Below are 275,934 nucleotides of genomic sequence, written 5' to 3' on the forward strand. Positions count from 1 at the left end.
CTCTTACAGACCCATTTCATTAATATCATGCATTACAAAAACATTTGAGAGAATTATCAAATTAAGAATGGAATTGCATTTTGAAAGTAATTGTTTATTACCTATTAATCAGTTTGGATATCGCAGAGGCAAAGGCACCTCTGAAGCATTAGCTCACTTAGTTTCCGACATTCAGAATGCACTTTCCGTTAATCTTATAACGGCATGCTTGTTTTTAGATATTAAAGGGGCTTATGATACTCTGGATATTGATATTCTAACTGTACAGCTCATAAAATACGGTCTAAATTATAAATTCGCACAAAGAATCACAGATTTGTATAGGGACAGAGAAGTTTTCATTCGAGATTCAGAAAATCACATTTACGGCCCTCGATTATTATCAGTCGGAATTCCGCAAGGTTCAGTCCTAAGTCCAGTACTTTTTAATATCTATACTGCAGAATTGCATGACATGTTAAATGAAACAAATAATACAATTAAAATCATTCAGTATGCAGACGATTTCTGTATATACAGCAGCCGTAAATCATATAATGAGTGTTTATGCGATTTGGAACTGATAATGCAATGTGTAAAAAGATGGTCTATGGCTTTTAATTTCACGTTATCCCCTGAGAAATCTAGCATCACCTTTTTCACTAGACATAGGTTAAGTTCCCCTACCAGTATAAATTTAAGTAATGTTGATATTAATGTATCCTCTCACCATAAGTGTCTGGGCGTGGTTTTGGACAAAAAACTAACCTGGACACTCCATGTGAATCACATTATCAACAAATGCGAAAAAGGTTTAAACATGCTTCGTTGCATATGTAAAGCTAGATGGGGTGCCGACCCAAAGATAGCATTAATGTTCTATAAATCGTATATTCGGTCAATCATTGATTATGGATGCTTTTTATATGGTTCATCGTCAAAATCTAATTTATCAAAAATCGATCATATTCAGTATAAGGCAATACGTATATGTATTAGTGCGTTTAAGTCAACGCCATGTGCTGCAATTCTAGCAGAAGCGCAGGAACCTCCTCTAAACCTTAGAAGAGAATTCTTGTCTAATAAGTTTCTATTAAAGACCAGGACTTTAGACTCACATAAATTATTAAGTAAAATTAACAGTCTCACTGAATATAACTTAACAAATTCTTATTGGAGAATTAAAACTTCTCCCCCTCTTACAGATGCTTATCTAGAAACTAACAACTTTAGCATTAACACTAAACAAATATTACCCATATATAACCTTTCTATTGAGGAAATCGCAATCTTTCCAAAGATCATAAAACCTACATACAGAAACTTACCATGCCAAAACAATAAAATTGTAAAATTAATCTTATCTGAATTTTCTAATTATAAATACATCTATACAGATGGTTCAAAAACATGTAATAGTGTAGGTAGCGCTTATTATGTTTCTAATATAAAAAGTGGTAATTCTTTTAGACTACCTAAATGTACATCTATCTTCACTGCCGAACTTTATGCTATTGAAAGAGCCCTAACTTACGCGGTTGAACAGAACTTTGGAGACACGGTTATACTATCAGATTCTTTATCTGCTCTTGAGGCAATATCGCAACCAATAACCAAAAAACACAACAATGAGTTGTTATGCCATATTAGAAAGACAATCATTCGATTTAAAAATAATAGCAGTGACTTGGTCTTTATCTGGGTAAAAGGACATGCCGGAATCAAAGAAAATGAGACAGTGGATGAAATGGCAAAGAATTCAGCAACTTTAAATGAAATAGTAGATTTAACAATCTCCAGCGATTACATTCCCGAATTGCATAAAAAATTAAGAAAAAAATGGGAAACTATTTGGCTTAAGTTTGTACAAACTTCGAGGAATCCATACACTAACATACACCCACAACTTCCGCAAAATATCCCACATATATTTGATTATCACGTTACTCGATTTTATTCCACATCCCTAAGTCGCTTAAGATTAAACCATGGCAATTTTCCTGCACATTTAGCTAAAATAGGAATGCGTATCAACTCTCTCTGTTCATGTGATAACTACTCTACTGCAGATTTAAATCATATAATCTTTAATTGTGAACTTAATAAAAACCATACGAAAGCACTAATTGCTAGACTTCAGGAGCGGAATGTAAGTTTACCGCTGAATATTTCACATCTACTAAGCTTCAATACCAAAACTATTAATGATATTATCATACAATTTCTTAAAGATTCTAAAATAAAAATTTAATATGACATCTTCAATCTTCAACTTTCAAATATCTGTGGCAAAAAGTTTATCTAATGCCATCCCCTCTTTGTGAACACACACACAGATGTAAAAACAAATTATAAAAAATTACGTACTTATACCTATATCCGAATACATACTTATGATAATAATACACATCTTGAAATAGGTAGGTATTATTTAATGTTTGACCATATTTTTCAAAAGCTAAAATCAATTTTTCTAGATTTTCGGATAGCAAATTCTTTTATAATGTCATTAATATCTATGTCAACATCATTTTCAATGCTTATTATAGCTAGATTTGAAAGCCTTTCTTGTGTCATACTAGACCTTAAATAGTTTTTTATAATCTTTAATTTGGAAAATGATCTTTCACCCTCAGCAACAATAACCGGTAATGTTAAATAAATACGTAAAGCAATCGACAAATTTGGAAATGTGCTAATCAAGTTATTTTTAAATAAATATCCTAAAACATCAATTGCAGAGGAGGTAGATTTTAAATAGGTCGGTAAAATTTCAATTTCATTCAGCAAATCGACTGCATTTATATCAGAATGCTTAGTTTGAAAATCTGTCAATTTATTTTGCAAATCCGCGCAATACTTTAATTTATCATTTGAATTTAAATTTTTAAAAGCATCAAGGTTGTGTAAAAACGAAAAACAGTTGTTGTGATCACTTAACAATTCGAACCTTTCATCTAATTTAGTTATGGCAGTGTCTAATAAAAAAAAGTAAAAATTTACTTTAAAGTGTAACTCTGGATTTTGTATAGCGTCATCTCTTCCTTCATAATTAAACATAGGTCTTCGTTTTCTAGGTCGTACAGTGCCAACTGCTGGAAAACTAATTTCGCAGTCTAATTCTTCAGCAATAATTTTTGATTCATTAAGCATTTCTTTATAAGCTAAGTCTGTACGACATTCAGTTAAATATTTTTTTACTTCTTCTAACATTTTAGCAGCCTCTGGAAGTATCACAGTAGATTTCTGCATAATTTTGCTTACAGTATTAATTTTTAATAAAATATTATACCAAGTTACCAAGGAACAAACAAATTTGTACGACTTTATTTTTGAAATCAAAGAATATGCCAAATTTTTTGTGTCGTTATCTTTATTTGAATCACTATAAATAAAGAACAAAGCATCATAAATTTTTTCTAAATTAAAACGAAGGGCTTTCACAGCATCAATGCGGCTTTCCCATCGTGTATCGGAAAGTAATTTTAGAGTTAAAGTAGGCAGTTCTTTTTTTAAGACTTGCCAGCGCGATGTTGATGCCGAAAAAAATACATATAATTCTTGGACAATGGCAAAGAAATTTGTAACTTCCAAAGAACATTTTGCAGCATCATTTACAACTAAATTAAGACTATGCGCTGCACATGGTACATAAAATGCTCTAGGATTTATATCCAAAATTTTTTTTTGTAAGCCAATTTTTTTGCCTTTCATATTGGCACCATTGTCCCCAGGCAACCAAATAACGTTTATAAAACGTTGAAAAAACGTCATAATTATCACCAAACGACGTCAGTTTATCACGTTTTTTCGACGTCGAAGATCACGTGAATATGTCCCACCATAAGTCACGTCATTTTTATCACGTTTTAAATACGTGATATAAAAAACGTAGATTTTACGTCGATTTTGCGTCGTTTTTTAGATTTAATTTTCATTTTATGGTTTTAGAAATACACAATAATTGAATGGATCCACCACATGGTTTGTTTTTGAGAAGTCAAAGAAAAAGTTTTATATTGTGATAATGGTGAGTTTATACATTTTAAAGGTGTAAAGTAATACAGTTTGTATTTTGTATTTAAAAACTGTATTACTACCCTTAAAATGTATAAACTCACCATCATCACAATATTAAAACTTTTTCTTTGACTTCTCAAAAACAAACCATGTGGCGTTTACAACGTTATTCGGCAGGCCCATTCAATTATTCGTATGGGCATTGTTAGTATTGCAATTTTTCCATTTAAGTAAAACCAAATGGAAGGCTTGTTAAAATGCATAGAATTACAATATCTTCAATGCAACATATATAACATACATAGAATTTTCACTTTTTATATTATAAGTATTTACTGTGTCAAAAGTGAAACAACATATAAACTAATAAATCATTTATTAACAAATTAAACATTTAAGTCACAATGTAATAACAAACTTAAGTTTAAACCATTGAAGTTATATAATATATATAATTATTATAATTATACCACACACTTTAAAGGTACGATTCCGACAACGACTGCAGATGGCAGTTACAGTTGTCACCATGACAGACGTCATTATTTTGCACTAATAATTTGCATAATTATTAGCAACTGATGTTCTGCCAGACAGCAGTAGCAGTCAGATGTCGGAATCAGTCTCATACAGATAAATAGTGCAAAGTAGTAACGTCCATAACGCCGAGAACTGCAACTGATGTTTGCAGTTGCTGTCTGCAGTCGTTATCGGAATCGTACCTTTAGTCAAAAATGAATACATACAAATAAGACCCAATATATTGAATTTCAATGAAAACTATCTGCTTTATATTTATAAATTTTAAAGAAGACGATTGAATGATAAAAAATAGGACAAAACTATAATAGTCTGTGTTCTCACATATATTTCCATAGTCTTATAATCCTCAAAATGATTTCAAATAATTATTACAAATTTTTGCATACAAAAAGATCCAGACACCTGAAAAATATATTTTTTGATTAAGGGACTGTAATGGTGTGGACTTTGGTGTGTATCATTGGTGTATACCAATAACGTATGGCATAGATATATTAATATTATGTGACACATGACAGAAGCTCGAAACAAATGACTGTGAATGAAAGCCCTATACATAAATACTCATGATGAAGAAGTACATTATAATTAAAAATGACTAACCATTTTCATATCGCTGCAACATGAAGCCAAAGCCGTCTTATATTTCAGTTCGTTTAGAGAGCGCAACAAGCACTCTGACCGAACAGCTTGAAAACTCATTAGTTTTTCACCAGAGAATATACATAGCTGTAATATCTGTACATGCACTGGGTTCTTCTTCTTCTGTCTTGCTGTGGGCATACTCAGCTGCAAATAAGATTGCTGCAATATGGCTGCAAACTTCACTATTACCGGCAATACACATACAATGTGCATTTGCTATGCCATTGAAACTGGCTATCACCCAAGCATCTAGTGGTTTAGCATTAGCTTTTTGGGAATTCTTCACCTAAAAAAAATATTTTATCTTTGTGGGAATGCTTCAACTACAAAAATTTATTTTCATTAGAGTATTTGCGTTCTTTACAATGATTGAGAATATTTTAAAATCAGACATTCATATAATATAATTTTAGAACAAACAATCATGACTGTTTATTATTCTCTTTTCTATCATAGCAATTACATGTCGTCGACCTAATCTGTAAACTGTGTAACTCCATTTATCCAAATTTTACAGAGGCACAAAAAATTATTTCTCTAAATATTACTAATGCGAATACTACGTATATCCCATTTTAAAAGATAGAATGCTAAAATGGAATATTTTATAGATAGGTACTAACATTTGTACCTATATTGTTTAATGAGTGTATTAATATTATTTACCACCAACTCTTTCTTGAAAATATCACTTTCTAAACAGTGAGGTCAATCGTGTGGTATGACAAACTGGGGAGTTACATATTTTTCGTACTAAATTTGCTGCAAGGGAGATCAGTGTATATGAAGATGTCACTATTTACTCTTCTGGTAAAAATATGCATGTGCATCTTTTTTTAAACGAGTAGGGATTTTTTCAAATAAATGGCAGTAATAACTCAGTTTCAGAGAAATATGGAGTTACACAGTTTACAAATTAGGACGACAATATGTCTGGTTTCATACAGATATATAAACGTAAATAAATCTAATATTTAAAACCCATTTATTTGAAAGCCACTATATAATTAATGGTGAATAAATAAAATAAAGACTTACCTTTCCAACAATAATATAGAAATCATCAAAACATCAAATGTTTCAAAACAAATCCAGTTGTGAAGGCTTTTATGTGTCTGAAGGCTTTTGTATGCTTTCATCTGCTGCTTAAAGTAGTAACTGTGAGACTCTACCAGTCTATCTATAATAGCATTATAACAGTAATTGATGAAATGCACTGTAAAATCCAATTCTGATGACTGAATTGCATGTATATGGATCTATATCTCCAATTATTTTCAGCTTCAATGAATATCTAAAACAATAAAAGAAAAAATGTTAATGCTTGAAAAATTCAACATTATTGATAAATATCAGGGAAAAATTAATAGAAAATAAAACTTGTTTCGCCTACCTTTCTAAAACATCTGCGGAGTTTCCCATAATAATTTCCTTAAATAGTCACTTTGCATTGTGGTAAATTTATAAAATTTACAAATGACAAACACAAGTTAAAAAATACACACAAAACGGCCAACAAAATCCAAATGAATCCAAAATAGGATAAAATACTAGGACAAACAAACGACAACGACGACGACGATACAAACATAAAACATAACCTTAGTTTTGTAACTTTTAAGCTCCAAGCTCCTCCCAATTTCGTGACGTCAGACTTAGGCTGGCTGAAATGAAAACGTCTTTTAAACGTATTTTAACGTCATTAATCTTACGTATTTAAAATCACCTACAAAAGACGTCGATATGACGTAATGTTCAACCACGTGTATATATTCCACCAAATACTGACGTTTCCTCGACGTTGTTGACGTCACTTGGTTGCCTGGGTCGTAGCCTTGGCCGCGCATGTCATTAATATCAATATTTAAGCCTTCCAAAAAATTCAATAAAAACGTCATTAATCCTTGTCCAGTTGTGTCAGTAACAGAGCAAAATCCAAGAAAATGCTCTCTTATCTCAACATTTTTTGTTAAGGGGTTAAGATAAACAAATCTAAAAATTATTGTAATTTGCTCTTCATGACTTATGTCAGGTGTACAATCTAAAATTATAGAATAATATTTACATGTTTCAGTGTGTTAACAATGGTGTTTTTGATATTTTCTCCTATTACAGTTATCAGTTCATTTTGAATGTTATGACCAAGATAATGAGGCATATTGCGGTGTTCAGCTTTTTCAATGCGATTAATGTGCTCTGCTAAAACATTGTCAAATTTTGAAACACTTTCTATTAGTTTTAAAAAGTTTCCATTATCATTTTGAAATATCTTTTCTGTATGCCCTCTAAAAGCCAAATTTTGTCTAGCCAAAAACTGAATAATGTATATAATTCTTTCAATAACTGCCATCCACCTTTTTTTTTCACGGTCCATTTGGGCCTGATTAATCGAATCTACAGTTCTTCCTTTCATTATATTTTGTTTTAAATCAACATATTGTCTCACACTTTGAAAATGTGCTACACTTTTTTCATGTCGTTCTATATTTCTCGATAAATGACGCCAATCTTTGTAACCTATTTCATCATTAAAAGCATTTATTGCACTGCTAAATAGTTTATAGTAAAAACAAAACACAGAATCACTAGATTTAGAATAAACGAGCCAGTCCCGTATAACCGTTTCATTATTTCCTAGTTTCTTCAGAAAATACGTAGTTGAAAATGATCGATTAGAATCATCTAATGGAAATGTAAAATTTTTTATTTGTACCGGACCTATTTCAAGTAGTGAGAGCTTGACATTATCTGAAATACTTTGTGGCCAAAGGGCAGGATCTGTCAATGAATCGATGATATTCGCATTCATTACTGAACTCGAATTATTACTGATATGATCAGAAAATGCAGTAGTTGTTACCGAGGCTGCTGCGGTCGGTGTTAATGTTGCTTCCGATGCTGACGTTGCTGAAATTTCTTCCATCGGAGTATCAGTAGAAGTTTCAGTAACACCCATCATTGTATCTTCAACAGTTTTTTCGAAAACTGGATTCATATCTGAACTTGTTGATGGTCCTGGTTGAACTTTCTGAAGAAACTTGCTTATAGAACTCGTGCATTTTTTCACTTTTTCTTCTTTTTCCAGTTTCCGTTTCCGATATTGGAAACCAGAAAGTTTTTGTCTTCCATCAGCCATCTGCAATAATTTAAAAAAATAAATAAAAATACTACAACCCTCTAGCCAGACGTGAGTTTCATTAATGTACAAAAAGAATTGTTTTACAGTCCTCGTTTAATAGGTAGTAACTTTAATAACATTCTTACCTTGAGTTTGACGATGCTGTATCTCTATGGGCACTTCTGCGGTTTTTCAAAACTCACGACACTGTACTATTTAATCAAGTAAAGTTAAAATAACGTAAAGCAGGAACTCAAGAAGTCACTGGTTTAAATTCAAATTTCAGATAGAAACTAAAAATTTTTTAAGAAAACCGATTTTTATAAACTTTGAAAGGCGGTCCTTTCCCCATTAAACCAATGGGACTCCTATTTCTTTAATTGTTAAAATGTCTCCTCCCATCTAAAGGGTTCCTAATTTTCGTAGAGAGAAAATATATCAACGTCATCTATTCTACGTAAATAGATATTTAATACAAAAGATTTTTTACCATTTTTCAAAGGTTTACCGAGAAGGATTGACCTTTTTTTGGTAACAACTTCCGCTCGAACACATTTAAGATTCACAGACGCCCCCCTGTTGATTCAGTTCTAAGAAGCTTCCTAAATTGAGTATTTTCTAAAAACTTTCAGATTTGTTCACGCCGAGACAGTGGCGTACACTTTAAAGTAGGCTATATAATATACAGCATATTAAGTGTAGGTAGGTACATCTTAGTAAAAAAGCGTTTGTGCATATGCGTATGTAAACATGGAACTTGTCATTCGTTATGATCCAGCTGCCGCCCCCTATAACCTGCCGCCCGGGTGCCGTGCACCCCTTGCACCCCCGCTTAAGACGCCACTGAATGTGGTCGATAGTGGAGCGTTTTGCGCGAAAGCCTTCTTGGTTGATTCTTAGTCTTAGTTTCTTGTCTATTTCTGGCTTCAGTCTATTCAATATTATATTTGACATTATTTTGAATGTGGCACTTAGCAGTGTTATTGCTCGCCAATTCTCGCATTTATTTAAATCGCCCTTTTTTGGTATCTTAATGGTTACATTCTCGTTCCATTTCTGTGGGAGCTCCTGGTCGGCCCATATCTTGAGTTTGTGTAACATTTCTACTAATTTGTTTGCGCCCGCCTTTATTAAATTTATCGGTAGGTTGTCGCTTTCAGCGGCTTTGCCATTTTTTTAGTTGATTCAGTGTGTTTTGTATTTCTTCTTTCGTAATTTCAATTGTTCTAATGTTTATTTCCTGTATTACGTTATCTTCGTCTATATCTGGTGTTTGGAATATATTTCCTCGCAGTGTTGTTTTCATCTTTGTATTATTTTATGTTCTGATTTAGTTATATTTCCTTGTTTATCTTTGATTTGTTTATTACTGTTTAGTGTTTTCCCTGTCAAATTTCGGATGATATTGTACTGTATCTTCAGGTCGTTTTCTGGCGCAGCTTTTTCTGACATTTTACCATATCATATACATAGTATCTTTTGTCTTTCCTGGCTTGCTTTTTAACCGCTATATTTTTTCTTTGTATTTCCTTTCTACTGCTTTTTCCTTCTTCGGTTGCTTCTTTTTGTAACATTTTTTTTAAGTTTCTTTCTTTCTTCTCTTAGTTGCAATAGTCCAGAAAAATAAGGTTTTTGTCGGGACACTTGACCAGCCAGGTTGCAAATGGGTTTTTTGGAGTTATACTTATTACATTATAAATACAACAATGCCCGTCACAGTTCGGACGAGAATTTTAGTAATTAACAAATAAGGGTCAAATATGACAGTTTTTCGTTTAAATCGCTACAGGTAAAAATAAGGTAATTAAATATCTTATTTAGATTATTCACCTTTTAGTAGATAAGCAAAGGTTTAAAATTTTTTAAATTTTGATCCGATTATTTGTTACTTCGGAAATTGCAAAATAAAACTAAATTTCGAAAATAAAAAAATTGTTATAACTTATAAAAAAATTGTTATAAAAATGAAATTAAGACTTTGATATTGCATGAAATGTTGAGTCAAACAGTCCATAATGCACAATAAATTTCAAGACGATTTGTCAATTAGTTTAAATTTTATTCGATTTGTTTATCACAAAGAGCTTTTATTGCAATGTTATTGTTCAGAAAATTATAATAATACAGCAATTCTGTGGAAAGCACAGGAAAGAAGAATACTTATATTTTTAACTTATTTAAAAAATCAATAAGAAGTCATTTTTAGCATTCTGAAAACATTTTACGAAAGTAGAATCATTTTTGGCTTCTAAACAATTTTAATAACCATATTAACATATTGACTAAATCTGCGTTGGGATTTGAAAAGCTGATATTTTTACACGAATTTTCAAAAAAAAACTTTTCGCCTAGGTTAATTACGAGCAAAGTTAGCCACTTTTATTACTTATTTAATTCACAGTTACTTCTATGTACATAAAATTCTCCTGTAACAGTGTTAGTTATCATATTCCTCCGAAACGGCTTGACCGATTTTTATGAAATTTTACACGTATATTCTGTAGGACTGAAAATAGGTGGTAATCTATTATTTACACCCATACGTTATAAGGGGGGTTGCCCCCTGCCACTTTTTTATTGTTTTGGAGAAAATTGTCTACCTTCATTTTATATTATGTACCATTAAAAATATATACAACCCTTAATTTTCACCTTTCTACCACCAACCCCTATTTTTTAATAGTTATCTATTTATTTACATCTATAAAATTCTCCTGTCGTAATGTTAGTTGCCATAATCCTCCGATACCGCTTGAACGATTTTTATGAAATTATATATGTATACATATACTTGTATATGTATACATAACATTTTGTATTGTTAGGTGGGTATATGTGTACATAACATACTCTACAAAACTACAGGTATATATAAATTTAAAAAATAATGATAAAAGTCCATCAACAAACTCCGGAGATATTAAGCGCAACATATCTTTGAAAAGTTAATTTCATTTTTTGAGTGCACGGATTTTAATAATTCCGCTCCACAGACCACGAGTCGATTTCGTTAGGACGTCATTTTTAAAGATATATTAACAACTCTGTTCAAGTTTACTCAAACTTTTACACATAAACTATATACATACCTTGAACTTTAAAATAGCGCTAGTTAGGTTTCTTAATTGTTATAAAGAAACTAGCTGTGAATTAAATAAAAAAAAAGTGCCTAACTTTGACCGTAATTAATCAAGGTAAAAGTTTTTTTTAACATTTATGTAAAAGTACACATCGAAAACAATGTGATAACTACAGGGGTAATTTGTGTTACTAAAAGATAAATTTTTCATATCTACAGTAATTTTTGATAAAATGCATATTTTTCGAGGTATTCTCAAAAAACCCTCTAAAAAAGTCGATTTTTTCGTCGAAAAACTGTTACTTTCAAGCGTGAATAACTCGAAAAATATTAGTTTTACGAAGAAAATGTAAAAAACATTTCTTTCTTAGAATTACTTTTTACATCGATTTACATGGTTAAAATGCAATAAAAATTTCCCGTCCCCGAGATGGGGTGGCAAGCACCCCAAGCTTTTAGCGTACAGCGGCATGATATAGAAAATGATCCTTGGCCTACGCCCTACGCCCTACCTTCTGTGAAAATTTCAAGTAAATCCATGCTGGACGAAAAAATTGCGAGTCAAAATGCTTCATTTCCTCGACTATAGAAGGAGGAGAAACAATCAGTAAATGTAACGAATATAAATACCTGGGTATGAATATGAAAATCACGAATGATGGAACACTAGACGGAGCCGTTAAAGAACGAAACACTCAGGGCAGGAAAGCAATTAGGCTCCTAAACTCAGTACTCTGGGACAAGCAGGTAAACAACCAAAACAAGAAAAAGATCTATAACGCCGTAGTGAAAAGCATTATAACTTACAGCTGCGAAGTATGGCATATGAAGGAAAAATCAAAACGAATGTTAGAGGTCACCGAAATGGATTTCTGGAGAAGGGCTGCAGGAAGATCAAGAAGAGAACATGTCACCAATGAACGGATACGAGAAATAATGAAGGTCACACATACAATAAATGACGAAACCAACGAAATACAACTACGATGGTTTGGTCACGTATAAAGAATGCATGAAGACAGAATCCCAAAACAAGGGCAAAAATGGAAACTGCAAGATAGAAGAAGATGAGGTAGACCGAGGAAAAGTTGGCAAGCAGGAATAAACAAAGCCATGGATGAAAGAGGTCTGCAAGTAGATCAATGTACGGACAGAGAGGAATGGCGAACGGGTATCGGAAGACGAAGAACGTTATAAACCGATAATATAATAATAATGTAAAAGTACCAGCTTTTTAAATCCTAAAGTCTAGGGATGGCGCTTGTTGAACAAAAAACCGGTTTTTGGTTATACCGGTTTTTTTAACTTACGGTTTAACCTGGCGGTTATAACCGGTCAAAAAATCGGTTGTTCCAAAAACAGGTTTTCGGTTTTTTTTAATCAAAAGCAAATACTCAATAAGTTATAATGTTACATTTATATTGCACTTTAGTTTGCTCAATTTTCCTCCCGAAAAATTCCCCAACCAATTCAACCTATAAAAATTTTCCCAGGCGCTTTCAAGTTACCCTAAAAATGGGCCAGAGTACCCCAATCTCTGATTCGTCGCTCGTTGTAGACGGCGTCGGCGTATATTGCGTTGTCAATAATTGGGATATTCCCAAAAGTGATGATCCTATCGATCTATCAAAATGTCCCTTGGATCTATCAAGTTTTAAAAAATGTCCAAATGACTTATAGGTATTTTACAAAATAAATTCGATAAACCAATTCAATATTTACTTCTCTATTGCCATCAAAAAATTTCAGTAGGTAATATTTTTTAATACGTTTGTATAATACCTACCATTTATTTCGTGAGAATTATTTATTGTTTAAAAATTACATAATGGAGATTCCTAATCGTATTTCGGTATTCACATTATACAAGAGTCTTAAGTCTCAAGTACTCAAGTATAAACAATTTTTTAGCTGATGATGGTTGGAATATCGATTTCAAGCAGATCACATACTTTTATGTAAATATTATCATCACATGCACCATTTCACCAGTCTTTGAAACATTTATTAATCTAAATAACTATTCTCAAAATTGTTTCATAAAAGCTGATGTGACACTTTCGTCCAGTTCTCTATTAGTAAATAAAAGTTGAATTATGGTTGTTTGGGTTAATTACTTCGCATTTATTATTTATAATATTATATGATTAAGATCGAAAATATATAGAAATTTCTTCATTTTTCTCTAAATTAATTTTTTTCCACAGGCAACTTATTCGGTTTTTCAATGGTTATTACTTTAAAAAGAAAAAAACCGGTTATAACCGGGACAAAAAAACAACCGGTAAAACCGGTTGTTTCGAATTAAAAAACTGGGTTTAGGTTATAACCGGTAGGTTTTTTCCATCCCTTAGTCGATTAATTTAGTTTGCAGTCAATACTAACAAAGTTATTCAAATTGTTTATAAGCCAAAAATGACTCTACTTTACTAAAATATTTTCGGAATGATAAAAATGAGTTTTTATTATTTTTTTAAAAACTTTGAAAACATAAGTATTCTTCTTTCATGTAGTTTCCACAAAATTGCTGTATCATTATTATTTTATGAAGAAAAGCATGCTTTATCATTGCAAAGAAAAGGATTTTTTATTAAACAAATTGAATAAAATGTAAACTAATTGACGAATCACCTTGAAATTTTTTGTTATATCTGGACTGAACATGGACTGTTTGACCCAATTTTTCATGTAATATCAGTCTTAAGTTTATTTTTGCAAAAGTTTATTTTTGCAACTTCCGAACCAACAAATAATCGTACCAAAATTCAAAAACTGCCATTTTAAACCTTTGTTCATCTACTAAAAATGAATACTCTATCTGATATAAGATATTTAATTACTTATTTTTACCTGTAGCGACTTAAACGAAAAGACTGTAATTTTCAGGGCCGTGCCGTTCTATGATGCGGTGAGGCAGCCGCATCAGGCGGCATCACAAGGGGGCGGCATAATCAGTAAAATCTAATATCTTCTTCTTCTTCAAGTGCCGTCTCCTAATAGGAGGTTGGATATCATCATCACTATATTTAATCTATCCACCTCTGCTCTAAAGAGTTCTATAGAACTGCATCTAAACCAGTCCCTTAAATTCTTTAACCGTGACATTCTCCTTCTTCCAATGGACACGCGCCAACTCGTAACTCTTAATGACAAACTTTTTCAAATCAAAATGTACACCGGCCAATTCGTAACTTTTTTACTACCTGACCCTCCCAACTTGCAACTTATACAGGTGAATTCGAAACCATTGTTTAATTCTAATTCTATTTACACATAAACATTACATCTACTGGTAATGCATACGTAACGTAGAGCCACAACCAGAGCTTTAGTGGCATCTGCGTGTGACACTCAATATGACAGGGAAACTTCTTCCTCGCTTTCTTCATCTTCATTAGTCATTAGGGTTGCCTTGAGGTTGAACCAAGTCTACAATGTATTCATCCGTAAATTCTTCGCTCCCTTTGTCGTCAGCTTCAATCCATTCTGTAATTACATTTTCTTCTTAGTTTTCTGATCCATCTTGTATAGGGGAACGGGGAAAAATGGAGCTTATTCAAATTAGAAATCACGCCATGGAGTTAACGACTAAGCACAAATGATGACACTGGCTCTGCATCAGTGACATCAATCTGAGATGGGTGGAAGAGGGAGAGAGACAGGCACAGCGACTCAAAATCAACTACAAAGTAAACTTTCAATTATAAGTTAGGCTAACTTTCGGATAATCCGACCTTTTCGGAATCCGAACAGGCTGTCCCCCCAATTAGGATTTGCGGGGTTTTACTGTATATAGGTACCTACTATAATATCTGCGTTCCAATCGGCTGGTAGTCTGTTCTGTTCATATTTTTTGTTGTATTAGCTGGTTTATTTCCTTATGTAATTCTCTTCCTCTGTATTTTTTTCCACTTTTATTTCATTTTCTTCTGCTGCTTTTCCGTTTTCTATGTTTTTAATATTTGTTTTTGTACGTTTTCTTCTGTGAAAATTTCTACTTCGTTGTTATCTTGTTCTTCTTCATCTGTTTCCTTCATACCGAATAGCATTTTTTCGTAATATTCTTCTCATATTCTGCTGATCTGTTTGTCTTCAAACAGGGTTTCTCTTTTTTTTTTGTTTTTTAGTACTCTTGTTTTAATGCTGGACGTATTTTTTATCTGACTTTTTTGTAAAATTGTTATATTTGATGGTTTTCTGTCTTTTTTAATGTCCTCCAGCGAAACCCGTCATTTTTCTTCTTTTTATTTGTTGAGTTTGCTGTGTTTCTCGCTATTTTTTATTCTTCCCTGTTTTGTTTTGACGGATTGGTTGTTTATCCACGTCATTCTAGCGTAGTTTTTTAGTTTTCTGCGTTTCGCAGTCTTGATCGTACGTAAATTACACATTTAAAATTGAAAAGGATTTATAGGTTCCAAATTAGCTAAAAGACGGTGTTTCAATCCCTGTTTGTGTATTATCGCTCCAAACCCTTCTTGGCAGTAGCGCACCCAGGGGGGGGGTTTGGGAGTTAAACCCCCTTTCCCCCAGGGCATATGAAAAATATATAAATAATAGCAGGAAAATGTAACTTGTCTTTCACAAAATATAGAAAAAAATTTCGACGCCCAAGCCAACCCCCTTCCCCCCAGAGAAAAATTATAGGTGCGCTACTGCTGCTTGGATGTGTCCCGTTTTTTTCAAATTTATGATATGGTCACCCTACAGTAGAAACGCTTCTTAATTCACGAGAGTATTCTACACACTTGTTCTTAATCCAGGATACAGTTTTTTGTGTCAAATTAGAATTTCATAATGGTAGATAAGTTTATTTTAATTTTCTAATCTATTTCAACAGTAGGGCCCCCGCATACTGCAGACTTTTTACCTGCCGATAGTTTAGTCGGGTTGGGCAAAATTAAAGATTTTTCTTTTTAAAATATGTAAGAATGTAGTTCGTTTGGTATGGCATGAGTGCTTTAATTTTTTTTTAAGTATGTATTCTATTTGTTTTTAATTTTGTAGACTAGCAGACTTAACTACTTTATGTAATGTGAAATTTAAGACTTACTACTATATTTTAAATATTTTTCAAAATATTATTTTCTATATCCTTACATAAAAAAATACATTGAGTGTATGAAATAAGTAAGCAATGTTTTAAACATTTTTATTATTTTCCAGACATCTTTGCACCTATTAGTTGAACAAATTATATTATTAAAAATTTTGTACTTACTTTACTTAAGCCGTCCTCTTGTACCCTACGCTGTCGAGGTAAAAGTTTTGTAATAAAAAATTAAGAATTCAGTTTTAACACTTCTATAATATGTTACAATTGAGCAATTAGACCAGCAGATTCGGCAACTGGTTATGATAAATTCATCAATTTTAATGAACATACTTTTTAATTTTTTATTTTTGCAGTGAAAAAAAAAATACATTGTTAATTATACAAAAAAATATCATTAATATATCACAACAATATTTTTTTCAACATACTACAATAATCAATTATAAAAATATCTGAAGTCTAAATTCCAACATTTGAGGTGACAACAGCGCAGTGGAAGCCATGAGGACATAAACTCAAATATACGGAGACCACTACAACCGCAAACTGAATAAATATATATTTGGATGCCATCAAAACCGTTAAAGTGATTTTAGATATACAGCAAGCGAACATGGCGCGCCTGACGGCAATTGCTCCAAGTAATGTGTATATTATTATACAGATAACGTGACTGAGGACGTCCGGCCAATATTTTGTGTAAGCATTTTAGGAAGTGGTACCTTTCATTTGCGATACATTTTAGGGAAAGTCCTCGTGGCAACCGTATATCGGAGTTCACGAAGACCTGGAAGCCACGAGAGACTACGGTTTAACATGGGGGACGTCATAAGATGCTAAAAATAATATATATATATATATATATATATATATATATATATATATATATATATATATATATATATATATATATAACAGGTATATAATCTTTGCTGAACAGTTAGGAAACAAGGTTGAAATATTGGGGTAGCAGCAATCTCAAAGAAAACTCTTTATAATAATTCCAAGCTTTCGATAATGTTTATTATCATCTTCAGGAAACTACAAATATAAATATATAAATATAAATATACTAATTGTTAAATACTGTATATTTATATTTGTAGTTTCCTGAAGATGATAATAAACATTATCGAAAGCTTGGAATTATTATAAAGAGTTTTCTTTGAGATTGCTGCTACCCCAATATTTCAACCTTGTTTTATATATATATATATATATATATATATATATATATATATACAGTGCTGTTTTTGTAACAATATAGGTTCCGGTACGCAATGTTCCGGGGGGTCTAGGGTGTGTTCATATAGGGGGTCCACCCCCGGGAAAACTTTTTAAATTTAGCCTCAATAAGGGGGCGTTTTAAAGCTGTTTGGAATCACGGCAAAAATTAATTAATATGTCTATAATTTTGTTGTTTTTTTATCTTTTTCCCAAAAGGTCCCGGTACGGCGTACCGGCGCGTACCGTCACAAAAACAGCACTGTATATATATATATATCGATAAAAGGTACGTTGTCGCCTCGCGGTGAAAACTATGACGACCTCGCCTCACCCTTTTGTAGTTCTTTTTTTCAAAAAATAGTTATATAGTTTTCACCGCGAGGCGACAACGTACCTTTTATCGATATATATATATATATATATATATATATATATATATATATATATATATATATATATATCTATATATATATATATATATATATATATATATATATATATATATATATATATATATATATATATATATATATATATATATATATATATATACGTCTTCATATCAAGGCGAGATCCGACTAAATCGAGGACAACCCGAGATCCACCAATAGGAAATTAATTATTGGAGTATATTGTTCATAAGTATCTTTATAATTAACATATTAATCATGGCACACTTAGAGGGGAAAAGATTTTTGTACTTAAATTTTTCTGATAAATTTACAGCGAAACGAGATCCGTCGCTGAAAAGTAAAGGGGAGGACTTATATACGAAATTTTAGATATTTACCGTTCAACGCGAGATCACACACTGATGCCAGCTCTAAAGAGTATTAGTCGAGAGGTTGGAGCTCGTGTTGTATTGTATATTTCCCACGATATAAAGATATATAATGGGCGTAACTTTTAAGTATCTCTTCTTTTGTGTCTTTAAAGTCTACGATTGACCTTTCAGAAAGTTCCTTAGTTTTATTACGTACATAAGGGTGTGAAAAAAGAAAAAGAATACTTGACAAATAATAACCATTTAATAATGATAATTATTTGCAATACAATATTTTAAAACTATACATTAATATTCTTAAAAAACACTTACTACGAAACCAAAATGTAATTATTATATTCTTAAATAATACAAATTGTTACAAAATAATTATTTAAATGATTGCTTGTTTTAAAAATACATTACAAGAAAGTAAAATTTTTTATAAATATTATTAAAGTTTAAAAAATAAAATAACTCAATATGTAATTATTATTTGATAGTTAAAAAATGATTTTAAGTAAAATGATTTAAAAGATAAAAAGAAACACACATAATTTTCAGGGTCAACTCCTAATTGCATGAAAATTTGGATTTAGATTCTACCCATACCCACTTCAAAGTTGAATTTGTGCCGTTGATTGCTTTTACTTGGAGGGTGAAAAAATATACGTTTAAAATAAGTCCGGAAACAGATCTGACTAAGTTTAAGCAACTTTTGTTCTATAGAGTTTTTTTAACTTAGGTACTAGGTTAATTTGGTAGTAGGTACTAGAGTCACTTGCGACTAAAAATATTTACTTTTCAACAAAAAAAAACACGTTTTTCGGCGGTTTTTCGCAAATACTCAAAAAGTAAGTATTATATCGAAAAAATATTCTTGGAAAAAATGTAGCATATAAAAAAAACGAAAAAATGGTATATTCTTAGTCTATAGAACCAGTAAAAGTAAATTTGTAGCTCATAAAAAAGACGATCTTATCCTTCAAATTCCAAATCAAATATTTTAACGTGGTACATAGTACCAAAAAATGAAGCTCTTTTCGGGGAAAACCCATTAAAAATTTTTTAAAGTGTTAACAAAAAGCTTTATTTTATTTTATAAAAGTTATATACGGGTAGGAGAGACAACGGAACGAATTTTCGAACGTTTAAACAGACGACATCCCAGATTTACCAATTTCTGGACAATTGATCCAAAGGCTGGATTCTAACAACGAAACAGTTGTGGATTTTCAAGTTTTCAATGAGATAGAATGAAAAAACATTAGTGACCTCGAGTATGATGGTTTGGAGAATTTGGCTGGTTATATCTGCCATAAATTGAAGGACTCCAGTATTCAATCCGAAGATGTTTCAACGTACACGTGGGTTGATCATTTGAGTAAGTGTGGTTTATGTAAACCATCAGACACTCTCTTGTCATATATTAAGTAACTGGAGACAATTTTTCCTTCCACATGAATGGTGATTCCATTTTGGTAACTAAAAATTATTTAGAAAACCTTATGTCCAAAAGTGTAACTGTAGACTGTTCTAACAAAGCGAACAAGTTATTTTTTAGGTCTCGGATGTACTTCCGAATTAAAGAATTAAACAAGTCTCTTAACAACCTGACATTGCGTAAAAGAAAAATTATGAAAACTGCTACATAGTTGCTGTATGTACGTCTATTTCACATGCACAAAATTTAAATAAAGTGCATGGCATGAAAACTGTAAAACTTATTTTTGTCTTTTCCAAGCCTCTTACTTAAATCTGATGAATACATTATTTAAAAAGTAAAAAATTTTGTTTTTTTATCAATCCATTAAATTTATGGTTTTATTTTGGGGCTTTTCTTCCCCTTGGTAAAAATTATATTTACTAATATGTAGGCCACTAATCAATTTTTGCCAACTAACGAAATATAATAATTTTAGTAGATATCGATTATATGAATATTTTTATTTTCCGGATACCAATATAATCAAGAAACTGGGAACTTTACAAATAACTGAAAATCAATTTAAATAAAAGTAAATAGTTTAATAATTTTCCTCTAAACTATAAAAATCACTTAGTTTCTTTTAGTCATAATTCATTCATTTGTACTATTCTCAAATTTCATTCGCGTTCGTATTACGAACGCATAGACGGGACTATGCTTTACTCTGTTGTTAACGTCATGCGCCAATCGGACGAGCTTACGTAACTAGAATATCAGGGTGTGCATATTTCCGGGTCCCGGTGAATTCGTATCTATTTTAATCCCCATCCTAATTACAGACCAACTGGCAACTCTGGTGCGCAAGTAATTTTTAAATAACGCATTAACTACCGGTGAATTGGTAACTTTCATTTTTTAAGTATTGTTGATAATCTAATATCGGTATTCCAGGTATTTAGCGCTGCACTCCTAGAAAATGGAAAAAATGTCACAGGAAGTGAAACCGATGATGAAACGAAACGCAAAAGAGAAAACTTGGATGATTGTTTTAATAGAAGTAAAATTAAAAAAACGGTCACCAAGCAAAGCAGGCAACGAAAACAAGGAAGACATGGAAAATGTTATGATTACAATAATGAAAGAGCTAATGAATAAAAACGATGAAATGCTTCAGGAAATAAAACCAATAAGGAAAGAATAACAACAAACCAATAAAGAGTTAATGGGTGTAAAAGCAGAGAAACAAAAACTAAAAAAAGAAGTAAAACAGCTACATGAATGAATGGAGTAACTGAAGAAATTTAGCAAAAAGAAAAGCTTGATCGTAACTGGGTTGAAAGTAAAAACAAATGATTATAAGAAATTAAAAGAAGAAATGGAAAATTTCAGAGCCCAAGAGTTGCAAATACAAATAAAACTAAGAAGTGCAAAAAAAATAGGAGAAACAGTATGCGCAATAGAAACAGACGCCCTCACGGATAAAATGGAAATCCTAAACAAGAAACGTAAACTAAAACAGCATAAAGATTGTATCTATAAAAACAACGATTGGGCATCGAAAGAAAAAGAAATACAAAAGGAAATAACTAAAATAGCAAAGGACGAAAGAAGCAAAGGTAAGCAAACGAAAATCGGCTACAAGAAATTAATAGTGAATGGCAAAATCTAGATATGGGACGAAGAGAGAGAACAGCTGATAGAAAATTCAAAAAACTAATAAACGAAGAACAGCGGCTGAAATATGATATTGACATAGTAAAAAAAGACTCGGAAATGCAAACGGTTAACGAAAACAAAATAACGCACACAAAATAAAGAAAGAATCTCAATAAGAAGAAAAGAACAAAACCCATTAGAATGGGCTCTTGGAATATTAGAACCATGCTGGCAGCAGGTAAGATGCAAGAAATAGCTCTTGAAATGAAAAAATACCAACTAGAAATCCTAGCCGTACAGGAAATACGATGGAGAAAGAAGGAAAAATTGAGAAGAAAAACTTTAGCATGTATTATTCGGGAGAAAACAAACAGGGAACGAATGGTACGGCATTTATGGTGAACAAAAAAATGAGGGAAAAACTGATACAATTCAAAGCAGTTAATGAAAGGATATCTTACATAAGAAAATAAACAAGCCCACATCTCGATAGTCAATTGCTATGCACCCACCGAAGAAGCAAACCAAGAAGATAAAACAGAATTCTAAGACATCCTGGAAGAAATCTGTGAAAATATTCCGAGCAATGACATATTAATAATATTGGGTGATTTCAATGCAAAGATCGGAAAGGAGGACTATAATCGTAATGTAGCTGGCAAAGAAACCATTCATGAAACTACGAATGATAATGGAGGAGAAATCTGCAACCTAGCAGCAGCAACAAATACATATATAGTTAGTACTGGGCATAAACATAAAAAAGAAAACAAAATAACATGGATGATACCAGGAAGAATGGATGGAAACCAAATAAATCATACTCTAATTTCGAAAAAGTGGACACAAATAGTACAAGACGTAAGGTCATATAGAGGGGCAAATGGAGGCACTGACCACATATTGTTGATAGCTAAACTTAAGATGAAAATAATCAAAGCAAATAATCATAAGGAAGGAAAAAGAAGGAAATGGAATATAGCCAATCTAAAACGCAAGAAACAAAGCAACAATATACAGAACAACTGGAACAGAAATTGGGTCAGTACGAGCACATAGAAATAGAAGGAGAATGGAAAAACATAAAGAACAGCATAATAGAGACAGCAGAACAAATAATAGGATTCCAAAAAAACAAAGAATCGAAAGAATGGTTTGATGAGGAATGTCACCAAAAAAGTCAACTGAAGCACCTCGCAAGAAACAAATGGCTACAAAGTGCCGAACAGGAACAACTGGACCAATATAGAAAAGAAAAACAAGAAGCACTGAAACTCTATAGAAGAAAGAAGAACACATGGATCTCTGAACAAATGCAAGAATTAGAAACGAATAATAAAGACAACAAGAAATTGTTCGAATAGATAAAACAACAACACAGTACCAAAAAATCTGTCACAAAAATAAACAAAAAAGATTGGGAAAAACATTTCACGGACCTATACAAAAACGACAATAAGGCATATTCAGAGGATGTGGATATAAGAGATAGCAGAGATGAAGAGGAAGTCGCACCTACTTATTAGGAATTCATGGAGGTATTAAAACAACTAAAAGTAAACAAAACACCAGGGCCAGATGAAATCAACAAAGAACTGATCATCAACGGCGGAGAGGAGCCCACGAAGCGAATGCACAAGTTAATGGTTACAATTTGGAAGGACGAAAGCATGCCCATAGAATGGAAAAACGGACACATCGCACCAATCTTTAAGAAAGGAGATCCAACTAAGTGCTGCAACTACAGACCAATTATGCTACTAAATACAACGTATAAGATATTGACCACAATTATAAGAAACCGACTAAATCAATACACAGAAAAAATTATAGGACCATATCAACAGGGTTTTAGAACAATAGATCAAAGGAAGATCAACAATAGATGCAATACACGTACTGACACAAACAATTGAAAAAAGCTATGAACATGACATAGAATTACACATACTATTCATCGACTTCCAACAGGCCTTCAACAGCATATACAGACAACAATTATTAAAAGAAATGAAAAAAATGGAGATACCGCCAAAATTAATAAGACTAACTAGAATGACAATAAAAGACAACAGCAAAAGTTAAAACAAATGAGGGCGATACAAATGACATCAAAATAGAACTTGTAAAGAAAAATAAGATAATAAGACAACAGACAACAGACAAATAGAAAAAGTAAGACAAGGAGACAGTCTGTCAACGACAAACGACACTATTTAATATCGCTCTAGAAGGAGTAGTTAGGGACACAGGGCTGAAAAAGACAGTTATTCAAAGCTCAACACAGATCATAGGATATGCAGATGAACTGGGACTGGTAGCACGAGATAAAAAAAGACTAGAAGAGGCACTTTTAACCCTGGTAAGAGAAGCAAAGACGAGAGGACTAATAATCAATCAGAATAAAACAAAATATCTTATAAGCACACGAGACAATGTAAACAGAATAGCAGAAATAAAGATAGGTGAAAATACATTCCAGAGAGTAGATTGCTTCAAATACCTGGGGGTGATGGTGGACGGCAAAAACGGAAGGAGTATAGAGATAAACGACAGAATTAAAGCAGGTAATAGACTATATTGGAAATATCACCAACTACTCAAGGACAAAAACCTGAGCAAAAAAAACAAAATCAAAAATATACACAGCAGCAATCAGATCAGTGATAGCATATGGAGCAGAAGTAATGTGCCTTACGAAAAAAGACGAAGAAAAGTTAAAAATAATTGAGAGAAAAATTATAAGGATACATGGCCCAGTAAAGACAGAAACAGGGGAATATTGAAAGCTGATGAACCATGAAAGAATAAATATAAATAAAGGAGAAGATATAGTAAAATTCATTAAAGCACAAAGCCTCAGATGGTTTGGGCACACACAAAGAAGAGGGGTAGAAGAACTGATCAGGAAGATAATGAACTGGAAACCAGTAAAAAATAGACCAAGAGGAAGACCAAAAATTAGATGGGAAGATCAACTGCTAGACGATATATCAAAGATGGAAATTGCAAACTGGAGAGAAAAGATTCAGGACCGGAGAGAGTGGAAGAAGATAGTAGAGAGGGCAAAAAAACATCACAACCTATGAACTAAGACCTAAAGGAAAAGCGGACTAATTTACCGCGTGAAATGGATTAAAAGAGCTCATATTTGAGCGAACTATACTCTGACAAGAGTGAACGGTCCATATAATAATTCCAGGTATGTACCTGTATAAATTACCCTCCTTGAAGTTGGTGTAAAAGGTATTCACCATTTATGTATTGTCTTTTGGAAGGATTACTAGAGAAAATCCAAATAAGTTTTGAAAAAATGGCTGAAATCGCTGAAATTCTTGTAACAGATTCCATAATGAGTGTACATGGGTGGTAAATGATTTTAAATTTCACTTAAAGAAAGTGCTAAAAAGTCTAAAACATTTATGGTACTGTTCTGCATCTGGTTTCCAGGCAACCTGTTATACCGACGGTTAGTTTTTTTAATATTTTGAGTAGTAACTATGTTGGTTATCAACAATTTGATGTCAAAAATGCACATTTTGCCATTTTTTGTCTACCAGTAAGAAGAAAAATATTCAAAACAAAATTTAAGATAACCGCATTATAGAGCATGTAAAACAATTTAAACAAGGTTTTATAAATTTCGCTATACTTAATTGTTGCTTATAAAACTATAAATTAAGTCAGTTTAACGTTAATATAACTTATGTAAAAAATACAACTTATATCTCGATATTACGTGAAATAGCTCAAAGAAATGAGTAAAAATACATGGTTTTTATGACACTCAGTGTAACTACGTAACAATTGTTTTAGTTTCTATATGGACGGAATAACAAAATTTATGTAAATCTGACCAATTTTTTCTCAATTTAATTATTTTTTGACAATTTAAATGAAAAATAGCCGATTTTAAGAATTTTCGTCTATAAGTTACAATGTTTTACCAAAAAACTGAAAAAAGAACCGATTAGTTTATTGAAATAGCCTTAAAATGAGTTGAAGTAAAATAGAATTGGAGCTTTGTTTATCAATAAACATTAACTATTCAAATTTATTTCTTACGTTTTAAGCTAACTACCTGAGGTACCCCTAAACCCTAAAAATGTCATCAAAACGACGATTTTGAAGCTCTTCCGACTGGATTAAAGAAGCTATTATCGATTCAAACAAAAGTTGTGTATTTTTAATTCTAAATTTCAACTATTTAATTAAAAATAAAGTGTTTCAGTTGAAAATTCAAAGTTGCTACACCCACCGCTTTCGCAGGCAGAATAAGAACCCTGCTATTGCATAAGTATATAGATTTTGAAAAACCATTCAAAAAGCATTCCAAAGTTTTTTCGATATGCCGTCTAGTTCTCGAGATATTTGACAATCGCCTTTCTGGACAGAGCCCTTAAATAATGTAAACATTCTTATTCAAGCTAGACATAAGCCGAGTGAGAGAGCTGACCGTGAAATTCATTTGCGATGTTTCCAAATTTACCGGATCTCGGGTTGTCTGCAAAATATATATTTACGATATACACAACGGATCGCGCGCGCTGCCCTCTACAGCGGATTTAGTGGAACCACTGCAATATAAAATTCACCAAAAGGGGTGCAAAATGAGGTCCAGACAAAAATCGATTTCCTTGTACCCTAACCATTGTTACATCGAGATGTCACTATATACACGTGAATACAAGGTGAGATCCAAAATCGGATCTCGCCTTGCAAAACGGATCTCATCTTGTATAGCTTATGATACAAACGGATCTCGCCTTGATATGAAGACATATATATATATATATATATATATATATATATATATATATATCTATATATATATATATATATATATATATATATATATATATATATCTATATATATATATCTATATATATATATATATATACATATATATATATATATATATATATATATATATATATATATATATATATATATATATATATATCGATAAAAGGTACGTTGAAAACTATGACGACCTCGCCTCACCCTTTTGTAGTTCTATTTTTCAAAAAATATATGCATATATACAATGAGGGGAACTTTCTAATTAAGAATCTCTAAAGAGGGGAAACGATTTTAAATGTTTTTTTTATATATAAATTTACGATTAAATCCAATGCGCTGTCGCCTCACAACTGTATATGACTAAGAATGAAATCCGGTACGTTGTTGCCTCAGACGGCGTTGCCAAATATTCGAAAATGAATAAAGGATTGAGTGGGTCGAACTTTGGTGCACAGCGAGAGGTAGTATAGGTATTTATTACGGATATAGGTAAAGAAATAGTGGGAATTTGTTCACATGTTCCATTGTTGTTTATATTAAAAATAAAGGATGGTTATTTTTGATATTTTAACCTTCGGATGACCAAGCGGGGGAAATTGTGACCCCAGCGTATGTTTTTCTTTAATAAATTCAAAAGTATTTTCAATTTTTAACTCATTATTTTTTTATTTGACTTTAATATCATTCTAGATATCCTCATATTTTGAAATAAAAAAAATTCCCTATATTTTACGAATAAAAAATATATTCTGAAGTTGATGTTTAGTAAAATGGCGTCTATTATGTGTAATTACAAGTAGTTTTACGCTAGTGACGTCGACTTTGCAAAGTAACAAGACACTTACTCAACATACACACTACACATGACACTAATACTCATGTTGTGACTGGCTGAAAGACATAAAGTCCATGCCAAAAAAAACTAAAGAAAAAAAAACTTTATTTTTTTGTTAATTGTCATTTTTGACCTGGGGTCATTCCCCCCCCTTGGTCATCCGTGTAACAGAAAAAGGTTGGTCATCGGAAGGTTAAATAAGCTTAAGATATGAACATGGCTTGTTTGGATTATATGTTTAAAAAATTTTTATTAGTAGATATTCCAAAGCTAGTATTTTGCAATAAATTAAGCTAAGCCAAATTATTTTGTGTGAATTATTGCTCTTATACAGTAAAATTATAAAGGCTCTTTACGATATAATTTATTATTTGCAGTAAACATATTATTACCTATCTCACAGAAAAAAGTGTCAACGGTTTATTTAAAAATTTTAATTAAAAACCAGTGAACTAGTATACATAGCTGTAACAATGTTCCAACAAAACGTATTCTTACAGCAAAGTGTACGAAAATAATCCATAAGGTGGTGAAGGTGGGGTGGTTTTAAGGGCGAAAATGGTTTTCTGAAATTTCTGGCTAAACATTGCATCGTTTAAAAAATTCAACGCAAAAGCTGTGGGCGATAAAAAAATCTACAATTTGTGTAGTGGTCTTTTTATCCTAATCTCAAAAAATTTTGAGAAAAACTAAAAAAAAGGTTTTTAGGTACCTATTTAATTTTTTTCTTCTACAAAAATGATTTCATTACGTTTTGCTTAAATGTCAAACCCTTTAATTGAGGCGTTGGTTAGATGTTTATTATATCTAAGAATAAAAAAAATTATAAAAATAGCAACAAAAAGTAAAATAAAATATTTCTATATTTTCACTTAAGCATCATATAAAAAACTTACATATGATATAAATATTTTATTTTTATAAGATGTTGAATTTTTGATTTTATAATATTGGAATTCACCTTTTTATCTAGATGGATATACGCCATATTGAATATAATTTGAAAAGTGTTGACACACATGAATAAGGCACATATGAATCTCATATGAATCTCATTCGGAATGTTCCCTTGCTTAGTTTTTTTATGCTTTGAGTAGTTTTTTATTTGCATAGTACTTATCGTCACTGTCCGTTTTAAATTATTTACTTGTTTGAGCCAGAACGTTACCTTTTGCAACCAACGCTTTACTTTTTTTAACTTCTTGCATACCTTCAATATTTGGAAAATTAATATTCGTATTTTGAAGATTGCTTTTTTTATTTCCTTCCGCATTTCTAAATCGTGGTGAAAATCTAGTTCTTCAAGCGATTTTCCTTTATATTCGAAAGGAAGAGAATCCCTTTCCATTACTATTAAAAATTTTGACAATTTTACGGTTTGATAAATGTCAGCATGTAATTCATGTCATTCATCATGCATTTTTTCGTCATGCCCCATAAACTTGACAAATTCTTTAGTTTAATTTTTGGACATACTTAAAATTTGTGCTACTGTTGCAATATTTTTGCGTAATTTGTTGCTTGATATAGCTTCAGGGTTTGTTAAATTCATTTTTCTTGTCAATTTACGGATCGAAACATCCCCTTTGTCCCATTTTAGCTTACTGCCTGGAACTGCAAACATATAGTTATTAACGTCGGATGACGTCAGACATGTATTTATGTCTATGTTTTATTAAAGTTTCTATGAAACCTTGCAACATTTTTGGAAGTAAAATAATAACAGCTCAAGAACCTTTACCAGAACACACTGGAATTTTTTGTCCTCTCGTAAGTGCCTTTTCTCCTTCAGTTAAAACATTTTCAAAATCACTGAAGTCCGTTTATCTTTCGTTACTAGTGCTGAATTTTTAAATACTTAACATTGCCTATTCGTCTTCTGTTAAAAATAATGGCTAATGCTAGAGTATAGGTAACTAAATTTTTATGTTTCAAAATTATCAATATTGCTCTCAAACGTCTTCTGACACCTCACACCAATTTTAATACTTTCTTCTCAGAATATTTTAATATCACGTACAAGTGGTACTAGCTTTGGCAATTTTTGTTCTTGATTATCTTTGTTAGCGAGAGAAGCAATTTCCAAACTCCAACGATTTGTCAGCAACGTTTTCAAATTATGTATTTATAGCCCTTGGGCAATTCCTGTATTTGTCTTTCTGTTGAACACGTAAAATCAGCTGATCCTTTTAGTATTAAATGGAGGTGTTCATAGCAACATAGTTTTAGATACGTACCCAAGTGCAACGCGATAATAAGAGTAGGAGAACTGAAGGTCTTTTTAAAACTATTATATACATATAAAACTAAAGACTAAGTAGTTTCGTGTTGCAACGAAATTGAAAATGGTTATTCATTTTTGATTTACATGTTTACTCTGATTGGAGTACGAAGGAAACCATTCTCGTTGGAACTTTACCGCGCTGAGCAGATGAGACTGAATTATAAAATTCCCTCATCTTCCTTAGTCTCAGCATCCGTTACGGCTTGGAAATTTTAGAAGCCTCAAAAGTGTAACCAGAGAAGGTTCCCATTGTTTTCAATCTGGTAGGATGTGGAGCAACATTTTTGGTGTTGTTTTATGTGCTATTAGGTTGAAAACTTAGTCTTGCTAGCAGTTGCCGCTAGAGCATCCCTGCCATTTCGTTCGTTGCAATTCGTGACTGCACGCCGGGGTTTGTCCTAGTTGGGTCAGAGAGAGCAGTATATCCGCCTCCTGATGAGAGACTAATAAGTTTCGAAACCTGTAGAGGCGCTTGCAGCGCTCTCTGATTGGACTAGAATATGATGCGCCTGTAGTTTCGCGTTGCAACGAAATTGAAAATGGTTATTCATTTTTGACATATTGGAACTCTTGGAACACTTGAGATCGTCAAAATTTTTGGGTCTTAAAATATGCTTTAAAGCAATCGTATTATTATTTACCATCGTTCTATACTTAATAAGAAATATAGAGAGGGTTCGCATTCTTCCACTACATACATAGTTTATACCCTCTCTCTTATGGTTTTTTAAGTAAGAATTACCAAAATTAACGTAAATGTTAGTTAACGAAACTGTTTCGTTTTGTCGAAGACTCTTGTTCCTTAAAGCGGCGTCCTCATTGAGTTGACATTGTCAATCGACTCTGTCTATCGACACTGTCGACCGACAAATCGAAAAAGCTTCGATGTTCACACCAGGTAGGCAGAATATTTGTCGACAGTCGAAACGAAAATGTGTGACGAAGATGACGCCATTATTGTTTGTGCCACATTTGTTATTATCACCACTAAAAACGTAAATCATCGCGTAAAAGAAGATTCTATCACCTGCTTTTCTATATTAAATTCACTGGCAATTTCCATCAAAGCATCGTGTCTCATGTTTCGGTCCATATAATATTTGCTTCTAGTGTACACATTTGTTTTTAATTTGTAAGCTTCAATAAATGCAATCACTTTTTCTTTTCCCATTCCATTTTGCCGACAAGTAAAAAACACGAGACTTTAGATGAGGCAGACTACGCCGCACGCTGAATTATTTTTACTGTATTTTTAAATGTCGAAGGTCGAAGGTTGAATGTACGTCCACACTTCGGATTCGACTCGACTACCCATTGATTTTACCGACAGAGCATGGAAAATCAGTCGACACGTCGATCGACATCTTTTGTCGATCGACAAAGTCGATTGCCGCGTACACACTCAGTCGAGAGTGTCGATAAACACAGTCGATCTACAACGTCGACTCAATGAGGACGCCGCTCAACATTTAATTTGGGGACAACGTTTTTTTGGATGTCTTGTCAATTTATTTTTGTTAGTTTCTCATTTTATCGTCCTATATTTTTTTGCTTGAAATATTACTGTTGTCATTTCTATTCAAACATTTTAATATCAGAATACGGGTTTTTTCTTTCAGAGCAGAAGTAGTAAACTTCTGATGTTGGATAGTGTTTTGTTGTTTCATTTTTGATATTTTTGAAACTGTTCACTCCCATGCACTTTGCATGTCACTCACATAAAGATATTTATTTTGGTTTTAGTTTATTTTTATTTGAGTTAAGCCTTTCAGGTTCATTTTTGTGTTTTTCAACTTTCTGTAATTTCGATAGTATATCAGTGTTTATCCTCTGTCATAACTGTTATTTTTTTCCTACTGCGGTTACAGAAAAAATCATTTATGTTCTTACTTTTGTAATAAAGTCACATAATATAATGATTTTTTTATTTTTAGGATTAAATTAATAATTGGTTAGAATTTTCCTATCCCTTCGTCTTCATGATCCTTTGGGCATAGACTTGTTAAGTTCCATATTATAATAACTACTTAAGTATTACATACGCTCCATGATTACTAATATTCTGTTTGTAATTTTTATTAATTCCTATGCGACCAGCTAAAATATTTTTATTCCGGCATGCTCTCTCTCTTATAGAATTTGTTTATATAGGGTGTCCAGAAACTCTACCTACAAACGAAGACAGGCGATTTCTCAGATATTTTCCTAAGACAATTTAACCCAATTCACCTAGTCCGAAAATGCTTCCAAAGGGAGCTAGAGCTCTTAGAAGGTGGCATCTAGTAATTAGTTTTTCTTAAATACCTCCAGAACGCTTCTATTCAGAAAAACGAAATTTGGTAAGCCTATTCATCTTCCAGGGATAAATCGATTCCATCCATTGTGAATTTTAAGTACCGGTCATAGGCGTCTATTTTGGGTAGGGCAACGGTTATTTTATAGCATAACTTTTCTGTCTTTAGCGTTTAAGTATTTTTGACTCTGGATTTTAAATTGTGAGGTATTCTAGAATTAAAAGGTACTCTTGCTTTAAGTCGGTAATACACATCGATTTCTAGAAAAATTTATTTGAAAACTTTTCGTTTTTTGAATTTGAAAAGAATTTAAAAAAACGGTGTATTTTACCAACTTGAAGCAAGAGTAACTTTTAGTACCAGAATACCTCATAATTTAATAATCTAGCGTCAAAAAGGCTTAAGAATTAAAGACAAAAAGTTATGCGATAAAATAACCGTTGACCTACCCAAAACGGACGCATATGACCGGTACTAAAAATTTGCAATTAATGAAACCGATTTAACTCTGGAATAAAAACAAACGTACCAGTTTTTGTTTTCTATATAGTTTTTTTTTTAATTCTTTTTAATTCAAGAAACGAATAATTTTCAAATCGATTTTTCTAGAAAATGGTATATTCTATGGACTTAAAGCAAGGGTACCTTTTAGTACTAGAATAATTTACAATTTAATAATCCATAGTCAAAAATGCTTAAAAATTAAATATAAAAAAGGTATGGGATAAAATAACAAATAACCGTTGCCGTACCCAAAACTGGCGGCTATGACCGGTACTGGGAATTCACAATGAATGGAATCGATTTATATCTGGATGATAAATATGCGTAATAATTTTCGTTTTTCTAAATAGAAGCGTTCTGGCGGTATTTAAGAAAAACTAATTACAAGACGGCACCTTCAAAAAGCTCTAGCTCCCTTAGGAAGCATTTTCGGACTAAGTGAATTAGGTTAAATTATCTTAAAATTATCTGAGGAATCTCCTTTTTTCGTTTGTCGGTAGAGTTTCTGGACACCCTGTATAAGGCAACAATTTTAAATCGTAAGCTGCAACTTATATCATAAACTTTTTAGCTGCCTTGTTACGGTACCGACGGCGCATATTTTTATATTTCACGACATAATACCCAATGCAAACTGAAAGCGACGTTGCCAAAATCTGAGGCGACAAGGTACCGGTTGTTAACCAAAAAGTAGAATTTATATGCTGAGGCGATTACATACAGCCAGTCACTGCTGCAATGCCGATACTAGCGCCAGTGATATACTGCCGAACTAACGAACCAAAAAATAGTGAAAAGGGGTACGTTGTCACCTCAAAACTATTTTTTGCACATCGACTCATAAGGTGGTTGGGAAGCTGTCCTGAAATTTTCAGCCCAAAACGTTGTCGCCTCAACGTCATATATGAGGCGACAACGTCTACCGATTCACCGTTTCTGAGGCGACAGGGTACCCCTTATCAATATATATATATATATATATATATATATATATATATATATATATATATATGTATATATATATATATATATATATATATATATATATATATATATATATATATATATATGGATTCCGACTTTAGGAAGCCAAAAACGCTATATCGCACCGGTCATACGAAGCCCGACACCTCCTTACGAAGCCCGGATTCGGGCTTCGTAATTCTTTAATGTTATTTCCCCAAAAAACGTACTTTACACCATCTCTCGATATTTTAACCAAGCTCAGAACATGTAAATACGCTTGGGCTTCATATATATTCGGACAAATTTTAGAAATGTACCATAGGTAGCTCTGAAATCATGATTAACAATACGAAGCCCGGGCTGCTTATGCCTGGAATTATTATCAAAACATACACTCGTAGTTCATGGTATCTACCACCAGTTTGCGCTGCGAAAAAAAGTATATACTCTGTAGAAGTTTAGCAGCGTTAGGAAGCCCACATTGAGCTACCGATTATAAGAAGCCCTGAAGTTTGGCAACGTTTTTGCCTATTCCTCAAAGTACTATTAGGTTGTAAACATTTTTATTATTACCTGTCCATGCACATTTTTCGTATTTTTGGGTCGTTCATCGTCATTAATCTTGTGTACTAAGACTCCCGAGAACAGATTATGGTAATTCTTAGCATTACCTGTACACAGTAAGATACCGACAGAAAAAAGATTTAAAAATTGATTCGCAAAAGAATTATTTATTTTAATTGATACAATTAATACAAATTAATACTTTGTATTACTAATTTACTATTTTAGTTTGTAATAAGCCACAAAATTTGCTACCAAATAGGAAATTAATATGACAAATTAAATTATTGTTTTTTTTTTATTTAAAAAAGGTTAATGCCTCAACAACTAATGGCCATTGGCATGGTAGGTACGGTAATTTTGTCTTTGGAGAGGCAGAACTTTTTACAAAGGATAACTTTTTTTCGTATAATTAATAATAGACCAGTAAGGATCTGTTTTTAGATGGATGTGAGAGGTGGCATTCATATTTTTGCGGATAAAGTTAGGTGATAACTTTTTTTCGTATAATTAATAATAGACCAGTAAGGATCTGTTTTTAGATGGATGTGAGAGGTGGCATTCATATTTTTGCGGATAAAGTTAGGTGATAACTTGTTTTCTTTTTTATGTTTATGCCCAGTACTAACTATATATGTATTTGTTGCTGCTGCTAGGTTGCAGATTTCTCCTCCATTATCATTCGTAGTTTCATGAATGGTTTCTTTGCCAGCTACATTACGATTATAGTCCTCCTTTCCGATCTTTGCATTGAAATCACCCAATATTATTAATATGTCATTCCTCGGAATATTTTCACAGGTTTCTTCCAGGATGTCTTAGAATTCTGTTTTATCTTCTTGGTTTGCTTCTTCGGTGGGTGCATAGTAATTGACTATCGAGATGTGGGCTTGTTTATTTTCTTATGTAAGATATCCTTTCATTAACTGCTTTGAATTGTATCAGTTTTTCCCTCATTTTTTTGTTCACCATAAATGCCGTACCATTCGTTCCCTGTTTGTTTTCTCCCGAATAATACATGCTAAAGTTTTTCTTCTCAAATTTTCCTTCTTTCTTCCATCGTATTTCCTGTACGGCTAGGATTTCTAGTTGGTATTTTTTCATTTCAAGAGCTATTTCTTGCATCTTACCTGCTGCCAGCATGGTTCTAATATTCCAAGAGCCCATTCTAATGGGTTTTGTTCTTTTCTTCTTATTGAGATTCTTTCTTTATTTTGTGTGCGTTATTTTGTTTTCGTTAACCGTTTGCATTTCCGAGTCTTTTTTTGCCATGTCAATATCATATTTCAGCCGCTGTTCTTCGTTTATTAGTTTTTTGAATTTTCTATCAGCTGTTCTCTCTCTTCGTCCCATATCTAGATTTTGCCATTCACTATTAATTTCTTGTAGCCGATTTTCGTTTGCTTACCTTTGCTTCTTTCGTCCTTTGCTATTTTAGTTATTTCCTTTTGTATTTCTTTTTCTTTCGATGTCCAATCGTTGTTTATATAGATACGATCTTTATGCTGTTTTAGTTTACGTTTCTTGTTTAGGATTTCCATTTTATCCGTAAGGGCTTCTGTTTCTATTGCGCATAGGTACTGTTTCTCCTATTTTTTTGCACTTCTTAGTTTTATTTGTATTTGCAACTCTTGGGCTCTGAAATTTTCCATTTCTTCTTTTAATTTTTTATAATCATTTGTTTCTACTTTCAACCCAGTTACGATCAAGCTTTTCTTTTTGCTAAATTTCTCCAGTTGCTCCATTCATTCATGTAGCTGTTTTACTTCTTTTTTTAGTTTTTGTTTCTCTGCTTTTACACCCATTAACTCTTTATTGGTTTTTTGTTATTCTTTCCTTATTTGTTTTATTTCCTGAAGCATTTCATCGTTTTTATTCATTAGCTCTTTCATTATTGTAATCATAACATTTTCCATGTCTTCCTTGTTTTCGTTGCCTGCTTTGCTTGGTGACCGTTTTTTAATTTTACTTCTATTAAAACAATCATCCAAGTTTTCTCTTTTGCGTTTCGTTTCATCTTCGGTTTCACTTCCTGTGACATTTTTTCCATTTTCTAGGAGTGCAGCGCTAAATACCTGGAATACCGATATTAGATTATCAACAATACTTAAAAAATGAAAGTTACCAATTCACCGGTAGTTAATGCGTTATTTAAAAATTACCTGCGCACCAGAGTTGCCAGTTGGTCTGTAATTAGGATGGGGATTAAAATAGATACGAATTCACCGGGACCCGGAAATATGCACGCCCTGATATTCTAGTTACGTAAGCTCGTCCGATTGGCGCATGACGTCAGCAACAGAGTAAAGCATAATCCCGTCTATGCGTTCGTAATACGAACGCGAATGAAATTTGAGAATAGTACAAATGAATGAATTATGACTAAAAGAAACTAAGTGATTTTTATAGTTTAGAGGAAAATTATTAAACTATTTACTTTTATTTAAATTGATTTTCAGTTATTTGTAAAGTTCCCAGTTTCTTGATTATATTGGTATCCGGAAAATAAAAATATTCATATAATCGATATCTACTAAAATTATTATATTTCGTTAGTTGGCAAAAATTGATTAGTGGCCTACACATTAGTAAATATAATTTTTACCAAGGGGAAGAAAAGCCTCAAAATAAAACCATAAATTTAATGGATTGATAAAAAAACAAAATTTTTTACTTTTTAAATAATGTATTTCATCAGATTTAAGTAAGAGGCTTGGAAAAGACAAAAATAAGTTTTAAAGTTTTCATGCCATGCACTTTATTTAAATTTTGTGCATGTGAAATAGACGTACATACAGCAACTATGTAGCAGTTTTCATAATTTTTCTTTTACGCAATGTCAGGTTGTTAAGAGACTTGTTTAATTCTTTAATTCGGAAGTACATCCGAGACCTAAAAAATAACTTGTTCGCTTTGTTAGAACAGTCTAAAGTTACACTTTTGGACATAAGGTTTTCTAAATAATTTTTAGTTACCAAAATGGAATCACCAATTATGTGGAAGGAAAAATTGTCTCCAGTTACTTAATATATGACAAGAGAGTGTCTGATGGTTTACATAAACCACACTTACTCAAATGATCAACCCACAACCCACGTGTACGTTGAAACATCTTCGGATTGAATACTGGAGTCCTTCAATTTATGGCAGATATAACCAGCCAAATTCTCCAAACCATCATACTCGAGGTCACTAATGTTTTTTCATTCTAACTCTCATTGAAAACTTGAAAATCCACAACTGTTTCGTTGTTAGAATCCAGCCTTTGGATCAATTGTCCAGAAATTGGTAAATCTGGGATGTCGTCTGTTTAAACGTTCGAAAATTCGTTCCGTTGTCTCTCCTACCCGTATATAACTTTTATAAAATAAAATAAAGCTTTTTGTTAACACTTTAAAAAAATTTTAATGGGTTTTCCCCGAAAAGAGCTTCATTTTTTGGTACTATGTATCACGTTAAAATATTTGATTTGGAATTTGAAGGATAAGATCGTCTTTTTTATGAGCTACAAATTTACTTTTACTGGTTCTATAGACTAAGAATATACCATTTTTTCGTTTTTTATATGCTACATTTTTTCCAAGAATATTTTTTCGATATAATACTTACTTTTTGAGTATTTGCGAAAAACCGCCGAAAATCGTGTTTTTTTTTGTTGAAAAGTAAATATTTTTAGTCGCAAGTGACTCTAGTACCTACTACTAAATTAACCTAGTACCTAAGTTAAAAAAAAACTCTATAGAACAAAAGTTGCTTAAACTTAGTCAGATCTGTTTCCGGACTTATTTTAAACATATATTTTTTCACCCTCCAAGTAAAAGCAATCAACGGCACAAATTCAACTTTGAAGTGGGGGATGGGTAGAATCTAAATCCAAATTTTCATGCAATTAGGAGTTGACCCTGAAAATTATGTGTGTTTCTTTTTATCTTTTAAATCATTTTACTTAAAATCATTTTTTAACTATCAAATAATAATTACATATTGAGTTATTTTATTTTTTAAACTTTAATAATATTTATAAAAAATTTTACTTTCTTGTAATGTATTTTTAAAACAAGCAATCATTTAAATAATTATTTTGTAACAATTTGTATTATTTAAGAATATAATAATTACATTTTGGTTTCGTAGTAAGTGTTTTTTAAGAATATTAATGTATAGTTTTAAAATATTGTATTGCAAATAATTATCATTATTAAATGGTTATTATTTGTCAAGTATTCTTTTTCTTTTTTCACACCCTTATGTATGTAATAAAACTAAGGGACTTTCTGAAAGGTCAATCGTAAACTTTAAAGACACAAAAGAAGCGATACTTAAAAGTTACGCCCATTATATATCTTTATATCGTGGGAAATATACAATACAACACGAGCTCCAACCGCTCGACTAATACTCTTTAGAGCTGGCATCAGTGTGTGATCTCGCGTTGAACGGTAAATATCTAAAATTTCGTATATAAGTCCTCCCCTTTACTTTTCAGCGACGGATCTCGTTTCGCTGTAAATTTATCAGAAAAATTTAAGTACAAAAATCTTTTCCCCTCTAAGTGTGCCATGATTAATATGTTAATTATAAAGATACTTATGAACAATATACTCCAATAATTAATTTCCTATTGGTGGATCTCGGGTTGTCCTCGATTTAGTCGGATCTCGCCTTGATATGAAGACGTATATATATATATATATATATATATATATATATATATATATATATATATATATATATATATATATATATATAGGGTGAGGCAGATAAAGGGCCTATTAGAAATATCTCGAGAACTAAAGGCAACAGAATCATGAAAATTGGAATGAAGGGGTTTTGAAGAGTGATCTATTTAATGAAAATATTTTCATCTATTTTCTACTTCCGGTTATACCGGAAGTTGCTTATAACTTCGTTTTTTTAAATGGGACACCCTGTATATTTTTACATTTTTGGATTTTCCTTGATGTCTCCTTTCTTAATATATCAGGTTTTATGTTATTATACAGGGTAGTTTAAAAGATAATTACGTGTTTTTATTAATTTCGTAGCAACTTTCACACCCTGTAGAATTATAGTAACTTTGACATCAAAAACTCTATTTACGTTCAGATGATTTCTAATATAGTCTACTATTGTTAAACATAATTAGTATAGCTATATATTGAAATTTAGTATACAGGGTTGGTCAAAACACGGAATGAATATTTTCTGAGTTTTCTTAAATGGAACACCCTATATTTTGGTATTGTACTGAAATGATATTTTATGGTACTTTTTTATTTTATAAGCATTCCCTATACCTAATTGCTTTAATTTGTCAGTTATTGGTGATTCGATCCAAACATTAATTACAAAAAAAATACGTGAAATTTTATTAGGTTGGCCGTGAAAATATTCAATCACAAATAATTTTTCGGAAATAAATACATATTAGTCTAGACTGATCGTTAAAATTCCCAATAATGGTTGAGATATCAAAATACTTACGTAGTTTAGATTGTTGGTGCGATTAACAATTAAGCACAAATTAAAGCAGTTAGGTATAGGGAATGCTTAAGAAATAAAAAAAGTAACATAAATATTATTTCATTACAATACTAAAATGCAGGGTGTTCCATTTAAGAAAACTTAGAAAATACTCATTCCGAGTTTCGACCAACCCTGTATACTAAAATTCAACAATTAGCTATACTAATAATTTCTGACAATAGTAGACTATATTAAAATTTATTTGAACATAAATAAAGTTTTTGATGTCAAAGTACTTTAATTCTACAGGGTGTGAAACTTGCTACGAAATTAATGATAAAACGTAATTATCTTTTAAACTGCCCTGTATAACAATACAAAACCTCATATTTTAAGAAATAAGACTTCGAGTAGAATCCAAAAATGTAAAAATATACAGGGTGTCCCATTTAAAAAAACGAAGTTATAAGCAACTTCCGGTATAACCGGAAGTAGCAAATAGATGAAAATATTTTCATTAAATAGATCACTCTTCAAAACCCTTTCATGCCAATTTTCATGAGTCTTTTGCCTTTAGTTCTCGAGATATTTCTAATAGGCCCTTTATCTGCCTCACCCTGTATATATATATATAGGGTGGTTCATCTTATTCGCCTCGGTGTCTGTACGGAAAACCACTTGATATTGTAAAAAAATTTCTTCACAGTAATATACAGGGCCATTAATACTACAATCTAAAAATAATGTGAATTATACAGGGTGCTCGAAAAAAGAGTGGTATATCAAAGTTATATTTTTTCTTATGGAATGCCCTATATACGATGAAATTTTTGAATTTACCTTAAAAAATAAGCTATACTTTTATAAGGGTTCCCTATACCTAAATACAGGGTGTTTTGATTTATTTCGATTTTTATGAAAATGTAAGGTTTTAGAAAAAAATAAATATCTACGAATCTAAGAATCAGTAACAAATTCCTTCTTGGATCTTAATAATAGACTATTTAGCATACTTAAACAGATGCTTACTGCAACAAAATTTCTCACAGGGTGGTCAAAATATGAGATTGTTCTATTAACAAATTCAAGCTGTAATAACTTACTTAATTTAAATAGAACACCCTGTATCTTACTAGTCTATCGCGTAGAAAATATACTTATCTTTCAATTTGTATTAGGGTTTCCTATACCTATCTTTTTACAGGGTGGTCAAAATATTAGATTGTTCTATTAACAAATTCAAGCTGAAATAACTTACTTATTTTAAATAGAACACCCTGTATCTTACTAGCCTATCGCGTAGAAAATTTATTTAGCTTTCAATTCTTATTAGAGTTTCCTATACCTATCTCCCTTCATTTGTTAAATATTTAAAGATTTCCTAATTTGCAAGCTTTAAAAATTAGAATTAAGTAAATATGTCGTGGTTACATATTATTTACAACACATCACCAACACCGGCAATATACTTAGACATGATACTGTCAATAATACAATTTTCATTGTTATCATGTAATCACACAGTGTTGTATTATTTTAGTTGATTTTGGCCTACATATGACATTGAATAATATGTTTATATTAAACTGCATACCCTATATTAGATGCCGTATTCTGGAAGATACTTAAATTATATTTCATTCCGTATAAGTATTTTCCATATCTTAAACCAACGGTTATTAAATAAATTTAAGAACACCACTTTTTGTTTGAATCTTTGAATCGCAATTACAGACAATTAAATGCAATGGCTACTATGACGAAAACGAGCCTATTGTACAAAAATATGTAAAAATGGGCATTTACAGAATAACATGGGAATTAACATTTACAGAATAACATGTGTATTGTGAATGTTTACATGGAATTAAAGATATTTTAAATATCTTCCATTATAAAGAATAGAGTATGTTATTTAAAATAAGAACACTCTGTGTGATTAAATGATAAAAATATGAATTTTATTAACGAAAGTATCTTGACTAAGATATTTAAGTATATTGCCGGTGTTGGTGATGTGTTGTACGACATAGGTACTTAATTCTAATTTTTAAAGCTTACAAATTAGGAAATCTTTAAATATTTCAAAAATGAAGGGAGATAGGCATAGGAAACCCTAATAAGAATTGAAAGCAAAGTAAATTTTATACGCGATAGATTAGTAAGATACAGGGTGTTCCATTTAAAATAAGTAAGTTATCACAGCTTGAATTTGTTAATAGAACAATCTAATATTTTGACCACCCTGTAAAAGATAGGTATAGGAAACCCTAATATAAATTGAAAGCTAAGTAAATTTTCTACGCGATAGACTAGTAAGATACAGGGTATTCTATTTAAAATAAGTAAGTTATTACAGCTTGAATTTGTTAATAGAACAATCTCATATTTTGACCACCCTGTAAGAAATTTTGTTGCAGTAAGCATCTGTTTAAGTATGCTAAATAGTCTATTATTAACATCCAAGAAGGAATTTGTTATTGATTCTTAGATTCGTAGATATTTATTTTTTTCTAAAACCTTACATTTTCATAAAAATCGAAATAATTCACAACACCCTGTATTTAGGTATAGGGAACCCTTATAAAAGTATAGCTTATTTTTTAAGGTCAATTCAGTAATGTCATCAGATATAGGGCATTCTATAAAAAAAATATAACTTTGATATACCACTCTTTTTTGGAGCACCCTGTATAATTCACATTATTTTTAGGTTGTAGTATTAAAGGCCCTGTATATTTCTGTGAAGAAATTTTTTTAAAATATCAAGTGGTTTTCCGTACAGAGACCGAGGCGAATAAGATGAACCACCCTGTATATATAGGCCCTTTAGTTAGCCTTCGGGCCGCATAAAAACGCTAGAGGGCCGCAGGTTGAGTATCACTGCCTTAAAGTGTTAACCTGCTAAGTCGACATTTTAGGCAAAATGAGTTTTTAACATCTTAGTATTAAACATAATAGTATTAATTTAGTCTATCGATTAGTTAAACAGTCAAGTTACATTTTTTATCTAAAACCTAAAATATTGTATGATTTGTATACCAGCTAACTCCGATTGCTTTGATTTTCCCGCGTAAACACAGCTAAGTCCTTGACAGCCATGCATTTATATAGTAAAACTTGACCTGATAAGTACAAGCTGCGAAATCGTTTTTTGCCTCTCATGTAAAATTGGGTAAAACGGAGTTAGCAGGTTAACACTTTAGGGCGACGATATTTACAATTCACAATCGGTGAATAAACCATAACAACTGTTTACAATAATATCGCGACCTACCCAATCTATTACGACACAGCTTCTATCTAATAATAAAATACGAATCCTGATGTCTTTGCACCTATAGTCTGTATTTATACACAACAACCTATATCAACAAGACGTATAGTTCAATGCCGTGTTTACTTATTATTCGTGATTATCCAACACAGTTTTTGAGATAGTATTGAATTGTGTGTGTTTTTACTATGGGAAATAAAAGTAAATACTATGAAAGTGTTGTTTAATACCATTCTGTTATGTCCATAAGAAACGGAGTTTAATAAAGTGGTTACAAAGGACATTCAAGACATTTTAGTTCATTCTCAAGGTCTTCGATCATGGATGCGAAGCTAATTCTAATGTAAGTATCTGTTGTTTTAATGTAATATCTGTTGTCTGCTTAATAGTTTTTTTAATAAATCAAGTGTATTTTGAACAAAAAGAACATAGAACTTTTGAATACAGAATATATGTGTATTGATGTAAAAGATTTTTTTTATATACTGTTGTGGAATTGTTTTTTTAAGGAAATTCAAAAAAAAATTAAATTTATATCAACGACCATAAAATCATAGTTTTTCATCACCCTGTATATCACCAAAATTGTTTAGAATTTAATTTTGCTATTAAGCAAGTGTTTCGGGAAAAATTGAAATGACTAATAAGTGATTCGACGAAATGCACGGGACATGAACAAACAAATTCGGTGATTAGAGAGTTGGACATCGTTGACGAAAACAAAGACGTTTTTAAGATCCTTCCGGGAAGGTATTTTAATGTGGTAAACAAACTGTATTAGCTTTTAGTTTTAAAAGTAGAAAGTAGTAAAGAACTAATTATGATATTCTGTGAAATTTGACAAATTGTAAAAGTTGTTGGAAGAATATTTGGTTTCTTAAGAAAAAAATGGTTTGAGAGAGGTTGTTGTTTATTGGATGGAAAATATCAGGAGAAGGGATAATTATTGTGAGAGTATGGATTTGAGAGAAAAATAAAAACACTGTGTAATTGACATCTGAAGAAGGCAGTCGAGTTTTAAAAGTGAATAATCAGTGTAGAGTGGTGTGATCAGCCTTTGCGAGCAGAATCAAGTTGAAACCAAATCGTCGACCGGTTGAAGAGTTAATTTTCCTGGTCCGAGGGAGATTCCTTTGTTTTGTCTAGAACGAGTAGCTGATTATTATCCGTTTGTGCACAAGATATTCGAGCAAGTCCTGTGTGTTTTTCTTGGAAGCAGTTTTGACGAGAGGGACTTTTTCGCAACAACCAGAGAGTACGTGTTGAGAGAATCAAGGACGGCGCAATCCAGAAAACGAGGGAGTGAAGAATAAAAGGTTAGTCAAATTATTTGTCTGAATGGAGAAAATTTATTTATATCAAAACCATATTTGTTTATTGAACAATTTTTTTTAACGCAGTTAGGCATTTCAAATTTGAGAAATCAATTCAAAAGAGGAAAAGTAAAATTCATTAAATTTAGTATGAGTAAATAAGAAATTAATTAAATAAATATTTTTGTCAAAACAAGGAGATATCAGAGTTAGAGTTTAAATTTATTAAGTTAGAGATTGTTGCAACAAAGTTAAATTTTAGTATTTTTTGAATCATATGTACACGGCTTAATTGATAAAAACAATAGATTACATTTATATGATATTGAGTGTTTTCAATTTCCCTGTTTCTACCCTGGAAGAAGTAAGCAACTAGAAATACTAGAAGCCACAAATCACACTTATCGTATCAAATACTAAATTAGCCCTGAGAATAAAATTGATTGGAAAATTTCATTGGAATTTAGTTGTGTTTTTACATAGGCAATAAATAAAATAATTGGATAATCAATTAAATTATGAATTTGCTAATTAATCTAAATAAATATAAAAAATAGAGCATAACAATACCTATATAATCATTTATTAACAATCAGGATTTCATATTCTCTAAGTTAATTTGATAACAAGCACAATAACAAAAACTGTAATATTGTACTCTAATATGGCGTTATGAGGTACATCGCCCAGCGGTTTCACCTCAGTTTCAGCGAAGATCTATGGGCCATAATCTTCGCAATCGTCTGTTGTTTATTGGCTGCAGTAGTGGTAGTATTAATTGGTTGGGGTGGCCTTCTAATTTCTCGTGGTGTCTGTTGGCTCTATCCTGAAGCAGTGTACTGACTAACGGGATGTTAAGGTCTCTATGAAGTGTTTGGTTGGAAATGTACCACGGGGCATTTGCGATGGTGCGTAGAATTTTTGATTGGGTTCTTTGGATTATTTTTATATTTGATTTGCTGGCACAACTCCATAGTTCGATTCCGTATGTCCATATAGGTCTGATGACTGTTTTATAGATGAGCAGTTTGTTCTCAATTGAGAGTCGAGATTTTCTACCAATAAGCCAATTAATTTCTTTCACTCTCAACTCAATTTGTTTTTTCTTCTTCAAAATATATTGTTTCCAGTTTAATTTAGAATCCAGATGGAGCCCCAGGTATTTGACGATATTCTGTGTGGGTATGTTGACTTGATTAAGACTAATATTTGGGCATTGGTCTTTCCTCAGTGTGAAATTTATATGTGTTGACTTAGTTTCATTAGCTTTTGTCTTCCGTTTATTTAACCACTGTCCGATTTGGTCTAGGTGTTCTTGAAGTTTTAATACCGCAGCTGTTGGATCCTCTTCAGTTGCAAATATTGCTGTGTCCTGAGCGAAAGTTCCAATGGTGGTTTGTGGAGAGGTTGGTAAATCGGTTGTGTACAGTACATAAAGAAGTGGACCCAGTATACTACCTTGTGGGACTCCTGACTGAATTTGGTTACGGCTTGATAGTTCATTGTCCACTTAAGTTTCAAATTCTCTTTGATTTAGATATGATTTTAGTAAGTCAAAGTATTTGTTGGGTAGAGATTTTTTGATTTTATAAAGTAATCCTGGGTGCCATACCTTATCAAATGCCTGGCTGATATCCAGAAAGGCAGCTGTACAATATTGTTTATTGTCCAAGGCTTTATTAATTACATTTGATATGCGATGGCATTGTTGCACTGTAGAATGAGCTTGTCGGGTCGGAATCCAAATTTATGTTCTGAGATCCAGTTTTGGAATTCTAGGTCGCTTAAAATTCTTTTAAGTAATAGCTTTTCAAGAAGTTTTGACATTATGGTCAGTAGACTTATTGGGCGGTATGATGAAACATCCGTTAAAGCTTTACCAGGTTTCGGTATCATTATCACTTGGGCAATTTTTAGTGATTTAGGCCAATAATTATGTCTTAAGATTGCATTTAATATGTACAATAACTTCATTATACCTTTTTTAGGAAGTTGTTTTAGCATTGCTGCTGTTATGAGATCAGTACCTGGTGCCTTCTTTTCATTCAAATGATTAATTTCATCTTTGATCTCCTTCGGTGTAATTAAAGTTAGTCTCTCTCGTTGATTAATTGGTAAGCAGAGCCGTGTTTAGGTCAATTGACGACCTAGGCAATTCTCTAGTAGCCGCCCTTTAAACATGTACCATTTTTGCGAAAAAAAAATTGCAGAAATTTTTATTTAAATAAGAATACACTAAAAATGGATTCAAACTACGATGTTTATATATACCTATAATTAGTGTGACCAACTCCAATTCAGTCGAATTCGGGACAAGGCTGAAAAAATACCTGAAATCCGGGACTTTTCAATGAAAATCGGGCCATTTTTTTAATAGAACTTTAATATTATCATTTTATTTATTATTTAACACATTCGCGGACACGCTGTCTTTTTATACACGTATTCTTATGGAGTAAATGACTTCATATGCAGTCATGACCGCGAATGTGTTAACATTTTTACGATAACCATGATATTTTTGATGGGATTCAGCCACAATTGGTAGTAATGATAACTACATTTTTGTTAGTTTTTGACGTTTCGACTTCCAATCCGGAAATTATTGTTCTCAAAAATGGAAAAATTAGAAAATCAACTGATGTTGGATTTCCATTTAAATAACCTTTGGTTAATATAAAAATGTAATTATCGTTACAACCAAAGGTGGCTTAATTCCATCAAAAATATAATTGTCAAACATGCCAAATGAAAACCGCTTCAGAACATTTTTATGTTGATTACTTCTTACTATTGTAGCTTCTTTCTTAAAATCACATTTATCTTGTGATGAAATATAATACCACCACATAAAATGTATGCATTTTGGATTTTGGTATTAGAATATTACACTCTAGAAATTGTCGTCTTTTTTCGTCTCACCTATTCAATTTGATGTGAATTCTTAGAAAAATAACGTATTCAAAAAATTTGTAAATGTAATGTTACCAAAACGAAACGTTGAAAATTCGGATGGCCCGGTAGCCTTGTCCGGGACGCCGGGACACGACTTCGTAATTCGAGCCACGTCCCGGATTTTTCGGGCTAGTTGGTCACACTACCTATAATAGAAAAAATGTCATTCTTCATTGAAAAAACTTCTTTTCAAAAAAAATTGTTCTTGACAAAATCGACAAATTGTTAACACATTCTTGCGTCATACTTAATGGAAAATATTTTTAATTCTGGACATTTTCGAAAATGACCTTTCAGCGGACAAGCTGGCAACTGGGAAGCACAAATAAATGTGCAAAGCAATGTCAAAATTAGGGAAAATATCTTTCAATCCACCTAGTGCAGTCACTGAAGGTTTCCACCTCCGATTTCGTTGAACCTCAATCGATTTTCATGAAAATTGGTCAGTAATAAGAGGATACCTCAAGGAACAAAGGTAACATGATGTCAACTTGCGCTTTTACCGTGGTGGTGAAAACTACCACTTTAAGTGGGTGTGAAAGAAATAATACCATAAATCGATAGAGAGACAAATCCTTAGCCAAATTTGTTATATAAAGTTATTAATATAAATCAATACTTTTTGAGTTATTTAAGATCAAAGATTTTATTTTTTCGTGAAAAATGCATGTTTTAAAGCTGTTTTTCCCGTATAACTCGAAAACTGTAAGCTTTTGCAAAAAAGTTATTATTACCAAAATTGAAGATAATAAAAAGATGAAGACACTCCTCACTTAAAGAAATAAACTAATGTTAATTCAAAGTGAGTTATGGTAATTGAATGTATATTTTTTCGACGAGTACTCAGATCTAAGTATTCAAGCTTAAATAACGGGAAAACGATGCATTTTATAAAATATACCTGCTATGCTTTTTCTCATGAGGATCTTTCAGTGCGTCACAATTTTTCGATTTCTTTCTAACGCATTAAATTGTATGTGACAGAAAAAAACGCACGTCGGTGATTACATTTCGTCGGTGACATTTATAACATTTATTCTAGTTGTCAATAGAACGCGCCATAATCGAAAATAAAATAATTTGCGAATTATACAGGGTGGTGAGTTGAAAAACGGGCCATAGGAAACTCAATGTAAAATTCTAAACTGTTGAATTCCTGCTTCCCTAATTATTCTACATCAAAAGGCATCAGAAACTATTTGTAGAGGATTGAAATCTTTATTGAAAACAATTGTTAAAATTGTTCTACGAATTAAACACATTCCAAAATTTTGTAAAATATAATAAATTTTATCAAAGTATTTGCCAAATTTAGGCCACACACAGTGCAAGAATGTGTATAAGGTTGCCTTCGGTCACCATGAAATTATTATATTAACCATAGAGTTAAATATTAGCATAGAGAGAGTGTCATTCAGAGCGAAGTGACGACACCATCTTTTTTATTTGGATTAGTGCTGTTTCACTCTTACGCATAGTAAAGCTGCTACAGTTGTCCTCCTCTTCCGTGCCTATCTTCACACTGAATGTCATTATAGATTCTCGATACAATGTGTTAGAAGGAGATGCAGCAAACCAGTCCCTGATATCTTGTCGTCAGGAAGCGCGGAAGGTAGGCTCCCTCTATGTTAATATATACCTCTATGATATTAACAATGGGTGCGTTCGGACGACCACAGCGGCTGGACAGCTGAGCCAGCAGTAGATGTCAGACGTCACCGCTGGAAGCCAGCTGCTGAGAGATTTACTAAGCTTTCCCTATCACGGCTGGATACAACCACTCAGCCGATTTCTGCTGACAGCCAGCCGCTATGGTCGTCCGAACGCACCCAATATTTTGAACTGTCAGTGTTTTTATTTTATCGTGTTCGAAAAGATGTCCTCAGTTGAGAAGAAAGTAGTAATAATAAAGATGTTTTATTCAGTCAATAGTTTGCGTACTGTCAGAAATAGTAACTTGTGGCCTTACTTTTACGCACTTACTTAGGTATGGCAAATGTATTCTATTTTTCAAAATTTTGGACTCTGTTTAAATCCTAGAACAATTTTAACTTTTGTTTTTAATACAGATTTTAATCCTCTACAAATAGTTTCTCATGACTTTTGATGTAAAATAATTAGGGAAGCAGGAATTCAAAAATTTAGAATTTTACATTGAGTTTCCTATGGCCCGTTTTCCAATTCACCACCGGGTATAATATATCTACGAATATAATCTGAACAATTTATAAGACTATACAAATCAAAGAAAATACAATTTTATAAATGCAATAAACACAATTGATTTGATTTTATGCCAAATTGCATGTCATGTCACTAAAATGTATATATTATCACGGACTTACCTTTTTTTCTATCATTTGTGACGCACTGAAAAATGCTCATGAAAAGAAGCATAAGCACTTGTCAAAGTACTTCGGAGTACCTATGAAATGAGCTCCGGTAGAAGTTAATAGCATCACAATTAAGCAAGTTATGATGAAAATAAGAGAACCCTTTAGAACTTTTTATAGTAATCCTTAGGAGGATTTCTTTATATTAGCAGAAGTAATGATTTCAACAATTTTGACCGGTTTAGAATGCATATTTTTGAAAAAAAGATGTAATTTAAAAAAATCAGAATTTTTAAAATTATCGTAATTTTCATTTTCTTTTGATAATACTTAACTCCAAAAATACTCAATATACGTAAAAAGTGATATTAGATCAATCAAGTTAGTAAAAAATAAGCCGTTTTTCGACATAATGGAAAAGACGAGGTTCGACAGTTGAAATGTGTAGTATGAGATATTACAAAAAGACTACCATCTTGGGTTTCATCAATTTTTTAGTGGAACAATTTTTAAATACACAATCAAAACGTCAAACTTAGTTTTGTGCTCATAACTTAAAAACTTGTTTTTTTTAGAGATGTGACGTCGACAGGTAACTTTTTCAGAAAAAAAAGATACATCGAATGAGATACGCTACATGAAAATCGGTTAATAAACAAAAAAGTTATTGCAAAACGGACGACAAAATCGCTGTTTTTGAATATTGTTAATAATTATTAAAATATGTTTAAATATACCTAAACTTGAAGGTATTATGGTGTGTGAATGGTGTGCAAAAAATGGTCCAGATCTGTTAAATAGTTTTTGCAAACTTGAATTTGTTTATAAAATTTTTTGAAAAACGAGCTAATTTCTGAGACTGGTCCAGTTGATTTGGATGAATGTATCTCAATAATCCGGGGCTCATTTAATTCATTAAGATGTATACTAACAGCCTATAAAAAAAAAGGAAAAAAAATACATGTACGTACACAAAATTATTTGTTAATAAATAGCAGTTTTTAAGCTTATAAACAATTACAATAATTTCGTAGAAATTAGATCAAATTAAATGGCAATAAAAAATACGGAAAGCTGGTTAAAATACACAACTTTAAAAAAAAATTTTAGGTCCTACGACCCTTGGGGTCTGAGATGGTCCCTTTTTTTTTGAAAAAATCACTGTTACGTTAATTAACAACACTAAGAGCTGAAATTAACCAATCTTTTATAAGAAAAGTCAATGTTTTTAACAAGAAAAAATGTTAAAAATTGTTTAAACAGGAGTATTTTGCGTTCCGACTAAAGTAAAAAAAATAGTGGGCGTAGCTGAATGAGAATAAATTCGCGCACAACCATTCGCTAGACCGTTGCAGCTCATTTTTAACATTGACAGTATACCGGATTTGAAGCTTAATATGATATATATTTTGGTAGAAACTTGAATTTTATGAATATTATTCTTTTGCACATTTATTTAGTAGAATTATATTTTAAATAAATAAATTTAAAAAATAACAATAAAAAGGTCACTTCAAAAAAGTTTTATACATCCCATTAGCTGCTTTGTTTTGGATAATTTTGCAATGAAAATAAGATAAATGTTATTATTTTAATGTGGTACCATAGATAAAAAAATTAGTAAACTTGGTACAGTAGAACCCGATAGGTATAGGCCATTTTTTCCGGGCGCTCTATTTTGAATCCGTGTGTAGTCCAGGCTGTATCATCGACCCCGTTAGGTTAATTATTCCGATTGATATTTTTTGCACAAACTTACTAAAAAAAAAGTTCCTTATAACAAATCCAGAGGGTACCAAGAGGTACCGCGGTCGGAAAATTGCTTAAACAATTTTTGTCGGATTTTATTAGTTTCATGTTTACTTATAAGATTTTGGTGACAAACTGTTTAGTTTATAATTTTAATCAACGCAGCATTAAAACATAAGCCACAAAGAAGTTTTCTGGAAAATTTCAAGATAAAATATGCAACAGGAAAAAAGTTACGCGACCTTATAGACGAGTGGCTCTCCCCCAAAAAACGCTCATTTCTCGAGATACTAACTACGGTGTGGTGAATTGCTAATTTTGGTCTTACTTTATGTTTTTGATGGCGCTGAAAACGAAAATGGAATTATTTTTAATTTTAGATGGGGAAACATTGTCAAAATCGCGATTTTACCCTAAAAATAAAAAAATAATGAAATCACGTTTTTCTTAAAATTAAAAGTTACACCATTTTTTTTCTATAAAACATTTTGTTCCTTGTACTCTAGATTTTAACATAAACTTGATTAAACAGCTAAATTTCAAATTTTGTCACTCAACTTTTGCGATTAAACTTTGCAATTCAAGAATCTACATCATTTACTTCAAACAATTTATAACTTTTTTTATAGTAAGACAGAAAGATTGAAGCAGGTCCCATTGTCTTCAGAAAGGTGAGAAATATATACTGTAAAAATTTCAGAAAAAAATATTAAAATGGAACTGAGTTGTAGCGAGTTAAACGCAAAAAAACGTGATTTTATTTTTTTTATTTTTAGGGTAAAATTGCGATTTTGACAATGTTCCCCCACGCAAAATTCAAAACAACCCTAATTTTCGTTTTCAGCACCAACAAAAATATAAAGTATGACCAAAATTAGCCATTCACCACTCCGTGGTCAGTATCTCGAGAAATAAGCTTTTCTTGCTGTGTGCCGCTCGTCTATAAAGTCACATAACATTTTTCCTATTGCATATTTTGAATTAATTTTTTTTTGAAAACTTCTTAATGAATCATATTTTATTGTTGTGTTGGTTAAAATTATAAACTAAAAAGTTTGTCACTCAACTTTTTTAAGTAAACATGAAACTAACGAAATCTGACGACAAAATGTTTAAAAATTAACAACTTCTCTTTTAATGTGTTTAATCATATTGGACAAAAATATCATTGTTATCTAAATGCTTCAAAGATGACACAGTAAAAATTTCAAAAGGAAATATTTACAGCGACCAAAAATACAGCGAGGTAAAATTGAAAAATCATCAAAATTTATTTTTCGCATTTTTGCATAAAATTTGATTTTTGAACATGTTTCACTAATTCTAGAAAAAATATACTCCATATTCGGATTCAGAGACCCTGAAAACATAAGGAATGACCAAAATTTGTCATTCAACTTAAAGTTGATTTTTGTGGTCAGTATAACGTAATTTTAGGGGTTGCAAACTTTGACTTTTCTTATAAAATATTGGTTAATTTCATCTCTTATTGTTGTTAATTAACGTAACAGTATTTTTTAAAAAAAGGGGCCATCTCAGCCCCCAAGGGTCGTAGTACCTAAAATTTTTTTTAGAAGTTGTGTATTTTAACCAGCTTTCCGTTTTTATTGCCATTTAATTTGATCTAATTTCTACGGAATTATTGTAATTGTTTATAAGTTTAAAAACTGCTATTTATTAACAAATAATTTTGTGTACGTACATGTAATTTTTTTTTAATTTTTTTTTCATAGGCTATTAGTATACATATTAACGAAGGAAATTAGCCCCGGGTTATAACCAAATTTTAGTTTTTTCTGAATCAAATATTTTACCTTTTTACTATTTCTGCAGGGTAAAAAATAACCGAGATAGAAACGTTTAAAGCTTAAATTTTGCTGCGAGAACCATGTAACCGGGGCCATTTAACATTTTATTTTTAAAAAAGTAAGGGGTTTAAAAGATTAAATTCAACGTTGTTTAAATAAGGGAGTTTAAATAAAAAAAAAAACAATAACTTTTATGGAAAAATTTTTAAAAGATAAATTTTGAAAAATATTTGGTGCATAAATTTTAATGCTATCAACTTGTTCGGGGGCTCATTTGATAGATATTTCTAAGTACTTTGACAAATGTTTAATAAGGTTATGTTATAAAATGCATAATTTTCCCGTTATTTAAGCTTGAATACTTAGATTTGGGTACTCACCGAAAAAATATACATTCCGTAAAATATACATCCATTAAAAGGTTTTTCCAGTACGGAGTTTATTTCGTTTTCCCTTAATTTTGGTAATAATAAATTTTATGTAAAATCTTATAGTTTTTGAGTTATTTATGAAAAATCGGTAAAAAACATGCATTTTTCTCACGAAAAATTAAAATCTTTGATCTTTAATAACTCAAAAAGTATTGATTTATTTTAATAACTTCATGTAACAAATTTTGCTTAAAATTTGTCCCTCTATCGAATTTCTAATAAAATTTCTAATTTTCAGGGGATATTTCTAATAAAATAGTTTTCAGTCCCGAGAAGGGGTGGCATTCACCCCCAGGGTAAAAGCGCAAGTTAACACGATGTCACCTTTGTACCTTGAGATATCCTCTAATCGCTCACCAATTTTCATGCAAATCGATGGAGGTTCAACGAAATCGGAGGTAATAGCTCATATCCACCTTCAGTGACTGCACTAACTCTTCTTTAAATATTAAGATATGTCAGTTGGTGATTTTAATGTGGTATCCAAAATAACCCTTTAAGTGAATGCATTCATGTATGAATGTCGTTTTTATTTTGTATGAGATTTTCAGCTTCTTTAGTAATTTCTTCATTGCTTAATTTTGGCAAATCTGTTAATAACACGAAAACGCTGATAAATAAGTCGATAAGATTCCAGACGTCTATTCAGGTCCCTTATCAGAGTGTCGATTATAACATAAAATGTGTGGATTTTCATCTCATCACTAGCTGAAAAGTTTAGTTCATCATCGGCCCCCTCGTCAAATTGAGTTTCTCTTTCTTATTTCCTTATATGTTTTATTTGGGCACAATTTTTTGGCTTCCTTGCGGTAAAGTAATTTGAAAGAGATACTCTTTAATGACAGAACCTAGATTCATAATTTTTATATACAAATATTTTTGTACAGTATTTTTGCCGCCCTCTCATAATGTGCCGCCCTAGGCAACTGCCTATATTGCCTAATGGATAAAGCAGCCCTGTTGGTAAGGCTAGTTCCTGCTCTACTTCTTGAACTTGGTCATTGTCGTGTGGCTTAAAGACTTCAGTTAGATGTTCAGCAAATAAATCAGCTTTTTCTTTGTTGCTTTTTATAATATCAATTCTGTGAAAAATTTTCAACCTTTTGAAAATATATGTGACCACCTGGCCACCATAAACATATTTACAATGGGTAAGTTATCAGACTGCCCTTTAGAAAAATCCTCTTCGGTCATTTAAAAAACATGTCTTAACCAAAACACTCAAATATTATGAAATATATAGTTTACAGCAACTATCTAAAGATTTATAAAACTGAAATACACCATAAAATGATTACAAGTAAATGAATATAAAACGTAATGAATTTATGGCCCTGAGTTTAAACATTACATATGAGGTCACGACCAATGAGGACCAGTTTTGGGCTGGCCGCTATAATTTGAATTTTCTTTCGATTTTAATTATTGTCTTTAGGAGCGAAACGAAAGACAAAAACAACTTTTTTTCTTTGATATATGTTTTAAATTATGTTCTGTTGTGATTTTCAGCATCTTTTTCGAATTAAAAATTTTATGAAAGTTTCCTATTCAAAATGTAAATTTCATTTCACCCACACCGATTGGCGAGGAACCGCAAAGTGGGCGACGCCTGGTGGCGAATTTGAAAGGCATCAACTCAAGGAAAACATTGACTTTGCCATTAATATGTGTACATATTTGCGGTCAGTTTACGTTGTAATTAACAATAATTTCGACTTAAAAAAACTATTGCAGTGTTCCTCAGTATGCATTCCTATTATACTCTACGTAATGACCTAAATTAACCAATGCCAAATCACACATTTTGTTAATTTAACGTTTGTATTAAACCTAGTATTTTTAATGTTTAAGCTACTGCAAAATTAAATAAATAAAATGTATATATTCTGTACATAAAATGTACATTGTTATGCAAAATATCCCGACCACTTCGTAATTTCCAGAACACAAAATTATTATAAAATAAATTCACCTACTTAGTTTCCAAGTTTCCAGTTTTTATTTAATTCAAAAATTGTTATCTGTTGGTGTAAAATAAATTGTATTGCACCTATTAATTAAATTAAAAACAAAATTAGAAATCCTAAGATAGATTAATAATTTTTAGAACGCTGTGTGATTATCGGGGGGCCAGATTTTTTTTATGAAAAAAAGGTAAAAACAAATCAGTAGTTAGCATCAAATTTTAATGAATGCATACAGATTAAACATAATTTTGAGTCGCCTTTAACTTATAAGATGTCTTAAGGCCGCGTCCCACCATCAAATAATTTGATCAAACTGGGTTTGAGCAAACTAAAGTGACAGTTAGTGACGTCACATCCTGAGTGTTCATTGTGGATAATAATGAAAAATTTTAATTTTAAATAAAGTACAAACAAGTTAGACAACTCAATACAAAAAATTTGATCAAACTAGACTGATAGAGCACAGATTTTTAGAATTTCAAAAAAACTGCAATTGTGACGTCACTTTGACGTACTTCCGGAGTTTGCTCAAACTTTTTGATCAAATTATTTGATGGTGTGACGCGGTCTTTAGTTGCAAAACTTAGTGGTTACTTTGGCAAAACACTCCTGTAAATGATTTTAATTTAACGTTTTAGAACTGTGAATTCAAATGACAAAATGAATTGTTTTCCTAGAGTTGTCGTCCATCTTTGATATTTTGAGCGCCCTCTGTTGGAATTTAATTTTGCGAATAATTCTATAACAAAAAATGTAAAACCGGCAACACTGCGCTAGTGCACTGTCACTTTTGCATAAGCATAGGCCCTTACAACGTGCTGTCAATTTTCCTTCTATCCATTTCAAGACTGGGGCCTGATTCTAATTCATTTCGACGTCGCAATTTAATTTCGAGTCCGCCATGATGGTCACAAATTATAACGATTCTTATTCATTTCGATATTAGTTACAACTGGGGATATTAACGTTATCATGTTGACACTGCTCAGAATTTGGGTTGGCGCTCCGGTTTATTGGATTTATTGGGTGCATTCAGCAGACGCAATCGCTAACTAATCGATTAGTGATTTTCTGCTGAATGCCACATAAATTGTGGCATTCAGTATGTAAATCACAAATCGATTACTAATCGATTAGTTAGCGATTGCGTCTGCTGAATGCACCCATTGGCTACGCAACCAGCGAAACATTTGTTGATAGTCTAAAGACCGCGTCCCACCTAGCCTAAATCGACTAACCAATGAACATTAAGGGCGCGATTACGTCACGAGAGTTTAGTAATTTGAATCATAATATGATTTATCGGTATTTTTTGTATGGAAAATAGTAAAGATAGTTATGAAATAAAGATATTTAGTGGATTATAATACCTAATTATGAAAAACTTTTGATTTTTGTGTGGTCTGGTACCCCTACCACAGTGGGATAGAAATCTTGAGCTTCCCTGGCCCCTTTCGCTTGGAGGTGCTGTGCTAGTAGTCACAAACACGAAACACATCAACAAGTCACGTTCGTAAGAGTTCGTTGCGCATGATTCATTTTCCGTCATTTTGTTTATGATTTTGTCCTGTTTTGTTTTTTTTTTAAAATAGAGGTAATTTTATGACCAGTGATATGGCTAAGACAGATAGACTATTATTGAAATGGAACAACATACAATAATATGTAGAACATGTTGTGTTGGTGGTTGTACCTTCTCCACATCGATTACGTTTTCCAGAGATGAAATGGACATGTTCTTGGAAGGGTTGAAACTTATTCAAAGTAATAAATTAAGTAAGTATACACCACTTTATCTTTACAACAGTTTTCGTGTTTGTTCTAGGCATTTTAAAGAAGATTTTAAGATACATGAGAGTTCGAACAAGAGGAATTACCAAAGGGGCCATCCCAAGCTCATTTTTACCACCACTAGGTAAGAACCACATAGGACAAATAATTCAATTTTAATAGAGCTAAAAGTTAGCCAACACCTATCGAGTAAAGTACATATCCAACAATTAAAATGCTTTGGATCAATCAAATTACAGGAATATGCAAAAGACCTATGCATGAGTTAAAAGAAATGACCAGAGTCAGATATCTTTTTAGACAGACAATATATGACATCACGTCGACCACTACACTCCCTCCTGGGGGTCAGGATTGAAGAGAGAGGTAAGAACTGTACCTCTTAGCAAATATTTTCTGAGACTCAACTGTCTACACTACAATCACAATAAAGATACACTAGAAATAAGCAAGCATGAGGAGCACTCCCAAATTATGATTTGGGAGTGCTCCTTGAACATTCAACGTGTCTTGTTTTGTTTATTTTTATACAGTAGAACCCCGATTATCCAGGTGCGGAATATCTGTGCTGCGGATATCCATGCTATGATTTTCTATTACTCAAATTGCATTTTTGAGGTTTTATCAAAATATCTTCATCGTAAATTACTCAACGGAAACTCTATATGCCGAAAGAGATACTCATAATGATTTATTTTACCTGTTATATTTTTATGATTGGTACATATGCATGTGTATACATACATATCTGTATGTCGGAGGTAAAGGGCACTATGTCCATTTTTGTCAATATTGGGATTATACTGCAGTTATAATGAACTTTTAATTCTCCACACAGAGGTATAAAGCACTCTGTCCTACTTTATAAAATAACAAAGGTAAGCACTTTATAAAAGGTATCATGTCACATTTTATTTAGAGGCAGAGGGCACCATGTGGACATGTAAGCTTATACCTTTGTGCATGATACTATGCCTTTGTGTACATTGCTTTACAAATCCAGTATTAAACAAGCAGGGTAATGTTACACTTTACCCTGTAATGTTTGTCATGAAGGAGAAACAAATTAAAGTTTAACATTGTATAATGCATTTTTAGTAAACATCTAGTACCATGACCCAATAGATCTTGAAGAGGTAAATAGCACTATGTCCACTATATTGTGTTTCAATTTTTTTTATTAAAAATAAATTAAGTTTAGTATCACAATATGTGTTTTAAATAATACAATTTTGAAAGATAATAATCTTAAAAATAAATTAGACAAGGGGTTGTGACATAATGAGTATTAGCATAAGTACATCCTGTAAAATTACGCTTCTCCTGTAAAATTACAAATTTGTGACATAATGCCCTTTACCTCTGGCATACAGATATGTATTATACATAGGAAATACATGTTTGGATTATCTGTGCCACCTCTGGCCTGAGGAGCACGGATAATTGGGGTTCTACTGTATAGTACATTTTTATTGTAATTGTAATGTAGATAGTTGTGTCTCAGATTAGTAAATCTACGTTTTAAAATCATCAAATCTCTTACTTGACTTTTAGTAATTGTGTTCCTAAAATCTGCCTTAGTAATTATATTCCTAAAATCTGTCTTATTTTTAATACAACTATTTTGAAGATATATATACACCGTTCTTACCGTATATACACCGTTCTTAGGCGTCAACGCCCTTCGGTAGGGATCTATGGAGGAGTATCACCAAGCCGCAAGCCCTTAACCCTTGCCGTACCGCTTCTCCATAAGCCGATCAGATGCCAATTTATTCCAGACCAAGCCGTAGACTCTATCGAGTTTTATACTACAGCGTCGGCCTTTTAATAATTTCTTGACCTGGCTGAGGCTTGAACCATCGATCGCAAACCACTATACTTGTCAATCGACTGCGCCTTTGCCAACTGGACCGTCTAGACTGACATTTTGAAGATAATTATTGTAATACTACTATTCCATTATTAGAAATTTTGTTGGGATTTCTCCGCAATATATTACTTATTTGAGTTCATTTCTGATAATAATAAAGGTCCAGATATTTATGTTTTACTCAAATAGATTTATTTATTTGTCATGTTTTATAATTATTGTATTTAAATTTCAGATTATCAGGATGAAAAGGCTACTGAAGAATCTCAATTTATTGACATGCATGGTAATATGTTATAAAGTACTTCCACTCTAACTTTTCCCATGCACGAAATTATTGACGAACTACTATTCATACAAGGTCTCTTTTTAACTCACAGACACTCTGAGAGTAGTACATATCAATGCCACACAACAATGTATGTTTCGCTTTATTTTTTGATATCAACGCATGTGAAAAGTCAGAGTGGAAGAACTATAAAAATATAGAATAGAATAGAATAGAATACTTTATTGGTATAGCTTTACAGCTGCCATCATAAAGATGGATATACACGTCAGATATACAACACAATATAGTCACAGACACATAATCAAATACCTATACATACACTTAAATTTTAGATTTAACATAATGTACATTGATAAATATGAAAATTATTAATATTAGACAGAACTCATAACAGCAATCTAGTTGCTAAGTATTCTTCTACACTGTAGAATGCATGTTTACATAGTATACTTTTCACAACTCTTTTGAATTTCACCGGATGCAAAGATCTAACTTCATTTGGAAGATGATTATATAGCCTGACCCCCACATAATCTGTGGACTTCTCAAATTTGGATAGTTTGTGACCAACAGTAACAAACTGATTGGCATTCCTAGTTGAGTATGCATGTAAATCAGAATTTCTCTTGAATGAATGTAAATTATGCTTAATATACAATATGGATTTCAAGACATATATGGAAGGCAACGGTAAGATATTGTTATTAATGAAAACTTGCTTACAAGTATGCCCAAAAGGAATATTGAAGATAAGTCTAATAATTCTCTTCTGTTTAATAAACACTGTGTCTGATTTTGTGGAATTACCCCATAACGTAACATTATAAGTAAGGTGACAATAAACCAAAGAATAATATACATTAATGAGAGTTTTAATACTGAGTGTTCTCTTCAACTGTACTAAAGCATAGAATGAACAATTTAGTTTCTTATTAACATATTCAACGTGAACATCCCAACTCATAAACTGGTCCAAGAATACACCTAAAAATTTTATGTTTGGAATATTTACAATTTCAGGAATAGACACAACTGGCATATTTCGTTTGCATCTAAAATGTATATACGATGTTTTATCAATATTCAGTTGTAGCAAGTTTTGTGTACACCATGTTTGGAATAATCTGATAACCCTTGACACTCTATTTTGAAGCTCTACGTATGTATGTGCTGATACAATCACAGATGAGTCATCTGCGTACATTACAATGTGGTCATGAGTAATATGATCGGGTAGGTCATTGACAAAAATAAGAAATAGCAGTGGTCCCAACACAGATCCCTGCGGCACTCCTACATCTACACTGAAGATGTCTGACCTTTCCTTGTTTAATTCAACATAGAATTTCCTCTCCAGAAGATATGAGTTCAATAAATTTAACATGTTACCTCTTATTCCGTGGACATACAATTTGTTAAGGACAAATTCAAATTTAAGACTGTCGAATGCTCTGGAAAGATCAAAGAAGATACCCACTACAAGAAGACCATCATCAAGATGCCTATAGACAGATTCCATAAATACTTCAGTAGCCCCCTCTGTTGATCTTCCGGATCGAAAGCCATGCTGTTCTGAACACAGTGCATTATTTTTGTCCAAAAACTGTATGATCCTAGTGTAGTAAGCTCGTTCAAAAATTTTTGAAATTACATTTAACAAAGAAATAGGTCTATAATTATCAATACAAGTGTGATCGGATTTTTTATATACTGGAACAATTTTACTTAATTTTAGGTTTTCAGGAAATTCACCTGTGTTGTATACTAGGTTAATTAAATATGCCAGCGGTTCTGATATAACATCCTTGATGTGTTTGATCATTCTTGTGTTTAATTCATCATTTCCAAAAGAATGTTTATTTTTAAGACCACAAATAATATCAAGAACTTCATCAGATGTTACTGGAAAATAAACAAAACTGTCTATAGTCCACCTATGTGATAAAGTACAGTTTTGAGGGTTATTGTCAAGCCTATTTTTTAGTGCATTATTTTTGTCATTGAAATGGCATGCAAAATATTGAGCTAAATTTTTATCATCTGATATTAGTTTGTCTTCAATTTTGAGTTTAATTTTATTAGTACTTTGCTTTCTCCCTATAGTTTTATTTACTATACTCCACATAGTTTTTTGTTTATTATTACTACTTATAATTTGAAGATAATTGAATTCCCTTTTCTTTTCAGCAATAATATTATTGTATTCCTTCTTGGTAGCTTTATACTCATTCCAGATGTTACTATTATTAGAGTTTTTAGCTTCATTAAATAGGTTTTTTAATTGTTTACTCCTAGCATATATGTCATGATCAACCCAACCTTTACTTTTATGCACGTCCTTACCTATTTTACTTTTAAGGGGACAGTTTGAAGTAATAGCAAAGTTTAAAGTATCCATAAATTCGATAAAAGCGTTATTAATATTACTTTCATTGTATACCTCGTAAAAACCAATCCTCATTAAGTCTTGTTTTAGGATGTCTAAATTATTATCATTTAAACACCTAAAACACTGCTGTTTTATATTAGATTCCATCCTATCCTGATTACGACCTACAACAATGTCAAAAATAATGGCAAGATGGTCACCCATATTGGGTTGATTGACTTGACAAGTATGATTCATAGTGATATTATTAGTAGCAATGTAGTCAATTTTTGTTTTTGTTACTTTATTGTTATTCATGAAAATACGTGTTGGTATATTTGGGATATTAAGAGACAAACCAAACGATTGAAAAAGATCATCTAATCGAAGTTTTTCATTGCTCTGAATTAAGTAGTTGATATTAAAGTCTCCACAGAGATAAATTTTATCAACACGGTTGTGAAAATGACCTAAAATATTAAAACAATTATTTATAAAAGAATCTAGATTGCTGTTAGGCGTTCTGTACACATTAATGACTAGAAATTTACAGTTACTGATTAAAATAGTCACAGCACAACATTCAAAGCTTTCTTCCTCAGAGAATTTACGGCAATCAACGACTGAGACTGCATACTTGTCTGTCCCAGATTTAGATAAAATAAGAGTTCCACCATGTATTTTATTTTTTCTAGTAAAATGGGTTACTAAAGTGTACCCTGGGATATAAATAAGATTAATATTATCCTCATTACACCAGTGCTCCTGAATACATAGAATGTCAGGTTTTTCAGCATTAGAAAAAAGCTCAAGATTTAAAAGTTTGTTTGTTAAACATTGTACATTAACCGAGATTAACTTCAATTTAAAGTCATTTACTATACGTGAAATAGTTGTATTGCTTGAGGACCCACCTAATGCGACAGCGTCCTCCTCATCTTGAAAAACGAGACTAATGCTCCGCTGGGCCAGATTTCTCGCTTCCATGCATTCTTAATTAAGTCTCGTCTAATGGTCACTTTCATGGATGCATATATGTCAGGTTTTTTGGACTGATGGATTTCGCATTTTACGCCATCTAAATGATTTTCCAGGAACTTTTCTAATTGCTCCGGTTTTGTGTCAGGCTTTAGGCGAGTCACATGTAGGTTGATCATTTGTGGAACAGCCTCAATGTTGCAAGGTGACTCGGTACTTCCAACTAAGAACTTCCTCTTTTTTCTATGAGCTACCTGTGTCCACGCACCGTTGCTTGAAGACTCTGAAAGAACCGGAGCATTATTTTCAGTGTTCAACAGATTATGTAAAACAGTTTGAGTTTTGGCTTCTTGCATTGCGGCACTCATTTGTCTTGATGTAATGTATTTTTTTTCATTTGGCACTTCATTTCCAAAGTTTGTCGATGTTGAGGATCGCGCTAGCGTTCCGTCTGCAGGAATTTTAGTCACTACTAATTCAGTTTGTTTACTATTAGTAAGGTCATTAACATTTTGTAGTTGTTTATCATCTTTACCAGGGGAAGTCCAGTTTTTTCTTTTGTCAACGTTAATTACCTTGAATTCAGGTTCTTTAGTTTTTTGTTTTACTTTTTCTTCAAGGAGCTCGTTAGTTCTTTTTAACAATTGATTATTATCAAATAAAATTTTATATTTTTCCTCTTTTTCACTTAAAATTGTTTTTAGAAAATCAATTTCCAACTGTAGGATATGTGCATTTACCTCTTGAGTATGACTTACTGAGTTTCCTTTGGGATTTTCAGATTGTTCACATGTCTCACATACAATTCTAGTATCACATAACTTTATACATTTCTGCTTTTTTCTTGATGAACAAGATAAATGAAAAATACTTCCACATTTTATGCACACTATAACGTTAGTAGTTTTCTGGCAACATTTGAATGCTTTTTAAAATTCTCATCATTTACAGAGAGGAGTAATTTCACGTGCGCATCGTTCGGCGCCATCTTGAATATGTGAATATACCTTACCTACATTCTAAATTGTAATAATTTTGCTTTTCATTCACAGTCATTTATTTCGAGCTTCTGTCATATGTCCTATAATCCATGTATATTAATATTTTACACAGATTAGCTTAGTTTCGAGCATCCATCATAGGAATCTCATATAATATTAATATAATCTGTGTATAATATTAATATACATGAATTATAGGACATATGACAGAAGTTCGAAATAAATGACTGTGAATGAAAAGCCCTATTATTACAATTGAGAATGTAGGTGAGGTATATTTTTATAGTTCTTATAATATTATAATATGTATTATGCTCATATAATGATATTATCCACTGTACTGAAAGGTAAAAATTTTAACCCACAAATCAACTTTTTTCAGGAAGTAGAGAAAACGTTCCACTTAAGTAATTTGGTGAGGAATTAACCTCATCAAAACAAACGTATATATCAATAATTGAACTATAAAGTAATGAAAACAATTATTAGGTTAATTCCTCACCAAATTACAAACGTCTTTTCTACTTCATGAAAAAAGTTGATTTGTGATAAATACAGTAAATCCTCTGTTAACTGAAACATTGCTTAACCGAAATGGGTCAATAGTTACAGTTTCAATAATTACGTCAATAAAAGGTAAATTTTTATATCAAAACAGAAATAATTCAATGTTAATTTGTCAACATTGCTTTCATACAACTAAAATATGCAATTTATTTATTTATTTATACAGGGTGCCTGCTTAACTTGGAACCATATGGGAAACTTTTGTAATATCAATTTTACGAAAAAAAGTCATTCTTTATAAAGTGCTCTGCATAGTCTAAAACCTACGATGCAATCATCAGAAATCAAATTTTGTCAATAATATACAAGGTATGTCAAAAAATATTAATATCGCTCAAGAGCAAACTACCTTTATATTTCAAAATATCAAAAAATTTTATTATGGAAAGTTATTTGTAATTAAAAACCATATTCAAATATGCAATAACAGCCTTCTACATGAAAAAAAAATTCTGAGATTTTCCTAAATTACTGATTCCAAACATCATTTTTATTTATTAGACCTGTAATAACTCTTTTATTAATAATTTTAGGAAAAAAAGTTATTCTTCATAAAAATCTGTGCATGGTCTAAACCTCAAGATGCAACCATCAGTTATCCAAGTTTGTTAATTTTATACGAGGTGTGTCAAATAATATGACTTTAGAAAGAATTCTTTCTATATTCTTTCTAAATTCATAGTATTTGACACACCTCGTATAAAACTAACAAACTTGGAAAACTGATGGTTTTATCTTGAGGTTTAGACCATGCAGAGATTTTTATGAAGAATAAGTTTTTTCCTAAAATTTTTAATAAAAGAGTTATTACATGTCTAATAAATAAAAATGATGTTCGGAATCGGTAATTTAAGAAAATCTCAGAATTTTTTTTTCACGTAGAAGGCTGTTATTGCATATTTGAATATGGTTTTTAATTATAAATAACTTTTCATAATAAAATTTTTTGATATTTTGAAATATAAAGGTAGTTTGCTCTTGAGCGAAATTAATATTTTTTGACATACCTGATGATTGCATCTTAGGTTTTACACTATGCAGAGCACTTTATAAAGAATGACTTTTTTCGTAAAATTGATATTAAAAAAGTTTCCCATATGGTTCCAAGTTACGCAGACACCCTGTATACGGGATTACCCCCATTACAAAACATACAGTATAAAATCAATATGTGTAATATCTACTAAACTAGAGTAAAATAAATCTTAATTACACATTAAACAAAAACGAAATATTAATAGTTATCCATTACACATATTACATCTATTACACAAATCAGTTAAAATAAACAAAAAAGTACTATTCTGTAGTACTTAGTAAAGTATTATTCTGAATTTACATAGTAAAGAAAATATTACAAAATCACCTCATAGTATTTTTTAATGTCAACTGTGACCAAGAATACTATGTAATTTGATATAAGAAGAATACAAAAACACTTATTTTTAACCGAAATTCTTGTTATCTGAAACAGTCTCCCCCCAATTATTTCGGTTAACAGAGGTTTTACTCTATGCAAATGCATATCAAAAGTATTTAAAAATAAAACAAAACATTAAATATAACATTTTTGTTTAATACATTTTTTCTTTACATAAAAACAAATGAAATGACACAAAAACTTATAGATATTGTAATTAAGAATCTAAAACATTATAGTATGAATTTATATTAAATTTTTTCATTAAACATTAGGAGGTCCTAAAGAACAAAAGCGGGATTGTCCACAATTTGAAGATTTTTTGTACTTTTATGATTTTCTTTATGATTTTCTGTTTTTCTGTATACAGTGAGGACGTTTGAGTTGGAATAAATTAATTTTCTCGAGAATGGCTGACTATGGAGATAAATCCGGAAACCTTTTCGAATTATTTCGATGGTCGATTTTTATTTTTAAATTGTAATTTTTTATCATTTATCATAATCCCCGTGACGTCATCCGTCTGGGCGTGATGACGTAATTGACTATTTTTTTAAATGAGAATAGGGGTCGTGTGATAGTTCATTCGAAAGGTTCTCCAATGCTCTATTCACTAATATAAACATTAATATAATTATTTATAATGTCAAACAAATTTTTTTTGAATTAAATTAATTGAGATAAAAAGAAGAATGTTTACAATTTATTTAATTCGAAATAGGTACATTTTACTATTTCCAAAAACAGGAAAAAATGTTTATTTGATAAATAAATATTGTTTATCGCTTAAATTAAATATTAAAGTGCCAACCACCTGCCTTTTGGTAGTTTGAACGTTTAATTTAAGCGAAAAACAATATTTATTTATCAAATAAACATATTTTCTCTGCTTTAGGGCAACAGTAAAATGTATTTTGAATTAAATAAATTGTAAACATTCTTCATTTTGTCTCAATTAATTTATGTAATTAAAAAAAATTTGGGCACACTGTATAAACAATTATGTTAATGTTTATATTAGTGAATATAGAATTGATTAGCCTTTCGAATGAGTTATCACGCGACCCCTATTTCCATTTAAAAAATTCAATGATTACGTTATTATGCTCAGATGGATGGCGTTAGAAATTTCCCACCGAGAAAATTAATTTATTCCAACTCAAATGTCCTCACTGTATAAGTAAAATCGAATTTATAGCATAAAATTTTATGCTTATCATATTTTTTGCCTACATTTTTTACAAAAAGTGTGTCTGCATTTTTTAAATAATTTCAATGTACAGCTAATATTTTCATTTTGTTTTTAGCAAATAAAATTGTGTTTTTCATTTACTGGACTCGTATGAATCTCAATCATTATTTTTATTGTTTTACATATTTCCTTCTTTGCCAACCATTTTCCATCAACTCCCAAATTTAGGTCTCTCACAATTGCTTCATCCTTTTTTATCTTGCGCCATTCTGATCCACTGTTTGCCTGCCACTGTTCTTATGCCATCTACCCATCTCTTTTGAGTCTTCCCATGCTTATTTCGTCTTGCTTGGTCTCTATTCTACAATTCTCTCTATCCACCTGCTATCATTATAATTGACTGTGTGACCAGCCCAACATCATTTCATTTTTTAAATTTCTTCCATGATATCCCTGATACAGTCTCCAATTCGTATGTACAAACTGGTAGTATGCATATACAGTCTCCAATTCGTATGTACAAACTGGTAGTATGCATGTGTTATACAGCTATGTTTATAGAAATGGGGGTGTTGTTTAAAATACATTCTAGTTCACCAAAAGCGGCCCATCCCAGTTGTGTTTTTCTAATTTCAGCATCTGGATTTGGTTTTCACAGTCTGATGACGTGGCCTGTGTATACATAATGTTCAACATTCAGTTAGTTCTTGGACATGTTTCTAATAAAAATATGTTTTCAAATGGTTTAATTATGATCCGTTGATGTTTATGCACCTTTTCCATTTTAATTTCTTAAAAATATCTTCTAGTTGTAGAGTAAGGGGAATAGTTTGGGAGAAATGGTGCCTCCTTATCTCACTCTCTGTTGTAGATAGTTACATAGTTCACTTTTATTATGCATGCTTATATATTTTACTTTTCTCTTTATTATTTAAGTTGATGATTTTATACACATGATGACATTATAATATAGATGAAAAATAAAGCTCATAACATTCACCCTTTCAGTCACCATGTTCGTTTAAATGAACACCAAATTCCCGTTTTTTACATTGAATCACCGTAATCGTCTCTGTACGTTGTACTAGGCTAGGCATAATAATGTTTATGGGTAAAATTTTTTGTTTATAAATCTTTAAAAACATCATATATTTCAACCTCAAAGTTTTAAATGTTTATCTTTGCAAACAAAAACTCATAACTGAAAGGGTTAAGGCGCGCGCGCGCGCACCCCCCCCCCACACACACACACACACACACACACACACACCACACACACACATTTGGGTAATTTGCGCCTAACAAATCGATGATACATCAGTTAAGTGGAGCTGGACTAAAGTGCCTCACACGGTTCAGCAATATTCGGTAAATATTTCATATGAGGGTTCTTTATCCCTGCACTCTCACATGGCAATCATTTTGACGATTCTATAGCGCATCAGCGTGCTGTGGGAGGGGTGGAGGAAAGCCTGGGGAGCATTGGAGCTCGAAGGAGTGGTCCCTGATTTACTCAGACCAATCCTTCTCACCCCAATGAATTGTATGCCTGAATGGCCATATGGGCATGCAAGTCTCTACAGGTGTGTTTACTTTTTGCTTGCTTGCTCGTGAGTAATTCCATTTATCATTTAGTAGGTCAGAGTCAATAGATGCCTAGGCTCAAAATGGGACCCATTTCCATTGAGTATAACGTGGATCCCTGCACAAGGATATACGTGAAGACCAGAATGGTAGCAGTCACGTATAAAATATATCTATGATATGATACTTCTGTAATTCCATACAAATTTTGATTGCTCAAGTAATTTTATAAAGTATTTTACAGAAATAAATAACTTTTTAAGAATATCTGTTTTATTTTTCTGTTTTCAAAAGGACAAAAGTGTTTTAATGTAGTGGAAGACAGATACAGCCATAAAAATAAAAACTTATCCTGTACCAAAACGTATGAGTCTCTCGTCTCTCTAATGATACATTTTTATTTATAATATATAAATGTAAATGTTTTCGGCTGTAAATTAAAAAGTATGTTTTGAATGTGAATGAAAAATAAATGTAGTCGTAAAATAACAAGTAAAAACTTATTTTAGGCCAAAAAATATAAAATATTCTCTCTGACCAAAAATATAGAATAATACACTTATGCATTTTTATATTATAAAAATGCAAAATGTTCTTTATATTGTGTATACTATATTTTTGGCCAAAGAATATATTTTTTGGTATAGAATAAGTTTTATTTGTTAAATTTACGACTATATTTTTCATTCACATTCAAAACATACTTTTTGAATTTACTGCCGAAAATTCAGATACTAATTTTTGAATTTGGCTTCCATACTGGCCCACTCAGTTGGCTATATACCAGCCCATTCACCAGGGGCGCTCTAAACTAAAATTCAGAACATAATTTTTTTATAATGCATAAGTGCATATATTTTTGGTCAGAGAATATATTTTTTGGCATAGAATGTTTTTATTTGTTATTTTACAACTATATTTTTCATTCACATTCAAAACATACTTTTTGAATTTACTGCCAAAAATTCAGATCCTAATTTTTGAATTTGGCGCTCATACTGGCCCACTCAGTTGGCTGTATACCAGCCCACTCACCAGGGGGCGCTCTTAACTAAAATTCAAAACAATTTTTGAATTTGCTGCCTAAATTCTTTTTGATTAAAATGAATAGCCAACGTTCGCAGAAGAAGAAATTTATTGAATTTCCCGCCGGCTGGGTCCATCCACCAGATGGCGCCCGAAACTCTCCCCCAGATGTTAACACGTTGCTTGCACTACTAGAGGTCTGTTCCAACACGACTGAGAACCGTACATGTAACCCATGTAACGATCACCGTCCTGCACAGTAGCATGGAACGTATTATTTCGATCCCATGGAACGATAATTATCTATTAACGAAACGTCAATGTGACGGTTCTTGGTCGTGTTGGAACAAACCTTAGGTAGTATTCAGTCAGACATGTAGACGATGATACAATACTCTTTGCGGACAGCAGAGAAGGGCTGCAACGTTTGGTTTATCGCACTGCACAATACTGTGAGAAGTATGAAATGGCTCTGAACAAAAAAAAACAAAACTCGTGATTGTCAGTAAGCACAAGAATGAAGACAAAACAATCTACGTTAAAGGAAAAGCTTTAGAGAACGTATGGTTCTTTTCATGAGCATTTTTCAGTGCGTCACAGTTTTTCGATTTCTCTCTAACGCATTAAATTGTATGTGACAGAAAAAACGCACGTCGTTGATTACATTTCGTCGGTGACATAACATTTAATCTAGTTGTCAATAGATGGCGCTAATAATATAATATTAAATAATTATACGCTATGGGCTCGTACGTAGAGGGGATATTTATAAATTCGCGAGCGCCAGTAGTGACAAGTCTGTAAACGTTTACCGGAAAGACATAAATGTCAAAGTGATTAATTTAAAATTAAAATTAAAAACATTAATTATAAAAAATATTAGTTGGTCAAAGCTGTGGTATATATTTTTACATATTTACGTTTTAAATACTGAATTTACGTTTTTTTAATGTTCCGTAATATGTAATTATAAATTAATCTATATTAATCTTAGCGCCATCTATGTCTTACTAGTCCAGGGCGCATCTGTTTTGAGATGGACGTTGAGAGGTGACTCAAATTTTTTTGCAGAAATTTCTTGAAAATAAATCAGATAATAATATTTGAGTTATCCTCCCTCTCAAAAAGGTCCGGAACATTGTTTAAATAATCAAAATGTCAAAAAATGAAGGAAAAATTCGATTTTTGTCTTAGTTTTTTGATTATAACTCTAAAAGTGTTCATTTCCGAGAAAAGTTGTACTAACATAAAAGTTGCGTAATTAAATTTCCTACCATATAAAATTGGTTAAAATTTTTAAAAATAGTCACCCTAGTTGCAAAATAGCAATAATTGCGAAAAAACCATACAAAAACAAGTATTCGCATTTTACGTTTTTCAACCATTTATGCAACACTTAGGACCTTCACATTTCACCCGGAAAAACTTTATGATACAGTAAAACAATACTATAAATTTCATTAAGATCGGTTCAATACATTTTGCAAAATAAATTTTGCAATCCAGCTTTCGCAAAAAAAAATCATTTTTTCAAAATGTTACAGGACTGAAAATAAAGCGGATAGCAAGTTTAATTTTTTTTTTGCTTATAGAAGTGTACTGTACCTTTCATTTGCAATTTACAAAATTAAAACCGATTAATTACCGCGGCGTCAGGAAATTTTTTAAATAAACATTAGTTTTTGGTGCTACGCGCAGGACAGCGGTGTTCGATTCATACAAGTTGATTTCCATCAAAATTTCTTCCAATCTTTATGTAATATATTATTTTCTTACTCTATATTTTGTTGTATTTTTATATTTTAATTCCACAAAAATCAAACTAATTTTATTATTGTTTGTGAAATATTGTTTAAACAATTGCATATTATGTTTAAAAATAATAAACTTTTATTCTCTTAGTTAAAATATATGAACAAAGAAAGTTTTTGCTAATTAAAGTGTTATTTCAAAGGATAGAGTATGTGTTAAGATATCATCATAACATACATTACAGATACAGGGTGTCCCGGAAAATAGTGCGTTCCTTTAAGGTATGGAGAGAATACACAATTTGGAACAAAAAAGTCCTATACCATTTTTTTCTAAAGTTAGCCGTTTCCAAAAAAAAGTTAACATTGTTTTCCATATACCTGTATTTTAATGTTTGGAAATTTTAATAAACTGGCAACATCGAACGCGATACGGAATAATAACATAATAAAAACTCGTTTGTGATTGTGATTAACAGTATTTAAAATAATCCAACCTAATAGTAGGTAATACTTATGTATTTACGATTTGTTTACTAAAATTATTTTCTTTTGAAATGTATTGAAATACCTATTGCATAATTTTAAACGAATTACACATCTTTTAACATAAAAACACGTCTTTTATCTAAACTAGTATTATGTATTTAGTAAGGTTTAAATGGGTTGAATGCTGAGTACTGCTGAGGGCTTTAACTGAATTACATAGTTTTAATAGTTTACAGTGGAACTTAAATACACCAGATAATGTCTCAGTAATTTGTTTACTTGTGAACTGAAATAACTAAGTTGTACTTACTTGAAAATAATTATTATACCGAATAGATGTTTCAAGTAACCTTTCACAAACACCATTCATAGGTAATAACATAATAGGTAATACACTCACTATTCGAAAACATTTTCGCATTGACACTAAACACTAAACAGGATTCTTTAAAACTATCTGTTTACTATGTATCTTAGTATCTTCTATCTATTTACATGGGACTGTCTATGCTTAAATTTGCGTACCGCACATAGTTGTCAGATTTAAATTTACATACCAAAATACATTTTAATTTTTTGGTCAAACGGTTGCATTTAGAAAAAAATGTTATAAGAGTTTTTTGTTCTACATGGTGCCTTCTACCTATACCTTCAAGGAACGCACTATTTTCCGGGACACCCTGTATATGTCCGTTAAATCCCGATAAATTTAATGAGTATGATTTTGCTCCTGTCAATCCAGCAAAGGAAATTATAGATAGTAAAAGTCGCTTCTCTACCAGAGGCTTCTACCCACATAACAATTTCATGTTCTTAGTAGATTCATAGAACATACTTTTCAGAAAAAGTATATACTGAGAATGTGCGTAATTACCATTGCGAATGTGCAGAGCAGATACTGAGTATATACTACATTACAGTACTTAAACGTTCTATGTATATACTTAGAATGTACTACCGCACTTCTTTTCAGTATATACCAAGAATGTTCTTTTTAGAACATTCCAAGGACGTGCTATAAACCTTCTAGTTTATACCAAGAAGGTACTTTTTAGAATATTCCAAGGAAGTGCTATAAACCTTCTATTTATATACTAAGAACGTACTACCGCACATCTTTGTAAGGGAAGAATATTATATTTTTAAGAATACATATTCTAAGAAAGTGCTATCAACTGCTATATTGCTTAGAAGTATGTTTTCAGCATCACCTAATCTCATCTTAGGTTCTACTGGTTCTACCAAATATCTATTTACATATTTTAATTGCAAATGAGAATGTAGTTAGTACCTACATTCTACAATATTACTTAAAAAGTAAGTACATATTTATAAATTTTAGTTATTTATATAAATCATTATATAATATTTAGCTAAACTAAACTATGCATAATAAGTAACTAAAATTTATATAATACTTATATGTACTTACCTATTTAAGTAATATTGAGTTATCAAAATAGATTATATGTATTTTGAAGCACCGCAAACAAAATAAACAGATTATGTATGTTCTTTAGTCCTAGTACTACATCATTCGCTTTCATCCTTAACACTGCCTGCATAGATCCATATATAGATGATACAAATAATGAAATAATGCCTGTTTTCATTTTACGGTTTTTTCCTATCCCTGATCCATTCAGGTAAGAATAGAAATGGTCAGAATATGATGGGGGGGGGGGGGTTATGAATGTTGTGGAATAACAAAATCGGTGGTCAGTGTTGCCAAACGGATAGAAATTTCCCTTTTTGCGGGAATTTTCAACAGAAAAGGTGATAAAGGGAAAAAGTTAACTCAAAAGGGAATTATTGTTCCAGTCCAAATTGTAAAATATTAAGAAAAAATCAAAATATTTGAAAATAATTCAACATATCTTCTCAGATTTTGTAAACAGGAGGGAAGTTTTTTTTTATAAAAGTGGGAATTTTTAAGGTAAGTTGACGGAAAAAGCTTACTCGACGGTTGGCAACGCCAAAGCCTTTGGTTGCTTTGGTTGTGCAGTTTGGCACGTTTTGGTTCTGCGAAATGGCCTATTGAATTGAATGTACCTAAATTCAAATTCCAAGGATGTAAAAATACTAATGATTCATGATAAACTCGAAATGGTAAAGTCATTTCAGTTATGAAAACGAATTTTTAATAGTATCTATGTAAACATTAATACAATTAATGTTTAAACTTTTTTACCCTACAACAATTTTGAAATGAAATTCGTCCAATACTACCTACATACATAAATTTTATTAATTATGTATTCTAAAAAATAACGAAGTTGATAATCTATAAGGCTAATATTATACTTCCTATACATACAAATTATTTTTAAGACATTTTAAAAGTATCTACTTATAAGTATGTGTTAAGAATGTACTTATAAGTATGTGCTAAGAATATTCGATAAAGGTATATTCTAAGAATAAACTTTTACGAATATTCCGAGATCCTACGTACACGAATATACTTAGTATATTCGGTACGAGAATATACTTTGAAGTATATGCAAAAAACATGAAATTTAGAATGTTTTTTAAGGTAGATGCTATGCTTGTACTACACATATACTAAAAAGAATATACTCCGACGAATGTTGGTAGTATATGCTTAGAACATGATGCGAACATCATTAGAATAGAATAGAATAGAAATATGCTTTATTGTCACTGAAAATTATACAATTTTATGGACAAAGCTTAACATAGATTCACGAAAAAGATATACATAACAATAACAATAACAAATACAATTTTATAAAATTAAATAAATCGTCAATAAAAAAATATATATAAACAAGTTAAAAAAAAAAGTGAAGTAAAAAAACAAAAACCAATATATTGCAAAATTACTATAAATTGCAAAATTGAACCTACAACATAATATATAATAAAACACAAACAAAGGAACTAATAAGTTTAAGCTGCTGTATGTGACACCCAAATATAGATAAATACACTTTAGTTACTTGTACATTACTGTGATTTCTTAGTTAGTCATTAATAAACTCTTCTACTGAATAATATGGTCTTTTAGATAAATGAGCTTTTGTCATTTTACGGAACTTGAGAAAGGATGTTGCAGATTTAAGTTGTAAAGGGAGATGGTTGTATAGTTTTTTTGCGGAATATAGTATAGATTTCTTTACTAACTCAGAAGACGGGATCGGTAAATAGACATCAAAAGTTGAATTTCTGGTGGAGTAGTCATGATGAGGCCTTGCTGGAAAGACATGCATGTGTTTACGAATTAAGCAAACAGTTTCTAAAATATACAAAGATGGAAGGGTTAAAATTTCGTGATCTTTAAAGTAACTTCTGCAATGGGTTGTTCTTCTGAGGCCAAACAGATATCTTATTGCTCTTTTTTGTAATTTGAAAATAACATCAAATTGGGTAGCTGTACTAGACCCCCAAAAAGGAAGACCATATCGAAGATGAGACTCGAATAAAGAAAAATATGTAATTTTAGAAGATGCTAAATTGAGTTCCTTCGAAATAGATCTTATGGCATAGCAGGCCGAGGCGAGTTTCTTACTTAACAAATCGATATGAAGGGACCATTTGAGGTTGCTGTCTAAAAGAATACCAAGAAATTTTACAGAATCAACGGTAGAGATCTGGCTGCTATTCACAAGCAGGGGTTGAAGAGCACCTTTATATGATAATGCTACCGTTTTATCCACGTTAAAGGAGAGTAAATTAGAGTCAGACCAGGTTTTTATCGTAAGAAGATCAGAAGTTATAGTTGCATGAAGAGTTGCAATAGTTGAGTTGCTCCAAGTGATACTGGTATCATCAGCAAAAAGAAAAATTTTTCCATCGATTTTTAAATTAGTGATGTCATTTATAAAGATCAGGAAAAGTAGAGGACCCAATACTGAACCTTGTGGTACTCCACATATAATGTTTTTGAGACTAGAGTCAGTATCATTTGCTCTAACCAATTGTTTCCTATTATCTAAGTAAGATTTAAACCAATTCAAAGAAATACCTCGAATTCCATAGTAATTAAGTTTTTTAATCAAAATGTTGTGATTTACACAATCAAAAGCTTTGGAATAGTCACAGAAAACAGTGGCAGTATAAAGATTATTGTTTAGTGCTTGGTAAACCTCGTGAAGTACAGAAAACATGGCATCAGTTGTACATTTATTAGTTAAGAAGCCGAACTGATTTTGTGATAAAATATTGTTATCAAAGAGAAAGGACATAAGTCGGGTTTTTATGAGCCTCTCAATAATTTTGGAGAGTACCGGTAGTAGGGCAATAGGTCTATAGTTGCAGGCATTAGATTTTTCGCCACCTTTATGAAGAGGAATAATAATGGCTGTCTTTAGGCACTCTGGAAATTTACCGTTTTCAAAGGAATCATTAATTAGTGACACGAGGAGTTCTAACACATTATCTGTGAGATTTGAGAAGATTTTTATGGATAGTCCATCAGTACTACAAGATGATTTGCTTTTGATACTATTGATCGTTTGGATCAATTCAGATTTATAGATTGGTCTTATAAAGAATGAATTCGAGACAATTTCTGAATTAGGGAGATAGGACATGGGATCTTGTTGAGACTGAATAGTGGATGTTATATTTTTACTCACGTTAATGAAGTATTCGTTTAGATTTTCAGGGTTTGGAAGGGCAAATGTTTGAGCTGCGTGGGTTTTGTTTCGAAGATCGTTTATTATGGACCAAGTTTCTTTTGCAACACTTTTGGAGCTTCCCAGACGATTTTGATAGTAGGCTTTTTTAGCTGATTTGATGAGTTTTAAGTATGTGACTCTGTAATTGGTGATATATTGAGTGACAGAGACGTTGGTAGTAAATTTCTTGATATAAAGTAGTGAACGCATATTTTTTGCTGATATGCGGATACCTTTGGTAGCCCAGGGTTTGCGATGTTTTGGCTTAATCGTAATTAAAGGAAATGCCTTATTGAAGATACAGACAAGCTTCTTCAAAAAATCACTGAAATTATAGTCCACGTCCGTAGAAGGAAAATGCCAGTCAGAAGTTAAACATAAATTTTGAAATTTATGAAAATTCCGAGCGGAAAAAATCCTACCTAAACGTCGGGTTTTCGAGGAGGGTTTGCTGAAGATGTTAAATTTCGTATATACTGCTTCATGATCCGATAGTTCCGCATTAATAACTGTAGAGCAAACATCAAGGGGTGAGAAATCGGAGACAATATAATCAATTATGGTAGATGTAGTTTTTGTAATCCTTGTAGGAGAATTAACGTGCATGGAGAGACCATATGATTCAAATATGTTGACCAAGAACATTTGGGTAGCACAAGCAGCAGCATAATTTATGTTGAAGTCTCCGCATATAATTTTTCTGCTTTTGTGAGGCAAGTCATCTAACAAATTTAGCAGGTTCTGAAAAAATAGTTCCACGGAAGAGTCAGGTGATCTATAGATGCAAATAATGTAAAGATTGAGATTTTTATTAAAAACTAAGGAAAATTCAAAGAAGGCTTCATTCAACAAAAAGTCATATTTTGTTATCAGAGAAAAATCATTGTTTGTAGAAAGAATTAGGGTGCCTCCATGAGCTGAGTTTGGACGATCATACCTAGCAATTGTGGTATAATTCTCTACAAAAAAAGGCTCGTTGACTGCAAGCCAGTGTTCTGTAACAGCAACTATCTGGGGAAATCCTAATTCCTCTAGAAACAAAAACAATTCGTCAGTTTTATTTCTTATAGAACGAATATTAATCAGAACCATACTAAAGTTGTCATCACTAAAATTATTCGAGGTTTCTAGTTCCTCAGAACACGTCGTATTATTTAAAAATTTCGTCTTGGAGAGCTTGTGGAATAATAATTTCGGTGACATTCCCTTGATTTTTGCAGGTGAATAATTCTTTCCGAAGTGAGAAAAGACCTAAAAGCAGCAAGATCAGCGTCTACTTCATCTGCACCGATTCCATAAGCATCGTTGAATTCTAGAAGAATTTTTCTTAGATCTTCATTCTTAGTCGGAAGTCCTTCGGAAGCCAGAAACAGTTTAACACTTGTGTTGGTATACCCATCATAAAATACTGATGCAGGTTGGTCGTGTAGAAAAGCAAGATGAATTTTAATGGCCTTCAAGATATCCGGTTCCCTTAATCTGGCTAAAAGATATCGACTATTCGAGTTATTGGTCAATCTAACTCTTGGTGGGGTCAAAGGATCCAGATTTATCGATGGTTCTAAAGTATCCTTCTTAATGAAATTAATATGAGAACGGAAAGGATCTTTAGATTTGCACATTGCAATGGCCTGCTTGTCTGTCAGTATATTTGTGGTATCAACTTCATTCTTGTTGTTACTTGGAATGGTAATTGGATTTTCCAAGTTAACCGTGCCTCTGATGTTCTTCTGATTTATATCTGTCTCAGATGAAATCGTTGGTTCGGAGTATAAGGATTCTGTAGACCACTTAACGTTTACACCCGGTGGCCAAATTTCTTTATTAAATAATAAGTCAATAGATGTTTTAGACTTAATACCTATTTTGAATGAGGAGCCAGTATCTGAGTTGGCATCTTTAAGGAGGGCGTAACATCTTATAAATTCCTTGATACCTAGCTTCTCTTTAATGTAATGAACTACTTGTATAGGTGTGTATATTGGGGCTAAGTTGCTAATGACGACAAAGTGACATTTATCTTGTGCAATTTTTGTTTTTTTGACTGTACTGGTTTCGAAATGCTGGGTGTCTTCAGTTTGGGTACTTGAAGTGGCATATACTATGTTTGTCTTCGATACCTCTTTCTTCGTTGGTATAGTAGGTAGTTTGTTGGAAAGATTACACATTTGATTAGATATTTCACTGATGTGTGAAGAGAGCCTCTCTAATCCCAACTTTATCTCAGATGAATGTGTATCTTGGACTTGTATTTTAATCGTGTCATTTGAACAGCCGAAAAAAACTGACGATATATTGAAAATATCTTGTTCCATCTGCCTTATGGATTTTAAAAGATACTCAGGATTTAACAAGTTATTTAATTTATGAATCTCGTCAATTTTTTTTGTAAGATAGTCTAATTTGTCGTCATTTTTTGCTAATAAATCATATGTCTCTGTAAATACAGGCAAATTATCTGTGAGTTTTTTAGTAACTTGAAGTAAGGCGTCAAAGTTCTCTTGTGGTATTTGATTTTTTGTTAAATTTGTTACTTTTTCATTTAAACATCTGAGGCTAGGTGAATCACATAATGTACAGAAATATTTTAAATGGGCATTTTTTGGATCTAGTAGAGTTTTTGAGACGGTTTTATTGAGACCAGAACACTTGAGACAAAAATATCGTCTACAGTCCCCATGACAACGTATCTTATATTTGTCGTTTTCGGAAAATTCAATCAAGCAAATATCACAATTGTAGATCATGGTGGTCAAGGTTAAGCAATATTTAATTGGGTCGTTGAATGTTAAAAAAATAAACAAAATGTAGAATAGTCAAACAAATCTGGTAACACTTACAACGAGTTTAGTTACACAACACTCCAAAACAATAACAAAAACACTTAAACAAATTTGAGTAAGTCGGTCGTGATGACAACCAAAACAAAACACAACTGGTCACATCGACGACTGGAAACGAACTGAAACGAACGGAACATTGTTATGTGGGTACAACTTATTTTAAGTATTCAAAGTAGAATAATAATCCGTTTTACTTTTACCGTGACCTGAAGATGCTGTGAATATTGTAGACAGCGAAACCGGTCGTCAGTTGTAAAATAAATTGTTTGTGAGAACGTCTCTCTTTTCTTTACTACAATAGTATGGACTCACACATGCAACCCATTCATTATTAGAATAATAATTATTTTTTAAATATAGAGCTTTTAACGTAATGACCGTTATGATACACTGACCGGCACAAAAAACGGCCACCCCACAAAATGGGTCATTTTGATGTCTCGAATTTCCTAAACCAGTTGTTCGATTTTATTTTTATTATAATTTTATAGCCCTATTCTTGAACAATATCGCTAAAATAATATTGTTGCCAGATAGGTAAATTATCATTGTATACCAGGTGTACTAATCAAACAGTGTTTTTTTCTCAAAGCTCGCCACACCTTGTGGAATATTCTAACATTTATAAAAGACTGAAATTAAAACCCAACTTAACATTCTCTTTTTGATTCGTTCGCTTATGTTAGATAATAAAACAGTTAGGTACTTTAAGATCTAGCCATGTTCTTCATCCATACAAGGTGTTTCGAAATAAGCGCGACACATTTTAAGGGGTAATTCTGCATGAAAAAATAATGACCGTTTGCTTTCTAAACATATGTCCGCAAATGCTTCGTTTCCGAGATACGGGATATTGAATTTTTTCTTACAAACTGACGATTTATGTATTGCTCTAAAACCGGTTGAGATATGCAAATGAAATTTGGCATTACCCGTATGCACTCTAATGAAGAATATAAAATTCTTAATTGCATATCAAAAAATGTGCAATAACTGTCTCTTAAAACCTACCAAATTTCATTTGCATATCTCAACCGGTTTTAGAGCAATAAATAAATCATCAGTTTGTAAGAAAAAATTCAACATTCCCTATCTCGGAAACGAAGCATTTGCGGACATAGGTTTATAAATCAAACGGTAATTATTTTTTCATGCAGAATTAACATACATGCAGAATTAATTAACGTTTGTCGCACTTATTTGGAAACATCCTGTATTGATGAAGAACATGCTTAGTTGTTAAAGTACCTAACTTTTTTACTATCCATCATAAGCGAATGAATCAACAAAAGGAATGTTAAGAAAACCTGAAGCTATAGTTATGTTTTAATTTCAGTATTTTATAATTGCTAGAATATTCCACAGGGTGTGATGAACTTTGAGAAAAAAAACACAGTTTATAAACACATATTATTACAGCAATATTATTAAAGAAGAAGACTATAACATATTATATAAGAAAATCACTTAAATCGGACAACAAGTTTAGGAAATTCGAGACATCAAAAATGATCCATTTTATGGGGTGGTCGTTTTTTGTGCCGGTCACTGCAGATCTAAAAATTTACACCAGAAGCGATTACTGCTTAAGCGCGCACCATTCCCCCGCTTTCTTTTACATAATTATTTTTTTCATTTTTTTAATATTTTTCCGTGATTGATCATTCTCTTTGATTGATTGATCTTTTTTTCTTTTGCCACTGGTAACCTGACGTTTGAAGCACTTATTAAAATACTTAATCCGCACGAAAATCCTTTGTCTACAGTATGTTTTTACTAGACAAAGAGGTATATCCGAACAATGATGGAAAATATACTCTGTAGTTCGATGTATAATTTTTTTACCCCGATTTAGGTTTTCACCATGAAAATTTTGGAAATATTTTTCCATTGTTAATACTTGGTCTACCCATTCTGATGAAGGATTTGTGAGTCCACCAAATGATAAATGTTGTACCCAGGTTGGTACAGAATAATTATGAAGATTTATATTTTGTTCTTCATATGTACGTCTTCCTAAATTTGGGAATTTATTTTTAAATTTAAATGCTACGAAACCAGCAATATATATCAACCCATCTGTTTCGGTTTCTTTAGTAATATTATCTGGAACTGACAAGTCTGAACTACTGGTACTTTGATTTTGCAGATCCATGAACACAGTATCTATATTATTTGTAGGTGCTTCAGGTGGCAACATATTTATCTTTGCTTGTTGAAGAGCTTTTGCAACGATATATTCTTCATTTTCTTGGCCACCGTAATGAGAAACGTTGGTAGTTCTTTGCACCATACCTGGATTCTTTCCTAGTATGATCATTCTCACTCTGTAAAGGGTATTTAGAGGTGACGGATGGTCATGTAATCCACCCCTTGTTCTCAACTAAAAATATAAAATAATTAAATATAAATATGCTTAAAATAGATAACAAATTATTTCTTACCTGTGAGAAAAAGTTTTCCAGACAATCTTGATTTAATCTGTGTGTTAAGAAATAGGAAATTTTATATTTCTCTTTTAGGTCAGTAAATAACGCCTGGATAGATCTGGATGATATTATAATCCCCCTTTGGAAAATTTGCATGGATTTTTTTCCAATACACACCATTTTAGTAACAGTATTAATTACTAGATCCAGTAATCTATTTTGCTCTTCCAAAATATACAATCCATAAGGTCGTTTCGTGGTAGATGTAACAGGTGTAAAGGAATTCATTAAATCAAACCAACTATTAATAAGCTCTATGAACTCCCCAAGTTTTTGTGCTGCGATTTTTTTATCTCTGGCTGCATTTTTAAAATAATGTTTTAAGGCTGTTGCAGTTGTGTGAGATAATAATTCTGCAGCAAGTGCAACATTTTGTCTTCGCATTTTCTTTACCTCTAAATGATCTAAAGTCAGCTTATACAGGGAACTTATTTCTGTTTTTGCAGCTTCAATTAGTTCTTTTAATAGATCTTTTTTTAATACACTTCCATCTTCAAGTTCAAATCCTGTGTCGATTAACCAGTTTCTTGTTAATTTTAGAAGATGGGGAGCATCAGCAAACATGTAAATATGTGCTTTTGTGACTGGATGTGTAAAATAGGTGGTATCAACAGAAATATTCAATTTTTTCCAAAGTCCTTGATTCCCTCCCCCACAATCCGATACGCATGCAACTACATTATAGTTTACATTATGCAACTCAGTAATTATTGAATGTAAAATATTGTCAGTCATACTTGTATCAAAGCCAATGTACACTGGTTGTTTCCATTTATCAAAAAGTCCTCTGGCCATCACTACTTGCATGTACCTATGAGGGCCAACAACTTCATCCTCTTTTTGGTCATATTCATACTGGGCACAGACTTTCATTTCATCATAGGACAAGACGGTTACTCTTTGTAGCTCAGTTTTAGATTTTCCAGCAACATACATCACCTGAAGTACATCTTGTAGGAGACCAGATCTAAGATTAATGTGTGCAGCCCAATTCTGTAATGTTGATATTCCAGGTAATGGGTATTTAAGGGTATTTCTTAGATAAAGGTAACACCTTCTACTAAAATACCTTATTGTGAAAGCTTTTGAAATTTCTTCCGTCGTCCAACATGCCCTCGTTTTCTTTTTCAAAATAATTTCAATTTCGTTTTTACTAAACATGTGACCCAAGCGTTTCAAAATATTTTTTTCACTATCAATATATTTTTCTTTGATTCTTTTATTTAGTTCTACAATCCTCGTTCTGGTAGTATACAAATCTTGTTCATTTTCTTCTAATTTCTCTTTCAGTTTTTTGTTCTCTTTAAGCAACTCCTCATATTTTCGTTTTAAAATATCTTCCTCCGATTCATTGCTTGTACTGGGCACATCAGACACATCAATGATTCTTTCATGTGAGTATACCTCTAATAGTTCTTCAACGATAGCTTTTTGTGTTTTCATTTCTATCATTTTATCACTTATTGCTGTTGTTTGTTTTGAAACATCGCCCAGATATTTTAAGTTTTCACTTGGAATTGCTACAAAACAGTGATGATAAGAAACAGAATATAGTCTGTTCGCTAAACTCAGACGCAACTTTCTAAATGTTTTAGTCGGTAATAAAAAATAATTACTAAATAGTTAATAATCACTAAATAGTTAGTAATTTTACCAATTTTTGCAAAATTGGCAAAAAACAAAAAAATTATCGACTAAAATATCTAGCCAGTTGCGTCTGAGTTTAGCGAACAGACTATATTAGAAAACAATACTTACCTCCATTCTTTAATTTTAATTTAGGTCTAGTTCCCATTATTCGAGCATACATATCATCCACAAAATCATCCTTCTTGAAATGATTACTACATACTCTAGCAGTTTTTGTTTTTATTTCATCTTTTCCGCAACAGCGCTCAATCCATATTTTTTCTAGTTTTTTATCTTTGGGAAACGTGAAAAATGCTATTTGTTGATCAGCATCATCAGCAGACTTCTTGTTTTTATAAAAATTATTTCTACAAACGGCCACACTGCAGTTTGTACCTGGCATTCTAAAATTTCATCAAAATTATTATTACGTTAAATACCTTAATTTTAACGATTTAACTCACCTTATATATAAATATTCTTAATATTTAGGCTCCTACAATAGGTACGATGTACAACAACTATAATAAATAACTTTTCATAAACAGTTCAAAATACCTATAGTATTTTCGGGAAACAACAGCACAATTTCAAATACAAAAATATAAAGTAAACTAGGATATTATAAGATAAAATTTATCTTAATATATGTTATTTAATAACAATACAAATTATACACAATACTGTCAATACTATACAAAGTATATTGTACACATTCAAAGATCAAAAAAGATTACCGCAAAAAATTTAAAAATGGGATTCTGTCAGATCAAATGTCAGATTCTAAACTCTTGTGACGTAACGTCAAAAATTGAAGTCTCCCCACCACCGCCGGAAAAGGCCACCGTAGTATAGTCTAAGAACCGTGCGTCCCACCATCAAATAATTTAATCAAACTGGTTTGAGCAAACTGAAAGTGACAGTTAGTGACGTCACATCCTGAGTGTTCATTGTGGATAATAATGAAAAATTTTAATTTTAAATAAAGTACAAACAAGTTAGACAACTCAATACAAAAATTTTTATCAAACTAGACTGATAGTGAGAGCACAGATTTTTAGAATTTCAAAAAAACTGCAATTGTGACGTCACTTTGACGTACTTCCTCAAGTACGTCAAGTTTGCTCAAACTGTTTAATCAAATTATTTGATGGTGAGATGCGGCCTTAAGAAAATTATCGAGAAAATGCCATTTTTGGGAAAAGTTATTTACCAGCTATTTTATTGCTAAAATCGAATCTTAAGCTTGCATTTATTAGTAATATGGAGTACGGCAAGTCCGCAGAAAGTGTGTTATTTTATTTATAAATAAATTAGCACTCCTAAATCTTCTTTTTTTTTTAATTGGTGCTCTGTAACTACTAAGATTTTTTCTTTAAACCAATTACACTCAAATAAAAATTCACCGTAATTTAGTTCTGCACAAAGTTATTTTTTCCGATTTCCTTCAACAAAAATTTTAATCGGAAAATCAGAGTTTTTCCAAAAAAATCTGCAATTTTCAATTAAAATTTTAGGGAAATTTTAGGATTTTCAATAATTAAATAAATTGATGACATGCAAGATTTTTTATAGTAGATTATACAGTGCGCTGGAATAAGTGTTACCCCCCCCCTGTTAACTTGTTTATTTTAAGAATATAAGCAAAACGCTCGGACAGGTCGATTTTTAAACTAACCATAGTATATTATAGCATCAACGTTTCGAACTTTACGCGATCCTTCTTCAGGTGACAGCCATAACTTTGATTTTTTTAAATGGGACAGTACTTCATGTGACACCTCATTTAAAAGCTCAAAAAATACTGATTTCAAAAATGTATAATACTTTACTCCTATTTGAGAGAGTAGGCGCAAAATTTTGATCGAATTATTTTTAAATACATTCATTTTTTTCGAATCCTGAGAAAACTAATAAGTATTTTTGAAAAATTTAAACGCAGAATGAAATATCACGGTATTATCGAGAGTAAAGAGTCCCTAAGAACTTCTATGTTTATTTTAACCCCTTCGGTACGGTGATGCACCCGCGTGCATCATTCTTGACTGTCCGCTCAGTACGGTGATGCACACGGGTGCATCATGAGTTGTCGTTCGCTATATACGGCGGTGCCACCATCTGCATCATATTTTAGGTATTTTTGTTCCGTCCGAATTACCTTATTCAAATCTAAAAGTGGGGAAACCACGCCCAAAAGTGGGTGATGTCCAGAAGGAGATTAGATTTAGTTAATTTGATTGGTGATAAGGTTGTTTGGATGTTTGACTGATGGGATTGTGTGGGAGGTGAAGTTACTGTGCTGCTGTTTTTACAACTTACCTTACTATTCCTTGCAAGGTAATTCGAATGGAATTTCCCAGATTAGGAGACTGGGACGATATCAAGCATAAAATAATCTGGGGAATTCCATCCGAATTATCTTGTTTACCTTTTTTAATAATTTTTGTTTAAAATTATATTTTATGGATAAAATTTAATGTAACTCACATACTATGTAGAATAATAAATTTAATAAAAATAGTTTTATTTCTAAAATTAGTGTTATTATTACATTAACTTTAATTAGTTGTAGTGTGATACTGTATTTTAACCGACCGCGCGAACCCGCTCGTTAAGCGCTCGAATCCGTATATAGGAGCTGACTTGCCGAATGACGGTCCGGCACGAAGGGGTTAATATGTCACAGGCGTGAAAAAAGAGAAAATTTAGTCTAATATTTAATTTCAAATATATCATTCAAAATAAACTTTTGTTTAGTCTAAGGGACTTTCAGCCCTTCGCAATAATCTAATCTTTCATTATGCGTTTAAATTTTTCAAAAATACTTATTCGTTTTCTCAGAATTCGAAAAAAATAAATGCATTTTAAAATATTTCGACCAAAATTTTGCGCCTACGCTCTCAAATAGGAGTAAAGCATTATACATTTTTGTATTCAGTATTTTAAAAGCTTTTAAATGAGGTGTCACATGATGTACTTTCCCATTTAAAAAAAATCAAAGTTATGTCTGTCGCATGAAGAGGGATCGCGTAAAGTTCGAAACGTCGATGCTATAATATACTATGATTAGTTTAAAAATCGAACTTTCCGAGCGTTTTGCTTATATTCTTGAAATAAACAAGTTAACAGGGGGGAAACACTTATTCCACCGCACATGAGGAGGCCGGCGACAATCTAACCAATAGTTTAGCAATAATTAAAATGTTAATTAAAAAATTTCGGTCGAAATAATAACTAGAAAGAATATACACCAGATTAACTATGATTTTCGTATATAAAAGTACTATATACCTATTCAACGTACTTTACAGAATTGAAATTGGACTATTTGAGCGGTCTCAGCAGAGGCGGCTCTAGCCCATGTAGCGCCCGTGTGCAGTCGATGCCCTGGCGCCCTTTGGTAGACGCGCAGTCAAAATGGAATAGCCGAATAGGTACCTACCTAGTAGTAGTACGTAGGGTATTAGGTACGCTTATAATGTAAACAAAAATCCACATGCAAATATGCAATATTAAATGATGTCGGCAGCCACTAGGTATTCACGGTGTCAGAACAACCAACCCAAAGCTGTTAAAAATATTTAATTAAAAATGAACTTTTTTTATCTATGAGGCAAGGTTGAAAATTGGTTGAGGAAATTTGACAGGTTTGAGTACCTACACGAGCAAATAGTACTTTTAGGAAGGAATTGGTTAGATTAATAAGAAAGAACAACTTTGTGATTAATTAAAAAAAATAATAGGTACATAAAATGCACGCGGGTTTAAGTCTAAAATGTTTTTGTAAACCTATATTCTTCTCCTTCATATGTGACTCATTATCGTAACCTCGACCACGCATATCTTGTATATGTCAATTTCGTTTTGAGATTAAATATTCTACCAAAAATTGTGTTAAGCCCTGACCAGTAGGATATGTAATAGAAAAAAAAAAACCTTGAAAATGTTCTTTTATTTTAGTCTTATTGCTGCTTGCATTTAAAAGAACGTATACCGTACGACAACCGATATTTGTTCTTCGTGTGCAATATCTGGAATGCAATCTAAAATAATTGAAAAATATTTTAATTGTTTTAATTAAACAATAATAGTTTTTTTATTCTTTCCCCCAATAAATTTATTATTTCATTCTGAATATTATGGCCAAGATAATGAGTTAGGCGTGAATCAGATTTTTGAATAAGGGCAATATATTATGTTCTGCAAGCACATTATCAAAATTAGAAGTATATTCAACCAACTTTAAAAAATTACCATTGTCAGAATCGTAAATTTTTTCAGACTTTCCCCGCAAAGCCAGACATTGCCTCCTTAAAAAAATAATTATGTTGATTTTTCGTTCAAGTAGGTACTACCACCCAACGTTTTTTTTTCTTGTTCAATTACAACTTGATTCAAAAAATCTACCGACGTTTCTTTTAAAATAACGATTTTTAATATTTTTTAAGACATGATAGGTGCCCTAAGCTTTTTTCATGACACTCTAAAGCTGTAGACATAGACAAATGCTGCCAATCTTTGTAACCTACTTTACCATTAAAAGGAGTAACATCAGTATGAAATAGTTTACAATAAAAACAATAAACAGAATCAATCGATTTAGAGTAAACAAGCTTCTTAAAACGGTTGCATTATTTAACATCTTTTTAATATAATACGCATTTGAAAAAGATCTTTTCGAACTATTCAAAGGATAGAAACTCTGTTTTACTTGTACTGGTCCACGCTCCATTAAAAATATCGTCTGTTTGTCGGATAAAATCTGTGGCCATAACGCAAGATCATTCATTATATCATCTTGAAGTATATTCTCCGGGAACGCTTCGGCACAAGAAGGTACTTCGTCATCTTCCTTTACCAAGGACGAAGAGAATATCGGTGACGACGTTGAAGAGGGGAGTTCTGCTGTAGAATTACCTTGGCTTTCATTTGCCTCAAGATGTTCCTCCGTAAATGGAGACGCCCATCTGTTGGACGGACAGTCGGGCGGGCGGCGATCTATAAATCGCGTTTAAGTGCAAATGTAATTTTTCATTAGTCGTTTTAAAGCATATTTTATGTTGAAACAAAGTAAAGGACCTGCTCTTTGGCGCTCGGCGCCCCCAACATCCCGGCGCCCGTGTGCACCGCACACCCTGCACAATAGGTAAAGCCGCCTCTGGGTCTCAGGAATGTTATAAAGAAACAATTTTTTGGCTTATAAGCAAATAGAACCCCTCAGAAAATATTAGATTAAATTAAATTAAGTTAACGCTGTTGAAAAGGGTACGGCTTCTGTGCCTTTTCGAAGAAAAAAATTGAATTGCGAGGAGTGATTTTTAATTTAATAATTCCAGGTATGACCGGTCAAATTTGACCAGCATTTGCGACAGAGTTATAAACAACAGGGTTTCAATCTTTGAACCATTACCTTTTTATTCCGGTCCTCTTTGTACATACAAATTCTCAGTGGCGGCTCGTGACAATTTCAGTTGGTGGGGCCTGGGTCGCATATAAATTTGACGAAATTACAATAAGAAAAATGAAGAATGAAAAACATGGCTCAAAAAAAATATATACAGGTACTGTACTGAGCTGACCCAATAACACGCCCACACACACACACACATACTCGTACAACCCCAGCCTCGAGAGATATGTGTGTTCCAATGGAACAGTGGGACCCACATGTCCGAAGATCAAACCGGTCACACTCCGTAATGAAGTGGTTCCTATCTGACCCTCAAGCTATACCACCACCTCTCCCCATCGAAGGACATAACAAATGGGGAGGCTTTGTACTGAACGTTAATTTGGATGCCCTAAGTAATGGGATATCCTCTTATTACTTTATGTGGTTAAGCCACCTGACTTTATGATAGCTATACATAAAAGTTTTTCTACATATTAATGACTTAGTTGTGGTTCGAATTACAATAATACTTAAAAACAAGAGTGTTTGACCAGTGCATACTCCCAATTCTTACATAGGCATGCCAAACATGGACCTTGACCAAAGCAAACATTGATTAAGTAAAATAATGAAAACACAAAGAGCCATGGAGAGAGCAATGTTAGGAGTAAAATACAGACAAAAAGCAAAACAACTGGGTAAGAAATAAAACAAAAGTCAAAGACGCAGAACAACATATAGCCAGGCTAAAATGGAGCTTCTCAGGTCATAACGCCAGACAAACGGTCAATAGGTGGAATACCACGATACAACAATGGAGACCATGGACAGGAAAGAGAGCAAGAGGACGACCCTAGATGAGACGGGGAGATGACATTAAAAAGATAGGAGGAACGCACTGGAAACAGAAGCCCTAAACAGAAACGAATGGAGGAAAGTGGGGGAAGTCTAGGTTCAAAATTGGACGAATTAAAGGGCAAAAGAAGAACGAATTACTTAGTTTATTTATTACTTAATCTTTTATTTATTAATTACACCTAATCGTTTAATTTCATTCTTTTCCTCTATCCCTAACGATTAAAAAGGACTTTGTAATAAATAGTCTACTTTGTTCATTTTAAATTAACGTTATCACACCGAAACAGCGTATTAACTACACAGAAGGGCCACACAAAACTGGCCCCTAAACATCTTATAAGGCCTGCCTAGGATTTTTGACGACAACGAAGAACATGCAATGCAATACAGTCGGTACCTACGTGACTGCATCGACTAGTCAAAGAAATAATACTGTTTAAAGCAAGGGCCAGGGTAAACGGGCCCATCGGACGGTTCTATGCGGCCAGTGCAGCGCATGGTGGTGACAATTAATAGAGAAGACTTCTTACTTAGTACGGTGCGTGATTGTGCAATATATTATTTTTATATCACGAGAAAAAACTGAATGCATGAGCAAATAAATTATTTAATGCATATTTATATAAAATATTATATAATAGAATCGTAACTAAAAATTTACATATATTACATATTTTTTGGTGGGGCCCGGCCCCTCTGGCCCCTAAGGACGCTCCGCCACTGCAAATTCTCATATCTCCAAGACACTCATAACAAAAAAGATTTATGTCACCAAGTTATTTAATTATTGATAAATAATTAAATAATTACTATTTTTAGTATTTTACTAATTTCAGTTGCAAATTAAAGATTTTGTTTTGAAACCCCGACTTTTCCGAGGAAAATTTCCGCCGACTGAAATCGGAAAAAATATCTATGTGCAGAATTAAATAACATGAATTTTTATGTGAGTGTTTTTGGTTTAACGTTAAAATCTTCCGAGTTACAGAGCAATAATTGAAAAAAATATTTCGGAGCGCTAATTTGTTTATAAACCAAATAGCACACTTTCTGCGGACTTTGCATAGCTATATTACTAATATATGAAATCTTAAGATTTAATTCCAGTATGTCCAGCAATAAAATAGCTGGTACATAATTTCCCTGTTTTACACTAACTTTCCCAGAATACTACCTTACATCTTTCATTGAGTAGTTGATAATTCACATTGTGGAAATTCTCAATAAATATTATATTTCTAATTTAATACTATTCTATCTAATTCCTCCAAAACCAGCAAATTTCCATAAAACCCAGCCATATTAATACCTTTTGCTTTATTTTCCTTGCAAGAAACAAACAAAGCGCATCTCCTAAACTAAACCTAACCTCACTTTCGGCCATTCATTCATGTCGGTGTCACAATAATTTCGACTCGAAATTATATCAACCACTTTTTGGAGTCGCTATTTTGTGACGTCATTTCGTTAGTTCAACTAAAATCCACAAAGCTCGCACAGTCGCATTTCAACGTCGCCATATTGAAAGCGACTTGTTTTCAGTCGAAATTTAAATTAGAATCAGGGCCCTGTTTTCGACGGCGGAAAGGCAGGACCTCGTAACTGAAAAATTTGTATACCATGAGTTACTTCGGTTTTCGCTTTAGAATAAGTGTATCGGCACCTATTAAACAGCGGTTACAACTGGGAAAATTTCCGGAAAGCTTCCAGATTTCATGTAATCTTTCAATAAAGTCCCAGGAACGCAACTCATAAATATTGGCAATATCATTTTAAAGTCTTCTACTTTAAAATGTAAATGTGCCTGAATTGGCGATATGAATGAGTCGGATTAAATTAAATTATTAGAAGAATTTTTTTTACTAAGCAACAACACTTTTGTTTAACTTAGTAATACTGGATCCGTTGTAAAAGGTATATTTAAAACACCCTAATAAGGGTTACATCATATAAACAAAACGTTTTCGGATTAACAAATAATCCCTCATCAGTATTAAAAAGCCCTAAAATGATAAGTATAACCTAATGAATAAAAGACAATGTTGTAAAAGTTGACTAAGGTTAAGAATTGACAGAGGTCATACTTACAATAGCATGCATGCGTGAGCCACCTAAAAGTTATGGGTAAAAACCCTTTAAATATACCTTTACATACCTTTATATAAAAGATTTACAAATCAAAGGATCAAATATGTTTTTGTGATTTATGGTATACAGGAATTTTATTTTCCTCTTGGATTTTTGTAATTTAGGAATGTTTTGTATTTTGATAACGACGTCCAAGGTGGAAGTCGAAACGTCAATAAAATCATTTTTTTTAAGCTAAATTGTGGCTTATTTCCCAGTTAGAATAGTAAACTTCCTTATACTCTTTCAGGTGTCGAATTTGGGTTTAGTTTAGCTACATCTCTTCCATTCTTTTCTGCCCTGTGATATTATTTTCATTTCTTGAAGCCTTTTCTGTTTAATTTTTCCCGCATGTACTATTTGATGTATCCATTCTTTCCTCGGTCTGCTTTTTTTCGTGATGTTTCTTGCTTCGTGAATTTTTCTAGTTAGTCTACTGGGTTTCATTCTCATCAGATGTCCATACCAATATATAAAAACACAAAAGTACTGAAATTTCACATTTTTATTCAACAATAAGTTACAGAAATATTGTAATTTGTAAAAAACATTCATTAAAGGGAATGTTCAATAAATTACATAGCGTCTTTCATTGTATGTACAACATAGATATTACAACTTCTAAAAGTTAGCCCAATATGAACAGCTAAACATCGTCAGAAACAATACATCCAAGCTTTTCAAATTGAACTCTCCTTTAGGCTTGATTAACTAATTGTTCATGATAAATATTGTAACATTAATTTGGTAAATGCTAATACTTTTGCATATATAGAGTAGTCATTAAGTGAAAGCCCGGCAAAAATCCTGCGAGACGTTGGTGAACATTTTTTATTAACCATAGAAACGTCGGCGCATCATTTCATCAAATACTACAGACTATAATACATCCAACTCCCACAGAAAACTGGCAGCACGTTACCACTAGCGCCTCTGCCGGCTCAAGTTGATAACTACATTTTTTCAACGTATACATACAAATTTAATTTTGTTAAATTGTTGGATAACTAGCTAATCTTGGTATATTGTGTTTGTATTCTTACACAAAATGTTGCAATAAAATAGGTTCGGTAAAATGGATTCTAAGCAAATAACTAGGACGTCAACAAAATTAACTAAAAAGCGTATTACTTTGCCCTCATTCTCCCCGATGAGAGGGTGTTTAGCTGCAATTTCATTTTACAAGAAGGCTAACCCAAAACTGTATAACACATTTATTTTCTACTATTAGGTCTAAGGGTTATACGGTCTAAGGTCTAATAATACACCTGATAGTGTGAAATTTAGGTGTAACTTATAACGGGAGCTGCAGATAAAATTAATGATATATTTAAGGTATTTTCAAAATTATATACAAGAGTGTTGAAAATGTTAAATATAATTTAAAATTAAAATGTTACTTACACGAAACTCTCCAGAATGTATGTACAAATTGTCACAAAACTTTATAAGTAAATATTTTAATCTTTTAATAAAAGCGTACGTAAATAAAATTACCGATAGTAAAAAGGAAAAATTATGTAAATGAAAAAGTAACAATATAAAATTAAAGTAAATAGCTCAAAACTAAATTTGTATTTTGTTTTAATCGTATAAAAATACCTTTATTTTAAATTTATAGTTTTTTATATCAAAAGCATACCACTAGATGGCGCTATTTTGTTTGCTGCCACAAAATTAATGGGAAATGTCAAGAGTTGTACGTATTGTAGTCTATATATAGTATTTAATTTCATTGACCATGCATCGATCTTAGTAATTATTCGGCATCAAATTTTTATGACATTTGTCCAACGGCAACAAAAACTATTTAAGTTATAAGATTAAAAAATAAAGCTTACGTTAATTTTAATTTAACAAAATTAATAATAAAATAAGATGTAATTTGAGTTGTTGTTTTTCTTAATAACTCTTCACAGTTATGAACGCAACAGGCTGGTAAGTGTCTGACGAAATAATATACCTATACACTTGAGAGCAAAATAATCGACTCGCTTGCTGAAGTGTACACGTTAGAAGTCTCGAATTTCCTAAACCTGTTGTCCGATTTGAGTGATTTTTTTAGTATGATATAGCCTTATTATTTAAGAAAATCGATGTAATATTATTGTTGCTATACAGGTAAAAGTAATTTTATACCGGGTGTAACAATCATACTGTGTTTTTTACTTAAAGTTTGGAACACCCTGTGGAGTATTCTAGTATATAAAAAATATTTAAATTAAAATTTAATTGTAGGCTTAGGCTTTATTAACATTTTCTTTTTTGATTCATTTGCTTATGTTGGATAATAAAAAAGTTAGGCACGTTAACAACTAGCGATGTTTTTCATCAATAAATCCTCATTTTCTGCTTATTTTATAAACAAGCCTATTTATAGTAGGCTATGAGAAATTAACAATTTAATGGATGTAAAATGGTTGACAGTCAAAAAGTGTCTGATTTGCTGTGAAAATGAGTAGATTTATTATTTAAAGTTTCAATTAAGTGCGTAGTTTGTTTTTGTTATTTGGTGGAAATGGAACGCGCTATAAGGAATTTGACCCGTGATGAGAGTGTTCAAGTAGTGATATTACATAGCGAAGGACTTAGCTACCATGCTATCGGCTCCTTATATTGGTAACAATTTTTTGCTAATGCACGATAATGCAAGACCACGTTCACGAACTGTAACCGAATATTTATAACAGGTAAATCTTCGGACTTTGCATTGGCCATCGCATAGTCCAGATCTTAACCTGATCGAAAATTTGTGGGACATAATTGGCAGAAGACTACGACAGCGTTTGCCACCTTCTAGAACCCCACAAGAGGTAGAAACAGTAGCTCTATATATAGCTAGAATATTACACAGGGTGTTCCGAACTTTAAGAAAAAAAAACACTGTATGATTGTTACACCCGGTATAAAATGATCTTTACCTGTCTAGCAACAATAATATTACATCGAATTTCTTAAATAAGGCTGTAACATACTAAAAAAATCACTCGAATCGGACAACAGGTTTAGGAAATTTGAGACTTCTAACGTGTATTATTCAGCAAGTGAGTCGATTATTTTGCTCTCAAGTGTAGTTAACCTATACTTTGTTTCACGTTAAGAATAGAACGTTGCGCTTACGGAGATCAGTGTTGCCAAACCTCTCGCGCACGGGTGGATACTCGACTGCCGATTATGATTAATTCTAGTCAGTATCGGCGCGCTTCTATCGTCCATAAGAAATACATGGGGCTATCTCCGCAATGTTCTATTCTTAACGTGAAACGCTCTAAAGTACCAAAAATATAGTGTGAAAACTATAGTAAATAATGCAGATACCGCACCACCTAATGAAGAATGCACCAGGTCTTGATGGAATATTCACATAACTGTGCCACTATACACTTGTAACCAATAGCTTGTAAACCAAAGTTTATAAGAGTTGCTACAACTCACATTCTTGTGATCCTTTGGAAAATGGCAAAATCAGAGAAAAAATTGTATTGTTTCTCAAAATTACAGATCAAAAGGCTTTTTGCGTCGCGTCGACCGGTAACATAGTCAATACTTATATTAATAGATCTCGACAGAGAAACAAAATAACACAATTAAACAGGTTTTACAACATAAATTTAGTCTACAGTAAAAAAAATAAACATGTATAATTTACTATATTTAACACATTGCGTGCCACGTCGCTCATATATGAGAGACAGATGTTCTGCCAGGGGCCACGTCGCTCATTATTGATATACACGTACGACTGACTTTCATTGCCGTGGCCCCCGAGAGTATTATCCCGATTAAGACGTGGCACGCAATGTGTTAATGGGACTTAACCGCAATGTCACTTGAAAATACGTTTGATATGACGTTTCCATTTCCACTTCGATCGTTCAAGATCAAATTCCGAAGTGGGAATCGAAACGTCAAACCATACGTAGTTTCAACTGAAATAGGGCATTCCAAGACGTTGATGTTTGGGAGTCAAACTGTCAAACATTGTGTTTGCTTATATTATTTGCACCACATGTTTCTAAAGTTTTTTACCATTAACAGTTTTTTAGTTGTATTTTCCGAACATTTTGTTGTAGATTTTGTGTAGTTTTTAGTTGTAGAAGTACATGAACGACTTTATTTAGTTTTAAGCAGTGAATAAATAAACATGGGTGCATATAAAGTTGTTGGTAGACAATACAAATGTTGCTAGTAGGTACCTAGACGCACAGTGGTAGGTACAAGCAAAAGATTGGCAAAATAAATAATATAGGTCCACTTTCCCTCAAGGGGTCTGAGTTAACCTACGGTTGAAACGTTTTCCACGCGTAAGTAACATGGACATAGTTAGTTATTTAGCATTTTTATGGGACTATTTATAGCATTTAACCATTGTTTTTGTCTCTCAGATAATAACTAATTTAGTTGTTTTATGTTTTTGTATCTCAGATGATACTTATTTAGTTGTTTTACGCTTAAACCGTAGCACTGATGGTAACCGATAAAACTGAACTTTATCATGAATACTTCGCATTCCTCACTTCAAAACACAACAGAAATTGGGCATATTATCTTTTTAGATTAATTATTCTAGTGATAATGTTAAATTAATCCTTATACAAAACAAAATTACAAAGAAACGCAACTAGAATGATCTAAAACACATTAAGAACTAACAGAATAAATTTGTTTGCCTCCTAGCAGCCACATTGATTTAATTTTGAAAGCATGCTGGAACGGCCAATGGTGGTTATTTCCGATTAAAATTAGTAAATAATATAAAAAGGCCACAAGAAAAGAGTTAATAATAATAGCTAATTGATAACCAAAAAATATATTCTCAGAAGAACTTTTAAATGTTTTTACAACTATCAACCCCCTTCAATTCAAGGGTACCACTGTTTCTTTGTGGATATTTTGCGGCATTAATCGACAAGTTTCGAAAGCCTTGGCGGCTAGCGTTGAAGAAAGTTTATATTTAAAGCTATAAAAACACATATCTTTATTTATACTTTAACTGGTTGGTGATGCTATTCTGATAAAACAGAAATTTGAATATCAGTCGGAAATACGCATTTATTGTTAACAAAGATAGTATATACATACAGTTGAGTCCGCGAGTCTTTACCCGTACGTCATTAATACCTGGCGAGATAAAACACATACTTTTTATCTAGCATCATTCTCTTCCACGCATAAAACTCGTGACAAACCAGCTGCCGTTTGTTATTAAGCAAAAACACATGTTATTTTTATGAACCATCTAGACTCAGTGCATTGAAAAGAGATAGGTACAAAAAAAGACGATTCGGTATGTTTTCATATTTTAAGCACAATTTGTTTGACGTTTCTGCTTTGTTTACTTTTGTGGCTGTCAGTCAGTTAAATTTTTTGCGGTTTTTGTCGAATTTTTGCGTTTTGAAGTTTCTTTATATTACACAAACAGTTGTTTTCACAACTAATTTTATATTGGGCTTTGAAATTTTAAGGTAAATAATTATATTTTGGCAATTAATATTTAAAACATACAAAGCTAACGTCATTCACACAGTAAAGCATGATTGTGTTTAGATTTCCGTCAAAGTGAATAAAATAACAAAAATAAAATATGGTATTGAATTTTTTTATAAATTGTTTATTTATTTATTAATCAATAATAATAAAAGAATTTATTAAGCTGCTTCAAATGTAGCTGTAATTCTGCACAAAAATTTTGAAGCAAAACTTACATTTGACATTCTATATATTTGATAACGTCAAATTTTATAATAAAACCCGTAATCGGAACAGTAGCCACTTTCTGTCAGTTGTTGTTGCGTGAAATAGATTTCCGACTTATTTCGTATGCTTTAAATGATGACGCACGGGTAAAGACTCGCGGACTCAACTGTATATTTCTTTATTTTGCTTTTTAAATGTGAAAATAAAAATTAGTATGTAATATTATTTTACAATTTCAGAGGCTACAGTAGCGCGTCATCAAAACGGAAAACGCGTTCCAAGATTGCGGCTTTAATTTTGAATATTTTGTTGAGATATTTGGCACACACATAGTATGTTGAAATTAATCTAAAATTAAATACAATATTAAAAAAACTAGCCTGTACCGCCATTAAAAAGAAAAAAAAATACACTTTGTTCAAATAAACTTTTTTATCCCATGCCTACATTTTGTGGCACATTGGAACTACTAAAATTCTTTATTTCTAACAAGAAATCGAACATATTAGGTTTGTTCTAGCAAACAGTCAAACTAGTCAGAAACAGTCAGCAAACAGTTGGTCAGTGAGAGAACATAATACTACAGTCACCAGTGCTATCCCCTCTACTCGCGCTGGTCCACTATTCGCTGATGGTTTCAAACCGTTTGAAACTGATGCTAGAACAAACCTATTATAACTAATAACTGATTAGGCAACATAGAGAAATAGTTACTGTCATTTTGACAAACCTGCGTCAGATTTCTAAGTGTAATAGCACGATTCTCTCATCTGTATTGATATCGGTTCAGTGCAGTAATGTATTATTTCAAAAATTCTTTACTGTTGAGTCATAGGGAAGTAGTGTTTACATAGGCGTAACCAGGATGATCCTAAGGGGGGGTTACAACTACTGGAAGGTCTCTGAGGGCTATGGTGTTAAGTGTATAGAGCTCAAAGTACATCCCAATGGGGGGGGGGGTTATAACCCCCAAAACCCCCCCCCTGGTTACGCCTATGAGTGTTTATTTATAATTTATTTATTATATTTTTGTGTAATAGAACTAAGTTGTTGGACTATTTGAAAAAATAGATTATTATTAATTGTGAGTTTTGTAGGGTAGTATATTTTACGTAAAAATATTTCGAATTATAATACGAGTATATAAAGTTTTAGGAGGATTTTTTATGCTAGAAATATCATCAGTTAACCAAAATACGCGTTGATACTGTAAAATTTTAAAGAGTTTTTGTTGCCATTTTCTATATAATATTTAAGAAAGGTGACATGAGAATAATGCATAGGGTAGACTAGTTTCGCCAATAAAATATTAAAAAACGATATTTTGAGTCCTTCAATTTACTAAACGGTAAAAGGACCAACCATGCATTTAAGCGATAATTCCAAATCACGGTTTTACAAAGATGACATCTTATAATCTACCCTTTTCAAAATGATATGTAGTGATGGTAAAAATGGTAACTACATAATATGCAAAACAAATGTTTTGCTTGCATAAATAATAAGTGATCAAGTAATCGAGCCTTTTGAACTTACATCACGTTAAGAGGAAACTACATTTCAATTATATACGATTATTATTGGGAAACAAGATCTCAACATAAAGGGATATATTTTATGTAGTTGTACGTATGGGTTGCCAGAAAAGTTTTTATACTACCTAATTCAAGTCACTGAAAAGGAGCTAACAAAAACAATACAAAATCTGGACAATGCCAAACAGTTTGAAGTGACTATAAATGAAAAAAGAGGCATACGTTTCATTGTAATGAAACTTTCACAGGGTGAAATTATGATAATATGATATACAGTCTGTTCCAAAGAAAATTTTACCCCCCAGAAACTCAGAAACCAAGAGCTTTTTTTAAATAGCAAGTGTGGTCCAGTGGCACATCATTTGAAAGGTATTTTTTTTTCTCTAAACGACGCTCTATTTTTTTTTTAATTTACGTAATAAGTTTGAAGATAATTTTGGACTTAACAAATATATTATAAATCAGTTAAATCCAAAATTATATTTAAAGTTATTCAGCAAATTAAAAAAAAATAGAGGGTCCTGTAGAGAAAAAAAAAATACCTTTCAAATGATATGCCACTCGACTACACTTGCTATTAAAAAAACTGGTGGTTGATGCGGGGCAGTGAAAGGGGGACGAATTTTGCATGAGAATTCGTCCCCATTTCGATACAAACTTACATGTTTTTTTTTTAATTCAGAAGAAAATCTTGGTTTCGGTAGGGGGGTCAAATTTTCGTTGGAACACTCTGTACAATCTGTTCCAAAGTATACTGTGGTCCAGCTAATTTCTCCTATGTGCAACATTTAAACTAAGATTTCAGAGTCTTTGGGACCCATGATTGTTCCAAATTATACTAAGGGCTTTAATCGAAGATATATCATAGCGTAATCAATATGACACAACAATAATTTAGTCACAGTTTTATTGTTTGACAACCATACCGTACAAAATAATCAGACTTTAGGCGTAATTAGATAACCTAGCGATTTCCTCTTGTAGCAATTCAAAAAAATTGTGCTAACTATCGAAAAGAAACAGTACAGAAGAAATTAGCTCAGAGTCATCGTTTGCATGTCGTCCAGGCTCTTTTTTGCTTTCTGTGAGATGTCCCCCATCGACTTCTTTGCACTGGTCGCTATATCGTCTAGCGACCTTTTGGTATGGCTAAAAATTTCATCCGTACTCCTCGTTAAGTCTTTGACTTCATCGTTTAATTTGTTGATCACCCATTCCATAGCTTGCCTACCTTTGCCTGCGTTATTTGATATTTTAGTGGTTAAAAGATCCTCCATGTAGTTTGTTAGAGGTACTCCCTTTACTGTCACGACTGCCTCTTGTTTAAGAAGAGTTTTGGTTGAGTCTGAAGGATGTGGAGTATATTTAAGGGTTTCGTTGACGGCTATATGGCGGCAAAAGGTAAGATTTATTGTTTTTAAGACCATGTGACGGAGAGAGGGGTTTACTTCTGACTGTTCGCTGGCGTAGCAGATCTTTGCAGAACCTATGAGCTGAAACAAGAATATTTTGTATTAGATTTGATAAATAAACAACTAACTGGTAATTAAACAATGCAAATGTGTGTTAAGGTAACAACTCTAAGGGCCAGTTGTTCAATCAATCGTTAACTCATGGATTATGTAAACCATGATCAAATTTAATTCAAAGATTATTTCTTAAGAAGTTGTTCAATGCTGGTTAACTTTTGGATTTATTAAACCCAAGTACTGAAGCGGTGACAATGTTGCCAGTTGTTAATTAAGGACTTAATACAAATTTTATCATGAAAATTGTAGATAAAAATGTGTACTGTGGTAAGTGTTGGTGTTCATAGAAAGTTATGATTTGTGACGTGTACAGTGTACAGATGTGTAGTGTTTACATTTTCTTCTAGGATTTATGTGCATTTGTTGTGTTTGTATAAGTGATTATTTTTGTGTTTTTATTTTCAAAAAATGTAAGAAAGTACCTAATAAAAGATATATAATACCAATATATATACCTGATATACCAATATCAACTTTACAGCAAGAAAAACATTATGTTAAATAGTAATGTTGATTTTTTAGATAAGTCCGACACGTAGGACATTTCAAATGACAGGAATTATGTTGGTGATAAATAGCAGTCTGATTTTTGCATGAGCGTTTAATGAAAGGGCAACAAATCCAAAGTTCTTCTTAAGTTCTGTCAACAAATACATGGACATACCACCAAAAAACAAACTCTTTTCACCTACCAGATCTCTTTTTGTATTATAACTAGAAGATTTATGAAGGAACGAATCTCTTTGTTTTTTATAAGCTAAATATATAGTTTTATATAGTTTTTTTAGTTAGATGCATAGTTTTTAAGGTATTCGCAAAAAACCATCCGAAAAGGTGTCATTTTTCAATGAAAATGGCCAATTTTCAACTACGCATAACTCGTAAGTTGTACCTAGTGATGTGAGTCGAGAATATTTCCAAGCGAATATTCGCGAACATTGAAAAGTTTCCGAGAATATTCGCCTATAAAAATAGAAATATTCTCCTGATCGCGAATATTCCCTGAAACTTTCAATGGAAAAGTTCTCGAGAATATTTCCGAGAATTTTCAAGAATGTTTCCGAGATCTTTCGATAATATTTCCGAGAACTTTTGAGAATATTTCCTAAGAGCCTTTTGGACATAAGAGTCAGTGACGTAATTTGAATTTACATGAAAGTAGCGCTATTTAATTCACATGGCCGGCGAACCTATACCACTGCCAAGTGGAACATTGTTTTGATCATTATCTTCATTATTTTTATACTAAAAATGACTAAACTATACTAAAATCACAATAAAGATGCACCAGAAATAAACAAACTAAGACATGTTGAATGTTAAGAGGAGTACTCCCGAATCATGATTTACAATGTATAAACTTTGCAAATCATGATTTGGGATTTACAATGTACATAAATATTGTAAATAATGATTTTCCAAATCATCAATTTCCCAACAATCTTCCAAATCATCAAAGTCCTCCTCGAACATTCAATGTGTCTTTGTATTTCTAGTGAATTTTTATTGTGATTGTAGTTTAGGTATAATCAGTGCTGTTTTTGTAACAATATAAGGTTCCGGTACGCAATGGTTCCGGAACGCAATGTTCCTGGGGGTCTGGGTATTGTTCATAAGGGGGGTCCACCCCCGGGAAAACTTTTTAAATTTATCCTCAATAATGGCGTTTTAAAGCTATTTGGGAGCAAGGGAAAAATTCAGGTATTTGTCTATAATTTTGTTGATTTTTTTATTTTTTGTCCCAAGAGGTGCCGGTACGGCGTTCCGGCGCGTACCGTCACAAAAGCAGCACTGGGTATAATGCATGGGAATATTTCAAAAGAAAAATAATAAATAAAAAGAAAAAATTCAAAACTACAATAAACTTAGATCATTAAAACTTCTTGTAAAAACTAGATGGGGTTCAATCATGGACGTATAAATAAAGATTTATAAAGATCTTTATTTATACGTCCATGGGTTCAATCCTTAATTGTATAAATAACATTATTGTGTCTAAAAGTGCTTTACCGATACTTATGGTCATAGAGGGAGAAAATTTAAAATTTTCACGGAATTTTAAACAGAACTGTCTGGATGAGGAAATATTTTCGATAAAGTTGCAAAAAGTAGCAGTTGTTCTAACACCAACTGTGAAATGGATTAGGTACTTGATTGGAAGGCAATATGTTTAAAATATCCCAGGTTGTCGAGGCATTTAAGGATACAGAGAATATTTTTACCTAGAATATTCCATTACTTCCAATCAGTAAGTCTGAGGAAAAGGAATGCTTATCTAAATTAGAAAAAAAATGGCAGTGAAGCCTGTGCACTATGCTGCAAACTTACTTGATTCTTCTTTAACAGGGCAAAGCCTCACTGGTGAAGAGCATATATTAGCTATACAGTGTATAGCTGCACTTTAATATATTTTTTAAATAAAATAACTTTTTTATTTTTAAATTATAATGACTAATAACAAATATTCAGAGTATTTTTTTAATTAAGTTAAATCAATTTTTGTCGGTCTTGACGGCCCAGTTAGCTAAGGCGCAGTCGATCGACAAATTTAGTGGATTTGCGATTGCTGGTTCGAGCCTCAGCTAGGCCATGAAATTAATAAAAGGCCAACGCCTTAGTACAAAACTCAATACAGTCTACGACTTAGTCTGGAATAAACTGGCGTCTGATCGGAATATGGAGGAGCGGTAAGGCAAGCGATAAGGGCTTGCGGCTTCGTGATACTCCTCCATAGATCCCTACCGAAGGGCGTTGACGCCTAAGAACGGTGTATATTTAAACAAATTTTTAGTATTTTTGGACATTTAATTTTTAACAGATTTTTTTCTGTAGTCATAATACCACAACAATAAGTAAAGCTAACTACTGCTTTGTATAATTTATTATATTAATTTTAATAAAAATGCTATATTTCCATGTTTCCGAAAATTTCCAATCTTCCCGGAAAGTTTCCGGAAACTTTCCGGGGTTTGAATCTTCCCGGAAATTTTACATCACTAGTTGTACCCATAAGTATTGAGTTCTCAAAAAAAGTATAGAACAGTTTTTGTTTAGAAATGGGTCTCTAGCCACATCCGTGGTTCTCTGGCCAACAAATTTTCCACCCCTTTGAAGGGGTCGGAACCGCCCCAAGGTAAAAAGCGCCATAGTATATAGGGTAGACGTTGTTTCTTGAGATATTCCCTACTTACTGCGAAAATATCAAGTAAATCGATTTAGTAGGATGGAATTAGGAGCCAAATACCCTCATTGACTGCCCTATAATAATATGGTCTGTTATGATCGCGCTTATACAGTGTGAGAGAGGACACACGAGATTATAGCAAAACTTCTATTAACTGTAACTTTTCGAGTTTTCGAGCTACAGTAACGAGTTTTATGTCATTGGAAAGGTAATTTTGCATTCTTCCAAAATATGTAAAAATATACAGGGCATGTCTGAAAAATTAAGATTTTTTTTTCATTTCCGGTTCAACCGGAAGCCATATTTTGGGTAAAATTTATTGTGATAATAGATAATAAAGTACCATATATGTCTGCCAAATTTCAAATTTTAGTTTCTATTACAGAAGGAGTTACAGGCACTCGAATATTTTTTTTATAAAAAATTCATAAGTCCCCTCCCTGGGGAGTTAAGAAATTTGACTAATGTCATTCAATTAACCGATAGGGCATCAAAAATATATTAAAAAATAAACAAATTCCTTGAAGCCATTTTTGAGAAAATCTAGTTCAAAGTTATGTCAAATTTTGACGCCTTAAATATGGCAACCCATAACTTTTTCTGAAAAACGATAATATTCTTCTTATAGCCCCATCTTTAGGCTATATAACGACCTTTTCAAACTAAACTTATCTTAAATAAGTTTTTACATAGGTAAGGAAATAAGGTGGGTGGTCGGCCATATTGGCCGCCATTTTGAATTTGGAAATGTCAAATTTCGTATTTCTATTCACCTATCGATGAGCTAACTTTGTATTAAGTTTCATTCGTTTCGGTCAAAATTTGCAAAAATTGGCCCTAAATAACTCCCCTATTTCGGCCCCCTTTGAGAGATTTATTTTATAAGCCTAGTTTCTCGACAAAATTCTTTTAAACTTACTCATACCGAATTTCATCGAAATCGGTCCAGTAGTTTTTGCTGGGCGATGGCGACATACTTCCGACATGTTTTTGAAGTTATACTTCTTTAGGCACGAGGGTGAATTTTTATTTTTCTGGGCGCATGTGCACACCGACAGTATGGTATTAGTTACATCTTTTGAGTTATGTAGCGCAAAATAAGGTGTGCGTGAAAATAATATATTATTAGTGTTTTTAGTAAATATATTTATTATAATTTTTGTGTCTTTGAATTTGTCTTCCTCGGGAATAAGGTATTTTTTAATAATAGTAGGTAAGTATATTTTAAAGTATTTTTATACTTCACTTGGTCTATTTGTCAGTATGTATGAGAAATCTTGTAACCTGTCAAAGCAAAGCGAGTATAGCTCAGTGGTAGAGCGTTCGACTCGAGATCAAAAGGTCCCCGGTTCGAATCCGTGTGTTTTCTATTTTTTTTTTATTTTTGGTATTGTTTTAATAAAAATTTTTGGAAAGTAGTAAGTAAAAATTAGTTTAATCTTTAAATAAAATACAAATAACCTGTTGAAAGTATATTTATTTCGTTGAAATCATATAATAGAAGTATAACTTCTTACGTACGTACAAAGTACACACACATTCTTTTTTTTTGCTTTTTAGACTCAGGGCGACTCAAAACTTCGAGAAAAATAGTGTAGGAAACAGAGGTTGAACCTCGCAAAATGGACACAAGTCCGGTTTTATTTTTTTTCTGGTATATCAAGGGGTGCTTATTATGAGACTAACTTTTTATTAAACAATTTCGCCCCGGAACCCCCCTTTTCATCCCTTTAAAGGGGATAATTTGTGATTTTTTGCGAAACGTAGCCCTTCCTGTACGAAATTACTAAATAGCAAAATGAAGAGGACTATATTTCCTACTATTTATTTTCGGACAGCATATGTCTATCACCCACCGTTTAGCGGGAGGGGGGGCGCCCCAAAGTTAACAAGTTTTTAAAAAAGATGAAAAAAAATATTTTTCCCTAACTGTAATAGAAATTAAGAAGAGACCCGCGGCAATTAATAACAAATAATTGGCTGATTTTTTGGTATAGGTTTTATTTAAGGACAATTGCCAATTTTTTAATTACAGGGTGTTACATTTTAAAAAACCCCTTTTACACCATCTGAACAGCTTATGCTAGAGTAAAAATAATTGCACATGGGTAATCGCTGAAAGTTTTTTTACTCTAGCATAAGCGGTTCAGATGGTATAAAAAGGGGTTTTTTTAAAATGTAACACCCTGTAATTAAAAAATGGGCAATATCCCTTAAATGAAACCTATATAAAAAAATCAGCCAATTATTTGTTATTAATTGCCGCGAGGCTTCTTCTTGATTTTCATTACAGTTAGGAAAAAATAATTTTTTTTGAAAACATCTTTTTTAAAATCTTGTCAACTTTGGGGCGCCACCCCCGCTAAACGTCGTCATGTACCAAAAAAGAAGAGGCAGGCCAACTGAGGTACTATCCCTATTTGATACCCAAATTGAATGGTCAAATCAAGCCAAATACCTAGGCGTAATGTTGGACAAAAGGCTGACCTTTACAGAACATGTAAAACAAGTAAAACAAACGATTAACAAAGCTAAAGCCCTTAGGAGTCAACTATCATCGCTAATAGGTAGAAAAAGTAAACTGAGATTTAAGACAAAGATTAGGATGGCAAATTGTATAATTTTGCCAACACTAACATATGCCTCAGCCGCATGGGGCACACGTGTAAAACCAACAAGAAAAAAATACAAACCATCCAAAACCACATGATCAGGGAAGCGCTGAATATACCTAGATATGTCCCATTAAGATACGTATTTGGACATACGCAACAAAAGAAAGTCCTGAGAATGATAGACGAAAGAGCACATGAAATATTATTTAACAATATCAGGAACCATCCTAGCAGATTATTAAGAGAATTGACTAACTACGACGTAAACCAAAGAACGGTACATAGACGACCTAGACAGCAGTTAGCTGGATATAGAGAAAACCCTTAAGAATGAAACATTGAGATAGCCACAGGATCTCGAAACACAAATGTCGCCCTTCAGGCACTAAGTACCCTTCAGGTAGGTCAAATGGACCATGGCCGCGGAATGTGAGCATAGAGGTCACGTACCGACAGACGTTTGCTTGATGGCCACACCTTCCGGGCGCTCAGCCGTCGAGGAGAACAAAATTTATTTTGCCAATTCGCCGGCTGAGTGACCGAGCACACACGGTCTGGATAGCGAGACACCGATTTAGATCGGTGCCTTGATGTCCGGAACACATTTTTTTAGGACACAAGTCCAAAGTAAAGTAAAAAATTAACTTATTCATTAATAGGGAGAAAAGCTCTTCTAGCTACCCCTAAAACCAGGTGGCTTAACCACATGAAGTAATACAAAGGATGTCCCATTACCCAGGGCATCCAAAGTGACGTTAAGTTCAACGCCTCCCCATTCGGTATGTCCTTCGATGGGGAGGGGTGGAGGTATAGCTTGGGGGTCAGATAGGTACCACTCCATTACGGGGTGTGACCGGTTTGATCTTCGGACATGTGGGTTCCACTTTTCCATTGGAACACACATGTCCCCCGGGGCAGGGGTTGATACGAGCATGTGTGTGTGTGTGTGTGTGTGTGTGTGTGTGTGTGTGTGTGTGTGTGTGTGTGTGTGTGTGTGTGTGTGTGTGTGTGTGTGTGTGTGTGTGTGTGTGTGTGTGTGTGTGTGTGTGTGTGTGTGTGTGTGTGTGTGTGTGTGTGTGTGTGTGTGTGTGTGTGTGTGTGTGTGTGTGTGTGTGTGTGTGTGTGTGTGTGTGTGTGTGTGTGTGTGTGTGTGTGTGTGTGTGTGTGTGTGTGTGTGTGTGTGTGTGTGTGTGTGTGTGTGTGTGTGTGTGTGTGTGTGTGTGTGTGTGTGTGTGTGTGTGTGTGTGTGTGTGTGTGTGTGTGTGTGTGTGTGTGTGTGTGTGTGTGTGTGTGTGTGTGTGTGTGTGTGTGTGTGTGTGTGTGTGTGTGTGTGTGTGTGTGTGTGTGTGTGTGTGTGTGTGTGTGTGTGTGTGTGTGTGTGTGTGTGTGTGTGTGTGTGTGTGTGTGTGTGTGTGTGTGTGTGTGTGTGTGTGTGTGTGTGTGTGTGTGTGTGTGTGTGTGTGTGTGTGTGTGTGTGTGTGTGTGTGTCCCGCTAAACGGTGGGTGATAGACATATGCTGTGTTAAATAAATACATAGTAGGAAATATAGTCCTCTTCATTTTACTATTAAGTAAATTTTTTGCAAAACGTACAGGAAGAGCTACGTTTAGAGCCTTTAAAGGGATGAAAAGCGGGGTTCCGGGACGAAATTTTTTAAGAAAAAGTTAGTCTCATAATAAGCACCTCTTGATATACCAGGAAAAAAATAAAACAGGACTTGTGTCCAGTTTGCGAGGTCTTACACACTTGTGTGTCCTACACTGAAAGTGAAATCTGAAATTTTTTTTTGCACGATCGTAATACTACGTATTAGTAGGGGAGCAAAGTATGCTAAATGTGCAGTCACTCGAGCGTTATGGGGACCTATTGGGTTGTGAAGAGTAGGTCCCAAAACCAAAAAAAGTTAAGTAAAGTTTTCTATTTTAGTGGGCGCTTGTCATTTTTTAATTTAATTTTCCATTTCCAACAATCGTTTTTTCCGATTGTAATCTATCCATAATCCGAAAAAATGTTTTGTATAAAAGTTACTTATTTTTACGTAAGGAATCCAAATCTGCAATAAAGTATGGGGCTCCTATTTTAGATTTTAAAGTAAGCCCCCACCACACCGCAGTGGGGGGTCGTGTTTGGTGCCATTCGATAGACTTTTCAAAAATATTGAATAAGTGTATTTTACAGTTTTTCGATCTGATGTTCATTTCGCGAAATATTGCGGGATTCATATTTAAAATATTAAATTTACCTCCCACCTCTCTCCGTGGGAAGTCGTGTTTGGTATCATTCGATAGATTTTTAAAAAATATTGAGCACATATTTTTTAGTTTTTCGATCTGTCATTCATTTCGCGAAAAATTCGCTTTTTTCTTGTAAAACTTTGGGACGCACCCATTTACTTACGCCCCGCTCAAATCGTCAGATTTTTGAAATATACGCTTTTTTGCATGTACTTAACTTACCTTATCTCAATCTGACAATTTCGAGTTTTTTTAAGGATAGATTTTTCTTTTCGGACCCCCCTTAACGAACTCCTCTGTGTTAAGAGCCAATATATGATAGAGGTACATCTGCAGGGTACCAGGTTTCTCCCCATATGCTAATCTGACGCGCTCGAGTAACTGCAAAAATCCCCGCTTGGGCTCCCCTACCATATTTACAAAGTACGATAAAGTAAAACGAAGGGGCGTAATACATTAATCAAAATAACTGTACCGTTTCAGTTTTAACTGGAGATATCTCGAAAACTAATAACTTTATCGTTACGAATGAAGTGTATATTATTTACATACAAAGTATTGGAGAATCTAAAAGTTATACTAAAATAGCAGTTCCGTCAGTGGCGTAGAATTTGGGAAGAGTCAACCATTCACTATCTCGTGTCGTACGCCTCTGGTAGAAGCAAGAACCGATTATTTAAAATAAGTTAGTAGGATGTACTACAGTACTACTTACTGTACCTACACTTTTTGCCAAGTATAATAAGGATAATAATGTCAACTAATTTTAAAGTACCGGGTACAAATAATAAAACTTCGATAAAACAGTTTTTCGAAGCAAAGAAAAAATGTGTTAAGTCTGCTACAACCGGATAAAAAAATAAGGTTTCTAAAGTAACTTCAAATTACGGAGTGGTTCTAATTGTACAGTCGTCATTGTATATTAATGAAAAAAACTGGAAGTCACTTTGAGACTTGGATCTACTGAAGAATATTAAGGCGCATTTAAATCAAAGCGAACACGAACGAACGAACGAATTCGTTCGTTAACTTTATTGTATTTGTACAGCGAATCGAGCACGACCGAACGAATTCGTTCGCATTCGCACATGTTCCAACCGATGTCGGTAAGTGAGCGAATCATCAAAGGAAATCGTTGTTCAATGTGGACAGTGGATAGACGGTAGCGACCAAATTCGTTTAGAAGTACTGATTTAATTTATTTACAAACATTAGTTTGAGAGGGTTGTTTATTGTGTAGTTGTGAAAACATAATTTTGCAATATGGAATATGCCTATGAAACCCAAAATCGAAGCTATATAAAATAATAAACAGAAAAACTGATGCTTGTTTTAACATTTCTATAGGAATGGGTTGTGCTGTCTCTGAACTAAAAAAATGAATTAGCTTCTGGCATCATTTAGACGAGAAAGACAAAAAGAGGGTTCGAAGTGGTTTGCTTTTAAAAGCCTAATGTTTTTATTGGATAAATTTCAACCCAGAAACACTAATGAGGTAACCAAATCAAATTAATTGCTAAAATTAATTAAAAGCAAATTTATTTTGATACACCAATTTTACAATTTATTATTTGAACATAATATAGTCATAATATCAAGAGCAAGTAACTTTTTCGAGGAAGAGTTTTAAGAAAGCTGGTTCTTTATTATATATGTTATTTTCTAAGCTCCCTCAAACAGCGTATAATACCTGCTACCGCTATTTTTGTAAGCTATTATTGTATTAAAATTTACCCAGCAAGAAACACACAATGTGTGACTGGTACTGGCCCATCAGCCCATCTTAAAAACATCTGCGGGCAATATGCACTCCGGATCATCAACGAATGCGAACGTTCGCTTCAATGTATACGGCCCTACTTTGTAGCGAACGAATGACCAAGCGAACACCTACGAATTCGTTCCTTCGTTCGTTCGTTCGTGTTCGCTTTGATTTAAATGCGCCTTTAGGGATACGCTGAATGGTCAGTTTAACATCTAATGAAATAGATCTTTAAAAATAAATAATCAAAGCTTTGATTCCTGTCAATTAATTTCATCTCTGTGTTTGACCACTTGGTTCTCGAACAGTCATCGTATTCCGTAAAAAAATTATTTTGAAACGTGTAGCTCAACGTGTATGTAGCTCAACGTGTATATTTTTTTATTAATGATTACATTGATTCCAGTTGTTGTTGTAAATCATAATAATACGCAAATGTTGTTGATCACAATTAAATACGCGCAAAATCGATGAATTATTATAAATCGATAGATATAAAATAAATTCCGATAGAATGTGCCATAGTTTTTAATAGTCATTATGATAAGATGTCAATTTATTTTTAGTCTGGGCAGATTAATTTATCGGAGAATAAATAGGCCATTTTCGGGAAAAGTTATTTACCAGCAATTTTATTGCTGGAATCGAATCTTATGATTGTATATATTAATAATATAGGTAGGTATTCAAAGTCCGCAGATAGTGTGCTACTTTTTTTATAAACAAAATGGCGCCCGAAAATCGTGTTTTTTTCAATTATTGCTCTGTAACTCCAAAGATTTTAACTTTACACCAAAAACACGCAAATAAAAATTCATTGTAATTAAATTCTGCATAGAGACGTGTTTTTCCCGATTTACTTCGACGAAAATTTTCCCCGAAAAATGCGGGTTTTTCCAACAAAATCTTTAATTTTCAACTAAAATTGTAAGTAATTGTTTATCAATAATTAAATACCTTGGTAATATAAAAGCTCTTTTTGTATAGATTATAATTACAGAAGCCCATCGAAATTAAATTAACAGTTTAGCAACACTTGAATTGTTAATTAAAAATTTACGGTCGCTATAATAACCACAATAATTATGAGAGCTATGATTTTTGTATAAAAAGATACTATACCTATTTAATGTACTTTACAGAATTGAAATTTGACTATTTAAGCGGCCTCAGGAATATTTTAAAATTATAAACAATTTTTTGGCATATAAACAAATAGAATATCTCGGGAAATATTAAATTAAACTAAATCGTAAAAACGGTATTGGAAAAAAATCGGCAGGACGCTTCTTTTAAAGGAAAAAACGTTTGATTGTGACGAGGGGTTCCTGAGATACAAGCTGTCAAAGTTTACCGGCATTTACGGCAAAGATATAAACAATAGGATCATAATTTTTAAACCATCACCTTTTTATTTCTATCCTCTTTCTCCACGCCAATTTTCATACCTTTAAAATACTTATAACATATAAACACTATCGATATGACGAGTGAAAATTGCCAAAAATAGCAAAATTTCAATCAAAAATTAGGTTGGAGCAAATGGAATCTCAAAGTTCAAAATCCGTATACGTTAAAAAATGCATTTTCTCGGCTTCTCATCGAGCAATTTTCTTCATTCTTTTTTTGTTCTCAAGTGACTCACAAGTAACTCGAGTAGAGCCATCTAACTAACGCATTATTAAAAGTCAAAGTTGCTTTTGTTTTGTTATAATAGATTAATTTATTTATAAGAAAAGAACACTATATATTTTTCCAGTTGTAGACTTTTTTAGATAAACTTACTACAAGTGTACCTTTTAACGTTAAAAATACAAATATTCTCATTTGAAAGCTGAATAATTATTTAAACAATCTTTGTTTAAACAAATTAAAAATTTTTGTTATAATAGATAAATTAATTTATTATAACAAAAAAAAGCAACTTTGACCTTTAATAATTCATTAGTTAGATGGCTCTACTCGAGTTACTTGGGAACAAAAAAAGAATGAAGAAAATTCCTCAAGCCGAGAAAATGCATTTTTTTAACGTATACCGATTTTGAACTTTGAGATTCCATTTTCTCCAACCTAATTTTTGATTGGAATTTTGCTATTTTTGGCAATTTTCCCTCGTAATATCGATAGTTTTTATTATAATAATATATGTTATGAGTATTATAAAGATATGAAAATTGGAGTGGCTAAGGAGGACGGAAATAAAATGGTGATGGTTCAAAAATTATGATCCTATTATTTATATCTTTGCCGTAAATACCGGTCAACTTTGACCGGTTGTATCTCAGGAACCACACAACACAATTAAACATTTTTTCTTTTAAAAGAAGCGTCCTGCCGATTTTTTTCGAATACCGTTTTCATGATTTAATTTAGTTTAACATTTCCCGAGATATTCTATTTGTTTATAAGCCAAAAAATTGTTTATAATTTTAAAATATTCCTGAGGCCGCTTAAATAATCCAATTTCAAGTCTGTAAAGTACATTAGATAGGTATAGTGTCATTTTATACAAAAATTATAGTTATTCTTATGCATCATAATTATTGCGGTTATTATAGCGACCGTAAATTTTTAATTAACAATTCAATTGTTGCTAAACTGTTAATTCAATTTCCATCCGCTTCTGGAATTATAATCTATACCACAGCCTCCTACAGTTACTGTAACTGTAGGAGGCTGTGTCTATACGAAAAGAGCTTTTATACTACCAAGTTATTTAATTATTGACAAACAATTACTTACCTGAAATTTTAGTTGAAAATTGAAGATTCTCTTGGAAAACCCGCATTTTCCGGGGAAAGTTTTCGTCGAACTAAATCGGGAAAAACACGTCTCTATGCCGAATTTAATTACGATGAATTTTTATTTGGGTGTTTTTAGTGTGAAGTTAAAATCTTTGGAGTTATACAGCAAAAATTGAAAAAAACACGATTTTCGGGCGCCATTTTGTTTATAAAAAAAGTAGCACACTATCTGAGGACTTTGCATACCTACATATATATTATTAAGAAGAAACAGTAGCGATCAACAGGTAGCGAAAACGCGTTCCAAGATTGCGGCTGTAATTTTGAATAATTTTTTGAGATATTTGGCACACATATTCGTAATATAATAAAGAATAGCGGTACAGAACCCAATTTGAAAAATATATTAATATGTGGAAATTACTCTGTAATTAAATACAATATTAAAAAAACGAGCCTGTACCGCCATTGAGAAGAACAAAAAAATACACTTTCTTCAAATAAACTTTTTTATCCGATGCCTAGATTTTGTGTCATTTTGGAACTACTAATGAAATAAAAAATTTTCCGTATTTTTACAAAGTTAACGATACTGATTTGAAACATATTGAGAGATAACAATCAGTCTGAACACCGCTTAAATTGGACTTGACTAAAAATGACTATTATTTTGTTAACGTTGATAATTTTCTTATTGGGTATAGTTTCAACAGTTCCTTTTATTTCTTTATTTTTACGTTTATCTGCTTTTTTTGCATGTTTACTATTATTTTCATTTTTAGTAAAATTATTTAAAATATATTGCTTAAGATTTTTTATGCAACAAGATAAATATATTTTGCGCTTTGTTCACAAATACGTTATTTTTGTAAAGTTTACATAATCCGTAGCTATATTATAAGCCCTTACATTGTAGTACAATTACAATATCAATAATATTAGTCCAATAATATAACTTAAATAACTGCCTAGACACATAAAAACATTTAGTATTAAGTAAAAAAATATAATTTATACATAGTTCTCAATGCACTGCAATCAGCTGGCCACATTCGAATAGGACTACCCATTGACGTTGCCAAATTTCTAGTTCATGGCTTGTAACTGTAGGAGGCTGTGTCTATACGAAAAGAGCTTTTATACCACCAAGTTATTTAATTATTGACAAACAATTACTTACCTGAAATTTTAGTTGAAAATTAAAGATTCCATTGGAAAACCCGCATTTTCCGGGGAAAGTTTTCGTCGAACTAAATCAGGAAAAACACGTCTCTATGCCGAATTTAATTACGATGAATTTTTATTTGGGTGTTTTTAGTGTAAAGTTAAAATCTTTGGAGTTATAGAGCAAAAATTGAAAAAAAAAACACGATTTTCGGGCGCCATTTTGTTTATAAAAAAAGTAGCACACTATCTGAGGACTTTGCATACCTACAAATATATTATTAAGAGGAAACAGTAGCGATCAACAGGTAGCGAAAACGCGTTCCAAGATTGCGGCTGTAATTTTGAATATTTTTTCGAGATATTTGGCACACATATTCGTAATATAATAAAGAAGATCGGTACAGAGCCCAATTTGAAAAATATATTAATATGTGGAAATTACTCTGTAATTAAATACAATATTAAAAAAAACGAGCCTGTACCGCCATTGAGAAGAACAAAAAAATACACTTTCTTCAAATAAACTTTTTTATCCGATGCCTAGATTTTGTGTCATTTTGGAACTACTAATGAAATAAAAAATTTTAGTAGTTCCAAAATGACACAAAATCTAGGCATCGGATAAAAAAGTTTATTTGAAGAAAGTGTATTTTTTTGTTCTTCTTAATGGCGGTATAGGCTCGTTTTTTAAATATTGTATTTAATTACAAAGTAATTTCCACATATTAATATATTTTTCAAATTGGGCTCTGTACCGCCATTCTTTATTATACCTATTACGAATACGTGTGCCAAATATCTCGAAAAAATATTCAAAATTACAGCCGCAATCTTGGAACGCGTTTTTGCTACCTGTTGATCGCTACTGTATCACCTTAATATATACAATCATAAGATTCGATTCCAGCAATAAAATTGCTGGTAAATAACTTTTCCGTGCATTTTGCTAATTAGCCCAGAGTATTTAGATATCAGTACTAAACGAAACTGATAGCATTATTAAACAATAAATTAAAGAATAAACCAATTGAATTGTTAATTAAAAATTTACGGTCGCCATAATAACGACAATAATTATGGTGCATAAGAATAACCATGATTTTTTCATAAAAATACACTATACCTATCTAATGTACTTTACAGAATTAAAATTGGAATATTTAGGCGGCCTCAGGAATATTTTAAAATTATAAACAATTTTTTGGCTTATAAACAAATAGAATATCTCGGGAAATATTTAACTAAATTAAATTATGAAAACGGCATTCGAAAATCAGTGGCAGGACGCTTCTTTTAAAAGAAAAAATGTTTAATTATTACGAGTGGTTCCTGAGATACAACCGGTCAAAGTTGACCGGAATTTACGGCAAAGATATAAACAATAGGATCATAATTTTCAAACCATCACCTTTTTATTTTTGTCCTCTTTCTCCACACCAATTTTCATATCTTTAAAATACTTATAACATATATTATTATAATAAAAACTATCGATAATACGTGTGAAAATTGCCAAAAATAGCAAAATTCCAATCAAAAATTAGGTTGGAAAAAATGTAACCATCAAAGTTCAAAATCGGTATACGTTAAAAAATGCATTTTCTCGGCTTCCCATGGACCAATTTCCTTCATTCTTTTTTTGTTCCCTAATAACTCGAGTAGAGCCATCGAAATAACGCATTAATAAATGTCAAACTTGCTTTTGTTTTGTTATAATAGATTAATTTATTTATAAGAACAGAAAACTACAGATTTTTTCCAGTTGTAGGCTTTTTTTAGATAAACTTACTATAGTATGGTATAGTTAGAGCCAAACCCAGACATCCAAAGTGAAAGTTATCCTCCAACACCAAATTGTTCTATATGGTCCACATAATGTTCAGAAAAAAGTTACACCATTTTAAGCGTCGGGTTTGGGGGGAGAGAGGGGGGGGGGGAGAAATCTGCAAATTCGTAGTTTTTTACGTTTTTCGTCAATATTTCTAAAACTAAGCGGTTTAGCATGAACAACCCTCTACGCAAAATTGTCCTACATTAAATTTGAAATAAAAAAGGCCCTATGCATAACCCTTCTAAACTGAACGGTTCCAAAGTTACGGAGGTAGTATAGTATAATTGGTCCAAAAAAGGCCTAACCCAGACATCCAAAATAAAAGTTTTCCTTCAACACCAAATTGTTCTATATGGTTAACATATTTTTCAGTAAAAAGTTACACCATTTTGAGCGTCCGGTTTGGGGGGGGGGGGAGATGGGGGAGAAGTCGGTAAATTAGTAGTTTTTTTATGTTTTTCGTCAATATTTCTAAAACTATGCTTTAACGTAAGGAATGATTTATAGAAAAATGTTCTACATAAAATTTAAACCAAAAAAGGTTCCATACATAATTGTTATAAAATCAACGGTTCCAGAGTTACGGAGGGTGAAAAGTGGAGGTTTTCGATACTTTTTATATTTATCGATTTCTCCCCCCCTCTCCCCCCAAACCCGACGCTCAAAATGGTGTGACATTTTTCTGAACATTATGTGGACCATATAGAACAATTTGGTGTTGGAGGATAACTTTCACTTTGGATGTCTGGGTTTTTGGTATAGTTATATCATAAATATTGCCCAAAAAATATAAAAAGTATCGAAAACCTCGACTTTTCACCCACCGTAACTCTGGAACCGTTGATTTTATGACAATTATGTATAGAATCTTTTTTGTTTTAAATTTCATGTGGAACATTTTTGTATATAACATTGTTTACGCTGAAGCATAGTTTTAGAAATATTGACGAAAAACGTAAAAAAACTACTAATTTACCGGCTTCTCTCCCATCTCTCTCCCAAACCGGACGCTCAAAATGGTGTAACTTTTTACTGAACAATATGTGGACCATATAGAACATTTTGGTGTTGGAGGAAAACTTTTACTTTGGATGTTTGGGTTAGGCCTTTTTTGGACCAGTTATACTATACTACCTCCGTAACTTTGGAACCATTCATTTTAGAAGGATTATGCATAGGGCCTTTTTTATTTCAAATTTAATGTAGAACAATTTTGTATAGAGGGTTGTTCATGCTAAACCGCATAGTTTTAGAAATATTGGCGAAAAACTTAAAAATCTAAGAATTTACCGATTTCTCCCCCCTCTCCCCCCCAAACCCGACGCTCAAAATGGTGTGACTTTTTTCTGGAGATTGTGTGGACCATATAGATCAATTTGGTGTTGAAAGACAACTTTCACTTTGGATGTCTGGGTTATGCCATCTTTTGGATCAACTATACTATACTACTACAAGTGTACCATTCAAAGTTAAAAACATAAATATTCTCATTTGAAAGCTGTATAATTATTTAAAAATTTTTTATTTAAACAAATTAAAATTTTGTGTTATAATAAATAAATTAATTTATTATAACAAAACAAAAGCAAGTTTGACATTTAATAATGCGTTAGTTCGATGGCTCTACTCGAGTTACTTGGGAACAAAAAAAGAATGAAGGAAATTGCTCCATGGGAAGCCGAGAAAATGCATTTTTTAACGTATACCGATTCTGAACTTTGAGAGTTACATTTTCTCCAACCTAATTTTTGATTGGAATTTTGCTATTTTTGGCAATTTTCACATGTATTATCGATAGTTTTTATTATAATAATATATGTTATGAGTATTTTAAGGATATGAAAATTGGTGTGGAGAAAGAGGACAAAAATAAAAAGGTGATGGTTCGAAAATTATGATCCTATTGTTTATATCTTTGTCGTAAATTCCGGTCAACTTTGACCGGTTGTACCTCAGGAACTGCTCATCATAATTAAACGTTTTTTCTTTTAAAAGAAGCGTCCTGCCGCTGTTTTTCGAATGCCGTTTTTACAATTTAATTTAGTTTAATATTTCCCGAGATATTCTATTTGTTTATAAGCCAAAAAATTCTTTATAATTTTAAAATATTCCTGAGGCATCTTAAATAGTCAAATTTCAGTTCTGTAAAGTACATTAGATAGGTATAGTGCCTTTTTATGAAAAAATCATAGTTATTCTTATGCACCATAATTATTGTCGTTATTATAGCGACCGTAAATTTTTAATTAACAATTCAATTGTTGCTAAACTGTTTATTCAATTTCCATCAGCTTCTGGAATTATAATCTATACAAAAAGGGCTTTTATATTACCAAGTTATTTAATTATTGATTAACAATTACTTATCTAAAATTTTAGTTGAAAATTAAAGATTTTGTTGGAAAAACCCGCTTTTTCCGGGGAAAGTTTTCGTCGAAGTGAATCGGGAAAAACACGTCTCTATGCAGAATTTAATTGCGGTGAATTTTTATTTGGGTGTTTTTGGTGTAAAGTTAAAATCTTTTGAGTTATAGAGCAAAAATTATAAAAAAAACACGATTTTCGGGCGCCACTTTGTTTATAAAAAAAGTAGCACACTATCTGCGGACTTTGCATACCTATATTATTAATATATACCATCATAAGATTCGATTCCAGCAATAAAATTGCTGGTAAATAACTTTTCCCAAAAATGGCCTATTCTCCGATAATCAGCCCAGACTAATATATATTTTAAAAACTAAGACGCCATGAGAAATGAATAATGTTCTGAAGCTATTTCTTTGTGGAATTTATGTATCTAATTTATTATTTTAACTGGGAAATAAGCCACAATTTAACTTAGAAAATGATTTTATTGACGTTTCGACTTCAACCTCGGACGTCGTTATCAAAATACAAAATATTAATAAATTAAACAAAAATGTTGTTGCTTAGTACAAAAAATTCTTCTAAATAATTTAATTTAATCTGACTCACTCATATCGGCAATTCAGACATATATTATACATTTTAAAGTAGAAGACTTTAAAATGATATTGCTAATATTTATGAGTTGCGTTCCTGGGACGACTTTACTAAAAGATAGTTCATTCGATTACATGGAATCACCATTAACTGAAGAATACCCGTCACAAAAAATCATAGCATGTGATTTGTCTTTAAAAAGACAAACACATGCAATGGTGACAGTAAAATTCTCGTGTTAGTGATACCATAGTAAATCACGAGGAAAAACCAGGAAAAAACCTCTGGAGATTAATGGGAAGGAGTGGAAATGGGACCATAATAATGAGAAAATTATACAAATTCACAGAAACATCGGGGAAAGGACTCCAAAAAAGTAATAAAAAATAATGAGACTGGACACACAACAATGACGACCAAGGCAATGAATGGGAAAAGCGATAGGGAAAAAGATGATGCACAGGTAAACAAGGATGAAAATAAAAAGAAGGGGAAAACTAGATTGCAGAAAAAAGGAGAGATAAAAATGGGAACATGGAATGTGAGAAGCATCAACGGAAAAGAGGAAGAACTGGTAGAAGAAATGATAAAACAAAAAATAGAAATACTAGGAATAACGGAAACGAAGATGAAAGGAAAAGGTTTTAAGAAAATACACAAAGGATACTGGTTACTTTGGGTAGGAGCGGATACAAAAGAGAGAGCAAAAGAAGGAGTCGGGATAATAATTGTACCGAACAGACTACAATACGTTATAGAAGAAACATATGTTAACCACCAAAGAATATTATCAGTGAAAATGAAACTGATGGACGAAGAAATATGGACAATAATAACAGCCTACGGAGTAAATGAAGATGCAAGAAAGGAAGAGAAAGATAAATTTTTCGAGGAGCTCCAAATGCAAATTGATAATGGGGAAGAAAACATAATTGTAATGGGAGATCTAAACGGTAGAGTCGGAAACAACAACAGCGGAATAGAGGAGTGCATGGGAAAAGAAGGAGAAGAAATACTAAACAGAAATGGTGAAAGAATAATAGAAGTATGTATGGAGAACAAACTAGTTATAACAAATACAAAATTTAAACATAAAGAAGTACACAAATACACGAGAGTACAAGACAGCAGAAACGAAAAATCAATCTTAGATTACTTTTTGGTAAGCAGCAACAAATGGAAAAGAGTACAGGATACGAAAGTGAAAAGAGGCTCAGAGATTGGCAGTGACCACCATCTAGTAATAATGAGAATTAGAACAACAGAAGAAAAAGAAGAAAGGTAGTAAACGAAAAAATATAAAGTTACAAATTAAAAGAGGAAAGATATAAGAAGAAATTCCAAGAAAAATTAGATAATACTCTGAAAGGTAGGGCAAAAAATACAAATATAGAAGAAAAATGGGAATATCTAAAAACCAGCATAATCAAAGCAGCTGAGGAAACTTATGGGAAAACAAAAATAGCAAATACTAACATGAGGAGAACGGAATGGTGGACGGAAGAAATACGAGAGAAAATAAAGAACAAAAAAGAAAAATGGAAGAGATACCTAAGTACAAAACACCCGGAAGACTACGAGGCATATAAAGAAAAAAGGAAAGAGGTTAAAATAGCGGTGAAAGCAGGAAAGGAAAGGTCATGGGAGAGATGTGGACAAAAAATGACAAAAAATTATAGGGAAAACCAAAAACTCTTCTACGGCGCATTAAAACAACTCAGACAAAAGAAAGAGCACACGATGCCGAATATAAAAGACAAGAATGGAAACGTACTAACAGAAGAAAAACAAATAATGGAAAGATCGAGAGAACATTTCAAAGAGCTAACTCATGCAGACACGGACAACATAGGGGAGATACAAGAAAGGAATGAAGAACAACAAGTGGAATCCATAACAAGAGAGGAATTAGAGAAAGTAATAGGAAGAGTAAAATTGGGCAAAGCACCAGGCAAGGATCATATTACCCCGGAAATGATAAAATTCATGGGGACAGAGGGAATGGATAGCATGAAAGAACTAATGAATGATATCATAAATAGAGCAGAATTACCAAAGGACTGGAAGAAAGACATTATACTACCAATACACAAAAAAGGAGACAAGAGAAACTGTAATAATTACCGAGGTATCACCATATCAAGTATCCCTGGGAAGGTATTCGCAAGAATAATAGAGACAAGAATAAAAACCCAAATAGAAACAACTATGGAAGACACAGTGTGGATTCAGGAAGGACAGAAGCACGCAAGACTTAATATTCACATTAAGACAAGTAAGTGAGAAGGTAATCAAGAAGAATAGAGAGATACATATGTGCTTCATTGACCTGGAAAAGGCGTTTGACAGAATCCGAAGAAAGGACGTATGGAAGACACTAAACGAAAGGGGAGTCGACAGACACATAATAGAAGTAATAAAGGATATGTACAAAAATAATACAAATACAATAAGAACCAATAACGAGGAATCCAGAGAATTTACTACAAGTCAAGGCGTCAAACAGGGATGCGTGCTGAGTCCACTGCTATTCTCAGTGGTACTGGATGAAGCGATAAAGAAAGCCAAGAGAAGAATGAGAAAACTAACATTAGGATACTGGCAAATGAAACGGACTCAACTATCGGAGCTACTATTCGCAGACGACATGGTATTGATTGATAGCAGAAAACAGAGAAGACCTACAGAATAATCTTGAAATCCTAGAAGAAGAACTATCAAACATAAATATGAAAATTAATACAGAGAAAACAAAAACAATGATAATTTCAAATACGAAGAAGACACACGCAATAGAATTAGACCGGAAACAACTAGAGCAAGTGGAATATTTTAAATACCTAGGAGTAATAATCGAAGCAAATGGTAAACAAGACATGGAAACAAACGAGAGAATGGGACGAACAGGAAGCTTATTTAACGCTATGAAAACAACATTTTTGGGGAAAAAAGAGATACCGGAGAAAGTAAAAACGGCAGTCGTTAAATCAGTAGTTAGACCAACAATCATGTATAGCAGCGAGACATGGACATTGACGGGGAGACAAAAATCCAGAGTCAATGCTATGGAAATGAGGTTCCTGAGGAAAATAGCAAACAGAAAGAGGACAGACAAAATACGAAACGAAACAATTAGACAAACCCTAAAACTGGAACCAATCAATGAAAAAATAGTGGAGGGACAACTTAGATGGTTCGGGCACGTGTGTAGAATATCGAACGAGAGGCTTACAAAACGAGTGTTCGAAACGAGAGTGCAGGGGAAAAACAAAAGAGGAAGACCAAGAGTTATGTGGGTAGATGAAATCAGGAAAGAAGTCGAGAAGAAGGGATTGACATTGGAAAGTGCAAGAAACCTAACGCAAGATCGGAAAGCATGGAGACTACAATGCCAAACTCAACTCCACCAGCCTTACACCTAAAGGTAGAAAGGCTTAGGACTAAGTAAGTAAGTAAGTAAGCTATTTCTTTGTGGAATTTATGTATCTAATTTATTATTCTAACTGGGAAATAAGCCACAATTTAACTTAGAAAATGATTTTATTGACGTTTCGACTTCAACCTCGGACGTCGTTATCAAAATACAAAATATTAATAAATTAAACAAAGATGTTATTGCTTAGTACAAAAAATTCTTCTAAATAATTTAATTTAATCTGACTCACTCATATCGGCAATTCAGACATATATTATACATTTTAAAGTAGAAGACTTTAAAATGATATTGCCAATATTTATGAGTTGCGTTCCTGGTACGACTTTACTAAAAGATAGTTCATTCGATTACATGAAATCACCATTAACTGAAGAATACCCGTCACAAAAAATCATAACTAGTGATTTGTCTTTAAAAAGACAAACACATGCAATGGTGACAGTAAAATTCTCGTGTTAGTGATACCATAGTAAATCACGAGGAAAAACCAGGAAAAAACCTCGTGATACTATCCCGACATTGTAAGTATTTGTTCTTACATTCACTTTACTCCCAAAACTAACACCAAACTCTGATTTTATATGTATGTTATTTAAAATTATAAATAAGATTAATAATACATAGATATATAAATAATAATAAAATATAAATTATGTACTCTGCTCGATATGTTATTGATTTACTAATCGTGGTATTTTCTTTCTATTGACTTCCTCTTTCAGTATGGGTAACCACATCCTACTGCATTCTACCGAGGAATTTGCGACACAATTGGTTTCATTTAGCACAATTAGAGCCGCTTCTTTGATTTTTATCGTTTTACTATCTGTTTCTTTCAGGACTATACTTGAATCTCTCCACTGAACTCTATGTTCATTGTCCCATACTAAAGGAAGAAGTCAATAGAAAGAAAATATCACGATGAGTAAGTCAATAACATATCGAGGATAGTACATATCTGATATAGGGGTCGCCATCTGATATAACTGGTATATATTGTCACCCTGGGAGCTAAGGGTGGTAGTGCTTCAGGTTATTTTCAATGTTAAGTAGCTAAGGGAGAATGAAACATCTTTACTCGACGAACACCAAGTTTATTCTGATCTATCATTGTATTATTTTTGAGAATCAATGTGGGTTATTGAAATCATACATGGGTTGCTTATTCAGCACCCGTGGCTCAAGAATTAGCACACAATATTTAGAAAAACAATGATACATTTAGTCCTGTCGCCAGGCGGGGTACAACGGCCTCCTTAATTCAGATGGACTTACCCAAGTTTTTTTTATGTATTTTGACCCGTAGAACACGAATTTTTTGGCTAACAGTTGATCCGGATGTCGATAAGATAGTTATAAACAAAGAACTTGAGGAATTACATAACAGCGATTTTTCGCAAAACAAAACATTTTTTCTATTTTTTGGGTGATTCTCAGCAAAAAATGCTGTTCAAGTTTTTTCGCAGGATGCATAGTTTTCGAAATAAACGCGGTTGAACTTTGAAAAAATCGAAAAAGTGCAATTTTTGAACCCGAATACCTTTTGATTAAAAAATAAAATAGCAATTCTGCTTACTGCATTTGAAAGTTCAAGTCAAATTCTATCGGTTTTTATTATTTGCATTGCTAAAAAATAATTTTTTTATTGTTAAACAAAGCTATAAACACATAGTGTTTCCTGTGCCCAATGCATGCGTTTTAATGCGTGACCCGTCAAAATGGCCCGGTCAAAACAGCCCCGTCAAAATAGCCCGGATACAAAATAGCCTCGACAAAATAGCCCGTAAACAAAATAGCCCCGACAAAATAGATCCCACACAAAACAGCCCCGGTCAAGACAGCCCCGGCGAAAACAGCCCCTATAAAAAGTTTTACCTTTTACCGGAGTACCATTTATTTTAAATCACTATTCTAATTACGAAATAAGCCACAATTTATGATGCTGGATTTTTTTATAGCTGGCTTGAACATTGAATTTAATCGAAAAGCAGAACACATTTAATCGAAACGGAAGACAGGGTTCGAGTTCTCTGAAAAGACCATTTTTATTTAATGTGGTTAAGATAAACGTTTGAATAGACGATAATTATCATTTCCGAAAAAATGTATTTTTAAGGAATTATTTCATGATGAATTCTGAAGGGAGCTTTTTTGTCGGGGCTATTTTGTGGGCGAGCTATTATTCCACGGCTATTTTGTCTGCAGGCTATTTTGTCGGAGCTATTTTGTGTGCGAGATATTATGTCGGGGCTATTTTGTCGGAGCTTTTTCGACGGGGCTATTTTGACGGGGTACCGTTTTAATGTACTTAATCTAGGTAGAAATTGTCTGTATGCGCGCCTACTCGTTCGATTTCAAATGAGAAATGCATTGAAAACATCATTCAAGCACTATGTGTTTATAGCTTTGTTTAACAATGAAAAAAAATCATTTTTAGCAATGAAAATGATCAAAACCGATAGAATTTGACTTGAACTTTCAAAAGCGGTAAGCAGAATTGCTATTTTATTTTTCAATCAAAAGTTATTCGGGTTCAAAAATTGCAATTTTTCGAATTTTTGAAAGTTCAACGGCGTTTATGTCGAAAACTATGCATCCTACGAAAAATCTTGTAAAAGCATTTTTTGCTTAGAATGACCCAAAAAATACAAAAAATTGTTTTGTTTTGCGAAAAATCGCTGTTATGTGATTCCTCAAGTTCTTTGTTTATAACAATCTTATCGACATCCGGATCAACTGTTACCCAAAAAATTCATGTTCTACGGGTCAAAATACATAAAAAGAACTTGGGTAAGTGCATCTGAATTAAGGAGGCCGTTGTACCCCCATTGGCGACAGGACTAATTTGGTTACTCGATATTTCACAAGCTTGACCCAGTTCAATATTGGATATTATTTTATATCTATTAATTAATCTGATGAGACTTATGAAAAATCTTATTCTCTCTTATTACAGCACACGTATTTTATATTCTAGTATTATTTATATACTAAAAAGGGGTAGTTCCCTGGGTTGGTTGTATACCATAAAGTTAAACAAACTCTAACATGAGTAGTAATACATACAGGGTGAGTTTTTAGTGCGGGATCGGTCGATAATTCCATTACGGTATAGAATATCGAAAAAAGTTATTTAGAAAAAATGTAGGCAATGATATTCTCCACGCTTGGAAAATATGTCCCTTTCTACAGGGTGATCAATAACAGCGTGGTATACCAACCATATAATTTTTTAAATGGAACACCCTATATATTTTTTCATATTTATATTCCCCTCATAATTCTTATTCATATAATATAGGGTTTTGCATTACTATACAGAGTATTTAACAAGTTATGACCATGTTTATTTCTAAATCCCTATGAGATTAACACCCTGTATATAAAGAAGTAATTCATAGACAATAATTTGTTTTATGTAGTAAGATAAACAATATACTGTAGTTTTTAAATTAAGTCCAATTGAAATCATTGACGAATGTTTGTATACAGGGTGAACTACAAAACCAAATTACGATTTTCTCTATTTTCTCTATTTTAAATGGATCACCCTATATTTTATTTTTCAAAAATATTGTATTTATTATACTCTTTCATTTTTATATAGCATTCCCTATATCTAAACTTATTACTTTCGGAGATATTTTTAGTTTTCTTCAACTTTCGGGAATACATTCAATTTTTCTAGTAGAAATAAGTTGGTATTGAATGATAATTAAACAAAATTATTTTTATTCAATAAATCACTAACACAAAATATAAACCATAGCAATATGCAATGAATGTATCAATAAATGTGATATTAAGGAATTATCATATTTCTCTAATATACAAGAATCATACAATTCCTACAAAAAAAATATAGGTATGTTGTGTATAATAAAATTACAAGATTATTTTTATTTAATAAACAACTCACACAAAACATAAATCAAAACAATATACAACTAATTTAATAGTTTTTAGATTATTATATCAACAGCATTCTAAGCTAAGAAGTTTTTAGTAACACATTCCTAATAGCAGATTGTGACCCGCAGTTATTAATAATATAATTTTCATATTAAATTTCATTAATATGCATCAATAAGAAATCCCTACTTTGTTAACACTCAAACTAGGTGATCTATAAATGTTTAAGGTGATATTGTTAGAGATTATGTGATTGGTCCACATTTTTTGACGGTTGAGGTTTTTATACGAGGGTGCTCCAGTTCTTCCAAAATTGATTTTTTTCAAGTGGGGCTATATAAAAAACCTTGTATACCAGAAGCATCCAACAACGCTTGATGATATGAAAAATAGAATAAAAGAAGCTTTTAATAATATTGACTTACAAAAATGTTAGAAATGTGGCTCGGTCATTTGAATATCGGTTACAAAATGGCATAGACGTTGAAAGTGGTCATTTTCAACATTTACTTTAGACTTATATCCTTAACATCACATTAATTGGTACATTCATTAAATTTTGTTATGGTTTATTATTTTTTTGTTAGTTATTTATTGAATGAAAATATTTGTTATATTATTACATAATAGTTATTTGTTAAGTTATTTATATTTATAAGAATAATTGAATGTATTCCCCGGCAAATGAAGAAAACTAAAAATATCTCAGAAACTAATAAGTTTAGGTATAGGAGATGCTATATAAAAATGAAAGAGTATCATAAATACAATATTTCAAAAAATAAAATATAGGGTGATCTATTAAAAAAATTGAGAAAATCGTAATTTTGTTTTGTAGTTTAAAAGTGCTTATAAAAATGAATGTTCTACTAAAAAATTCTTGGCTTAGAATGCTGTTGATATACCAATCTAAAAACTGTTACATCAGTTGTATATTGTTTTGATTTATATTTCATGTAAGTTATTTATTGAATAAAAGTAATCTTGTTATATTTTTATATACAATACAAAGTTTTTTTTTTGTAGGAATTTTACGATTCTTGTATATTAGGGAAATATGATAATTTCTTAATATCACATTTATTGGTATATTCACTGCATATTGCTATGGTTTATATTTTGTGTTAGTTATTTATCTAATAAAAATAATGTTGTTTAATTATCACTCAATACTAACTTATTTCTACTAGAAAAATTGAATGTATTCCCGAAATTTGAAGAAAACTAAAAATATCTCGGAAAGCAATCAGTTTAGTTATAGGGAATGTTATATAAAAATGAAAGAGTATATTAAATACAATAATGTTGAAAAGTAAAATATAGGGTGATCTATTTAAAAAAATAGAGAAAATCGTAATTTGGTTTTGTAGTTCACCCTGTATACAAATATTCGTCAATGATGTGAATTGGTTTTAATTTAAAAACTACAGTATATTGTTTATCTTATTACATAAAACAAATTATTGTCTACGAATTACTTCTTTATATACAGGGTGTTAATCTCATAGTGATTTCGAAATAAAAATGGTCATAACTTGTTAAATACTCTGTATAGTAATGCAAAACCATATATTATATGAACAAGAATTATGAGGGGAATATAAATATGAAAAAATATATAGGGTGTCCCATTTAAAAAATTATATGTTTGATATACCACGCAGTTACTGATCACCCTGTATAAATGGACATATTTTCCAAGCGTGGAGAGTATCATTGCCTACATTTTTTTTAAATAACTTTTCTCGATATTTTATACCATAATGGAGTTATCGACCGATCCCACACTAAAAACTCACCCTGTAGATATATGATTTATACAGGGTGTTTCATTAATAATTGTCCATATAGTAACTGAAAAAACCTTAGCACAAAATACGAATATTTAACCTAAAACGCTTAAATAAAATGTGGTTCATTACTGAGTTACAGGGTGTTTTATCTAAAAATTTAAAAACTATTTTTGCTCAGCGTTTTAAAACTATACGATGTATCCTTTTCATACTTGGCAGAAAGTGTGACTAATATACACCCTACTAAATTATGATAAACAAACGTTTCTAGCTACTACCAGAGGCGTACGACAGGGGATAGTGAATGGTTGACCCTTCTCAAATTCTACGCCACTGGAGGAATTACTATTTTAGTGCCATTTTTAGCTTCTCCAATACTTTTTACGTAAATAATATACTCTTCATTGGTAACGATAAAGTCATTAGTTTTCGAGATATTTGAACTTAAAAATGAAACGATGCGGTTATTATGATCAGTGTATTGTGTCGCTTCAGTTTTAGTTTCAAATATCTCGAAAACTAATAATTTTATCGTTACAATGAAGAATATATTATTTACATAAAAAGTATTGCAAAATCAAAAAATTACACTAAAATAGCAATTTCGTCAGTGGCGTAGAATTTGGGAAGGATCAACCAGCTACTCTCCCCTGTCGTACGCCTCTGGTAGTAGCTAGAAACGTTTATTTATCTTAATTTAGTAGGGTGTACAGTGCCTACACTTTCTGTCAAGTATGATAAGGATACGCCAAATAGTTTTAAAGTACTGGGTACAAATAATTTTTAAATTTTAATCATATGAATCATATCATAAATTAATCAAAATAACTGTGCCGTTTCATATTTAACTTCAAATATCTCGAAAACTAATGACTTTATCGTTACCAATGAAGAGTATATTATTTACGTAGAAAGTATTGTAGAATCTAAAAATGGCACTAAAATAGTAAGTCCTCCAGTGGCGTAGAATTTGAGAAGGGTCAACTATTCACCGTCCCCTGTCGTACGCCTCTGGTAGCAGCTAGAAACGTTTGTTTATCCTAATTTAGTAGTCAGTCTAGTAGTCGCACTTTTTGCCAAGTATGAAAAGGATACGTCGAATAGTTTTAAAATGCTGAGTTATAATAGTTTTTAAATTTTTAGATAAAACACCCTGTAACTCAGTAAGAAACCACATTTTATTTAAGTGTTTTAGGTTAAATCTTCGTATTTTGTGCTAAGGTTTCTCCAGTTACTATATGGACAATTATTAATGAAACACCCTGTATATCTATGTATTATTAATATTATTTATAATTTAAAATAACATACATATAAAATCAAGGTTTGATGTTAGTTTTGAGAGTAAACTGAATGTAAGACCAAATACTTACGATGTCGGGATAGTATCATAAGGTTTTTCCTCGTGATTTATTGTCACCATCGTGAATTTTACTGTAACCATTGCATGTGTTTGTCTTTTTAAAGCCAAATTACATGCTATGTTTTTTTGTGACGGATATTCTTGAGGTAAAGTTGATTTCATGTAATCGAATGAACTATCTTTCAATAAAGTCGTCCCAGCAACGCAACTCAAAAATATGGGCAATATCATTTTAAAGTCTTGTACTTTAAAATGTATAATATATGTCTGAATTGCCGATATGAGTGAGCCAGATTAAATTAAATTATTAGAAGAATTTTTTTACTAAGCAACAACATTTTTGTTTAATTTAGTAATATTTTGTATTTTGATAACGACGTCCGAGGTGGAAGTCGAAACGTCAATAAATTCGTTTTTTAGGGGCACCCAAAGTCCAAAAATTGAATTTTTTAAGCTTTTTGGGTTACGATTGAAAATTATTCTCTGAAATCTTCTCTTTCCAACAGTATATAACACATTATAGTATAAAATTTCCATGGTTACAAAACTATTTGTTTTCTGAACGTCTGCACTCAACTTACCGTGTACCGGTAGCTTTATAACCTATTAGAGTGTTTTACGTCTTTGCGATTTCCCGAATACTAGGTTTTTATCTTTTGATGTCAGATATCTCTGGTTTCTTAGATCGAAACCAAATCAATTCTTGGTCGAAGGTCCAAATTTTTACAGTAGTTGTAGATAGATAATATCTAGTCCCGCGTAAAGTTTTATTGAAAAATGTACAAAAACAAGTAAAATAAAAAATAAAATCTTAACTTTTTTGGGTTTTTTTGTAAGAGTATTTTAAAATTTTTTAAAATAAATGTTTCTTTCACTCTAACTTTACAAAAATCTACGCGGGACTAAACAATACATGTAGTTGCAAAATAAAACAAGAATTAGGTCACTAAGTGCTTTGGTTACAGAGCTATGTGACATAATGTTAACATTGTCACAGTATAGGAGAATCAGTAAGCTCACTCGTCAAAAAATTTGTTCCATGCGCGAAGTTGACCAAAATTCGTTTCACCGTGCGCATCCGATAAAGCGGATCGGATATGTTTGCTACGATTGGTCGGGAGTCGGGATCGTGTCATTCATCATCCGATTTTCTTTTGAGAATTTTTTGAGGTTGTGTTTGGGAATTGGATTGTTTTGGTTAATTTACTACTTTGTTCTCATATTAATAATATATATTATGTACGTGTAAAATATTATGTGCTGTGAATGTGATATTATTTTCTTAAATCAATAAAATGGAAATAAAGCAAGCAGAAAATAATTTTTACAAAGAAGAATGTAAAATTAAAATCGAAAATTCTGGACAACCTGTGTGATGCTGTAATAGTTCCTATTCTGTTAAAACTTTAAAACTGAGATAGAGTAGAGACTGTAGAGAGTCTTTAAAACTGATAAAAGTAGTTATTTCTATGGTGGAAATTTTTTGGACCAAATAAATAGTGAAGACATCAAATAAAAGGAGGATAGATAATTCATGTCCAAAATGGTAAGTTTTTCTGATTATGTTTCCATAGGTCTCTGTAGTAAAATTAAATTAATTAAACATTAACACATTAATTAACTCATGCAAAGGCCAATTGTAGTGAACTACGATCGGAGTTTCCATTATTAACATGGAGTTTACACATTTAGTATGTACTCCTTCACTCCTTGTATGTACTTACATATTTCAAAAGCTAGGTACACACTTTCCAAAAAGATCAAGATCCAATTCACTGTAGAAAATACCTCATATATTTGTATAAGTTATTTTAAGATATTTAATTTTAATCAACATTATGATAGTTCACACTAAAAAATTCGTGTAAAATATTAATATATTTGGAAATAACCATATACCTAGTCGGTTTGCTAAACTCAGACACAACTGGCTAGTGATATTAGTCGGTATTTCTTTTTGGCCAATTTTGAGAAAATTGGCAAAATTACTAACTATTTAGTAATTATTTTTTTTTGCCAATTTTACTAAATTGGCAAAATTACTTACTAAAATCAGTAGCCAGTTGTGTCTGAGTTTAGCGAACCAACTATATCAATAAAACAATCAGGATTTCTTAAAATGTAGTATGTTAAAGATGTCAGTTTTTTCTAAATAATAACAATAAATACAGAGCATCTATATTCATTGATAATAACTTATTTATTATTTACAACTATTCTTATTTTGACCTGATCTATGAATGATGTATAAGCAGACCTTATGATTCTAATGCCCGCATTACACGAGGCTAGATTTTCAAGCTAGCGCTTTTAAACAAGCAGGTTAGTATTACTAGCTCCATGTATACAGAATTAGCTTCGCATGTAGGCTAGTATGCTAATGAGAAAGACAGTAAGTCAGTGTCTTAAGCTAGGATCGGCTAATAGCATGGAGTTCTATTTTGTTAAGCTATTGGTTTTATTATCTTGGCATGTGTACCACCCTCGTCTGGCCCGCAAAGCTAGTGTTTTTAAACGGCAAGCGCATAATGTCGACCTGTTTTATTTTTTTAAAGAGATAACCACATACTTCTAAAACTCTTGCTGGTAAAGCGTTTTTGTGTGTGTTTTGTGTATTGGCACTGGTTTTCACAACCAACTGGCCAGTCAATTTCATAATGATTTTTTAGACTATAACTTATCACTAACTCAGGGGAGTAATATGTAGTGTGTATGTTGAGTAAGTGTCTTGTTACTTTGCAAAGTAGACGTCATTGTCTTTCCAAAGAGACGCTAATTGTATCCAAACATCTGCAGTCTCTCTGGTGAGTACCGATCCCACAAGGACAGAAATTACTTTCATTTATTAATTTAAAATAAACGAAAAACCCTGGTGAGATTCGAACTCACAACCATTCGACCTTTCGATCCAAAGGTACGCACCCTGACCACTGAGCCACAGAGGGGGTTAGTATGCTGTCGTTGACAGTTGTTGATCTCGCAATAGTACAGTGACTGGCTGAAAATTTTCCAGCCACATGTAAACCGTTCTAGCATGCGCCAAGCCAGGACAGTAACTCAAGCTAGGATACCAGGATATCTAGCTTACTATCCTAACTTGAATAACTAGCCTCGTGTGATCCTGGCTTAAGGGTTCAAAGATAGAGGGAAGTTACTAGGAATTGACAACTTCTCTGGTAGCAGGCCCAGGTTGACACAGAATTGTCAAGCTAATTATGATAATGATGTTATTTATGAAGTTCATAAAAAACTATTAAAAGATAATAAGTGATAATATGTTTTTTTTTCAAAAATAATGAAGGTGGATCAAAATCAGTATGGTGGACTATCATTCGGTTATGATTATGATTTTGTAGTTTGTTCACATAAGTGAAAATAAATAATTATATTCTTTAAACTTAATTTTTGTTTTAGATTTTCTTCATAATAAATGAAGAACTGAAGTTATTGTAAAACCAGTGGCTGGACATTCTCCTGTCAAGAAGAACAACCCATTAGCAAGTGTGCAAAAGAAACAATGAAATTGTGAAATTTGTTTTAGGTTATTTACCTGTGTAGATTATTTGAAAAAACATTTAAGAGCACACACTGGAGAAAAACCTTATCAATGTGAAATCTGCGTTAAGCAATTTTCTCTAAATTCTCGTCTAAATCGACATAAATATATGATAGTTCATACTCGGGAAAAATCTCACAAATGTGAAATCGTTTACCACTGTGTGTCATATGAAAGCACATTTTAGAACACACAGTGGTAAAAAACCTTATGAATGCAACATTTGTAGTAAGCAATTGTTGACTGCAAAAACAAATTTAAATAAAAAAGTGACAAAGATGTGACAGAAATTTATTGTCTTCTTAGTTTTTATACCCTCAATCAGCTTGTAAATAGTATTCTTTTAAATGTACTTTAGTTCATCCTCATTTTTGCATATTTTCATTTTTAATTTGTCACATGTACCGCATGTATCTTTCTTTATGTTTCTTCATACTGATAATCAGGCTGTAAAACATGTTTTCATATATTTTACAATTAATAAAATTATCTGGATACATCTTCTAAGTTTCATAAATATGTAACAGTGAGAGTGTAGAGTGAAGGTAGATATTTCCTTGATGACTGCCTTCTTTTCATATTTATTCATATTCAAAATTTGTTTTTTTACACATTCTTCAATTTTCACTTATTATAATAAAATAATGTTATTAGTTAATTCAAACACACACTTTTATTTTGCAATAATAATCACAACGATGACACAACACTGTAGACTAATTTATAGGTTGTGTATGTTAAGTTGGTTGCTTATTACATTAAAATCTAACCATTAATAAGAGTACAAATCAAGTTGTCTCATTATTCACTAATAGATATACTGATATAGGCTGTACCAAAAGGAATATGTTGACATATCCCTTTGTACACTAAACTTTCTATACTATTTTGTAAGTACCTCTTTTGGAACAATCAACCTAACATACAATTTTTAGCTACAATGGCTTGTCCCCTTTTACCAACTTGGAATGGCGGCTCATTTTCTTCTTCTGCCGTAAGTTCGCTATAGTACTCATGCCATCTTTGTGTTTGCTCTTCTGTTGTTGTAAGCAGTTGTCCTTGTTTGTCTTTTAGTGGTGTGTCACTGTTGACATTCTTATTTGCAAGATGTTTAGTGGTTTTATATAGCTCTCTCTGATTATTTGTTTCGGCTACCTCTTCTGCTAAGCGTGCCATCTCTGTCCATTCTCTTTTGTAATTCCCAGCACTCTTTTACTTGTCGTAATTCTCCTAATTCCTTTTACTTGTCCTAATTCTCATAATTCCTTTTACGTGTTTATTTATATCTGCATACTCTTGGGTTATTCTGATTTTATCTTCTAATTTTTGTATTCTATTTAGTTCGGCCTTTAAATCCTTTCTCTTTTTTATCAGTTGCCATGTGTTATCACCTAGCCACTCTGTTTTCTTTTCTCAGTTGTAGCCCAACACTTCTTGTGCAGTTTGGTGTACAGCCTCTTTGATTATCTCCCATTTGTTTGATATATTTGTCTGTGTGTTGTTTACAGTTTCTGTGTTCAACTTTATTTTGTTACTCCACATTTTTCGGGTTTCACTGTCTTTCAGTCGTTGTATATTATCTTCGTTTGTTATATTGTTTACTCCCTCTTTTGGCCTTGATTTTTACTTTTATTTCCGCTATTAGTAGGTAATGATGACTTCCTACATCTGCTGATCTTTTATTTCGTACACCTAGAAGGATACTTCTCCATTTTTTATTAATTAAGATGTGGTCTATGTGATTTTGCGTTTTATTATTTGGTGAGATCCAGGTTATTTTGTGGCAGTCTTTGTGTGAGAAAAACGTTCCTCCAATGACAAGATTGATTTCTAGGCTAAGTTCTATAAATTTCTCTCCATTGTTGTTTCTTTTCCCTAGTCCATATGTTCCCATGCATTTTACCACTCCCTTACTGTCTTTGCCAACTTTCGTGTTCAGATCTCCCATGACTATGAGTATATCTCCTTTGGTCAGCTTTCCGATAGTATCTGTTAATTGTTGGTAGAAATTTTCTTTCTCATCTTCTGTAGGTGCGTAACATTGAATAATGGTTTAATAACAATAATAAATTTAATAATTATAAATAAATTGAGGAGAAATCTGTAAATTTATTAAGATTAGATAACAACAGAAGCTAAATATTTCATTACTTACAACTAATTAATATAAATTTTCTAAAAATATCTTGAACATTGACTTACTACATACCAATTGGATTTATTTTGACATATTTGGGAATTATGGTAACTGGAATAATTTTTATTTCAATAGAATTAACTATTTCAAATGGGAAATAAGCCACAATTTAACTAAAAAATGGTTTTAATAACGTTTTGACGTCCACATCGGATGTCGATGTCAAAAACAAAATATTAATGTTTAATTAATATTTTGTAATACCATTAATATTTTGTATTTTGATAACGACGTCCGATGCGGATGTTGTAACGATAATAAAATCATTTTTTTTTTATTAAAATTGGGGCTTATTTCCAATTTAGAATAGTTAATTACAAAAATGCCACAAGGAAATGGCTTGAGAACAACATTTTAATAAAACGTTATCTAATATTGATTTTTTTAGTGAACAGGTCAAAGTAAACAAGAGAAAGTATTTACAATTTTTTTTAAGGTGTAAAGGTACTATTAATACTAGAAAATAATAAAACAGATTTCTCCTCAAGAAGTTTCTCCAGATGTTGGTATTTTGGAGGTTACTCATCTCGTCAAAAGTAGTAGATATTCGTTGCTGCTTTTGAGAATAGGGCAGTTCACGTGTTCTCACATCCTCACATGAAAATTCTTAGTGGGGAAAAACCTCACAAATGTGATTTTTTCTAAGCAGTATACTACTGCAACTCATTTGAAATTACTTTGAAAAAATAATGTGAATTTGATTGAATATTCTTACTAGTATGGTTTGAAGTGGTCTTAAAACCGTTTAAGAACACACTGAAGGAAAACCATATGAATGTGCGTGGAAGAAATGTGCTGTAAAATTTAAAGATAGTGACATGAAAGTTCTTGCTTAGATTTCCCAGATTTTTAATAAAGAATAAAAAAATTATAAACATCTATTAATTTAGTGTTTTATTTAGTTTGCAATAGTTATTTCCAGTAAAATTTTGCTTAATTTTGTTCAGACATTTTCCATAGCAGCCAATTAAAATATGTTTTTATTGTACATTTATGGTAAAATCTAACAAAATTTAGTATAAGGTTCTAGAAATAAAAATGGATAAAAGTCGTTTTGGATATATGCATGGCAGGTCCACAACAGCAATTTTTATTTTAAGACAGCTAATGGAAAACTTGAGTGAAAGAGAAAGACTTGCACATAGTTTTTATTAATCTTGAGAAGGCATGTGGCAAAGCTACCAGAGACGTACTGGTACTAAGTAGGAAAGGAGTGCCAGCTGAATATGTGGTGCAAGATATATAATATGAGATGGTAACAATTAGCATTATAGCAAATGCATGTGAAATTGGTAAATTTTGAGTGAAATTAGGGTTCCCTGCTAAATTTATTCTCATTCATCCTGGATCAGATAATAGCTGAACTTTAATGGGAGATCCTTGGTTGTTAATGTAAGAAGATATTTTGTTGGTAGAAAAATTAGAGAGAACTGTAGGAAAAGTAAAGCAGTTAAGATAGGCGCTTGAAGAAAAAGGTTTAAACTTAAGTAGGACAAAACAGTATATTTTTTTAAAGATAGTATTCCAAATCTGCATAGATTAGTTAGCTTAAATAGATAAGAAATCACACAAGATAATAGTTTTATGTATCTGGGATCGACATTACTGGACATGGGGAAGTACATGGACATGAAGTTAATAGAAGTAGAGAATTAGATGAAGTGGAAAGTGGTACGCGGAGTAGTGTGTGATAGAAAGCTACTAATAAAACTAAAAGGTAAGTTCTATAAGACTGGCTTAAGACCCACTATGTGAACTATGATGTATGGTACTGAATGTTGGGCAGAATACACTTCCGAATGTTATGTCTTGTTTTGATGTTTTTTCCTGTTAAAAAGTTGTGACCGGAAGTTTGACAAAAATGACTCAAAATTAGTGATATCCTATATCAGGGGTCACCAAATAGTTTCCCTGAGGGTCCGTTTCGACAACCTGACACTTCTGAGGTCCGGATTTATGCTGTCTGTGTCTGACTGTTCTGATTCGGTTTCTTTGTGGATTCTTGTTAAAAAATATCCCCTATAAACAAATCAGAAGTGCGACGGGCGAAATTTTTGGGCAGAAATTGTTTTTTTAACAAATTCAAAGCATCACTTTTTTGCAGTGAAAATATGTTTTTAGCATTTTTGGGTCATCTTAAATAAAAAAGATCTGTCATTTTATTAAAACAGTTTTCAAGCATTTAGTTTTCAGATTTTAAATCGCTTATAACTCAAAAACTATCAACTTTTCAGAAATATGACAAGATACCTTTATTGTTTATAATTACCCTAAAAATACATTTTTCGAGGCAAAAAAGTAATTTTGAATTTGCTTAAAAAATTGACACTTTTCTGATTGGTTTAAAGGGGACATTTTTAAACAGGAATCCGCAAAGAAATTGAGTCAGAAACATTTTTCATACGAAAGTGGCCTCACACATTACATGGACTAATATGAAAAGGAAAACTAATAATATCTGATTGTTTTTGGTTACTGTATACTTTTCTGTAAGTTTTCCTATTACAATAAATAAAATATAAATTCATTGTGTATTGTTTTGATGTTATTATCAGTATATTTTGAAAACAGCAGTATTGTAAATTGTTACTGAGAATATTTTAAAAATTAGGAATTTATATTTTGAATGCTAATGAAGTTTTTAGACATCTTCAATTTTGTAGAAAGGAAACTGAGGAATTTAAAATAAATAATCATAGTACAAAATGTTAATTAACATGTTATCTTTTCTACATTAGTTTCAATGCAAGGTGTTTGTTGCAAACTTATTAAGTCTGAAAATTATTTTAATTAAATGCACTTCTGAAAAGTACTCCTACTTTTTAACATTTAGTAGAGAAAAAATGAATATAAAAAATGCACATGACAATTTTATATCACAGCTTACTTAATTTCAAAAATCAGAGAGAGAAATGAATTTTTTTATGTACAACCCGTCTGAAGCTTGGAGTGAGTTTAGTGCAACTGAGTCTCATTGGAGAGTTGAGATATTCATCTGTTAAGTGAGATATCTACCAATTTTTAACAAAGTTCATTCTTGATAAAGCGGCTTCGCACACATAAGTTGAGCCAAACTCAATTCGAATGTAGTAAAATAATAATACATTCGAATTATAAATTATATTTTGATTTGAGGATTTCAACTTTACAATACCAATTATAATAAAAACAGTACTTCAAAAGAACAAGTAGAGAACTATGAATACAACTTAACAATATTTTTACAATCACAACTTACATAAATAAAATTATGAAATTAAAAAATGTGACAAATTCAAGTATAAAAGGTACTCTTGCTTTAAGTCAGTAAAACACACCGTCCATACACTGGTTTCATAATAACGTCAGTTCTTCTTTTATTATGAAAATCTAAAATAAAAATTAGGCAAGTTTAAAAAATATAATTATATATTTATGTGTACAAAATCATAATTACAGTAGAACCTCGATTATCCGTCAGGGCACCGGACCAAGGGTATGACGGATAATCGAAAAGACGGTTAACAGAACATTAAAAAAAAATTAAAAATTCATAGTACAACTCTCAAATTTCATTTGTATGGTTTGTTTGACAATATAAGAGGGATTTGTGTTCGTACAATCAAATCAATTTAAAATATTCTGAAATAGGTGTTTGTTTTACTGTTGCTTCACATCTTGCGACGGCTGAATTTCTTAATCGGCATAATATCATGCAATCTACTTTATTGGCTTCTTCTTGTTGAGAATACCACTCGATGAATTATTGCATATGCGATGCAGCTTCTCTAGATTATTTATGCAAATCTTTGTTAGTTACAATAGGTCCATCAATATAGCTACAGTCAAATTCCAGGCCTGTGTCAGCTTCTGAATCTGTTTGGTCCGCCTTTGTTGCCATTTCAATTATTTCTTTATCTGTCAGCAATGGATAGCCGTTTGTGTCCTCACCCCAAATCAAATTAGCTTTTTTTATTTTTTTGCATTAAAATTATTGCTAATGTAGTCAATACAACTTTTGTATGTACCCTGACGGTTAACAGAGGTGACAGTTAATGGAGAGACAGTTAATCGAGGTTCCACTGTTCAACCAAATGATAGTCCATCATACTGATTTTAATCTATCTTAATTATTTTTGAAAGGAAAAACCATACCACGTTATATTTTAAGGTATATTTAAAAAATACATATATAAACATTTACAAAAACTTCCTATTAATAGTTTTTTATGGCTTTCAATTCTTCGTTGAGAATTGTAAGGTCTGCATACATATTATTCCCAAATAAGTATGTTACATATTCCCAAATAAGTATATTAATATTTTGCATGAATTTTTCAGTGTGGACTATCATAATGTTGATTTAAATTAAATCTCTTAAAACAATTTATACAAATATATAAGGTTTTTTCTACAGTGAACTTTCATATCGATGGCTTAGTGTGAAAACCTCGTATCTCAATTCTTTTCGAAAATGACATTTTGGTGGTTTTAGTTTGAAAACCTTGTATCTCGCCATTTAAACTGTTAGAAAAAATCCAAATACACTGGACTATTTTCTACAGCCGAAAAAAGAAACCATGTATATCAATCGCTCTCTTGATTTAGTGTGAATACCACCTATACATAACCAAGAATTTGGTACTTAATTTGAAGTGTTTGTTTAAGAGATTCTACTTGGAGAAGTGTTTTTTGTGAACAACAAAATGTACTCCGGCATATAGAAACATTTTATGAACCTTAAATCAAAAGATTTGTATTGTATCGACCTAGTATTTGGAGGTGAGCAATAAGCTATGAAAAATGAAAACCTCATAAATAATAATAAACACAACCTCATTTGAGATAAAACATGTATATCAAGATATACGAGGTTATCATAGTTACTTGGGCAAAGGCTCTATATACTGCAAGGATATTTATGTGTTTATCATAGTTAATATTTGTATTTAAAATTTAATGGCGACATTTAACACTTTTAGCTCTGGGCCAATATCAGATATTTGTTTCAATGTGCTCGAATTAAAAATATGTAACGTAATTTTTGTTTTTAGGTTATATTATGCAGAAAATCAGTTTTTTGTTTTTTGGTTTTCACACTAAGCCATCAATATGTTGAATTAAAGTACATTTTAGGCTACAGTGATGTACAATAATACAGATAAAATGTACTTTCACTAACACAAGTATATAATTTAAAACAAATTTAGTGATTAGAAGTCTAATGATCCAAAAATGCCAGTAGGTATCAGATCCATAGACATCGGATCTTTTTGGAAAGTGTGTACTTATCTTTTGAAATATGAAAGTATGTACATACAAGGAGTGAAGTACATATTTACATGTATAAACTCCATGTTAATAATGCAAACCCCGACCGTAGTTCACTACAATTGGCCTTTGCATGAGTTAATTAATGTGTTAATGTTTAATTAATTTAATTTTACTACAGATACCTATGGAAATATAATCAGAACAACTTACCATTTTTCACATAAATTTTCCTCCTTTTATTTGATGTCTTCAATAATAACTTCTCTATTTATTTGGTCCAAAGAATTTCCATCATAGAAATAACTATTTTTATCAGTTTTAAAGACTCTCTATCTCAGTTTTAACAGAATAGGAACATAATTATTACAGCATCACACAGGTTGTCCAGAACTTTCGATTTTAATTTTACATTGTTCCTTGTAAAAATTGTTTTCTGCTTGCTTCATCTCCATTTGATTGATTTAAGAAAATAATATCACATTCACAGTACATAATATACATAACTACCTATTATTAATATGAAAAATGTATGAAAATAAATTGGTAAATTAACCAAAACAACAAACAATTCCCAAACACAACCTCACAAAATTCATGAAAATCAGATGGCGGTCACGACCAATCGGCAAACGTATCCGCTCTCATCGGATGCGCACGGTGAAACGAATTTTGGACGACTTTGCGCAGATTCGCCAAATTGGAACATTGAAAACAATGCATTTTTCGGGGAGTGAGCTTACTGATTCCTCCTATACTGTGACATTGTCGTTAAATGGGACTTTGGGTGCCTTAAATTTAAATTGTGGCTTACTTCGCAGTTAGAATAATAAATTACAATATGAATATATGGAATCCAACAGGAAAATCACCTTAGGTTTGAAAATTTATGAAAATTTAAAATAACCAAAAACAAAATTAATTTTGTCTCATATTTGATAAAAAATAAGTTCATAAATCATCAAATCTAAAAACAAACAATACAGTAACGTAAAAAAACCTAATTCACGTTTTTGCGTATTTTTGAAAATTGCCTTGCAACAACATTCTTTCTGGCACGTGAATTGGTGCTTTGCGTGGGATGAGTTTTGGCAACATTGGCATCAATTCGCGTTTTTTCCACACACACGCTATTATCTAACACTTTAAATCGCACAAAGGTTATTCGGAAGCCACCGTTTGATAGAATGCCAGTAATATCATGAGATAATTCAGTGTACAAAGCTGTAACAAAACATGTAGGTACAAATCCGTGCATTCAGTATTACAGTTAACAATATTACTTGAATATAACTTTGACGATTAAAAGTCCCCTATTAGGATTAAAACAATCCCCTACTGGAACATGATGTGCAGTGTACAGGGAAAACACAAACGAAAGTTTGTTGTTTAAACTAAACAAAAACTCTACAATATTTACAGCAGAGGCACTTGCTATATTTAAGGCTTTGGATTGGGCAAACAATTCACTGCTACCCTTGTCAAACTTGGCTATAATATCGGATTCGAAATTTGTTTTATCAGCTCTGGTGGACCCCGTTACCTCCCTATACAATAACTCAATAATCGTGGAAATTTTGACAACCTTAAGAGCCTTAGATTCTAAACAGGTAAATACATTCTTCATATGGGCCAACGGGCATTTCTCCATCACAGGAAACGAAACAGCTGACAAACAGGCAAAAAGAGCTATTATTGATGGCGAACAAGCCCCCGAATTAACGCTACAAGACGCATTATCTATCTGTAAGCAAAACTTAAGAACTAAATGGGCAGGCAAATGGACAATAATTAGATCTAACAATGCATTTCAGTACTGCACGCTCTTTCCAACACTTCCTTCTACAAAGTTTGCTAAAAGAAGTCATCCCAATCCCAATCCAGTCACACCAAATACATCAGGTGCCTCTTCGGACACGGAGCAGTCAACTCCAAGCTTCATAAGATGAAATTGGCCACATCCCCCTGTGATTGCAGTGACAGTTTTGACGACTTTAATCACTGGATTTTTCAATGGAGTCATAATTCTAACGACACCCCTTACCTTATTACGGAACTAACTAAACTAAAAATCCCGTTTCCCCAAAATTATCTTTCTATTATGCTGGATGACTCCATAATCCCGAGGTAAGAGCTATTTTTTATAACTTCTTGGGCCGTACGAGGAGACGCTTATAATTTCCTCAACTTTTAGGTCTGTATCATCCAATCCAAATTGTATTCAGTTAGGTATTAAATTTATATGTATAGATTTGTAAAAATTGTATTTGTACCAAATAATTGTATTCAGTTACTGTATTTATATGTATAGATTTGTAAAAATTGTATTTGTAACAAATTGTGTTCAGTTATATGTATAGACTTCCAAATGTTATAAATTTTCGTGGCAAAACGGGTTCTTCCCAATACCAATAAACAAAAAAAAAGTTGTTATCTAAAATCACGTTTAGTTCTTTTATCGAAATATCAGAATGCTGTTCACATACACAAACGTTTAAAAAAAAACGGTTAGAAATTAATTACTTTGAATAATTACCCTGATTTCATCATCCTCATCAGTGGCGTTACAGCTCTTTATGAGCCAAAGCCTCTTCAGAACAATCCTCCATTCGCCCCTGTCTCTGACAACTCTTCTCCATGCTCTAATTCCAATAGATTTTAAATCATTTTCTAAGTTGTCTTGGTACCTAAGTCTCGGTCTTCCTCTTGTTCGTTGTCCTATCGGCCCTCTTCGGTCAAAAACTTTTCTGACTATGGCATCTTCCTCTCGCCTGATTACATGACCTTATCCATCTAAGGCATGCTACCTTAAAGAATTTTACGTCAGGTTCATAAAAAAATCTATACAATTCAAAGTTGTAACGCCTGCGCCACAAACATTGTTCTTTTATGCCTCCATATATTCGTCTTAGAATTTTTCGCTCAAAACATTTGAGCAGTTCTTGGTCATTCTGTGTAAGTGACGAAGTTTCTGAACCATATGTTAGCACTGGTCTTATTAGCGTTTTGTAGACAGTCAATTTAATTTTTATAGATATTTTTGAGGCCATCTGTCTTCTTAAATAGCAACACTTATTGGCGAGCACTATTCATCTTCAATATTCAGTTCTAGGTCGTCAATTATTATTCTTGTAGGTGTCGGGTTGCTTGACCTAGTGCTTGGTCTTCTGAACTTCTGAACATTTATATTTAGTCCCATTTTCTGTGCAGATGCTCTTAACGACCGAAATGCTTCAGTCAGATATTCTGTGGATCTACCTATTACGTCTATGTCATCTGCGTATCCGACAATTTGTACTAAATTGTTCCATTCATCAACTTTGCAAAAAAATTTATACAGCAAAATTTACTCAGAATTGGTCGATCTATCGACTTCCATAGTTATTTTGATTGAAAAAATTTTTATCCCCTAGATGGGGCTGTTTTCACCCCAACGCAAAAGTCCGCTTCGGCGTAGGGTAGATTTTAACAAAGGTTATAATTACTACCTAAATCCGAACTTTCAAGGAAATCGACCTTGGTTCTGAAAATTCCACGAGATAATGGCTGTTGACTGGAATATTTAATTATAATATTTTTTGGGAATTAAAATGCCACAATAAAATACATTTTTAGAAGCATATTATGAAGATGACTCCAATTTTTCCTTAGTTGAAACAACCATATTGATCAAGATTTTAATGATACCATAATTTCAACTTGCGTGATAGTCCAGAAAGCCACTGCGCATCCGCTAGGAAAAATATTCCGATTCGGATTTTTTGCACAATCTTACTCAAAAAGGATTCATTCCTTTTAACAAATTTGCATGTTTCCAGGACCAAAAGTGGGTCAAAAATTTTTTAAACGTTTTTTTTTGTTTTTCTCCTAAAATTATTTTTTTTGCATGGAATAAAGTTTTTTAGGTTTTTTGGATCATTCCAAACAGTAAAGGTCTTTAGTGACTTTTCTCTAAAGTTGATAGTTTTTGACATATCATCATCATCATGGCTTATTCACTCCTGGCGGAGTGTTTGCCGCCCTTTTGGGCTCTCTGATTAATTTGTTGCGGAGAATCAGTCCGCTGTTGTCTTTTATTATTATCGCAGCGTGTGTGACTTGGCTTTGTCTACAACTTTCCTCCATTCTTTCCGGTCCTTACAGCGCTCCTTCCAATTGTAGATTCTCTGCTTCTTTATGTCTCCTAAGACTTGATCTCTCCATCTTGTTTTGGGTCTTCCCTTTGGTCTCTTTGTTGTTGTTCTCCAGCCAGTTATTCGCTTTAGCGTAGAGTCTGAGTTAGCTCTTTCTGTGTGTCCCAGCCACCTGAGCCTCTGCGCCTTCACGAACTTGATTATGTCTTCACCCTGGATGACTTCTTTAATTTCTTCATTTGTTAATCTTCTAAATTCGCCTACACTTATCCTCACCGGTCCCATTATTCGTCGAATTATATTTCTCTCTAAGACTTCTAGTCTCATTTCATCTTTTTGTATTAGGCACATCGTCTCTGCACCATAGGTGATCACTGGCCTGATTGCAGTCTTGTAAATTTTTAATTTGGTTGTCTTACTAATGTGTTTTTCTTTCAAGAATTTTTGGTAGTTCCAATAGGTTTTATTACCCAGTAGGATGCGTTCATTTATTTCATCCGTTCTATCATTTCTGCCATTCACCATCACTCCCAAATATTTGAAACGGTGTACTCTTTCAAATGTATATGCTCCAAGCTTAATTTCTTTCTCGATGTTCGTATTCTCTCTTGAGCACTTGAGGTATTTCGTTTTGATTTGGTTTATTACTAGCCCTCTCTTCTTTGCTTCTTTATCTAGTATTAATATTATATTCTGCATGGTTTTTAAATCTCTAGTAACCAGTGCAATATCGTCTGCATACGCTATCAGTTGGGCTGAAGATTCGATAATTGTTCCCCTAATTTTATCTGCTCTTACTGCACCCTCTATGGCAATGTTAAATAATGTTGTTGATAGGGAGTCTCCCTGTCTGACACCTACCTCCATTTGTACTTCATCTGACGGGCCTTCCCTTGTTAAGATTCGTACTTTGGATTCCTTCATCGTCATTTTCGTGAGACTTACTAGTTTTTCTTGAATGCCTAGTTGCTTCATATCATTAATTAGCTCCTCCCTTATTACACTGTCAAAGGCTTGCTTGTAGTCAATAAACAGTATATGTAGATCTATTCCATGCTCGTAACTTTTTTCGACGATTTGCGTTACAATGTGTATTGCCTCTATTGTTGACTTACCTTCTCTGAATCCATGTTGGTATTCACCTATTTTTGTTCTCGTTTCTTTTTCTATTCTTTGTCTGATCAAATTAGTTAATATTTTGTACATTGTATTTAATAGCGTGATTCCCCTGTAGTTAGTGCATTTCGTCTTGTCTCCTTTTTTAGGGATTGGTGTTATCAGACCGCAATTCCAGTCGTTCGGCATGCGTTCTTCTTCCCATATTCGTTCTATCAGCTTGTGGATTCTGTGGGCTAGTTCCTCTCCCCCTTTCTTGAAGAACTCATTTATAATGTCGTCTGGTCCTGCTGCTTTCCTTGTCTTTAATCTGTTTATGGTCGCCAATGCTTCGTTGTATGAGGGAGGCTCTGATTGTTCTTCATTCCTATTTTCTGTTTGTTCTTCATTTTCTGCATTTTCAGCATCGCCTTTCTTTTTGAACAATTCTCTATAGTGTGTTTCCCATTCCTTTTTTCCAATATTTGCCGGTATCTTTTTCTTATTCTGTGCTTTTATGTGTTTATATAGTCTTGCATTATCGTTACTATTAGCTTCGAGTTCCAGCAGTAAGTCTCCAATCCATTTCTTCTTTTTAGTTCTGCAACATTTGTCTGACTCTTTCTTTTTCTCTTTATAGTGTAGGAGATCTTCTTGTTTCCCTGTGGCCAACCACCTGTGTCTTGCTTGGTCCTTGCCTATACTAGCTTGCTCGCATTCTTCATCGTACCAATATTTTCTTTTATTGTCTTTCATTAGTCTCTCCTCTGCTGCTGTTAAAATACTATCTTTTATGTCTTCCCATGTTTCATCTATGTCCGATGGTTTTAGGACTAGTAGTTTTTCTTCCAACTTAGTGCAGAATTTTCTGCTTGCATTATCTGTGTTTAGTTTTGACCTATTCCACCTCTTTCTTTCCTTTCTGTCGTTTTTGTCTTTAAGTATCTTCAATTGCATGTCGCCTATCACCAAAATGTGATCCGAATCAGCATTGGCTCCCCTGTAGGACCTCACATTCTGCACAATTGTTCTCCATTTTTTTGAAATTAGGATGTGGTCTATTTGGTTTCCGTCTGTCGTTCCAGGTATTAGCCACGTTACTTTGTGCTCTTTTTTGTACTTGAATTGGGTGCTAATAATAAAAATATTGGTTGCTGCTGCTAGATTACATATTCTCCCGCCATTGTTGTTCGTATTTTGATAGATCGTTTCTTTTCCTGCGATTTCTCTGTTCGTGTCTTCTTTCCCTATCTTTGCGTTAAAGTCTCCTAACAGGATTAGTATGTCGTTCTTTGGTATTTCTTCGTACAATTCTTCAAGTTTCTCATAGAATTCATTCTTTTCTTCTTCGGGAACATTCTCTGTAGGTGCATATATTTTAACAAATGTTAAATTTGCTTGTTTATTTTTCATTCTCATACAGTGCTAGTCAAAAGTCCGTACCCCCCTCGTATCTTTTGAACGGTTATACATATAATAGTGAAATTTGGAGGGAGGAAATAAACGGACGTGCGCTTCTTAACTAGTCATGACAGGTGACGTAATAGTGACAGATAACTTTACAGCGCCACTGTGACAGATAATTTTAAATGGGACCTTATGGCAAGTGACACCTCATTTGAAAGGTATTTAAAATACCTATTCAGTCATACTAATTTTTTGGGTTTAAGTTGATTTTGGATTTTGGCGAATAAATGAAATAAATATAACTTTGTAGTTTCGCATTTAATTGTACTATTTAATGGTACTATTTAAAATTATCTGTCACAGTGGCGCTGTAAAGTCATCTGTCACTTTTACGTCACCTGTCGTGTCTAGTTAAGAAGCATACGTCCGTTCATTTCCTTCCTCCAAATTTCACTATTATAAGTATAACCGTTCAGAAGATACGAGGGGGGGTACGGACTTTTGACTAGCACTGTATATGATATTCTTCCATCAACCGCTTTAAAGTTAATAATCTTGTCTCTTACGCTATTTCTAACTAGAAAGACTATTATATTTTGACATATAAGCGATTAAAAATTGAAAAATTGCGAAATCGGCCATTTTTAACCCTCAAAAACTATGTGAAAACCTGAAAATTTGAATGTTGATAAGGTAGGTAGATATTCTTTAAACATCGATTGATGGAATCCAGAAGAGTTTTTTGCAATACAATATTCAAAACTCCTTTGTTTTTTAATTGCTAATCAAGCGTGCGCGACACAATTTTCCACCGTTGCACGTGTATACAGTATGGTGCAAATGAAAGGAACAAATTCGTTATTTCGTAAACCGGCGACTTTAAGGAAAAATCCCGAAACAGGTCGATTTTTATTTTTAAGTTATGATATTGTGGCATATATGGTATACTAGTGACGTCATCCATCTAGGCGTGATGACGTAATCGATGATTTTTTTAAATCAGAATAGGAGTCGTGTGCTAGCTCATTTGAAAGGTTCTTCAATTCTCTATTCAGTAATATAAACATTTACATAATTATTTATAGAGGGTGTCCAAAAACATTTTTTAATTAAATTATTTGAAAAAAGAAGAATGTATGTAATTTATTTAATTCAAAATACATTTACTGTTACCCGAAAACTAAAAAAATGTTTATTTTACAAATAAACATTGCTTTTCGATTAAATTCAATGTTCAAGCCAGCTCCCGTCAGCCACCTGCCTCTTAAAAGTTTGAACATTTAATTTAAGCGAAAAGCAATGTTTATTTGTGAAATAAACTTTGTTTTCTGATTTGTGAAAGCAGTTTTTGAAAATATTTTGAATTAAATAAATTACAGACATTCTTCTTTTTTTGTCAAATAAGTAATTTAATTTAATACAAATTTTTGGGACACCCTGTATAAATAATTATGTAAATATTTATATTACTGAATAAAGAATTGAAGAACCTTTCAAATGAGCTAGCACGCGACCCCTATTCTCATTTAAAAAATCATCGATTACGTCACCACGGCCAGATGGATGACGTCACTAGTATACCATGTATGCCACAATATCATAACTTAAAAATAAAAATCGACCTCTTTCGGGATTTTTCCTTAAAGTCGCCGGTTTACGAAATAACGAATTTATTCCTTTCATTGCACCATATAGCCCGATCAAAGAACAATCTGACCCCAAAAAAAAATAAAGGAAGGACAAAAATTTGGGAATAGGTAGTTGAAATTGTCTATTATTATATAAGAAAAAGTTTACAATTCTACATCCCCTTCATTTTACAAAAATTGAGGGGAATACCCCCCTCTCGAAGATGAAAAAAATGCATTCAAAATAAGAGCGGAGTTGGATAGAATGACTAATTCTAAACAACTTTTCTTCCAGAGTTTTTTCACTACTTTTCGAGTTATTTGCGAGTGAATATGTTCATGTTTAACAAAATAAAACATGTTTTTGGACGGTTTTTCGGAGATAACTCAAAAAGTAAGTATTTTAGCTAAAAAAATATTCTTAGCAAAAATATAGCCCAGAAAAAATTGAAAAAAAATGGTGTATACATGAGGTCTGTAGACCCAGTAGAAGCAGAGTTGCAGCTAATGAAAAGTATGTTCATCTTCGTCAAATTCCAAATCGAATATTTCAATGTGAAATAACCCAAAAACGGAGCACTTTTAGGGGAAAATTCATTTTAACTTTTTTTAAAGTGTTTAAAAAAAGGTTCATTTTTGTTTTTTAAAAAAACTTGCAATATTAAAAGTAAGTGAATTACGCTCAAAATATTGTTGGTCCCTTTTATTTTTTGGTAAAAAAAAAAATCGCGAAAATCACCCCCTAATTATCATCACATATAAATTTTAACATTACCACTTCCCAAGTTACTTTGTCTATGTATTATTTATATGATCTGTAAGTTTCATCGGTTCAAAGTGCTTCGTTTTGAAAAAGCTGTAGTTAAAATGGCTTGAACGAGTAACTAATCACGAGTTTAAGCAAATTTTGAACAGCCATAGCATAACCAATTTTTGTCTAACAAGAAAACAAAAAATCAAAAATATTCAGAAAAGCAAAACATACATTTTATTACTCTTTGAGATTTTTAGTATTCCTAATTGTTTTTTAAGCTAATTCCATAAACAATTACGATTTTTTTCGAAATTAAAAAAAATGTTTTATTTTAAACCCAATTTTTTTCAAAACTGAGTACTTTGAACCAATGAAACTTATAGATAATATAAACAATACATAAGTAAAGTAACTTGTAAAGCGGTAACGATTAATTTTATTTGGGAAGCTAATGAGGGGTGATTTTCGCGATTTTTTTACCAAAAAATAAAAGGAACCAACAATATTTTGAGCATAACTCACTTACTTTTAATGTTAAAAGTTTTTTTTAAAAAACAAAAATATACATTTTTTTAAACACTTTAAAAAAGTAATGCATTTTCCCCGAAAAGTGCTCCGTTTTTTGGTTATTTCACATTGAAATATTCGATTTGGAATTTGACGAAGAAGAACCTACATTTCATTAGCTGCAACTCTGCTTCTACTGGGTCTGCAGACCTCACGCATACACCATTTTTTAAATTTTTTATAAGCTATATTTTTATTAAGAATATTTTTTTCGCAAAAATACTTACTTTTTGAGTTATCTCCGAAAAACCGTCCAAAAACATTTTTTGGTTAAAAATGAACACATTTACTCGCAAATAACTCGAAAAGTATTGACTTCGTAAAAAAACTCTATAGAACATAAGTTACTTAGAATTAGTCATTTTATCCAATTCCGGACTTATTTTGAACGTATATTTTTCACCCCGTATTTTCCAATTTTTGTAAGATGGAGGGGATATAGAATTGTAAACTTTTTCCTATATAATAATAGACAATTTCAACTACCTATTCCCAAATTTTCATCCTTCCTTTATTTTTTGGAGGTTTTCGTAAACTTTTGCGTTCCCTGATCGGGCTAATACTGTATACACATGCAACGGTGGAAAATAGTGTTGCGCATTCTTGATTACTTGATTAGTAATTAAAAAACAAAAGAGTTTTGAATATTGTATTGCAAAAAACTCTTAGGGATTTCATCAATCGATGTTTAAAGAATATCTACCTATCTTGGCAAAATTCAAATTTTTAGTTTTTCAGATAGTTTTTGAGGGTTAAAAATGGCCGATTTCGCAATTTTTCAACTTTTAATCGCTTAATATGTCAAAAACTATCAACTTTGAGAAAAGTTACTAAAGACCTTTTCTGTTTGGAATGATCCAAAAAACCTAAAAAAACTTTGTTCCATGCAAAAAAAATAATTTTAGGAAAAAAACAAAAAAAAAAAGTTTTTGACCCACTTTTGGTCCTGGCAACATGCAAATTTGTTAAAAGGGGTCCTTTTTGAGTAAAATTGTGCAAAAAATCCGAATCGGAATATTTTTCCTAGCGGATGCGCAGTCGCTTTTTGGACTATGAGCGATAATAGTTTTTTGTATATGTTACAGTCAAGTTGATTATCCAGTTGGAGTTGACCGTTCCTAGTTCGAGTCAACTAAAACGGCTGGTTTTATGAAGATTTTTATTCAACATTTACTAGTAAAAGTAGAGTCCAACTAGAAAAAGTATACTTTTCCCAATGCCAATTAGTAAGAGTTGTTTCACACAAACAACCGATTCTAGAAATTAAATGTTACTGGATATGTTCAAATGGTAATAGTAGTTGAAACGGTCAAAATAAAGATACGCACCCTCATCAAAAAAGCACGTGAGATTATACTCTTATAATCTACATTTACTGAATCGATTCAGAAATATATATATATATATATATATATATATATGTATATATATATATATATATATATTTGTTATGATCTGCTTCTTATTAATTTTATATTAATTGTTATTTATTTGTTTAATTATTTAATTGTCGCAAATCATACATAAAAATGAATAAAAAATCTCAGGGTGCCTTTTTTATAATATTAAAAAAATGTCTAAATTATCTTATGTTATACTTATCTTCTCTCGTGGTTTCAGTATCTCTATGTGCCCGCGTTATTTAAAAAAAATTTAATTTAATTTTCATTTTGCCTTTGATTGATAAATTGAAAACAAATAACATCCCCGCCTTGTTTTGAGATAAAATCAGTATTAATAAGTGCAACAAAAATATGATTTTCTCTCGACAACAACACTTTTCTATTGTGTCAAAATATTCAGTCCCACCTGAAAAACAATTGCTTTCTTTTTACCAGTGTCTGTACTTAGATGGGATATGGTAAGTTTTCGATCGAAAATTTCCTAAGTCTTTAGTCTCAAATGAATTTTCATACTTTTTGGCTACTCTGTTTTCTTCATTTATTAAATTTTCACATTCCCTCAATATTACACGCAGTTCCTTCTCCTTTTCTTCTCCACATATCAATTTTATTTCTTCTTTTTTCTTTCTTAATCTCTCAGCTTTGTTTAACTTATCCACATACCTTCTCTCATCACGATCTTGACATTTATCTTTATCCTCTTCGTCTTCATAGGAATATTCCCTCCATGATTTAAAATCATACCAAAACGAATAAAAGTGTTCCACCTCTTTCTTTGTCGAATTTTCAGTTCCTAATTTGGGCATCCGTGTTTTTTCAGACCATCGGGAGTTTAAGTCAAAATAATACGTAAACGCTTTATAAAAGTCTTTTTTTATATCACTAGTACAAGGTAGATCATTGTCGAATTGTGGATCAACAGAATCGTACGCTCTTCTCCTACTTATATTTCCTAGAGTTTCATAAACCATTGTTATACAGGTAAAATAGTCATCATCTGTTTTGATTTCTTCCCCTAGCCATGTGACTTCCATTCTTTAGGGTCTAAACTTCTCAAATATTCTACATCGTCTTCATAGTCCACGTTTTCTGGAGTTAGTTCTTCCTCTTTGTCCTCTTTTGGAATATCAACTTCTAGTTCGATTAAGGGATGTTGCACAAAACGAAGTTCAGGTTCTCCTCCGCCTACATTTTCGTAAATAAAATAATATCTCAGCGCAACTGCTGTGCAAATACCACTTTTTTCAATTCTGGCTTATCCCCTGTTTACTTCTTCTTCTTCAAATAACACAGTTTCAAAGGTATCTATTTCGCCTTCTTTTTCTATTCTGATCTCTTCTTCTTCTGGGCTCATCTCTTTTTTCGAGGAATACCAGGCTTCATTGTTTTTATTTATCTTCTGTTGCTTTCTCCTCTTTCTTCTCTGTCCTTGCTTCATTGCCAAATTCATTTCCACCGTTTGTTTTTTGTCAAAATTATCCTTTTTCCGTTTCTCATGTTCCTTGTCCATTTCCAGAATGACCTGTTCTTTTTCTTTTGCTTGTTTTGTTTCCTGTTGATTGTTATCCATTTTTTGTTGTGTTTCCTTCATCGCTCGTTTTGTTTCTTCCTGATTTTCTTGCATTTTATCCATTTTATCCATCTTCTTTGATGTTTCTTCCTGATTTTTATCCCTTTTATTTAATATTTCGTCCCATTTTTGTAACTGGAGTTGCATCAGTTGTATTACTTTATCTATTCCTGATAATTCCTGTTGTTCTGATGCCATGATTGTTGTTTCAAAAATGTCTTCTTGTTCTATATGTTCTTCTTGTTCCAAATGTTCTTCTTGTTTTTTGTTTTCTTTGCTTTTGCTTCTGGTTGTTATCGACATGTATTTAAAATTTATCCCCGCCTAATATGAAAGCCGAAAATACCTTGTATGCTGTCGAGACGAAAATTTTTCTCTCCCCAAATATAATCAATTTATCCCACAAATTTTTAAATGTTTTAAAATCCATATCAATCAAAAATAAAATAAATACGTAAAAACTGTACCTAGATAAAAAAATAAGTCAAACAAATATTTCAAAAATTTTAAATATATCAACTTTTTCCGACGGGCAAATAAATTTTCCTTCACCTGTTTTTCCGTTTCCTATTCCCTTCAAATTCACAACCAGAGATACTTTAATGTCCTACGTTGGCTCGCCATGTTGTTATGATCTGCTTCTTATTAATTTTATATTAATTGTTATTTATTTGATTAATTATTTAATTGTCGCAAATCATACATAAAAATGAATAAAAAATCTCAGGGTGCCTTTTTTATAATATTAAAAAAATGTCTAAATTATCTTATGTTATACTTATCTTCTCTCGTGGTTTCAGTATCTCTTAGTTGATCCTAATCGGGATAAAATAGGAAAAAGAAATAAAGCAAAATATAAAATAAACATACAGAATTGTCTTTAATTTATCAAAATCAATACCCTAAAAATCTATCAAACCTAAAACCTGTGGACACAGATGTCCGAATGAAATTTTTACCACTTAAATTTATTATAGTTAAAAAAAACAATTTATCGGTTTGTTCCCGATGACTTTGGTAAAACAAACTAAACAAAACAAATTTATGTATTCGCAAGATTAGCTATACTTCCTATTTACTTTTAGAAATATTGGAATTTTAATTCATATGCTTTTTACTCAAAATTTTAGTTTCCGAACATAAAAATATCTTTCACATAAGTTGACTGACCTTTTTCTTCACTCACTCTGATGTCTTCTCGTGACCCAAAAACAGCTCTCCCTCGTTGACTATGTTAAAGGCTACTCATCAAAGCCCTCTCCGTTCTCCAGCTTCAAAACTATCAGCATACCAGCACCAATTCTCCAACGAGCCAAAGTCTCTTTTGACCAGTACTCGATTCACACAAACTCCAAAAATTCTCTGCTCTCCTTCTCACAATAATACAGAACCAAAGAGGTATTTCGTCTCAATTTGATCTGCCTCTCGTTCCACTTTTCAGCACTATTCTCCACTATCAACAACCACTGGTACTTGCTAACTACTTATCCACGAAAACGTCGAACTGCTCCTCAGCGATGCCAAAAACATAATAACTTCTTTTTCAAACTCACTCAACATTCAAACCACTTTTCCCCTTCCAACTTGCCAAGAATCATAAACATTTCTCTTTTCCATTCGACAAACAAACAGTCATTTTCAAAATTATTCCGACCATCCTAATTACTTTCGAGGAAACCTACAATATTTACTCGGGTTGAAACAAAGATATTAAAATTCCAAACTTTCTTTTAAACCATTTTTCTAGAAAATGATAATTACCTCTACCTGTAGATTCTATAGTTCCCGTAATAAACAATCTTTTTCCATTTTAAAACTAAATACATGGTCCTTTTCACTTTAATTATTCACAAAAGTCTTTAATGGTTCATCGGAAAGCTCAATAAAAGAGAAATCTACTTACATCCAAACTAAATTCTAATAAATATTTACAGATCAATATACAGGGTGTATCAAATTTATGTGCCCGCGTTATTTAAAAAAAAATTTAATTTAATTTTCATTTTGCCTTTGATTGATAAATTGAAAACACAATAATATATATATATATATATATATATATATATATATATATATATATATATATATATATATATGTAACTCGTAAAGTTTGGGGACAGTATCGGTTACTTAATGGTGAGTTTGAGGACATTAGTCAAGTTTGGGGACCGTCCTCAAACTTTTTTTTTGGGAAACGGTTAGTTTGAGGACATGTCCCCAAACTGTTGTGCCTATTGACTATTGGTGATTTTGAGGACATATCTGACAATAGTAATGTTTTTAAAGTATGTAAGCTCTCACGGCTGGAAAGTTCATGATGGGTGTTGTTTTTGGGGCTTATAAGTAAAAATTGTAATTGGCTGACGTTTAGTCTGGAACTGCATCACACTTTTTCAAAGTATGGTAAACGTTTATATTACTAATTTAAAAGTTGTTAGGTCATAAATTTTGTGAATTATAAAACATTATTAATATGTTATTTAATTTCACTATGTCCAACCAATATCTTCAGAGCACTAAATGTATTTGCAAAATTGGTTTTACATTACAATCTTAGTTTTTAATAAGCTACCTAGTGATGTTGTAATACAAATAAGGAACGAAAATTGTCGTGGCCGCGCCAAATTTCAAAAGTTGTCATTTTGAATCGAATTCAATCATGTCTGGATTTTAAAGCTATAAGATACCTTATCAAAAATTAAGATACTAATATGTCTGTAAACCTGTATTGCCCCAGTTCCCAATATATTTTTTCACAACTGTAGCAGTTAGTGCTAGGTTTGTTCTAGTTTGTTCTGTAATTTTGAAGTTTGTTCTAAAAAATAAAAGAATTATTGAAAAAAATATGTGGTTTTTTAACTTGACATAAACTTGTATGGCCCACTCGAAAACAAAAACTTTCCGGAATATTCAAGCAGATAGCCACTTAGTGCTAGGTTTGTTCTACCTCCCGGCGGAAGCCAGAAATTAGTTGTTTCCCATAAACAAAAAAGTTATTCAACATACAATGTAGCGCTCCCATTTTACGTAATTTCAGCTGTTTCTACTACGCCAACAATGGATGGGTGATACCTATGCCATGAAAAAAGAAAAAAAAAGTTTTGTGTAACGTGTAATGTGGCCGTTTTTTTTCTGTTTTTACTGTTTGGGGTTGTACGGAGGACAAAGCATTTCCAACCAAAATTCATGTTTATATTCACAAGATGCAAATGATAACACCTCAATGCTGTAGTGGCACTTTTTTACTATTTGACGTAAGTAAAAAAAGAGTTTTGTACTTCTTTTTCTTACAAGACCTCTTTTTTTATTTCAGCATTAGCTCCGATGATGACGTTTATGTCGAAAGCGCTCAGCTAAAGAAATAAATTATTTACACACTTTGACATACTACATTTTTTATTTCCTTTATTTTTATTTAGTCAAATTGACTGAACCGGCTGTGGAAATTGTGCGCAAAAAACAGGAGAAACAATTTGAATTTGGAAAGATCGATCAGGCGCATCTTTAGCGTACTTTTTAGCAATAAAACTCACAAATTTAGATACACTTAAACAGATGTTAGTCAATATACAGGGTGTTTCAAAAGTAAGGTATACTATTTAAGCGGATTCTTTGGTTTATTTTATATGAACGTATGTCGAAAACGTTTTAAATTTTTAGATACAAGGTAATAAAATAAATAAAAGCTACCTAATGTAATAAATATAATAAATAATCATCATCATCATCAATGGTGCTACAGCCGTATGAAAGAGCCTCGACCTTCCCAACTCTATTACGCCAGTCAGTCCTACCCATTGCCAACCGTTGCCAGTTTGCTGCGACTATTTTTCTCCCATCCTCATCTACACCATCGTTCCATTTGAGTTTTGGCCTACCCCTATTTCTACTTCCCACAGATTGTGACATAAGGGCTCTTCTAGAAGGGTTGTTCTGCTGTGATCTTGCTAGATGTCCTGCTTATCTTAATTTTCCTATTCTTATAAGAGATACCTACTACGTCTTTACCACCAAATTTTTGTTTATATCTGTGGTATACCTCGTAGTTGTACCTCATCCCCCAAATGCCATTTTCACAGATGCCAACGAATATTCCTCTGAGGATCCTTCGTTAAAATATAAGCATAAGGTTTTCATCTGCCTTGGAGATGGTCCATGTCTCTGATCCATATGTCAACAATGGTTGTATAAGGGTTTTGTATATGGTTATTTTTGTTTTTTGGTCGTAAGTTTTTGCTTTTCATAATATGTCTACTTAGTCCAAAATAGCATTTGTTTGCTAGGATTATCCTTCGCTTGATTTCTTCCGTCATGACGTTCTCCTTTGAGATCAGGGAGCCTAAGTATGTGAATTTGTCCACCACTTAAAAGTAGAGTTATCAACCGTGAATTGGTGACCGATGTTTCTGGCTCTATTGTTGGGTGTTGATGCCATCATCTTAGTTTTCTCCTCGTTTACTTGCAGGCCCATACTTTTTGAGGAATTTAAGAAGGTGGTATACATTTCTTCTAGCTTGCGTGTTGTGCGAGCAATTAGGTCCACGTCATTTGCGTATGCCAAAATTTGGGATGACTTATTAAAAATATTTCCTCTGTTGTCTATTTGGGCATGTCTGATCGCCTTTTCCAGAGCTATGTTAAACACGCCAGCACATCTCGCCAGTACACCTCGCCAGCAAAGATGTGGACATTATCCATGACTTCATACAATTTATTTCTTAGGAAAATATCATAGGCCGATTGAAATCTACGAAAATATGGTATGTGTCGATATTGAATTCATTGGTTTTTTCCAGTATTTACCTTAGCACAAAGATCTGGTCTGTTGTTGATCGACAACTAAATAATAAATAAATAAAAAAATAAAAGGTAATCTTTATATACACAACGTTTCAAAAGTAAAGTAAAATATTTAAGGGGGTGATTTTTGGGTTTATTTTAAGAAGAAAACTTTATTCGAGATGTCATAAAGGTCTTAAATTTTGAGATATACGAAATATCTATAAATCCCTAGGTTGTTCAATTTGTTAATAGAACAGTCTAATATTTTGACCACCATGTACAAAGATAGGTATAGGAAACCTTAACAAAGATTGGAAGCTAAGTAAATTTTACATACGATAAACTAATAAAATACAGGACGTTTCATTTAACATAAGTACGTTATTACACCTTGAATATTGTTAATAGAACAATGTATTATTTTGACCACCCTGTACAAAATTTTGCTACAATAAATATCTATTTAAAACGCTGAGTAGTCTATTATTAAGATCCAAGAAAAAAATTTGTCACTGATACTTTTTTCTAAAACGTTACATTTTTATAAAAATCGAAATAAATCAAAACACCCTGAACGTAGGTATAGAGAACCCTCTTATGCCCTTATAAAAGTACAGCTTATTTTTTAAGGGAAATTAAAAAATGTTACCTGATATAGGGTGTTCCATAAGAAAAAATATAACTTTGATATACTATCTTTTGGAGCACCCTCCATAATTCACATTATTTTTAGATTGTAGTGTTAATGGTCCAGTATATTTCTATGAAGAAATTTTTTTAAAATATCAAGTCGTTTTCCGTGCAGAGACCGAGGCGAATACAATAAACCACCCCGTATAATATTTTTCTATGAAATAAAATGAACACTCTTGTCACAAACTACGTTTCCGTCAATAATTGGTTATTGTCGTATTTTTGATTATAAAATTATTGTAATATTCACTTTATTCCCTTATATTACATGGAGTATAAACTATAATAATACCTATAGTAGTAAGAAAATATTTTATAAGACCTTAATCTTAAGCTTATTACGAAGTCATTTGTATTTGAATGGCGTTATTAAGTTTTCGGCCCAGGTAGAAATTAATACATTTTAATCTATTGTACTTTTAATTAATATACCTGCTATTCAGTATGTCCACTGTCCACCTCTTGAAATTTAATGATAATACTCAAATACAAATAACTTTGTAAAAGGATTAATATACCGTTTTATAAAATATTTTGACACGGACTATAGATTACTTCATTTAAAGGACATCGCACACATCTTATGGAAAATATAATGTCACTCAAATTCAATAAAATTTATACGAATAGATTCGTTTTAAATTAACGGTCAAATCTTATCATTGCGCCAACTCTATATTTTCAATAATAAGAGCAGAAATTGATATAAATAAATCTTACATCAAATGGGTACGTACATAAGTTAGAGAGAGAAAAAATATTTAATACCCAAATAATTGTCGGTACTCCATAAATCAGCGGATTAGTTTCACTAACCGCTTAGGCCCAGCGGGGTTTAAGCTCTTTTGAATAGAACCCAGAGCAATAGTGATTGTAACTGACACTTTTACTGACTTCAAAAATGTGATTTCGATAAACTTTAATTGCAATTTGCGCCGTAATTAATCATAATTAAGAGTTGGCGCAATCATAAGATTTGACCGTTAATTTTAAACGAATATATTCGTATAAATTTTATTGAATTTGAGTGACATTATATTTTCCATAAGATGTGTGCGATGTCCTTTTCACTTCACTATTTTATTGTTGTTCTGAAGCTATTTCCTTGTGGCATTTTTATGATTAATTATTTAGATGGGAAATAAGCCACAATTAAGTTGAAAAAAATAATTTTATTAACGTTTCGACGCCCAAATCGGGTGCCGTTGTCAAAATACAAAATACTTAATTAAACAAAAATGTTGTTGCTAAGTAAAAAATTCTTCTAATAATTTATTTAATCTGACTCATTTATATTGGCAATTCAGATATATTGTTATACATTTTAAAGTAGAAGACTTTAAAATTATATTGCCAATATTTATGTGTTGCGTTTCTGGGACGACTTTACTGAAAAATAGTTCATTCGATTACATGAAATTAACCCCAACTCAAGAATATCCGTCACAAAAAAAAATTATAGCATGTGATTTGTCTTTAAAGAGACAACCAAATGCAACGATGACAGTAAAATTCTCGCGTTAGAGATTCCATAGTAAATCACGAGGGAAAACCAGGAAAACCCTCGTGATACTATCCCGACGTCGTGCGTCGTAAGTATTTGGTCTTACATTTAATTTTCTTTCAAAAAAATAATACCAGATTCTGACTTTAATATGTTTAAATTATATATAATATTAATAATACATAGATATATAATAAGTAATACTAAAATATAAAATATGTACTATCTCGATATGTTATTGACGCACTAATCGTGGTATTTTCTTTCTTTTGACTTCTTCTTTCAATATGGGTAACCACATCCAAATTTCGTTTTAAACATAATCAAAACGAAATTAGAGAATGATAATACATTGACAACTCGGACAAGACTAAATGTATCAGCTAGAATGGAGTTATTGACATTATGTACTAATAATACCTATTTTCCACTAAATAATGATTTCTATAAACAAAATTTTGGTCTAGCAATGGGCTCTTCTTTATCTCCATTATTGGCTAATATATTTATGGAGGACTTCGAAACTAATATCATTTCTAAACAAAATTTAAAACCCACAGTATGGTGGAGATATGTAGATGATGTGCTTTCAATATAGCCTCATAGATCAGAATTGTTGGATACATTCCTGAATATTATAAATGATCAAGAAGAGACAATAAAATTTTCAATGGAAAAGGAATACAATAACACCATACCTTTCCTCGATGTTTTAGTCTCAAAGAAGGATACTGGATAATATGAGACTCAAGTGTATAGAAAACCAACACACACCAACAGGTATCTCAATTACAAATCAAATCACAACATCAGCGTTAAAAAGGGAATCATCAAAACCTTATATGATAGAGCCAAAATTACTTGTTCTAACGAAAATTCATTTTAAGAAGAAAAACAATTGTTAACATCTGACTTATTAAAAAATGATTATCCTTTATCGTTTATAAATAAGGAATTGTCAAGATTGGATCGAATGGAACAGAACAACTTAGAACGGGATCCTACAACATTCACAAGAAATAATACGAGGAAAATATCAATACCATATATAAAAGGACTATCCGAGAAACTTAAAACTATAGGAAATAAATTCAACTTTTCAATAACATTCAAAACAACAAACACATTGAGATCTATACTATCTAAAACTAAACCTAACAATGAACAAGAAAGAACAAAGAATTGCATTTATAAAATACCTTGCGAATGCGAACAATTTTATTTAGGTGAAACATCAAGACCCTTAAACGTTAGAATAAGTGAACATCAGTCTTATATTGTTCTATTGGAACAGCAGTTTGGTTTCAGGCGCCATAAGTCGACTGAACTCAATTTGCTGACATATACTAACTTCTTACTGAACGCCTTGGACGAAATACTACAGGTGGACGCCCTGTACACCGACTTCTCTAAGGCTTTCGACAGAGTTAATCACAATATTCTATTAGAAAAATTGCAGCGATTAGGGATACATGGTTCACTTCTGCTGTGGGTTAGGGAATATCTTCTGGACAGAAAACAAATCGTCAAGCTCTACAGCTATTTTTCCTACGAAATAGTTGTCCCTTCGGGCGTACCGCAGGGATCTCATCTTGGACCTTTGTTGTTTAATGTTTTTATTAACGATATAAAAGACTGTTTCCAATATGCGAAATTTCTTTTATTTGCTGACGATGTTAAGTTTTACTGCCACATTAGGAATCCACTCGACTGTTTAAGGCTTCAGTCCGATTTGAATCGGTTGAATGAATGGTGCAGCAACAATGACATGGTTCTCAACTCCTGCAAATGTTTTCACATTTCATTCACGCGTTCGGAAAATCCTATCTCTTTCACTTACAAAATAGGTGATATAAATATCACAACAGTCACATCCATAAAAGATCTTGGAGTTACACTTGACTCTGGACTATCTTTCAATATTCATATAAGCAATATCATCTCAAAATCGCTTCAACTGTTAGGTTTTATTAAAAGATGCTCCCAAGACTTTAAGCAGTTGAGATCGTTTAAACTGTTGTACTGTGCAATGGTGAGGCCAATCGTGGAATATGCATCTTGCGTCTGGTCACCCGCCTATGAGACATACAACTGTAAGATTGAAAGGATCCAGCACCTATTCCTTAGGTTCGTCGCATTCAAAACAAACCGTAGAGACTGGAATTATATGGATCTTGAACTAGAACTTAACATTGACACCTTATCAAGCAGACGGAAAAAGAAGGACATGTACATGTTGTATAATATTATAAATTCAATTCACGACTGCCCTGAGCTCCTTGAGGAAGTAGGTTTACATATTCCCTCCAGAATCACACGTTCAAGATCTACGTTTCATACTCCCATCAGCAGAACTAACTTCACTGCAAATTCTTTCATCTCGAGGGTTTCTAGACAGGCAAATGCTTGCTCCAATTGTGTGGATTTCTTTGCGGATAGTTCGCGATTTTTAAAAACGCTAAAGGATTGCACCCTCTAGTTTTATGTTCTTGAATATTTTAAACTTGTGATTATATATCTTTACCTGTTATTTTTACTTTTTGACTTGCTTTATTGTCGTAGTGTTTATTGTATCTTATTGTATTTTACGTATATTTGTAATATTTTGTTAGTTCTTCATATCTTCTGTAATGTTTTATTGTAATGAGCTTTGCTCGTAAATATATATAAATAAATAAATAAATAAATATATTAAAAATAGAGAATTTGATAGATCTCAAATATGTCAACACGCATGGGACAATGAACATATAGTTCATTGGAGAGATTCAAGTATAGTCCTGAAAGAATCAGATAGTAAAAAGAGAAAAATCAAAGAAGCGGCTCTAATTATGCTAAATGAAACTAATTGTGTCGCAAATTCCTCGGTAGAATGCAGTAGGATGTGGTTACCCATACTGAAAGAGAAAGTCAATAGAAAGAAAATACCACGATTAGTAAGTCAATAACATATCGAGTTAGTACATATTTTATATTTTAGTATTACTTATTTTATTGTATATATATGTAGGTACTATTAATATTATTTATAATTTAAACATATTAAAGTCAGAATTTGGTATTATTTTTTGAAAGTAAATTAAATGTAAGACCAAATAGTTACCACGTCGGGATAGTATCACGAGGTTTTTTCCTTGTTTTCTCTCGTTATTTACTATGGAATCTCTAACGCGAGAATTTTACTGTCATCGTTGCATTTGGTTGTCTTTTTAAAGACAGATCACATGCTATGATTCTTTTTGTGACGGATATTCTTGAGTTGGGGTTGATTTCATGTAATCGAATGAACTATCTTTCAGTAAAGTCCCAGGAACGCAACTCATAAATATTTGCAATATCATTTTAAAGTCTTCTACTTTAAAATGTATAATAATATGTCTGAATTGCCAATATTAATAAGTCAGATTAAATAAATTATTAGAAGAATTTTTTACTTAGCAACAACATTTTTGTTTAATTTAGTAGTATTTTGTATTTTGACAACGGCACCCGATTTGGGCGTCGAAACGTTAATAAAATTATTTTTTTCAATTTAATTGTGGCTTATTTCCCATCTTAATAGTTATGGTAGGGGAGCAAAGTATGCTAAATGTGCAGTCACTCGAGCGCTTTGGGGACCTATTGGGTTGTGAAGAGTAGGTCCTAAAACCAAAAAAAGTTAAGTAAAGTTTTTCATTTTAGTGGGCGCTTGCCATTTTTTAATTTAATTTTCCATTTCCAACAATCGTTTTTTCCGATTATAACGCCATCTATCCATAATTCGAAAAAATGTTTCGAATAAAAGTTACTTATTTTTACGTAAGGAATCCAAATCTGCAATAAAAAATGAGAGCTCCTATTTAAGATTTTAAAGTAACCCCCCACCCCACATCTATGGGGGGTCGTGTTTGGTGCCATTCGACATATTTTTCAAAAATATTGAATAAGTGTATTTTACAGTTTTTCGATCTGATGTTCATTTCGCGAAATATCGCGGGATTCGTATTTACAATATTAAATTTACCCCCACCCCTCTCCGTGGGAAGTCGTGTTTGGTATCATTCGATAGATTTTAAAAAAATATTGAGCATATGTTTTTTAGTTTTTCGATCTGTCATTCATTTCGCGAAATATTCGCTTTTTTCTTGTGAAATTTTGGGACTCACCCATTTCCTTACGCCCAGCTCAAATCGTCAGATTTTTGAAATATACACTGTTTTGCATGTACTTAACTTACCTTATCTTAATCTGACAATTTCAATTTTTTTTAAGTTCAGTTTTTTTTTTTCGGGCCCCCCTTAACGAACTCCCCTGTGTTAAGAGCCAATATATGGTAGAGGTACATCTGCAGGGTACAGGTTTCTCCCCATATGCTAATCTGACGCGCTCGAGTAACTGCAAAAATCCCCGCTTGGGCTCCCCTACCATTAATCACTATTTTATTATTTCACCTGCAATTTATTTAACATAACAAAAATTGCTAATAATTTTCAAAATTTGGATATAAAGAATCGACACAGATAAATATAATAATTGATTAATCCTAATACTCCATCAGTTTCTATATTGTTCCGTTAATTATCTAGATATTTATTTAAAATAAATATGTAATGTTAAGTATGTAAATACCAAATGAAATATAAAATTTCTTAAGCCGGCCCTTTCCCTACTTATTACCTGACGAGGCAGAGGTCCCTTTATCGCTAAATTCTGCATAAGTAAATTCTTATAATTATTACTTATTAAATTATTAAAGTTAGCACTAGTTGTTGTCTATTCAAATTTTTCTTTGGATTTTATATGGGGCAGTACATTTTTAGGTAGAATTGAAGCAACGCATAATATATTGTGTAACTTTTTTTTGCGCAAATTTCACGCTTTGGCAGAAATGCAAAAAAAAACCCAGCACTAACTTATGGTCAACATATTTAGATTTCCTCCAATCCTTCGGATCCTATAATAGGTGGCAGAGCGCTATAAGGTCGCCTCATATTATAATGCACGTCGCGTTTTCGTCACGTAGCGTTTCGTTTGCGAAAAATATAATTTAATGGTTTTTAAATTGAACCATTCATATTGTGCGTATAAAACACGTAACGTAGCGTATAAGACACGTTACGTCTGCGTTCGGTTCATTCGAAAACAATATTTTTCGGATGTTGACAGATACGGGTCGTTTTCCCCTTGTTGTTTATGTAGGTATTTCTTTGAATTTGATACCGAGTATTTAGACCGGTCAGTATCGTCGCCCTCGCTAGCGAAATTATTCCGATTCGATTTTTTGCACAAATTTACTCAAAGAGAGGTTCTTATAACATATCCACAGGGTGCCAAGCGGTGCCGTGGTCGAAAAATTGTTTCAACAATCTTTTTTAAACAAATTCACAAAAATATTTTTTCATTCGAGCAATATTTTTTTTAGATAATTTGGGTAATTCTGAGCAAAAAAGGTTTCTTGTCATTTTTCTCTAAAATTGCGAAAAATCAAGGCTTAATAACTCGATTAAAAATTATTATTATGAATTTCAATAAGTGACCAAATCAAGTTTCAAACAACTTCTTCAAGGTCCTGAAGAGATTTTTGTCATTATTTTATTACAAAGCTGTCATTTTTAACTATTAACAATTACCGCTATAGTCCAACTGTATCGTCGCCCCCGTTAGCGAAATTAGATTTTTTTGCACAAACTTGCTCAAAAAGAGGTCCTTATAACATATCAACAGGGTTCCGGGCGGTGCCGTGGTCTAAAAATTGTTTAAACAATTTTTGTTAAACAAATTCACAAAAATAATTTTTTATTAATAATTTAATTAAACCCAAATTAATAATAATTTGAGTTATTCTGGGCAAAAAAGGTCTCTTGTGATTTTTCTCTAAAATTGATTGTTGTCGAGTTATATGGCCATTTCCGCATTTTTGCAAGATATGTTTTTTGCTAAGAATAACCCAAATTATCTAAAAAAAATCGTTCGTAATGAAAAAATTATTTTTGTGAATTTGTTTAATAAGAATTGTTAAAACAATTTTTTGACAACGGCACCGCCCGGCACCCTGTGGATGTGTTTGTTATAAGGACTCTTTTTGAGTAAGTTTGTGCAAAAACATCTAATTGAAATAGTTTCGCTAACGGGGGCGACGATACAGTTGGACTATAGCGCTAATTGTTAATAACTAAAAATAACAGCTTTGTAGTAAAATAATGACAAAAATCTCTTTGGGACCTTGAAGAAGGGGTTTGAAACTTGATTGGTCACTTATTGAAATTCATAATAATACTTTTAATCGAGTTATTAAGCCTTGAAAATGGCCTTTTCGCATTTTTTAAATTTTTAATCGCATGTAACTCGACAACAATCAATTTTAGAGAAAAATGACAATAGACCTTTTTTGCCCAGAATGACCCAGTTTATCTAAAAAAATATTGCTCGAAATAAAAAAAATATTTTTGTGAATTTGTTTAAAAAAAATGTTTAAACAATTTTTCGACCACGGTACCGCCCGGCACCCTGTGGATATGTTATAAGGACTTCTTTTTGAGTAAGTTTGTTTAAAAATATCGAATCGGAATAATTTCGCTAGCCGGAGCGACGATACTGCCTGGTCTAATTTAAAAAGTAGTTTTCGAGGCAATTTGTCATGTAAACATGTGTTGTGACAATAAACACATCTGCACCACACCAAACTGAAACCAACGTAAACGTTCTATGTATGATAATGTGAATGGGCAGTCCGATTGACGGTCTGCAAACTCTACGTGCCGAAAACGCGACGTGCATTATAATATGACGCGACCTATACTGTACATATCTTGAATAACTTTTTTGTGTACGCACAACAAATTACACGCTTTGCCAAAAATGCAGAACAAATCTACCACTAACTTGGTGGTTTATACCCTATTCCAGGAATATACGACTGTTTTGGATTATCTCAACAACGAATACTTCACTGTGGAAAATATAAAGAGCGAAACTAAATTGCAAATTACATTGTTGCTTAGTGAAATAATTATTGGAGCCATTTATTTCGTACTTCTTATGTTGCACACTAAAATATTCGTTGACTCGATAATCCAAAAGAGTCATATATTCGTGGAATGACCTATATTCAGATTTTATTCAATGGTTTGGATTATATATGGATACGGATATTCTTGGGATTATATATGGTACAGCCTTACGTAAAATTGGAGCGCAACATTATATCTTGTATATCTTTTTTGTTTATGCAGAAAAGATTACACCCTTTGGCAAAAATGCAGAACTAACTTGTGGTTTATTCAGATTTTCTCTAATCGTTTGGATTCTATTTGGGGCAGTACAGCTTTACGTAAACTTGGAGCACCACATTATAACTTGTAATATATTTTTTTCTTATGCAGAACAAATTACACGCTTTGGCAAAAATGCAGAACAAACTCAGCACTAACTTGTGGTTTATTCAGATTTTCTCTAATCGTTTGGATTCTATATGGGACAGTACAGCTTTACGTTAACTTGAAGCGCCACATTATATCTTGTATATCTTTTTTGTTTATGTAGAACAAATTACACGCTTTGGCACAAATGCAGAACAAACCTAGCACTAACTTGTGGTTTATTCAGATTTTCTCTAATCGTTTGGATTCTATATGAGGCAGTACAGCTTTACGTAGAAACAAAGATTTCTACTTGTGAAAATCAAAATATTATATTCAACATGCTGGACCATCGGCCTGGACTTTTTCGCCTTTGTAGGTTTTATTATAAGAAACTCGATGAGGAATCCAACAACATTGTTGGAAGTCAACTAAAATTAATATAAAATAGTTTACATTATCTATATACATATATCGAAAACTACTTTTTTGTATTACAGGATATTTATAAAAATTGGTTTGTGGATAATCCCCACAAAGTTATGACGAATATAAATTATGACTTCAGAGAATATTTTGACGACACGTCCCTTCTGTTTATACCTGTTCTGTTCTGTTATACCCAGAGCCGTGCGGTAGGGGAAGGCGGGCAAAACGGGGTAGCTGCCTAAAACGGGGTACCCCCTTTTTTTTTTCAATATCACTCGTTCCATCTATACGATGTTAATGAAATTATATTATAGACTGCTGTTTACGCCTTCTGTCATAAAGCAGATATAATTAACTGTTAGATGATTGTTGTGAAGAGTACATGTGCGTTTTTAGTTAACCAAGTTATAAAATCGGCCGAAAAATAATCCCTCGTTAGTATTACTAAAACAATTTATTAATTATAAATATCATTACTTCCAACTAACAGTGAATGTGTTCTAGAGTATTTATTTGTCATTATGTTAAAAAATAAAAACTTGTAATAATTTAAACAGGTCATAATCTCAAAATCTGCTCTTTGGGCAAAATGGGGGTACCAATAGGTAGGGTAAAATGGGGTACCCTTTTTACCATACCTATTGGTAGTCTTTACCCTTTTACCATACCAAGTAAGATAGCCGATGATCAAACCAAATGACAGACGAGTAAGAAATCGCAATTGAATAAAACTAAAAAAGTAGAGTCAGATTCAGAAGGCGAAGATAGTGACACTGACTGGTTCTGCGGAAACTTTTATTCAAGTTCCACAGAAGGATAGATAAGCTGATCAAGTTGCCTTAAATGGGTTAAAAATTCATGTGCAGGTGTAGAAGATGAGGATGATGAAGTAGTACTTGTATGCGAATTTTGTCAATAGGCTTTTCTTGGTTTCAATTTGGTACCCCATTTACCCTATACGACGGGCATAATGGGGCAATTTACATTAGTTTCTGTTTTTTTCATATAATAAAAAACACTTTGACTTTTTTAAATTTAAATTATATTAATAAATAATTACTACTATAACAATGATATTTGTCTTATTTTAAGACCTTAAAAGTTACAGATTTTTTTTAAATCCCAATTTAAACCTTAAGTACCCCATTTTGTCCGCCTTTCCCCTACATATTTTAAATACAGTGCGTCCATAATATAACGCATAAATTCATTATTTTGTAAACCTGCCATTTTAAGGAAAAATCCCGAAACAGGTAGATTTTTATTTTTAAATTATGATTTTTTGGCATATATATCGTAGTAGTGACGTCATCCATCTGGGTGTGATGACTTAATCGATGATTTTTTTAATGAGAATAGGGGTCATGTGATAGCTCATTTGAAAGGGTATTCAATTCTCTATTCACTAATATAAACATTAATATAATTATTTGTACCTGGTGTCCAAAAAAATGTTTTATAAATTAAATTAATTGATACAAATAGATGAATGTATTTAATTTATTTAATCCTAAATACATTTTACTGCTGTCAGAAAACAGAAAAAAAATTATTTGAAAAATTAACATTGATTTTCGCTTAAAAGAAATGGTTAAACTGCTAAGAGGCTAGTGGGTGGGAGCTTTAACACTGAATTTAAGCGAAAAACAGTATTTATTTGATAAATAATCATTTTTCTTCCTTTTCTGTCCTTGTGGAATCGGTACTCACCGGAGGGACCGAAGATGTTCGGATACAAAATTAGCGTCTCTTTGCAAAGACAATGACGTCGACTTTGTAAAGTAACAAGACACTTACTCAACACACACACTACACATTACTCCCCTGATTTAGTGATAAGTTATACAATTACGTGGCTAAAGGTTCTAGTTCTAAACCAAAGCCAGAATAAGAGAAAAAAAAATTTTCTTCCTGTTACCTGACAACAGTAAAACGTATTTTGAATTAAATAAATTACATACATTCTTAACCCCCTCCGTGGCTCAGTGGTAAGAGCGCCTAACGTTTGGATCGAAAGTTCCGAATGGTAGTGAGTTCGAATCCCACCAGGGTCAGAAATGTTTTCATTTATTATAAATTAATAAATGAAAATAGTTTCTGTCCTTGTGGGATCGGTACTCACCGGAGGGACCGCAGACGTTCGGGTACAATTAGCGTCTCTTTGCAAAGACAATGACGTCGACTTTGCAAAGTAACAAGACACTTACTTAACACACACACTACACATTACACCTGAGTTAGTGATAAGCTACCTATACAATTACGTGGCTAAAGGTTCTAGTTCTAAACCAAGGCCAGAATCAGAGAAAAAAAACATACATTCTTTTTTTTTTCTCAATTAATTTAATTAAAAGATAATATTTTGAACACCCTGTATAGCTAATTATGTTAATGTTTATGTTATTGAATAGACAATTGAATACCCTTTTAACTGAGCTATCACATAACACCTACTCTCATTTAAAAAAAAATCATCGATTACGTCATCAGACCCAGATGGATGATGTCACTAGTATGATATATATGCCAAAAAATAGTAGTTTAAAAATAAAAATCGACTTGTTTCAGGATTTTCCCTCAAAGTCACCTGTTTACGAAATAATTAATTTATGCGTTATTTTATCTGTATACTGCAAGTCTTTGAAATGCCGCCCCTTATACAGGGTGTTTTTAAATAAGATGACAAACTTTAATGGGCAGTAAACTACATGAAAAAATAATGACAGTTTGCTCGATAAACATAATATGTACGTAAATGCTTCTTTTCCGAGATACGAGGTGCTGAAATTGTGATTACAAGCTGACGATTTATTTATTGCTCTAAAACCGGTTGAGATATGCAAATTAAATTTGGTGGGTTATAAGAGGTAGTTATGGTGTATTTTTTGACATATAATTAATAATTTTATACGCACCATTGGTGCGCATATTGGTAATGGCCTGAATTCTTTATAGAAAAAAAAAATAGTACGCCGCTGAGATATTTCAAATTAAAAATAATTTTTAAATCCCTTGTTTAATTTGTGACAAAAATATATCTTCCCTTTTTTTCATACGACGACGCTGTGTTTTTATGCAAAAAATATCTTAACGCTTACAAAGTTATGAGTTTCTAGAAGCCAAAATCGATTAATCAAAGAATTAAGAACATAGGCGAAAATTTGCTTGCAATGCTGTTTAAATGAATTCATTTTTTTCAAATTCTGAAAAATATATTAAATATTTTTGAAAAATTTAAACGCAGATTGAATGACTGAAAGAAAGAAACCGAGGGCCGAAAGTCCCTTAGAATAAACAAATGTTTCTTTTGAATAAGATATTTGAAATTAAAAAGTAGACTCAATTTTCTCTTTTTTTTTTCACCCCTGTAACTTGTTCAAATAAACATTATAGAGGTTTTCATGGACTTTCGGCCCTCGGTAATAATGTAATCTTTTATTCAGCGTTTAAATTTTTCAGTTTTCTCAGGATTCGAAAAATATGAATGCATTTAAAAAGCATTACAAGCAAATTTTGCGCCTACCCACTTAACGGCAATGTCTAAAGCCGGCCACTAACGATACTGCGGCGTCGTTCAATTTTGCCTAATTCCACCTAATCGGTAAATATTTTGATCGTGTGTGACCGTGCATCCAACGATATCGTACAATTTTACTGCAGACAGACAGTCTATCTGCTGCAGTACTGCAGAATTGATATCATCGACGATTTTGTCGAACGACACCGCAGTACTGTGAGTGGCCGGATTAAAATATAGATGAACAAATTCATTTTAAATTTAGCTCCATCTGTTAAGACCGCGTCCAAAGATTTTTCGTAATCAAATAAACGCTTTTCCTCCTGGCTCGAATTTTCTTTTTCAGCTGGAAATTCGGAACTTATATCAAGATTTTCTGCAATTGTATTAAATTTTCCTTTGCTCATTAGCCATATTGTCTTTAACTTTTCAGTTTTTCTATAGTTTCTGACAACATTTTTACACAATCTGACACTACTTTAATTTTTGATTGTACTGATAATGCCGCCCCCCTTGTAATGCCGCCGAATGCGAATGCCTCGCCGCATCATAGCACGGCACGGCCCTGATTATACCCCATTCTGTTACCTGTTACTGACTGACTTTATTGTAGTTATCTCAAAGAAGAATAATCCCCTTTTTGCATCTCTTCGGAAATTTACAATACTCTGTGAATTGAAAGGAATATACTAATCCCGAGCTTAATTATTGTATTGTTACAGGCTTAAAATTTTTGGACTTTCCTAATAGTTACGATTTTCAGTATTGTGAGATATAAATGTATGGACCTTTGACTAATTGAATTTGGCACTAAAATGAAAAATGTGAATTTTAAGTACATAGAGATATAAAACTAATAAAAATATACCGGGTGATTCATTAAGCAATCTTATCCGGCAACCGGCAACCAAAAGCAGCCGGCAATATCTCAGAAACTAACAGTCATAGAACTTTGGGAAAAAATCCATATTGTGAAATTAACAAAAAAATATTAACATAGCACCTTTATAATATGAATTTATACATACACATTTTATTACACAAAAGTTTATAAGTAAAGAGTTTCTCAGAGGCTTCTTTCAGTGCGTCATAGTTTTTCGATTTCTTTCTAACCCATTAAGTTGGATGTGACGGAAAAAGTGGTAGTTCCGTGATTAAATATAAAAATAATGCAGCGTACATAGATAAGCGATCTATTTCTAACCTACGTTTGATTCGTTGATATTTAGATGCTCGCTTTTTCCAGCCAATCAAATACGCGTTTTACGAACATGTGACGGTTGTCGTTCAGGTCAGTATTTGTGTACGACTTGTGGTATTTCGAGTTCAACTTCCGACATAATAATATTTGATATTTCTTAGCGTTGTGCAGTTGTGTATTATTTTGCAGCTAACAAGTCAAAGAAAAAAAGTGATATTGTGACGACGTGTGCTTTTGCCCTGGGGGTGACTTTCACCCCCGAGAGGGGGTGAAAAAACTCGCTATCGCCCATTCTGCAAACTTTCACATGCGTGCCTTAAACGTGTACTTTTAACACTTATATCATAAATAACTATTAAATAAAGAAGCACGTTTTTGATTAATTCATGTGTGGACATTTATTGACCCTCCTTGGTCCTCGCCGTTTCTAATAAAAGGTTGGTCCTGCAAGGGTTAATAGCAAAATATGTAACAATTCATTAGCACTAACTTCAAATTAATTTTTAATTGATCTTTCTAGAAATACGAATTGTGTAGTACGTTCTTTAACGGTAAAATATTGCAAAACCTCTAAATTTTAAAGAACCGCTTGGATTGACATGAAATTTCTCATACACATAGCTAACAAGTCAAAGAATAAAAGTGATATTGTGCCTATATGTGCTTTTGCCCCGGGGGTGCTTTTCACCCCCTCTTGGCGGTGAAAAAGTATTCTTCCAAAGTAAGTCCGGAAATTGATAAACTGACTAATTTTAAGTAACTTTTGTTCTATAGAGTTTTTTCACTAAGTCACTACTTTTCGAGTTATTTGCCAGTGAATATGTTCATTTTTTCAACAAAATAACCACGCTTTTAGACGGTTTTTTGCAAATAACTCAAATAGTAAGTATTTTGTCGAAAAAACATTCGTAGCAAAAATATAGCCTTTAAAAAATGGTGTATATATCACGTTTCTATAAATAGTAGAAGCAGAGTTATAGCTAATTAAAAATAGGTTCATATTCGTCAAAATCCAAATTGAATATTTTAACGTGAAATAACCAAAAATGAAGCACATTTCGGGGAAAACTCATTACAACTTATTTAAAGTGTTCAAAAAAACTTCATTTTTGTTTTATAAAAAAAATTCTAGCATCAACGCTCAAAATAAAGTTAATCCCTTTTTTTTGGTAAAAAATCGGGAAAATCACCCCCTAATTAGTATCTCAAATGAACGTATCGTTACGACTTCACAAGTTTCTTGACTCGTGTATGTATTGTTTATATGATCTGTAAGTTTCATCGGTTCAAAGTACTTATTTTTGAAAGGGCTGTAGTTTAAAGGGGTTGATCGAATCACTGATCACGAATGTATGCAAAATTTAGAAACACCAAATCTTAATCAATTTTTGTCTAACAGAAAACCAAAAAAATACATGATATTCAAAAAAGCAATGCTGACTTTTTTTGTTTTTAGAGATTTTTGGTATCTCTAACAATTTTTAAGTTATTTTGAACAAAAGCATATTTTTCAAAATTAAAATTTTAAAAAATTTTATTTTAAAATGAAATTTTTTCCAAAATAAGCACTTTGTATCGATGAAACTTACAGATCATATAAACACAACATAAGTAAAATAATTTGTGGAGCGGTAACGATTAATTTCATTTAAGCTGCTATGCTAATTATGGGGTGGTCTTCCCGATTTTTTTTGCCAAGACAAAAGGGACCAACTTTATTTTGACCATAACTTGCTTAAATTTAATGCTAGAAACATTTTATAAAAACAGAAATAAAGCCTTTTTAAAAACTTTAAAACAGTTATAATGGGTTTTCCCCAAAAAGTGCTTAATTTTTTGTATATTTAACTTCGAAGTATTCTATTTGAAATTTGGTGAACATGAATCTATTTTTCATTGGCTATAACTCTGGTTTTACGAGGTCAAGAGACCTAACGCGTACACCATTTTTTTTTACTTTTTTACAGGCTATATTTTTGCTAAGAACGTTTTTTTCGACAAAATACTTACTTTTTGAGTTACTTGTGAAAAACCGTCTAAAAATGTAGTTGTTTTGTTGAAAAATGAACATATTCACTCGCAAATAACTCGAAAAGTGTTGACTTGGCGAAAAAGCTCTATAGCACAAAAGTTACTTAAAATTAGTCAGTTTATCCATTTCCGGACTTATTTTGGACTTATATTTTTTCACCCCCGAGAGGGGGTGAAAGTCACCCCCAGGGCAAAAGCACACATCGGCGCAATATCACTTTTTTTCTTTGACATGTAAGCTATGCGTATGCCAAATTTCATGTCAATTCAACCGGTTCTTTAAAATTTAGAGCAAAAACCGTGAAAGAATGGACTAGTGGTTTCATTATTAAAATCGTAATAGCCACAAGCGCGTATGTTAGAGGTATTTACGTTTTTCGCTGATGGATCTATCAGAATGACAGAGGAGTGCTATACTTTTTTTTATTCCATTTTGACATGTAAACGGAAGTTTATTTCGCTACCTGCTTAGTGTCAAGATTTCCTCCGCCCTAAAATGGATCTGCCAAAGAAAACACAAACCCTCTATAAAAATAACATTATTTTTGAGCATACATATCTGTTGTTAAATTGTTATTTACATTATATGTTAAATGTACAATTAGAAAAGTTGTTATATATTTCTTTAAACTTTAGTTTTAAATAAAGTTTTTGCAATATTATAGCTCGATATCTGTCCCTTTTTTGACAAAAATAATCTGATATTAAGAATCGTAAATAGAACAGATTATATATATTCATATCGTTTTGAAGTCTGTAGATACCATAGCAATTCAATTAAAGTAAAAAAGTGCTGCAATCTATTTGCAACATTTTGAGTTGAACAAAATGACCCGTTCCCATTATTTTTATCTAATGTTATAGTTTTGCGCAATAATAGGTCTGGATCCCGCGTATGAAAAAAAGTTGATTAATAGCAAGCTGAAAATTTGTTAATAGCTTAAGGGTGTCTAGTCGGACAAACTTTGATATATGGGAACATTGGAACAGGGGAAATTTTAATTGTGAAACCGGTTAAAAATTTGGAACGTCAGACAACAAAAACGTCACATGTATTTTGTACGACAGAACTTCCAATTAATTTGTTACCCTTTCATTAAACTCATGCAAAAATCAGACTGCTATTTATCACCTGTCATAATTCCTGTAATTTGACATGTTCTACGTGTTCCACTCATTAAAATGCTTATTTGGTCATAAATAGCAGTCTGATTTTTGCATGAGAGTTTAATGAAAGGCTAACAAATCAATTGGAAGTTCTGTCGGACAAAATACATGTGATGTTTTCGTGGTCTGACGTTCTATATTTTTAACCTGTTCCACAATTAAAACTTCCCCTGTTCCAGAGTTCCCATATATCAAAGTTTGTCCGACTAGACACCCTTAAGGTATTAACAAATTTTCAGCTTGCTATTAATCAACTTTTTTTCATACGCGGGATCCAGACCTATAATATATTATGTTGTTTGATCGCTGTAAGATCCAAAAATTTGATAATTTTTATCTATTTTTATGATCCTTCAGCATTATTGCTACAAACTTAAGCAATAATATATTATATCTGATGGCTGTTTCCAGATGGTGGTAAGATTACAAAAATCGATCGTTTTTATATATTTTCGTGATTTTTCTGCAATATTGCTACAACCTTGCGCAATAATATATTATATTTGAATGCTGCAAGGTTGCAGCAAAACTAAAAAATCAATGATTTTTATTTATTTTCATGATATTGCTAAAATCTTGCAGGATAACATATTATGGTATTTGAGTTATGTAAGATTGCAGCCAGACTTAATAAATTGGTGATTTTTATATATTATTATCTATCAATCAAAGATAGAATAAAATTTTTATTTTTTTAATATAACGCGGGCACATAAATTTGATACACCCTGTATATTGATTTGTAAATATTTATTAGAAGGTAGCTTTCACGTAGTAGATTTCTCCTTAATTAGTTTTTCCCTGAAAAATAAAATACATTTGTAAATAAAAGTGAAGTGAAAGTGATTTAGGAATATAAGTTTAAAAATATTGTTTACGGAAAAGATAAAACGACAGGTAGATGTAATTAGTAGTTTTTAGAAAAACAGGTAAAGAGAATTGGAATTTTAAATATGTTTGTTTAATGACAGGAATATTTAGATAATTTCCGTAAAGTCATTAGTGTTTGAGTAGAAATATTGTTTGAAAGAATGACTGGGTTTTTCGATTGAAACAGAGGAAGGTGGAGAGAGAAATGTTTCTGATTGGCTTGGCAATTTGGAATGGGGAAAGTTTTGTTTGAATGTTGAGACATTTTGGAAAAGAAAAGATCATTGTGTTACCGGCATCCGAAAGAAGCAGTCAAAAGTTTTCGTGAGTAGTTCAGAAGCAAGTACTAGTGTTTTGTTTTGATAGTGAGAGTAGCTGAAAGTTGAACGAGAGACAAATCAAATCGAGAAGAAATACCTCTTTGATTCTGTAAAGTCCAAGAGAGTAAGTTACAAGAATTATCATTATTAAAATAATTTGTGACACCAAGTGAAAAAGATACTTGGGTCTCAGGAGATTATTGTTGAGAGAAAGAGAGGAGAGAGTTTTGGAGTTTATTGAACGAGTACTGGTCAAAAGGAGCCTGGCTTGTGTTTTGGGAGAAATAGTGCTGGTTTGCTGCTGGATTTTTGCTGAGAACGGAGAGGGCTTTGATTGGTAGCCTAACATAATCAACAAGGAGGAGCTGTTTGGGTCAAGAGGAGACATCATTGTGTGTGAATCAAAAAGGTCAGTCAATAACCTATGTGATAGATTTTTTTTATAATCAGAAGTTAATTTTTTTACGTAAAAGCATATGCATTTAAGATTTAAATATTTCAAAAATTTAATAGGAAGTATAAGTAATTTGCGAATACCAAATTTGTTTGTTTAGCTTGTTTTATTAATAGTATCAAGAACAAAGCAATAAATATTTGTTTGAATTAGATTAATTTAAATGGTAAAGGTTTCTTTTGGACAGTTATGCCCACAGGATTTAATTAATAAATTTACAGAGCATTGCTTTTTATAATAAAGGTATTTGTATGTGTTTATTTATGATTTTTCTATTTATTTCCTTTTCCTATTTTATCCCGATAAGGATCAACTAAGAGATACTGAAGCCACGAGAAAGGATAAGTATAACCTAAGAGAATTTAATTAATTTTTTTTTGTCAAAAGGCACCCTGAGATTTTTTCTTAATAATTTTTATGTATGATTTGTGTTAATTAAATAATTGATCAAATAAATAATAATTAATATAAAAATAATAAGCAGATCATAACAACATGGCGAACCAACGTAAGGCGTGAAAGTATCTCTGGTTGTGAATTTGAAAGGATAGGAAAAGGAAAAACAGCTGAAGGAAAATTTATTTGCCCGTCGGAAAAAGTTGATATATTTAAAATTTTTGAAATATTTCGTATCAGGCGGGGATAAATTTTAACTACATGTCGATAACCAGAAGCAAAAGCAAAGAAAACAAAAAACAAGAAGAACATTTGGAACAAGAAGAACATATAGATCAAGAAGACATTTTCGAAACAACAATCATGGCATCAGAACAACAGGAATTATCAGGAATAGATAAATTATTACAACTGATGCAACTCCAGTTACAAAAATGGGATGAAATATTAAATAAAATGGATAAAAATCAGGAAGAAACATCAAAGAAGATGGATAAAATGGATGAATCACAACAAAAAATGGATCAAAAAATGGATGAAACATCAAAGAAAATGGATGAATCACAACAAAAAATGGATAAAAAAATGTATGAAAATCAACGTGAAACGAAACAAGCCATGGAAGAAACATCAAAGAAAATGGATAAAATGCAAGAAAATCAGGAAGAAACAAAACGAGCCATGAAGGAAACACAACAAAAAATGGATGACAATCAACAGGAAACAAAACAAGCAAAAGAAAAAGAACAGGACATTCTGGAAATGGACAAGGAACATGAGAAACGGAAAAAGGATAATTTAGACAAAAAACAAACGGTGGAAATGAATTTGGCAATGAAGCAAGGACAGAAAAGAAAGAGGAGAAAGCTGCAGAAGATAAGTAAAGAAAATGAAGCCTGGGATTCCTCGAAAAAAGAGATGAGCCCAGAAGAAGAAAAAGAAGAAAAAAGAGTGATACAAGAAAATAAAGCTTGGGATTCCTCAAAAGAAGAGATGAGCCCAGAAGAAGAAGAGATCAGAATAAAAAAGGAAGGCGAAAGAGATACAATTGAAACTGGGATATTTGAAGAAGAAGTATGCAAAATGGAGGAGGCAGAATACACAATAAACATGTGTAAAGAATCGGAAGAAAACGAAAGAAAATTGACATGTGGAGAAGAAAAGGAGAAGGAACTGCGTGTAATATTGAGGGAGTATGAAAATCTAATAAATGAAGAAAACAGAGTAGCCAAAAAGTATGAACATTCATTTGAGGTTAAAGATGTAGGAAATTTTCGATCGAAAACGTACCCAATCCCATATAAGTACAGACACTGGGACAAAGGAAGCAATTGTTTTTCAGGCGGGAATAATTATTTTGACATAAGTGAAAACTGTTGTTGTCGAGAAAAATCATTTTTTCGTTGCACTTATTAAAAACGATTTTATCTCAAAACAAGGCAGGGATGTTATTGTGTATTCAATCTATCAATCAAAGATAGAATAAAATTTTTATTTTTTTAATATAACGCGGGCACATAAATTTGATACACCCTGTATAATGATTTGTAAATATTTATTAGAAGGTAGCTTTCACGTAGTAGATTTCTCCTTAATTAGTTTTTCCCTGAAAAATAAAATACATTTGTAAATAAAAGTGAAGTGAAAGTGATTTAGGAATATAAATTTTAAAAGATTGTTTACGGAAAAGATAAAACCACAGGTAGATGTAATTAGTAGTTTTTAGAAAAATAGAGGTAAAGAGAATTGGAATTTTAAATATGTTTGTTTAATGACAGGAATATTTAGATAATTTCCGAAAAGTCATTAGTGTTTGAGTAGAAATATTGTTTGAAAGAATGACTGGGTTTTTTGATTGAAACAGAGGAAGGTGGAGAGAGAAATGTTTCTGATCATTTTCATGATCTTGCTACAATATTGGGCAACAATATATGTATTATGGTATTTGACTGCTTCAAAATTAATTCAAACGATTATTTCCATGATTTTCTGCAATATTGCGACAATCTCGCCCAATAAAATTGATGGTATTTTACTGACGTAAGATAAAAAAATCTATGTCATCTATTTTCACGATGTTGATGCATTATTGTTAGAATCTTGTGCAATAATATATTATATTTTTGGATTACTGGAATGTTATTGCAATCTGGTCAAGATTGCTAAAAGTTTGCATATATATTAAGTGCTATTTAAATAGCAATTTTCAAAACGAAGGGCCGTGATATAAAAAATATTTGTTGGATAAAATCATCCTTCGTCTTTTATTGAGACAGAACAACAACTTGATTTTTGTAGTAAAGTGATCTTTAATGTTTACAATAAAACACCAGATATGATAAAACTAAATGTATATCCAAATATACAAAAAAATACTGTTAAAAAAATAGTCCTCAAAGTTGACACTTTACAAAAATAAATGTTCTCAAACTTTACAGTACATGACCATTTCTTTAAAATACTGTATTTTTCAAAAATTCGTATTTTTTTGTGATGACAATATAAATGTATACGAATGTATACAACAAATGTTCGATTTGTACAATGTCCCCAAACTTTACGTTTTACAAACATATATATATATATATATATATATTTATATATATACATATATATATATATATATATATATATATATATATATATATATATATATATATATATATAATCAAACAGATGAAATAGAGAATGTGGAAAAATCCCCTTACGAACAATTCACACATCCACCATTTCGGGCTGGGAAAAATTTTTCGAATAGAATCAAAGATCCAAACACCAGTTCTTAGAAATGTGTTTCGCCCTCTTCAACCTCTCTGGGCTCATCGGTAAAGATGGGAGGTTGAATATCTTTAGACACATTCCAATCAAAAAACAACATCTTTACCGATGAGCCCAGAGAGGTTGAAGAGGGCGAAACACATTTCTAAGAACTGGTGTTTGGATCTTTGATTCTATTCGAAAAAAAATTTTCCCAGCCCGAAATGGTGGATGTGTGAATTGTTCGTAAGGGGATTTTTCCACATTCTCTATTTCATCTGTTTGATTTCGTACAAACGTGATTTCGTGTTTCAAAGATCTACATCTTATGTTTTTAAACATATATATATGTTACACTTGAAGTTTCCGCGGGAGCTATATGTGCTTTCTGTTGTTTTCCGGGTTTGACTCCGCGTTGAATAATTTTGGTTTTGAGAAAAACCATTATTTTGACGACGTTTCGGCAAGATCTCACTTGCCATTGTCAAGTCAGGTGGTTCAGCTTCTCGCTGCTGCTTGAAGTAAACTGAATTTTTAGTCACGATACCGTCACTTATGTAGTTGATCCTGATGCTGCTGCTTGCCCTGCGCGAACTCGGGCTCTTGTTATTGGTCCGGTGTAGGTTGCAGTCGTCGGAGGGATGTTACGCGTGGATGTTGCGGCCTGATTTATTTTGGTCTTTTTCTTCAGTACCGTTTTCCATGTTGTAGGAAGCCGTTGCGCATCATCTCTTTGGTTTAAGCCGTTGGGATTTCTTTCAATTTCTATCGATTCTCTGATTTCCCGTTTTCTTTTTATTTCGATGTTAGCTAACATCGTTGTTTGATTCAGGTTTATTGTGTGTCCTGTATTTGCGACATGTTGAGCCAGGGATGACGTGGTTTCTCCCCGTTCGATAGCATTTCGGTGTTCTTCTCGTCTTACCTGGATTCTTCGGTTGGTCTGTCCAATGTACGACTTTCCACAATCCCCACACGGAATCTCGTATACACCTTGACTTTCTAACGATATTTTGGTTTTTGGTGTTGGTAAAATAGTTGAGATTTTTCTGTCCGTATTAAATATCGTTTCTATGTTGTGTTTTCTCAGCACTCTCATTATTTTCTCTGTAGTACCCTTCACATATGGCAGAATGGTTTTGCCGATCGGTTTGTCGTCTTCTGTAGGGTCCTTATCTCTTCTTCGAGCATTTTGAGCTTTTTCCGATGTTGTATGTTGAGAAGCCGTTTTTTCTTAACGCTGTTTTCACGTTATGCATTTCTTCATTTTGATGTTCTTGGTCTGTCAGTCTTTCGGATCTTGTAATCAAGGTTTTGATGACTGAATGCAATTGTGCAGGATGGTGGTGTGAAGCAGCATTTAGATATCTGTCGGTATGTGTCGGTTTCCGATACACTGTATGGCCTATGTGTCCTTCCTGTTTCTTTATTATTAACACATCTAAGAATTAAATTTAATCGTTTTCTTCCAGTTCCATGGTAAACTGAATTTTATGGTGGATATTGTTGATGTGTTCTAAGAAAGCCTTTAGTTTTTCTTCTCCGTGGGTCCAGATGATAAAAGTGTCATCCACGTATCTAAGCCACAGTTTGGGTTTGTATTCAGCTGTTTCTATTGCCCGCTGTTCTATTTCCTTCATACACAAGTTCGCTATTACTGGTGACAGTGGGGAACCCATCGGTGCTCCCTCAACTTGTTTATATCTTTGTTCCTTATAGATGAAATAAGTGTTATTTAAACAGTGTTTGGTTAGGTTTAGTGTATCCGGTGATATTGGATACTTTTTGCTTATGATGTCCAGTGATTCATCTATAGGAACATTCGTGAAAAGTGAGACTACATCGAAGCTGACTAGCAAATGTCCCGGCTCAAGAGTCACACCTTTTATACGCTCGATGAAGTGGCTCGCGTTCTTGACGTAAGAATCCGCTTCTTCCGCGTATGGTTGCAGCTCTTGGGCCAGAAATTTCGCCAACGGTTGTAAGGGAGATCCGATGGAGCTCACAATTGGTCGCAGTGGTAATCCTGCCTTGTGTACCTTGGGTAGGCCGTAAAATTTTGGGCATCTTGATGACTTCTCTCTAGGTATGAGATGGACCTGTTGTTCTTTATTAATATTTGAGGCTTTGATCTTGGGTTTTGTTATTTTCTCTAGATAGGTTGTCGGGTCTGACGAGATGCTTTGATATGTTGTATCATTTAAAATGTCGTTTATTTTTGTTTCGTAGTCTTGAATATTCATCACTACCGTAGCATTGCCTTTGTCAGCTGGAAGCACGATGATTTCTTTGTTTTTCTTCAAATTATGTAAGGCTTCTTTCTCTTCCCGTGTTAAATTTCTTATTGGTGGTTTAGCTGTTCTTAATATTTTTGATACGTCTTGGCGTATGATCTCGGCTGTTTCTGCTGGGAGATTAGTAATTGTAGTCTCTACCTCAGTAATGATGTTTTCTACGGGAATGTATGTAGGTGCAACAGCAAAGTTGAAACCTTTTGCAAGAACACTATTCGTGGCTTCATCCAGTGTCAGATTTGAAAAGTTATATACTAAATTGTTTGTTTCTATTTGTGGATTTTCTTTCTTTTTTGGCACCGGTGTTACCTTAGCCATAAATTTCATCCATAAATTTTTTTTTCATATTTTCACAAAAATTTGGTATAAATTTATCAAAAATGAATAAAACAGATAATACTGACAAGAAAAATGTTATATATGTTATATATGTTTGGAAAAAAAAATTTAAACGGGCGATGTATTGACGGTGAGTAGATAATGCCACTCAAATTAAAAAATCCTTTATGGATGGTACGTTAGTCAACTTTTTTTCTCAGTTTTTTGTTAAATTCTCAAAGTAAATATAATAAAGCATAACATATAAAAAAAAAACGTAATGGAGGTATTTTCCAAAACAAGAGAAAAAAATTCTGAAACTTAGATGTATTGCGGGCTATTCGGTAACGTCTCAAATTCAAAAATCCTTTATGGATGGTACGTTAGTCAACTTTTTTCTCAGTTTTTGTTAAATTCTCAAAGTAAATATAATAAAGCATAACATATAAAAAAATCGTGATGGAGGTATTTTCCAAAACAAGCGAAAAAAATTCTGAAACTTAGATGTATTGCGCGCTATTCGTTAATACGTCTCAAATTCAAAAATCCTTTATGGATGGTACGTTAGTCAACTTTTTTTCTCAGTTTACTCAACTTGTCTCAAAATACCTCCATCACGATTTTTTTATATGTTATGCTTTATTATATTTACTTTGAGAATTTAACAAGAAACTGAGAAAAAAAGTTGACTAACGTACCATCCATAAAGGATTTTTGAATTTGAGACGTATTACCGAATAGCCCGCAATACATCTAAGTTTCAGAATTTTTTTCTCTTGTTTTGGAAAATACCTCCATCACGTTTTTTTTATATGTTATGCTTTGTTATATTTACTTTGAGAATTTAACAAAAAACTGAGAAAAAAAGTTGACTAACGTACAATCCATAAAGGATTTTTGAATTTGAGACGTACTAACGAATACCGCGCAATACATCTAAGTTTCAGAATTTTTTTCGCTTGTTTTGGAAAATACCTCCATCACGATTTTTTTATATGTTATGCTTAATTATATTTACTTTGAGAATTTAACAAAAAACTGAGAAAAAAAGTTGACTAACGATCCATCCATAAAGGATTTTTGAATTTGAGACGTATTACCGAATAGCCCGCAATACATCTAAGTTTCAGAATTTTTTTCTCTTGTTTTGGAAAATACCTCCATCACGTTTTTTTTTATATGTTATGCTTTATTATATTTACTTTGAGAATTTAACAAAAAACTGAGAAAAAAAGTTGACTAACGTACCATCCTTAAAGGATTTTTGAATTTGAGACGTATTAACGAATACCGCGCAATACATCTAAGTTTCAGAATTTTTTTCGCTTGTTTTGGAAAATACCTCCATCACGATTTTTTTATATGTTATGCTTTATGATAGTTACTTTGAGAATTTAGCAAAAAACTGAGAAAAAAAGTTTACTAACGATCCATCCATAAAGGATTTTTGAATTTGAGACGTATTACCGAATAGCCCGCAATACATCTAAGTTTCAGAATTTTTTTTTCTTGTTTTGGAAAATACCTCCATCACGTTTTTTTTATATGTTATGCTTTATTATATTTACTTTGAGAATTTAACAAAAAACTGAGAAAAAAGTTGACTAACGTACCATCCATAAAGGATTTTTGAATTTGAGACGTATTAACAAATAGCGCGCAATACATCTAAGTTTCAGAATTTTTTTCGCTTGTTTTGGAAAATACCTGCATCACGATTTTTTTATATGTTATGCTTTATTATATTTACTTTGAGAATTTAACAAAAAACTGAGAAAAAATGTTGACTAACGTACCATCCATAAAGGATTTTTGAATTTGAGACGTATTAACGAATACCGCGCAATACATCTAAGTTTCAGAATTTTTTTCGCTTGTTTTGGAAAATACCTCCATCACGATTTTTTTATGTTATGCTTAATTATATTTACTTTGAGAATTTAACAAAAAACTGAGAAAAAAGTTGACTAACGATCCATACATAAAGGATTTTTGAATTTGAGACGTATTAACGAATACCGCGCAATACATCTAAGTTTCAGAATTTTTTTCGCTTGTTTTGGAAAATACCTCCATCACGATTTTTTTATATGTTATGCTTTATTATATTTACTTTGAGAATTTAACAAAAAACTGAGAAAAAAAGTTGACTAACGTACCATCCATAAAGGATTTTTGAATTTGAGACGTATTAACGAATAGCGCGCAATACATCTAAGTTTCAGAATTTTTTTCGCTTGTTTTGAAAAATACCTCGATCACGATTTTTTTATATGTTATGCTTTATTATATTTACTTTGAGAATTTAACAAAAAACTGAGAAAAAAAAGTTGACTAACGATCCATCCATAAAGGGTTTTTGAATTTGAGACGTATTACCGAATAGCCCGCAATACATCTAAGTTTCAGAATTTTTTTCTCTTGTTTTGGAAAATACCTCCATCACGATTTTTTTATGTTATGCTTAATTATATTTACTTTGAGAATTTAACAAAAAACTGAGAAAAGAGTTGACTAACGATCCATCCATAAAGGATTTTTGAATTTGAGACGTATTAACGAATACCGCGCAATACATCTAAGTTTCAGAATTTTTTTCGCTTGTTTTGGAAAATACCTCCATCCCGTTTTTTTTTATATGTTATGCTTTATTATATTTACTTTGAGAATTTAACAAAAAACTGAGAAAAAAAAGTTGACTAACGTACCATCCATAAAGGATTTTTGAATTTGAGACGTATTAACGAATAGCGCGCAATACATCTAAGTTTCAGAATTTTTTTTGCTTGTTTTGGAAAATACCTCCATCACGATTTTTTTATATGTTATGCTTTATTATATTTAATTTGAGAATTTAACAAAAAACTGAGAAAAAAAAATTGACTAACGTACCATCCATAAAGGATTTTTGAATTTGAGACGTATTACCGAATAGCCCGCAATACATCTAAGTTTCAGAATTTTTTTCTCTTGTTTTGGAAAATACCTCCATCACGTTTTTTTTTATATGTTATGCTTTATTATATTTACTTTGAGAATTTAACAAAAAACTGAGAAAAAAATTTGACTAACGTACCATCCTTAAAGGATTTTTGAATTTGAGACGTATTAACGAATACCGCGCAATACATCTAAGTTTCAGAATTTTTTTCGCTTGTTTTGGAAAATACCTCCATCACGATTTTTTTATATGTTATGCTTAATTATAGTTACTTTGAGAATTTAGCAAAAAACTGAGAAAAAAAGTTTACTAACGATCCATCCATACAGGATTTTTGAATTTGAGACGTATTACCGAATAGCCCGCAATACATCTAAGTTTCAGAATTTTTTTCGCTTGTTTTGGAAAATATCTCCATCATGATTTTTTTATATGTTATGATTTATTATATTTACTTTGAGAGTTTAACAAAAAACTGAGAAAAAAAGTTGACTAACGATCCATCCATAAAGGATTTTTGAATTTGAGACGTATTAACGAATAGCGCGCAATACATCTAAGTTTCAGAATTTTTTTCGCTTGTTTTGAAAAATACCTCCATCACGATTTTTTTACATGTTATGCTTTATTATATTTACTTTGAGAATTTAACAAGAAACTGAGAAAAAAAGTTGAATTTTTGAATTTGCGACGTATTACCGAATAGCCCGCAATACATCTAAGTTTCAGAATTTTTTTCTCTTGTTTTGGAAAATACCTCCATCACGTTTTTTTTATGTGTTATGCTTTATTATATTTACTTTGAGAATTTAACAAAAAACTGAGAAAAAAAGTTGACTAACGTACCATCCATAAAGGATTTTTGAATTTGAGACGTATTAACGAATAGCGCGCAATACATCTAAGTTTCAGAATTTTTTTCGCTTGTTTTGGAAAATACCTCCATCACGATTTTTTTGCATGTTATGCTTTATTATATTTACTTTGAGAATTTAACAAAAAACCGAGAAAAAAAGTTGACTAACGTACCATCCATAAAGGATTTTTTAATTTGAGTGGCATTATCTACTCACCGTCAATACATCGCCCGTTTAAATTTTTTTTTCCAAACATATATAACATATATAACATTTTTCTTGTCAATATTATCTGTTTTATTCATTTTTGATAAATTTATACCAAATTTTTGTGAAAATATAAAAAAAAAATTATGGATGAAATTTATGGCTAAGGTAACACCGGTTTTTTTGGCCGCTGTTGTAGTAACAAATTTTCAAACTTTTTAATTTGTTTGGTCTTAGTGAGATCAGCATCTGTTTCTGCTCGAAAGTTTGTCAGTTGTTCAAAGAAATTCCATAATGTTGGATGGATTGTGTTACTTAGTTTAAGATGCAGCTGTAATGATTCTGCATTCATTTTGTCGATGTCTCGTCTGGTATCATGGATTGCCTCTCTAATAAGCGCCAGGCTTGCTCTTCTTAATATGTTTTTAGTTTTATAGTTGTTTTTGTGAAAAGTGAGCTTCATACAAGTCGGTATAATGCTTTCGTCACGGCAGCGTTCTAAAAACGTAAGGTTGCATAACAACGTCCTTCGTTTCGATCGTAGTTTTTCGTATCTTCTGATGTCTGGTAGAATTTCCTCCCCGTAGAGGTTAATTATGTTACACTTGAAGTTTCCGCAGGAGCTATATGTGCTTTCTGTTGTTTTCCGGGTTTGAATCCGCGTTGAATAATTTTGGTTTTAAGAAAAACCATTATTTTGACGACGTTTCTGCAAGATCTCACTTGTCATTGTCAAGTCAGGTGGTTCCGCTTCTCGCTGCTGCTTGAAGTAAACTGAATTTGTTACTCACGATACCGTCACTTATGTGACGGTTATGTCAAACAACGATGTTAGCTAACATCGAAATAAAAAGAAAACGGGAAATCAGAGAATCGATAGAAATTGAAAGAAATCCCAACGGCTTAAACCAAAGAGATGATGCGCAACGGCTTCCTACAACATGGAAAACGGTACTGAAGAAAAAGACAACATCCACGCGTAATATCCCTCCGACGACTGCAACCTACACCGGACCAATAACAAGAGCCCGAGTTCGCGCAGGGCAAGCAGCAGCATCAGGATCAACTACATAAGTGACGGTATCGTGAGTAAAAATTCAGTTTACTTCAAGCAGCAGCGAGAAGCGGAACCACCTGACTTGACAATGGCAAGTGAGATCTTGCCGAAACGTCGTCAAAATAATGGTTTTTCTCAAAACCAAAATTATTCAACGCGGAGTAAAACCCGGAAAACAACAGAAAGCACATATAGCTCCCGCGGAAACTTCAAGTGTAACATAATTAACCTCTACGGGGAGGAAATTCTACCAGACATCAGAAGATACGAAAAATTACGATCGAAACGAAGGACGTTGTTATGCAACCTTACGTTTTTAGAACGCTGCCGTGACGAAAGCATTATACCGACTTGTATGAAGCTCACTTTTCACAAAAACAACTATAAAACTAAAACCATCTTAAGAAGAGCAAGCCTGGCGCTTATTAGAGAGACAATCCATGATACCAGACGAGACATCGACCAAATGAATGCAGAATCATTACAGCTGCATCTTGAAACTAAGTAACACAATCCATCCAACATTATGGAATTTCTTTGAACAACTGACAAACTTTCAAGCAGAAACAGATGCTGATCTCACTAAGACCAAACAAATTAAAAAGTTTTGAAAATTTGTTACTACAACAGCGGCCAAAAAAAGAAAGAAAATCCACAAATAGAAACAAACAATTTAGTATATAACTTTTCAAATCTGACACTGGATGAAGCCACGAATAGTGTTCTTGCAAAAGGTTTCAACTTTGCTGTTGCACCTACATACATTCCCGTAGAAAACATCATTACTGAGGTAGAGACTACAATTACTAATCTCCCAGCAGAAACAGCCGAGGTCATACGCCAAGACGTATCAAAAATATTAAGAACAGCTAAACCACCAAAAAGAAATTTAACACGGGAAGAGAAAGAAGCCTTACATAATTTGAAGAAAAACAAAGAAATCATTGTGCTTCCAGCTGACAAAGGCAATGCTACGGTAGTGATGAATATTCAAGACTACGAAACAAAAATAAACATCTTAAATGATACAACATATCAAAGCATCTCGTCAGACCCGACAACCTATCTAGAGAAAATAACAAAAGCCAAGATCAAAGCCTCAAATATCAATAAAGAACAACAGGTCCATCTCATACCTAGAGAGAAGTCATCAAGATGCCCAAAATTTTACGGCCTACCCAAGGTACACAAGGCAGGATTACCACTGCGACCAATTGTGAGCTCCATCGGATCTCGCTTACAACCGTTGGCGAAATTTCTGGCCCAACAGCTGCAACCATACGCGGAAGAAGCGGATTCTTACGTCAAGAACGCGAGCCACTTCATCGAGCGTATAAAAGGTGTGACTCTTGAGCCGGAACATTTGCTAGTCAGCTTTGATGTAGTCTCACTTTTCACGAATGTTCCTATAGATGAATCACTGGACATCATAAGCAAAAAGTATCCAATATCACCGGATACACTAAACCTAACCAAACACTGTTTAAATAACACTTATTTCATCTCTAAGGAATAAAGATATAAACAAGTTGAGGGAACACCGATGGGTTCCCCACTGTCACCAGTAATAGCGAACTTGTTTATGAAGGAAATAGAACAGCGGGCAATAGAAACAGCTGAATACAAACCCAAACTGTGGCTTAGATACGTGGATGACACTTTTATCATCTGGACCCACGGAGAAGGAAAACTAAAGGCTTTCTTAGAACACATCAACAATATCCACCATAAAATTCAGTTTACCATGGAACTGGAAGAAAACGATCAAATTCCATTCTTAGATGTGTTAATAATAAAGAAACAAGACGGACACATAGGCCATACAGTGTATCGGAAACCGACACATACCGACAGATATCTAAATGCTGCTTCACACCACCATCCTGCACAATTGCATTCAGTCATCAAAACCTTGATTACAAGATCCGAAAGACTGACAGACCAAGAACATCAAAATGAAGAAATGCATAACGTGAAAACAGCGTTAAGAAAAAACGGCTTCTCAACATACAACATCGAAAAAGCTCAAAATGCTCGAAGAAGAGATAAGGACCCTACAGAAGACGATAAACCGATCGGCAAAACCATTCTGCCATATGTGAAGGGTACTACAGAGAAAATAGGGAGAGTGCTGAGAAAACACGACATAGAAACGATATTTAATACGGACAGAAAGATCTCAACTATTTTACCAACACCAAAAACCAAAATATCGTTAGAAAGTCAAGGTGTATACGACATTCCGTGTGGGGATTGTGGAAAGTCGTACATTGGACAGACCAACCGAAGAATCCAGGTAAGACGAGAAGAACACCGAAATGCTATCGAACGGGGAGAAACCACGTCATCCCTGGCTCAACATGTCGCAAATACAGGACACACAATAAACCTGAATCAAACAACGATGTTAGCTAACATCGAAATAAAAAGAAAACGAGAAATCAGAGAATCGATAGAAATTGAAAGAAATCCCAACGGCTTAAACCAAAGAGATGATGCGCAACGGCTTCCTTCAACATGGAAAACGGTACTGAAGAAAAAGACCAAAATAAATCAGGCCGCAACATCCACGCGTAACATCCCTCCGACGACTGCAACCTACACCGGACCAATAACAAGAGCCCGAGTTCGCGCAGGGCAAGCAGCAGCATCAGGATCAACTACATAAGTGACGGTATCGTGAGTAAAAATTCAGTTTACTTCAAGCAGCAGCGAGAAGCGGAACCACCTGACTTGACAATGGCAAGTGAGATCTTGCCGAAACGTCGTCAAAATAAGGGTTTTTCTCAAAACCAGAATTATTCAACGCGGAGTCAAACCCGGAAAACAACAGAAAGCATATATATATATATATATATATATATATATATATATATATATATATATATATATATATATATATATATATATATATATACAGGGTGAGTTTTTAGTGCGGGATCGGTCGATAACTCAATTATGGTATAAAATATCGAGAAAAGTTATTTAAAAAAAATGTAGGCAATGATGTTCTCCACGCTTGGAAAATATGTCCATTTCTACAGGGTGATCAGTAACTGCGTGGTATATCAAACATATAATTTTTTAAATGGGACACCCTATATATTTTTTCATATTTATATTCCCCTCATAATTCTTGATCATATAATATATGGTTTTGCATTACTATACAGAGTATTTAACAAGTTATGACCATTTTTATTTCGAAATCACTATGAGATTAACACCCTGTATATAAATAAGTAATTTGTAGACAATAATTTGTTTTATGTAATAAGATAAACAATATACTGTAGTTTTTAAATTAAGTCCAATTCACATCATTGACAAATATTTGTATACAGGGTGAACTACAAAACCAAATTACGATTTTCTCTATTTTTTTAAATGGATCACCCTATATTTTATTTTTCAACATTATTGTATTTAATGTACTCTTTCATTTTTATATAGCATTCCCTATATCTAAACTGATTACTTTCCGAGATATTTTTAGTTTTCTTCAAATTTCGGGACTACGTTCAATTTTTCTAGTAGAAATAAGTTAGTATTGAGTGATAATTAAACAAAATTATTTTTATTAGATAAATAACTAACACAAAATATAAACCATAGCAATATGCAGTGAATATACCAATAAATGTGATATTAAGAAATTATCATATTTCCCTAATAGACAAGAATCGTAAAATTCCTACAAAAAAAACTTTGTATTGTATATAATAATATAACAAGATTATTTTTATTCAATAAATAACTTACATGAAACATAAATCAAAACAATATACAACTGATGTAACAGTTTTTAGATTAGTATATCAACAGCATTCTAAGCCAAGAATTTTTTAGTAGAACATTCATTTTTATGAGCACTTTTAAACTACAAAACAAAATTACGATTTTCTCAATTTTTTTTAAATAGATCACCCTATATATTTTTTTTAAATATTGTATTTACGATACTCTTTCATTTTTATATAGCATCTCCTATACCTAAACTTATTAGTTTCTGAGATATTTTTAGTTTTCTTCATTTGCCGGGAATACATTCAAATCTTATAAATATAAATAACTTACATAACAAATAAGTATTACGTAATAATATAACAAATATTTTCATTCAATAAATAACTAACAAAAAATAATAAACCATAACAAAATTTAATGAATGTACCAATTAATGTGATGTTAAGGATACAAGTCTAAAATAAATGTTGAAAATGACCACTTTCAACGACTATGCAATTTTGTAACTGATATTCAAATGACCGAGCCACATTTCTAACATTTTTGTAAGTCAATATTATTAAAAGCTTCTTTTATTCTATTTTTCATATCATCAAGCGTTGTTGGATGCTTCTGGTATACAAGGTTTTTTATATAGCCCCACTTGAAAAAAATCAATTTTGGAAGAACTGGAGCACCGTCGTATAAAAACCTCAACCGTCAAAAAATGTGGACCAATCATATTATAATCTGTAACAATATCACCTTAAACATTTATAGATCACCTAGTTTGAGTGTTAACAAAGTAGGGATTTCTTGATGCATACTAATGAAATTTAATATGAAAATTATATTATTAATAACTGCGGGTCACAATCTGCAATTAGGAATGTGTTACTAAAAACTTCTTGGCTTAAAATGCTGTTGATATAATAATCTAAAAACTATTAAATTAGTTGTATATTGTTTTGATTTATGTTTTGTGTGAGTTGTTTATTAAATAAAAATAATCTTGTAATTTTATTATACACAAGATACCTATATTTTTTTTGTAGGAATTGTATGATTCTTGTATATTATGGAAATATGATAATTCCTTAATATCACATTTATTGATACATTCATTGCATATTGCTATGGTTTATATTTTGTGTTAGTTATGTATTGAATAAAAATAATTTTGTTTAATTATCATTCAATACCAACTTATTTCTACTAGAAAAATTGAATGTATTCCGAAAGTTGAAGAAAACTAAAAATATCTCCGAAAGTAATAAGTTTAGATATAGGGAATGCTATATAAAAATGAAAGAGTATAATAAATACAATATTTTTGAAAAATAAAATATAGGGTGATCCATTTAAAAAAATAGAGAAAATCGTAATTTGGTTTTGTAGTTCACCCTGTATACAAACATTCGTCAATGATTTCAATTGGACTTAATTTAAAAACTACAGTATATTACTTATCTTACTACATAAAACAAATTATTGTCTATGAATTACTTCTTTATATACAGGGTGTTAATCTCATAGGGATTTCGAAATAAAAATGGTCATAACTTGTTAAACACTCTGTATAGTAATGCAAAACCCTATATTATATGAACAAGAATTATGAGGGAATATAAATATGAAAAAATATATAGGGTGTCCCATTTACAAAAATTATATGTTTGATATACCACGCTGTTATTGATCACCCTGTAGAAATGGACATATTTTCCAAGCGTGGAGAATATCATTGCCTACATTTTTTCTAAATAACTTTTTTCGATATTCTACACCGTAATGGAATTATCGACCGATCCCGCACTAAAAACTTACCCTGTATATATATATATATATATATATATATATATATATATATATATATATATATATTGATGTGATCTTGATTATTGATATGAGATAATATTCTTATATGTTACTTAATTTAATCAATGTATTAATACTAATCTAATTAATTAACCAGATCACATATCAATATGTTTTCAATCTCAGGGCGAATTATAAATTAATTACTTACTTCCGTGGCTTCTAAATATTTCTTAATGGTTCCTAATCGGGATAGAAAAGAAAAGAGTAAAAAAAATACACATATGGGTTACAATTATAATCAAAATATTTTTTATTTTATTTATAAGGCAATCAATGCTTAATATTTGCTATTTCTTATTATTCTTAAACATAACATTTACAAATGGGAATCTTATTTCCTTTTGGTTTTCAATTGAAAGTTTTTATTAACATTTAACTATTAGGAGTTATTAGGAACAACTCTATTTAAGTTTGATGAAGCTTTTCTGATATTATTGATTATGTTATTCAATTTTTTTATGTGGAATTTAATACGAAAAACCCATACATTCATGTCCAAACAAATGAGACTGACCTTTTCCTGGTGAACTGAAAATGTCCTCACACAAAACCCTTTCCTGCTATCCTTGGCTGCGATCAAACCTCGTCCTGGCTTCCAGTGATGTTCTCCTTTGAAAAACTAGCTCGAATAGCTCTCGTTCCTGCTTTTGTCGTGATGCTGTGTTCTACCTTTTTCGAAACTGCTATCAGCTACCGGGACACTCTGGGCTCAAGGAGGTTCTTTTACTCTCGACCTGGCCTACTTCTCGTTCCACGATAGATACTCCACACTCACGGAACTACACCGGCTTTCTCACTCCTCGAACACTACCGTCTACTACTCGACTTCACTTCTCGACAGCTCAAAACATTCTGATCTCACTTTGTCATCCATTCCCCTACTTTCTAAATATCACTTCCAGATTCACAAATCAATCTTCCACCACCAACTCTCATTCGTAATATTCCTCAAAACCAATTTTTAATCTTTCTAAATATGCTTAATGGATTTCAAAAGAAAATATTTAATTCCCATTCTAAAATACTTTCTAACTATTTACAAATTTTAATGACCTATTCTCTCTTTCAAATGAGTCTTATTTAGCATAGGCTAATGATCGAAACCTTCCGCGAAAAACGATAATGAACTATCATCTATTTCACTGAGTTTTATTTAGCATAGGCTAATGATCGACCTTCCGAGAAGAACGATAATGGTACGCGTCATTCACTTTGTTTATCTAAGCACATTGTTCCGAGTTTCGTACGCTTATTCTAATCACTTCTTAAAATTACATATAACAATTTGTTGTATACAGGTTGTTTTAAATTTATATGCCCGTGGTTGAGAAAATTGAAAATATTTTATATTAAATTGAATTCTGTTTATAATTATCAAAATTTAATTTTCATATCAAATAGAAATATAACAAATCCCCGCCTTGTATTCGATAAAATTTATCTGCATTTTTAAATAAATTTTCTCGAGGCAAAACCAACTCCCTGTATATTTCCTTACTTTAATCTACGTCTTATATCCTAACTTACTATCTACTTCATGTAATTCTGTCTTTTATTCGTGATATTTGTATACATCGTGAATATTATAAATTCCTCGGATTTTTTCCGAGTTCCTGTGCCTCAACTCATAACTATTTATCCCATTTTCATTATTCACGATGTACGGGCCTTCGAAAACAGGCATCAACTTTGCGCAAATGCCCCCAGGAAGATTTGATACTCGTAATGCCCTCACGAGTACTTTTTCACCCTTTTGGAAAGTCACTGGTCTTCTTTTTCTATTTTGTTCCTGTCTTTGGATATATTTTTCGTTGCTTCGCCGTAATCTTCTCTGTACGGTTTCAATCACCTGTTGATATTCTTTTGGCTCTTGGTCTTCCCATGGCCTTATCGGCAATACACCCTTCATGATGTATTCTGGGGTCTCTTTTGTTACTGTGCTCGGAATTGTATTTAGATACCTTTCTATTTCCGCCATTTTCCTGTCCCAGTGGCGATGTTGACCATCTGTTGCAATGCGAAGAAATTTCGTCACTTCCTGTATGAATCGTTCCGAAGGATTACTCTGTGGATGCCTGATGCTGACAAAATTTGTCTCTATTCCTCGTTCTCGAAGTTGTCCCTTGAAACGATCATTTCGGAAATACGTTGCATTGTCCAGTAGGATCTTTTTTGGTGTTCCTACTATGGCTATAAAATTGTCGATTTTTCTTAATATTTCCTCCCCCTTTGTGGTGCGGCAACTATATAATTTTACGTATTTTGAAAACACATCCACCATTACCAGAATATGTTTGTTCCTTTTAGTGGTCATAATTAGATCGCTTAACATATCTATTGCTACAATGTCTAGTTTGTTTCGGGCTTCAATATTTTTGGCAACATTTTCGTTTTTGAAATTCCGACTCTTATATTTTTGACATACATCGCACTTCTGGGTAATTTCCTTTGCAATGCGGTAATCCTGTCGGCTGATGTAATTTTCCCTAAAAACGAGCCAAACTTTTCTGCTACCGATATGCCCATTGTCCTCATGTAATTTCTTTATTATCTTTTCGGCCAATGTCTGTGTCACTAAATATAGTTCCTTTCCGTCTATTCTCTTAAAATATATGTCATTTTCTACTTCCGCTCTTCTTTTCTCTCTTTCCTCTAGGTCTTCTTGGTTTGTCCTTATCTCATTTAACGAATATATCCCTTCTTCTTGTATTAATCTATTTAGTCCCACCTGTAGAGTAATTGTTTCCTTTTTTCCCGTGTCCTCATCCCGTGTTAGAGCGTCGGCTATTATGTTGTCTTTTCCTTTTATATATCGGAACTCAAAATCATACTCCTGTAATAATAGAATACCTCTATGTATTCTATTATTTACTAATCTATTCTTCATGATATGTACTAAAGCTGCATGGTCTGTTTCGATTGTGAATTTTGCTCCCAATAAGTAAAACCTCAATTTGTTTACGCAATATAGTACACTGGCAAACTCCAATTCTGTAACACTATATTTTCTCTCATGTGTTTTAGTCACTCGCGATATAAAACATATCGGCACTTCTTGGTCGTTTTGTATTTGAGACAGAACTCCTGCAAATTTTTGTATGGACGCATCAGTTCGGAGTATAAAAGGTAAATTGTAAATGGGGTGGTATATTTTCGTTCCTTTTGCGAATTCTCGTTTTAATGTTTCGAAAGCTTCCTCCTGTTCTTCTTTCCAATTCCATTTTATTCCTTTTTTAAGCAACTTTATCAGAGGGATTTCCTTTTGGCTCAAATCGGGAATCAGTTTTTTAAAATAATTAATCGTGCCAAGAAAACCTCTCAATGTTTTCAAATTCGTTGGTCTTGGGTATTCATCTATGAGCTTGACTCTGTCTTCGGATAATCTTACTGTTTTGGTGTCCAATTGAAAACCCAAATAAATGACTTCTTTTTGAAAAAATTGACATTTTTCAATGTTTAATTTCAATCCCGCTGTGTCCAATTCTTCCAGAATTATTTCTATGTGTTTCAGATGACTCTGAGTATCTTGTGAAAAAATTAATAAATCATCGATATAATGAACTATGAAATCTTCGTGGCGATTCAAAATGGTATGTAGAGCTCGGACGAGTGCAGCACAAGCACTCTGCAATCCAAACGGCACTACCTTAAACCGGTAGACAATACCATCAATAGAAAAAGCGGTGTAGTTTCTACACTTTTCAGCTAACGGTATCAACCAAAAACTGTGTTTTAAGTCAATTTTCGAAAATATGTGTGACCCGGTGATTCTTCCAAAAATGGCCTCGATATTTAGAGGTGATTCATATTGTGATACAGTGTGCTGGTTGATATTCCTGGCATCTAAACATAATCTCAATTCTCCACTGCTTTTCTTTACTATCACAATCGGGTTAACATACGGTGAATCACATCTTTCGATGATTTGATCTTCCAACATTTTATTTATTTCTTCTTTCACCTCTTGTCGATACTTGTATGGAATCGGGTAAGTCTTTGATCGAAAATTTCCCAAGTTTTTCACCTCAAATGAATGTTCGTACTTTTTAGCCACTCTGTTTTCCTCATTGATCAAATTTTCGTAGTTTCTTAACATTAACCGCAATTCTTTTTCTTTCCCTTCTCCACATATCAATTTTCTGTCTTTTTTCTCAGATTCTTCACACATGTTTACCGTGCATTCTGCATCCTCGTTTGCATATACCTCCTCTTCAAATACCACTGTTTCAATCATATTCTTTTCACTTTCATTTTTTAGCTTTATTTCTTCTTCTCCTGAGCCCGTCTCTTCTTTTGAGGAATCCCAGGTTTCCTTTGTTTCTGATACTCTCAAATTTTCTTCTTCTGGGCTCAACTCTTCTTTTGAGGAGCCACAGGTTTCATTTTCTTTTATCTTTTTCTGACCTTTTCTCCTTTTTCTTCTTTGTCCTTGCTTCGCTGCCAAATTCATTTCCACTGTTTGTTCTTTATCTGATTCGTCCGTATTTTGTTTCTCATGTTCCTTGTCCTGTTCTTTTTCTTTTTCTTCTGTTAGTTTCATCGTATTATTTTTAAAATCTATCACTACATGTTTTTCTGCCAATTCGTCCACTCCTACTATCATGTCATGTGACATGTTTGGCATTATTACACATTGTAGTGCATACATATTCTTGCCCAGTCGTACCATTACTCGTATGCCTTCATTTATAGTTGCCAATGTCCGTTTGTTTGCGCCCACTAAATTTACCCTAGGTATTTTATAAATTAAATTTGTTAAGTTAACTTCTTCTATTAGTTTTCTGTTGACCAATGTTATTTCAGATCCAGTGTCTATCATAATTTTAATTGGTTTCTCGTTGATAAATCCATCCACAAATTTTAAATTAACTCCATTTTTCTTTTCGTTGTTTCCTGCCAATTTAATAAACTCCTTGGGGTGACAAAAGATTCCTGTTTGATTTTTGGTTTTTAGTGAGCGCCGTCGTGAAAAGACGCCGGTTGCTCATCGTTGTTTATATTTTCGTCATAATGTCTCTCTCCGTCATATTCATCTGTCTGGGTATTATTTACTTCTCTTCTATTTTCTCTTGGTCTGTCGGATCTGTTTCGGTTTTCTCGATATCCCTGTTCATTTTGTCTACCATTATTTCTGTTTTCTTGATTTGAGCGTGTGGTGTTTCTATTCCGGTATTCTCGATTTCTGTCCTCATTCCATTGCCTATTTCTTTGTTCATAATTTCCTCTTCCGTTGTCTCTATTTTCGTTTTCCCTTCTGGGATTAAAATCTCGTCTTGTATAGTCCCTCCTATTTTGATTTCTATCTCTGTAATCTTATGTTTCTCGGGGCCTGTAATCTTCTCGCGACCTTCTTGATTTTCTTTCTCTTAGACGTGATTCTCTTATTTGTAGGAATTGGCATAAACTATCTATGTCTTTGTAATTTTGCAATGTGATATGGTCTTCCAGCGTTTCCTCGAAATGTCTTGCAATCAGTTCGACTAATTGTTCCGATGAGTAATTATATTGTAAATGTTTTGCATTATTGTAAATTTGCAAAGCATATGTCCTTTCTGATACACCCATCCTATCATTGTATTTCCCATTTTGCAATTCCTTGTTAATTTCCAATTGTTGGACCTTTCCCCAGAAATAATTCAAAAATTTTTGTTCAAATTGTTGCCAATTGCCGAATTCTTCTTCTTTACTATCGAACCATAGGCTTGCTTCATATTTGAGATGGTTTCTGATAGTTTCTTTTGCTGTATCGAAATTTCCGATGTGTTGTATTTTCTTTTTCAGGCTATTTATGAACGGCACTGGGTGTAATCTTCTTACATCCCCGCCAAACCTTATCTTCACGTCATCTGTGCTATGTATAACCATTTCTCTTCTTTCTCCGACATTTTGTTGAGTATTGATTTCTGCAATCTTTCTTTCCACTTCTTCTATGTCTGCTTGAATAGCGTTTTGCAACTTGTTTTCCAAACTTTCCATTTCTTTTTTCTGGCAATTCGTTATCTCCTTTATTTTGCTTTTGATTTCTTTAATCTCTGTCTCTTGTTGTTGCATGTGATCTTTAATTTTCACTTCATACTTTTCTATGCGTTCCTCCATTTTCTTGTTGTTCTCTTCTATTGCTTGTTTCATTTTTTGTTGTGTCTCATCCATTTTTTGATCCAATTTTTGTTGTGTTTCATCCATTTTTTGTTGTGTTTCATCCATTTTTTGTTGTGTTTCATCCATTTTTTGATCCACTTTATCCATTTTTTTTGATGTTTCTTCCTGATTTTTATCCATTGTTCGTTTTGCTTCATCCATTTTTTGTGACTGGAGTTGCATAAGTTGTAATAGTTTATCTATTCCTGATAATTCTTGCTGTTCTGATGCCATGATTGTCGTGTCTAAAATATCTTCTTGGTCTGAATGTTCTTTTTGTTTTTTGTTGTCCTTGCTTTGGCTTCTTGTCACAGACATTTGCTTTCAAGAAGTACTGTCCCCGCCAAATATGAAATTTTACTAGTATGTTACCAAGACGACTTTTTCTCACCCAAATATTATAAATTGTCAATAAATATATCAAATGTAAATATCGTAAAAATAAAATATTAAATCAGTTATGTAAAACTTGTACCTAAAGAGATCTAAAATTTTATGTTATCAGATGTAAGTATCTCACTTTTTACCACAGGCATATAAATTTTCAAATACCGGCTTTACTCTTTCTATCCTTCAAATTTGCCACTAGAAATACTTTACAATGCTTTCCACGTTGGACGACAGTTGATGTGATCTTGATTATTGATATGAGATAATATTCTCATATGTTACTTAATTTAATCAATGTATTAATACTAATCTAATTAATTAACCAGATCACATATCAATATGTTTTCAATCTCAGGGCGAATTATAAATTAATTACTTACTTCCGTGGCTTCTAAATATTTCTTAATGGTTCCTAATCGGGATAGAAAAGAAAAGAGTAAAAAAAATACACATATGGGTTACAATTATAATCAAAATATTTTTTATTTTATTTATAAGGCAATCAATGCTTAATATTTGCTATTTCTTATTATTCTTAAACATAACATTTACAAATGGGAATCTTATTTCCTTTTGGTTTTCAATTGAAAGTTTTTATTAACATTTAACTATTAGGAGTTATTAGGAACAACTCTATTTAAGTTTGATGAAGCTTTTCTGATATTATTGATTATGTTATTCAATTTTTTTATGTGGAATTTAATACGAAAAACCCATACATTCATGTCCAAACAAATGAGACTGACCTTTTCCTGGTGAACTGAAAATGTCCTCACACAAAACCCTTTCCTGCTATCCTTGGCTGCGATCAAACCTCGTCCTGGCTTCCAGTGATGTTCTCCTTTGAAAAACTAGCTCGAATAGCTCTCGTTCCTGCTTTTGTCGTGATGCTGTGTTCTACCTTTTTCGAAACTGCTATCAGCTACCGGGACACTCTGGGCTCAAGGAGGTTCTTTTACTCTCGACCTGGCCTACTTCTCGTTCCACGATAGATACTCCACACTCACGGAACTACACCGGCTTTCTCACTCCTCGAACACTACCGTCTACTACTCGACTTCACTTCTCGACAGCTCAAAACATTCTGATCTCACTTTGTCATCCATTCCCCTACTTTCTAAATATCCCTTCCAGATTCACAAATCAATCTTCCACCACCAACTCTCATTCGTAATATTCCTCAAAACCAATTTTTAATCTTTCTAAATATGCTTAATGGATTTCAAAAGAAAATATTTAATTCCCATTCTAAAATACTTTCTAACTATTTACAAATTTTAATGACCTATTCTCTCTTTCAAATGAGTCTTATTTAGCATAGGCTAATGATCGAAACCTTCCGCGAAAAACGATAATGAACTATCATCTATTTCACTGAGTTTTATTTAGCATAGGCTAATGATCGACCTTCCGAGAAGAACGATAATGGTACGCGTCATTCACTTTGTTTATCTAAGCACATTGTTCCGAGTTTCGTACGCTTATTCTAATCACTTCTTAAAATTACATATAACAATTTGTTGTATACAGGTTGTTTTAAATTTATATGCCCGTGGTTGAGAAAATTGAAAATATTTTATATTAAATTGAATTCTGTTTATAATTATCAAAATTTAATTTTCATATCAAATAGAAATATAACAATATATATATATATATATATATATATATATATATATATATATATATATATATATATATATATATATATATATATATATATATATATATATATGTATATATATACAGGGTGTAACAAAAATGCAGGTCATAAATTTAATCACATATTCTGGGGCCAAAAATAGTTCGATTGAACCTAACTTACCTTAGTACAAATATGCACATAAAAAAAGTTACAGCCCTTTGAAGTTACAAAATGAAAATCGATTTTTTCCAATATGTCGAAAACTATTAGAGATCTTTTATTGAAAATAGACATGTGGCATTCTTATGGTAGTAGTATCTTAAGAAAAAATTATAGTGAAATTTGGACACCCCATAAAAATTGTATGGGGGTTTTGTTCCTTTAAACCCCCCCAAACTTTTGTGTACGTTCCAATTTAATTATTATTGTAGTACCATTAGTTAAACATAATGTTTTAAAAACTTTTTTGCCTCTTAGTACTTTATCGAAAAGTCAGTTTTTATCGAGATATTTTGAATATTTGTCAAATCCACCACATATTTGTATATGGCAAAGTACGATTATGGAGACTTGGTACTAATATGAAAATTTATTTATGATTTACATTTTTAGGTATATTTTGAACCATATTAAAAAAGAAGTAATATCTCGATAAAAAGTGCCTTCTCGAAAAAATACAAAGAGGCAAAAAAGTTTTAAAAACACTGTGTTTAACTAATGGTACCGAAGTAAAAGTTTAATTGGAATATACACAAAAATTTTGGGGGGTTTAAAGGAACAAAACCCCCATAAATTTTTTATGTAAACATATTAAAAAAGAAGCCGCAACTCGATAAAAACTGCCTTATCGAAAAAATACTAAGAGGCAAAAAAGTTTTAGAAATATTGAATTTAACTAATGGTACCACAATAATAATTTAATTGGAACGTACACAAAAGTTTGGGGGGGTTTAAAGGAACAAAACCCCCATAAAATTTTTAAGGGGTGCACCAATTTCACTATAATTCTCTTTTAAGATGTTCCTGCCATAAGAATTATACCTGTCCATTTTCAATAAAAAATCTCTAATAGTTTTCGATATATTCGAAAAAATCGATTTTCATTTTGTAAGTTCAAAGGGCTGTAACTTTCTTTATGTGCATATTTGTACTAAGGTAAATTAGGTTCATTCGAACTATTATTGGTCTCAGAATATGTGATTAAATTTATGACCTGTATTTTCGTTACACCCTGTATATATATATATATATATATATATATGAAACAGATGAAATAGAGAATGTGGAAACATCATATATATATATATATATATATATATATATATATATATATATATATATATATATATATATATATATATATATATACATATATATATATATATACATATATCAAAATATATATATATATATATATATATAAAAAAACAAAAGATGTAAATCTTTGAAACACACTCAGTGATCAAAAGATCTAAGTTAAACATCTAAGAAACACATTTCTAAGAACAGGTGTTTGGATCTTTGATTCTATTCAAGAAATTTTTCCCAACCTGAAATGGTGGATGTGTGAATTGTTCGTAAGGGGATTTTTCCACATTCTCTATTTCATTTGTTTGATATATATATATATATATATATATATATATATATATATATATATATATATATATATATATATATATATATATATATATATAAGGCACTACAGGCCTTAAAGGCCCTTGGCTTCGATAGTCTTGACTAATTTCTTCCACATTTTGCGGTCCTGTACATGTCCTCTCCAGTCTCTTGTACCCATTTCTTCTAGGTCAATCCGGACGGCATGAAACCACTTCCTTCGTGGTCTCCCTCTTCTTTTCTTCCCTTGTTTTCATGCTGATAAAATTCTTACGACGTTTCTTTCTTGTGACATTCGTAAAACATGACCCAACCATCTACCTCTCTGTGCCTTGTTTTTCTGAGTTATTTTAGGTTTCTTATACATCTCCATTAGCTTCTAGTTTGTTCTTCTGCGCCATTCTCCGTTAGCCTCCTTTATACTACCAAAAATTTTTCTCAATATTTTTCTCTCCCAAATCTCTAGCTTTTTTTCTTCTTTCTGGTTCATTGTCCAAGTTTCACATGTATACAACACCGTTGGTCTCACTATTGTTTCATACGCTCGGATCTTGGCTGCCCTGGACACGTTTTTTGCCTTCAACAGTGCGTTTAATGAACCTACTGCTTTGCTACCTTTCAACAACCATTTATCTATATCTCTCTCTTCGTCTCCTTTATTTGTAACTGTTACTCAAATTCAGTTACCTTCTCAAATTTATAATCTTTGTCATTTGTCCTTAGAGTAATCCACTTATTTTCTTCAGCATTTTCTCCACTCATTTCCATATACTTGGTTTTTCCTTGGTTTATAGTCAGACCATATTTTTTTTGCTTCTTCAAATTGCTTGAACATTTTTTGAAGTTCTACTCTTGAACGTGTTAGAAACATTAAGTCATCTGCAAAACATATACACTGTTGTCTTCTGTTAAGAATCGTGCCGCTTGTCTGGATATTGGCTCCTCTAATTATCTTTTCTAATAGTAGATTAGTTGACAGGGGGTCTAGCCCTTGTTTTAATCCTCTGTTGAAACTGATTTGAAAAACTGCCTTTTATCATGACTTTATTGACTGTGTTGGTTAATGTCATTTTAACTAATCGTATTAGTTTCTCTGATACTAGTGCTCTCATTGCTTCGTATAGCCCGTTTCGTGAGATGGGAGTCGTAAGCCTGTTTAAAATCAAAAAAGAGCATATGCAAGCCTAGATTTTGTTCATAACTATTGTTTTGTAATAATTTTAGCAAAAAAATTTGATCGGTTGTTCCTCTTCCTTGTCTGAAACCAGCCTGGTATTCTCCTATTATCTTTGATTCGTAAGCTTTCAATCTAGTTCTTATAATTTTTGCTAATACCTTATACACCACTTTTAACAGTGCGATTCCTATGTAATTTTCACATATGGTCTTATAACCTTTCTTGTGAATTCGGCAGATGAGTGCTGTGTTCCATTGCTCCGGAATTTTTTCGTTTTCCCACATTTTCTTTATAAGTCAGCTATTTTTTGCTGCAGTATATTTCCTCCTAGCTTTAATATCTCTGCTGGTACTTCGCTTTCTCCGGCACTTTTATTATTTTTTAGGTCTTTTATTACTGTTATTATCTCCATTTCTGTCGGTACTTGTGTTTGTTGTGGTTCCGCTTCTTGTATTTGTTGTTCGATTTCTTGCCCTCGCTGTTGCATTTCTGTTTCTGTTTGGCCTTTATCGTTTAATAATTCTCCAAAGTACTCTGCACATCTATTCAATTTTTCTGTCTTGTCTCCCAGCAACATGCCATCTTTATTTCTGCAAAACATTGTGCATTTATTTTGAGTCCCTCGTGTTTTCTTTACTTCTTTTTTCTTTTTGGACAGTTTTCTATTATTTCTAGTTGCTTTTCCAGCGATTTTCTCTTCTTTTGCTTGCATAATCGTTCAGCTTCTTTTCTTTTGTCTTTATAATACTCTTTACTTTTTTCTGTATTATTTCTATTTTCCATTTTTGCGTTGTTTCTCTGCCTAGAATTCTTTTGCAGTCCTCATCAAGCCATTGTTCTCTCTTTTCTTTTTCTGCTTTCCCAATGCTAAGGTCTGTCGCTTCTATCACAGCTGCTTTTATTAGTTCCCATTCCTTTTCTATGTTCCCCGTCGTGATTCCTTCCAATCTCTTGTTTATCTCTTCCTCTGTTCTTTTTGCTACCTCTTTATCTTGGAACCGCTCTAATTGGTATTTTTTCCGTTGTGTTCCTTCTCTTGGTAGTTTGGGAATTTCTTGCTCTTTATCTTGGAACCGCTCTAATTGGTATTTTTTCCGTTGTGTTCCTTTTCTTGGTAGTTTGGGAATTTCTTGCTTAAGTTTGACTATTGTCAATATATGATCACTGTCCGCGTCTGCTCCTCTGTAGCTTTTACAGTCAGTCACAGATCTGTTGTGTTTTATGGACACATTTTAAGGACATTCTAAGATGAAGATAATATTGAGATTGAGATTAAGAGTAATATTAAGAATATTAAGAAAAAAAAAATGATATATTGCGCGAGTTTTATAAAGAAGACGATAGAGCGATATACCTACCTACAAGGAGAATATTTGTGAATCTCAACTTTCTCCAATAGATTTACTTAACCCGCGAGTAGTCGCGCTGTTAGATAGAATCTAACATTTTATCCTTTTTCGCGATAACTTGATGAAAAATTTTGCAATTTTGAAAAAAAAATTCGTAAGTGCCTCGAGGAAGGGTGTAGTAATGCGTAGGTATTTTTTTCTTCTTCTTCTTTTTGTGGAATTTATGGCTTTGGGGAGAGCCAATTACCTTTAATAATTGTTAGAAATAATATTTCTAACATAGCAAGTAAATAAAAATACTATAAAATAAAAATTTGTTGTAAATTCGTATTGTGAGATGAAATCTAACAAGCGACTGTTCACGTTACAGAAGTGAGAGCGACTACTCCCGGGTTAATAAAATTAAACATCCCAAATTGGAAGCATTATTTTCTAGCGTCGTTATAGCGTCAAGAATATTTAGCATATTACCGGTGGTAGTCGCAAGAGGGAAAATATTCTTTACTTTTCTTTCTCGCATAAAAAATGCTATGAGACCTACAATGAAACAGGATCGGTTAACTGGCCTAGCAACTTTGTGCATTGAGAATGATTTGGTAAAATCATGCGATTTTTCGAAAATTATAGACGTCTTTGCCAATCAAAAAACTTGAAAAGCTATAAAAATATAATCAAAATTTAATAAAAATCATATTTGAAATGTTTCTTATTATTTATTATTATTACTAATTTTATTTCTATAAAAATTAAACAATTTTTTCGGTCTTCACTTTTGGCCGGGGGCCCACTCTTCACTTCTTACCGGGGCCCGCTATCTCTCTCGGCGGCCCTGACTCAAACTAGTAAGAGTTGATTCTATTTTTCCGAGATCTACTTTTATTAACAAGGGTTGGGAAGAGTCTACTTCAACTAGTAAAAGTTGAATTAAGTTTTTCAAATCAACTCTTACTGCTTGTTTTAGTTGGAGTTGACTCGAACTAGGAATAATCAACCTCAACTGAGAATCAACTTGAACTGTAACATATACAACAAAACAGTCTTTAAATTCGATTCATTCGATTTCTTTAACTGTCCTACATTAATACAAGAGGTAATAACCTCATCAGATCGTTTAGAGTTTAGAGTATTGATTTTGTATTAGAAATGTTAATAATTTATACGTATTGTTCTAGAATCGTTTGAATAATTGAACAAATATATAAAAGTAGAACATCGTAATTCACTTATTGAGATTTCGAGAAACAATTTTACAAGACATTCATTAAATAATAGTCTATAGTAGTCAAATAAATGATTTCGTCGAAAAAACGATAGCGGGAATATTATATAATATTCTTTATACCAATTAAATGATAACTATGGATAGTTAATTTGTTTCCAGTAAATCGTTTGTGTCTTTAGAAAGCAATAATGAAACCATTCAACTGAAAACAAGGCTACGGCCAGACAAGCGACAATTTACGGCGTTGTAAAAGCAGTAAAATGAACCTCGAAAATGGGTCCAACGATGAGTGTAGTGGATGGCCAGACGGAGCTGTAAAGCCTAGTCTGGCCATCCACTAAACTCACCGTGGGACCCATGTTTCGCGATTCATTTTACTGCTCGTACAGCGCCGTAAATTGTCGCTAAAAAAGCTTAACATTAAGCACAGGGAATGTGGCTTTTCCTACAAGGTATACATACTATTTTTCCGAAAATCGAACATTTAAATTATATTAAAATAAACATGTTAAAATTTTCAAGTATGTAGACATATCCCAGAGAACGGTAGTTCTCCCAGGGCCGCACAACCCCCCTACACGCGACACTATATATACACGAAATTTTCGATTTTCTAAATCTGACTGAATTGAAAATTGGGCCAACTCCCATCTTAAAGTTCAGGAAAAGACTCACCCATCCATATGTCCATTTTGGTCCAATGGTGTGTATTTTACGACCCTTCCTATTTAGGGTCTGTTTTTCGTTCTCGTCCCCAAAACTCCCAAAAATTTCAAAAATTTAAGTCCGACCTTTGCAGCTTCTGATAGTACTGATCATTACCTTTCCAAAGCATTTCTAATTTTGAAAATCGGTTATACCATTCAAAAGTTACCGAGCTCAGAAATATGACTCAATTTCTTTTTAAAAAAGGGAAAATGTTTGTGGATATGTATGTGGAAAAGTTAAACCAATCTGATTTTTTTTCTGTGTTTGAAGAGGGAGTCAGGGCCGATTCAGAACCGGTGTAATTTGTAACTTTTGACCACCCATAGGCCAGCTATAGGACTTAGTAGGTACAAAACGGCATATTTTTTGGGGGTATATATCTTCGGTTCAAGAAGAGGCAGGAGAACCGCAAATACACCAAATCAATAGTGCTGACAATAGTGATCAGACATACACACGGCTCAGTATAGCCGAAAAAGTGAAAAACTAAACTTTGAAAATTTTGGTTTTTCGACAATTACTCAAAATTTCAACCTACGAATTGTGCCAATAACTGAGCGTTTGTAGAAGGACTCTAGACTAATCTAACGGTGTATACGTATACCTCATATACGGGAAAATTCGATTTTTTAAGTTATTGACTTCATAAGTATGATCAAATCTATTTTCTATGGGAAAAAAACGGTTTTTCAAGCTCAATAATTCCTGTAATAGCTTCAGTTATCTTACTTGACCTTAGATGCATCAGATACTACTTGTCAATACGTTTCAAACTCATGTTTAGTGATCAAAATCGGTTAAGCTGTTTAGAAGTTATTACGCTAGTTACAGTACAATGACCGCTACCATCCAGTAAATTCTACCACGTGGAGTCAACACGAGTCTACCGCTTGAACATTCTGGACCTAATTGCGACGTATTGGACAGCAAGATCAGCAATTATAAAATTATAAAACACCATGTAAAAATCAATATTTTTCAGTCTGATTTTAAATTATTGAGTTGTATCTAAAATCTTTGTTTGTTGAAATAAAAGTTTTAATTGTGAAGTTCAGTTTTTTAAAAAAGTGCTTTTCCAAAGAACATTCATAATTGGCGCAGAGTCAGTACGGAAGTGGAAGAGTCTTTACAGATCCTCGTCACTTTTAAGTGTTTGTCCACTGTTCCAAGAACCAGCCCCAGGGAAACCGTTGCAGAGTTCACCCAAGGGAATTAGCAGTTAGAAATAGAAGTTAGGAGCCTTCAGGAGCAAAGGAATGCACATCGGCATCGTCTTTATCCTGTAAGCGATTTTTATTATTACTTAGAATTAAGAAGATTAATTTTTGAAAGAGATATTATTAAATCAGACTCCTCTGAGTCCTTAGATTGAATCAGAGCTAGATTAAGAAGATAAAAACAAAGATTTGAATAAATTAATAGAAAGATTAAAATAATTTAGAAATATCTCTTCTAAGTCCTTAGATTGACTTTAGAGCCAGATTTAGAAATTTATTTAAAGAAAAATTTGAATAGCTTAATAAATACTATATATTAATAAACACTAGAGATTAATAGATAAATAATAAGCAGTTTAAGATTGATATATTTGAAATTACTATACGTATTTGACTATTTGAGATTAATAGATAAATAATAAGCAGTTTAAGATTGATATATTTGAAATTACTATACGTATTTGACTATATATATATATATATATATATATATATATATATATATATATATATATATATATATATTGAAATTTTTTTTAAATATGGCAGTTCCACAATTTGACGTGAAAAATTTATGCATTCTTACAAATTTCGACGGAAACCCAAATGAATTACATGAATTTATTAAAGTTTCTACAATACTTCTAAACCATTATTATGATAGACTAAATGCAGCTAATATCCAAAATAAATTTTTGCTTATTAAATTGCTTAAATAAATTAACAGGTAGAGCCAAAGAAATTATATATCTGTATATGGATGCGAAACTTTTGACGAAATAAAAAATGCATTAATTCAAAATTTTGGAGACCAAAGAGACGAAAATTCGCTTACAAAAGACCTAGTAAATTTAAGACAAGGAGCAACAGAATCTATCATGCATTTTTACGAAAAAATAATGGGACTTTTAAGCTGTATCAACAATTACTTAGAATTACATACTGTAAATGCCGACATTAAAAGAAGCAAACAGGAATTTTTCCGTCAACAAGCTCTTACAACATTTTTAGCAGGCCTACGAGAACCAATGGGCTCTGTTATCAGAGCAGTGAGACCAGGAAGTTTAGCTACGGCGACACAATACGTACAGGAAGAAAATAATGTTAGATATCTTCAAAAAAATCAAATAAGTCAACCTTCAACATCAGGAAGAAGCGAAAATTATCAAGAACGCCGACCTCAGAGACAGCAAATGTCTTTACCTGTCCAAAAACCATTTTATCAACAGCAAAATTTCGCACCTCCGCAATGGCAGCAACCAATCAGGCAATTCTACCCACAGAATCAGTTTCAACAACCACATCGACAACAAAACTTCAACCAATTTAGACAAAATTCAAACCCTCCAGCATTCAGGACCCAGAACCAGTCAAATGTATGGGCACCCAAACCCGGACAGCCAAAGCAGCCTAGATCAACACCTATGAGTGGAATATCAGAAACCACAACCGGAGGCCATCAAAAATTTACACCAAATTACCGAGCACAACCAAAATTCACCGTAGAACTTTACAATATACAATGCCACGGAGATGAGCAAGAAGAGAATGCCGACTACAATGATTACTATGAACCCGAATACGACAATTTTCTACAAGATACATACGAAAATCAACCAACCGAATACGAAGAAAACGTAAATTTTCGAGAGGACCCACCAGAAGCAGCCGAAACGTAATTGAACTTTATTCATTTCCCGACAAGAAGGAGCTACCTTACATTGAAATTTCTGAGCCTTCTTTACGACTTTTAATCGATACAGGATCCACAAAGTCATTTCTTAATCCAGAAATAGCTTCTTCATATTTTCCAAATTATATAAAACACGAACCCTTCGTCGTCACATCAATTTTTCAAAATTATTCCCAAAAATATTGTGCTGAAATTCCTTCATTGTCAGAATTTAATTCTGACAGCAAAATGAAATTTTATCTCTTCAAGTTTCACAAAACTTTCGATGGTCTTATTGGCCTCGACAATCTAAAACTCTTCGAAGCCTAATTAAACTTTCCTAAATCACTTCTAGTTACAAAAGATTCTACAATCCCTATCAAATATTATGAAACAAACAAAACACAATTTTATTCCATCCATTTGGAACCAAATTCAATTAGCCAAGTCAAAATTCCAGTCAAAGAAGAAAAAGGAACCATCATTATTCCAACTCAAAAGTACAAGGCGTCGTAGTACGAGAAGCCCTTACTAACGCCGAGAACCACCTCGCCTGGACCGAAATTGCCAACTTCACGTCAGAACCCATTCACCTTTCTCTTATGGAACCACTCGAAAGCCAGGAAATAGACATTCAAGATTTCCATATATATTCCATGGAAACAACCTCCGGACCAGACTACAGACAAGATATCGACGACTTAATTAAAACCGAACATCTTAACTAAGAAGAAGAGGATCAAGTTCGTCAACTATGCCGAAAATTCTCCGATATATTTCATCAACCAGACACTCCTCTCAGCTTTACTAACGAAGTTAAACACCACATCAAAACCAAGGATGAAGAGCCTGTATATACGAAATCATACCGGTATCCGTATGTGCACAAAGAAGAAGTAAAGAAACAAATCTCTTCAATGTTAGAGCAAGGGATCATTCGAACAAGCCAATCGCCATGGTCCTCGCCCATTTGGATTGTGGCAAAGAAACCAGATTCATCCGGTAAAATAAAGTGGAGGATAGTGGTAGATTATAGAAAGATCAACGAGAAGACAATTGACGACCGATACAGAATTCCTCACATTAGCGATATTTTGGACAAATTGGGAAGATGTCAATATTTTACGACCCTCGACTTAGCGAGCGGATTTCATCAAATCGAGATGGCTGAAGAAGACATTCCCAAAACAGCATTTAATGTGGAAAATGGACACTATGAATATTTAAGAATGCCATTTGGACTTAAGAACGCTCCGTCCACGTTCCAACGTATGATGGACAACGTATTGAAGGGACTTCAAGGAGAAATATGTCTCGTCTATATAGATGACGTAATAGTATACTCAACATCACTACAAGAACATATAGTAAATCTCACAAAAGTATTCCAACGATTAAGAGAAGCCCGACTAAAAATCCAAGTTGACAAATGCGAATTTTTAAAAAAGCAAGTTAATTTTCTGGGACACGTAGTCACACAAGAAGGAATAAAACCGAATCCAGCGAAAATTGAAACTATAGAAAAATATCCAATACCGAAAACAGCAAAACAAATTAGAGGATTCCTTGGACTCTTGGGATATTACAGAAAGTTTATTCGAGACTTCGCAAAAATCACAAAACCTCTAACAAGATGCTTGAAAAAGGACGCAAAGATCGAACATACACCCGACTTCGTAGAATGCTTTGAAACATGCAGGAAATTATTAATGAATGAGCCTTTATTGCAATATCCAGATTTTTCCAAACCGTTTAACCTCACAACAGATGCCAGCAATTTTGCTATCGGAGCAGTACTTTCTCCCACGGACCAGTTGGCAGTGATAAACCAATTGCCTTCGCTTCCAGGACACTAAATGAAACTGGGACCAAATACTAGCAATGGTGTGGGCAACTAAGTATTTCCGACCCTTCCTATTTGGAAGGAAATTTAAAATACTTTCAGACCACCGCCCCTGGCAATATCTATTTTCCCTAAAGGAACCCAACTCCAAACTAGTACGTTGGAGATTAAAATTAGAAGAATTTGACTACGAGGTAATTTACAAAAAAGGAAAAGCTAATACCAATGCCGACGCACTGTCTCGAATCGAAATTCACACAAAGGAAACTAAGGACATCGATTCACAAATTAAGGAAGTCTTTGACGACTTAGTAGACATGGAAGACGATGGATGGTCAACGACTAATAATCCAGATGCAGATCGAATAATCGACGAGATTGTAGAAGAAAAAGCAACAGAATTAATCCAAAAAACATCCCAGAAGACACTGTTGAAAACGAAGATCAAAACATCCAAGAAGACACTGTTGAAAACGAAGATCAAAACATGGATGAAGACGGAAATGAAACAATACATACAGCAGTAGAAAACCCAATTCTTGGTATACCTATTTCGGAAAAACCACTTAACTTCTACAATAACCAAATTATAGTCAAAATCGTCAACTACAATCCACGACCTCCAGCAATTATACAAATCTTTCCGAATAAAAGACGTTATCATATCCAGCTATCGAAAGATCAGTTAAAAGCTGATACCATAAAAATTTTTAAGGAACACCTCAACCCCAAAAAGAAGTATGCAATTTTATTTGAAGCAGAAGAAGAAATTTTTGCAGAAATTTGCGAAATTATCAGAAAAACTTTTAAAAACAACATATGACTTAGTAAAATGTAATCTTTTATTGGAAGATGTTAACCTAGAAGAACAACAAAAGGAAATTATAAAAAACTATCATGAAGGTAAAACGAACCATAGAGGAATAGCTGAAACAGAAAGCCAAATAAGAAGAAAATATTACTGGCCTAATATGAAGAAAGACATAGAAGATATCATAAACTTCTGCGATATATGTCAAGAAAATAAATATGACAGACTTCCTCCCAAACCAAAATTTATGGTTACACCAACTCCCACTAAACCACTGGAAATAGTTCACATCGATTTATTCCAGGCTGATGGACAGAAGTTTCTAACCATAATAGACGCATTTTCGAAGTATGGACAAGCCTATCCAATAAATGGAGGAAACGCAATCAATGTACTCAACGCCCTACTAATTTTTATAACCCATCATGGACTCCCAACAATGATAGTAGCCGATAATGGTACGGAATTCAAAAATGGAGTAATACAAGAATTTGTAGACTCCCATAATATCTCAATCCACTATACGACACCAGAGAATCCGCAATCCAACGGGATGATTGAGAGATTTCATTCTACATTAATCGAACATCTTCGAATCCTAAGGAACACCAAGGCAAAGCTCCCGATAAAAGAACAAATGCTATACGCTATAATTGGGTACAATAATTCCATACATTCCGCAACGAAGTTACGACCCATTGACATATTAAACGGCCATATCGACGCAAAAGATCCCTTTGACGTTGACATACAGAAAGTAATACTGAATAAAAAAAATTGAAGAATCTCAGATGCAGAATCCACCAATTTAATAAATTAAAATGGTAGAAAACTGAGATCCTTCGTGTTTGAAAGTTCTTACTGGTACATCCTCAATCTGCGACTTTTTCAATTAATAAGACAGCAGACGACGAATATAGAAAACGAAAGGGAAACGATCACATTTCGCTTTTATTCGTCTAGGAAAAACGGGCAGCAGAGGAACTTTCAGTACTCAAATCCGAGTAATAGGAAATAAAAATAATAAAATGATGGTTTTGCTTGTTTTCGATTCAGAGGGTTGCACACTAGCTAGACAGGCCCTGTTTCTACCCTTTCAGGCGTCATCAGTAGCTTTCCAAAGTGTGCCCACCTCTGAACCGAAAAATAGCTCCACCATCATTTTAAAGGGAATCTGAAAAATAATTCAAATTTCCCATCAGACGCGATACAGCGACATCTACTAAAAAATTGAAGAATCTCAGATGCAGAATCCACCAATTTAATAAATTAAAATGGTAGAAAACTGAGATCCTTCGTGTTTGAAAGTTCTTACTGGTACATCCTCAATCTGCGACTTTTTCAATTAATAAGACAGCAGACGACGAATATAGAAAACGAAAGGGAAACGATCACATTTCGCTTTCATTCGTCTAGGAAAAACGGGCAGCAGAGGAACTTTCAGTACTCAAATCCGAGTAATAGGAAATAAAAATAATAAAATGATGGTTTTGCTTGTTTTCGATTCAGAGGGTTGCACACTAGCTAGACAGGCCCTGTTTCTACCCTTTCAGACGTCATCAGTAGCTTTCCAAAGTGTGCCCACCTCTGAACCGAAAAATAGCTCCACCATCATTTTAAAGGGAATCTGAAAAATAATTCAAATTTCCCATCAGACGCGATACAGCGACATCTACTAAAAAATTGAAGAATCTCAGATGCAGAATCCACCAATTTAATAAATTAAAATGGTAGAAAACTGAGATCCTTCGTGTTTGAAAGTTCTTACTGGTACATCCTCAATCTGCGACTTTTTCAATTAATAAGACAGCAGCCGACGAATATAGAAAACGAAAGGGAAACGATCACATTTCGCTTTCATTCGTCTAGGAAAAACGGGCAGCAGAGGAACTTTCAGTACTCAAATCCGAGTAATAGGAAATAAAAATAATAAAATGATGGTTTTGCTTGTTTTCGATTCAGAGGGTTGCACACTAGCTAGACAGGCCCTGTTTCTACCCTTTCAGGCGTCATCAGTAGCTTTCCAAAGTGTGCCCACCTCTGAACCGAAAAATAGCTCCACCATCATTTTAAAGGGAATCTGAAAAATAATTCAAATTTCCCATCAGACGCGATACAGCGACATCTACTAAAAAATTGAAGAATCTCAGATGCAGAATCCACCAATTTAATAAATTAAAATGGTAGAAACACATTATTATTATTAATACTGAATAATTATATTCAGAATCATAGAGAGATAACAAAGGAATTATACAAGGAAGTAAACCAGCATATACAAGAGAATAAAAATAAAGTCATCGAAAATAGAAACAAATCGAGACAGGACCCTATTACGTATAAACCAAGCACAAAAATCTATACACGAAAAACAGTTACCAGAAATAAATTACTTCCGCGATATTCCGCAAAATATATAAAAAGAAATAACGAAGTGACTGTAAACACATCAAAAGCTACAGTTCACAAGAAAAATATAAAACATCAACCTAAGTCAAAAACTAATTCTGAACCTTCCCCACAGGATCACCCTGACGATGGGAGAAGAAGTGAAGATCAAGGACCTAAAAGACAACCCAGGAATAATTCCCCTCAACCTGGGACAAGCAAAGATTCATACTAGCACACACGATTTTATACACTTTTTCAAACTACTACCAATAAAAGAAGAATTGGACAGAATTGAAACCCAGTACGATGCAGTGACCACAGCAATTCAAAATGGACTTAGCCATCCGTATTTTAGCAGTTTACAAAATTTTGACCAAGCTCTTAGATACCAATTAAAATCAGCTCAAGAAAAATTCTCAACAATTTACCCCTATAGCAGAACAAAAAGAGGGCTAATTAATGGACTAGGAAGCATTATCAAAGCAATTTCTGGAAATTTAGATCAAGATGACGCAGAAAAATACAACAATGCTATAGAAACCTTACAGACGAATCAGGAAAATCTTATAAATCATCTTAATCGTCACATTAGCCTGAACAAGAAAATTATAAAAAAGTTTAACGAAACTATCTCTAACACACAACCAAGAAATAATAGCAGAAGAAGTAAATAATATCAGCACGAACCTCAATACATTTATTTTTGACTTCAATAATTATTTGCAAGCAAGGAATGTTCTGGACCAATTAAATTTGACCCTTCAAATTATACTTCAGTTACTTAATGACCTGGAAGAAGCCATTACATTTTCTCGTGTAAACACTCTCCATAACAGTGTGATCAAGAAAGACGAAATAAAATGGATAATCAATAAAATGCTAGAGCACCATAAGGCAGACCAGCTTGTGTACATCGAAGACGAAGACATCCTAAAGTACTACGACATCATCAAAGTAGATGCCTATTATTCAAACCATACTATTATATTTATCCTTCATTTTCCTGTCCTACATCCTAATTCCTTTACTTATTATCATTTATTTCCTATACCTACCGCAAATTCTACTACAATCATTCCTCCCGAGCCATATCTCCTCATAAGCGAAAAATCCTTTCAATATTTGGAAGAACCATGTGCCCGAATCGACACAAGATATCTTTGCCAAGAAGGAACAATGCTGGAAGCAACGAAAACTGACGACTGTATCAAACAAATCCTGCAGTTGAGCACCCAAGAAGCTTCTTGCCAATACACCCCCGTCCAAACTCGAGATGTCATCATACAAAGACTATCAGATGACCACTATATAGGAATATTCCCCGAATCAACCAAAATTACAACTCGATGTTCTACGACAAAAATTTTAGGCCTAAAAGGAACTTATCTCATCAATCTTCCGCCCAGATGTGAATTCAAGACCCCAATCCAGAGTTACATAAATTCAAGAACAACCATCCCAGAGGAACCACTAATGCTTCCCAAAATTAGGACCACAGATATTCAAACAGCAATTAAATTCAAACCATTAAGAATAGATCACATTCCCTTAGACAAACTGCATGAACTCTCTAAGGAAGAGGAACATCTAGAGACCATTAACCCGAAATTATGGAACCATAGCCATAACCATTTTTGGATGACTCCTTTATATATCTTAATTACAATAATCTGCCTCTATATATGTTACAGGTATAAAACAAATAACAAAAAGCCCAACTCTAGCGATGAAACTCCAGAAGAGGCCAACTCAACAGTTCTGTTCGTCCCTCACAAAACTTCTTCAGGGGATGGAGTAGTTACAGTACAATGACCGCTACCATCCAGTAAATTCTACCACGTGGAGTCAACACGAGTCTACCGCTTGAACATTCTGGACCTAATTGCGACGTATGGGACAGCAAGATCAGCAATTATAAAATTATAAAACACCATGTAAAAATCAATATTTTTCAGTCTGATTTTAAATTATTGAGTTGTATCTAAAATCCTTATAAAAGTTTTAATTGTGAAGTTCAGTTTTTTAAAAAAGTGTTTTTCCAAAGAACATTCATAATTCGCTACAAAAGTATAATCCAATTAACGATTATTCCCGAAATGGTTTATGTAGTTGTAGTGATTACGACGCTAAATTTGATCTGGCAACGGGCAATCCGAGTTCATTTACCGGCCATCCCAATATTTTTTTTCAATCTATTTCGAATAGAAAAAAAATCTAGTGTACATTCGATGGGCACTAGATCATTTGGGAGATAATGCGACATAGGCGACCATTTATAAAGCTTAACGTGTAATCGAGAAACATTGCATTCAACTTCATACATTTAATTTATAAATAACTTTTAAAAAAACTCCTGATACAAGAATAAAAAACCGTTAAACGCCGTAAAAATGAGTGGCGCATACAATATTCCAGCTACAAAAGATCTGATATGAATATTACGTGGCGCGACAATGTATTTTCATTTTGATGCAAAACAAAATTCTAGTTTTATTTTAAAAGATTTTTCCATAATATTTGCTAAATTTGAAGTTAAACGTGCCACAAAAGAGTTTCAAAATTCAAACTGTATCAAAGTTACTCTTTTGTGGCGCGTTTACTACAAATTTAGCAAATATTATGAATGAAAACATATTTTAAAATAAAACTAGAATTTTATTTTGCATCAAAATAAAAATACATTTTCGCGCCACGTAATATTCATATCAGATCTTTTGTAGCTGGAATATTGTATGCGCCACTCATTTTTACGGCGTTTCTTCTTCTTCTTGTAGTGCCTATCCGTTTCGGATGTTGGCGACCATCATGGCAATCTGTACTTTGCACACTGCTGTTCTAAAAAGATTTGTGGTTGTTGTGTTGAACCACGTACGTAGATTTTTCAGCCAGCAAATCCTTCGCCTTCCTGATCCTCGCTTTCCTTCTACTTTTCCTTGCAAGATTAGTTGCAGCAGTCCATATCTTTCACTGTTCCTCATGATGTGACCGAGGTATTCGATTTTGGCTGTTTTTATTGTGATTAACAGCTCTTTTTCTTTTTGCATTCTCAGCAAAACACCCTGATTAGTAATGTGGTCGTTATAAGATATCTTCAGAATTCGACGATAAAGCCACATTTCAAACGCCTCAATTTTCTTGCAGGTGGCGTCTGTGAGAGTCCACGACTCAACTCCGTACAACAGTATAGGAAAGATATAACATCGTAGTAACCTGATTTTTATGGGTATCGTCAAGTCATGACATTTGAATAACTTTGCCATTTTTTGAAATGCAGATCTTGCTTTCTCTATCCTACATTTGATTTCTATGGAATAGTTCCAGGCTGGATTTTACGGCGTTTAGCGGTTTTTTATTCTTGTTTATTAGACGACGACAAGTGTATCTAAAGAGACCTTGAAGATAAAATCGAATGTGAAAGAAAAATTTTGAAAGCCATCGCAAAAAAATCAGTCCAAATATAACAAAATCGAAAATTCAATACGCTTTGAATATTATGAAAAATGTAAACTCGTCTAAAAGGTCTATTTTAGACCTGGAAAATCTCCCAACTGATTCCGAACGATCGGCAAAAGATACATAGATACCCTGATAGGGCCAATTTTACCAAATTGGCAAAATTACTTACTAAAATCACTAGCCAGTTGTGTCTAAGTTTAGCGAACCGACTATAATATCAAATTATTTCTAATAATTTCTATAATCAGACACAAAAATGTGACAATTTTTTTTTATTTTAAAATCGATTAAACCAGACCCGCAAAAATTTACTGCAGTAATCTTGTCATTGAAGATAAATATCTAGTTTTGATAATACTGCCATTTGATAATAAATTTAGATTGTGTAGATAGGATTTCAATATGTAGATAGATAAAAATAATTAATCAAGGAAGAGAAAAAATAGTAGGTGAAAGTGTATGTATTTCTTTAGATAAGCGCTTTCGAGAAAATTGTCATCATCGAAGCTAATGGTCAACAGAAAAAAGTAGGTATGTATCAGCCATCTCTCCTAGGCCGTAATGGTTGGGTGTTACACCCACGCTATGAAAAAAGTTTTAATGTGTTTGTAACGTTTGTAGCCGTTTTTTCTTGGGGGTTGTACGGAGGACAAATATACTACACAAGCATACATGATTATAATATTGTAATGCAGCTAGATATTAAGATGCTCACGCATATATCCTTCAGTAGTGGTACTTTTTTCTTTTGGCCATTAGCTCCGATGATGACAATTTTGTCGGAAGCGCTTAGCTAAAGAAATAAACATTTCTTACACACTTTGACATACCATTTTTTCTCTTCCTTGATTCTATCAACTGTGTACAAATTTATCAGTTTATCAACTAAAGATAATTAAAATTTTGTTAAATAAACAAATATAAAATATACACACACGGACAAAAATATTGCATATTTTGAAATTAACATGTTTTATATGAAATTTTTCGTGCTGCCCCCCGTCTCATAGGAATAGGATTTTTAAAGTGTCATATAATTCAATCTGATATGGGTTATATTATGGTGGCCAATATAATTTTTAAATTGAATCTCATCAAGGTACGTACATATTCATTATGGCTGGCAAATTGCAAAACATGATCTTCTAAAATGTTTTTAATGTACATATCAGTTGTGATTCACCCAATCACCACCATAATTTCGGTATTTTCTTTCGACGCATAGAAATTAGTAGTTCGCCAACTCGTGAACTCATACAATCGCACAAAGTTTTTGAGAGATAAAATTAGCCCTTTGACTATCCAGGTGGCAAGCCAAATGTTCATCAACGCAAACATAACAGGCGCACAGGATGATATTATCAGTAGCACGAATAAAAACTATATCCGTGTTACAATCTTTTACAAAAAGAAAAATTATCTGCGACCTCTGATCGACCCTACCATCAGACGGTTCTCGTAGCAACTGGAAGAGCTAATACTAGCATTGAAGGATCAAGTACACGAAACCCTAAAATTAATCTGCAAAAGGGGCTGTGTTAGGTCCCAGCAATCGCAGTACAAGCAAAAATTTGATAGTGATGCGTACAATGATACGAACATTTCAAAGCTGCTTTGTTCCTTTAAAATGATTATGTGGACAAAAAAAAAAAGGAAAAAAGAACTGTATTGGAAAACCCTACTCTTTTCCCCTTGGTTTTGTTGGCCAATAAGGCTTAGGTTCATCAAAGAGACCAGTGATATTATGTAAGAAGAAATCAACCATGTTGATACTTCTATCAACTTGCTCGTTGCAACCGATTTTGACTTATGTGGCCAACAATTTACAATCAAACATGAATTTATAACAACAACGGACAACGGTGGATGAAAAAATCTGCAATACCGCCATAGGAAGTATATCGACAAGTCAATGTTACATTTGCCGTACAACTTTAAAAGACATTTAGAGCAAAGTATTTTGATGTTGAGACAATTCAATTCAGGCTCTCTGTATTACATGCCAGGATAATACTATTGAAAGTATTCTGAATTTGCCGTACAAATGACCAGTGAAAAAATATATAGTAAGAAAAATGGAAGCTGAAAATCAATGGGAAAAAGAAAAGAAACAAGAAATCTGGGCAAGGTTCCGTAAAGCAACAGGATACCTTGTGACCATGCCAAGGCCAATTTCCGCAACACAAATGACGGAAACACAAGCCGAAGATTTTTTGACGATTCCAAAATTGCATCAGAAATTACGGTATTAGTCACGAATTGATAAACACGTTAAAAGTCATTTTGGAGACTATTTCAAGCAGCCACAAAACTGATCATGAACAATACGACAGTTAAACAAAAGAAACTTCTATTATATATCAAACTCTATCCATGGCATCTCATGACGCCCACATTGCATAAAATACTTGTGCATGGTGCAATCATAAAAAAAGACATCGTTGCCAATTATTGGGCAGCTCACTGTAGAAGTCGCAGAAGCATACAATAAGCACTTTCGATCTTATCGCCAAGATCTTGATGACTATGTTATTAATAACAATCACATATTATACAATAGCCAGTTTTATCAGATTAGGAATATTTTAAGGGGCTATCCTAGTATAAAAGTACGAAATTCATATACTTTTTTGGGAATTTCCAAAATAAAAAGTATTGTACCAATTGTTTTGAAAATTTGTATGAACATTTATTATAAAAAGAAACACATGTAAAACAATTTTCATAAAAAAATATTGAAAATCAAACGATTTATGCGCCATCTACTGGTACCGTGAAAATAAAAACATGACCGCACTGCTGCAGTGATTGGGACTGATCCTGAAACATAAAATTTCAAAGTGATTATTTAAATATACATTATTTTCTATACCATCAACTAGGATTTTTGAAAAATATTAAAATTTGGAAAAATGATGAAGTGTTAATTTTTTTTTAAATTAACTAAAATATTTTCAGTTTGAAAAACCGAAAAATTGATATTTTTTATCCGATCAAAAAACCCCTAGTTGATGGTATAGAAAATAAATTATTATATTTCAATAATAACATTGAAATTTTATGTTTCAGGATCTCTGTTGGTCCCAATCACTGCAGCAGTGGAGCTATGTTTTTATTTTCAGAGTGCCAGTAGATGGCGCATAAATAGTTTAATTTTCAATATTTTTTATGAAAATTGTTTTACATGTACTTTTTTTATAGTAACTGCTGTGCAAATTTTCAAAACAATCAGTAGAGTACTTTTTATTTTAGAAATTCCCAAAAAAAAGTATATGAATTTCGTACTTTTACACTAGGATAGCCCCTTAATATTTTGATTTGAAAATAATAATACCTAATAAAAATATATTCTGAAGTTCTTTGTGGGATTTATGTAATTTACTATTCTAATTGGGAAATAAGCCACAATTTAATTTGAAAAATTATTTTATGTACGTTTCGAATTCCACCTCGGACTTTGTTTTCAAAATACAAAAAATTGAAAATAAAGTATTTTGGTTGGTTAGCAACTTTGTAAAAATACAACAAAATATAAAAATAATGTTGGTCACATAGACGGTTCAAAAACTCATGGTATGTTGGTGACATTAATGTGAACATTAGAGGAGAGCCTATGTTATGGAGCCTATGGAAGGCCTTATGTCTTTATAGGTATGTATACCCTACATGAAGAAAGTAATGCTAATGGAATACGAACTGTAAACCCATCTCCCAGAATAAATGCATTATTTGAATAATTGATTCCTGCAGCTTCTTAACACGTTCACGGACACAACTGCATATTTATTTATTTATTTATTCACGGGCAAGCTCTATTCAGATATAAATGTTACAGTGTTCTAAATTATCAAAATATAACATAACAAAGTGGTTTGAGAAAAAATAATTCTATGAGTAGTACAGTTACAAAAAGGAAAAAAAATCTTGAAAAAATATTGATCGTGTAAAGGCCAAAGGGCGCAACCCTCAAAAATTAGAAATTGAGATTTTTGGTTTTTCTGAAAGACCGACCAGAAATACACCTCCTGGACAAAGGTCGTACCCCACCTATTACTATAAACCTATAGAATATCAGTGTGTGTGTGTGTGTGTGTGCGTGTGCGTGTGCGTGTGCGTGTGCGTGTGCGTGTGCGTGTGCGTGTGCGTGTGCGTGTGCGTGTGCGTGTGCGTGTGCGTGTGCGTGTGCGTGTGCGTGTGCGTGTGCGTGTGCGTGTGCGTGTGCGTGTGCGTGTGCGTGTGCGTGTGCGTGTGCGTGTGCGTGTGCGTGTGCGTGTGCGTGTGCGTGTGCGTGTGCGTGTGCGTGTGCGTGTGCGTGTGCGTGTGCGTGTGCGTGTGCGTGTGCGTGTGCGTGTGCGTGTGCGTGTGCGTGTGCGTGTGCGTGTGCGTGTGCGTGTGCGTGTGCGTGTGCGTGTGCGTGTGCGTGTGCGTGTGCGTGTGCGTGTGCGTGTGCGTGTGCGTGTGCGTGTGCGTGTGCGTGTGCGTGTGGGTGTGTGTGTGTGTGTGTGTGTGTGTGTGTGTGTGTGTGTGTGTGTGTGTGTGTGTGTGTGTGTGTGTGTGTGTGTGTGTGTGTGTGTGTGTGTGTGTGTGTGTGTGTGTGTGTGTGTGTGTGTGTGTGTGTGTGTGTGTGTGTGTGTGTGTGTGTGTGTGTGTGTGTGTGTGTGTGTGTGTGTGTGTGTGTGTGTGTGTGTGTGTGTGTGTGTGTGTGTGTGTGTGTGTGTGTGTGTGTGTGTGTGTGTGTGTGTGTGTGTGTGTGTGTGTGTGTGTGTGTGTGTGTGTGTGTGTGTGTGTGTGTGTGTGTGTGTGTGTGTGTGTGTGTGTGTGTGTGTGTGTGTGTGTGTGTGTGTGTGTGTGTGTGTGTGTGTGTGTGTGTGTGTGTGTGTGTGTGTGTGTGTGTGTGTGTGTGTGTGTGTGTGTGTGTGTGTGTGTGTGTGTGTGTGTGTGTGTGTGTGTGTGTGTGTGTGTGTGTGTGTGTGTGTGTGTGTGTGTGTGTGTGTGTGTGTGTGTGTGTGTGTGTGTGTGTGTGTGTGTGTGTGTGTGTGTGTGTGTGTGTGTGTGTGTGTGTGTGTGTGTGTGTGTGTGTGTGTGTGTGTGTGTGTGTGTGTGTGTGTGTGTGTGTGTGTGTGTGTGTGTGTGTGTGTGTGTGTGTGTGTGTGTGTGTGTGTGTGTGTGTGTGTGTGTGTGTGTGTGTGAAAAAATGGCTTGGATGCGAGTCCGTTAGCCACAGATTTTTATTTTATTTTTACCTCAATTTATTAGTTTTGTTATATTTATACGTATTTCACTTAAATGATTATATTTGTTTCTTTCAATTGTAATATAATTGATTTATATATCTCTCGTTAATTTTGCATTCCAAGAAAATATGGTTTAAATCTCTAATCGAAACATTATCACAAAAACATACTGATGAATTAATTATTCCTAATTTGTGCAGATGTGCCTCATATTTCCCGTGTCGAGTTTTTAATCTGACTATAGTAGAAATATCTTGCTTTGGCAGGTTATATTTAAATATGTATTCAGGTGGCGGAGGAAGTTCTTGATGTAAAGAAAAATATAAATTTTTTGACATGCTTGTAATATTTTTCCATTCTTTTTTCCATATTTTATTTATTCTAACTTTGACGTCATTTATTGCATCTGTCGATAAGATGTGAGTTAGTATCTCACCTTTTTTTTATTGCATCTTTGGCCAACTCATCCACTTTCTCATTACCCAGTATACCGGCATGCCCTTTTGCCCATATAAATACTACTTCCACTTTAGACAAATTATTTTTTATATTACATAAAATTTTTGATTTGTATGAACTAAAATCAGTATTTTCAATTGCATATATTGCAGATCTGGAGTCTGTTATTATCACAGCTTTTTCAATATTATTCTCTTTGATCCATTCTAGAGCTTTTTCGATGGCTATAATCTCAGCTGTAAAAATACTACTAATACTAGATAATTTGTAATTATTATATTGATGGGTATTTTGCACATACATAGCACATCCTACTCCTGTTTGATTTTTAGAACCGTCTGTATAAATTACTGTGTAATCCACAAAGTCGCTCAGTATAGATTTTACTAAAATATTATTTAAATGATTTGATTCTGTATATTTAGGAATTATGATTCTGGGTTTTTTATCAAAGTTTTATACGGAAATTTATAAAATATATAGAATATCAGAATATTTATAGAATTTTATTATCAGAAATTTATAGAATATCAGAATAATGTCATTATGTACATTTGGCGGTTTCACAATTTCATCCCAACTTTTGGCGTAACCCAGAACAGCTAATATCACGTACCGGATAATTGGCGTAAGCCTAACTTTACCTTGGCATCACCTGATCAAAATTCTTCCACGGTTATAGGAAAAGCATCATTAGATCCGGAAAGTGAAGAAATAAGAATTTGTGTGAAAGGGCATAAGACAAGGCAATCAACAACCATTACTTCACCTTCACTGGCACCGCTACACAACGAAGAATTAAAATTGGCATCTAAAAAAAACTGGGAACCGGAAGGCGAAGAATGCTATAAATAACCGGGATAATAATAATAATCTAAAAAAATACGAGAATCTAAAGAATTCATTTAAAAATAATGTTATTCCAAATCGGTACCAGGAAGAATATATCAAAATGAGATCAGACACTTCGGAGTCAGATGAACTTGCTGAAACTGATGAGGAAGACTAACTTTTGTATACAGAGTGGGCCAAAGAAAACAGTACACCTCGATATTTGGCAGTCTTTATTGTTGATTTTTGGTCTAAGGGGGACACATTTCTGCGGTACATACATCTGTCAGTTGTCAGACCCAACCTCTTTTGTTGGGTTAGGTGTAGCAGAATTTCGTTTCTGATGGTATTTGGCCAGAAAATACGGACAATTCTTCGTAGATATTTGTTAACGAAGACCTGCAATTTGTCTGTAAGAGTTTTTGTCACTTTCCAGGTTTCACATCCATAGAGTAGAACAGACATGACATTTGACCGGAATATTCGGATCTTTGTCTTTTTATTTATTTATTTTATTTATCAACGGGCAGTCACCCAATTAAAATACAGTATAAACATTAATCACAGGAGATTTGTAACCTAGACTAAAGAAAATTTAAAAATTTTAATCATACAAACTAGGAACATTAAATAACAAACATTAACAAAAAATGTACAAAACACAAGGACATCAAGTTATCACACACAGTTTTTAAGCTGAGCTTTAAATTCTTTTGGAAAACCATAACAATCTAAACCTTCCAAATATTGGTTAGCAAACCTAGGCGTTCTGGACATGAAGGAGTTGTGTCCGTAGTTAGTGCGATGGGGTCTAATGTAAAAGGGTTGATATAGCCTCGTTTGTCTACTGGGAACATGGAGGCTAATTTTCTCCAATAGTTGAGGACCAAAATTATTGGAGTGTAGTATATTATAAAACATTGTGAGATCCTTTGCATGCGTCAGATTTGGAGAGAGGTTATGTTGAGAGACTTTTCTATATTAGAATAGTTAATTTCATCAACCCTCTGGTTTTGTCTAATGCAACAAATCGTAAGAACTTGTGCTGAACTCTCTCAATAGCTAGAATATGGATGTTATAGTGTGGAGACCAAACACATGAACAGTAATCTAGGTGAGGTCTCACAAGTGAGCAATACAATATTTTTATGGATGGGATATTTAGAAAGTCTTTAGCACAATGTTTGATAAACCCTAAAAGTTGAAGTGATTTTGAGACAATAGATGAGATATGGGGGATGTAGGATAAACTGGAATCGAGCACAACACCTAGGTCTTTTATCTGAGATACAGAGTCTAAAGGACAATCCTTAATAGTATAGATATGATTTGTAGGAGTTCTATTTTGACCAAAAACCATTAACACGTAAATCGCCCAAATGAAGCGAAAAATATCACACCCCCAGGCTGAACTTAGTTTTTCATTAGGTTTTTACACTGGATATGATGTACTGACTGTTATAAAGGGCTAGGTTAAAAAAATTCTTTAAAAATGTATTTTGAAAATGACACCCTACTTATGGGTTTCAGATCCTCTGACGACCGAGCGCCACAAAACCCGAATATCGGTTGTCATTTTGTTCGAGTTCTAACAAGTCTGTGTGTGCTAAAATTGCAGATGTTTTGTTTAGTCTACAATCCATTCGTTCAATCTTGTCGGTACTTTAAGGAAAAGTAGAAAAACAATCCAAAGGATGTAGAGGCCCAAAAATTAAATAAAGGACAGATTTACGCAAACGAAAGTAATACAGGGGTAGGTGTTTTAAAATGGCAGGATAAACGTGATATTCTTTGTCTAAGCACTATTCATACTGACAAAACTACTAAATATACAAGAAGAGGAACAGACCTAGAAAATCCATCTCTTATTATTAATTATTCATGTAAGTCATTCATAGATCTATCCGATCAGTTGAAATCATATTCTTCCCCTTTGCGTAAAGGGATTAAGTGGTATAGAAAACTTTCATTTGAAATATTACTTGGCTCAGCAGTAGTAAACGCTTTCATAATATACAAAACGGTGACAAATGCCAAAATATCAATAACGGATTTTTGACAGAGCATTGCTCTAAGTATGTTACAAATAGATGAAGTAGATGTCCGGAAAATGATAACAGAAAGCATATTTCACATGAAGTTGCTTCAAAGATCGTCGAAAATGTGTAGAATGTTATGCGAAAATAAGCGCTGAGGAAGGCAGAAATACCGCTCAGAAGAAGGGACCAAAATCAAAATTTTCATGTGATGCATGTAATAAGTTTCGTTGTTTGTTATGTTTTTTTGATGTTCACCATTATTCTGTTTAATTAATAAAAACTGTTTGTATTATTTAATTAAAATAAAAATATTTTTTCATTAATCCTTATAACTTTTTTGAAAAATTTTTAATCATAGTAGTAAACACATAAAAAGTGACGAGCTCATTCACTAGTATGTATTGCCTGCCAGGCCCTTCTGTAAAAACTTTCATATAGATAAATGTGTTTCGAAGCACTGCAGTTGGGTTACAGGCTTTGATGTTAACGCTAGTAGTGAAGGTTTCCCTATGGGTGTCGGGGCATATACGACCACAGGATCTGAAACCCAAATGTCGGGTGTCATGGCGATTAACGTGTTAAGTGACACTTTTTAACATTAAGTTCCGTTCCGTTGCTATCACACCAATAGCTCAACCGATTTAAGTCAAATTGTAATTTTCGATAGTCACCATCATTCTCGATTTTCAAATATAATTTTAAATCGTCAGCAAGCATTAGGAAAAAGCAAAGTGGAAACAGGAGGCAATATCATTAACATAGATATTGAATAGAAGGGGTCCCAGATGTGACCCTTGTGGCACTCCTGAAGGTACCTTAATTTAAAACGATTGAAAACCCTGAACACGTACTATTTGTATTCTTTTAGATAGGTAGGATAACAACCATTCTAAAAGTTCACCCTGGATACCCAGACCTCTCAACTTATTGATTAAAATCTTGTGATTTACAATGTAGTAAATCACAAGTACTTGTCTTTGTAGTATATTCGCAGGACATCCAAAGGCCACAGCCAAGATGTTAACCTTAACCTATTTCCGATTGCTTAATTTGTACACACAGATCAAAACATGAGAGATATTTGCAACTGAAAAGAAAACATTTCACCAGTTTAGGTATTTTTCTATAAATCTCAGTGTCAAGTACACTCTTCTACATATATTAAACCTTGATTACATGTAACGAGTATTGTAGCGAGACAGTGTTCTCGGCAGAGTGCTCGTTTGGTATAAACATACTAACGAGTACTTGGCCGAGCACTCGACCCAGTCATATGGCGAGACAGTCACTCGGATCTTGTTCTATTTATTAGGCTGAGTCTTCGACCTCCCAGCCTTCAATCGTATACTTGCCAATCCACTCGGTATGTGTAAACAACACTCGCTGTGTAACTGTGCATATTACCACTTCATCAGAGGAGACGACTTGTGTTAATCAATGTGATTTGTGATTCTTAAAAATAGCTAACAAATGGAACTCAGATAGGACAATAAAGTTTAATGCAATTGTATAGATAGGTCACACCCGTGCTTATGAAATTTCAAATCTTTGGAGTATAAAAATAAACAAAAACGTGATGCAGCATAATATGTAGGAATACATGCGTGTTAATATTGATGTTAACGTAGGAAGTTTAGAAGTTCCTGAAAAACGGATTAATATTTTAATTGGCGAAAACTTGGTGAGTATGTTTCATGTTAATGTTCAATGTTTAGCAAATAAAATAGAAATGATTGATTTATTTTTGTTGGAATTTAACTTTGACGTTGTCTGCTTCTCAGAGCACTGGCAGAGTGAAGCAAATCTCAGTTACATAAATATCGATAGGTATTTACTTGCTAGCAGTTTCTGTAGGAAGAATAAAAAGAACGGTGGTACTGTAATCTATGTTAAAAACACTTTAAAATTCGAAGCTATTAACTGCGACAGTTTTAATATTAAACAAGCATCTGAATTTTGTGGAATTTTTCTTCAAGATATTAACACTGTTGTACTGGTAGTGTATAGATCTAGTAAATGTAACGATTTTAAGCCTTTTTTAATTTTGGTAAATTTTAATTTTGGGAGATTTTAATATCAATTTTAAAGGGAACACGCCAAACATTAGTGAATTGACTTCTATAACATCATCTTTTGGTATAAAACAAACAATTTATGACTATATTCGAGTTACTGCTACATCTGCCACTTGTATAGACAATATTATGACAAATTTTGAAGAAAATCAGTTTCGGACAAATGTCCTTAAAACCTTGTTTTTCAGACCATCTCGGACAGTATATTAATTTAATCAAATCATCAAATAAATTAAAATCAAGTGTTTGCACTAAAGCCTTTACACAGGAAAATATTTTAAAAATGAGAAACTTTTTATCAGAGTTGGGCAGGGACATCTTTGATAGAGATTTTGATGTAGATTGCTTAGCAACGTTTTTAATAGATAATTATAATCATGCAGTATCTCAATATTTTCCACAAAAAAACATTGGTTATTAAAAATAAAAAATGTCCTGTAAATTGGTTCAATGACAACTTAAAAAATATGAGAAATTATCTGCACTCTTATAAAATACGTGCTGATTCTAGTAAAAATCCAATACATTACAACGAATATAAAAAATACAAAAATCATTATAATGCCGAGTTGAAAAACACGAAAACGATGGCTTATGATAAATTAATATTAACATCAAAGAATAGATCCAAGACGTGTTGGAAGATAATTAACTATGAGCGTAACAAAACAAATAGTTCACATAATATAACAACCAATTTATCTTGTGACACTTTCAATAACTTTTTTGTTGAAATTGCCGAGAACATTATAAAAACCCTTCCTAATACATCAGACGACATAATCTTGAACTATCAAAACTTCCCAGCTCCATCGAGTTCGTTCTTTCTATCTCCAACTGCTCAACAAGAAGTATCGGAGGTTATAAATTCATTAAAAAACTCCAATTGTTTGGATACAAATGAGCTAAGCGCTTCTTTTATAAAAAATACTTGTGAAATAATTACTGAACCTTTAACACATCTCATTAATAACATTTTTTCAATCGGGATATTTCCAACTAGATTTAAATACTCCAAAATTGTTCCTATATTTAAAAAGGGCGATCGTGATCTTGTAGACAATTATAGACCAATTTCTATCATTTCCATATTCAGTAAAATAATAGAAAAAATTCTGAAGCAACGCCTAATATCGTACTTTGAAACCAATAACTTTCTTACCAGTTCACAATATGGGTTTAGAAAGGATCGTTCCACAACTCATGCACTTTTAGATGCGATGAGTGGCATAGTGGATGGCCTGGAGAAGCATAACCAAACTGCTGTAACGTTGTGTGATCTTTTAAAGGCCTTCGACTGTGTTTCTCATATCTTACTAAAAAAACTGCACTTTTACGGTATCAGAGGTACTCCTCTAGAACCAATTAAATCTTATCTAAGTGATAGATACCAAGCAGTCAGATATGGAAATTGTCTCTCTGAATTTAAGCATGTTAAGCATGGAGTTCCACAAGGTTCTGTTTTGGGCCCTCTATTATTTATTATATATGTTAATGACTTGCCCAATTTTATGTCTCCATGTAAAACAGTATTATTTGCAGACGACACTACTTTTATTTTTTCTGACAGAAATCGTTCTCTTTTAGAAACCACTTCTACGAATGTAAATTCAAATGCTCAATCATGGTTCGCAGCAAATAAACTTAGACTAAATGACACTAAAACTCAAAATTTATTCATTTCATCTAATCCATTCGATGCTCATGTGGAAAAAAATACTGTAAAATTGCTGGGCATGACAATTGACAACACACTCACTTGGTATAACCATATTGACCATCTCAAAGGCAAACTTTCAAGTACTTTATTTTTACTTAGACAACTAAAACTTGTTATAAGTGTTGATACCTTAAGAACAATTTACTTTTCTCTTTTCCATTCGTTTTTAAGCTATGGCGTTATTTTGTGGGGAAACTCTTGCAATGCACTAACAATATTTAAATTGCAAAAAAAGCAATTAGAATAATTGCAAAAGTTGGTTACTTGGCATCTTGCAAACCACTATTTATTAAATATAAAATAATGCCCTTGCCAACAGTATGGATATACAATGTTCTCGTGGAAACACACAAACCTGCAGATATTTTAGTTAAGCAGTCTGACTTGCATAATTACAGCACAAGAGGTGCAAATAATATCAGAACAGTCAAATATCGTTTGAGTAAATCACAAAAAAACTCAATTGACTTTAACATAATATATAGGGTCAGGTAGGGTAATTGTAAAAAGGGGGTAATTATTAAACATCACTGGTAACACTGTCAAATAAATTTTTCTTTACCTACTGCTGGCAACATTGCTTTCTTTGTACTGTCTACTGTCATTGGCAAGTTTGTGGTTGTGTTCTGATCGTTTATGCGGCCTACATGTGCATTTTATATATTACTGGTTTTGAAAATTGAAAATCGTTTTAGCATTGGTGTGAGAAAATTGTTGTGTCTTGGATTTTATATAGAGGTAATTAAAAATGTTATTAGTTATTGATGGCAAAAGGTATTGAAAACAATGTGAGATATTTTTCTTTGTAAATTCGAAGGTCATTGAGAAAATATTAGGATGTTTACATTTACCCCTGATTTTTGTATTATGGGGTGATTGTAAACATCATATATGGGGTAAAGGTAAACAACATTATTCAGTAATTTTTTGTGTATTTTATTAGTATGTTACTTTGACATTTTACATTTATTCCAGGTCCAATATGTCAAGAACTTACATAAAGAAAAAACAACCTCCTACTTATTCTTTGGAAGACATAGAACGAGCCGTAAATGACATTCAAAATGGCAACACCACCTATCGCCAAGCCAAAGAGAGATATGGAATTCCTATCTCAGTAATCTTTCATCGGATAACGGGTCGCAAAGGTCTCTCTGCACCGAACTGTACTTAGTCCTGAGGTTGAAAAGCAAATTGCAACATGCTTGATAGCTCGGGCACAAATTGGATTTCCTTGCGATAAGGAAGAACTGAAACAATTGGTGTCTGAATACGTTAAATCAAATGACATACCAAATCCATTTCATGATCATTTACCAGGAGAGGACTGGTACCAAGGTTTCATGAAAAGAAACAATAATATCAGCCTAAAAAAGGCTGAACATCTTCAAAAAGTTCGAAAAACTGCTCCGAGATCCAGCAATTGTGTATGATTTGTATTCCAAATTAGGGGATCTTTATAAAAAGCATGATTCGGAGGGGCCTAGTAAAGCTAAGTTTATTTTTAACTGCGATGAAAGTGGTTTTGCCAGTGATCCTAGCCGACTAAAAGCACTGGGTGAAAAAGGGAAGCCTCTTAACAGAGTATCAGGTGGATCTGGACGAGAGTCAACAACTGTTTTGATATGCGTGTCAGCTGATTGATTTTTTCTTCCCCCATTAATTGTTTTTAAAGGGGCTGCCGTTCAAGCCCGTTGGACATCTACACAATCATATCCAGGAACCAGGTACGCAGCATCGTCAAAGGGGTGGATGGAGGAACCTCAATTTTGTTTTTTGGTTTAAAGACTGTTTTATAGAACATGTGAAACATATTCGAAGCCATGATAATGTGGATCAAGCTGCAGTTTTGTTGTATGATGGTCATGCAAGTCATTATAGCCTAAGGATAGTAGAAGAAGCCATAAAAAATAAAATAGAACTCATGCGTTTCCCTTCTCACTTGACTGATAGAATCCAGCCCTTAGATAAATGTGTGTTTGGACCAGTTAAAGTAAAATGGGATAAAAAATTGGTCCAATATGGAAAATCTGAAGTTGGACAAGGAACTGGACGTCTAAGTAAGGAACGTTTGGCATTTTACTTGGAGAAGTGCTATGCGAATCACTCCTTTCAAAAAACATTATAAGTGGCTTTGTCTCAACTGGAACATATCCAATTGATCCATATAAGTTTCCGGAAACCTTGTTTGGCCCAGTAGACCTTCAAAGGTACAAAAAGAAAAAGCATACAACTAACTGTTTAACACAACATATTGCCGTTGATAACAGTAATATCATGCTCCAAAATGATGTTGAATCTACATCTACAAGCACCCAAAAAGATAGTGGTTCCTTGTTTGTTAATAAAAATTTCTTTTCCCAACCGTCCACTTCCACTAGTGTCATCCAACCAAAGCTTAAAACACCTACAAAACCTATAATTTAAGCATCAAATATTGAAGATTAGCTGACTTTGTTGGTGGCAATAGAAACAAGACACACTTTACTTATCTGTGTGTTGTGAATGAATTAGTGGGTAAAGATGAATTTCGAGTTACAGGAATGAAAAGTGTTAATATCACTAACACTGAGTTTATAATAATTCAAAATGATATTTCAAATATTAGTTTTTTTTTCAATAAAAGGTGTGCTTCCTGAACCGACAATTCAATCACGTGAACGCAAGCTTATTTATACTTTCCCTGGCTCTGTGTCAGTAAATGAAAAAAAGTAGGTGATTGCTACTATTTTAATTATAAATAAAGTATTTTCGTTTTGTTAAAAATGCTTTTGAATAAAGTTCTACTTGAAAATATTTGCATTTTAATTATAAATAAAGCCCAAAGATGGCCCAAAGCCCAAAGGTTATAGACTTGATTTGGGGTAATTGTAAACAGCTATATAATTTGTTTAAATTTGGTGGACAAATAAATGACAGACATATTTACAATTCCCCTAAGTTTTATTTCATTTACTACCATATATCCTGAGGAGATACTTGTTTACAATTACCCCTTTAACAAAGGGGTAAATGTAAACTGATGGGGCAATTGTAAACAATGTCTGAGGAACCTAAATTAACTTTATTAACATTATGTAGGCATATAATATGAAATATAAAATATCAAAGAATATTATTTTTAATATTAAATTCTTGAAAATTAACATTTATGCATTTTATGACAAAAGAAGTTTCGAACTGGGAAAAAGTGTTTACAATTACCCCACCTAACCTAATGTCCTACCTATGGATTTTAAAAACCTTACAATCAATAAATTTAAAGTCATTCTGAAAAAATATCTTCTGAGATTTGCTTTTTACTCTGTTAGTGAATATTTGGATCATTTTAAAGCAGTATCATGGACATGAATATTACTCACAATGTTTTCCGATATCTTATTTTGTAAATGTGCGTGAATGTATTTATATTTCTATATTATGTTTATTTAGTTATTTATACGGACAAGCCCAATTCGGTAATACATTAATAAGATATTGATAATTACAGTGTTGAATATATAAGAATAAAATGAGAGAGTACAAAACATTTAAAAAGACATGACAAAGTAAAATAATTACAAAACATTAATTACTAACAAATAACAAGGTTATGACATTGCTAAATATTTAATTTGGTTAAATGGTTCTTAAAAACATCAACAGAGTTACCAAAAAGTAAAAGGTCACCTAGGGAGCTAGCAAGTCTTAGTGTTCTAGGAACAAAAGTAAAATATGAGTAATTATATCTATGAAAAGAAATATGAAAGGTTTGAATTTGTCTTGTTGATCGTGGTGGAACAAACAATATTTTAGCAAGGAGTTCAGGGCAGTAATATATGCCATTGATAATATTAAACAATACTGTAAGATCTTTACGCTTCCTACGGACATCCAGAGAAGAGATATTCAAAAATCGTTCCATATCTGTATAATTATAATTGATGTGTTTTTTGAACCCAATATATTTAAGAAAATTATGTTGAACACTATCAAGTTTGATCTTGAGGTGTAAATAATGTGGGGACCAAACTGGAGAACAGTAGTCAAGGTCAAGGTCAAGGTCCTGACTAAAGAACAATAGAGCATTTTAATAGCGAACACGTTCGTGAAATCACGAGTTGTCCTTTTAACAAAGCCAAGCATTTTCATGGATCTTTGAGTAATATTGTTGATGTGATGGTTAAAGCTCAGAGAGGAATCAAGAACAACACCTAAATCTTTAATTGAGTCTACCGTATCCAATAATTGATCATTTATGGTATATGTAATTAAATACTGATAAATGATGATTCCGACAAAACCGGATAATGTGACACTTGTTGACATTCAAATCCATCCCATTATCAAGACACCAGTTGGCTAAATTGTCTAAATCTGATTGCAATGATATTGCATCATCTTGATTATTAATGATTTGATAACATTTAAGATCATCAGCGAATAAGAGAGCAGAAGTGTTAGAGAAGCAGGAGACGATGTCGTTAATATACAGGTTAAACAAAAGTGGACCCAAATGAGAGCCCTGAGGTACACCAGAGGTTACTAGAAAAGTGTTGGAGTAATGATGATTAACCCTAACCTGCTGTGTTCTATTTGTTAGGTAACTGCCCAACCACTTCAACACAGAACCTTCTATGCCATATAATTTGAGCTTATGTAACAAAAGATCATGGTTCACCCTATCAAAAGCCTTGGAGAAGTCAGTATACACTGAATCAATCTGCAACCCCCTCTCCAAAGCTTCAGACAAGGTATCAACATAAAGCAACAAACTAAGTTCTGCTGATTTATCACAAGAAAATCCGAACTGTTGAGAATTTAGTATCCAAGAGCAGTCATAATTAAGGTAATCAGTAACAATACTCTCAAATACCTTGGGAATTGTGCCGAGAATAGAAATAGGACGATAATTCGTTATGTCAGCTTTATTACCTGCTTTGTAAATTGGAGTGACATAAGATAGTTTCCAAAAGTCAGGAAATTCCCCCAACTGAAGGGATTTATTAAAAATATGATAAAGCGGCCGAGGCAGAATAAAAGAGAATCGTTTAAGAAAAATGGGAGAAATACCATCTGGCCCAGATCCCTTATTGACATTAAGAGTTAAAAGTTTTTCGTATATTTTTGAAATTGGTATAATATAGGAAGATACACAGACCTTAGACTGTATTAAATTGTCATTATGCTTAAGAGTTTTATTACTAAAAACTGAAGAGAAATGGCTAGCAAATAAATTTGCAATATCGTTGCCATTAGAGGCTAGTGTATTGTTGAGTGACATTGAGACAGGCATACTATTATTTTCTTTCTTACTGTTTACAAATTTCCAAAAATTTTTTGGATTAGCTTGGATCGAAATCTCAGTTGAATGTATATAATTAGCATAACAATTTTTTGATAAAATTTTGCACTGAGCTCTAAGTTGACTAAAACCCGCATAATTCTCAGGAGACCTGTTACTCTTGTAAATTAAATGGGCAGTCTTTTTGTCACGTATTAATTGTGTAAGTTCACTAGAATACCAACCAGGAAATTTCTTTGTACAAACTTTTTTCAATGGAACATACATATTAAGCACACAGTAAAGAATATCATAGAAAGTACCTATCATCTCGGAAAGTTCTTTATCACTTATAAGACTGTCCCAATCAAGCTTCTAAGTATTGATAAATGCAAGGAAGATTAGCTTTATGAAAATCATAGTAGTATTCACCATCACCTGCAGTAGTGTTTTGATCAAAGTGTAGCTGTAAGATAGTTTCAAGTGGAGGATGATATAAGTCTGGAGGAATCAATATATCAACTGCCGAGGTTATCACAAGCTCTTCTGATGAGAGAACAAGGTCGAGAATAGCGCCTCTAGAATTGACAATGTTATTTGATTGGAATAGATTATGAAGAGCACACATATTTGAGATAACACCAATCGCCTCCGTTTCTGCAAACGATGTATTAGGTTTAGCAGTTGCCGATGAGCAAAAGTCTTCAAGTTCCCAAACAGCTGATGGCAGGTTGTAGTCACCAAAGAGGTATAATTTAGAATTTGAATATTGTTCACCTATACTAATAAGCTGATCGAAGTGCACTTGGTACTTGTTAGGTGTAGACTTTGGTGGAATATACAATGCTCCCAAGATAAACTTACCACACAAGTGAACAAAAAGTTGCTCAATGGAGGAATCTGACGGAATAATTTTTACGGAAAATTTCTTCTTAGTGGCTATTAAAACTCCTCCTCCTCTTACAAATTTGCTAGATTCAGGTGTACGATCTTGTCTGAAAATGTTGTAATTTGTCAATCCAAGTTCAGCATCATTGAAATCGGCAGTAAGCCAAATTTCTGTAAAAATGATTACATCGTAGACACAGTTTGACACATTAATACTTAAATCAGTTAATTTGGTACGGAGTCCTCTAACGTTTTGGTAATAAAGAGATAGATTGCCCGTGTTTAGTGGTTTTTTTTGGTTCCTTTGGACAATTTTTGGTACGTTATTGATATATTTAATTATTAGATCTTGTTCACCTGCATCTTGACGGGCTAGTAGTTCAGTCTTGACGGTGTCAAACAGTTTCCGTTGAGTAGGTGTTTGGTCAAGAGATATGAAGATCTTTTTCTCTCGACTAACCTTTATCTTGTTTTTAATTATCAAATGAATATCCTCATTTGAAGATAATATTAATTTGAGTGGTCGATGCCCATTTTTGTTTTTCTTGCCAAAACGTACCATTTTCATACCATCCAATTTAACAGAATCATCAGCAGTAGATAGAATATTTTTCACTTGTTCAACGTCATCAGGAGTATTGTTTGGTTCAGGAAGATTAAATATGAGTAAATTGTTTGATCTCTTTTGACGTTCGTGTAATTCATATGTTACTTCCTCCATCGAGAAGGATGCTTTTTCCTTGAGTTTAGAGATGTCCATTTTTAAAGTAGTGACTTCCTTTTTAAGGCTTTCCATTTCACGTAAAATCTTCGGTACACTTTTAAAAGAAGAGCGACATTCATTGCAGAAATAGATAAGAGTTCTTTTCTGCAGTATAACTGCACAAAGTTCAGAGGCGGCTAATCCTGTGCAATCTTCAGTTGGATGTGAGACTACATGACAACTGTCACAAGCGACATACTTATCCCCAAGTTTGTCCCTGCAGCAGTAACAAATGTCAGCCATTTACAGCGAATCAATCAGCCTAGGTCACAAATTATAAGTTATCTCCTGGACTATAACACAAAACCATAAAGTGATTAACTGTTATCAGCTGTTTTGCTTATTGTTTTGTTTTTGCACTTTTTATTGCAAAAAGTGATAGAACTATGTTCAAAAACAGTATTGTATAACCACTATAAATATGTTATATTGTATATACACATTATCTCATGTATTTTATATATATATCAAAGTGACTTGCTACAATTAAAAAAAATTTTTGTAAACGTAGTCAATAGTCATAGTCATCTTTATTGATCTTTTTTAAGACATTCAAAATAAATGTATAGAATACGCCACTACAGAATTCAGTATAAAATAAAAAAAAACATTAATGTGTATAATACAATATTCACAGTTAAACAAAATTGACAAAACATAAAATACATATATAAAATAACATTTTTAGAAGTAAAATATGAAGCTACTGCAGTTTGTCCTCCAGATATACATTTATAGAATAATATGATTTTCTTAAGAGTAAATCTTTAATATTTTTTTTTAATTTAGTGCAAAGTGGTATTTCTTTCACAGTTTTTGGCAAATGGTTGTATAAGGTCAGTCCCACATATCTGAAGCTATTTTGAAATTTGGATGTTCTGTGTTTAGGAACTTGTAAAGATTCAGCACTTCTTGTATTGTAATAGTGATTGTCTGCATTTACTGGAAATGTATTTATTTCCTCTTTTACATAAAGTAAACATTTATAGATATATAGGCAGTAGAAAGTTAAAATTTGATGTTTAATAAAAATTGGTTTACAAGATTGTTGATAATTTTTTTTTGGGTAATGAGCACTTTGGTACTATCTACTGAGTTCCCCCATAAAATTACATTATAGCACATGTGGCTGTAAGCAAGGCTATAATAAACATTATTTATTAATGCCGATATGGGTATTCTTTTTCTCATGATCATCTTTCAGTGCGTCACAGTTTTTCGATTTCTTTCTAACGCATTAAATTGTATGTGACAGAAAAAAAGGCACATCCGTGATTACAGACATTTACAACATTTATTCTAGTTATTCTAGTTGTCGATAGATGGCGCCATAATAAAAAAATAATTTTTTTTAATTAGATAAGTAATAATATTACATATATAATCTGTATAATTTATAAGACTATACAAATCAAAGAAAATACCATTTTATAAATGCAAGAAACACATTTGATTTGTTTTTATTCCAAATTGAAAATAAAATGTGACAACTGTCAGATTTAACTAAAATGTCATGTTAGAATAAATGTCATAAATGTGTATTATCACGGACTTACCCTTTTTCCTATCATTTGTTACGCACTGAAAAATGCTCATGAAAAGGACAATAGTGTGTTTTTAATTCTAGATATAGCATAAAAAGCTTTATTCAATTTCATGTTCACTGAATTCACTTGCTCTGACCATTTCAGATTACAATCAATGAACACACCCAAAAACTTTGTAGAGTGAGTGGAAGATAACATATTGTTTCTATCATGGATGGTTAAATAGTCATTGGTAGATGAGTTGTATGAATGAAAATAAATAATTTCTGTCTTGTCAATGTTTAATATTAGTCTGTTGGTATTACACCAGCATATAAAGCAGTCAACAACAGTCTTCATTGTCATTTTTAATTCCTCGAGTGTATGTGGAGAGACTATTAACCGCTTAACGCACACATTTATTTGCAAAAATACGTCAAAAAATTACGTATTTATTTTATTACAGTAAAATAAACTACAAACAAGACTATTGTCACTAGATATAATCTAAAGTAAAAAAAATGCATATATAAAATAACAAATACCCTCATGCGCTCACCCGAGTTAACTCGGTCGTAACTTTTTACATACAAAATACTACAAGAGAAGAAAAAATCGCAATTATTCAAGTATAATAATGTTAAATATTGCTAACAGTGTGATACACTCTAAAACAAGGGGTTACACACAGAGGTACGTCACAGTCAGGGCAGAACGTGACGTCAGCAAAATAGAATTCTACTCATCGTGATCCCATCCCAGTCGGCCGTCGATCGTAGAAAGTTTAGATTCATTTTATTTTCATTTAAAATTAGAAACGAGAAAACAAGTGGACACGGGCGCCCATATAAAAATTTTTAGGGGGGGGGCAGACGTGAAGATGTTGCAGATTACATTTTGTATACTTTGAATAACCATATATAGTTTAAAGCACCTGAAAAGCTAGGAGGGCCACGGCCCCCCTCATAGGTGTGGGCGCCCATGCAAGTGGGGATACCGTTATTTAGCGCTAGAGGAATTAAAACGCGTAGGCGCCTTATATATCGTACAAATATTTTAAACACGAGTTTACTCGCTTAAGCGAAAATAGAAACGTAGTTTAACACTGAGTTAACTCAGGTAAGCACATTAAGCGGTTAACGAGGTATCGTCAGCAAACATTGATATTATATGTGCACTTATGTGATCTGGTAGATCGTTAATAAAAATTAGGAATAATAATGGTCCCAGTACTAGGCTTATTTTTTAATTGATCGATTGTATTTTTTATTTCAATTGGAGTTACAGGTAAAAAGAAAAATGTTTGATTACACATTTTTGAGGTAGTACAAGAAGAATGCAACGATGTGCCAAAATGAGTTTGACGATTGTATTCTGTAATTGTAGCAAAATATGAGGCAAATGAATTAGCAATATCACAAGACTTGGCAATAATTTTATTATCATAATGTAGAATAATATCAGACCTGTTCTTTTGCCTACCAGTTTCCCTGTTTACTAAATTCCAAATTGTTTTTGGTATATTGTAAGATTGATTAATTAAGTCACTATGAAAGTTTTTTTTAGTATTTATTAATAGAGAATTATATTCTTTTTTTGCCTGTTTATAGCTATCTTGAGACTCGAGACTCCCAATATTTTTTGCTATCCAGTGTAGATTTTTTAGATTTTCACTAGCGTGTCTTACCTCATTTGATACCCATGTAGCCTTATTTGTTTTGTGTGCTTTATACCATGTTTTTATTGGACAATATAAATTTAGATTGTAATCTAAAATGCTAACAAATGAATTTTTGGCATATTCAGCATTCAATTGGGAATAAACTTCATCAAAAACTGTAGAAGAAATCCCTGCTTTAAACATCATCATATTTTCATCTGACATATCCCTGTAACTGATGGGTTTTTTATCTTTATTTTATCTTTATAAAAATTTGAATCTTTTGAATCTTTGTATCGATTGTAGAAGAAATAAATATTGTTGGTTTTCAACCTCAAGAAATAAAATAAAATAAAAAATTTAAATTAGACATATAGACAAGAAACAAAAAAATCACTAAATCGAAGAAATCAGGAGCACCGAGATTTGGTCTTCTTAAAATCCATTGTCTATAGTCCAAAGACGCTTATCTCCTCATAATATATCCGTCAATTCTTGTATAAGCAGTGGTATAAGCTGTTTGATATATATTGTTGTTTGCCTTTCACCAACTATCTCATCACCCTCAAGAATTTCCAATTTCCATAAACTTGTTAACCTTTACAACATTCTCCGTCTATTCCACCATATCATGTTAGCATAACTTAAGCAAGATATCATGTTAATGAACTCAGGAAGTAGCTCCTTGTAACCGAATGTAAGTACAAGACGTTATCATTGCATGATTACAGACGGCATATATCTGCATAGTGTTTGTGAGCTTGGGGACGTTTGTTACTGCCCCCGATTGTACATGCATATGTATTTATCTGCTGTCTTAACTACTTTTATGTATGTTGTTTAATATTGGCTTGATCTTATGGACCATTAGCATCTTTTACAACCAGACACTGTTCTAACTCTGGTTTTTATTTGTAGCATTTAGTGACTTGTAACCGTTGACCTGAAGATGCTCTGCATACTTTAGAGAGCGAAACCGATCGTCGGAAGTTACAATAAATGATTGAGAGTACATATGTTTTTTTACTTCATTCAAAATGAACTCTCACATGCAACCCATTCAACATGTGTTTGATATATGTTTAATGTTAGCTTTACGATCCATAAGTACACTACTCCTTGTTTTTGTGAATCAAAACTGAACTGACTCGCCTCCAAATTCAAAAATTGCAAAATGCATATAATTCATCTCTCGCCCTCACCACTGTCTCGGCCTAGTAACAGTTTGCTGTCTCGCCACTGTACTCGTTACGTGTAATCAAGCCAATAATTTAAGTTCAGGTATCAAGTGTTACAAAAATAAATACAAAGGTACTTACTGCTTGTGCCCATCTAGGAAAATACCAAATCGAGCTAACCAGTCTATGTGTGTGCAATACTCCATCCACCACTTTTCTTTCTACAACATCAGTGCCAATAACAGCTGTGTTGTGTGGATTTGGATATTTCCTCCAAGCTGCAGTGGCAACTTTTTCCCATGGATGGCTAGAACGCAAAGTATTAAAATATTACATAAGCTAAAGAAAATTAAACTTACTTAAATGTGTGTTCACTTGTCCAAATTTTCATGGTTATGGGTTATGTTTTCTAGAAATATTTCCAAAATTGAGGATTAGACAAGCATCAGACAGCTGAATGTAAAATGTAAACCAGACCAGTGATAGTGATGTTTCGAGAGTGGTCTCTAGGTCTAGGTCACAGTCAGACGTCAGACTCCTACCGTTTATTCAAAATGACTAAATAAAATAAAGCTGACTGAATGTTCGGAACTCTGATAATTAAAACGTAATTCAATCAAAGTCCGCTGATAACTTGTGACGAAATAAGAAATTCCACTTACATTTAATAATTCATGAATAATTCTTCCTGACGTCCTAAATGTCAACGTCATATTATTTTATAAAAATAGCGGCAGCACATTTGATACCAAATTGAATTACTGGTAGTCTACTCTACAGAAAAATCAAGGTATAGTATTTTTACTACAAAAGCGATATTACGTAGGTCAAAATTGTTGACGTAAGAGAACTGTCAAGACATTAGAATGTGACTTTTCATTATTGCCATGTTTATAATAAAAATGGCAATAATGAAAAGTCACATTCTAATGTTTTGACAGTTCTCTTACGTCACAAATTTTGACCTACGTAATATCGCTTTTGTAGTAAAAATACTATATGCAATTAAATATAGGAAAAATGTTATATATAGTATGTTTACTACAAAAGCGATATTACGTAGGTCAAAATTTTTGACGTAAGAGAACTGTCAAAACATTAGAATGTGACTTATTATAAACATGCCAATAAGAAAAAGTTACATTATAATGTTTTGACAGTTCTCTCACGTCAAAAATTTTGACCTACGTAATATCGCTTTTGTAGTAAAAATACTATTCGCTCCGAGCGTTAACAAAGTGTCAAAGCATAATCGACCGACCTGCTCATGGTGGCGGTTTTTTGAAATTTTATAAGGACGCTTTGTGTATGTTTAAATGAGATATTTAAAAAAAATGCCGTGTCACGCTAGTGATACTATGTATTAATATAAACAGAAAATAAAAACGCACTTAATCTGACATAAATTCTTCACTTTCCAATATTGATTATCAGTTTGATTTTGTATACATAACCTCACTATCGCAGTTTATGTCAATAAATCTTTATTAACGAAAAAGAAAATATTTTTGTGCACTATAAATTACAGTATAAATTAATAACTAATGAATTCTAACAATTGTATTCGGTTATTATCACTACAAAATAAAATATTCAAGTTTAACAAAATAATCCCATAAGACTCAATGTTAAAACGTCCTTACAAAATCTGACAGCATGTCACGTGACTGTAAGTAGAGGGGAGACGCACGGAGCCAATAGCCCTTTATTTTTTTGTCTAAATAGATAAAATATGAAACTAGTTACTAAGAATTTCCTCCCTAGGCATTGAACTAGTTAATAGTCCTGTAGAAATTACATGCGTTCAATTTATTAAGTACTTTTTTGTGTCTCAGCTTGAATCCTGTACTGCACCCACGGTTCTTAGACATTACTACGGTTGCCGAAATCGACTAACCAATGAACATTAAGGGTGAGATTACGTCACGAGAGTTTACTGTCATTTGAATCGTAATATGATTTTTTTCGAATCCTGAGAAAACCAAGTATTTTAGAAAAATTTAAACGCAGGATGCAAGATTACATTATTACCGAGGGCGGAATGCCCCTTAGAATAAACAAGCAGATTCTATTGAATGAAATATTTGAAATTAAATATCACACTTCTCTTTTATTTTCAGCCCTGTAACTTATTAAAATAAACATTATAGAAGTTTTCAAGTACTTTCAGCCCTCGGCAATAATGTAGTCTTTCATTCTGAGTTTAAATTTTTCAAAAATATTTATTAGTTTTCTCAGGATTCGAAAAAGATGAAAACAATTAAAACACATTGAGAATTTTGACATGCGTCAAAATTTTGCATTAATCATAGCCACCTTTACTTTACAAGGTGGCTATGACTCATGTAAAATTCTGAACTGTTGAATTCCAGCTTCCCTAATAATTATTGTACATCAAAAGACATTACAAACTATTTGTAGAGGATTGAAATATGTATTGGAAATAACTGTTAAAATTGATCTACGTAATTAAACATATTCCAAAATTTTGTAAAAATGCAATACATTTTAGTTTTCAGCCCAAACTTAGGCCACACACAATGCAATAATGTTCACATTTTTGAACTGTCAATATTTTTATTTTATCATCTACTGTTTAAAAACAATACAGTTGATAAGATACCCTCAGTTGCGGAGAAAGGATTAATAATAAAGATTTTTTATTCAGTCAATGGTGTGAGCACTGTAAGTTAAATAGTAACGTGTGGCCTTACTTTTACACGCATACTTATTGTGGCAAATGTATCATATTTTTCAAAATTTTGGAATGCATTTAAACCGTAGAACAATTTTAACTTTTGATTTTAATACAGATTTTAATTCTCTACAAGTATTCTCTCATGACTTTTGATGTAAAATAATTAGGGAAGCAGGAATTCAACAATTCAGAATATACATTGAGTTTCCTATGACCCTTTTTACGATTCACCACCCGGTATAAGATAAAATGTGTACTATTTGTCTAATTATTTCATAATAACACAAATAATACACATATATACGCTGTGAGCTTCGCTGGTGTCGCTCCTGGCGGATTACTAATCAACTTTCACTGGTAATTTTTAAATTTATTATTTAATTGTTATCGCTTAATATTTACAACGCAAAAAAGTAATTAAATTATAATCGATTTTTTTAAGATTTTGCTAATCATTTTGACGTTCTATTGATCAAATATGAATTTCTTACTTCGGATACTTTCACAATTATCGTATAGATGGCGGTAAGATTAATATATTAATTTATAATTAGATATTACGGAACATTAAAAAAACTTAAATTCAGTATTTAAAACGTATTGTATATTTAAGGTAAAAATATATAACACAGCTTTGACAAACTAATACTTTTTATAATTAATGTTTTTAATTTTAATTTTAAATTAATCACTTTGACATTTATGTCAAATTTCCAGTAATCGTTTACAGACTTGTCACTACTGGCGCTCGAGAATTTGTAAATATCCCTTCTACGTACGAGCTCACAGCGTTTAAAAATATGGGAATGTAAACTCTTGTGACGTAAAGTCAAAAATATAAGTCTCCCCACCACCGTCGGACAAGACAACCGTAATAAAGTCTAATAACCGTGTACTGCACCTACGTTTTATCAAATTTGGAACTTCTTTATTCCTTATTATTTTTATCTTCTTTCCCTCGCATATTTTGATTTGTGTATATTATTACAGCGTAATGGAGAAATAGATGGAGATGCATGCAGTAGAATTATGGCTGGTTGGATGAAGTGGAAGGAAGCGAGTGGTGTGTTGTGTAACAGAAAAATTCCAATGAAGTTAAAGGGAAAATTCTAGAAAACAGCCATAAGACCGGCTATGATGTACGGAACTGAATGTTGGGCACTTATCTATGATGTTGGGCAGTGAAAAAGAAAGAGGAAGGACGAAGGTTTGTTCCAACATGAACTTTTGGACGGCCCAGAAACCGTCACGAAACTACTTGTACCGTTTGTTGTGCGCATGTTCGTAATTGTATCGCCCAGTTATCGTCCCATGACGGTAATCATATATTTGTCATTTTTGTTGGTGACAGCTTGTGTGCTTTTAGTCGATCAAAGGCTCAAAAAATTTAAAGAATTCAATCCTAGTGCTCAAGTCAATCCAACCAGCACATTATGCATTTGCCCGATTACTGAAATGATCATCACGAAACCGTCACCGAAAGATCACAATTCTTGTTGGAACAGTGGGAAGGACGATCCGATGACGATCATATTTTTGTTGGAACGGATTTTCTTTACTGCGCAGGAGCGTTACCGTTTCGTGACGGTTCTCGGTCGTGTTGGAACAAACCAACAACATACTGGCTGAGATGGCATATCACGCGTTTTTCTTAAACTATTTCAAATTACAGTTTTCAGTTCCTCAAGTTAGAATTTGTCAATATTACTGAACTTATGCATGTTAGTTTTATTTTGACAGCAGTAGCCTTTGGAATGTTTAATAAGTAGGACAATATATTTATTGGCTTTTTTGTATCACATTATAATTCGCGAGTCTTTACACCTACACCTAAGTTTGCCTAAGTTAAGTTGTTAAATTTTGTGATGTTCTGGTTTTGTACCAGAGCCATTTTGTAACATGGTTCTTTTTTTTTTTTTTTTTTTTTATTTTATTATCAGCATCAACCACTTTGGGTTATTAGCTGTACTGTCATTAATACATGGTTACTTAAATCTAATAACATTTTGGCTATTACATAAGTTCACATTTAGGTAACAATATAATTTACAAATTAAGAATTATAAAATGTTAACAGTGGTTATAGTTTGCTTAAAACATTAATGTCTTTCAAATAATTAAACAAATGTGTAAGCTTACAGTGTGATCCTAAGACTGCTTTTATATTGAGAGGTATGGAGTGTTTTTGTCTTTCATTAAGATATTTAGGACACTCTATTAATATATGTGTTACATTGATGTCGCAATTACACAGGTCACAAATAGGGCGATTTGACTTAGAGATTAGGTAGCTGTGAGTAAGTCTGCTATGCCCTATGCGTAAACGATTTAGCTTCACAAACAGCTGGCGATTTAGGTCTATCTCACACCAAGGTTCAATTGAGGGCTTTATTGTGTGTAGAGATGATTGTGAAAGATTCCATTCGTTTTCCCATTTGTTTAACACTTTTTCTTTAAGGAATGGTTTGTAATCGGAAACAGGCACTAAGTTCACTAACACTGAAGACGCACTGTGTATTGCTTCTCTGGCATGGAAATCTGCTTTTTCGTTTCCTTGAAGTCCAATGTGTGATGGAACCCATATAAAGCTTACTTGCTGCATCATGTTCTTCAGTAAATGTAATTGTTCTTTTATTAAAATACTTATAGGATTACTTGTATATAACTGTTCTATCGTATGTAATGCACTGAGTGAGTCGGTAATTATGACAGATTTTGGAATTTTTTGAGTACGAATGTGAATGAGGGCTTGCAGAATTGAATATAGTTCTCCAGAGTAAATACTGCAAGTGGAAGATAATTTAAATTGTAATATAGTGTTTGAATCTACAACTGCCGATCCCACACCATCAGCAGTCTTAGATGAATCTGTATAAATATAACAATGATCTGGGAAAGAAGCAAGTATGTTGAGAAAAGATTGATTAATTGTTGCATGGGGGGTATCAAGCTTATTGTATTTAGAAAGAGTTAGATCACATATTGCAGGAGGAAAGGTCCAGGGCGGAGGAGTAACTGTATTTGTCTGATTAAAAAATTTTGGGAATTGAATATTATTGAGAGAGAGATATTTTCTGATTCTCTCGTAAAAGGGGGGGTTAGTTCTTTTTTTATTTACATAAGTTTCTTTGAAACGTTCTGCAATAGTGTGGTGGAAAGTGGGATGCGATTCTATTGCATATATGGATGATGCGTAGGCTAATGACAAGTACATTCTTCGGAAATTTAAAGGTGGTTCTCCGGTTAAACATTGTAAACTATTAACCCTAATAGCACACGACGTCCAATGGACGTCCAAAATAGGTCCATTTTTGGTCCTAACGTCCATGGACTATAAATGGACGTCCTATTTGGACGTCCCATGTTGGACGTCCTTCGGAAGGAATAAATATGGACGTCCTTCGGACGGAATAAAAATGGACGTCCTTTGGACGTCCGACGTTGGACGTCCTTCGGAAGGAATAAATATGGACGTCCTTTGGACGTCCGACGTTGGACGTCCTTCGGACGGAATAAAAATGGACGTCCTTTGGACGTCCGACGTTGGACGTCCTTCGGAAGGAATAAATATGGACGTCCGACGTTGGACGTCCTTCGGAAGGAATAAATATGGACGTCCTTTGGACGTCCGACGTTGGACATTCTTCGGACGGAATAAAAATGGACGTCCGACGTTGGACGTCCTTCGGATGGAACAAATATGGACGTATATATACTGGACGAAATACGGACAATTCCCTAATAGCACACGACGTCATTTGGACGTCCAAAATAGGTCCATTTTTGGTCCTAACGTCCATGGACTATAAACGGACGTCCCATGTTGGACGTCCTTCGGAAGGAATAAATATGGACGTCCTTCGGACGGAATAAATATGGACGTCCTTTGGACGTCCGACTTTGGACGTCCATACTGGACGAAATACGGACGTTTTATGAACGCTTATATTGGACACATTATACCAATTACGAGATCAAATAGCAAAATAATTCAATAAAATATTAACTTGCGTTAACTTTACGTTAATGAAATACAGTCAAACCTGTCACTAACGGCCACTAAAATGAAAGAACTATTGGCCGATATAGAAAAGTGGTCGTTATTGCCAGTTTTTGTAGCCTAGATATACAGTACAACCTGTGTTACTGGCCACCTGTACTAACGGCCAGTTTAAAAATTCCCCAAACCAATTATATCTAGACTACAAAAACTGGCAATACCGGTCACCTTTCTATATCGGCCAATAGCTTTTTCATTTTTAGCGGCCGTTACTGACAGGTTTTACTGTAATTAGTGTGGGGAATTTTTAAACTGGCCGTTAGTACAGGTGGCCGGTGTTGGCAGGGGGCCGGTAACACAAGTTTTACTGTAGTTTAAATCGATTAGATCGAAAGATTAAATCTTAATTCAAAATTGTATATTAAATTATTACAATTATAAAACTATATAGTTTAATATCCAAAACATGTTTTGATTTCATGTAATGTAATGAAAATCTTATTTGTAAATTATTGGTTACAATGTTTAACAACAGGAAATATTCAAGAATAAATAAAATAAAAGTTTCCCCTAACAACAAAACATTCCAGGAATTCTACTATCAAAGTTCTATTCCGTGAACATCTGATTAAATTATGGCTGGAAAGTTACCACAAGATATTCTATGAAAAGAGTACAATGTCCTCCTGGAGGGGTAAAATTTTCCATACTCTAAAGAGAGGCCATTTACTATTCAATTTGCGTTCATTTTCAAATTTGCCGCGCGAGTATCTATGTAGCGTCGCGTGGTCATTGGTCATCAAGTCATCAATTATTTCATTTTCATCATAAGATAACCTAAAAATTTAGTAAAAATTTTGATTGGAAAAAAATGCATCGATAAGGGGGTGAAAAATGGAAATTAGTGGCTTTTTTTGCTGTACTCAACTGTACTGTTTAGTATGCTAGTTTTGGCTATGGCTGGATCTCTTAAACAATTATGTAAGTATTATAAAATCCGTTTTCAATTTTCTTTATGAAACGAATCATTTATGCATGTATTACCTGTAAATATTTTGATTTTTAATTGTAAAGAATAGAAAAATTACCGTTCATTTTAATTTTTTTTAGAATCAGCTGAAAGTGGTCTACAAAAAACCAGATATAACCAAAATAAAGATATAAAAAGTGTATTGGCTAATTGGAAGAAACAACATTGTCCATGCATAATAAGTTATTACTTTATAAACAAATATTAATACCTAGGAATGGAACCTGGATATAATCATCAAGAAGATAGCAGGAATCCCGACAAACAACTTAAATAAGTACAAGAATATTGAGGAAATCCTCCTCGATACTACTGGGCAAACTAGAAGATTGAAGAGGACAAAGCCTTTTGAACTAGTTTGAGTGATAGGTGATAGTGAAAAGCAGAGCATAGTGCGTGATGTGGCTGTGTATGTTAGAATAGTGCACGATCTTGTTAGATTAGATAAGAGACGCTATCGGGTAAGCTCTTCATTTTAAGAAACATTAGTAATTTAGGTTAAATTAAAATTGCTCATTGGTCAGTTATGACCAGATTGCTTTTTTTATGTTTGGCAAAAAGGGCGTAAGTCAGAATTGCACATTGCTAATGTTTTGATGATTTCTGGACCAGCAAAAAACTGTTGTAGACGTAAACTGTATGTACCAATAAAAAGAGCCGATTTTTCTGGTCCAGAAATCATCAAAACATTATCGATGTGCATTTCTGACTTAAGCCCTTTTTCCCAAACATCAGAGAATTGTAATGTACAAATTCTCCTATCTGATTTTTCATGAATTTTGTAGGAGACGAAAAACCATTTTTAGGATCATCTCCTGCTTTCACATGTAAATTTTGACATGTCTTGTAGTAAATAGATAGTTGAATTTACTACAAAACATGTCAAAAAATATATGAAAACAGGAGGTAACCATAAAAAAGTTTTTAGTCTCTCTTACAAAACTCATGAAAAAACAAATCGGAGGTATGTCACATCAGTGACTATATCCAGGGAATGTCTAAAAAATATACTTTGATGTCCCAAGAACCAAATATAACCTTTATATATATACAGGGTGTAACAAAAATACAGGTCATAAATTTAATCACATATCCTGGGACCAAAAATAGTTTGATTGGACCTAACTTACCTTAGTACAAATGTGCACAAAAGAAAAGTTACAGCCCTTTGAAGTTATATATTAATAGCACCAAGGGCCTTAGAGGCCCATGGCTTGAAAAGTTTGTTTTTTCTTCATTTTCACGTTTCTTTATGTACTGAGATCTTCTCTGGCTTGATATGTGATTTTTCTCCATTCCTTCCTCTTATTCATTTTTCTTTTCTGACCCTGTAACACCATTCTTTCCAAATCTTTTTCGACCTCTTGCTTCCATCTATTTTCCGGTCTTCCTCTTCTCTTTCTTGAAGCTATAGTGTAGTTTAGTACCCTTTTCGGAGTCCTCGTTTTTGGCATCCTTTCAATGTGACCTCGTGATCTAAGTCTCTGTGCCTTTATCACTCATTTGAAGTTACAAAATGAAAAGTGATTTTTTCCAATGTATCGAAAACAATGTGCTTTTGTGCACGTTTCAATTTAATTATTATTGTAGTACCTACCATTTAAACAACGTTTTAAAAACTTTTTTGCCTCTTATTGCTTTTTCGAAAAGTCAATTTTTATCGAAATATTGTGAATATTTGTCAAATCCACCACATATTTGTATATGGTTAAGTACGATTATGGAGACTTGGTAATAATATGCAAACTTATTTATGCTTTACATTTTTAGGTATATTTTGAACCATATTAAAAAAGAAGCCAGACTCGATAAAACGTGCCTTATCGAAAAAATACAAAGAGACAAAAAAGTTTTGAAAACACTCTGTTTAACTAATGGTACCTCAGTAATAGTTTAATTGGAACATACAACATTTGGGGGGTTTAAAGGAACAAAACCCCCATAAAATTTTTACGTGGACATATTAAAAAAGAAGTCGCAACTCGATAAAAACTGCCTTATCTGAAAAATACTAAGAAACAAAAATATTGAATTTAACTAATGGTACCACAATAATAAAATTGAATTGGAACATACACAAAAGTTTGGGAGGATTTAAGGGATCAAAACCCCCATAAAATTTTTATGGGGTGCACAAATTTCACCATAATTTTTCTTTAAGATATTCCTGCCATAATAATGCCACATGTCACATGTCCATTTTCAATAAAAAATCGCTAATAGTTTTCGATATAATCGAAAAAATCCATTTTCATTTTGTAATTTCAAAGGGCTGAAACTTTTTATGTGCATATTTGTACAAGGTAAGTTAGGTTCATTTGAACTATTTTTGGTCCCAGAATAATGTGATTTAATTTATGACCTGTATTTTTGTTACACCCTGTATATACAGCCCATTACGCACCACCTTAAAAATTGGGCATTTTTGATGTCTCGAATTTCCTAAACCTGTTGTTGCATCTAAGTGATTTTTTTTATAATATTCTAGCCTAGGCCCTAGAATATGTTACCTCCTTATGCTTGTCATGCACAGGGAGCTATACTGTAATATATATTATATCACATTACTATAGAGAGCGATATGATATAATATACATATATTACAGCATGACAAGCTTAAGGAGGTAACCTATAGCCTAGGCTATAATATTATAAAAACATCACTTAGATGGGACAACAGGTTTAGGAAATACGAGACATCAAATATACCCCATATTTAAGGTGGTGCGTTAATTTCTTGGAGAAGTGTATTGTAATTTAATGTAAATACTGTAATATCCAATAATTGTAATTTGATATAAGATGAAATATAAGTTCCTTAAAAAATATATTTTTTATTTCCCACAATACATTCTCCACAGGTCTAAATATCGTCGCTAGACGTCCACCGAATGACCTTCCAGGACGTTAGATGGATGTTCAGCAGCAAGACATTGGACCAAACTGGGACATCCTATAAATGCCCAAATGACGTCCACCGAACGTCCCCTCCGACGTTAGGTGGACCTCCATTGGACGTTTAACAACTTGGCCTTTGGACCAAAATTGGACGTCCTGTTAAGGTCCAATTCACGTCCCCTAGGACGTCTGATTAAGGTCCAATTCACGTCCCCTAGGACGTCCGATTAAGGTCCAATTTACGTCCGATTAAGGTACAATTTACGTCCGCTTAAGGTCCCATTTACGTCCGATTAAAGTCCAATTTACGTCCGATTAAGGTCCAATTTACGTCCGATTAAGGTCCAATTTACGTCCGATTAAGGTCCAATTTACGTCCGATTAAGGTCAAATTTACGTCCTATTAAGGTCCAATTTATGTCCGATTAAGGTCCAATTTACGTCCGATTAAGGTCCAATTTACGTCCGATTAAGGTCCAATTTACGTCCCCTAGGACGTCCGATTAAGGTCCAATTTATGTCCGATTAAGGTCCAATTTACGTCCGATTAAGGTCCAATTTACGTCCCCTAGGACGTCCGATTAAGGTCCAATTTGCGTCCGATTAAGTTCCAATATACGTCCCCTCGGACCTTAGATGGACGTCCAATGGACGTTCGGTAGCGCGACATTTGGACCAAAATAGGACGTATAAAGGACGTTCCTCGGACGAAAACGGACGTCCAAAGGACGTCCCTAAAGTCCGTGAAGGACGTCCAATGGACGTCCATTGGACGTCCTTGTGCTATTAGGGTAATGGGGCTAGTACAGAATGCTCCTGTGGCTATTCTTAATGCTGTATTTTGTATGACTTCTAGTTGAGCAAGAAGTGTCTTCTTTGCAGATGAGTATACAATTGATCCATAATCGAGTTTGGATCGTACTAGAGATTTGTAAATAAGAATCAAACTTTTACAATCTGAACCCCAATTACGATTACACAGTGTACGCATTAAATTGAGACCAGATTGACAGGATTGTTTAATGTGCATAATGTGGTACTTCCAAGATAGTTTTTTATCAAAGATCATTCCTAGAAATTTTAAGTGTTCCACATAAGTTAAGTTGTTTCCATATAACTGAAGATCTGGAGTTGTAGACTGCCGTTTTTTTGAAAATAAAATACATTTAGTTTTGGTTGTAGAGAATTGCAATCCTACTGCTTTCGACCAGTTTTCAAGGTGATTTAATGCACATTGTAAATTTTTCTGTATAGAAAGAATATTTTTTCCTCTTGAATATATAACTAAATCGTCAGCGTATAATCTCGCTTTAACAAGTTGTGGAAAGTTTTCTAAGATTTTGTTTATTGCTACTAAGAATAGTGTTGAACTAATAACAGATCCTTGAGGTGTTCCATTTGTTTGGTCTTTAGTGCTGGATAGTGTACCATTTATCTTAACCTTAAATTGTCTCTTACTAAGAAAATTTTGAATGAAATATAGCATGTTACCTTTGACGCCCCACTGACTTAGTGTGTTAAGAATGTCGTATCTCCAAGCCATGTCAAACGCTTTTGTTATATCGAAAAAAACCGCAAGACATTCCTGTCCAATTGCAAACGATTCATTTATCTCGGATTCTAGGTCAATTAAATTATCTATAGTGGATCTGTTCCTGCGAAAGCCGCTTTGTTCATTGATTATTAATTTATTATTTTCCAAAAACCACCTTAGTCTATTATTCACCATTTTTTCCAAGATTTTACACATTGTGTTGGTAAGCGAAATTGGCCTATAGGATTCGGGATCAGTTCGTGGTTTATTTGGTTTTAGTAATGGAACTATTATCGCCTGCGTCCATTTTGTGGGAAACTCATTATTAGTCCAAATTCTGTTGTATAGGTTAAGAAGATATTGTTTTCCATTATCTGGTAGATTTTGTAAGAAACTAACAGGAATATCGTCTGGTCCTGGCGCCGATTTTTTGCTGGTACTTAAAGAGTGATTAAGCTCTTCCATGGTAAATGTTATATTAAGAGGATTATCTTCAATGCAATTAAAATCTATTAATTTATTTTCCGAAATCATCTTGGTATTGATAAATTCTTTAGAAAAGTTGTTATTGCTGGAGTTCATTTCAAATTGTTTTGCTAATAAATCTGCTATTTCGTTATTAGATGTTACTATCTGTTTGTTATTGCATAGAAATGGAATCTTTTTATAGGTATTACTTCCAGATATTTTTCTAACTTTTTCCCATACGGTGCTTATAGGCATAGTGGAATTAATAGAGGACATAAATTCTTGCCAAGATTTTTTTCTGTTCTTTTTAGTTATATATCTAGCTTGAGCCCGTAACTTCTTATATTCTATAGTATTTTCAAGTGTTTTGTGACGTTTCAATTTGTTAAAGGATTTTTTATATTTCTTTATTATATCAGTACACTCTGCGTTCCACCATGGTAATGAATTTCTTTTATGTAGAGTTTGTGTTTTACCTATATGATTTTCACCGGCAAGATGGATTAATGATATAAACGAATTCAAAAGTTCATCTATATGATGATTTTCGGTGACTTCTTTTAAGCTATGGCAGTTCTGTTGAATATACTTTTTGAATAAATACCAATCGGCTTTCTTTAGATTCCATTTTGGAATTGGGGTTGTATTAGTATCTTCATAATTACTGTTAAAAGAGACTTTAATAGGATAATGATCACTTCCAAATAAAAACGGAATTACATCCCATGAAAACTTTGCTGACAGTACAGGATCACATAATGACAGGTCGATAGCTGATGAAGTACCTGTATGAATATTATATCTTGTTGATTGTCCATCATTCAGTACGTTTAGGTTTTTTGAGGTAATTATGTTTTCTAAAATTTTGCCCTTGGAATTTATTCCAAGAGATCCCCATATTGGATTATGGCTGTTAAAATCACCAACGATTATTCTGGGAGTGGGAATCTGATCTAATACATCTGAAATATCTGCTTCTGTGATAGGTAAGTCAGGTGGAATATAAATATTACAGATATTCATTTTTTGTGGAAAGGACACTGATACTCCTACTACTTCTAAATTACTATTGATTACTAATGCTTCTGATTCATATTTTTTGTTAACATACGTAACAACTCCTCCACTAGCGATATTTGCGTTGTCTCGGTTTTTATGGAAACAAGAATAATTCTTCATGTCATAACTATGATATCCTTTAAAGTTTGTTTCTTGTAAACATATTATTGATGGTGAGATTATTGAACATAAATGTTTAAGCATTTCTAAACGGGGATAAAACCCGTTAACATTCCATTGTAGTATCGGTTCGAAGATTTTAGTTTATTTCTGGAGCTGAATTTGTCGAACAATCACTATCTTGATAAGCGGGATCGTCTAGCATTTTTTCGATTTTGTTTATTAATTTAGTGCATTTAGTTTTCATGCTTTTTTCTGTAAAATATGGCTTAATTGTTGTTAACATGTAAATAAAGTTGGGTATATCCGTTGTGTATGTTTGTAATAAACTAATGGGATCAGTCGAGCTAGTATAATTTTCAAAAAAGTCAAGTGTTTGTTCATATGTTAAGTTAAAATTATTTGACGTATCGTGAAATACTGTTTTTGTTGGCATCATTATTTCCTGAATTGATCTGGTAGATTCAGTTTGCTTTTTTTGTTTCTTTTTGGTTTGTGTTGGTACTTTAAATTCTTTATTTAATTCTTCAGTGGGAGATGGAGTAGTATTAATTTCCGAAATTGTTCTCTTATTGGTCGTTGACTGATCCTTAGATATACAATTAGTTTCCATAATTAATACGGGGGGCATTAAATTAGTATCTGTTTGTTGGTTAAGTGAAGGTTCGGCACTAGAATTACTGACTGGATGATTTGGTTCCATTTCTAGGGGTGATGGAATAGACTTGGGGGATTCTTGTGGTTGTTGTTGTATTGGTTGTTGTTGTATTGGTTGTGGTTGTATTGGTTGTTGTTGTATTGGTTGTTGTTGTTGTATTGGTTGTTGTTGTTGTATTGGTTGTTGTTGCATTGGTTGTTGTTGTATTGGTTGTTGTTGTATTGGTTGTTGTTGTATTGGTTGTTGCGGTTGGTGTTGGATATGAGAGGAATCATTTTGTTGATTATGATTTGAACAATTTGCTGCAACGTGACCTGTGTATGCATTTTCTTGTATCGTTTCTGATATGTCAAAAAAATGCATAGTGTCATACACAGACAAGAAACGATATCAGAAACGATACAAGAATTTGTGTCAGGCCCAGATTCTTGTACAAGAACTGCGCCAATTTTTGCGCAAAGAGCAAAAACGTAAAACCTGCTGGTAAAACATACTCGCGTCTACAAACCGCTATACTTTCTTGGCGAGCTTCTAGACAATTGACAGTTTCATGACATGAAATGCATGAAATATTTTTTTCCACCTACCTCTACCGAAAATATACTTTTCCGGACCTGATTGTAGGGAGCAAAGTTGTACTTTTCCTCCCTAGGGAGGAAAATATTTTTCCTCCCTAGGGAGGAAAAGTAAAAGTGACGTCATGTTATTTCATTCATGAAATATAACTTATTGACGCCCTGTATAATATCTATTTCTATTACGTAAGTATCTATACATTTTAACGTTTATTTATAAAACACCCTGTATTTTGCAGAATGGTAAAAAACAGTAAATTGTTATTTTGATTTAACAATGTTTACATTAATAATTTGACTTATATTTGACAGTTGACAGTTATATTGTACCTACTTGTTAGTTTTAGCAAAGAATACATATCTCTCACGAGGAGATATGTATTCTTTGGTTTTAGTTTTAATAAATTTTGTTGGTTAGTTACATAGATAAATTAAGTAAAAATGAAAAATGACTTGTTATTAATTTGAGGAAGGTGGAAAAACCATATGTATAACATGGGAGTAAAGTGTCTTTTCCTCCCTTGAATGATTACTGCCCTCCGCTACGCGTCGGGCAGTAAACTTCATCCTCGGGAGGAAAAGAAGCACTTTCCTCCCTTGTTATACAAATAGCTATGTAAATATAAAAGTAACCTATAAATTTCCATTTGTTGACAAAAATTGAAATAAGATAAGAATGATAAGATGAAATGAATAAAATAAGAAAAGAGTAAAACGTTAAATTTAATTATTTTGTCATTTAAAGATCTTTAAAGAACAACATATCCCATAACACTCATCCTTCAATAATATGGAAGTGCAATTATTGGAAATACTATTAAGAGTTATTATGCATATTACGGGTATATAAAATGAAAATGAGTGTGCTGTTGATATTGATATAGAAGCTGTGGCAATACATTTTCAATGTGTGGTGTGTGTGTGTGTGTGTGTGTGTGTGTGTGTGTGTGTGTGTGTGTGTGTGTGTGTGTGTGTGTGTGTGTGTGTGTGTGTGTGTGTGTGTGTGTGTGTGTGTGTGTGTGTGTGTGTGTGTGTGTGTGTGTGTGTGTGTGTGTGTGTGTGTGTGTGTGTGTGTGTGTGTGTGTGTGTGTGTGTGTGTGTGTGTGTGTGTGTGTGTGTGTGTGTGTGTGTGTGTGTGTGTGTGTGTGTGTGTGTGTGTGTGTGTGTGTGTGTGTGTGTGTGTGTGTGTGTGTGTGTGTGTGTGTGTGTGTGTGTGTGTGTGTGTGTGTGTGTGTGTGTGTGTGTGTGTGTGTGTGTGTGTGTGTGTGTGTGTGTGTGTGTGTGTGTGTGTGTGTGTGTGTGTGTGTGTGTGTGTGTGTGTGTGTGTGTGTGTGTGTGTGTGTGTGTGTGTGTGTGTGTGTGTGTGTGTGTGTGTGTGTGTGTGTGTGTGTGTGTGTGTGTGTGTGTGTGTGTGTGTGTGTGTGTGTGTGTGTGTGTGTGTGTGTGTGTGTGTGTGTGTGTGTGTGTGTGTGTGTGTGTGTGTGTGTGTGTGTGTGTGTGTGTGTGTGTGTGTGTGTGTGTGTGTGTGTGTGTGTGTGTGTGTGTGTGTGTGTGTGTGTGTGTGTGTGTGTGTGTGTGTGTGTGTGTGTGTGTGTGTGTGTGTGTGTGTGTGTGTGTGTGTGTGTGTGTGTGTGTGTGTGTGTGTGTGTGTGTGTGTGTGTGTGTGTGTGTGTGTGTGTGTGTGTGTGTGTGTGTGTGTGTGTGTGTGTGTGTGTGTGTGTGTGTGTGTGTGTGTGTGTGTGTGTGTGTGTGTGTGTGTGTGTGTGTGTGTGTGTGTGTGTGTGTGTGTGTGTGTGTGTGTGTGTGTGTGTGTGTGTGTGTGTGTGTGTGTGTGTGTGTGTGTGTGTGTGTGTGTGTGTGTGTGTGTGTGTGTGTGTGTGTGTGTGTGTGTGTGTGTGTGTGTGTGTGTGTGTGTGTGTGTGTGTGTGTGTGTGTGTGTGTGTGTGTGTGTGTGTGTGTGTGTGTGTGTGTGTGTGTGTGTGTGTGTGTGTGTGTGTGTGTGTGTGTGTGTGTGTGTGTGTGTGTGTGTGTGTGTGTGTGTGTGTGTGTGTGTGTGTGTGTGTGTGTGTGTGTGTGTGTGTGTGTGTGTGTGTGTGTGTGTGTGTGTGTGTGTGTGTGTGTGTGTGTGTGTGTGTGTGTGTGTGTGTGTGTGTGTGTGTGTGTGTGTGTGTGTGTGTGTGTGTGTGTGTGTGTGTGTGTGTGTGTGTGTGTGTGTGTGTGTGTGTGTGTGTGTGTGTGTGTGTGTGTGTGTGTGTGTGTGTGTGTGTGTGTGTGTGTGTGTGTGTGTGTGTGTGTGTGTGTGTGTGTGTGTGTGTGTGTGTGTGTGTGTGTGTGTGTGTGTGACAACGTTGTCTACCGCGTGGCAACGTTTTGTTACAACGTTGTTATTGCCTAGAAGACGACCCAATTCTGCACTAATTTGGTGGACGATTTTTGAGTTGTCTTGACGTTGCCTAGTCAACTTTAAGCGTTGCATAAGACAACTGAAACGACCATAAAAAGTGCCTGCGTGCAATGGTTGCTCAAAAAGTCGGACTGGTTATGTTTTTTTACCTATATAAAAAGTAAACTATTTTGACATCATATCAGGTATTTAAATTTATATAAATACATAAATAAGGACTTAAACAAAATTACCTGATGTGCAATTTATAAACGCATCTCAGATTACCGTCAAATATGGATATTCCACCTTTAAAAAACACACGCGCTCATTTTTTATCACCTTTTTAACAAAAAATATGTATATTTAAAAATTCTAATTTTAATATAAAAGCCAGAATTTATGTTAAAGATGTTTTGTATAAATTTAATGTATTGATGGTGCTTTTAAAGGTATTAGAAAATGCCTGCATTTTTTATATTTTGTGTTTTTATTTTCTTTACATCCCAAAAAAAAACCAAAATAGTGCATTAAACAACATTACCAATATTACTTAAAATATACCTTATTACCAACCATAGACGGATGAGACAACCGGGAAGTCCAATCGCCGACCAAACACGGCCTAAGACCGACTATCCCAACCACTTTAGAACGCACCCTCTTATTGGGTGACAGAGCCCTAATAGCACAAGGACGTCCAATGGACGTCCATTGGACGTCCTTCACGGACTTTAGGGACGTCCGTTTTCGTCCGAGGAACGTCCTTTATACGTCCTATTTTGGTCCAAATGTCGCGCTACCGAACGTCCATCTAAGGTCCGAGGGGACGTATATTGGACCTTAATCGGACGTAATTTGGACCTTGATCGGACGTCCTAGGGGACGTAAATTGGACCTTAATCGGACGTAAATTGGACCTTAATCAGACGTAAATTGGACCTTAATAGGACATAAATTGGACCTTAATCGGACGTAAATTGGACCTTAATCGGACGTAAATTGGACCTTAATAGGACGTAAATTGGACCTTAATGGGACGTAAATGGGACATTAATCGGACGTAAATTGGACCTTAATAGGACGTAAATTGGACCTTAATGGGACGTAAATGGGACCTTAATCGGACGTAAATTGGACCTTAACCGGACGTAAATTGGACCTTAATAGGACGTAAATTGGACCTTAATCGGACGTAAATGGGACCTTAATCGGACGTAAATTGGACCTTAATCGGACGTAAATTGAACCTTAATCGGACGTAAATTGGACCTTAATAGGACGTAAATTGGACCTTAATCGGACGTAAATGGGCCCTTAATCGGACGTAAATTGGACCTTAATCGGAAGTAAATTGGACCTTAACCGGACGTCCTAGGGGACGTGAATTGGACATTAACAGGACGTCCAATTTTGGTCCAAATGCCACGTTGCCAAACGTCCAATGGAGGTCCACTTAACATCCGAAGGGACGTTCGGTGGACGTCAATTGGGCCTTCATAGGACGTCCCAGTTTGGTCCAATGTCTTGCTGCCGAACATCCATCTAATGTCGTGGGAAATAAAAAATATATTTTTTAAGGAACTTATATTACATCTTATATTAAATTACAATTATTGGATATTACATTATTTACATTAAATTACAATACACTTCTCCAAGAAATTAACGCACCACCTTAAATATGCGATGTGATATAATATATATTACAGTATAGCTCCCCGTGCATGACAAGCATAAGGAGGTACTTAACCTATAGCCTAGGGCCTAGGCTAGAATATAATAAAAAAATCACTTAGATGCAACAACAGGTTTAGGAAATTCGAGACATCAAAAATGCCCAATTTTTAAGGTGGTGCGTAATCGGCTGTATATACAGGGTGTAACAAAAATACAGGTCATAAATTAAATCACATATTCTGGGACCAAAAATAGTTCGAATGAACCTAACTTACCTTAGTACAAATATGCACATAAAAAAATTACAGCCCTTTGAAATTACAAAATGAAAATCGATTTTTTCGATTATATCGAAAACTATTAGCGATTTTTTATTGAAAATGGACATGTGGCAGTATTATGGCAGGAATATCTTAAACAAAAATTATGGTGAAATGTGTGCACCCCATAAAAATTTTATGGGGGTTTTGATCCCTTAGATCCTCCCAAACTTTTGTGTACGTTCCAATTCAATTTTATTATTGTGGTAGTTACCATTAGTTAAATTCAATATTTTTGTTTCTTAGTATTTTTCAGATAAGGCAGTTTTTATTGAGTTGCGACTTCTTTTTTAACATGTCTACATAAAAATTTTATTACCAAGTCTCCATAATCGTACTTAACCATATACAAATATGTGGTAGATATGACAAATATTCAAAATATTTCGATAAAAATTGACTTTTCGAAAAAGCAATAAGAGGCAAAAAAGTTTTTAAAACGTTGTGTTTAAATGGTACTACAATAATAATTAAATTGAAACGTGCACAAAAGTTTGGGGGGGTTTAAATGAACAAAACCCCCATAAAATTTTTATGGGGTGTCCAAATTTTACTATAGTTTTTTCGTAATAAGATAGTTGCAGCCAAAGGGCTGCAACTTTTCTTGTGTGTACATTTGTACTAAGGTAAGTTAGGTCCAATCAAACTATTTTTGGTCCCAGAATATGTGATTAAATTTATGACCTGTATTTTTGTTACACCCTGTATATATCTACATACTTCCTCTAATTTACTAACTGTTGTGCGTCATCCACGTCATAGTCTGTGAGCTCGCATGATACCAACACGACATATTTAGGCGGTAGGTGTGTTCTTTTTTAGAATCACTTTGCTGAGTACACTGGAAATACAGACTCTAGACATATTTTATTATTTACGCGTAGAAATAATATTTGAAGATTTCTATTAATGTTAACCTAAAGAAATACACAATAATATGTTTCATTTAATTTGTATAAATGGATTATAAAGCGTTTTTATGAAGCAGATTTGTTCGGATCACACTGTAACTGTAATCGAACGAAGGTGACATTTTAGAATAAATTGGTAACATTTATTTGACAGTTGTGGTGATGACACTTCATATTTGTTTATATTCTTTACTATAAGTATCTGTTTTATTTATTATATTTACTGTCTTTTTTATTTACTTTACTATAAAAAGATCCTCTACTATAAAAATATAAATTTCACCTAATTTTATAACGACTTGGAATAATCATCGAGGTATCTGACAACTTTTTTAGTTGTTATTGTAGACATACTTATACAAAGAAACCTACCGGCTTTTTGCCAAGAGTTCGGAGCCGTTTTTTAATTATTAACAATGCAGTGCAAAAACGCTTGCACTGCAAATCTTAAAAGATTATAACTTAATTCTTGTTCTCTATTTCTTAAGTTTTTACTTATTTACATTGAATATTAATTTGTTTTGTTGTATAATCCACGTTTACAATAATTATGTGATATATTTTATTTAAAATGGGTTCAGGATCTTTTTATACTTTGGCAACTATGTCAACTTAGATCTCTGGCGTAGATAATGACGTGGAACAGTAAGTAAATTAGATGGACTGTAGGTTATATTTGGTTCTTGGGACATCAAAGTATATTTTTTAGACATTCCCTGGATATAGTCACAGATGTGACATACCTCCGATTTGTTTTTTCATGAGTCTTGTAAGAGAGACTAAAAACTTTTTTTATAGTCACCTCCTGTTTTCATATATTTTTTGACATGTTTTGTAGTAAATTCAACTATCTATTTACTACAAAACATGTCAAAATTTACATGTGAAAGCAGATGATCCTAAAAATGGTTTTTCGTCTCCTACAAAATTCATGAAAAAGCAGATAGGAGAATTATTGTACATTACAATTCTCTGATGTTTGGGAAAAAGGGCTTAAGTCAGAATTGCACATCGATAATGTTTTGATGATTTCTACAGTACTGTAGTAGATTCTACTGTACATACAGTTTACATCTACAACAGTTTTTTTCTGGTCCAGAAATCATCAAAACATTATCAATGTGCAATTCTGACTTAAGTCCTTTTTGCCAAACATAAATAAACAATCTGGTCATAACTGACCAATGAGCAATTTTAATTTAACCTAAATTACTACTGTTTCTTAAAATGAAGAGCTTACCCCATAGCGTCTCTTATCTAATCTAACAAGATCGTGCACTATTCTAACATACACAGGCACAGCACACAAGCACTATGCTCCGTTTTTCACTATCACCTATCACTCAAACTAGTTCAAAAGGCTTTGTCCTCTTCAATCTTCTAGTTTGCCCAGTAGTATCGAGGAGCTGGATTTCCTCGATATTCTTGAACTTATGAAGTTGTTCAATTGCTCGTGTTGCTCGTGACTTCCTGCTATCTTCTTGATATTTGTTGATAAAGTAATAACTTATTATGCATGGACAATGTGGACTTTCTTCCAACTAGCCAATACACTTTTTATATCTCTCTTTTGCCTTTCATAGCCACAAGGCTATACATTTCCTTCTTGGTTTTTTTTTGTAGACCACTTTCAGCTGATTCTAAAAAAAAATTAAAATTAATTTTTCTATTCTTTACAATTAAAAATCAAAAGAAATAGATACTATTTACAGGTAATAATATGCATGCATAAATGATTCGTTTCATAAAGAATAAAGAAAATTGAAAACGGATTTTATAATACTTACAAAATTGTTTAAACAAGAGATCCAGCCAGAGCCCAGAGCAAAAACTAGTAGACAGTACAGCAAATAAGCCACTAATTTCTTCCATTTCCCACACCCCCTTATCCATGCATTTTTTTCCAATCAAAATTTTTACTAAATTTTTAGGTTATCGGTTATAAGGAAAATGAAATATATGAAATATGATGACCAATGACCACGCGACGCTACATAGATATTCGCGCGGCAAATTTGAAAATGAACGCAAATTGAACAGTAAATGGCCTCTCTTAAAATCTCGTAATGGAAAATTTTACCCCTCCAGGAAGACATTTATATCTTGTGGTAACTTTCCACCCGTAATTTAATCAGATAGATGTTCACGGAATAGAACGGTAGTACCTACCGTTTGGACGATTTGAACGACATGCCTCTGCAAACGAGGATAAGAAGAAGTCACCAGACCCACGTCGGCATGCAGAGATTCATCGAGCTGCTGGGAAGAATCACAGAACGAGAACCACAGAACGACATCGAGAGAGGCCTAATAGAAGAATTCAGAGTGGAAGACAACGCCACCTACTACTTCAGCAACGGTAGCCATCGTCTCTACGTCCCTGGTTGCTTCCGCGCAGAGGTTCTGCAAGAATACCATAACAGTGCGGAAGCTAACCATCCGGGACAAGAAGAAACCGCTAGAGCTATAAGAGACCTCTACTACTGGCCAACTCTCACAAAAGATGTCGTCAAATATGTGAAGTCCTGTCTGACCTGTGCCAAGACAAAATCTGCACGACAACAGCCAGCAGCTCCAATAGTATCAAGACCGCCGACGAACCCATGGGAACGAGTGTCGTTCGACATCCTAGGTCCATATCCACTAGCCAGAGGCACGAAAAATAGATATATACTATTAGCAACAGAGTGCCTCAGTGGATGGGTGGAATATAGATGCACCACAGCAGCCAAGAGTCGAGACTGCATCGACTTCCTGAGGGACGAAATATGTAACCGATGGGGCCATCCAAATACGATAATCACCGACAACGCCATCCAATTCCGAGCCGATATGTGGGAGAGATTTCTTCATAAACACAACATCGAGCACGAAAAGAGCCCCATCCATCACCAGAGGGCAAACCCTGTCGAGCGAAGAGTTCAAGAACTCAAAAAGGGACTCAGAGCCAGAGTGACGTCGCCAGAGGATCCACGATGGGATACCTACGTCGGAGACATCATATTCACGCTGAGAACCAGAGCAAACAACTCGACAGGGCAGACACCTGCAGAACTTCTCCTGGGCTACAAACCACGGCGGTCCGAAGAATCTGGGTTCGAAATTAGGCAAAGAGAGGCGAGAGAACAGAGGGTCCAACGAGCAGTCCAAAGGAAGACTGTCTACGCGAGAAATCTCTTTCCTGACAACCCGGAGGCACGGCATCCCCCAGCATTCGTTCCAGGCCAACAAGTACTCGTCAGAAACCACATCAGAGGGAACTTCGGCGAGACCTGGACCGGACCGCATTCGATCATCAGAGCCGCAGGAGAACACACTTACGAAATCCAAAGAGGCGAACGCTTCGACCCATTAGTCCATGTGGACGACATTCGCCCAGCACCACCCCCGAGAGACGAAGAACCAGACCAGCCAGCAGCCAACAACGAAGACGGCGCAGCAGAATAGTACATATATGGGTCTGGGAACTTAAGCTTTCAGTGGAGATGACCCAACTATCGAAAAACGATGAAAAACTTACAAGTTTCCTTGCTGTATACCCGTCTTGACCGGCCAATAAAGGTTCTTAGCTCCCAACATGCGGTCAAGACGAGGTACTACACTTATTATTTCTCTTTTTTGCTGTTATATTAAAGAGAAATAATTTCTTTTTTCTATTACAATTTTGTAAACTTATGTTTTTTTAAATAAATAAATCACCAGAAGGTCTCCAAAGCGGGGGGGATATCGTAAAATCGAGTATTTTCATCCCAGCAACGCGCCAACCACGCTTCACTTTTGTCTAGGCCACGCCCAGACCGAAGCGCACACAGAATGATTGGCTCGTTGCAAAAGCGACGCTACCGTCGAAAGGGGATAAAAACGATGCGAAATCTTGCTTCGTCAGCAGATTTTCACCGACGATCGAGAGACCTAGAGACCTTCTGGTATCTTTACCAATAGAAATCTTTGTTTTCTTGTCATCCTGACTCTGCTTATTCTCTTTCAGATTAGACATACTCTAGTAGTATACATTTCGAATGTAAGAAGTCACCAAGCCTTTATTAAAGCTAATATAAGTTGCTGTTGGTATTTGCCAACAATTTATGAATGTTTATTTGTGCTCTGTTTTATTATTACAGGATTGTTATAACCATAACTGTACTAATATTTATTCCTTAGGAATTAACCTTTGTTTATACATTTATTATCCATTTATGTTTCTTGTTTTGCTTGCATTATTAACTCTGCATCTTTTTTGCCTTTCAGGATTAATAATTAACATTGTTTGTTTATTTAATCTAGGTATTTAATAATTAACATTGTTTGGTTTAATCTATATATGCATTCTTGCCTGCTTGTTATGTACATATGTGTATGAATACTAACCTGTCGTTATAAATAACGAATATTATTTAACATTGCATTTTTCCACAGGACTTAACCATTCACTAACAATTTTACTTTCAGGCATATCTATATATATATATATATATATATATATATATATATATATATATATATATATTAATTTTTCCTTATTTTCCATATGCCATTGCGCGTGTTGAGGTTGGTATCCATATTATATGTATGTTGACATCCGACACACTCAATCACCGCCTATGCTAATGCATATGTATATTATGCCCTTTATGAATCTATATATATATATATATACATACATGTTTTTAACTCTTGTCGTTCCACTGATTGAACGTTACCTTGTCTGTGTTAATATAACAAGTTAATTGTGGTGCGATTTTATGTGTATGCCCAAATCTATATATATCTAAAACTTTGATAGTGAATTTTATGCATATATGAACTTTACACGAATCTATATATACTGTCTTGTCTTTGATACTTACAATCAGATATTTATATATTTCTTTTCTCGACTTAGAGAAGTTCGTACACTATCTTGTCATTTTATAGTTGCAAGATAGTACATTTATATTTTCTTGTTTCTCTTCCTACTTAGTACTCGAACACCGTAGGTTCTCCTATACAAGGGGATATAGGTCTGGAAGCCGCTTTTTGCATTCATAAAGCTACGTGAATAGCCTATTAGTCTTTCCTTCCTGTGAGACTCTACACACACGATGTCCGAAGAAAAGAAGGGCTACGACACCCGTTCCAAAACGGGACAAGAGAAGCAGCTCTCTGCCATCCTGGAAGACCCCCAGGAGGGCTTAGAGCGACATGGCGCCCAACTTACGGGGACTGAGAACCCTGAATCGTCAACGAAGTTGACCATCAACGACCCTGGACAGTCAGCGAGGCTGACTGCCAAACTCAACAGCCTGGAGGACAAATTGGCAGATATGATGGATGCTATCAAGACATTAGCTATCCACCAAGCCACGAAAGTCAGCGAACCAGCTGTACCACCACCACAACAACCCAGATGGAGGCCAGCGTTAACACGATTCGCGGGTAGCGAATACGAAAGCCCCGAAGAGTTCCACTGCACGGCCATAGAATACCTAATGGGTTTAGGTATCGAAGAGAGGTACTGGACGGCCTACATGATAGAGAATGGGCTTTCTGGAGAGGCGGCCGATTGGGCCGAACACCACACTACAGCCAAACTGGACCACCAGACGTTCTTTACGAGGCTGGTGGACCACTTCAGCCATCCGTCAAAGATAACAAAACTCCTATCCAAGTTGTACGGACGCCACCAAGGATACAACGAGTCAGCAAGCGAATTGATATCCGACAAAATGGCTCTGTTTAACAGAGTCGCTCCCGATACGCCAGAAGATCGACGATGCAGAGTCATCATAGACCTACTACGCCCTGAACTAAGGCTACACATGAGGGTGAACGCTCCTAGAACCGAAGAAGACCTACGCAGGGCAGCAGACGAACTAGAGACTGACACCAGCAAAATTCAGTCGTCAAGCAAACGCCAAGAACAGTCTTCTTCAAGCCAACGGAGACAGCGAGATAATCGTAGTCAACCGCAACAGAGCGAGGGAAACAGTGCTCCCCAGGCACCTGTGAAGACCGAGACGCTAGATGACTGGCGTAAACGTGGCAATGGTCACGCTAACAGATCGGCCTCACGCCAGAGGGGCAACAACCAAACTCCAACCCAGAACCAGGGAAACGCCGAAGGGGGCGACCACTAAGGACCCCAGTGGAGCCCCAACTCAACCCTATGGTGACGAAACACGTTAAGCATCAACTTCCGATGATTTCAGCCGAAATCAACTCAGTTAGAATCAAGGCCTTTGTAGATACTGGCGCTTCCAGCAACTTCATCAGTAGAGGCCTGATTGAGACGAAGAAGATGCAGAACAAGCCCACCATAGTCCGGTTAGCGTGCGATGGCCGCACGTCGAAGAGTTTGGGAACTGCCGAGGTCCAGGTCCGCTTCGCGGACGACTTTACAAGCATACTTCGATGTCAGGTGATGGAACATCTCAACTATGATATGGTACTAGGTATGCCGTGGCTGAAATCCGAAGAGGTCCTAGTAGACATCCCCAGGAGATGTCTACACGCAGGGACCAAAAGCCGCAGTACCATATTTTGGGAAGCTCCACCGAGAATGCCAACATCAGACGAAGTCCAGCTAAAGACAGACCAGGCCCCAGACTTTGCTTACGATGTGATTAAGCACACAGTCGAAGAATACAGAGACGTCTTCGACGACAAAGTCCGTCAACCGACTACTAGAGCCACATCAATGCACATAGAGTTGACCGATGACCGGCCTATAAATGTGAGGCCCTTCAAATATCCCCCAGAGAAGAAACGTATCATGTTCCAAGAGGTCCAGGACATGCTCTCTGCCGGGGTTATACGACCCTCAAAGAGCCCATACAACAGCCCAGTGGTGATAGTCACCAAGAAGGATGGCACCCCCAGGTTTTGCGTGGATTACCGCAAAATAAATGGCATCACCGTAGATGAAGTCTCGAACCTACCGCCGATCCACGACAGCATCAAGGAGCTTGGCACATCTAAGATCTTCTCCATCCTTGATCTTAAGAGTGGATTCTGGCAGATACCGTTGGACGAAGAATCCAAACCAAAAACTGCCTTTAGTCTGCCAGATGGTTCACAGTACGAGTTCACGGTGATGCCCTTTGGGTTGAAAAATGGTCCTGCCGCCTTCCAGAAGCTAGTTACCACTGTCTTCGCTGGTTACGTAGACGAATTCGTGAAGGTGTACATGGACGATATAATCATCTATTCCAACAGTTGGGAAGACCATCAGAGACACCTTCACCTTGTTCTGGAGAGGCTGAGGACACACGGCCTATGGGTGTCCCTTAAGAAGTGCCGTTTCGCCGCTGGAGAGCTGGAGTATCTGGGCCATAAGATTACTTCCGTCAACACCCAACCAATGGACCGACATCGAGAAAAAATCCAAGGTTTCTCGACCCCGAGAACTCTGAAGCAGCTGAGAGGGTTCATAGGAACCGCAAACTGGCTCCGCGACTTCATTCCGAACTTCGCTGAGATGATCACGCCACTGACTGACCTGACAGCGGGAAAGAGGAGGTTCAAATGGAATGAAGAAGCCGAGACAGCGTTCAACTCAGTTAAGAACGCCATCTCAGGAAGATTAGAGCTGAAACGACCAGACGCCAGCCTACCCTTCAAGCTTCAGACGGATGCGTCGGACATTGGTATGGGTGCTGTCCTATTCCAAGGGGAGACCGACAGCAGGCGAATAGTGGCCTACATCTCGACCAAACTGAAGTCAGCAGAGAAGAAGTACCACATCAACGAGAAGGAGTGTCTTGCAGTTATCTGGGCCCTTAAGAAGTTCAAACATTATCTGCAAGACCAGAAATTCACACTCTACACGGACAGCCGAGCCCTGTTATGGTTAGACAGATACAAGTCTGACAAAGCCAAGCTGTCCAGATGGGCTCTCCTTCTACAAGAATTCAACTTCGATGTGGTACACATCCCTGGCCGAGAGAACGAGCTGCCTGACCACTTGTCTCGTAACCCTAAGACGGAAGAAGTCGAAGAAGTCCACGACGCCGATGCAGAAGTCGAACGACTTGCATGGCCACAGCTACCATCCGAAGAGGATGACAACTTCCCCTTACTGTGTCTGCTGGACGACGACGAACCTGGTGCAGATCACCCAATATTGGACGATTTGAACGACATGCCTCTGCAAACGAGGATAAGAAGAAGTCACCAGACCCACGTCGGCATGCAGAGATTCATCGAGCTGCTGGGAAGAATCACAGAACGAGAACCACAGAACGACATCGAGAGAGGCCTAATAGAAGAATTCAGAGTGGAAGACAACGCCACCTACTACGTCAGCAACGGTAGCCATCGTCTCTACGTCCCTGGTTGCTTCCGCGCAGAGGTTCTGCAAGAATACCATAACAGTGCGGAAGCTAACCATCCGGGACAAGAAGAAACCGCTAGAGCTATAAGAGACCTCTACTACTGGCCAACTCTCACAAAAGATGTCGTCAAATATGTGAAGTCCTGTCTGACCTGTGCCAAGACAAAATCTGCACGACAACAGCCAGCAGCTCCAATAGTATCAAGACCGCCGACGAACCCATGGGAACGAGTGTCGTTCGACATCCTAGGTCCATATCCACTAGCCAGAGGCACGAAAAATAGATATATACTATTAGCAACAGAGTGCCTCAGTGGATGGGTGGAATATAGATGCACCACAGCAGCCAAGAGTCGAGACTGCATCGACTTCCTGAGGGACGAAATATGTAACCGATGGGGCCATCCAAATACGATAATCACCGACAACGCCATCCAATTCCGAGCCGATATGTGGGAGAGATTTCTTCATAAACACAACATCGAGCACGAAAAGAGCCCCATCCATCACCAGAGGGCAAACCCTGTCGAGCGAAGAGTTCAAGAACTCAAAAAGGGACTCAGAGCCAGAGTGACGTCGCCAGAGGATCCACGATGGGATACCTACGTCGGAGACATCATATTCACGCTGAGAACCAGAGCAAACAACTCGACAGGGCAGACACCTGCAGAACTTCTCCTGGGCTACAAACCACGGCGGTCCGAAGAATCTGGGTTCGAAATTAGGCAAAGAGAGGCGAGAGAACAGAGGGTCCAACGAGCAGTCCAAAGGAAGACTGTCTACGCGAGAAATCTCTTTCCTGACAACCCGGAGGCACGGCATCCCCCAGCATTCGTTCCAGGCCAACAAGTACTCGTCAGAAACCACATCAGAGGTAACTTCGGCGAGACCTGGACCGGACCGCATTCGATCATCAGAGCCGCAGGAGAACACACTTACGAAATCCAAAGAGGCGAACGCTTCGACCCATTAGTCCATGTGGACGACATTCGCCCAGCACCACCCCCGAGAGACGAAGAACCAGACCAGCCAGCAGCCAACAACGAAGACGGCGCAGCAGAATAGTACATATATGGGTCTGGGAACTTAAGCTTTCAGTGGAGATGACCCAACTATCGAAAAACGAAGAAAAACTTACAAGTTTCCTTGCTGTATACCCGTCTTGACCGGCCAATAAAGGTTCTTAGCTCCCAACATGCGGTCAAGACGAGGTACTACACTTATTATTTCTCTTTTTTGCTGTTATATTAAAGAGAAATAATTTCTTTTTTCTATTACAATTTTGTAAACTTATGTTTTTTTAAATAAATAAATCACCAGAAGGTCTCCAAAGCGGGGGAGATATCGTAAAATCGAGTATTTTCATCCCAGCAACGCGCCAACCACGCTTCACTTTTGTCTAGGCCACGCCCAGACCGAAGCGCACACAGAATGATTGGCTCGTTGCAAAAGCGACGCTACCGTCGAAAGGGGATAAAAACGATGCGGAATCTTGCTTCGTCAGCAGATTTTCACCGACGATCGAGAGACCTAGAGACCTTCTGGTATCTTTACCAATAGAAATCTTTGTTTTCTTGTCATCCTGACTCTGCTTATTCTCTTTCAGATTAGATATACTCTAGTAGTATACATTTCGAATGTAAGAAGTCACCAAGCCTTTATTAAAGCTAATATAAGTTGCTGTTGGTATTTGCCAACAATTTATGAATGTTTATTTGTGCTCTGTTTTATTTTTACAGGATTGTTATAACCATAACTGTACTAATATTTATTCCTTAGGAATTAACCTTTGTTTATACATTTATTATCCATTTATGTTTCTTGTTTTGCTTGCATTATTAACTCTGCATCTTTTTTGCCTTTCAGGATTAATAATTAACATTGTTTGTTTATTTAATCTAGGTATTTAATAATTAACATTGTTTGGTTTAATCTATATATGCATTCTTGCCTGCTTGTTATGTACATATGTGTATGAATACTAACCTGTCGTTATAAATAACGAATATTATTTAACATTGCATTTTTCCACAGGACTTAACCATTCACTAACAATTTTACTTTCAGGCATATCTATATATATATATTAATTTTTCCTTATTTTCCATATGCCATTGCGCGTGTTGAGGTTGGTATCCATATTATATGTATGTTGACATCCGACACACTCAATCACCGCCTATGCTAATGCATATGTATATTATGCCCTTTATGAATCTATATATATATATATATATATATATATATATATATATATATATATATATATATATATATATATACATACATGTTTTTAACTCTTGTCGTTCCACTGATTGAACGTTACCTTGTCTGTGTTAATATAACAAGTTAATTGTGGTGCGATTTTATGTGTATGCCCAAATCTATATATATCTAAAACTTTGATAGTGAATTTTATGCATATATGAACTTTACACGAATCTATATATATACTGTCTTGTCTTTGATACTTACAATCAGATATTTATATATTTCTTTTCTCGACTTAGAGAAGTTCGTACACTATCTTGTCATTTTATAGTTGCAAGATAGTACATTTATATTTTCTTGTTTCTCTTCCTACTTAGTACTCGAACACCGTAGGTTCTCCTATACAAGAGGATATAGGTCTGGAAGCCGCTTTTTGCATTCATAAAGCTACGTGAATAGCCTATTAGTCTTTCCTTCCTGTGAGACTCTACACACACGATGTCCGAAGAAAAGAAGGGCTACGACACCCGTTCCAAAACGGGACAAGAGAAGCAGCTCTCTGCCATCTTGGAAGACCCCCAGGAGGGCTTAGAGCGACAAGATGTTCACAGAATAGAACGGTAGTACCTACATTCCTGGAATGTTTTGTGTTGTTAGGATTAAACTTTTATTTTATTTATTCTTGAATATTTCCTATTGTTAAACATTGTAACCAATAATTTACAAATAAGATTTTCATTACATTACATAAAATCAAAAACATGTTTTGGATATTAAACTATAGTTTATAATTGTAATAATTGTGTATACAATTTTGAATTAAGATTTAATCTTTTCGATTTAAACTACAGTAAAACCTGTGTTACCGGCCCCCTGCAAACACCGACCACCTGTACTAACGGCCAGTTTAAAAATTCCCCAAACCAATTACAGTAAAACTTGTCAGTAACGGCCACTAAAAATGAAAAAGCTATTGGCCGATATAGAAAGGTGACCGGTATTGCCAGTTTTTGTAGTCTAGATATAATTGGTTTGGGGAATTTTTAAACTGGCCGTTAGTACAGGTGGCCAGTAACACAAGTTTTACTGTATATCTAGACTACAAAAACTGGCAATAACGGCCACCTTTCTATATCGGCCAATAGTTCTTTCATTTTAGTGGCCGTTACTGACAGGTTTGACTGTATTTCATTAACGTAAAGTTAACGCCTAAGTTAATATTTTATTGAATTATTTTGCTATTTGATCCCGTAATTGGTATAATGTGTCCAATATAATAAGCGTTCATAAAACGTCCGTATTTCGTCCAGTATGGACGTCCAAAGGACGTTCAACGTCGGACGTCCAAAGGACGTCCATATTTATTCCGTCCGAAGGACGTCCAACGTCGGACGTCCAAAGGACGTCCATATTTATTCCTTCCGAAGGACGTCCAACATGGGACGTCCAAAGGACGTCCGTTTATAGTCCATGGACGTAAGGACCAAAAATGGACCTATTTTGGACGTCCAAAGGACGTCGTGTGCTATTAGGGAGGTCATGTGACCAGTGCAATGAAGTGCATCGAGTGCATCATTCTCCTTAACAGCGTTGCCACATTTAGTAGATATCTACTGTTTTGGTATATTTTTGATATTATTTAAAAAATTCTAGTAGGCAATGTTTTTTATTAGATGTTTGGTATATTTCAATATTTTGTTATCACTAAAATAAAATTTGCTTTTTAATAGTATTCACCCTATTTCTAAATTAATTTTCAGACATTTTGTTACAATTTCTCAATGTCATTACCGAAAATAAGATTCAGGACGTAGATGATGATAATAGATGGACAGAGAAATGAAACTGGTAAATACCAGATCTAAATAAGGAAATCTTCATATAATTGGTTTGGAGAATTTTCAAAATGATTGTAACGCTCGGTTTCATAATCAGTTTTTTAAATTTTAAGTAAGTTGGTACCTACCTTTATCACAATTCATATATGGGTAAATGTCAACTTTAAAGTGAAATGTTTACTTTAAGTTGATTATGAAACCGGGCGATTTTGACAGGTAACCGTTAACACAGATTTTACTGTATTTACAGGGCCTAAAAAGAATCTACTGATTTCTATTGATTTTTTGAAAGCAAAACTACTATCCGCTGCAAGATAATTCGGATGGAATTCAGACAAAATATGTACAAAAAGTACATATTTTGTCGGAGTTTCAGCCAAATTATCTTGCAACGGATATAGTACTGAAAGAGTAAGAACTGGCCTGGCAACCCTGTCTAGCAAAGCTGATACAAAGATTTAAGCTTATCAAATCTACTGATAAAACATGGACAATGGAGAAACCAGCTAATAACAAACACATAA

The 275,934-nt window shown here is 33.1% G+C and overlaps 2 protein-coding genes, 2 long non-coding RNA genes and 1 other non-coding gene across 12 annotated transcripts; 2 read left to right on the top strand and 3 right to left on the bottom strand.

Annotated features, from left to right (window-relative positions):
- Window positions 1-4,049: 4,049 nt before the first annotated feature.
- On the bottom strand, window positions 4,050-6,672 carry LOC126882110 (uncharacterized). 2 transcript variants are annotated; one of them, XR_007697143.1, is made up of 4 exons: window positions 6,581-6,672; window positions 6,226-6,481; window positions 5,146-5,473; window positions 4,050-4,944 (listed from the first exon to the last, which is right to left on the bottom strand). It is a non-coding gene; the product is annotated as an uncharacterized LOC126882110 (long non-coding RNA). The 2 variants fall into 2 exon arrangements; XR_007697142.1 differs by lacking the exon at window positions 4,050-4,944 and having other exon boundaries at window positions 5,063-5,473.
- A 49,620-nt stretch (window positions 6,673-56,292) lies between these two features.
- Window positions 56,293-68,393, top strand: LOC126882111 (uncharacterized). Of its 7 annotated transcripts, none has more exons than XM_050646957.1 (4): window positions 56,293-56,826; window positions 56,870-56,977; window positions 57,093-57,219; window positions 68,180-68,393. In XM_050646957.1, the coding sequence occupies exons 1-3, from the start codon at window positions 56,706-56,708 to the stop codon at window positions 57,209-57,211; spliced, it is 348 nt and encodes a 115-aa protein (XP_050502914.1). In that variant the 5' UTR covers window positions 56,293-56,705; the 3' UTR covers window positions 57,212-57,219; window positions 68,180-68,393. The 7 variants fall into 7 exon arrangements, 5 of the variants coding, with proteins under 5 accessions (XP_050502914.1, XP_050502917.1, XP_050502916.1 ...); XM_050646960.1 differs by lacking the exon at window positions 57,093-57,219 and adding an exon at window positions 58,962-59,012 and having other exon boundaries at window positions 56,298-56,826; window positions 68,183-68,393; XM_050646959.1 differs by lacking the exon at window positions 57,093-57,219 and adding an exon at window positions 58,962-59,012 and having other exon boundaries at window positions 56,303-56,826.
- Window positions 68,394-99,497: 31,104 nt separating this feature from the next.
- LOC126882112 (protein slowmo) lies at window positions 99,498-243,399 on the bottom strand. The gene is made up of 3 exons (XM_050646962.1): window positions 243,076-243,399; window positions 242,858-243,023; window positions 99,498-100,100 (listed from the first exon to the last, which is right to left on the bottom strand). The coding sequence occupies exons 1-3, from the start codon at window positions 243,105-243,107 to the stop codon at window positions 99,642-99,644; spliced, it is 657 nt and encodes a 218-aa protein (XP_050502919.1). The 5' UTR covers window positions 243,108-243,399; the 3' UTR covers window positions 99,498-99,641.
- On the top strand, window positions 104,618-104,689 carry Trnas-cga (transfer RNA serine (anticodon CGA)). The gene has a single exon. It is a non-coding gene; the product is annotated as a tRNA-Ser (tRNA).
- On the bottom strand, window positions 138,004-143,905 carry LOC126882113 (uncharacterized). The gene is made up of 2 exons (XR_007697146.1): window positions 140,362-143,905; window positions 138,004-138,267 (listed from the first exon to the last, which is right to left on the bottom strand). It is a non-coding gene; the product is annotated as an uncharacterized LOC126882113 (long non-coding RNA).
- Window positions 243,400-275,934: the final 32,535 nt, after the last annotated feature.

Source organism: Diabrotica virgifera, chromosome 3 (genome assembly GCF_917563875.1).
Source record: "Diabrotica virgifera virgifera chromosome 3, PGI_DIABVI_V3a".
NCBI lineage: Eukaryota > Metazoa > Arthropoda > Insecta > Coleoptera > Chrysomelidae > Diabrotica > Diabrotica virgifera.

Coding starts and splice junctions, on each gene's coding strand:
- LOC126882111 (XM_050646957.1), top strand. CDS start 56,706: ATGGAACAACATACAATAATATGTAGAACATGTTGTGTTGGTGGTTGT. Junction 56,827..56,869: donor AGGGTTGAAACTTATTCAAA/GTAATAAATTAA, acceptor TCTTTACAACAG/TTTTCGTGTTTGTTCTAGGC. Junction 56,978..57,092: donor CTCATTTTTACCACCACTAG/GTAAGAACCACA, acceptor ATCAAATTACAG/GAATATGCAAAAGACCTATG.
- LOC126882112 (XM_050646962.1), bottom strand. CDS start 243,107: ATGAAAATTTGGACAAGTGAACACACATTTAA. Junction 243,024..243,075: donor ACAAGTGAACACACATTTAA/GTAAGTTTAATT, acceptor TTTGCGTTCTAG/CCATCCATGGGAAAAAGTTG. Junction 100,101..242,857: donor TTCCTAGATGGGCACAAGCA/GTAAGTACCTTT, acceptor TTCTTGTTTCAG/CTCATAGGTTCTGCAAAGAT.